The sequence below is a fragment of the Cydia fagiglandana genome, chromosome 20, assembly GCF_963556715.1.
Source record: "Cydia fagiglandana chromosome 20, ilCydFagi1.1, whole genome shotgun sequence".
In the NCBI taxonomy this organism is placed as follows: Eukaryota; Metazoa; Arthropoda; class Insecta; order Lepidoptera; family Tortricidae; genus Cydia; species Cydia fagiglandana.
Window position 1 is genome coordinate 10,399,798 of NC_085951.1, and position 288,358 is coordinate 10,688,155.

General features: G+C 38.4%; 4 protein-coding genes and 1 long non-coding RNA gene across 12 annotated transcripts; 2 read left to right on the plus strand and 3 right to left on the minus strand.

Moving 5' to 3' along the window:
• The first annotated feature begins 102,783 nt into the window (after window positions 1-102,783).
• LOC134674793 (T-box transcription factor TBX3) lies at window positions 102,784-240,507 on the plus strand. 8 transcript variants are annotated; one of them, XM_063532924.1, is made up of 9 exons: window positions 102,786-103,258; window positions 150,490-150,603; window positions 151,577-151,730; window positions 194,139-194,234; window positions 227,327-227,485; window positions 228,221-228,297; window positions 235,972-236,105; window positions 236,751-237,075; window positions 237,697-240,507. In XM_063532924.1, exons 1-9 carry the CDS (start codon window positions 102,939-102,941, stop codon window positions 237,929-237,931), a joined length of 1,614 nt encoding a protein of 537 aa, XP_063388994.1. In that variant the 5' UTR covers window positions 102,786-102,938; the 3' UTR covers window positions 237,932-240,507. The 8 variants fall into 8 exon arrangements, with proteins under 8 accessions (XP_063389002.1, XP_063389001.1, XP_063388994.1 ...); XM_063532928.1 differs by lacking the exon at window positions 150,490-150,603 and adding an exon at window positions 148,959-149,072 and having other exon boundaries at window positions 102,787-103,258; window positions 235,990-236,105; XM_063532925.1 differs by lacking the exon at window positions 150,490-150,603 and adding an exon at window positions 148,959-149,072 and having other exon boundaries at window positions 102,788-103,258.
• A 5,146-nt stretch (window positions 240,508-245,653) lies between these two features.
• On the minus strand, window positions 245,654-258,772 carry LOC134674454 (uncharacterized). The gene is made up of 2 exons (XR_010099612.1): window positions 258,700-258,772; window positions 245,654-245,778 (listed from the first exon to the last, which is right to left on the minus strand). It is a non-coding gene; the product is annotated as an uncharacterized LOC134674454 (long non-coding RNA).
• A 3,300-nt stretch (window positions 258,773-262,072) lies between these two features.
• LOC134674884 (glucose 1-dehydrogenase 2-like) lies at window positions 262,073-262,786 on the minus strand. Its single transcript, XM_063533038.1, has one exon. It carries the CDS (start codon window positions 262,784-262,786, stop codon window positions 262,073-262,075), a length of 714 nt encoding a protein of 237 aa, XP_063389108.1.
• Window positions 262,787-266,532: 3,746 nt separating this feature from the next.
• On the plus strand, window positions 266,533-267,361 carry LOC134674424 (uncharacterized oxidoreductase TM_0325-like). The gene has a single exon (XM_063532488.1). The coding sequence runs from the start codon at window positions 266,588-266,590 to the stop codon at window positions 267,350-267,352; it is 765 nt and encodes a 254-aa protein (XP_063388558.1). The 5' UTR covers window positions 266,533-266,587; the 3' UTR covers window positions 267,353-267,361.
• A 1,382-nt stretch (window positions 267,362-268,743) lies between these two features.
• On the minus strand, window positions 268,744-269,581 carry LOC134674783 (3-oxoacyl-[acyl-carrier-protein] reductase FabG-like). Its single transcript, XM_063532914.1, has one exon. It carries the CDS (start codon window positions 269,517-269,519, stop codon window positions 268,758-268,760), a length of 762 nt encoding a protein of 253 aa, XP_063388984.1. The 5' UTR covers window positions 269,520-269,581; the 3' UTR covers window positions 268,744-268,757.
• Between the last annotated feature and the right edge of the window lie 18,777 nt (window positions 269,582-288,358).

A 288,358-nucleotide genomic window follows, 5' to 3' on the forward strand; every position in this document is an offset into this window, starting at 1 on the left:
TAGAGCAATTCAATTAATCAATTCACGCCTGTCATTTGTATACATTAATAACCTAATAATGACTTACCATAGGTACCATTAAATTATGGATTTCACACAATACTCGAACAATAACGATAAGATACAAGGTAGCTAATACACGTGTAGTTCACCAAAAAAGCTAAGGCTTTTGGTCACTTGCGACTAAGATGTGCATTGATCACTTTTTAAAACCTAAAGATTTGAAGATTTCTATCTCGACGACTTAAGCAGGCCACTGACGAGCCTTCCAAATGGATGCCGTTACGATGGATTCATCCAAATGGACGGCATCCTAATATTAAACATTGTACGTTTTTGACATTCACGGACCGATTTTGGATTGCGGCCACGCTGTTTGTACTGTTGGAAGGCTCGTCAGTGGCCACCTTTGTGTTAATGGACAATTATCGTACCTACATACACTACATACAGGTCTCTCGCTACCAAGAAATGCGAGTTTCATTAATAAATTACTTATGCTTATTTTGTGGTTACAAGTTCGTACCTAGGCTATGGAACTAGTATGAAGTCGAGATCATGGTATAATAATATACTCCGCCTGGTACTCTCTTCCCGTCTTTTCGTGGTCACGTGACTGACACAAGCCTACGTCATCATGCGACAGCGCTATATGATAATATGCGATAGCGCTATATATAGCGGCCATGTTATTGTGACGTAGGCTTGTGTCACTCTGGGAAGAGAAGACCACGTTTTATTAGACTATGGTCGAGATCCTGTTTATTATTATATTGTGACAATAGTGCGTTGGGGTACAGTTTTGTCGTCAGATTGTTTGTTACTAGAAGTTAGACTGATTAGAAACGTTCACTAATGAAACCGACTCCAAACTAAATCTACTGATTTTGCTTGAAGTTTAAATTGACTTGGTATTACATGCTATTGTGTAGTGGGTGCGCAATGCAACCAATCAGGGTGTAAGAAATATGTCTATTTTTAGGGTTCCGTACCCAAAGGGTAAAACGGGACCCTATTACTAAGACTTCGCCGTCCGTCCGTCCATCCGTCCGTCCGTCCGTCCGTCCGTCCGTCTGTCACCAGGCTGTATCTCACGAACCGTGATAGCTAGACAGTTGAAATTTTCACAGATGATGTATTTCTGTTGCCGCTATAACAACAAATACTAAAAACAGAATAAAATAAAGATTTAAAGGGGGCTCCCATACAACAAACGTGATTTTTGACCAAAGGTAAGCAACGTCGGGAATGTTCAGTACTTGGATGGGTGACCGTTTTTGTTTTGCTTGTTTTTTGTTTTTTTTTTTGCATTTTGGTACGGAACCCTTCGTGCGCGAGTCCGACTCGCACTTGCCCGGTTTTTAATTTTCTCAGGAATTATTCCGTGTCCGATCGTAGGATTAATAAAAGTAGTTTATATTTAATTTCGATACGATTCCGTGGCCGATGGGGTCGAAAAGTGCTCGAGTGGAGACCACGGACTAGCAAGCGCAGCGTAGGACGTCCACCCACAAGATGGACGGACGACCTTGTTAAGGCCGCCGGAAGACGCTGGATGCGGGTCGCTTCCAACCGGTACGAATGGAGGTCCAAGGGGGAGGCCTATGTTCAGCAGTGGACGTCTTATGGCTGACAATGATATTTAATTCCATTTGCACGTCACTCATATAAAAAGTTATAGTTATTAGTATGACTAATTAGTAGGTATTGTATTTAGTGTCACAAATAAACAACGTTTATATTTCTGTTCGTACAGAATCAAATCAATATCCTAATTTTCTAATATTCGAATACCGCTCCACCAGGCCTATTCGAGATTTAGTTATTCGATCTATTTCCAATATGATACGTTACTGTCAGTGTGAAAAGTGAAACTTCTTCAACCAAACACGTCACTTTAGACACTGTAAAATCAGTATCATATCGGACACAGATAACTAAAACCACGGAATAATTAATAGTACTAGGTACAAAAGATCCACTCTCTAACAAAGCGCGTCTGTTACGATCAGGACAGATATGTCCGCTAGGTGGCGACAGCGCCACGCGCGGCTCATGGCTAATAGCCACCAAAATTGGTGTGGAACGGATGTACTTTTAGCTACCTGTAGCAAAGCGACGAAATCGCGGAGTGAGCCACGCCTGCTAAAACTCGAATAGGGGCCCGATTCGGATTTTGAAATAGACATCTATTAGACATCTTTTAGACATCACCAAGATACGATAACAATATGTTTAAGATCTAACTTGTCAAATTTGTCATTTGCGCGATTCTGGGGATACTCTTGAACTTCCACAGGATATGACTTAGAGATCCAATTCACATCTAATAGATATCTTACTCTATCTAACGTAAAGTGACATTGGTTGCCCGAATTGCGCTGCAAAAGAGAACTAGTTGATATCTAAACTATAACGTATCTAGAATGGATCTAGTACGTGTCGTCTCTTGGGAATATCTTGAAGGTCGAATACGGCAGGGAGCCACGCCTGCTAAAACTCGAATTGGCCTGCACGTCGCTGGCGTCGCTGCGCCGGCGCCGACCGCAGTAGCCGTAAATACGACAGGCGGACAGGTAAATTCAGACCTATTGATTGTGCGGATGTATACGGTGATCTGCGAGAGCGGCGTACTTGTGATGTCTAGGAGATAAGCCACATACGTTTGTAGCATATACTCGTAGGTATATCGTGTTTGAACCAATGATATTATAACTTATCTTATGAAACGTTTGCCTCGCACTGAAAACTGTTTGGTCCGATAGGCTCACATGGAACTGTTTAAAGTCATCATCATCATCATCATCATTTCGGCCTATATACGTCCCACTGCTGATCACAGGCCTCCTCTCATGCGCGAGAGGGCTTGGGCTATAGTCCCCACGCTAGCCCAATGCGGATTCGGGACTTCACATACACCTTTGAATTTCTTCGCAGATGTATGCAGGTTTCCTCACGATGTTTTCCTTCACCGAAAAGCTAGTGGTAAATATCAAATGATATTTCGTACATAAGTTCCGAGAAACTCATTGGTACGAGCCAGGATTTGAACCCGCGACTTCCGGATTGAAAGTCAGACGTCATATCCACTCGGCCACCACTGCTTCAAAGGTTTAAAGTATTAAATGTTAATTAATGCAGTTTCAATTGTTTTAAACGATTTTTTCTCAGTGAGTACAAATTGTACAAGTTTCCTTTAATCGTGCCTAGGCAACCGAGAAATGTGCACACCTTAGAGCAGCGGTCGGCAACCAGCGGCCCGCGAACCTCTCGCTTGCGGCCCGCGAGCCTCCCTGCACTCCTTCCCCTATTTTGTATGTAATATTGACAAACGACAATGTCTGCTAAAGTCACAAATATTACCAAACTGCGGCCCGCGTTAACTTCGTTAACTACTATGTGGCCCTTGGCTGCTAAAAGGTTGCCGACCGCTGCCTTAGAGCATTTAATACCTGGAGACGTCATAGCTGTCATATTCTGTATGAAAACAGTCTGCCTATTTTTGCGGGGGAGGGGACGTCAGATGTATTGCTATTTCTCTCGGAGTAATTAACAACGGAGACGCCATGTCTAAAATTTTCGGTACAAAATAGTCTGCCGTTTTTTGCGGGGGAGGGGCATATCAAATGTATAGGTACGTCATGTCAGATAAACGTCAGTCCATACATATGGTTGACCATTGGCCGCCTATTTTCGACAGAGGGGAATGCCTGTTAATGGCGGCTCCATTGTTAATTACTCCGAGCTATTTCTACATGATTTGAGTACGTACGAGCACCTAACGTACAAATAGCCATGTCAGTCCATACAAAAGTTTGCACAATTGTGCAAGTTTTTCAGCAGAGGGGAAAGCTCTTAAAGGCGACTCCAGTTATTAAATGCTCTAAAGCACGTACAGTCTCCATCAGATATATCGGAGCGGCCAAGGTGCTCACAAATATCTGAACAGGCCTCTATTGTCAGGGCGTTAGAGTGCGTGTTCAGATATTGTGAACACCTTGGCCGCTCCTATATATATGATGGCGACTGTATTAACGAGCTCCCGCACACCGAAAGAGAAAGAGAGCTTATATATAACATATTATACATAATATATGAGTGTGCCGATGTGTGGTTCTAGTTTGATTTTGGTTTTATAACCACAAATCGTCACCGTCACCCGTAAACTCATAGAGTCAGACCAAGAAAAGTCTGCGGCGGATTTGATAGCCCACGCAGTGCACGTAGGGTTTGCAATCCGGATCCGAAATGTACCTATAAAATTACCCGGATCTGGATCCGGATCTTCCCATACATTTCGGATCCGTTGTGCAAAACCTAAGTGCACGTGTCATTTTATACGTCATACTTCTATGAAATTATGACGCATAAATACCTAACACTTGCACTGCGTGGGCTATCAAATCCGCTGCAAACTTTCCTTGGTCCGACTCTACATTGTCCAAAATCAATAGAGTCTGCACAACCCCTCGGGGAATAGACAAGACATTTTGGCGCGCGTCATTATGGCCGCCAACCGGAAGTGGCGTCAGGCGTCGCGGCGCGTGCGTTACAAATCACTACTTTACAACTTCCGGTACGCACTGTGTCGCCGACAATAGACTATCCGTGCAAAAAAACTAGAAAATTCTACTAATAATTTTAGGTCACGCGCCGCCGGCGTCGGGTAATGGTCGTGAGATGATTTTATGGAATCTCCCCTTCAAGGGGAGTTGATATCTTTGCATTTGTATGATTTAAGGAAAACTTTGTATTGGCAGCGGAGTTGAGTTGGTAAGTACTCGTATTGAATTAAGTATTGGAGTAGGTGCTTGAGTTTGTCGTAATATTTTTCTGTCGTAGTATTTAAAGTTTAAACCTATCTAAGTAGGTAGGTACAATATATCTAAATATTTATATACTTTATTTTTACATAAATAAAAGAATTAACAAAATAATTAAACTAAAAATTAAAACTAAACTCTAACAACTATATACACATATTTACAGATAAAAAATGGGAGCTAGCTCGGCGCCGGATGGTAGGGTGCCCAGAAGGCTGGTGGCATTGCCGCGCTGAATGACAATGCCAATTCGTTGGGCAAGGAAGTACCCAGCCCTCTGGTCACCCGTAGCATCATTTCTTAATGCTTCATCGCTTCGGGTACGGTACAATATTAGTACCTACGTGTTAGTTTTTTGGGTACCTAGGTGCCACAAATTATTCCTAATAATTGTTACATAATCATGATGTCCTCAAAATTAAATATATTTACTAATGCGTAGGGATACCCTACGTATTATTATTATTGCTAAAAAACAAATTTAAATCCATAATTGATATCTAATTGACTCTCCGCCGCAAATCAAATCAAACACAAACAATCTAATATTAAACCCATCAACACCCTAAAATAATTCCATATTTACGACCACTAACGATGTCATAAACTATATTGATCGCTATAAAATACTTCATAATAACCGAAATCAAATTTGACCAACAAACAAGCAACTGGAGTGCAATAAATTTTAAACGTATTAAATAAAAATCTACCATTACTGTCACTTTGACCAGTATAGCTTGAACCGCGACTCACTTAACAAACCGCCCTCTTTGTATGACTTGGTAAATGTATGGAAGAGTCTTGATATACTGGAAATCGTCCCCTAGCATCGGACGACACGTGACCTACCCTTTCTGAAGCATAGGTATCAAACACAATAAATATTTGGACGATTTAGACAACTTCCCCAAAGCCGTCCTGATTTATGTTGCTTAGATAATTGTTGCAGTTTTGGATGAGGGGATTTTTGGGATAAATCGTTTGTTTTTAAAACTTGAAATTGTAGTTGGAACTTCAAAACTAGCCTATGCTGAGTGCTCAATATCCCTATACCTACTTATACCTACCTACCTATACCTATACCTATAGTATAACTTAGATGTAACTTCTATCAGTTAAAATAAAGTTAAAAGACGTCCAACACATTGGACGACTAAAGGTGACAGTCCATTTCCAACTACAGCTGCATTATTACTGTTCATTTTACTATGGAAATTGACAATGACAGCGACGCGTTCAGTACCGGTGGTGCAGCTGCGGTTAGAAATGGAATGTTACCAATGTTACCATTTAATAAGTAGATACTTAGCTAAATACATATACCTATATATTATTGTTATATCTGAATCAACAGTTTTGTCACGCTATTTAGATGGGTTAAAATTCATTTAGAATGTAACGCTTACGAAATCTGTTTCGATTGACACCAAAATCTATCTTTAATTAATATTTACTTGAAATATTCTAAGAAGAAATCTGCCTTAAAAATTTTATTACAATTTCAATGGTATCTACCTCTATTGATACCATTTCTGACGTACCGTAAAACGGGGTGAGTAGGTTTTGCGGGGAGAGGTGGATTATGAATGGGGAGAGAAGGTTTGAGAGGCGGGTGAGAAGGGATTTTAAGGCTACTGCTACAAAAATAATGTATTCCAATTTAAAATGGGGCTATATTAGTAATACGCATAATAAAAAAAAATCGATCCAACAATCTTCCAAAATCACCTTTGTATGAAAAACCCTCTCACCCGAAATACGAGGCGCTACGGGGTGAGGTGGGTTTTCCTCTTTATCGTCAAAGTTATGAAATGGAACTACCCAAAATAAAATAGAAACGTCCGAACCAGTGTGTTATATACACCATTCAGTTTTCACATGTAAAAATAAAATTTTATCGAGGTTTGAAAGTCAACTCACCCCATTTTACGGTATCGACATTTGAAAATATCAAAATTCATCTCAATCGAGACCAACTTACGCACTCGTATGCATAATTTTCCTCCTCCCTTTAAAACGCTCTTTAACCAGACGCAAACTACAAAATCTTATTTGCACGAGACATTTTAAATACACCTACATTATTTATTTAACATCAAAGCGCAGGCTTGCACCGTCTTTACAAAAATCCAATCACCTAAGTAGAGGGTGGCATCTCAGGGGGGGCATCACGCGAGCCCACATACTTCATTGATACTATCCTTCACTAAACTAATGTGGGTGAGTGAAAATAAGCGTTGCGTGGGAGGGACAGCAGAATCTTGGAGGTTAATGGTTCTGCTACCAGTATCGCCGACGGTAATGCGTTCGGAAGTGTTTCAAAGAATATTTTTTCTGAATAACTTTTCTTATTGAATAATTTCTCCAATAAGTTGGTGGTAGTGCTCGACATGCTAATGCCCAGTAGATGACACCCTGCTGTCACCTCTATTGACAATGACTTAAGTTTCAGGAAGACATGTACGGGGACCACGTCGAGCACCGTACCACCACCTTATATGTATTATGTAGTTTATCCTCATAGGTAAGAAATAGGTAGGTAAGAAATGTTTTTGGCCTTAGGGCCACCCTACACTAAAGCATCTTTAGAGCATCGATGCCTATACTCAGCGCTATGGAAAATGGCGTCGCTGCGCAGTTGCGCCAACAACGTTTCGTCTAGCATCAGGCAATCAGGCATACGTACGGCCCGATTCGAACTTTAAGATACGTCAAATAATACGACAAGATACGATATGGATTAGATAGGTATGTCAGTGTCAAAAATTACGTTTTTGTTCGAAGAAACGTCACTTTTGACACTGACATATCTAATCCATATCGAATCTAGTCGAAATATTTGACGTATCTCAAAGTTGGAATCGAGCCGATAGAGTTCACAAGACACCGGCGCTCGGGAGACGCTAGTGTGGGATAGCCCTTGTTTGTGTGAGTAGTAACATTACAAAACTTTTACTACAACATTAGTAACATTACAAAGAGAGAGAGACTACAACGCCTTCTAGTTCAACTCTAAAACTGTCTTGAATTCTTGAACTAATAGGTATTTTTGCATTACCGCGCATCCTACTCTCACTACATTCAATTTTACTCCCCAAATAATTTATAGTGCTTGTACTTATATTCTGCTATCGGTCCTAGATGTAATGACCCGGTCACGGTGCGTGGTCGGCAAACAATGCACCCTACGCCATAAAAGAAATGTCTATTAATTTCACACAGGCCGATCTTCGTACATGTGGACATTGATGTCTCACTAACGTGGGGACGGCTATGTGCAATTTTGCGGCCTTTTGCGCTAGTATTATAGAAACGCATGAGCGCGATAAATAGATTTATAAATAAAAGACATGTTTGTCGCGAAGTGGTAGAGTTAGACCAAGAAAAGTCTGCAGCGATTTTGATAGCCCACGCAGTGTTAGTGTTATAGCAAAATTATCTTAAGCATCAATTAATACATATTTTTGACCCGCACATTGCAAAATCTATGTAATGTGGCTGACGTACCTAAATATCTACACGGTTATCTGTATGTATGAGCAATTTTTGTGTTCGTCTATATTTGCTGATAAAGCTTTTAGTACATAATAAATATTCAGTTTTCCTTCATCAACATAGTACTATTGTAATACATTACATATTTTTTCTAGTTATTTAGTAATTTATTGTCTGATTGCATACTCTTTACCTACATTTTGACGACCAGTCTGGCCTAAAGGGTAGTGAGTAGTGACCCTGCCTATAAAGCCGATGGTCCCGGGTTCGAATCCTGGTAAAGGCATTTATTTGTATGATGATACAGATATTTGTTCCCGAGTCGTGGTTGTTTTCTATATATATAAGTATTTATATATTATAATATATACTGAGTGAGTCTGAGTACCCACAACACAAGCCTTCTTAAGCATACCGTGGGGCTAAGGGCAATTTGTGTAAAAATGCCCTATAATATATATTTATAATATTATTTATTTTTAAAATGATAACTTAGATTTTTTATGACATCGGAAAAATTTGTAAGTCATTTCATTACTGTAAATAATCATAATTTTCGACATCTCCTTACTTTAGGTGCCTAACTAAGAAAAAAACAACGAAGGCCACTTTGCTCCTCAACTATTACCTACCTCATCCGCCACCGATCATCATTAACGTATCCAATGCAACTAATCACTTCATAGAACCGAATCACACACGAAATAATCTCATACTGCCGACTGCCGTATTCGAACTTCAAGATATTCACAAGAGACGACACGTACTAGATCCATTCTAGACACGTTATAGTTTAGATATCAACTAGTTCTCTTTTACAGCGCAATTCGGGCAACCAATGTCACTTTTACGTTAGATAGAGTAAGATATCTATTAGATGTGAATTGGATCTCTAAGTCATATCCTGTGGAAATCGTTCAAGAGTATCTCCAGAATCGCGCAAATGTCAAATTTGACAGGTTAGATCTTAAACAATCGTTATCGTATCTTGGTGATGTCTAAAAGATGTCTAATAGATGTCTATTTCAAAATCCGAATCGGGCCCATAATATCCATCAAGTTTCCGTGTCAGCGCCACCCAGGGCGCCCCGTAATATCTATATTTACCGCTAATCATGGAGATAATCAGGGCCTACCGCGAACCACGTTCGATGTGCTGCCTCCCTGTCCCACTTACGTACGAATTTACAAGTGCGACAGAGAGGCAACACGTCGAACGTGGTTCGCGGTAGGCCCTTGGCATACCCGTGATTACACGTCAATACGCCGCGTCCAAGGCATTATTTATATCTTAAAGCAACAAACTTGATAATGAGATGGGCTAGAACGTGACGGTGTTTAGGAACAGGGGTGATGAGTTGCCATTGTGTTAAATTTTTTTGTAACGCTATTTATTTTATATTAAAGGATAAATTGTAAAATTCACTGCTTCCGACAGGAGTTGAACCTGTGCAAGCATTATTCATTCTCTCAAATTTTAAATCCATTGCCTGTGTTACGGCATGGCAACACCACGATGCACTGCGCAGTCGCGCAATAGACCAAGCATTCAAATGGACCAATGAGAGCAGTTTGGTTCTCGGTTAAAAAGATGTCGGGTTATGAAAGTTTTTCTCGGTTCATAAAACTATATTTTACATAGAATTGTGTGATAAGTGAACTCGTTTGACCATAAAAAGATTTGTAACATAACTTTAAGTGTGTGTGCATAAAGATTTACGCTGGGCCCGGTCGAAACATTGAAATCTGTGTGCAAATCAACCAGTGCATATAGCCGCCGTCGCCAGACTCGTCAAAGAGGTATGTGGATTCATTTTTGGTGGTTTGTGTAATGCTAGTACAATAAAACATTTAACCTATGGTTTACAGTTAGTAATTATAACATCGAAGGCAAAAATACGAACATAATTTTGGTCCCATCGAACCGGGTCATTGACCTTTTATTCGCGGCGCGGTTGTTGTAAATAAATACGTACTTATTTTGTGTTTTCAAAATGGCGACGCATAAAACAAATGATATTCGGTTTAATATAGAATGCGACTGGTTGCAATCATCTTTTAATATGATGAAATCTGAGATTAGTTCTAGTATTTTAGCGGCGAGATTACGAAAGTTGGAATCTCATTTCGATAGATTGACTGTGGCGTATGAGAGTTTACTTGAAAGTCTCGAGGTGGAAACCGATGGTGAAAAAATCAAAGACTATAAGGCTCGCTATAATAATGCTGAGTTGCACTATAATAATTTAGATGCAATGTCCTTGGAAAAACCGAACTCGGAGGTCGCAGCGGCCATGCCTTCAGCACAACGCCCACGTCTTCCACAAATCCATCTTCAGCAATTTGATGGCGATATATTTACTTGGTCCGGGTTTATGAGTCTTTACACCTCGTTGGTAAAGTCCAGGACAGATATTTCAAAAACTGAAAAATTGCATTATTTGGTTTCAAACTTATGCAATGAACCGAAGTCATTAATTCAACATTTGCCAATGACAGATGCTTCGCTAGATATAGCGCTAGAAATTTTGAAGTCGCGGTATGACAATAAACGGTTGCTCGCGGATAGTCATATTTCGCGTATTTTGAATCTAATGCCTGTTAAAAAACAAAACGCATTACGGACACAAATATTGAATCCTTTGCTTGAGTCGACACGAGCCCTTAAGGCTTTGGGTTTCCCTACAGACCACTGGAGCTTCATATTACTCCATATAAGTCTTACTAAGTTATCTATTGATATTAAATCTCGGTTTGAACAAATTTATGGAGGCGTGAAGAAGATTCCTACATTCGAAAACCTAGTTGAATTCCTACAAAATGAATGTCAACTTATTGACACTGCCAATACGTCAGATATAATCGCACATAAAACGGGGAAAAGCGTAAATGTAATTGAACAACGCGTAAACCAGGATCATTCGATTCCTAGCTTGCGGTGCGCTTTTTGTTCTGTGTCGGGGCACGTTATAACAGATTGTTATAAGTTTAAAAATAGTACGCCCACTGATCGCAAAAATTGGGTACGAAATAATAACCGCTGTTTTCGTTGTTTTGGAAACCATTCAGCGGCAACTTGTAACCAATACATTCCTTGTGCACGATGCGGGAATATTGGACATAATTATTTAATTTGTGTGATGGAAATGAGCACACGTGACCCTGTTGAACAATATAATCGGCGTGTACGAAATGAGCGAACTACGAATGCGGCTGTACTAAGTTCTAATGCCACCGCCACGGCGACTGTACGCGTGCTTGTACTTGTATGTCCGCGCGCTCTGATGCGCCAGCGTGCAGCGCCATCTATTGACAACGCGGAATAGCAATTAATTACGAGTAATGTTTCTTCGACGCCCGCTTTGGTTGAAAATGTGATTTTACCAACTGTTATCGTTAGTGTATTATCAAAAAATGCAGAATTTATTAAGACTCGGGCTCTTTTAGATTTAGGTTCTCAAACTACAGTAGTGCGGAGCGATTTTGTTGAAACTTTAGGGCTAAAGAAACATTACTCTGTTACCTCGTTATCGGGTGTCGGTGACAAAGCTAGTAATAGTAAGCATATAGTGATTCTTACTTTTCGGTCGGAACGTAAGGAAAACGTTATTTTATCGGTAAATGCGGTGGTTTTACGGTCGCCAACGGCGTACATTGCTACTCGGCTCGGTTTATCTAATGAATATTTTTCGGATTTCGGTTATGAACACATGTCTAGGGTGGACATTATATTCGGTTGCGACATACTCGGTGAAATAATTGAAGGAAATAAAATCATTATTCGGAAGGGTGGTCCAAATGCTATTGATACAATATTTGATTTGGCGGTTTTCGGTCCATTGCGTGGTATTAATCGGGAGATACCACGTAGTGTGGAATATTTTTCGGGTGTTTCTTTGATTGACACGGTCGAGCGGTTTTGGAAAACGGAAGAGCCTCCTAAGGTCTCTATAAAAGATCCTATGGATGTGAATTGTGAGAATTTGTTTGAAACTACAGTCACTCGAGGGACTGATGGTAAATATGTTGTTCGTTTACCGTTAATACCTAATCATGCGGAGTTAGGTGACTCAAAACCAAATGCGATTAGTCGGTTTATAGCTTTAGAAAAGCGTATGAAATCGCAGCCGGTTTTCAAAGAAAAGTATAAACAATTTATGGAGGAATATCTAGAACTTGGTCATATGAAACTTTCACACTTTGATGTGGACTCTGGGCAGGAATATTTCATTTTGCCACATCATGGCATTTTTAAGAAATCAGGGGACACTGAAAAGATTCGTGTTGTTTTTGATGGAAGTGCGAAAACAACAACTGGTGTTAGTTTAAATGATTGTTTACATTCAGGGGAAAAATTGCAAAATGACATAACTACAATCATTTTAAACTTTCGGCTGCCCTTGATTGTTTTTACTACTGATGTAAAAATGATGTTTCGAATGACATGGATTCATCCTGAAGATCGAAGATACCAGCTAATTCTTTGGAGACGGAACGAAACGGAGCCTGTCCAATTTTTTGAACTGACTACTAATACCTACGGGCTAAAGTCAAGTCCTTTCGTATCGATTAGATGTCTTCACCAGCTGGCTGCAGACGAAAAGGAGCGGTTTCCGAATGCTGCCAGGCTTCTATTAGCCAATGCATATGTAGACGATATAAACGGAGGGGCGGACTCCACTCAGGAAGCTGAAATGCTTATGAATGAGCTAATCGCGATCATGCGAACTGCTGGCTATGAATTGCGAAAATGGGCATCTAACGAACCTCGCTTATTAGCTGGATTTCCCACGGATCATTGTGAAGTTCCTCGTTGTTTTGACAATGACGACAGTACTGGATTTATTAAGGTCTTAGGTATTCAATGGAATCCATCTACGGACACGTTTACCTATAGAGTTAATCTACCTGACGAGCAAGCTACGCCTACTAGGCGCAGTATTCTTTCGTCGTTGGCAAAATTATTTGACCCACTCGGATGGATTAGTCCGGTAGTCTTCAGGGTGAAATTATTATTACAGGAGCTAGTGAGTGACGGAGCTAAACGAGTAGACTGGGATTCACCGGCACCTAGCCACATAGTCGACAAGTGGAATAACATTCTCTCAGACCTACTCAATTTAAAGAAACTGGTTATTCCTAGGTGCTTGAAGTTAAAAAGCGAAGTGTCATACTCTTTGCACGGTTTTTGTGATGGATCGTCTGTCGGTTATGCAGCTGCAGTATACTTGCGAACAGAATGTTCTGATGGAGAAGTCACTGTTCGCCTGGTTATTGCAAAAACAAGAATTTCTCCACTTAAAACAAAATTGACGATACCACAGGCGGAATTAAGTGCCGCAACTTTGCTGGCTAAATTACTGTCTCACGTATATTTAGCACTATGTGAGCTGTCACTTACAATCACGGAAATTATCGGTTGGTGTGATAGCACGATAACTTTAGCTTGGCTGAATATTTCACCCCATAAATTGGATGTATTTCAAGGTAATAGAGTTTCCCAGATAAATGAGCTCAATTTACCAGTTTCTTGGTTTTACATCAATAGTGATTTAAATTATGCAGATGTTGCATCTCGTGGTTGTACAGCCGCCCAATTGCTTGAACATCCTTTGTGGTGGAGTCCAAAATGGTTACATCGGTCTCGAGAATATTGGCCTAACCAAACCAAGCCAGATTTACCTGAGAACTTGCCAGGATTACGTTCGAAATGTGTGTCTAATAGTCTCGCTTTAGATGACTTTGATTTAATCGATCGGTATAGCTCGTTTGAAAAATTAGTCAACGTGACAGCGCTTTTGTTTCGATTTATGAATAACTGTCGTGGTAGTAAAAATGTTAACAAAAATGTGTCTGTATCGGAACGTCGTTTCGCACTGTCTCGTTTGTTCCTGATGATTCAAAAGAAACATTTCTGTAGTCACATTGAAGATTTATCTGCTGGGAAACCTATTCGAGACTCGTTACGGAAACTTAACTTATTTGTCGACGGACAAGGTTTAATTCGAGTTGGAGGACGTCTTTGTCATTCAGAACTTCCTTATTCGGCCCGACATCCCATTTTACTTCCCGGAAAAGACAAACTCACATTTCTCTTAGTGGAACATTATCATAAGGTGTATTGTCACATAGGTGCTGACACTTTAGCTTCAATTCTAAGTCGAAATTATTGGATATTATCAATGCGATTTGTAACTAAAAATGTGACATTTAAATGCATTCCATGCTTTAAAACTGCGCCTCGACACCAACAGCCATTTATGGCCGACTTACCTGCAGATCGGGTTCGCTGCTGTCGAGTATTCGAAGGAGTAGGGACGGATTTTGCAGGCCCAATCCTCATGAAGAGCAGTAATTTAAGAAATGCTCGCATTCAAAAGTGTTATTTGTGCATCTTCGTTTGTTTGTCAACAAAGGCGGTACATTTGGAAATAGTTTCTCAACTTTCAGTCGAAGCATTTGTCGCTGCTTTTACTAGATTTGTTTCTCGAAGGGGGTTACCTTCCTTGATTCGCTCTGATTGTGGTACAAATTACGTCGGGACTAACAAACATTTGAAAGAGTTATTCATTTACTTAAAGAATCATCACGGCGAGTTAGAACGTGAATTAATCAAAAACCAAATTACATGGCTGTTCAACCCTCCCAGTAGCCCAAATATGGGTGGATTGTTTGAAGCTGCTGTGAAATCCGCTAAAACACACATGTATCGTGTACTCGGTGATCAACGGCTTACGTTCGAGCAATTAACGACATTTTTTACTAAGGTCGAAGCGGTGATGAATTCAAGACCTTTGTGTCCTCTCAGTTCGGATCCGACAGACTTGGAAGTTTTAACTCCTGGTCATTTCATCATCGGTCAACCACTGGTAGCTCTACCGGAATATCCATTTGAATTAACGAATATAGGCCGTTTGTCGCAATTTCAACAAATTCAAAAACTGACACAACATTTTTGGTCTCGTTTTCGCAATGAATATCTTCATACTCTACAACAGCGTCCTAAATGGACTTTACGTACAAAATCTCCAGAAATTAATGATTTAGTTTTAATAAAGGAAGATAACTATCCACCTTTACAGTGGAAACGTGGCCGCATTATTAGATTATTGCCAGGAAAAGACGGAATCAATCGTGTAGCTGAATTAAGGGTTCAAAACGGTTCTTTACTCCGGCCTGTTTCAAAACTCTGTGTATTGCCTTTGATGGATAGTTGCTAACCAAGACCTAGCTTGGTTCGGGGGGGAGAATATGTGCAAGCATTATTCATTCTCTCAAATTTTAAATCCATTGCCTGTGTTACGGCATGGCAACACCACGATGCACTGCGCAGTCGCGCAATAGACCAAGCATTCAAATGGACCAATGAGAGCAGTTTGGTTCTCGGTTAAAAAGATGTCGGGTTATGAAAGTTTTTCTCGGTTCATAAAACTATATTTTACATAGAATTGTGTGATAAGTGAACTCGTTTGACCATAAAAAGATTTGTAACATAACTTTAAGTGTGTGTGCATAAAGATTTACGCTGGGCCCGGTCGAAACATTGAAATCTGTGTGTAAATCAACCAGTGCATATAGCCGCCGTCGCCAGACTCGTCAAAGAGGTATGTGGATTCATTTTTGGTGGTTTGTGTAATGCTAGTACAATAAAACATTTAACCTATGGTTTACAGTTAGTAATTATAACATCGAAGGCAAAAATACGAACAGAACCTATTTGGAAACCGTTCTCGTCATCGCACTAAACCTTTACATTTCTTCCTTCATGTATACATGCCGCGGGGTGGCGCCTAGTCACATCTTCCGAAAGACAAATCAAATTAAAGAAAATTTGGTTTCACGCTATTTAGTTTCGATCTGAACATGACTTTTGACAAAACCTAAAAGTGGAAAAATGACTGTCTTGGGTGAGACTTGAACTCACGGCCTCTGGATCGATACTCCAGCGCCCTGCCATCTGAGCCACCAAGACCTCACCCATAGCCAGCAAATATTTCTACCATATTATGGGTTATTCTAAGCTTAATAGTAGGTATCGTTCGCAGACGTTTCTACTGTTAATGATTAAAAAGACTTAGGACATGCATTTAATTTGATACAGCTACAGCTTACTATGTTATGTATGTATGTGTTATGTTAAGTTTTGTAAAAAATATAGGTATATAAATCTTCAAACACGCTAGCGTTGAAAACTGATACCATAATAAGATTATTAATGGTACCTATGCATTTGATGGCGACAAACGTAAACTTGGAAGCGCGGCGGTAATGAGCTAATTCGAGAAAATAACCCTTGGTAAGAGCTGTTCCTACTATTCTGTGTTGACAGTTACAGTTCTTACAGTACCGGCAGTACCAAGCTGCCTTCTGCAAAAAAAATATAGGCACCAGTAAACAGTAACAGTGAGGTAATAGGGGTGATAAAACTTTCCATATCTCAGTGATCGTGCTTTTGCTTTCTGATCCTTTTTTGGAGATGCAGTCATTATTAAATACGATTAACTAGCCTTTTAACCCTTCAGGGTTCATAGGTATGTGAACAGTGTCGGTACGTAGATACCTCTTACAAAATAATATTAAAAGCGACTCCATGCCCTCTCTTGTTCATATCTCGCAGGTGATAATACGGTGATCGCACCGCCGGCGGTAGAGGGAGACGTGCAAACGACCCACGACATACGTTCCGACCCTTGCTATGGGCCCGATTCGGATTTTGAAATAGACATCTATTAGATATATTTTAGACATCAGCAAGATACGATAACGATATGTTTAAGATCTAACCTGTCAAATTTGACATTTGCGCGATTCTGGAGATACTCTTGAACGATTTCCACAGGATATGACTTAGAGATCCAATTCACATCTAATAGATATCTTACTCTATTTAACGTAAAAGTGACATTGATGGTTGCCCGAATTGCGCTGTAAAAGAGAACTAGTTGATATCTAAACTATAATGTATCTAGAATGGATCTAGTACATGTCGTCTCTTGTGAATATCTTGAAGTTCGAATACGGCAGTATGAAAACACATTGACAGTGAAGTATTAAATAAATAAATATTGTATGACATTCTTATCCAATTGATAAGCCCCACAGTAAGCTCAAGCAGCAGGCGTATGGATGTTCTAACGACTATGTAAGTGCGAAAGTGACAGGCATAGTGACAGGCGATAAAAATGCAACCATGCTGCCACCGCTGGTGTTGCGGGTTGCGAGTGTCCACGTTGCGGGTTGCGGGCGACTGTAATCGCAAACCATCAGGCGATTGGTCTGCTTGCTGTTTTGTTTGCATCCTATATCATTAAATAAAAAACCGGGCAAGTGCGAGTCGGACTCGCGCTCAAAGGGTTCCGTACCATAATGCAAAAAAAACGGTCACCCATCCAAGTACTGACCCCGCCCGACGTTGCTTTACTTCGGTCAAAAATCACGTTTGTTGTATGGGGGCCCCACTTAAATCTTTATTTTAATCTGTTTTTAGTATTTGTTGTTATAGCGGCAACAGAAATACATCATCTGTGAAAATTTCAACTGTCTAGCTATCACGGTTCGTGAGATACAGCCTGGTGACAGACAGACGGACGGACAGACGGACGGACGGACGGACGGACAGCGAAGTCTTAGTAATAGGGTCCGTTTTACCCTTTGGGTACGGAACCCTAAAAACCGCGCAAATCTTATAACAAATTAAAACATGGTCAGTGTCAGTAGTTATACAAATATACACAAACAAGTTATGGCCACCCAAGAAATCACTCAGTTTATTACTCTCCCAATAAGCACGATGTAGGTATCCAACCATCAAGTAGTTAACTGCTAATCATTAATTATCACGAAACTATGAAATATTTACGTCTAAACCGTGCTAGAATCTCACGAATACCTGCTTAAACGGTCGTTCCTTCGACAAGATTTATATTTCGCATAAAAAGTTACCTGTTAGATTCTTAATTAGCTCCAAAAACCTTCATCTTGTTTTATTACTGTGGCTGTCGCCGGCATTTTGACGAGTAGATTATTTGATGGTCGTAGCACATACGGTCGAAAGTATTAATTCATGACCCCGTTTCGTCCCTTGTCACAGTGACAATCAATATGAAATTCGCTAGAGACCTCATACTATAGGCTACATTAGCCTACTAATCAAATCAGCTTCTTTTTTAGAACTGTCAAAACGATTTGCTAATATGGAATTTATATGAAAACGAATGTAGTGACGTCACAGTCAACTGAGTCAACTCACCTACTTTATATATTTCAATCCGATATATTAAATAGAAATAGTGCTTAAAAATAACTGCTGCCTATGTTTTTCTAATTATTATCTGGTGCTTTATTTCGTGTACGGTGTGAAATAATTTATTTTAAGTAGAGGAAACATCCCTATTGTCACTGTGACAAGGTACAAAATGGGTCATAAATTAAAACTTTCGACTGTAATCGAATTTTCTGTCTATACTTCTGTCTGTGTCTGTCTGTGTTGTCTGTACTTATCGGATATATCTTGGTAAGTTTCTTTCTCTGCTGGTTGATGCACGTTAGTGTAAGTTGCTGATGGGCCTGCGTTCGAATCCCGGTAAGGGTATTTGTTTGTGTGATGCACACAGATATTTGTTTCTGAGTCATTTGTGCTTTCTATGTATCTAATTGTAAGTATTTTGTAAGTACATACTATAATTATATCATCTGAGTACCCACAGTAACAAGCCTGTACGGATATGATGGTCGTTTTTGTCTACGTGACATACATACATACATACATACATACATACATACATACATACATACATACATACATACATACATACATCACTGGCTCAGTGACCCAAAGAGGATCTTGGCCTCTGACACAAGAGAGCGCCATTCTGCCCTATTCTGCGCCACTTCAAGCCAGTTGGGTATTCCGAGGGCGGACAGGTCTTTTTGGGCTTCGTCACTCCAGCGGTATCTGGGACGCCCAGACGGGCGTTTTCCGCCCGGGTGCCCCACATACGCTCTTCTCACAGCACGATCCTCCCCCATCCTCCCCAGGTGACCAAGCCAGCGGAGTCGTGTGGCTTTGATCTCGCCAATTATATTAGGCATCGCAACCAGCTCCTCTAGCTCCCTATTTTTCCCTATTTTTTGTCTACGTGACAATGTGATAAAACTTTGTCCGTCACTTTCTATCTAGCGGTGTTAAAAAGTGACAGTTATCACGTGGATAAAGCCAGCCTGCTGTTAGAACGTGACAGACATGGTGACAGGCCATAAAAATGCGACCGTGCTCAGCCACAGAGGGGTTGTAAATGGGTTGCCAGCATTTTAGATAGGTGTACGCTCTTTGTTTTAAGGTTTGAAGGTTGTTGATTACTTTTTGCCATTAAATTATCAACGAATCCAGTATTATTTTATAACAAACAATATAAATATTTATATAAATACAAAAAAATGTAAAAAAATATATAAAAATGTTTATTTGTTTGTTAATATAAATGTTAGCGTGGGGACTATATAGCCCAAGCCCTCTCGCGCATGAGAGGAGGCCTATGCTCAGCAGTGGGACGTATATAGGCTGAAATGAGGATGATGATGATGATGAATATAAATGTTCAACATAAACCAGTCTAATATAATCACTTAATGCGTTCCAATCCCGTTACTAAACTTATTTCCGTCCAACAAAATAGGAAAACACAATTAATACCAGGCATGAGAATACTAACCACCAATAACCCCGTGTCATAACTGGGTAATGCTTATGTTTAAATTTCCCTCCCCCACCTTAAAACTGTCGTAAGTTATATGTAAATATGGTGGACATAAGACGTTTGTGTTCTGAGCGGGATTTGAGCTTGAGGCAGAGGTGCCGTGATGCCGGTTTGTTGGTTTTTCGACCTTTGTTTTTTATACGGAGCCAATTTTCGAGTTAAATGAGGTTGTATTAGTATGGATAGGTTCGCATTTAAGAGAATTGCTAAAAATTTAATAAGGATATTTTTTTTGGCAAATGTACAACGCCTCGGTTGTATGTAGTTAACATACAAAGATTTTTAGCAAAAAAATATTTAGTAAATGAGAAACGAGACAAGAAACCAAGGTAGACCGTGACGATAAAATAATAAGACTTTTAAGAGAGGACCAGTTACAGACTTTGACTAATAAGATAATAGTACGGAATAATACGAAATAAAAACAGCTAAACAAAAAAAAAAGAAAGAGACGAGCGATGATGTTTGGTACCGAAATTTTAAGAAGTTAGTTTTTAATGTTACTCTTAAGTTTCTCTAAAATTGATACACCAGGAGCATGTTATCATTTTGGAAAACACATAATCTTTAATTATTAAAAAGCAGAAACGTCTGCGAACGATGCTATTAAGCTTAGAATAAATTTAAAAGTTGAAAAATTACTGTTTTGGGTGAGACTTGAAAATTATAATCGTTCGTATCGTAGCTACTTTCCACCATCGAATTATCGAGTCGTATCCACACAAAACACCGAGTTATCATTTAAAGCACACAAATTTGGCAGTCAGCACGCCGGGCTCCCATAATTTACGAGAGTTGGTGATAATCACGTGTTTAGACCTCCGCCTCGCCGGCTCTAGCTGGATGTGGGTGGCGCCACAACACAGCTCTGGACAGATGTTTCAGATGACTTGTTGATCTGATCAACTTGTATGATTTGATCAGGGCGATGGTAGTTATAATGGGGCTTCTGCTTTGTAATTGAACTTGTCTTTTTTAGGGTTCCGTACCCAACGGGAGCTAAGACTCCACTGTCCGTCTGTACGTCTGTCCGTCCGTCTGTCTGTCACCAGGCTATATCTAATGAACCGTGATAGCTAGACAGGTGAAATTTTCGCACTTTGCAGTCAGCACGCCGGGCTCCCATAATTTACGAGAGTTGGTGATAATCACGTGTTTAGACCTCCGCCTCGCCGGCTCTAGTTGGATGTGGGTGGCGCCACAACACAGCTCTGGACAGATGTTTCAGATGACTTGTTGATCTGATCAACTTATATGATTTGATCAGGACGATGTAGTTATAATGGGGCTTCAACTTTCTAATTGAACTTGTCTTTTTTAGGGTTCCGTACCCAACGGGAACTAAGACTCCACTGTCCGTCTGTACGTCTGTCCGTCTGTCTGTCACCAGGCTATATCTCATGAACCGTGATAGCTAGACAGTTGAAATTTTCACACAAATTTGGCAGTCAGCACGCCGGGCTCCCATAATTTACGAGAGTTGGTGATAATCACGTGTTTAGACTCCGCCTCGCCGGCTCTAGTTGGATGTGGGTGGCGCCACAACACAGCTCTGGAAAGATGTTTCAGATGACTTGTTGATTTGATTTGATCAACTTGTATGATTTGATCAGGACGACGGTAGTTATAATCATACACAACCACACACATGACCGCGATTCAATGGAGCCACACCGTTTTGTCGCCGTGTTTAGTTTTTTAAGTTTATAAAAATGCAACATATAATATGTTAGTCTGTAAGATATTTGTAATATGGGCCTTGTTGCCTGATTAAAAATGTTAAATAAATAAAATAAATAAATATAATGGGGCTTCTGCTTTCTAATTGAAGTTGTCTTTTTTTGGGACAGAATAACCTAATATTTTCTATATTAGTCTCTACAGGCTAGGCCAAATTAGAGGTCTATTTAGGGCTAAAAAGTAATAAAGTTTTACAAAGTTTCTAAAAAGGTGACCAATCGGTCCCTAATCTTGATGAAATGGTTGGTGTACCTACTTTTCAAGGAATAGGCGCGAGTAGTACGAATGCCTGTAAGGTACCTACCTAAACACTTATACAGGCATTTAATAATTTTCTAAAGAAAACTCTAGTTTTTTTACTTGTTTTAACTGTGGCCTCCCGACTCAACTATAATGACTTCATTACGAAACACTTTAGACAGTTAGCAAGCTTCGTACCCACGGTACTCTACTGAAAAGCTCTCTATTAGGTATATCATTGTATAATATACTATTTGCCTATGGCCTCATCATTTGCAAAACAATGGTACATCTGTGCGAGCATTCGTCTCGGGCACCGTGATTGTCGATCGCATATTGATTGCCGCCAAATCGCCGACTCGTGACCGCAGCCATAATGTCTCTCTCTAACTGGACTTCGACTATCCCAACTCATGTTTAGCGATTACGCGAACTATGACATTTGAAGGCTTTCGATTTGATGAGGAGTCATTAGGAACTCGGGCAATCTCAGTTAATGGCAAATTCGATGGTTCATTTTTGTCTTAATGATTAGCTTTTAAATTAGTATTTAGTTGCTTTCACTCACGCGTTCAAGGAGTTATTAGAAACTCTGATGACGCGTAGGTATGAAGTTGGTATGTGATGAATAGTGATGATCTGATGAGAACCTTAAGAGCTGCCGTTTTAACCCCCAAGTGTGATCAGGGAAAACTGTTTCGAAAAAAATGGTTACTCATTAAGAAGAAACTGATTTGTCTAGTAGTCAAATACCATATTGGAATTGGAACTGGACTAGCGGCTTCTGATTAGCAATTTCGCGGATCAGCAAAGCAACATTAGGTATTGCTTTGATTTGGGTAGTTGGCTAAGAAATTATTATGAACTGGTTGAAAGCTTGACTGTATGAAGCCGATTGAGATAGGTAAGTAAGATTTTTAATATACCTTAGGTAAAAACTGGTATATTATTTTAAGGTGGCCACTGACGAAGCCTTCCAACAGTCCAAATATCCAAAATCGGTCCGTGAATGTCAAAAACGTACAATGTTTAATATTAGGATGCCGTCCATTTGGATGAATCCATTGTAACGGCATCCATTTGGAAGGCTCGTCAGTGGCCTGCTTTAGTCCTAAACCTTTCTGAGATAAGTCGTAAAACCGTAAATAGGTTTAAGTAAGCAAGTTTTCGGACATAACCTTCCCAAAATAAGCGTCGATTATTTCCTACAATATAAATCAGGTTGCTTTCGAAATTTCTAGATCGCAGACTGTAATTTGCCATCAATATATCACGTAATCACGTACAGTTAAAGTTTCACAATCATTCGTACGGAGTTTCTGAACGGACTGTATCCAGTCATGAAGTAATTTATATCGAAGCCTGCCCATATAATTACAACTGGCCGGGCTCTGGTTGATTGCTTATTATATTGATGTTTCAATTTTATACTCATTTTTATGGTCATCGGCCAGCCGTGGGGGGTGGCCACCCAGACGGTCACACATTTCTTTCTTGTCCGTTCACTTGTGCATAAGACTGTCTTTTTCTACTTTCGCTTGAGCGAAGTCGATTCGTTTTATCTCGTTTATGTATGTGTGTTGTTGTATTTGCTGTCTCTGTTGCAGGCTTGTTAAGTTGGGTGATGAAAGTGGCTCCTGCTATGATAGTCTCGTATTCTCATCGACCAAGTTAAACTTTCAGTAGAACCAGTATAACTGAGATCTTGGCAGTGTAATAATTTTCTTTAAATTTGTACACAACACTTTTTTAATTTGTATTTTTGTATGTTATTTGTACTCAGAATTACGAGCTCTTTCGATTCTAATAGGAGAGAAAAATTGTCCCAATACTTTTATATCCATTTCGTTACCATTTTTAAAGACTTATGACAGTTTACAGAATTTAAAGATCGAATAATCCATGAAGTTGTGGAATAGTGGATCACTTTGTTTCCTAATAGGCTCAAAACGGCTCGTGATTCTGATTAGAAATGCCATCAACCAATCAAATCAACCAATTTCAAATTTGAAAGAGAATGTATAGTTTAAGTTCATCTTTTAATAAAATGGCTCACGTATTATGAATGATAGAAGAACGCTGCACTGGTTTACAAGACCGTTGTGTTCGCTGGTACTCGGAAAGCAATTGGAATATTCTACCTGGTTAGTATGGAGGCGGCAATCTCGAGGTGGTCGCTAGATGTATTGACATCTGTTTCAAAAACGCAATCAGCCAATTTCGATTGGGTTTCCGAGAAATCGATGGGGGTCTATTAAATCGAATCTGAATTTGGCTTGCTCATGCGAACTGTATTGTCATAATTTAGTAATATTGCAGATTTCCTGTACTTAAAGGATATAGTATAATTTTTGAAGTGTTTTTACTCGGAACTGCACTTAGGAAATTGCAAATTTGAATAAAATTGCATTAGTATGTATGTAGTCTTTAATCGATAAAATATGGTAAAATCCTGTTGTTATCAGTTTTTGTTTAGTCATCTGCGGATATACATTTATGTTAATAAATTACAAATAATACGAACCACCGCATTATTGCGTCGTCCAAAAAAATAAATTACTTAAGTACATGTTTTTTTTAAATAAAGGTAGGAATATTCTTGAACCTTTTAAGAGCGCTGGTGGCCTAGCGGTGAGAGCGTGCGAGTTTCCATCCGAAGGTCGCGGGTTCAAACCCCGGCTCGTACCAATGAGTTTTTCGGAACTTATGTACGAATTATCAATTGATATTTACCAGTCGGTTTTCGGTGAAGGAAAACATCGTGAGGAAACCGGACTAATTCCAATAAGGCCTAGTTTACCCTCTGGGTTGAAAGGTCAGATGGCAGTCGCTTTCGTAAAAACTAGTGTCTACGCCAATTCCTGGGATTAGTTGCCAAGCGGACCCCAGGCTCCCATGAGCCGTGGCAAAATGCCGGGATAAACCGAGGAAGAAAAAGAAGAATATTCTTGAACCTAACCTGACCTAACCATCTCAGAAAAGCCACGAAGAATCTTTATTCTCTCAAGAATCTTTCTTTTAAAAATATAAATTTGAATTATAGCATTACGAGTAAGTAATAGTGATGTAGTTATTGTTACTCATAGTAGTAATTAAAGTACATCTTAGCCTAAGTCAGTAGGGAGTGGTAGTGACCCTGCCTACGAAGCAGGGGCACAGAATAAATAATAGTACTAAGGTACAGAAGACTCGCTCTCTACAAAACGCGTCTGTCACGATCAGCACAGATATGGCCGCTAGGTGGCGACAGCGCCACGCGCGGCTTATGGCAAACCCCAAAATTGGGGTCGAACGGATGTACTTTTAGCTACCTGTAGCAAAGTGACGAAATCGCGGAATGAGCCACGCCTGGCAACCCGGGTCCCTGGTTCGAATCTTGGTAAGGGCATTGATTTGTGTGTTTTTCATATTTAGATAATTATTTGTTGCTGAGTGTGAGTTATGAATGTTTAATTTAAACAATAAGTAATATATGGCATGTCAATTATTGAATTTTTATAATTAAATGGTGATAACGGTCGGTGAATTTTCCTAGTTAACACGCGCATCACACACCAATTATTGATTAAAACTATTTCAGTGATGCCCCAATCGTGTCAAATGTCATATCTCATTGTCTACCTACATGACAACGCACACGAACATTTCCAACAAATTAAAAAGATCGAATCTCTGAAGATAGTCGGCAGTTTCGTTTTTCTATCAGCCGTAATGGTAGCCGAGAACACGAAGGATCTATGTTTGTTAACAGTCGACTGGTTAATCGGGCGATCTACCAGTAATTACGGAAAACGTCTTAAGCGTCTTCAAAGTTGTAATGCACTTACGACCTTTTGAAGCTTAGTGGTGGTTAAAGATGGCTCCGATACAAAAGAGCTGATGAGTGTTGGTAGTGTAAAGGCAGAGACAAACTGAGCTGACGTATGTAATGCATTAGTACAGTCACCTGCAATAATATTTTATTCTTCAAAGGCCGCAAAAATATGTGACACGCTCTTAACGGCTATACACATAAGGTGTACCTCTGCCTCGAGAAGATTTAAATCGTTTCGTTGTGTAGCAGTTTGTCCCTGCCTTTAGTGTAGTTACGTCGTTTTGGTTGTGTGTAGGATTCAAGATGGCGGTGATTTATAAACGGCGCAGACGCAGGCGCCCGCGTCGGCGCAGGTAGTGTGTGACCAGGATTCTCAAAGTTTTGTCTGCCTATTTAATTTTCTTTATTCCATTACCAATTCAATAAAGAAAACTTGGCCATGGACTTCAGTGCCCAGGACTGGAACCAAATCAGCGTCCTCTGATGCCAAGACCACTCGGCCACCCGGACCATAGCGGGATAAATTTTCGAAAAACTTATTATCACATACAAAAAAAGGAATAACCTGACAAAAGTCCAAACATCAGCCTGAAAAATTATGACACTTCCTAGATGATAATTTTCTCCATGACAACTGTAGGAAAATACCTACAGAGGTATGGCAACCCTAATTACATAAGGAATGATTTGGTCCATTCAAATAGCATGTCAGTGGTGAGTGATATTTAAGTACCTAATTTTGAATGAGTTCTTATCGTTATCTTGTGACTACATCAATAAGTCAATATACCTAACGTCGGCTTAAGTCGCAAACCTCGTAACTTCATTTCAAGGAACTACCTTCCAAGGAGCTACTTTGGACAACAATACTTAAAGTCGTAAACCTCGTAACGCCCCGGAGGAATTCCGAGGTTTGCGGCTTAAGCCGACGATAAATGACAAATGACCACATAATATCGCAATTATATTCAAACGTATGTATTAAAACCCACTCACTTGTGACATTTAGTAGTAGTCTAAATAATAGCTCGAAAATAAACAAATATTATTTATTTGCTTAAAATATGGCACAATGAGTTTACTAAAAATATGGAACAAGTTTGAGATTGTTGCCTATATTTATTTCAATTAAAATACCATCGAAACTTTGAGCACCCTAAAACAAAACACGACTAAAAACGGCGACTGAAACAGATTCCGAGATAGCGACATCGATTCGAGTCGAGTCGATAAAAACAAAACGTTGACCGACAAGAATTCGGGCAAAACTAACCAACGGACAAATCCATTAGACTACTAATTTGTCACGGGAATCTGTGACAAAGAGTTAATCGACGTTGACTTTGTCGCGAAATTTGGGAAATGAGGTTGACATACTTTCGCTCGAATAGTAAGGTTTTGTCACAAAGGATTTTGTGATAGATTCGGATCAAGCTATACTTAGTCAAGCAGATCTTGTCAGTAGAAAACGGCGGCAAATTTGAAAAATGTAGGCGCGAAAGGATATCGTCTTATAGAAAATTTTAATTTTCGCCTTTTTCTACTGACAAGATTTGCTTGACCGTATGACCGTCTATAACTGCATGGCATTCGAAATGACAATGTGTGGCAATGCCATCATCGTAGACCAAACATCTTTTCTGTGGCCATCATTCAAGTCCTCATTTGTTCTATTCAACTACTGCCGCTTTTATTGCCGACTGTACTTTAAGTCTGACTCATGCAGAAAATCAAGCAGCTATTGAAGAATCCGACTTTCAATGTTTTAGCTTCACCATAAGATCAGCTCGATGGTACCAAAGAGTGGTACCTATGGTTTTATCAACAGAATACCAAAATATGTAAAGTATAAAGTATTTAAATTGACACCAGCCTACATTATATTCTGAGCAAAATTCGAATTATCGCTGAGGTTAATATATTGACAGAAATTTTTAAACTACTAATCCATGTTTTGAGACGTTTGTTGTCGTGATAAAATTATCGATTAAATCCGTTTAAAATTGTTTATGGCTGCACGACAAAAAAGATGTCTTTTTTTTTTCTAACACAATCAAAATGAGGTACGGTTTTGCTACAAATATATTCACAAGAATAGAAAAAACAAAAGGCTTCCCAAACCGTTTCGATTACTTCACTATATGATAAAAAGTTTGTAATTTTTTACTCAAAATATCATAACAAGATCCCGTTCTACCGCGAATAGATAAACCGATAACATAAAAAACGCTACAAAATTTTAATTTTCTAAAATTTTGAGGTTAGAAAAAATATGTTTAGTTTTTTTTGTAAAGGTATCATGACATGTTACTCTTTCGTCACAAATACGATTCGATGTTGTAATCGATATAGCTGCTTGAGGGTTTTGAATGAAGAAATATAACTTTTAAATTAGATAGTGTAGTTGACTGACGTTTTCTATTTTGTCTTGGCCCGCAGGTTTTTATGTCATGCCCAAGAAAAACGAGTGTCAGTATCATCTCCGATGGATTATAGGAGTAAATAAATTGTTTACAATAAGTAAATAGGTCTAGCTGAACTAAATAATTACCTACTCACTTAAAAACAGCAAATATCACATCCTTAAACAAGTAAAAATGTAGGTAGGTACATACCTACTGTTCCAGTATTTACCTCATCATCATCATCATCATCATCATTCTAGCTTTCATTCAGTTCAGTGGTAGTACATATTTACCTACCGTTAAAAAGTATATTCAATTTAAATCCTAATAAGACACAGACGTCGCATAATGAAGAGACATTAAAAATGATATGCCCCGTTTTTTCACTTCACTTAAAAACTATACCTACCTTGTTTAAATAGCAGCATTAAACATTATCCGTAAGTACGTACCAATATTTTAGACGACAGCTGTACATACTTAGTACCTGCCTGTATTTCTATTTTCTAACTAGGATTTCAAAATTCGAATCCGATAAATCCAAAAAAAATTCAAATTATTTTTTAAGAACGCCCTCAGAAGTTTCGAGTATCAAAACACAAAGACGCAGTTCATATTGACAGTGGCCGAAGCCAAGGGCTAATTTTGAGCTCTCAAGGGTTAGCTCTTAAGGGCAATCGTCCCTTGGGGTGAAGTGTCGCTATACTAGCTCAGGTAGACGACTTTCCTCGTTGAAAGTTTGCGTCACTTTCCTTTGGCTAAAATGAGTGGAATGGATTTTGAAGCTGTGATGTATTTGGCATTTACGAAGACGAGAAATTGAGATTACTAAGCAGTGCACTGTAATGAAGTAACGCGTCTTTTCATTTCACAGTTTATTTACAGTAGTTACTACCTACTAGATTCTAATAATGTTGTTTGGAATGGAGATAGTACGACAGCTGGCTAGATCATTTTCCCAAAATCATAATTTACCGTAGCACAATTTCTATTCGTATTTTTTCGTATTCTTAATTTAAGTACATCAGACGCATTAATTCCTAACATGATTTTTCCATTCATATTTTCCCATTAGACAATTTAGCCACTCACAAATATTTCTTACGGCGTTTATTCTATAATCAAAAAATCTAGCTAAGTTGTAAACTAAATGTTTTTTTGAAAAGAAACAGTGCGGTGGGACCATGGTAATATTATCGCCTAAGAAATAAAAAGAATGCGAAAAAAACGACTTGGAAAATATTAATTATGAGAAAAATTTAACCTAAGAATTAATGCTACAGGTAAATTATGATTTTGGGAAAATGATCTAACCAGTCGATAGTATTTGATAAAATGAAATGTTGTGAGGACGCGGGTTTCTATTGACGATTCTTAACAATGCAAAACATCTCAAACTCCTGGGTGGTCCAGATAAGTAGGAAGCGATGCGGTCAACTGGCAGTTGACTGCAATCAGCGGGTCAGGTCGGAGTCGGATAGACGAAGGGATTAATGCCTTGACGAGGGGAATTGGCGGCTAATTGAAAGGGCTTAGAGTGTGCGAATGAGTTGTGAAATTATCTTGGGAAATATTTGAGCGTTTGCGAAGTTCTCCGTTTTGGCAAGAATGCTTTTGTATGTCTCCGGATGTTCTCTGCAGGTTGAAATGTCGAAAGGTAATTTTAATACGCGATTAACGGCCCGATTTTAACTTTAAGATACGTCAACTAATAGATCTAGAAACGATATGGATTAGATATGTCAGTGTCAAATGTGACGTTTCTTCAAACAAATACGTCACTTTTGACACTGACACATCTAATCCATATCGTTTCCAGATCTATTAATTGGGGGTACTGCGCAGCATGGCCATGTATGGGGCCCCTTTGTGGGTTGACGCACTCACCACGCAGAATAAAGTCCTCTTAAGAAGACCTCAGAGGGCTATTGCGATGAGGGCGGTGCGGGCTTACCGCACAGTTTCGTGGGCGGCAGTGACGACATTGGCGGCGGATCCCCCATGGGAACTTCAAGCACGAGTCCTAGCTGAAGTATATCGCTTCAAAACCCAACGGATGACGGATGGCCAAGTCCCTTGCTGGCAGGAGTTAGAGCGTGTACGTGCCCTGGCACAGGATCACATGCTTCTCCAATGGGACGAAGACCTAGGGGCGTCGCCTTACGGCCGGGCAACAATAGAAGCCATTCGTCCCCATTTGGACCATTGGGTAAAGCGGCGCCACGGGGCTCTTACCTTCAGGTTAGTGCAGGTACTCTCTGGCCATGGGTGCTTCGGAGCGTACCTGCACCGGATTGGACGAGAAGAGTCTCCAGCGTGTAACGAGTGCGGCGCACAAGTAGATTCAGTGCGCCACGTGCTTGAAGAATGCCCCGCCTTGGAACCCAGCCGAGCCGTATTACGCCAAGAAGTGGGAGCTGACCTCTCACTGCCAAGCGTTGTATGGGCGATGCTTGACAGCGAAAGGAGCTGGAGAGCTGTAGCCTGTTTCTGCGAGGACATAATTTCGCAGAAGGAGGCTTCGGAACGGGAGCGAGAAAACGATCCGGAACCGCACCCGCTCCGTCGACGCAGGCCAGGAGGTCGGCGCAGACGTTATGCGCACTTGCTACCTCCGCCCTAGTAGACACATGTGGGGATTGGGGAATTACCCACTATGGTAGTATCATTGAACGGGGGGCACTAAACTACTTAATGCCCCATAGAGCCTGCAGCCCGGTTGCGGGCTGCCCGCTGGAGCGTCGCAGTCGAATGCTCACCGCGATCCTGCGCCGCTCCGTTATAGGCGGAGGTGGCACTCGTTGGGTTTTTAGACGGTAGTAGGTTCCTCGTCCTTTAGTCCGTCATACCCGTCTTGCTCCCCTCGGGCGTAAATGCATTTTCCCAAAGTAAAAAAAAAAAAGATCTATTAATTGACGTATCTTAAAGTTCGAATCCGGCAGTAAGTTCGGTTTTCGTATATAAGTAATGTATAAAAATCACAGGTAATTCCCATGGCGTCACTGTACCGTTACGTCATGTACATTCGCCTAGCGGAACAATTACCGAAACCTAGCCTCTTCATTCCAGTAATGCTTGCATACCTTCCGAAGCTATTTGGACTGTCAAAAGCCAATGCGGGGTGACCTCGAGTGTCCCCACCCGCCCCATGCCTCCTTTCTTACCCCCACTTGGGTTGACCCTTGGCGGGTTACCAAGGTCTAGCGCACTTGATTTAAATGTTTGAACAGGCTAACTTATTGGCGTTGAAGGCTAGCGGAGCTTAATTAAAGATAACCCTCGCTAAAACGGTCCGGGTCCGAGCCGCGAGACGTCCGACACTTCGTATTTAGCTCGGGGTAAGAGAAACGTGAAGATTCTCTTCTTCTTCTTCCTGCCCTTATCTACGTCGGCACATATTTTTCTCTACCATTCTACTCTATCTTTCGTCACCTGTGAATATGCTCTACTTGTATAAAATGTGTTTGTCTTACAACGTTGCTTCTTTTGCCCTATCTAACCTTAGATGTCTTAAAAACATACTTATAATATTGCAATTACGTTCCCTACCAGGCGTGGCTCACTCCGCGATTCTGTCGCTTTGCAACAGGTAGCTACAAGTACTGTATATCCGTCCCACCCCAATTTTGGTAGCTAGCTATAAGCCGCGCGTGGCGCTGTCGCCACCTAGCGGTCATATATGGCCTAATCGTAACAGACGCGTTTTGTTAGAGTGAATCTTCTGTATCTAGTACTATTATTTATTCTATGCCCCTACTCACTTCTTTCTCGCTAAATCTGTCAGTGGAGCGAGAACCGCGCGTAGCCCCGTCGCCGGACATCCAAAGGTGTCATGGAGACGCTCACTCGAGCGAGATCTAGCCCGACTATTGTCGCTCGGTCGTGTATTCTGTATCTACATATTTAGGGCTGCATCCTCGAGAGTCACAACTCGAAATGGATTTGTGTCCTAGGTGTAATTTCGATAAAACATAAACGAAAACCATATCAAATCGTAGACAGTGATAGTAAATGACACTGGACATTGGACGTAATTCACCTTTGCCTCTAGTCTGTACACGTTTTTATACGGAAATTATAATATTTATTGTAAACAATTAAATATATCTATTGTATTTCTTTAAAAATTAAATATGATGTTTAAGTCTCTAAAATGATTAGTGGATGAATTGCGATTTGGGCGTAAATACTTTTTTTTTAATATTGTACTTAGCAGTGGCGGCGCGTCAAACATATCCATAGGCAAGCTAATTTGGCTTACATAAATATTTTCTTTACAACTGTGCTCAAACGTCCAAAAACAGGCAAGCCGGTGGGAATCGGCTTTTATTAGTTTAAAATAATTGTAGGTATAAATTTTGCATGCCAGCTACTGGTGAAATGTGTGCTTCGCTTAGAATTGTTGACCATCTATTGTACCATGTTTTAAGCAAAATAAATGATTTATGATTTATGGACGCGCCGCCACTGGTACTTACGCTACGTCTTACGTAGGCGAACAACGCGCGAACGCGGCGCGGCGCGGCGCGGCGAAATCAATCCTTTGATGCCCATAGAAGTGTCCTACGTAAGCGATCTCGTTGCGAACGCGGTGCGGCGCGATTTGCACGCGAATGTCAGGCGGCGCGGCGCGGCGCGGCGCGGCGGCGGCCGCTTTCGCCGCGCCGCGCCGCGCCGCGTTCGCGCGTTGTTCGCCTACGTAAGACGTAGCGTTAGACCCACTTTTCCTTCTGTCTAAAATGCCGTATAAATCCCGTTACTTAATTACCACTTTAAAGACAATACGAGTAATCAGGGGTCATCCATTAATTACGTCACACGAATTTCAAGGTTTTTTGACCCCTCCCCCCCATTGTCACACTTGGTCACATTTGGCAAACCCCTCCCCCCCTCGTGTGACGTCACATTTTTTCAGCGAAATCGGAAAATCGATTTAAGTATTATTATTTTTTTGTCATAATATTAGTAGGTAAATTTATAACCCAAAACTGATTATGAAAAAAAATTAAACTAATAAAAACGATTATCGTTCCAAAAACTTGTTTTTGAACTGTAAAGTAATTAAAATGATTAAAATAAAATTTTGGTTACTGATGAAGTTAAAGTGACGTCACAAAGTTTGTGACCCCCTCTCCTCCTTGTCACAACATGTCACATTTTCTTGACCCCCTCCCCCCCCTAAACGTGTGATGTAATTAATGGATGACCCCTCAGTACCTAGCTCATTCCTATAAATATGTTAACCCAACAAACCATAGTTCCTATTAGAAAGCTTACAAGAAACAAAACGCAGAACCACACTATTTTCCATTTAAAATTCTCACTTTGATCTTCATGTCAAAGTACAGCCGGACTGTCACTTTCAAGTTTCCATTTCCCTCAATCATTAATCCTACCACGTAATTAGAGACATATGAAAACTCCAACTTCACAAAACTTGCGGGATTCTTAATAAAACATGGCTATCGATTTCCCTGATACGTATTAAATTTTCGTCGTCCAAAGCCAATTATAGTGGTATAAACCTAGCATTACTCACCCTACCCCCTCCTCCCCACTAAAACAACATGGCGTCACGATTGTCACCTATGCTTGCACTATTTTACCACAAATCCCTAATATAATCAAAATTAAAGCTTACCGCGTTGTAATAAAGATCTTAATTAGCGCAGAGCAAACTTTGTCTTTGCACCTGAAGACTTATTCTTTAGAAACGTGTGCAAACCCCTTTATCAACTCTCACGCTGCACCACGATTAGATATCTTAAGCGCGTGATTTTAAAGTTGATTTTTGAATGTTAAAATATCTGATTGTTGTTCTGAAAAGGTAGCGGAGGCGTGACATTAGCACCCGCAGGGATTATAAAATAATAGATGAAGGACTTGTGGTAGGGTTAAGCGGAGTATTTTTAAGAACGAGGGTGGTACATTATTGATGTAAAAATGGCCGAACGAAACCGGGTGCCTAGTGATTTCGTCGATACGGAAAGCTACATTAAGTATGCACAAGTCAGGGGTTGTCAAATTACTATGTGCGGCCTAAAGTGACAGAACTGTGTGATTTACATTTCTAAAATCGGTTTCGTGGTAATTTTGTGTTTAACACAATAGCTAGGTACAATATGTAAAGGTTCGAATTATGTCTTGGCGCTTGGCGCTTTTCTGTCTTACATAATTATAGTGCTAGCTTCAATTTTACAAGAATATACAGGGTGTTTGGTAGCTACATCGTTTGCCAAATTAAAACGGCAGATAGGTTGAGTCATTTGCTATCTTCTCAGGCCGAGATATTTTTAATTTGGCGCACATTTTTTTTTCACTTCTATGCCAGTTTTTCGTAAATTTCAAATTTTTACTTGCGTAGTAGTAAAAAAAACCATGGCCAATTTTGTTTTTCTAGGCATGAGAAGATAGCTTTTGACTCAAGCTATCTGCCGTTTTAATTTGGCAAACGATGTACCAAACACCCTATATAAATGAGCGTCATTTAAGCAGTGGCGTAACTAGGGGGGGGTTGGAGGGGGCACGTGCCCCGGGCGCCGTCCAAGGGGGGGGCGCCAAAATGGGCAAAAGACTACCTCTCCGCCTTGCCAAAGGCACAGCAGGGATACTTTCGTCAGTCGTATTTACCACCACTGTGAAGTGTGAAATGCGGATGGTAATCTGGCCCACAGCTCAAAAGAGAAAGCCGATCTTTTAGGTACTCTTTTTTTCCTCGAACTCCACCTTGAAAGACGACGGTAGCGCCTATGCCAGAAACTATCAAGCAGAGGGATATTCGGCGGGAGTTGCTATGCTTTCATTTTATAAGGCGAGCGGGCCGAGTGCTTCAGAGTTGTGTCCCGTGTTAGCGCGTCTTTTCCGTCAGGGGTCTCCTGTCGGGAAGTTACCATTTTATGGACTGTCCAAGAGACTACCTATGCAAATGGATCGCTAGCCCTTTGTCCGGCAGGCGCATATGAGCCGTAGTAGACGGAACCTGCTCCAATAGCTGCTCCTGCATATCTGTCGGACGACAGTAGGTACTGGGGATTCCTATACAGGGTGGCTAAAAATAACTACATTCCCGTTGCTAGGGAGGTTTCGGGGTTGTACCGAGCAACTTTTACTACGGGACCAACCCCGAAATCGCGAAAAAAAGTTTACCTTATAAAGAAAATGGACCAGCCAAAATGTATGAAACAGCCAAATTTTTTTTCGCGACTTGGATTTCACGGGTTGGTCCCATAGTAAAAGTTGCTCATTATAAACCCAAACCCTCCCTGCCAACGGGAATGCAGTAATCTTTTAGCTACCCTTTATACAGGGTGTTCTCTACCGCTCGTAGGTAAAGTACAATGAGCTGTTGTCTGAAAAATTGTTTGACATGCTGCCTAACTAAGCAACTGCCAAGTTACAGCTTGCCATCACTGCACCGCTCGCCATAGGCAGAGTGTTTATCCTCACACCCTAGAATCTAAATGGTCGCGCTCTGTGCGGTTTAAGAGGAATTCCTTTCACAGCGGGCGGGAGGAAATTCGTCGAGAAAAGGGAGCTCATTCCACAATAAGTTCCCTTTTCTCTAGAGGCTACAGGCTATGGTGACCTCCAAAAAGGAAGTGTATAAGTTTAAAAATGGCCGGCAACGCGCATGTAATATAACACCCCTGGAGTGTAGACGTCCATATGATGCGGTGACCGCTTACCATCAGGTGGGTCGTAAGCTTGTTAGCCACCGATGTACTAAAAAAACACATATACACTGTATTTGTCTAAGTTAAAAGTAAACTTTAATAAGTAACAAAGTGACCCTTTCGTTAGTTCATTTAGTTTGGGGGGGGGGCGCAAATTTGGTGCCTGCCCCGGGCGCCATATCCTCTAGCTACGCCCCTGCATTTAAGTACAGCCAAGACTAAAAATATGGGTGCACAAATCAGATCAACAATATGTCCCATATCTCTTATATCAGGGAATTAAGAACTATGGGTGTTGGGACATATTTTTGACTAAGTTGTCTAGGTACACTCATATATTTACATTATTTTAACATTTTTAACTGTAGGTACATATTTTTTTTAAATAATCTGTAATGTTTTGCGAAATGAATATATTATAGATCATATTGAGCAACTTTTATATCTGTCTGTCGTTGCTTAAAATTGTTACACAAAAAAATAGAACGACGTGAAGTTATTATATAAAACTTGCACTCGCTCTAATTTCTTTATACATTCTCACATCGTAAACTGTTACAAGACATCGATTTACAATGAGAGCGTATGGGCCCGATTCGGATTTTGAAATAGATATCTATCAGATATCTTTTAGACATCAACAAGATACGATAACGATATGTTTAAGATCTAACCTGTCAAATTTGACATTTGCGCGATTCTGGAGATACTCTTGAACGATTTCCACAGGATATGACTTAGAGATCCAATTCACATCTAATAGATATCTTACTCTATCTAATGTAGGTAAAAGTGAAATTGGTTGCCCGAATTGCGCTGCAAAAGAGAACTAGTTGATATCTAAACTATAACGTATCTAGAATGGATCTAGTACGTGTCGTCTCTTGAATATCTTGAAGTTCGAATACGGCAGTTAGTATGGTGGCGGCTATGTTCATGTGATTCTTAAGTAAATCGAAACGCAAAAAGCTAAATCTAAATATTACAAAATCATCCATAATCAATCTGGGAGTAATCCTTGCTATATAAGAACACGATATTTGGAACATTGATCGTTAATTTGTTAAATGAATCGTCGGACGCCAGCCAATCCGCGGCGGCACCACAAACGGATTCCTAATGGCGTGCGCGCATGCGTAGACTGTGTATAGTTTAGATCTGGCGGTTAAATTTTTTCTGTTCTCCGTGCGGATAGCGACAACTTAGAGCACGCTGTGCTAGTGTTGGTTAAAATTCAAAATGTTTATTGCAAATCACATTACACATTATTAGGTGGAGCTTATAAGTAGGTGGGTTTACATGTGACACCCTGCAAGGGCACAGCAATACTTAAAACTAACATGCATATAGATTAACATTATTAATCGTGTTTATCGTTAAAAAAATCATTAAGGCTCGAGGGGGAGGGCATTAAGGATTAAGGGTTAAGACTCGAATCCTTTGAGTCCTCTGCTTCAAGACCCGACTCAGTTTTTGAGACTTTTATAATTAAGTCTAAACTCGAGTTCTTTTCAACTTGTTAGAGACCCGAGTCTTTTGTAGAGACTCGAGTCCTCTTCAGAGACCTCTTGATTAAAAAAAAAACACAACTCATTGTCTTTATGTAAAATTCGTTGGTTTTTTTTAAAAAAAAACAAAACTCATTGTTTTTACGTAAAATTCGTGAATTATGTACACAAATCATACAATAACGCGTAATTTCTTTACTGTTCAGGGAAACCTATAAAATTGTTGACGGCGTCTTTATTTGGAGACTCGAGTGCTTTTGAGTTGCTCTTAAAAAAGATTCGACACGGGACTTAAAAGGCTCAGTACTTTTTTAAGCGCCGAGTCTCGTAAAAACGAACTAAATTCTTCAAATTCTGACTCAGTAGACTCGAGTTTCTACCAACACTACGCTGCGCTAACGAAGATGCCGATTTCTGGTTCCACCGAACAGAAAAATACTATACACACCTCGACCAGTAATTATGAAAACCTCAGATCGGGATCCTATCTTATCGCATAATAATTGATTGTCATAATGTAATGTTACGCATAAATCTCTTTTCGCATATTTTTTCTCCAGCTGAAACAGAATGTTTTTACGAAAATATTTTGCATAGGTTGTGTAGAATAGGGTAGGTTAGATTAGGTTAGTGTTATAATTTTTCAGGAATGTTAATATTTCCAGCACAATAACACTTATGCGAAATGAGTTTTATGCGTAACATTACATTAGGACAATCAATTATTATGCGACCCAATATGGACCCCCTCGGTACGGTTACCATCGCACTCGCATATTAGTGCAAACGGGATGTAGGTATAGAAAGTAAATTACGTTTTCGACGGCGTTTATGTCAGTGACAAACTGATGGTAACCGTACTGATCACATGGTTCCATTCCATGTGACGTGAGACATTTTTCACTTGACTGCCAAGTAAAAAGGCCTAGCCAAGAGAGAACCCTTATAAGATTCTCGTGTGTTTGTCTGTCTGTATCAAATAACAAATGTTTTCCATAAGTCGTATATAGTACTTTTCGTCGGGTAGGTGGTATGTAGTTACACAAATCTCTGTTATGACATTTTGCTGGGACATCAGTTATCCGCGATCACGACCAGTGAAACCTGCGTCTAAACGTCTGAACGGCGGAACCGTTAACAGAATAAGTTCGGGATAGACGGTTTAAATATTGTCAACTTATGTGTGAAGTTTTAATAAATAATCGAATTTAAGCTGTTCTGAGACATACTAACATTGAATTGCGGCGCGCAGCGTGCGACGCGGCGAGCCGCAGTACGCGATACACGGCCATCGTGAACGCTGCTCGCACTGTTAGTGCTTGAGAAAGGAGTCTAGGCTCTCCGAAACATGTCGCGCGAGTGACTAAAAACAAGTGAGTTTAAACCATAAAATTATTCAATTTTAAATACTTAATAAATAAAATAAAATAAAAAAGTTTCATATGTGTTCAAAAAGCTAAAGTTGTACCTAGCTCAGCATATTATATTATTTAATCCTGGCTATTCTACGCATTCTTATGTTTGGTTAGCAGCGCGACGGGTGTTGTTCGATTTATATTTATTGAAATAATAAAAGCGAAACAGTACGATAACTCCTCAGAACAACGAGCCTTGGGTGGCGTGGGGATGATACGTATGTTTGTGTGTATGTGCTTGGAAATTCATGATATTTGTCGTCATACCGTGTATGTATACACATAGAAAGGTATAGATAGGTAAAGGTACCGTTCGGATTCAGACTAGGTATAGGCATTATAGCGTTAGTTGCCTGATATCAAAATTTTCATTCATTCATTCATTATTGCTGCAGCGTGACGTTACTTTCATATATGTATTTATAATTTCGTCATGTAATTTCGCAGCTCATTTTACCTTGTTAGTATGCATGTTATATTCACTTTTAATTTTTATTCTTAATTTTGTATGTAACTAATCAGCATACCTATGTCACTACCCCTCCCATCTTTTAAAGATATGTGTCACACAGCACTGTATTAAAGTACCACCACACCACATTGTATCATCATCATTATCTATAATTTAAGAGCATGGCTCTTGTCGGTGGAGTATGAGCCAGTTTTCTCGGTCCTCGGCCAGGTTCGTCCCTGTAAGACACGACATCTGCTTTTGCTTGTAGTTGTTGTGTATAGCTTGCTCGTGGTTTTCCTCTTCCTCTCCTAGCTTAGATCTTGCCTTCTAATATAGTTTTAAAGAAAGTGTCGTGTCTTATCTAGTGACTTATCATTTTGCCTCATCTATTCTACCACATTGTATCAAAGTACGACATTTAAAAAAATCTAATTGAACCAATCGACGAACATTTTACGGGCAGATACAAGTTACAACAATATTAAAAGTGCATATATTAATTTGCCTAAACAGTCGTGCGAACATCCCTCACTCCAAAAAACTATTTATCAATAAAAGCGAACGTATGTAGCCAACTTTTTGGAGATTCCGCCACGAAAGCAGAGCAAAACGAGCGAACGGCAGAACCACCTATAATAAGGCTATTGTTTTTATACGAATACAATATTTCGTTTATAAATCGGATAAGCTTGTACGTAACAGAATGTGGGGCGGAGAGGGCTCATAATAATTTTTATACAAATATGACTAAACCTGCAAGGCCTAACTCACTGCGCGGAGAATCGTTGGTGATGTAGTTTAGAATTTAATTATAGTCTGGCAAGAGTGGCAAGCCAACTTTGTCAGTAAAAAAAGGCGCGAAATAACGAAAAGAAGAAATTCTTCTTTATTTTTGCCACCCTTTTCTACTGACAATGTCGACTTGCCAGACTATACGTGCTAATACTTTAGGTTAAAATAAATAATTTAGACAAGTTGCTTAAAATTGTTTGACTGACTAAAATCTTAACCTAACTACTTAATCTTAATCTTACTATTCTTGACAAAAATAATATGTAGATATTGACTACAGCAAGCTACAAGTATACAAATTGTTTTTCGGTGATGATTAAGGAAAACATCGTGAAGAAACCGGATTAATCCCAATAAGGCCTAGTTTCACGTCTGGGTTGAGAGTTCAGATGGCAGTCGCTTTCGTAAAAACTAGCGTCTACGTCAATTCTCGGAATTAGTTGCCAAGCGGACCCCAGGCCAACTTTGCGCTGTGGCAAAATGGGCTAATAGCGCGAGGAAGAAGATTGGGATCACTTCGAAAGCGGGGTAATTATGAAAATTTCTACTGTAGCAACAGTCAGCAAGATGCTTTGCCAAGTGTTGCAGTAGCACACGTGTAGTGTTGGCTAACTTATTAGAAACCGTTATCATGCCAAGTATCGGCTTCTTAGCTTTATCGGCTTCTTTTCTTGGCTTTATATTGTTTTCGACACAGTGTGAATTTTAATTCTTTTGTGCTGAACGTTCCGACTGAACATCTAGCGACCTTCACCAAGGAGGAGTTTTGGCCGAAGGGTGTCAAGTTCCGGCGGTTCCGCGGCCGGCTCCCTGACACTGCGGGGTTGCGAACTGCATCGCAGCCATAATTGTGTTTTTAGTTACTATAACATCATTTCAGCCTATTTACGTCCCACTGCTGAGCACAGGCCTCCTCTCATGCGCGAGAGTGTTTGGGGTTAAGATATATTTGTAATAATATGTATGCTAGTTTTAAGGTATTTATCTATGGGCCAATAGTTGCCTGAAAATAAATGTTTTCATTCATTTATTCGAAGACATTTTTTTAAGCCTCCACACCACCTCTGTTCCGTATAAGCAATAAGAGGAGCGCGCGCGGCGGCGTCCATGGCGCCAGTAGCCTTCATTTGTATTTATTTATATCTTGTCTGCGCTTATTTATGTATTTATTCATCTCTATACCGCCAAACATCACTTACACGCATTTTTGTCTGGGAGGTGAACGTTTATGATTTTTGATTGTGAATAAAAATTAAGGTTAACGTGGCTAATTCCGTCATAGGGCCTATTCCGTCTACGAGCGTATTATAAAAGGTCTCTCTTCTTCCTCGCGTTATTCAGGCATTTTTGCCACGGCTCATTCTCATGAACCCCCATGAGGCTCCCGCCTGGGGTCCGCTTGACAACTAATCCCAAGAATTGACGTAGGCACTAGTTTTTACGAAAGCGACTGCCATCTGACCTTCCAATCCAGAGGGGATTAAGGGCTTATTGGGATTAGTCCGGTTTCCTCACGATGTTTTCCTTCACCGAAAATACATAAGTTCCGATAAACTCATTGGTAAGAGCCGGGGTTTGAACCCGCGACCTCCGGATTGAAGTCGCACGCTCTTATCCCTAGGCCACCAGCGCTTTTTAGCATATACCTAAGGTCAATGTGCAGCTGCCTAAGCCTAAGCAGTGGTGGCCGAGTGGATATGACGTCTGACTTTCAATCCGGAGGTCGCGGGTTCAAATCCTGGCTCGTACCAATGAGTTTTTCGGAACTTATGTACGAAATATCATTTGATATTTACCACTAGCTTTTCGGTGAAGGAAAACATCGTAAGGAAACCTGCATACATCTGCGAAGAAATTCAAAGGTGTATGTGAAGTCCCCAATCCGCATTGGGCTAGAGTGGGGACTATAGCCCAAGCCCTCTCGCGCATGAGAGGAGGCCTGTGCTCAGCAGTGGGACGTATATAGGCTGAAATGATGAAGGTCAATGTGGCTAATTCCCATTACGTCCATGAGCGTATATGTCTTTGATTTTCAATCGTACTCGGTTATAGTTATGTTACTGGCCAGACAAAGTGATGATTTTTACCCAGTGTCGCTAATAATGTGTAATTTGTATTGTATGTTGTTTGTTATTTGTAAATGTTTGTAGCGTACTTAGTTTGTAAATGTATTTAATTTAATTTGATTTAATTTAATTTAATTATTTTTTGTAAATGTAATATATGGGTCCTGGTAACCTGAAATAAATGATTTTATTTTATTTATTATTTTATTATGTTCTTTCAGTGTCAAAAATGACATTTATTCAACCAGCAACGTAATTTCCAGATTAAATTCATAACTTGTTATCGCAATCAGAATACGACTCATGGTCTTACTTATAAGTAATGATCACTGGCGCCAAGCAGTGAGCGAAAAAATATAAAATATGGCTAATAAATAAAAACTTTCTGTTAAATCTCCATAAAATGTATTAAAGCGCGAATAACCTAGTAACTACAGCAGGGTTAAAATATATTAACATGGTTGTAATAAATGTTTACACAGATTAAACTGGTATTAACCGGAAATAAAGAGAATATTAATTATGAGTTAATCTAAATGTTAATCTTATTAAATATCCGGTAAAATCCGGTTACGATGGCCTATGCATTGGTATCGCGTAAGAAGTTTGGCCACTTATTCTCCAAATCTTGCAGAGCGCGGGGTACTAAACTAAACTAAACTTCAATAAAACTAGTGTAACTTAACCTGCACAAAATTTTATAAAAGTTTTTGGAAACATATGGGTAATTTCATAGAAATTCAAGGAAAATCTATTTAGGAAATTTCCTTTTAGGACATTTCCATGCACAAATTTGGAAACTCCCTTAGAACATCAGTAAAATGATATGGGGTCAATAACGTTCTGGGAATTTGCGTCTTTCCTGCGGACAAAACGAAAATTAACTATTTGGGTATACATATTTATAGAGATGCCACGAATATTCGGCAACTATTCGGTATTCGGCATATTCGGCCACTTTGCCGAATATTCGGTATTTGGCCGAATGTTGCCTACTATTCGGCCGAATACCGAATATCTGTTGCACCTACCTAAAAAGAAAAATTTCACAAAAAATTACCAAAAACTAGGTATAAAAAATAAAAAAAAATTAATTTATTTATTTAAAATGTTTTCTTGGAAAGTGGTTAAATACAAAGGCACGTTTTTGAGCATTAGTTGATTCCAAAATATTTTATTTTTATCATGGGTCTGATTTGATTGACGCTAATTACATTCATTAATTCTGTTCAATATAAAAATATATCTTAGCAAACGTTGTGTTTCGTTGGCGAAGAGTTTTCGTAATAATTGTGACTCAAAATATTCGCATGTCATGCCGAATATTCGATATTCGGCCGAGAGGGAGGCCGAATATTCGGTATTCGGCCAAATCCACTATTCGGGGCATCTCTACATGTTTATAAGCTTTTTAGAAGTGGAAGCTGGAACATGGCTGTCTATAAAAACCCGGCAAAAAATTTGGATTTAAAGTTCAAAGACGCATACTTAAATCATACTAAAAAGTTTTTGACCCAATGGCGGTGTCGATATGGTATGTGTGAAGCAGAGCTTTACATTTCAGTAACTATTATTTTGGTACAGTTATTCACCAGTTATACTTATTATATGTCGTATTGTAGCCCGAGTTTGCTTCACGAAAGTTTCTGTCTCTATCGCAATAATATGGAAGAGTGATAGAGAGAAAACAGCGTTTCGTTTCGTTTTCTGCAAACGATTCAAACGATTGTGATCTTGGCTAGGCCCCATGACTCGTTCGCGTTCGCCTCACCAGCATTTGGAATAACGCCGCGTTTGAAGCGCCGACAAAGAGGCCGCCGCCACGTGCGCCGGCGCCGCTTCGGTGAACCACTCGCTCGCTCCGGTTCCTCTATTCTGGAAACCTGCAGCTTACTCGGATATTGCGACATGTGAAGAGCTTAATTAATCTAAATTTCATCTGGCCTGGTATCATAATACTGATAAACGGCCAAGTGCGAGTCGGACTCGCCCACCGAGGGTTCCGTACTTTTTAGTATTTGTTGTTATAGCGGCAACAGAAATACATCATCTGTGAAAATTTCAACTGTCTAAGCTATAGTACTGTCTAAGCTGTATAGGTAAGCTAAGCGTTTCACGAGATACAGCCTGGTGACAGACAGATGGACAGACAGACACGGACAGCGGAGTCTTAGTAATAGGGTCTCGTTTTAACCCTTTGGGTACGGAACCCTAAAAAACTGTCCTATTATAATTTGTATCATCGTCGTTATTTTCCTCGCGTTATACCGGCATTTTGCCACGGCTCATGGGAGCCTGTGGGGTCCACTTAGCAACTATGAGTAATCCCTAGAATGGTCGTTGGCACAATTTTTTACGAAAGCGACTGCCATCTGTCTGACCTTCCAAGTTCCAACCCAGAGGCTAAACTAAGGCCTTATTAGGATTAGTCCGCTTTCCTCACGATGTTTCCCTTCACCGAAAAACTGGTAAATATCAAATGATATTTCGTACATAAGTTTCGAAAAACTCTTTAGTACGAGCCGAGGTTTGAACCCACGACCGGATTGAAAGTCGCACGTAGCAATGTACAAATTGCAGAAATGTTCTCTGAAATTTCTTAAAAAACTTAGAAAGTTCTCTGTGAGAATGTTCCCATGAGAACTTTAACGTTTTGTGTAATATATACCTAATATTACACACCACATAACAGTAAAGCGGGCAGGCGAAATATTTAAAATGGCATGTGTCTACGTCGGTCTTGACACGATTAGATTGTTTATTAAATTTAAGTTCCAGAGAATATTCTTCATAGAAGTCTCGCAACTTAAGAAACTTCTCCCCGGTGCATTGCTAGTCGCTAGTCGCACGCTCTTAACGCTAGGCTGTGGTGCGGATAGGTCCAAACCGCGGCCGCGTCCCAGAGTTTTTCCGTTGATGACAGCGATGGCGGGCATGATGAAATATTTCACGAGGCATGTGCCCCGCGGGGCGCCTCGGACCACCCGCCTGGCCGTCACTAGCATTGTTTACGTACTTGGTCTATTATGAAGCTGTCATAACGTTTGTCCGAATCTTGAAGATACGGGGTATTGAGGATTATAATTACTAGAGATGCACCGGATATCCGGTTACGATCCGGTATCCGGCCTATCCGGCCATTATTTTACTACCCGGCCCAGACCCGGCCGGATACCCGATATTGACCTACTATCCGGCCGGATACCGCCCAACTAGCAAATCTATGTGCTATAAAAGTTGAGAGCACGTTTTTATTTTCGCTTTTTGGTGCTATAAACGGTGTAAAAACAGTCGCATAAAAGTCCTGTAAGCGTTTACTCAACGCGAAAAGGCGCACTTATACAGACTAGAAGTGTTATAAAAATAGAGTAAGCGCTGTATAAGAAGCAAATCGATGCTGTAAGAGTTGAGTAAAAGTTGATATAAAGCGCTTCTAGTGTTTTAATAGCAACGATAGTGCTTTTATTCGATTATTTGTTCTATAAACATTATCAATTTGCTATTACTCAGTGAAAGTGTTCTATAAAAGCAGCCGCACTGCTTTTTCTCGGCAAAAATGTTTCGTAAAAGTAGCCGAATTGCTTTTACTCGGCATTTTAAATGTGTAAGAGTGCAATAAATGCTTTTATTCAACAAATATGTGCTAAAAACGATCTCAGGTAAGCGATTATATTTCAATTATTTGTTTAAGTTTGAGGCCTAATCGTCTTCACGTGTCTAATAAAACAAAAAGGTACTTAAGTATTTTTTTACTGCTGTCATCCATGACATTTATTTTTACCGTGATTGTGTACATAAGTTTTTACTGTCTGTAAGTACACGTAATACAGTAAAACCTAGCGCGAAAAATACTTTATTGATAAAACCAAAGGCACTGGTTCATATATATTCATGGGCCGCCTATTTTCTTAAATTTCAATAAAAAAATATTAATTAAAATAAGTAAAAATTTGCTTACACGATCTAGTTTCCGTTATATCTCATTCATTCGACTATAAGTCGAGTAACTGCGTTTACTGCTACACTTATAGCACATGTTGTCGCCATGTTTATGGATTTATAGTCCGGTGGCCGACTGCATGAAACCCTACCTGATAAAAAAATAGAATAATCCTACTCTGTGGGGGTAGCTGACTTTTAGCAGCTTCAACTGCTCTTGGTCGGCCGTGGCTTAACTTGGCAAATTTTGCGCAAATGGCAAAAAAGTGGTACAAATATTCATCAAAAAAACAAAAGTGGTCAGCTACATCCTGTGTTGGCAGGTTCCTGTGTCCGACCGAATTTGTGGTACCACGTGAGCTACAATTTACTTCATCGGAAAATAGAATGTCACTTGTATGGTAGGATTGCTGCCATTCACATTTTTTTTAATGCGGACGGACTGCAAAAGCTATCAGGCTAAGGTGAGGCCGACCAGGACATACGTCAACAAATTTAATGTAGGTATTCCAATCAGTTTTTTTCATTCTATTTTTCGATGAGGTAAATTGTAGTCGTCACGTGGTACCACAAATTCGGTCGAACACAGGAACCTGCCAACACAGGATGTAGCTGACCACTTTTGTTTTGCTGTCCTCAAAGGCAGCTATCCTACCCTGCAAGTTTCATTCTATTATACGATGGGGTTTTTTTTGATGAATTTTTGTGCCACTATTTTGCCATTTACGCAAAATTTGCGAAATTAAGCCGCCGCCGACCAAGAGCAGTTGATGCTACTAAAAGTCAGCTACCCCTACAGAGTATTTTTTTATCAGGTAGGGTTTCATGCAGTTGGCCACCGGACTATATTGAAACGTACAACATGGCTGACTTGTGCTGTTAATGTAGTTCAAAACTCTTTAAAAGTACTCTAAGCTGAATACATTTTGAATAAAACCTGTAAATACACTTCAGCTCCTATAACAGCGGTTTGAGCCCCATTACCCGAATTATGATATAAGCGCGCTGTTACAGTAGCATTGTTGCCAAATGGTTATTGGATTGCTTTTAATAGGCTTTTATAGCAACAGAGAAGAGAGTTGAGTAACAGTTGTATTAAAGCGCCTTATTCAGACAATTAGCTATTCTATAGCTGTTATATGATTTTAATAGAACAATTATGCTAAATAAAAGTGATATAGTAGCGCTAATTCAGCATTTATTACAAGGTGGAATAAAAGTGCTAAAAGATAGTGCTATAAACGTTTATACGACATGATTATAGCACTAATTAGCGAAAATTGCTAAATAGTCGAGTTAACCGCTATTATACGATATATTGGTGCTTCAACAACCGTAACTCGGCTGTTATACGATTACAGGCTGAGTAAATCAATTCTTATACGACTATTTTGCTAGTTGGGCGGATAGTAACATTGCTTGATTTCGGAGTAAACAAATTGGATTTAAGGAACAGACACGGTCATAATCGTACTTGTGTATTATTTTAAAACAATTTAATAATTCCATTGACTTGCACGCGCACTCATTTGGAACCTAGAAATGAGTCCGCGCGAACGTTCACTAGGAAACAGGTCAAACCTGCAGAATGCGCACCTGAGAAACCGAAATGTAGGTATAGTTCCGCTGGCCGAATATCCGGCGGCCGGATACCGGATATTCGGCTGATGGTCAGGCTACATTTTTTCTTTATGTTTGAAGTAGGTACAGTCAGCCAAGAAAGTGGTTTACCACTTTTCGACTCTATCATCTGATTGATAGAGTCGAAAAGTGGTAAACCACTTTCTTGGCTGACTGTACACATTATCCAGTTATCCACCTTCAACTTATGAGTAATTTTTCACAGAGTAAATGCCACTATCGATTGGCGTCATATTACTTAGGTAAGTAAGTTACGACTCTATTAGAATAAAAGAGCAGCGGTAAGTGCCTTTGATAACGTAATAAGCCTCCGTGCAACTGCAAAACTTAGTTACACTCGAGAAAGCAATTGGTTAAGCCACATTAACGCAATTTGCACCCGTCCAAATGTCACCGAAATGTGACCGTATTTTTTTGGGATTATACATACTAATCCAATCTCTTGTGAAAAAGTCGGCGTCTTTAAAGATGGGATGCACTGTCGGTGGTCAAAAACGTGCAGTAATAGCAAACTAGGAGAAAATGAGGCGTTTAAGATCAAATTGTCGCCGAAATTATAGTACTTACTGGTTTTGTAAATACGACGTCCCACGGGTAAAGGTACCTTATGGCGGTTGGCGCTTACGCTATTATTAACGCCGCTCCAATGTTATTGCGGCACTATGCGACGTAAGCGCCAGCCGCCGTAAAGTACCTTTTGCCGTGGAACGTCACAATAGTAATTTAATAAAGGATGACTCACGCTAGACCGGGCCGCGCCCGGGCCGGGGCGTCCGACATGTCATTTTCTATGACGGCTGATCGGTGATCACGTGGTTCTTTCCATAGAAAACGAAGCGCCGGAAGCCGGCCCCGGCCCGGTCTAGCACAATTCATCCTTAAATGTAAAGTAATTTGGGGTAAAGACACATATGTACCTAGTCTACCTATTTTGCTCGGGACTCGCGGTGGGCAAAAGAATCAGTATGAGGATGCCCTACAAGTGTTTTTAACTGCCTCATCTAACCTTACATACAGGGTGTAATCGTTAATGCCAGGATCGCACGTACCGAGTAGAGTGGCGAGACAGTACTACTATCTCGCCACTCTACTCGGTACGTGCGATCCTGGCATAAGTGTAGCCAGGCGATAATTCCGTAAATATAACAGATGTCAGAAAACTTCAAATTGATATCGAAAGTGCGTTACCTACCCAATGAGTAAAATTACATTAATAACTTTTTTTTAATAAAAAATAGAAATATCCCAAACATCAACTTAACCTGTATAATGAAACTTAGGTATTTGTATGAGCCATAGATTTAGAAATTTGATCATTTATGTAAAGCATTGGTTTTTTGCAAATTTGTTAGGTACTGTTTTTTTTGTCCACAGACGCCTACGCTACGTACCTACATACTTTACAATAATTTTTAAGAAAAAAAAACCGACTTCCATGGGGGCCGATGAAAGATTATTGTAGATGGTACACTATGTAGAAAAGGGGGTAAAACCACCCACTTTTCTACTAGCATTTCGCTTCTGTATAATGGCTCCTCTACAGGATGGGCCAACGCCGGCCACTCCAAGGGACGCAGCCATGCGGTAGAATGAGATAGCAATATCACTTGCTCCCTCTAACGCATAAATGCGTCCCTTGGAGTGGCCGGCGTTGGCCCATCGTGAAGAGGAGCCATGAGGGTCGTAGTTCTAGCCTAACCTAACCCACTCCTCAGATAGCAGTTCGGTTCTGTGCGGATCACAGTTCGAACCTAATCAAACCCACTTTTCAAGTAGCATTTCGTTTCTGTAAGGCTCGCAGTTCTAACCTAACCTAATCCTTGTTCGGTTCTGTGAGGGTCGCAGTTCAAACCTAACCTAACCCACTTAATGGCGCATGCCGTGCGGTGTACGGGGGTTTAAGCGGGAGGGGCTAGTAAGATTGGCATCATCGTACTTTATACCTACATTAATTTTATGGTAGGTAATCATAGTTGTTTATTTAGTTAAGGTATCATAGTGGTTTTCTGGGTCAAGGTCCGGGTCCGAGTCCGGGTCCGAACCGGATCCGGGTATGAGTCCGAGTCCGGGTCCCAGTCCAAGTCAAAATCGAAATTCGTAATCACCAAACGTGTACCATGTGTCATTGAAGAGTTCTGTTCTGGTCATCATCAGCAGTTCCACTTCATCAAATGCGACAGTTTTTAATGTAAATGCTTGATTTTATGATGAAAATACAAAAAAAATCTATACGTATGCCTTTAATATTTGAGGAGTTCCCTCGATTCCTTATGGATCCCATCATCAGAACTCGAGCTTGACAAAAATGTGGCTTAAAAACTTAACTTGCTTAACGAACATAACCAAAAGGAAAAATCGCCAAACGTGAACTATGCGTCGTTTAAGAGTTCCGTTCTGATCATCATCAGCAGTTCCACTTCATCAAATGCAACAGTTTTTAATGAAAGTGCTTGATTTCCTGATGTAAATACAAAAATCTCTATACGCATGCCTTTAAGTATTGAGGAGTTCCCTTGATTCCTCATGGATCCCATCATCAGAACTCGAGCTTGACAAAAATGTGGCTTAAAAATTTAACTTGCTTTACAAACATAACGACGAGGACAAATCGCCAACCGTGAACTATGCGTCGTTGAAGAGTTCTGATCTGATCATCATCAGCAGTTCCACTTCATCAAATGCAACAGTTTTTAATGAAAATGCTTGATTTTCTGATGTAAATACAAAAATCTCTATACGCATGCCTTTAAGATTTGAGGAGTTCCCTTGATTCCTCATGGATCCCATCATCAGAACTCGAGCTTGACAAAAATGTGGCTTAAAAACTTAACTTGCTTAACAAACATAACGAAGAGGACAAATCGCCAACCGTGAACTATGCGTCGTTAAAGAGTTCCGTTCTGATCATCATCAGCAGTTCCACTTCATCAAATGTCACTTTTTTTGGATGTATATGCTTGATTTGTTGATAAAAACCCAAAAATCACTATATGTATGCCTTTAAGATTTGAGGAGTTCCCTCGATTCCTCATGGATCCCATCATCAGAACTGGGTTTTGACAAAAACGGGACCAATCTGTATGCATATACATTCAATCAAAAAAAGAATTTTCAAAATCGATCTAGTAATGACGGAGATATGGAGTAACAAACATAAAAAAAAATAAAAAAAAAAATAAAAATAAAAAAAATAAAAAAAAACATACAACCGAATTGATAACCTCCTTCTTTGAGATTTGGAAGTCGGTTAAAAAGCTAGAAGCTTCTATTCTATCTAGTAATAAGGAGGTTTACATTGTTTGTTTCTTAATTTATTTTATGAAATTAAATAAGTAACTGATCAGAAGTTTACCGCAAACGAAACCTTGCACCGTCACCGTGACTGTAAGCTAGCAATTTTGGATAAAATTACAATCATCGGTAAGCCCCACGTACCCAACTTACACTCGAACAAACAAATAGTTTAGCGACGTTTAGTACAAATTGCACCCGGACAAATGTCCAAAACCATTGTGTTTTTGCCCGGATTACGCCAATCCAATCCCATCAGAAAGGACGCTACCTTTCGGTATACAGTTGCGTTCACTTTCCGCCTGGATGCCTTATTTAATCAACTCAAGAATTGAAAAATCTCATACGCCATATTTAGTTTCAAGTATTCGCAAGTATGTATGTTTGTGCTTTAAACATTAAGTTTAACTTCGCGCGGCAAGAACTTATTCACCATACTTATATGACTTAATAATGCTGAAATGTGTTTTGTCGTAAAGCAAATCTGTAATTGTGCACGTAAGTGGCACTAGAAGACATTTTTCTAAAGGTTTTTTTGCTCGATTTTTATACGTAGTTTGATCTGACGGATGATTTGATTTGTAAATAATCCAGTTTGTTTATTTTGTACTATGTCTATATTCAAATTCAAATTCAAAACATACTTTATTCATGTAGGCCTAGCAACAAGCTCTTATGAATCGTAATTAATCTTAATCTAAATATTAGAGCAATTTATTGATCTAATATTATTCCATAATAACATTGGATTAATAGACAGATCAAATTTATCGGGTTTTTATTATATCGGGTGGAACAGAACGAGGGACTTATACAGACGGGGAATTGTTTAGGCTACGTACTTTATTTTTCACTTATTATAATCACTTATATATAACATTATACTTCCAGCTCAGTCCCTATAGAAATGTTCCACCCTGTATAACTAAGCAATACTGTGTGTCTGACAGATCCAGGTGGTTTTGTATTTGGTTGGTTAATCAATAAATTTTATACCAACCCGAATATGTACAAATTAATTGATAACTTTTAGTTAAGTACGTACCTAAAGATACAGAGTATAAGTCGGGCTCCGTAGGTAAGTAACAAACATAAAGCGCTCACAGCACACCGCAAAAACCGGCCGATTTTTTCCCTCCAATTTGTTTCACAAAACTAGTTTCCAAATGACAAATTAATCTGTTGAAAGCTGTAGGCGGTATTTTTGGGATGTTTTCTGAAGCAACGAGGCGAGGCGGGCCGGGCAGACGTTATAGTCGTAGTGGCTTGGGACATGTCCACCATGCATATTTTTATTTATAGCCTATCTTGTTTCCCACTGCAAAGGCCTCCCCTTTTTTCCGCCACTGCTCACGGTTCGGTGCATACTTCCAGTCGCTACAAAAAGCGTCGAGGTCATCCCGCCACCTCTCTTCCACCATAATACCCTGCCCAAAACCCTGCCAAAGCCCTGACTACGTAGGAAATTTGGCACTACAATTTTGTCAATTTTCCATCCAATCTGAGGTCGTAGATCCAGGAGGGGACCCAGAGCAAGGATGTAGTGCTAAATATAGGATGTGAGTGAGTGCAAGTTATCCGAGGACGATATCGTGGACAGGGCGAAGTCGAGACGGTTAAAGGGGCCCACTGATTAACAGTCCGCCGGACGGTATCGGCCTGTCAGTTAGAACAACATTTTGACAGTTCCGAACAACTGACAGGCCGATACCGTCCGGCGGACTGTTAATCAGTGGGCCCCTTAAGAAGCAAAGCTGACCCCACCACAATGCCAATGATACATGGCTAGGAAGAGAGAGAGAGAGAGAAGGAATCTATCAAAATGAACTTAACACGACTATTGACCACCTCACCTTTATTCATTTGGTTTTATATTACGTAACCAATGCCTCAGTTGCTTCCTACATCATAAAAACAATGTTTTTTTTATTACAACTGCTCCACTGTGCATTTACCTTTACAATAAGTATAAAATTCGAGCAATTATATCCAATTTGTACCGAATTCGGTACGGCAAGTGTCCCCTCGTAAAGTTAGAGCGCCCGCAGCGAGCGTTCAGTGCCCAAATGTCTGAAAACTTTAAATAACACTGAAAATAAAATTTATCAGGCAAAATATTAAAAAAATTGGTAACTATCGTGCTATTCGCGGTAAATTTCAGGCATTAATAATTAACAATAATCGTAAGCCTTCTAGATAATATATGGGGATAATTCAACTACATATTATCACTTGATAGATAGAGACGCACCAAACAAAGTCTGCAGCGGATTTGATAGCCCACGCAGTGTAAGTGTTATGTACACGTCATAATTTCATAGAAGTTTGACGTTTAAAATGACACTTGTACTGCGTGGGCTATCAAAATCGCTGCAGACTTTTTATGGTCTGACTATAACCAAACCAAACAAACGAGCGTAATAAAAATACGCTTAACACTGCAATTATCCATGAAGCATTTTTCGCACGATTCTGAGTTGTTTACTCAAATATTTATTTTTAGGGTTCCGTAGTCAACACTTATATACTCTGTCAATTTGTCAGTAGAAAAAGGAGTGAAATTAAAATTTTCTAACCTTCGCGCCTACTTTTTTTTTGCATGCTCTTTTCTACTGACGGTAATTGCTTGACAGAGTAGGTATATAAGTGCTGACTACGAAACCCTAAAAAAAATGAATATTTGATTAAACAATGCGGCAACACTAAAAAAACGGTCAGACATTCAAATAAAGAACACAGCGAGCGCGTCGGCGCCAACGTTCGTACGTTCCTTTTTCAAAACGTTCCAATTTGCTCAATCGGTGAACGAGGATTGACGTTGTCGTGTGTTGATGCTTTGCTAATTAATTAAAAAGTTTGTGGAAATAAGGCTTTTATAAAGGAGATTGTAACGACGGTAACGACAGATGTCAATTGTATGGACCAGTGGTCTAAAATGTTGATGTTTCATTTCACGAGAATGTCGCTTACGTTACGCTTTTCTTCGAATATTTTCCTTTTTCCCCAGCAACTTGGTCGTTTTTTTTTCACAATGCTTGATCTAGCACTTACCTATGAACAGTAAACTGGTGAATGGCTAATCTGTTAAGTCGGTGCCGTTAGTCGGAATGGTTATCTCGCGTCATCCCCCCCACACCCACCACCCATCGCAACTAGGCTAGCATGAAACCGACGGAATAACCCTAGAATGGTGTTGTTTTTACTACTATTCTTTTGTTTCAGTTTCGCCAAATAACAAGTATATCTTTACTTGGCCTGGTTTGAAAACTTGGTCATTTTTACGAATACATTGCTGCAGACATTTTGGACTAGTCATTGAGTTTTCACTTCTGTCGGCACTCCCGGAGTGCAACCCGTTGTTTTTTTCATTTAATTACCTAATAAACGTATATACCAGATAAAAATTAGTAAAAATCACTCTTAACTGTACGGACGGGACGGTAAAAAGGAAGTGAAAGTTAAATTCAAATTGAAGAAGTGCAAATTAAGCGCTATGAAAAGGAAACCATATTCCGAGTTCCTTTGTTCCTAAATTGACCAAACAATCCAACTGAGTGTCCATATTCGTAACAAAAGGTCGTATCTGACTGACGGTCAGTCTGGAGATGAGACTTTTTGAAAGTGAAGGGTGGGGAAAGCCGGGAAAGTTGGGAACAAAATATTAACCGCGGAAAAGGGTAATTAAGAGACCGGCCAACTAACAGCTTAACTGTTTCAGATAACTTAACTGAGGGTGCTTCCAACTTCCTTACATCGCAGCACAGGCATCGGACGCAGTATTTAGACATCCGAATTAAAAAAAAAATTCAAGAAATTAATATTCCAAGAGAGGCAGTATAGTACACTTGGCTCAGCCTGTAACGTGGGGATTTTAGCGAAATAAAGAGTACCGATATGTTACGGCTATTATTTTAACAGAATACATTAAGAGCCAACAGGAGTGCAAACAGTTACAAAAAACAAAAAGTTACTCCATACAAACGTACTCCTCGTTTTCCTCCGTGGTTTTTGAAGCTAGAGCAATGATTTTTTCAACACATATTAATATTGTCAATATCTGTGTCGGACCGTTTTGCTTTATTTGATATTTTTGTTTTTTAAGGCGCTAGATCCCTTCAAAAATGGCCAAAATGGCCTAATTGACTATGCCGCAATGAGAGGCGTGGCATTCAAAACTGATATCAATTAGCCAGAAAAGCAAAACGGTCCGACACAGATAATTTCATATTCATTTAGATTTCCAAATTTGGTTACGATTGGTTAAGTTTTGGAGGAGGAAACAGAGGAGTACGAAACCTCGATTTTTGAGATTTTTACGCAGGATTTTTCGCCTTGTCCTTATCGCACTACTTTTAGGTGCCGCTTCCGTTAGCGAGACGGGTATATTTACCTAAAATATTTAAAACTCAGCTCCTGTTTCGTCTTAAGGATGGCACACGCTAGACCGGACCGGGCCGAGGCATCCGACATGTCATTTTCTATGACGGCTGATCGGTGATCACGTGGTGCTTTCCATAGAAAACGAAACGCCGGAAGCTCCGGCCCGGCCCCGGCCCGGTCTAGCGTAAGTCATCATTAATTATACGATTGTTCCTTTTGCTTAAGCAAGAGCTTGTTACCGAGGTGATGTTTCGCTCCTTTAACAACAACATGAAAATTCTCATATTTTAATTAATCTGCTGACTTGTTTTTTAGTTTACAACGTATTTTCTAGCTTTTTATTCTAACTACTTTTGCTAGGTAGGTGCTCAAAATTGTACCTATAGAACCACATGATTTGGTCATTCGGCTAACCAGGTAATTAAGTACATAACACATTTAGTATCCATGGAGTTACAGATGTATTGAACAATCCTTTGCCATCGCAATTTCTCGGAAACGTTCGTATTGGTCATGGTACTTCAGTCAACTTCAGTACTTTTTGTACAGAGACTGACTGAAATAGTATAACACTTTCGTGCGTTTCCATGAAAGTACGATGATAAAGGATTATGCGCTATAAGTATCTGTCTATCGCTGTTTAGACGACGGTCTCGTGTTTTTTGCTTTTTCTGTTTTATGATCCGTGTGAAATAGACTAGGTATTCAGTTCTAGAGCTTATTGACAGGTCACCATTAGTAACTGCCCTAAAGGAAACCGGACTAATCCCAATAAGGCCTGGTTCCCCTCCGGGTTGAAAGGTCATATGGCAGTCGCTTTCGTAAAAACTAATGCCTACGTCAATTCTTGGGATTAGTTATCAAGGGGACCCCAGTCTCCCATGAGCCGTGGTAAAATGCCAGGATAAATCGAGGAAGAAGAACCATTAGTAACTGCCCTAGCTCTGTACCTTTGAGTAATCATATTATGCATCTGAGTGACACTACGGCTTTTAATATTTATATTGTGTCTCGGGCTACTAAGGGGAAAGGAAATCGTCCGAGGGTTGCTTAGTACAATTCTGTTTTGCCACTTTTGGGGTTGAAGTTGAGATATGATTTAATGCAGATTAAAGGATCAGACTCACCACCAGAGACATAAAGTCAGTTTGACATTTGTTTTGATATATAATATTTTCTAAGACGCTTACAGACTTACAGCGTGGGTTTACCTTTAGCTATTTGGGGTTATTTCGGGCGTATTATTTTGAAAACTTTGTTTGAATGTATGTGTATCTAATGACTGTGATAACGACTGTGATATTTTCTATCGTCACAATATTCATCAGTGTGTTTTAACTAAAAGGTATGTAAGATGTAACTGCTGTCATTGTCACTCTCTTATGTATTGGGTAAAATTGAAAGCTGCAGATGGTGTAGATATTTATGGAGGAGGGATAACTTTCAGTGATATCTCTTGCCATAAGGTTGACTGATAGAGAATGCTTTTGGAATTAAGTCCGCCTTTTGTACGATAAGTTTTCTTTTGTGCAATAAAGATTAAATAAATAAATAAAGATGTGTCAAATAAGTGTCAGTCCTAATGGATCGTTTTCCGTAGTCAAAAATGTTATGTCAGCGGCAGATCGTAAAATCAGGCCGATCTTAAAGTTCCTGAGTAATATTTTGATGGTAGACACATTAATCCAATAGATAGGTAGGACAGATTCTTTAGGTTGCTTCAGATGTTCGAAGAGCAAACTTTTCAGAAATAGGAGCCCCGCTACGCGGTCGACTCAGGAAACGAGACAATTTTCACGTTTCATGATATGCCTAGGAGTTCCGTGATCTGCCTGATTTTATGATCGGCCGTACATATATATTGCCGGTGTGGGTTTAACAACGATCCAGGACCCCAATTCGACAAGCGACGTTTGACGTATCGTGTTGATCTCCCGCTGATGTGGGAAAAGTCATAAGTTCTCGAATACGTACAATGTCAAAATTTGATATTAACAATCCACAGTTAGGGTGACAAGCAAACCAAACCGAACCACCCTTAGTTTAGAGTGGAGTTTTGGTTGTACCAAATGATATTATCCACCGTTGATGGAATCAACACTCAGTATGCAATAAAATCAACTGTTGATTTGACGTGGATGCGAAATCTGACAGTTGTACATGTCGAATTTGGCCCCACATATCCTACACGTAAGTACGTAGGTACGTGTACACTCATGTCAAAACGTAAGAGGCCGGCTAGTGACGTCACAGCTCTCAGAGCGGGTAAATCGCTCGGAAAATGGCCGGGGGATGGAGGTGTAATAGCACCCCTAAACGTTGCGGAGCGAGGTCAGAAATGAGACGCCACAAGTATTCAGTACTGATACAAGTTTTAAGAATACCCTTAGGTTAAACAGTGAAGAAAACAACAAATAGTGTCAAAATATTTTCAATAATCTAATGCTTTTAAACGAGCAATTCTTGTTTATTTATTTATATGTATATTTATTTATTTATACACATAGGTATTTCGGGGATCTCGGAAACGGCTCTAACGATTTTGATTTTGCTATATGGGGGTTTTCGGCACTTTTCGTTATTCGGGCTATTCGGCCACTTTGCCTAATATTCGGTATTCGGCCGAATGTTACCTACTATTCGCCCGAATACCGAATATCTGTTGCACCTACCTAAAAAGAAAAAATACACCAAAAAATAACCAAACACTAGGTACTATATTCAATATTTAAAATGTATTCTTGATGGAAAGTAGTTAAATACGAAGGCACGTTTTTGAGCATTTATTGATTACAAAATATTTTATTTTTACATGGGTTGGATTTGATTGACTTAATGAATGTAGTCAGCTACATTCATTAATTCTGTTCAACATAAAAATATATCTTAGCAACCGTTGTGTTTTGTTAGCGAACATTTTTCATAATAATTAGGACTCAAAATGTTCGCATGTCATGCCGAATATTCGGTATTCGGCCGAGAGAGGGGCCGAATATTCGGTATTCGGTATTCGGTCAAATTCACTATTCGGGCATCTCCAGTTTTCGGGGACGATAAATCGGTCTAGCTAGGTCTTATCTCTGGGTAACCGCGCATTTACCTATGAGTTTTTATATGTTTTCCGAGCAAAGCTCGGTCTCCCAGATACATATTACGTAGTTAATGACATAATGACTTTTCAAATGTGTCAATTTGTCTGTAATTTACAGCTACTGGCGAACACTAACTGATTAATCTTAAGCCCGGCTGAAAATATGCTTCATCAGACCTATATCGACCGGGATATGAACCGTAAAAAATTTGGTGCCAATAACAGATTTCATACAAATTTTAAATGGTCCTAACTCTTATAATAACATAAATTAAAAAAAAATCTAACTTAGGGGCATACTCGTAGCTGTGATTGAACAATAAATTGCTTCAAAATATTTTCACAAATATTAATGTTAATATCCAGAGGGGAAAATGAAGACTACGTTACTATGAAAAGGCGATTTCGCGCACTCCACTTTCGTCCTAACTGTTCCAACCCAAAAGTAACGCACAAATAGCTTACCAGCTCCGAGGCGTAGTATGTATATGTGCCGTCGACGTCAAAAATATGTTTACATTTTTCGCCTTATTACAAAGGAATAAGGTACAAAAGTGTAAACATATTTTTGACGTCGACTGCACCTATCCCTATGACAAAGAAAGTACGACGTAAAGTTATACTCCTTTTGTGTAGGTGTAGTATCGAGCGCTCTCGCCCCAATAGCTGACCACCCCAGCGATGCTACGGTCCGCCAAAGATTATTTACACAGACTGACCATGATTTTATTTTTGAAGTGGACACTTCTTTAGCGGCGCTGGGCACTTTTTGTGATGGGGAAAAAATCATTTATCGTCAGATTGTGCAATGTCAGTATACAGATGTAAAAACTCATGAGAGCGTAAGACGTAAGACGCTTCGTAAGACGGACACGGTCGTGACCTGATCGAAAAACTGTTACAATGTCATTGAGTTTTCACTTCTGCCGGCACTCCCGGAGTGCAAGCCGTTGTTTATTTTATCAAAGTGATCTGCCGGCATAGCCAAGGTGACAATCGCTATCGCTCGACAACGAAACGCTTTGTGTCTCTCTATCGCTCTTCCATATTAGTGTGACAGTCACAGTTGCGTTTCGGTCGCTATGGAGCGTAAGTGATTGGCATGTTGGCTACGCGACCTCGTACAGTCAGCAGCAGAAGTTGCTAAGCGAGATGTCTAAAATTACTTTGACACGCTCTTATTATCTTAACAATAACGTCGCGTCACGATTAGGTATTTTGAACACATCTCCCGCTTAGCAAGTTCTGCTGTATATTTTAAATCCAAAGATTGATTCTACACAATATTTCGATGCCACGGCGCGATTGGGAGAGACAGACACACGCAGTGCTGTCATATCAGACCAGGGTGATAGATATGAGATCGGATATGTATCCTTATAAATTTTTGGATTTGTCTCCTGACTGCTTGGTTATCTTAATTACCACGTAGGTAGTACCTAATCACGTATGACCTGCTTATGATGGCTTTTAAAATCTCCGGTTCAAGTCTCGGTCTTATCGTATAGATGATCGTGTATTTAGGTTCTTAAAAAAATGCAAAACAGGTGACTAGAAAGAGAAATCAGGTTCTAAACACAGACGATAGGTTATACTGTGAGAAGAGGAGAAGAGAAGATAATATCTCACTTTCTCACTGAATAGTCTCGACATGGTAAGCATTATTTAATGACTCACGTTAGACCTGGCCCCTGTTTCACCAACGTGACAGGTGCAACGAATTGTAAAATCCCTGTTGCTGACATCACAGGCATCCATGGGCTACGGTTACCGCTTACCATCGGGCGGGCCGTATTCCTGTTTGCCACCATCATTGTATTATTTAAAAAAACTTTATGATATCGGAAAAAAACAGATATTTCTCTTGCTAAGGTTATGACAATTGTCACAAGAAACACTACAATTGTCACGAAATTCCGACATATAACTCATTACCTGTCAAGGATTACCTACAATTCTTCTAAATCTTTGACAATTGTCAGAAACTTCGCAGGAGAAATATCTGTTTTTTTCCGATATCATAAAGTTTTTTTTAATAATACAATGATGGTGGCAAACAGGAATACGGCCCGCCCGATGGTAAGTGGTAATTGTAGCCCATGGATGCCTGTGACGTCAGCAACAGTGATTTTACAATTCGTCGCACCTGTCACCGATGTGAAATTGGGGCCAGGCCGTGTCCGGGCCGGAATTTTCGGAGCTTACTTTTCTATAACATGGGAACTTTCGGAGCTTACTTTTCTATAACATGGGAACTTTCGGAGCTTACTTTTCTATAACATGACAGACGATCACGTGATGCTTTCCATAGAAAACGATGCGCTGGAAGCTCCGGCCAGGGGGCCGATTTTTGAATTTCGATCGCTCGATTTCGTCACTCGAAAATCGATGGAAAACGCCGAAATGCTAATTTTTGAAATGCGAGCGATCGAAATTTCGAATCTAGTGGTATTCACCACTCTATTTCAATTCTATTAGTAGAATTTAAACGCCTAGTAGTGGAGATATTATTTAACGAAATACACGAAATCGAATGGTCGAAATTCAAAAATCGGGCCTCTGGTCACAGCCCGGCCTATCGTGAGTCATCCTTAAGGGCCCCCCCACATCTGGCGTCTTTCGAGCGTCGGCGTCTGTCGGCGTCGGTCCAGCGCTATGGAAAATGACGTCGCTGCGCATTTGCGTCGACGCTGCGTCGACGTTGCGTCGACGTCGGCCATAGAATTGTAGACGCCGACGCTCGAAAGACGCCAGATGTGGGGGGGGCCTAATATGAGTTCGCCTCCAAACAATCTCGTAGGCAGAATATGTTGAACCCTCTGTGGCACAAATGTCGTCGTGTCGCGCTAGCTGACCCGTGGCGCCTTCAGATTGTTACGGCCGGAGACACTCTGCGGAACAGCGGCGTCTGTGGAGACGCTAGAAAAAAACACTTTAACATGGGTACCAATCATCATTGGCCTCTACATCTCAGACGGACTGTTGCAACGCTGTGTTAAAAGCGGTTGAAACGGCCGATGCATTTTCACTAATAGCTATAGGTACAAGTCCATCTTACTTCGCAAGTCATATGTAGTATGTACCTATGTTAATAAAATTTAAGCTGGAGATGAGACCAGGCCATCATTTATTATTACACAAGCTATATAGCCGACGCAGCTTATATCAATTTATATTACGGCAACAGAAATACATCATCTGTGAAAGTTTCAACTGTCTAGCTATCGCGGTTCATGAGATACAGCCTGGTGACAGACAGATGGACAGTGAAGTCTTAGTAATAGGGTCCCGTTTTACCCTTTGGGTACGAAACCCTAATAAAATAATGTACAACTTAAGTACCCGCCGTAATACTAGCTGTACAGAAAATTCGATATAGACACAAGAAACAAAAATATTTATAAAAACTCATCATCAGGCTATATTAGTCCACTGCTGGACATAGCCCTCCCCTAAAGAGCGCCATAGCGCCCTGTCTTCAGCTTGCCGCATCCAGCATCTGCCTGCAGTCTTTCGCAGATCGTCATCCCACCTGGCCGGAGGGCGTCCTACACTACGTTTGCCGAGTCGCGGTCTCCACTCAAGAACACGTTTCCCCCAGCGGTTGTCGGTTCTTCGTGCGATATGGCCAGCCCACTGCCACTTCAGCTTGCTAATTCTTTGAGCTATGTCGATAACTTTGGTTCTCTGTCGAATGTATTCGTTACGAATCTTATCCTTCAGAGAAACTCCGAGCATAGCTCTCTCCATAGCTCGCTGAGCGACTTTGAACTGGTGGACCAACCCTACCGTGAGTGTCCATGTCTCGGCTCCGTAGGTCATGACGGGTAGGACGCACTGATTGAAAACTTTTGTTTTCAAGCATTGCGGTATGGATGACGAGAAGACTCGGCGTAGTTTCCCAAACGCTGCCCAGCCCAGCTGGATCCTCCTCTTGGCCTCCTTCTCGAAATTGTTTTTACCTAACTGTAGAATCTGCCCGAGGTAAGTATATTCCGAAACGATTTCGAGAAGGTGGCCATTTACGACTATCGGTATTGGATCAATGTGGCCATTGATCATGACTTTAGTTTTATCCAAATTCATGCCAAGACCGATGCGTCGCGAGGCCGCACTCACTCATTTTGTTTAAAATATTCTGCTGTTATTACAATACAATACAATACTCTTTATTGCATACCTCACACGTAGTTTACAATAAATGGACAATAACATAAACAAATACAATAGAGGTAACAACAGGTCATTGTTTACATATCTAATTTGATATTTTTACATATCTAGGTATTTTTTTTATTCTGTTAGCAACTCCACTCCTTCCGTTGCGCCACACAGAGCACATTCAAAGGATCGCGATCCTTGCGTCTTGCGCCACTTTCATTTCATATTTTATTCTATATTTTTATTTATCCAATGCTGAATTTTTATAACGTTGGCTAGACTGGCTTTTTATGGGATCGGGATCAGCGTTTTGAAATGACATGGCCACTTATATGGCCACTCGATGGAATGGAACCGATCTAGTTCTTTATTGGGGTTATTTCGTTTAATTAATTAAGTAGATCTCGTATAACTCGTAAAAAACTTAATGGTTAAGATAAAAAGTACAATTGGTTATTGTTTGTAACAATAATGTTTGTAACAAATATTGTATTATCAACAATTTCAAAAAAAAGAATGTGTAAGTAGCTTTATAATATATTTTTAACTGTCAATAAAATATGTATACGTTGTAATCTTTATTTCTACAAATATTATAAATGCTAAAGTAACTTTGTTTGTCTGTTACCTACTGAACCGATTTAGATGAAATTTGGTATGGAGATAGTTTAAATCACTGGGAAGGACATACGATGATAGGTTTTATCAATGCACGCAGACGAAGCCTAACTGTACCTTACCACGAATGTTGCATTAAATAAAATTGCAGAATCATATAAGATTCGCACAAATCATAGTACAATAACGTATAGACATCGTTTCTTAACGACATTTCACTTCTTCCCACACACAACTAATAGTATTTCCCCCCTTAAATTACACCCTACGGTCCAACGCAGGCCTCTATTTACACTTGTGTACACATATATCCGCTAGTATTAGTAAAGACAGACTGCCGTATTCGAACTTCAAGATATTCACAAGAAACGACACGTACTAGATCCATTCTTATGTTTTGTTATTCTTACGTTATAGTTTAGATATGAACTAGTTCTCTTTTCCTGTCCTCTACCAATGTCACTTTTACGTTAGATAGAGTAAGATATCTATTAGATGTGAATTGGATCTCTAAGTCATATCCTGTGGAAATCGTTCAAGAGTATCTCCAGAATCGGGCAAATGTCAAATTTGACAGGTTAGATCTTAAACATATCGTTATCGTATCTTGGTGATGTCTATTTCAAAATCCGAATCGGGCCCAGAAGCGTTCCAACGCGCCATTTCTCAACGTCGCACGCAGTGCGTTAAGTACAGTCACGCACGGAAGGGATGTTGACGAAAAAGATTCGACTGAAAGTGTACAGTTGACGAAAATATGTTTACAGTTTAGCGCCTTATACCTCTGTGATAAGGTGGATACAGAGACAGATTTTTGAAGTCGACTGTACATTATCTTTGTGTTAGTCATTTGATTTTGAGCTCTTTATGAAAGCTGATTGAGTCGTTTTTCACTTGGCGTTGCTTGAGAAAATTCCGTGGATACTAACTTATGTAATTCTTTATTCTGTTTAAGGCTCCATTGTGACATAAGCCCCAATTTCAAAATTTGTTTCAGAAATGTTAAATAAAATAGAACAAATATGTCCAGTTTCCCAAAACATAAGATATTATATACCTACTACGCTGCTTTACACCATATACTTGTAAAATTAAGCATCAACACGTAACCCCCCTCCCCCCCTACTCCTCGAGGCGCTGCTCGCGGCGCCTGCAGCGCCGGAGATAAGCGGTGCGGCGCCGAGCTGCGGAATTATAGCGCCTGCTGGGGGCTCGCCGTGTAGTGAGCGGTTCCAGGCCGTTATTCTGTATCGAGTATATTTATCATCAACACGTAACCCCCCTCCCCCCTCCTCGAGGCGCTGCTGGCGGCGCCTGCAGCGCCGGAGATAAGCGGTGCGGCGCCGTTCTGCGGAATTATAGCGCCTGCTGGGGGCTCGCGGTGTAGTGAGAGGTTTCAGGCCTTTGTTCTGTATCGAGTATATTTATCATCAACACGTAACCCCCCTCCCCCCTCCTCGAGGCGCTACTCGCGGCGCCTGCAGCGCCGGAGATAAGCGGCGCGGCGCCGAGCTGCGGAATTATAGCGCCTGCTGGGGGCTCGCGGTGTGGTGAGAGGTTTCCGGTTTCACAACTCGGAATATGACAAAAATTTCATAGGTTTATCACTGTCTAAGTAGGTACAACACAAGCCTTCTTGGGCCAATTCCAGAGGGCTTAGTCAATTTGTGTATGAACGTTATTTAATATTTATTTAAAACAATACTACTTCATTATTATAAAAAAAATTAATCGTTGTTGTTATGTAAAGTAACAAGCTTAATCGATATTCAGTCTGACTGAACAAGGACACATATTAACAGCGTACCCACAGGTGCTTATTATCTCATAAAACTTGCACTTATTTTACCACAAGCGTATAATCATAAGTAGGAGTATTCTATGGAAACTGTAGTTGTGTAATTTTTATGATTGCCACAAGGCTAAGTAAGAATCGAATTTGTCTGATAATTATAATGTATGGACTGTTGAAGTACCTTCCAAAAATTAGAAAGTTCACAAAGGAAACCGAAAAAAATAAACAAAATACAACAAAATAGAAAAGTACTTACTGGAAGTTAAGAAATGCGAAGGGTTCTAGCAGCGCTGCCGCAAGAATTAATACTTCCCGATGTGCTACCTTTAAGTTGATAACATGTAATTGTTTAAAAGGGAAGAACCTATACATATAATCAAAAATGTAAGTGTTAATAGGTAGGTTTAATCCTAACGAGATAAAATAGCGACAAAAACAAACACCAGGCGTGCCTAGCCATGGCGCGCTACTACAACGAAACGCTTTGTGGCTCTCTATCCCTCTTCCTTTAATACGACAGGGACATGTTGGCTACGCAGCTTGATGTTCAGTTTCGTTAAACTGTTTATGCAATTCGATGTTTCGAGCTTCCATGAAGAACTGCGTAATGTACAACAAAACAGTATCTCCCTTGTCTTACAATATTCCAAGACAGCACCCTCACCAGACGGCGAGCCTCGAGAGGGTGTCGGGGTCGAGCTCTCCTCCGGGCCATTTGTCAGTGACAGGACGTCGTCCGCGGGGGCAGGGGGCGGCGGGGTGGGGGGTGAGGCCCCCAGATTCCGCACGTTTTGCGGCTTGCGCGCGACAGTACTAACGTATCTAATGTTTGGACCGAGTTTGGTTGAGGTGTTTTACTGGGGTGTTGTAGATATTTTGTTCAAGATTAAACAAATATTGCGGTTAGCTTTTCCAAGTTTGTGCTTACGTTGTTTTCCTAGTACAGTTAGCATCATATATGATAGGTAGCATTCAAAGTAGGTATTCAAATAATTCGGTGCGTCATACAAAATATATGGTGTACCATATTCGTTCACTGGGTGTACCGAACTATTTGAATACTTTCGATATGCTATACCAACAATACCGGGTGTGGCCTGTAACATGAGCAAATAATTAAAACATAGATTGTACTCCTCAAACGGTGACACTTTTGTTCAACAACTTTTAAAAATTATGAAGTATTTAGACTCCCTTTTTTCATACAAAATAAATATTATCTTCAATGGACGCCATCGCCACGCCATAACATTGTGACTGACGTTGCTTGTCAGTGTCACCACGGATTCATAAATAGTTACTACGTAATTGTCACGCCTTAAACATAACAGAATATATACATTGCGTCTTAGAATAAACTTTAAAGTGTATTAAAAAACAAACCACAAGTTATTTTTATAAGTTGCTGAACAAATGTTGGTCAGTATGAGGAGTACAGCATACAGTTTAATTTTTTGCTCATATTACAGGTCACACCCGGTATGACGCTGACTGTACCGTACTACCTACCGAACTATATCTACACATGATGTTCGCAGAATTAAGTCTTACGTAAAATTCTTTTACGTACCTTTGCGATATTTGTCCGTAAAATTAATATTGAATCTAATATTCCACTTAGCTTTTTCATGAAAAGCATCTGTGAACTTAAGATAGGTATTATATTTATGTCCTGGTATGTAGATAGGTTACCAGGTGGACAAACCAGATAACTACGTGGCCCGGACCAATAGGCAAACGTAGAGATGGAAGACCTTACATGCGATGGTCGGATGACCATTTTTTTATTTATGTAGATATGTGGTACCTACAACACAAATGTAACTGAAGAATCAAAAGAACTTTATTAAAATAACTCATAAACTAAACATAAAACTAATTAAAATATAAATATAAACTAAATAAGTATAAAATAAATTGCCTACTGAAGTCCGTCCCGGGCTGCCCCCGACGCAATAGTGCCCATGACGCTCGCTGCGCTATATTTTGGGATTGACAAATAAATATCTGTAATAAGACCTTTGACTATAAAACCTCACTACGTTCTAGGTTCTAGTAAATACACCGTAGGTTTAAGTAGGTAATTCATGTCCAAAGTATGAGATTTTGAAAAGCGTCTCGTAATTCGGTTTTTGAGATCGATTGAAACGATGTCCATTCGAGTTCCCTTGAATCCGAGCTACAGATTCCATACAACTTGCGATGTATGGAATGCCTAGCGCGTTGCGAGAAGCGACCCGGACGAATCTCGTCAGATATTGCATTTATATGTACCTACAGTCGACGTCAAAGATATCTATGTTTACACATTTGTACCTTACTCCTTTTTAATAAGGCAAAAAGTGTAGGTAAACATATCTTTGACGTCGACCAGATATCCCAGAATCTGCTAAATTTAGTCTCGCAAACCTGTTAATACTAGTTTTTTTCTGGGTTTTAATACCTACTAATGTAAGAAAAAGACAATTCATTCTGCCTATGCTCAACTGCCAACGGACTTACTTATATATGTCAGATTTGATTCTCGGACTGTCCTGGGGGCCTACCGCGAACCACGTTCGACGTATTGCCAACAAAATTCTATTCTTTATCTCGTCATGCTTCGCTTCGAGCTCCACTCGCCTCTGTTCTTCGAAGGCTTGCACTTTTGTCCTCATGGCTTACATTATAATACCCCTATTTATCGCCAACACACTAGTTTTCTCTCCTGTGGGCAATAAGTAGTTAACAGCTTGTGGGCATGTAAGTAATGATTTTATCATAGTTCTCTAAATAAAAGGAGGACCTTTTCACGTGGATGAGGGTTAAATAAGAAAATTAACCTTTATAGCCCTTAACTCTTGTGTATGTCTACAGAAAAGACGTAACACAGTTTTCTGTTTGACCCTTTTGCGTCGGGGGTTAAAAAACAAGAAGTCACAAAATATTCAGCACTACACCAAACCCACACGTTACCTATAACACGGACACCGGGCACAAAGGCCCCCCTTGGGGGGGTTCGGGATCAATTCCAGCCCGCCTTCTCGACGGCGTAATCGTCTTACGGAGCGTTATGTGCCCGTAGGCTTAGCGGTTGACCGATGGGGGGGTTAGGTGTCCTCTACTGTGTTTTGGGGGTCTATTTGTGGATAGAGGTCTGTTTTATATGCGTAGTTATGAGAACAGCACGCGAATAGTTTTTGTACAGTCACCTGCACTACGAGCCCCGATGCACATGTTTTCGTCTAGAGTGAGACCATTTTTTGAGGTTCTCGCGTTTGTTTCAAAATAATGTTTTTGTTTAAAAATTACTAATATTTAATGCTTATACTAATGTAATTTGATTTTATATGGTAATACTCTGCAATAACTAAATCCAAATACAAGGAATGCCGTTTGTACTGAAAGAAAAAAAATTACGTTTTTTTATTTTTTTATTGACGCGTAGAATTACAATATATGTGAAAAGGGCTATTACTAGGGAAAGCAACAGGGCTCTGCCAATGTACTGACAATTTTATTTCGAGCCCATGCATGCAGCAGTGCTGTAGGAGAGGACAATATCAATTGGACGACGTTTTTGAAAAGTCCTTTTTTTCAGCAATAAAAGTCTCGTGCAATTTTATTATACGATCAAAATAAAGTACATTAAACATTGCCATTATGGTTCCCATTACTGGGTCATTTTATGTTCATGTGTAAAATTTATTAAAATAAACAAAATTGTTGCGTGGAACTAGACGAAATAATTTGCATCGGGGCTCGTAATATGTTACACAATATTGCAAAAATATCTGACACGATCTTATTTTATAGAGCCATAAGAGCGTCTCATATTATTGCAGGTGACTGTACGCAACAGAGCTGTTGCAATTAAAAATGTAATGTTTGAAAACCAAGTTTAAAAAAATTGGAAGGAGCCTTAGGGCTGGTTAGACGATGCAAGAACTCGCATGCGAGTTTCATACCATTGCGGGTTTTGACAGGTCGGTTGAATTGGGCGTAACTAACAGACCGCAATTTAACTAAAATCGCATGCGAGTTCGCGTGCCGTCTAAATCAGCAGAAATCAGCCCTTATAAGGGCTGCCTTTGGTTTGAGTCTTCACCGTCACTTGTTTTTAGATTTTAGGTTAGCTATATTATTAGGTAGGTTAAAATTGACTTAACGGATATGTTCATCTTTTTCACCTTATATAGGTAAAGGTACCTAACCCAAAAATACGTTCCCGATTTTTTGTTCCATTTTTTTACGGAGGTACTTAAATGAAAATGAAAACTGCAATGACTCAACTAAAAAACGATTTATCTTCCAAGCACACGGGCGTTTTCAGAAATAAATATTGAAAACCAGATTCTGTCACTTTTGTGAAAATTATTGTACTTTTGTGAAAATTATCAATAACATGCAGAAGTAATTAGTTATTTACGACACAAATGCGAAAAATTGGAAATTCTCAACGAGTCCCTTCGTCCGTGTTTTAAAATTTGCTACTCGTTGCGTAATTCCTATTTTTCGCACTTGTATCTTAAATAAGTAACTATTGTCAACGTATTTCTGGGCCACGACGAAACGAAATATCGACCACTAAATCTCTGTACCTAATATGAAGATATTACTTACATTAGTTTATTTCTCGACTGGTAGCCATCGGAAATAGCGTGCTATTCTGAAAGCGCACGATTCCCAGAGGCGATAAATCTTGTCGTATCGCTATCGCTTTTATCTGTCGCGTTCGGGGAACGCTGGGAATAGCGCCGGCGTAGACGGGTGAATAATTACAATTACTTATAATAAACGCTTTAAATATGTACTACTTATAATATAATAGGTAGGTAAGGTACTTTAGTATTTGTAAGTCTACATCTCTCTAGCAGATGTCTATTTTTTGTAGGTGTCAATAAGAAAAGGGACTTAGACATTTTTTGAAGATTCATTAGAATCCTTAGATCATGGTTTGTTATAAATTACTTTCACGTACATACTCTACCTGTGTCGAAACACAGGTAGAGTATGTACGTGAAAGTAATTTATTTATTAACGACACATAACAAACCATGATCTAAGGATTCTAATATTAGTTTCCAAAAAATACCTTAGGTTCGTTTCGTTAATTTTACCCATGGTGAAATTGTGATTTTTTTGGATAAAATTTAAATTTATTGCCTGTAAAAAAATCTTAGGGATAAAACGACTTAGGGATAAACAGTTTTAACTAACTAATGACAACTGTTACGATAGCATAAAAGTCATAGTCAACGCAATTCAAATTTTGATCGATTTTTTAATTGAATTTAAAAACTACGAATGACGTCACATCAGTAGGCAGAGTACCTGCCTACTGCCGTTTTATCTATCAGTTAGTATATTTGTATACCATAATCTGTAATCAGCACCAGCGAATGGAGCGGCCGGGTACCCGACCAATCAGCGTCCAGAATAGCGACCCTTCACACCCGAGGCGAGAAACTCGACACCTTATCCGGTCGCATTCGAAAAACGAATTAATTCTAAATATTTTTCCAAATAAAATTCAACCGTAACGCAGTCCGATAAAGTTGATATTCGATAAATGGGGGAGGTGTGAAAATTGACGCCTGTAGCTAAGGCAAGCGAGTCGCGTATATCCAAGCTGGATTCAACTCTAATTCCATTGTTGTAAAGTTGAATTTAGATTGCAGTATCAGATTCTTTTGTAAGATTTATCGTATTGTCACGTCACATTCGGTTATAGGCCGTAACACGTTTGTACGAGAGTGCTATTTGGTATGTATGTTAAGGTGTTAAATTTAACACCTAGAATGCGTTGTTTGTATACTGGCCCCACGATACTATTGGTGGGTCCGTATTGATATATTCGTAGATGATAATCCGGGAGAGACGCCCAGTGGACTGATGCTTTCTAACCTAAGTATTGTAATATGATATACCTATTTAATTATTTAATCTATATTTATTATAAAAATTATGCACAAAATCCAATAAATTTAGAAACTACCTATTGACGGCCTTAATGCCAAAAGTAATTTTCTATCAGTCAACCATATGGCTGAATAAAAACGTAAAAATTGTACAACATAAAGATATATCAACAATATAATTAATAGTAAAAAAACATTGTAAAACTATGTAGAGTCAGTCTAAGCAAACTCCGCGCCGACTTGAACAGAACAGAACAAATTGAGGGAGTGTCATTATATACGTCATGTATTCGTAAAAAAATGGCATTAATGATGACATCCAGCCATGCAGAGTTAGCTTGGTCCAACTCTAAATTCTTATTATGACTGAACATTTTATCCAAGGATAAAATGTAAGGTAAGGTTATAAGGCCTCTACATACCTAGTGATTTTTTAGAGTTCCGTACCCAAAGGGTAAAACGGGACCCTATTACTAAGACTGCTGTCCGTCCGTCCGTCCGTCTGTCACCAGGCTGTATCTCACGAACCGTGATAGATAGACAGTTGAAATTTTCACAGATGATTTTCTGTTGCCGTTATAACAACAAATACTAAAAACAGAATAAAATAAAGATTTAAGTGGGGCTCCAATACAACAAACGTGATTTTTGACCGAAGTTAAGCAACGTCGGGCGGGGTCAGTACTTGGATGGGTGACCGTTTTTTTTTTGCCTTTTTTTGCATTATGGTAGGGAACCCTTCGTGCGCGAGTCCGACTCGCACTTGCCCGGTTTTTTTATTTTTATTAAGTAGAATACCGGTATACCGACTTATTTCCTTTTTTTGCCGCCACAGACCTGTCAATGTAACGCGTCGATGGGCAATTTCTTTTTTAACTTTTTTTCTGCCATCTAATATCTAACTGGCCAGTATTATACACGTTTGACTAAACCCAACTCTTAATCGCGCCGTCCTTATCGCTCAATGTAAAAATAAATAAAGACTGAAAGGGACAGAAGACGTTTCGGATTTCGTGTTTCGGGGTCGATCGGGATATCACGTTACGAGAAAGTGAAACATGTTTCAGACATGGGTTTTGTCGCTACAATACAAAAGCTAATGATACTTTTGATTATTTTTTGAGAGGCCATATCTAAAAAGGTTTGTATGTTAAGTGGGTCGTGATAATTTTATGGAAGCCAGATAATATATGGGTTGGAACATGTTTTTTTCTGGTACCTATTTATGTTATATGCACCCGTTTACATATCTGGTTAAAGTGGTATCCAGACGGGCCTGATCAAATCGATCGATTTGATCAGGCCCACACTCCCCAAATCGCTGCAGACTTTTCCTGGTCTAACTCTAAACAATTTGTACATTTTCGGGTAGCTTTAACATATATCGGTTAACCAACCAAATACATGACCACCTGGATCTGTCAATGAACGACTTGATTTTAACCTACATTATTTGATCATGTAATGTTTTCATCTACCCTCAATTGGCTTGACCATTTGAGAGTAGATTTTGTTTACTTTTATTTAAATACCTAAAGATACAAGACTATAAGTGACATTGTCAACGCCATAAATAAATATACATTACCCACCTACTTGTATGATAAAGGCCTTTCCGGAGACAATATTGAAAGCTTGCATATTTCGCTGTAAAGTAATTGATGGCAACCGAATGTACTAACTAAACTAACCACAGGTAGTCCTTAATTACTTTGAATAAGGTTTAAGTTCATTCATCAACGGTATTGAATGGTTCTTTGAAGATGGCGGTTGCACCTTGCAGTTTAATTTACCGTGGCGTTCAGTTCCAGCTATTGTGCGTTACCAGCTGCTCTGTCATATAAGACAATGAGGATATTGGTGCCTATGTATTATACAGAATCATATACAGGGTGTTTCCTGTAACAGGAGCAATAAATTAAACTAAAGGCTGTACTCCTCAAACTGACCAACATTTGTTCAGCAACTTTTAAAAATTATTAATCCTTTAGACTTCCTCTTTTTCATACAAAATAAATATTGCCTTCAATGTACGCTGACATCAGTGTGTTACGTTACTTGTCACGCTTTTAACATAACAAAATTTGCAATACATTGCGTCTTAGAATAAACTTTAAAGTGTAATAAAAATCAAAACATGAGTTATTTTCAAAAGTTGCTGAACAAATGTTGGTCAGTTTGAGGAGTACAGCCTACAGTTTAATTTATTGCTCCTGTTACAGAAAACACACTGTATTTAGTAGGGTAGGTCGAGGCGGGTCGGATCACGGGGCGAATCGGGTCAAGATGAAAAATACCAATAGACACCACACATGACTCGGGAACAAATATTTAGATAGAGGATAAACATAAAAGATTTTTATTTGTGACCATCACAAAACATGTACTAAACTGGTACAGTCGCCACCAGATATATCGAAGCTGCCAAGGTGCTCACAAATATCTGAACACGCATCTATTGTCAAGGCGCTAGAGTGCCTGTTCAGATATTTTTGAGCACCTTGGCAGCTCCGATATATCTGATGGCGACTGTACGAACATGTAGTACAGACAACAACAGCAAGGAAGGAAGAAATCAATAAGTGTGCATCACAAAATGGACCCAACTCAGCATAATGCTAGCTATAAAGCCAGCGCTGGTCTTCCGTAGGGCCCATTCGGTGATGCCATGACAGATAACATAATTAAAGATACATATTAATTAAAACATTGCAAAGATACACAAAAGGAATAATTAAGAAAACAGAGAATACAAAAGATATATACAAGAACAATAATTGTGATCATCACACAAATAAATGCCCTTACCGGGGTTCGAACCCAGGGGCCAAATTCGACACGTACAACTGTCAGATTTCGCATCCACGTCAAATCAACAGTTGATTTTATCGCACACTGAGTGTTGATTCCATCAACGGTGGATAATATCATTTGGTACAACCAAAACTCAACTTTAAACTAAGGGTGGTTCGGTTTGGTTTGCTTAATTGTCACCCTAACTGTGGATTGTTAATGTCAAATTTTGACATTGTACGTATTCGAGAACTTATGATTTTTCCCACATCAACGGGAGATCAACACGATACGTCAAACGTCGCTTGTCGAATAGGGGTCCAGGACCATTGGCTTCATAAGCAGGGTCCCACCCTCTAGGCCAGACCGATCAATAAAATCTTATCCGTCTACAATTAACAAATCATCCGAGTGTAATCGTTTTATGTCTTAACGATACGATAACTAGCACACTACGTGCTTACAGATAAACTATACAAAAGCACTAAAACCTCCACAAAACCCGCTAACTAAATTACCTCACAATCATACGCGAAACCATCTCACGAGAGAATCATTGAACGAAACCATTACCAACTAGGCGATACCTCGGACTCCCAAGTCGCGCGGCGTTTATGTTATGTTGAACATTATGTTGTGCGCAGCATTATGTTATGTTGGACGGTATGTTGTGTTGGTGTATAAATAATGGAGCATGGCCGCATAACGCGCCGCTCGCTGCGGCCTAGGCGCCGCGGAGTGGGTACAAGTGGAGTGGAGTCGAGGGTTTTTAAATTTTGAAGCTTTTTTAAATTATTATTTTTAACTTTATTTGCATAAATTCGATAACGATTTGAAAAAGCTAAGTAACCAGGCATACGTTCTTAACACTATTGACACCTATGTAGTCTAGACATTTGAAAAATCTTGTATAGGCACTTCATTAATCTTAATATTGTCCCAGGACCTCATCAAATGTGCAGAATAACTGTGTAGGTAATTGTGTTTGTTTTTTGAAAATTAAACAAATCCATCCATCACTGAGATTGTCAGTCCTCAAGTGTGCGTTTCTCCGATAACTTCTTGCCTCGCCACAGCTTTATCACAAGAAAGAACTATCATGGGGTGCACTAACTTAACTAACCTTAGGTAGACCTTGTGTCCATTCAATAAGGTTTAAGACCAGACGGACGGTGGAGTCTTAGTGATAGGGTCCCGTTTTTGCCCTATGGGTACGGAACCCTAAAAAGATCAAAACATTGTATTGCTGTAATTTATAAATTTAATTTTTTTCGCAGTAAAACGACTCCACGACCGCCCGTAGCCCACGGCTTGGGTGGCGCCGGCCGCCATAAAATTCGGACGCAGGCAGATCCCACAGATTCCGACTCCATATTAATTGTCGATCGACTGACCTTCCCCTATAAACTCTTTGAGCACCGCTCATGACTAAACGGGTTAGAGTTATGCATATTATGACGCTGGGATCACCAGTTTTAACTGCATACCTGAGTAGCGGGTAAATTGTGTCTTGTGTCTGAATGCAAGCTGGAACTAATTTGGCTTTTTATATTTTACAAGCTTAGCTACTTAGCTTCAATCCACATATTTTCTATCGTATGTTATGTGCAGGGGGGCAATTTGGGGTGGAAAAACTCAACCATAATTTTATTGTATGTTTAGACTAACAAGAAAGATCTCAAAGAGATTTCGATTGACGTGCAAATAACTTAAAGTATAGCCAGAAATAAAATTTGATAATGTAGGTAAGTAACCTATATAACAAATTTACAGTTAGGTACATATTTCTTTTTTGTTCAAACAAACTGTAAGTATTACAAATCACAATATTATTCTTTAATATTATTAAATGATATCACGTGGCAAAAGTGAAAGAGTTGACCTAAAAGTAATATGTATTGAGCAATAAACCTACTGCCTACTTATGAATTTCAAAACCCCATCAAATCCATGCATATCGCATTGCCACCATAATCCAGTGACAACTGTATTAAGTTACATTATGTTATGTTACATGTCATTCATAGCCATTCACTATTGGTGAAGGTAAGCTGACAAGTTTATACACATGGGTTTGTTAACAAATGTAAGTAGATACATATATCAATTTAAAAAACTGGTTATGTTATAGGTAATACTTGTGAAAATTAAATCATGCTAACGAAGAAAGAAGAAGAAGAAAATAAATTTATTCAGGACGCTTACAGTATTGCTTAAAACGAATACAACACTTTTATAAGCATAAAACATAAACGTCACAGAATAGGTCTCCCCTCAGCTTAATGACAAGTTACCTTTCAGGTATTTTGATGCTGGTGTTCCGTGGAGACCTGTCCAAACGATCGCGTCAGCACGTAAACTTAAATAATAAATAATAAATATTGGGGACATCTTACACAGATCAACCTAGCCCCAAACTAAGCAAAGCTTGTACCATGGGTGCTAGGCGTCGATATACATACTTATATAGATAAATACATACTTATATACATAGATAACACCCATGACTCAGGAACAAATATTAGTGTTCATCACACAAATAAATGCCCTTAGTTATAGTTATAGTAACAGCACCAGTCATGGGACATTTAAGAGGAAATTTGGAGTATTTATGATATTTCCCTTATACATGTAAATGGTCTACCGCTTAGCGTGTTAAAAGATGAAAGTCCTATCCGTCTTTCATGTTTTAGGCGTGTTGTATCAAAGATACTGCAATTAGTTTCCACATATTTAACAAATTAAAACTAAGCTTTTTTTCTCCAGTCATGGACACCAAAGCTCCAGTAATGGGCCCCCAGTAATGGACGTGGATCCAGTAATGGGCCCCCTATAATGGACATTGCTCTATCAGTATAAAATATTGAAATTGGGAATAAGTTAAGGCAAAAAAATCATTTTTTGGTATAAGCTTTTATCGCTGAATGTATTTTTCTTTCCAGAGCCAATTATTATTGTATTAGATCCATCGAGACAATTCTAGTATACCCAAACACAATTAGTTAGGGTTTATTGCGATAAATTTCCTATGGCCACCTCCTGTCTCCATAATCAGATCAGGTCCATGTTATCATAATATTGCATTATCATCCGATTTGCATACTTAATTACGTACTTACACAAAATTTCAACTGAATCGGAAATCGAAAAGTGGCTCAAATTCAGCTACCAAGATTGGACCCACACTAACTAACAGGGCAAGTTAAATAAAAGTTTGGAAAAACGATATTAATTTATCCGAAGTCCGAGAATACCTCCTGATTGACATATTTCGTAACTACATTTTACTTCTGTATTGTTTAAACATGAAATTATGGCGTGGCAAGCATCATTCTCTCAATTGTCCCATCATAGGAGGTACGCAGTTTTACAGCTCCTATAATGGGATTGGGCCAAATACATAAAAAAAAATTACATCTGTGGAGTCACAACATAGTGTGTTGTATACCATATCTCATGGTAAATGCAATTAACAAAACACATTCTAGTTTTCATCAAGTATTAATTAATTAAAATTTAATAAATTAACTCGCCTCTCTTAGCGAAGTTGTTAAGAATTCGTAGTGGTATTTTTTTTCAGTGACACGTCAACTTTTGGGTTGACGCCAATTTCTTAAAAAACAACCAAATTTTATGAAACTTCAAACTGAAACAGCTCTAGGACTCTTATTTATGATAATATACAGCCAGTGTTTATAAACTACTTTTAGATAGTTATTTTAGACGAATTATGTTTTTTTGTCCCATTACTGGTTCCACGTCCATTATAGGGTATACTACTATATAGTTAATTTATTTATAAAATAATAATTTTACACGTCACATCATAAAAATATATCACAATTATTAATAGTAAATCACACACATATAAAACAATAATTTTGTGGTACCTATATCTACATATATCACATGCTTATTTTTGTCGAGTATGAATGTAGACAGTACCCTTACTGGGATTCGAACCCAGGACCATCGGCTTAGCAGGCAGGGTCCCACTAGGCCAGACCGGTCGTACATTAACATTGACATTGGTTAAACTAAATTGAGATCAGAACATAAATCACAAATTTTATACTTTTTATTTATTTGTTGTATGGCATTTACATTACATTATTTATTCATTAACTACACAGTTTATAATCTAAATCTACAAACCAATAACATCTTGTATAAAAAAAAAAACTCGTAGACTTGAGAACCTCCTCCGTTTTTTTCGTCGATTGAAAATGTAAGTAATTACCGTGCAAACGAAAGAATGTTTAAGATACTTAATAGAAATACATATTGCATGTAAACTTAAATTTCACAATTGCTACGTTCTAAGTATAATGATCATGATCATGACTGAGACTTTGCTTAAGTTGTGTCATTATTTTCACTTTAGAAAATAAGACAAAATAAGGAGAAATAATGATCATGATATCAGATTCTATTCAAACGCCATTGTCACTTAAGTTTGACTGAAAAGTGAATATTCACTTCAAAGTGAAAGTTCACTTTTCATTGAGTGATTAAAAATTACTCATATGAGTATGTATGACGTTTTATTTTAGTTTTATTATATTAGTTATATTACCTACACAGAAAACGACAGCTTTAAACATTTCTACAAACTACAATAGAATTACTGAACCTTATATGTTCTCAGATAAAATATCGCCCCGATTCGAACTTTAAGATAAGTCAAATATTACGACTAGATACGATATGGATTATGACGGCGACAAAAGTGACATTTCTTCAAACAAAAATGTCACTTCTGACTCACTGAAATGTACAGTCAAGTGTAAAAATATGGCTGCATACAATATATTCAAAAAAATATGTCCCGTAATTAATTTATCAATCAACCGATGGTACAACCCACTTATCCTTTTCTTGGCAATGTATCTTATATGATACATACTTACACCATATTTTTGTTTCTTTATCGTGGAGCATTTTTTAGCTCTACCAGGCGCAAGCGAGGCTAAAACTCACGATTTTTTTATTATGCCAAGAAAAGGGTTAGAGGGTTACTTTTTTAAGTCAAAAAACGGAAGCCCTAAAAAACTGTTCCCAAACTCAAAAAATCGCTTGCCAACCGCAACTGTCAAAATTTCACAAATCGATTAAAGACTAAGACCTTCCTGTCTATTGTGACTGAAGAAAAAGTTGGACAATAGGAAGGAAGTGGCGACCGCAGTCCCAAATTACCAGGCACGTCCCTAATTATACAATTTTACTATAATTTTGTGGCCACCGAGGATACTTAAAAATCACCACCTCAATTGTGAATGTCGGTAACTAATAATCAAATAAAATTAACAGCGTACTTGCTTTTAAGGGGGCTGGGAGTGAGGATGGCAGCTTGTTGTGGTATCCTGCTCGTTATGAGGCGAGTGACCGGCCTGGGGTTTTAGAGTTCCGTGACCACAAGGCAATATGTCAGTTTGGCAGTTTATAAAATGGAGGGTAATTAAAATAGAACTAAGATAGATCAAGGGGATCTCAGAAAAAGATTTATAAGGACTAGGCGTGTAACGTTGCGTCTTGCGTATGCGAACAACTCGCGAACGCGGCGCGGCGCGGCGCGGTGGGCCCAAGGCGTTCGCGTTCGCAACGAAATCGCCCACGTAGGACCGGTCTGACACATCTATGCATCAAAGGATTGATTCACCCCTAGGGAATGCAAATCGGTTATTTTTTGTATGGAAATAACCGCGGTTTCGGTTAATAACCGATTATTTCCATACAAAAAATAACCGAAAATAACCGATTTGCATTCCCTTTTCACCCCGCGCCGCATCGCTTCGCTTTGCGTTCGCGTGTTGTTCGCCTACGTAGTATGCTGCGTAAGAGTCAAACACATATAGTCGCGTGCGTAATATCTAGGGTTATGAGCCTAAAAGCGGTTCAATTAGTTCCACGTTACGAGCAAGTGTGTTGAAAAAGTCTTAACATAATAGGCATCTTTGACGTAGACAGATAACTACCTTTTACCAAAACTACACCGAAGTACCTAGTTATATGCCGTTTCATTGAAAACATTGACTTTTTTTCCCGATTTCAGGGTTGTAAAAGTAGTTCAGTATGACCTACACCTACATATATTCACCCGTCAGAGTATGGTCAGACATAACAAAACCAGCCTGACTAATTCCAAGTAGACATTAAACGAACACCTGACGTCAATTTCGTCTGATTGATTAAAGTTGCCAACTAATAGGGTCTAGCACTATCACATTTACCTTACACTGAATCATACTTACTTTGACAAGTTTGATTAATAAACATCCAGTTGTAGGTAAGTACGGACACATAGGTAATTAGAGTTTTAATACGAATCAATTAGGGGCAAGTGCTGTAAAGCGCCGGCGTTCCATGAAGGTGTAGCAAACACAAATCTGCAGTTAGACAAGAACAGATGCACTCTTATTACGTTGGGTAAGAGGTTATATTGCATTGGCAATGTCACTTGTCAACTGTATAATATTGACGTACAGCCTTGCACCGCTATGCGCAGCTGAACTAAGATGATTTTTGTTGGCAATAGATGAATGCTTAGAATAGCTACAATCGTATTTATTCCATAGTAGTATATAATATAGGTACCTACCTATTAGATAAAATAAATAAATAAACTATAAATAATGGGGACATCTTACACAGATCGACCTAGCCCCAAACCAAACTAAGCACAGCTTGTACTGTACTTGATAAATACACACTTATACCGTATACATAGAAAACAACCATGACTCAGGAACAAATATCTGTGTTCATCACACAAATAATAGTTATTTGTTTTACAAGGGGGCAAAGTTGTTGTTTAACTGCTCGTGCTAATATTGATACCAGAGCAAACGAAAGATTCCAAAATTGAACCACGACCAGCAAACATAAGAAAACAACTCAAAATTTGCATTTGAATACTTTGCCTCACATGTGGATAAAATGCAACTTTGCTATTCGTTTTTGAAGTGCAAAGTAATTCTTTCCGAGCTGGTATGGTGAAAAAGCCTTTACCGGGATTCTAACCCAGGACCATCGGCTTTGCAAGTTCGCGGGCGATTTTGATAGCATACGCAGTGCAAATAATATTTTCATAGATATCGTCATAATTTCATAGAAGTTTGACGTTTAAAATAACACTTGCACTGCGTGTACTTTAGAAAACGTTGCAGACTTATCTTGGCCTAAATGTAAGTGCTTTTGAATACAGGCTTAAAACACCGCCAGAAGCCATAGACAAAAAATAATCCAACTTAACCTCTCCAACTAACCACGAAAATCCACAGATAAACCAATACACGCAACGCGATCGAATTTTAAACAGGCTCACCAACTTATTCATGCTTCTCAAAAAGTATTTAACGCATTCACAAAAGAGTCTAATCTTGCTTGATTAGCAGGTTTATTAAGTTGGTAGACACGCATAAAGAACGATTTTGAAGAGCAACTGTCATACGACGAACACCCCGTATTTCCGATTGTATTGTTGGAAAGTTTGAAAAAGGAATGACAATCGTCTATAGAATCGAATGGCAGATGTTTAAATTCGAATCTACGTTGATAAAATGGAATAGGGGTGTTTTTTCTTGTATTTATTTTGGTGCGGAGGTTTAAGTATGGCCGCCTATCCTGTTTTGAAGCTGAGATTTGTAATCTTCATGTGAACGAAATGAACCTTAGGCTAAGTTGATATAAACACAATAACGCTGAAACGTTACATACTTTTACGTATAATACCTAAATCTAGGAGGCATTATGAAGTATTATCTCTATAAAAAGTCCATGAATGCAGCTCGCTGCGCGCTGTACCTACAGATATAAAGTGTATTCATCCTTACATGTCTTATCATGTAAACAAACGTAACGTCAAAGTGTTATTCCAACAATACGATTCATAGACAATCTAAGACATCGAAATGTCAGATAAGTATTTTTAAGGTGATCCGTTTGTTACTGTGATTATTGATGAAAATCTTATTAGAAACGATATTTTTCATTGGTTATTTGGTTGGTCTCAATACTTTGTGAGTTTCTTTAAGTATACAACAATATTTTAAGTGATGATTATTGTGTCATTCCAGGGAAAAGTGTGATAATGACTTCGAGAAGTGTTTGTTTACAAGTTTACATGATAGGACAAGGATGAACCTACACTTACTAAGGTCCTACATGTAGGTACAGCAGGTAAGGACCAGGCCGCGTAGCCAAGATGCCGATCGCTTACGCTCCGTAGCGATCGAAACGCAACTGTCACTGTCGCACTACTATGGAAGAGTGATAGAGAGACATAATGCCTTTCGTTGTCGAAGCGATAGCGATTGTAACCTTGGCTAGGCCGGCTGCTTACACCGCAGTCGTTGCATAGGTATAGGGACAGCACACATGTTGATAGAGTTAAGACCATAAAAAGTCTGCAGCGATTTTGATAGCCCACGCAGTGCAAGTGTCATTTTAAACGTCAAACTTCTCTGAAATTATGACGTATAAATAACACTTACACTGCGTGGGCTATCAAATCCGCTGCAGACTTTTATTGGTGCGACTATAATGTCCTTGGTCGAGACATGGGTCTAGCATTGGACTTCTTTTTGTCTGATTATGTTGAATAACTTTTTTGTAAGTGTAGGTACAGCTTACTTACAAAATGTTCACCTACGTTCTCATCTATCAATGCGGGTCTCAAACCACGCTATTTTAGCTATACACAAGCCCTCAGACCCTAACATGGTAAATAACACCGCTAGAAGTGTCGAATTACCCTAATTATGGGGCACGGAAGCGGCACGGCCGGCAATAGGCACAATTACCCCACCGTATAGTATAACGATTCTCTACGTATTCAACGTAAAACACATGCGTTGGGTTTCGATAACGTTTTAGCGGGTTTTCAATGGTTCCGTATTTCTAAATAGAACCCTCTAGTAATTGGTTGTCATTGGGCCCATTTTGTTTAATAGGTACCTACCACGTACAGTCACCTGCAATAATATATGTTACTCTTCGTAGGCCGCAAAAATATGTGACACGCTCTTATGGCTCTACAAATAAGATAGTGTCAGATATTTTTCCGACCTTCGTTATGTAACATATTATTGCAGGTGACTGTACCTACCTGAATTACCTAAGGATTTGATCAATATAAAGGAACGTTAGAGACAGACCAAGAAAAGTCTGCAGAGATTTTGATAGCATCCGCAGTGCAAGTTTTATTTATACGTCATAATTGCATAGAAATTTGACGTTTAAAATAACACCTGCACTGCGTGTGCCGTCAAAATCTCTGCAGACTTTTCTGGATAACTCTATTTTAAAATGGTAAAGTTAAATTAAGTAAATACGGGTTCTCTGTTATAGAATAGGTAGGTACCTACTTAGCTTAGTTATTATAGTTACTATAAAACGGTACCTAAATACCACATTCTTAATCATTTCCGTGGCTTAAGCGTGAAAAAGTAACAGACAGACAACAGAGTTAGGTACAATCGCATTTAAGTACATAAATAGAGATTTTATTCACGTCCATATCCTATAATCCATAGTTCATAATCATAATCTATAGTTCGTTTTTTTTAGCATTACAAATAAGGTAAACAATCTTGTTGTGTGTTTTAATTGAAAAACACATTTTAAAAATAAGTTACGGCAAATATGTAACAATTATGAATCTAATACGATCATTTATATTCTTCTGCTTTCATAAGTAATAGTTACTGATATTAAAAAAGCGTTTTTCAATTAAAATATATGTCAAGATCGCTTACCTTCTAACAAGTTCTTTCAAATTCTAAAAAAAATTAACTATGGCATGTGTGTTGGCAGACCCAGCCCTACCAACAATTAGGCACAAAACCAATCTAGGTTTCATAAATTCATAAATGTGTTAGGTATTCTAGGTACAAAGAGCTAAAATAAATGCATACCTATTCGTCTTCGCCATCGTTTGATGATGAACCTGATTATGAATGGTATTGAATGTTTTCATGTTAAATTATAGTTGTATGACACTAACATTAATTAATTAATTTTACTACATAGATCCACGGATTCTCTCTCTCTCTAGTCGTATCCTCATTGCTGAGGGGTCGTGGTTCCACGGATTCAAAATACAGCATACCTACTTAACCTTTTCGACGCCGTGTCAAACAGAATAGCATTCACCCGGACGCCACGTCACCGAATTATCAAAACTGAAATTGTACTTTATGCATATGCAAGTGTCTATGTTGCTCCGTGGTCTGTGACCGATTAATCAGTCTTTGGCGTTCAACCTGCGGTGCGCATATATCGGTCATTGGCTTTTAAAAGGTTAAATAATAAATTTAATTGAATTGAATCACTTATCTTCTGCTATAGGTAGGTACCTATATTAATTTGTCTATTCTCCACTACAAACATTCGTAGCCTTTACAGAAGTTACCTACAACCAGCCATTGAAAACTATCTACCCCTCACACAGGCTAGGTACATTATTACATGTAAATGAAGAGGGTAGCCTTTTGTGGGTCTAATTAAGGTGCCAACCACTCTGCCGGAAGACGGCTCGGTCTTGTCGGGTTACTACGTCTATTAAGTATAGTACGGCTATACTGACGGTATTACAGTCACTACAAAAGGGCTTAAATATAAACTATTTTTAACACTATTTACAGTATGTGTGACTAACACCGTTCACCACTTATTACAATTACTTTGATTATTCGGAGCTTATACCTACCTCTGGTGCTTAAGGCTCCGGAAGGCATTATTGTCAAGAGAAAGGCTATTATTATTTTACCTAATTTCCATTTGGCAGAATATTGATTGCTTATTCTGATTGAAGAAAATGAGGGATCATTTTCATTTTTTATTTACTTTAAAAAAATTGGTTTGGTATGAAATAAAAGATTGAGTCACATCCTGAATGGTTCCTTCACTTAATATAGGTATGACGAATCAGTACAAATTAATTAGACTAGGTAGGTATTTTGTCATCTACCTAGGTAAAGTAGGTAATTGTGCCTAATAAATAGGATTACAAGGGTTATACACATTTAAATACAAATATGTATTATTAAAATTTTCGATAGCACTAAATTTTTACTACCTTTTATAAAGAAAGTCCATTGAGTTTACACTCTGAAAAAATTGGAGCTCGTCCGAAAAACCGATTAAAATTCATAAAACCAGCACATGGAAATTTATTCAGCCATCAAACGTAGATATAAAATAAATGCACGAAACTAACAACAATACAGAATGCACTGCGATCTATAGATCATTTCGCTCGATCCCTATTAGTCTGGATCATTCTGGCCACGCCCACTTGGAAGCCCACTGAGCATTAATTGGATGAGAAATTTGATAACGGAACGCCCATACTATAGTTATCACTTTCTTTATTACGGGTGTTGGGAATGTCGGTCCCGCTCGGTCGCGCCGCGTCGGCGGCGTTCGGTTTTGTTCGTTTTAGCGACTCAGGCGCACAATGCGCGCGCAAGCTCCTTCCAGAGAAAAATAGAATGTCAGCTTTTTTTTTTATTTGTTTGTGCCGCCGCTTCGTGTGCAATATTTGTATCGAATAGATTGTTTTTTATCCGCGTTTTAGACGTCTAATTTTCAAAGTAAGTTGGCATCGGGCGGTTTGATACGCGCCGAAACTCTTTTTAGACATTGTTTTTTTTTTACGTTGATGAAGTTGACAGTGTCGTGGAATTTTAGTCGAGACGTCTGTGAAATATACTTAGTTGAGATCGTTAGTGTAACGTAGGTATGCGATATAAGTAACTAATATTAGAAATTAATGTCGTGGCTAATTGGTAGCGTGTTTACGAACTTATTAAACTCTTAAGTTACCTACTTTGTAAGAGAGTTGAGAGCATTTAAAACGTAGGTAATAACTGTAATATATGGAAGAATGTATGTTTTAGTTAATTATACATATAGCAGACTATCGGTAAGTAGTACTTACTAGGTACTTACCGATAGTCTGCTATAGACATTTAGTTATTAAGGCTGGCATGACAAGATACTCATATTTACTAAAAAGATTTTTCCAATCTAAGTAGTTTATTAAATCAGTAACTACTACCTATTATACTATTAGTATATGGGTACCTAATCTGCATATTTTAATTAAAATCGGTACGCCCTTACTTTTAAATAACTCGCAGTGTCCATCCGTGTGTATAACGGCGATATTATTTATAACTCGAACGATACCCGTACCAAAGAAAGCCCGGTTCTTATGCTTGCTTACTACCTACTTTCAAAATTTCATATACTTAAGTAGTTTCCTTTGTAAATGTGCGAGTTCAAATTCAAACTTTACGTTAGTGTTCGCTGGCTCTATAGAAAACTGCAAGTTTATACCTATTAAACAAAAGAAAAAAAAATAGCGACTCGTTCATTTGCGCAGGTACCTTACCGATTAAATTTGGTTTCCGTCCGCTCGCCGATAGATGGCGCTGCCGGTGCACTCGTCACGAGGCATGTCTAATTATCACGTTGTAAAATTAATTTTATTCGCTCATTATTTATAACGTGGCCGTTTAAGGTTGCAGAAATATGGAACCGGATTTTTTCGGTTGATATTAAATTAGTGGAGCATTTTTTGCGTTGGAACTGTTTTATTGTGTTGTATGTGCCTAATTAAATAGGTTCGTGCTTGGAATTTAATAAGTTTCAAGGTTATTTTTATGACTGCAATTCATAAAAGTATGTAGTTTTGGAGAGCACATTTGGTGTTAATGACAATTTTTCTAAATGTGCCATTCTGATGCCTTTTGTTTTTTCAATATGTACCTGTACGGATATGATGGTCGTATTTGTCTACGTGACAGCGTGATAAAATGGTGTCCGTCTCTTTCTATCCCGCAGAGTTAAAAAGTGACAGTTGTTTTATCACGTGGATAAAATGTGAATATAACGATTCGTAATAGGCTTGCTGGTCTACTAAGTAGAATGAAACTCTTTACCTAACATCATCGTTTTTTTTTCTACTTAATACGCCTTAAAGGTTTTCTATAGGTAGACCTCGCGAACACCTATGGCTTCATTATTTCGAAAAAATTCAAAATATCACAAGAATCTGTTGAGATATACGAGGGGCCGATTTTTGAAGTTTGACCGCTCGATTTCGTGTATTTCATTCAATAATATCTCCACTACCAGGTATTAAAATTCTACTAATTGAATTTAAAAGGAGTGGTCAATACCACTCGACTCGCAATTTCTATCGTTCGTATTTAAAAAAAAACGGCCAAGTGCGAGTCGGAGTCGCGTTTCTAGGGTTCCTTACATAAGTCCGACTCACGCTTGACTGCACTTTTCTAATAGGTTTTCCTGTCATCTATAGGTAAAGAACTAATTTGTGTATTTTTTTCAAAAATGTAGACCCAGTATAGTTTCAGAGGTAAAAGGAGGGAATGGTCATTTTTTGCCTATTTTCTTAAATAACTTCAGATCCATTTTAACCCTTAAAACGTTTGTGTCACTTTTTTAGTACAGGTACTAAATGTGGCGCCAAGTTTAAACACTAAGTGCAGGCTAGAAAAGGAAGTACGTTAAAGAAAGTGCGAGAATTGTACTTTTTTTCCTAGTTTAAGAAAATATCAGACAAAATTCGGTTTATGCGCAGGCGGCAGTTGAAATTTGAAATTCGCTGAATTTGCGACGGTGTGTGTTCCTGAGGTCATAGAATAAAAAGTTAATAGCCAAATTGTTTTCTTTGTGTTGATATTATTACTAGATGAGCTAAACATTGTTATTCTATATAGAGCTCATTAAATCATAGATTAATTCTAAGTCAAAAATTGCGAAATATATCTTGTCCCATTTTTGTGACATTGTCGATAGTACTGGTAACAAGGTACCATTTAGCACGTCCTAAAAAACGGACAGTGCCGAATTGTGCGGAGACAAGATTGTGACAGAAAACGGACATTGCCATACTTAGGGTATATGCTTTTTTTTCATTTATCGTCATTTTATAGGCTATTGTTGCATTGGGTTGCATGTTATACATAAGTATATGTATACATTTATTTATATTTTAGTTTCAGGTGGTTCCACCATCTGACTCAGAAGAGTGGGATAGCAAAAAAAACGACGATGACGAAATTTTACTAGAGACAGATTGTACATCTGCCTTGCCCCAATCTGACTCTTTTTCAGCCAGGTCACTTTCTACGACGATGTCAAATATGATGGACAAATATATGTTAATTTACGAACACGCGTGCTTTTATTCTTATTGTCATGCTACTAAAGTTTATTGCGCCTCATTGTGAATGGCACTCTCTGTATTTAAATGTAATTTCGAAGTCTAACGTAGTCATTGTGGGAAAAAAGTTGTTCATAATATTCGACCTGATGACCTAACCACGACCTGTCCTCTAGTACTCCATCCACAAAACTTAATTCCTCGCCATTAAACGCATAACTCGCTTCAGTATCCAAATTATTGGCACTTCTTGAAATGTCCTACGGTTAGAACCTATTTCAAGTCGATGATGAAGATGCTACAATTCCTGAGGCCTGTAAAATGTAATCTCTACAAATTTCAGGAGAGTAAATAGCTAATTTCTCTAGTCTAGAATAGAATCTAGTCTTTCATATGTCGGGCAGACGAAGCAAAGCATTTCTACTCGGGTACAAGAACATATGACATAGCTGATGTCAAGCACCGCCAACTAAAGTCTGCGGTCTGGGAGCATGACATGGATAAGACTCTGGTTCTCGCCAAGGAGGAGCCATATATTCCCAGAATGTTGCCAGAGGCCATTGAGACTGAAAAATATCTAAAAATTTTCAGGAACTACAGCTATTCTTTACCACCAGCTTAGGTTCCAGATACTCCGGGTAATAAGAAAACAAGCAATACATAGAACTGTGAGACCATAGTGGTAAATGGTGTGGTCATTTAAGTAAAGTAATGTTACTTACAGAAATTGTAATGTGTAACTATCTTTATGAGCCTATTTTGCCTGTATACGTAGCTTTATAATGTATATTTTTTGTTTATTATATCTGTACGTGGGTCGTTTTATATATAAACACTGGAAGTAAATATAGTATTATTATGTTTCTCATTACTTTTTTCTTCTTAATAATATAATTAAACATTTTTTCCAAACATTCACTAGTGTGTTATTGAAATAATTATAAATTTTCTTGCCCTGTAATTCTTTAATATTTTTTTTATTTGTGAAACTGTATAACGGCATTGTCCGTTTTTTAGGACAACCTTAAGAGCAATCAATCTATAAGGTTCGTGGCAATGTCCGTTTTAACGGACGTCCTGAAAACCCTACTTTCAGAATGCTTTTAATTTTTTTTTCTTAAATTTAGTACTTTTTTACTCATTACTATCCCCAAAAACATTCCATGAAATAGGTGGATACATTATTTCATGTCTTGCCATGTTAAGGGTTAAAAATAACATGTCCATCTTTGGGTCACTAATTTACATATGTGTACCAAATTTCAACTTAATTGGTCTAGTAGTTTCCGAGAAAATAGGTTGTGACAGACGGACATACAGACAGACGCACGAGTGATCTTATAAGGGTTCCGTTTTTTCCTTTTGAGGTACGGAACCCTAATTAGCATTTCGCCGTTTTCCACCGATTTTCCGAGTGACGAAATCGAGCGCTCGAAATTCAAAAATCGTAGAGAAGAACGGCCAAACAGACATACGAAAGCGTTTATGGCCAAGTTGAAAGAAAACAGCTACGAGTATAGGGAGGTATAAATAATAAATAAAGAAAGAGAAGAAGGTAATAAAGAAACTGAACTAAACTAAACTAATAAAGCCTATAACCTAAATGTACCTAGGTACACTACGCATGCGCCCTGTAGCCCAGGCGTAAGAATACGGCTACGGTATCCCCTGCCTGTCGTAAAAGGCGACTAAAAGGGGTTCTCGGGGTCGGAGACAGTCGCAGCTAGGGCTTGCGACAAAAAAAAAAAGAGAGAGGACCCTCAAAGAGGCATAGCGCTAGGACGGCACTGGCGCGTTCACTGGAGATCCCAGAGCCGTCCGAAATGCGCTGAGAAGGACTACTGGGAGGTTTTTAGTCGGTGAAAGTCCGACAATATAATACCGACATATATAATATAATACTTTAGATTTTTGTTAATAAATAAAAATAAAAAAAATAACCTCCGCGCTGTCCCTGCGGTGCGGAGGTATCCATAACGGATTTTCCTACCAATAAAAAAAAAAAAAGGTACACTACGCATAGAATCCTAGACTTAGATTCCTGACACACACACACAACACGTCACAAGCGTCGCCCCTCGCGACCCCAGCTCTCAGCCGAGCGGTCATGCGATGCGAAGAGCTGTAGGTATGTACTCAGGTACCTTACATTGTGAGAAAATAGAATTTCATGTTGAATTTCTTGAAATAGTTTTACGATTTTTACTGGATTATAAACAGGGTGGAGAGGCCATAGACTAGATTGAGTTATAAACAACAATTAGTTAGGTTCACGTCTCTCCTGTATACTGGGTGTGGCCTGTAACACGAGCAAATAATTAAAACATAGATTGTACTCCGAAAACGGTGACACTTTTGTTCAACAACTTTTAAAAATTATGAAGTATTTAGACTCCCCGTTTTTCATACAAAATTAATATTATCTTCAATGGACGCCATCGATATCATTGTGATTGACGTTACTTGTCACGCCTTAAACATAAGAAAATTCGTAATACATTGCGTCTTAGAATAAACTTTAAAGTCTATTAAAAATCAAACCACAAGTTATTTTTAAAAGTCGCTGAACAAATGTTGGTCAGTATGAGGAATACAGCCTACAGTTAAATTTATTGCTCATGTTATAGGCCACACCCGGTATACCTACCTACCTTCGTACAAAACATTGAGGGCTTAAAGCTTAATTTTCAGATTAATTTGTATAGAGTTATGGTTTGTTGTGGTTTGAAGCGTTGGTGGCCTAGCGGTAAGAGCGTGCGACTTTAAATCCGGAGGTCGCGGTTTCAAACCCCGGCTCGTACCAATGAGTTTTTCGGAACTTATGTACGAAATATTATTTGATATTTGCCAGTTCCTTTTCGGTGAAGGAAAACATCGTGAGGAAACCGGACTAATCCCAATAAAGGCTAGTTTCCCCTCTGGGTTGGAAGATCAGATGGAAATCACTTACTACTACTACTTACTACTTAGGTACTTACTTGGTTGGCGCGGTGACCCAAAATGAGTCTTGGCCTCCAACACAAGAGCACGCCACTTTGATCGGTCCAGATGGAAATCGCTTTCGTAAAAACTAGTGCCTACGTCAAATAATGGGATTAGTTGTCAAGCACCCCAGGCTCCCACGAGCCGTGGCAAATGCCGGGATAACGCAAGGAAGAAGAGAGTCATGATTTATTGTGGGCGGCACCAGATCATCAGAAACACACGTTAAAGCCCCTTGTAAGTCTTCTTCTTCTTTATCTTCTCGCGTTATCCCGGCATTTCGCCACGGCTCATGAGAGCCTGGGGTCCGCTTGACAACTAATCCCATGATTTGACGTAGGCACTAGTTTTTACGAAAGCGACTGCCATCTGACCTTCCAACCCAGAGGGTAAACTAGGCCTCATTGGGATTAGTCCGGTTTCCTTACGATGTTTTCCTTCACCGAAAAGCGACTGGTAAATATCAAATGATATTTCGTACATAAGTTCAGAAAAACTCATTGGTACGAGCCGGGGTTTGAACCTGCGACCTCCAGATTGCAAGTCGCACGCTCTCACCGCTAGGCCACCAGCGCTTAAAGACCCTTGTAAGTATGCATATGTAAATACAATTTTACTACCTATTAAAAAAATCGTGAGAATAACATGATATCTCGGCGATTCCCATCGTGAAGAGCCAAGCACGCCAAAACGTGTAATGGAGACATCGTGACACGCGGTCTGAACACAAATAGACGATGCTAGTTGTGGCCACAGTTATGTTGAGAAATGCTATGGTGAGTAGGCACTCTCACCTAATTCACCCAATGCGTAGTCAAAGATCAAATTACAAGTAGGTAGGTGGCGTAAAAGTACATGGAAATGTTTCAACCGTAATATTAAGGCGCGTAATTACGGTCGACATCTATCCATACACTTTTGAACGGCGCTGTACACTGTACAATCACCTGCAATAATGTATTAAGATTAAGAGGAAAGGGGATAGCCGTTTCTCCATACAAAAATAGTCCCCATTTTCCTCTCTGGATATTGACATTAGGGAAAATGTTTTTACACTATCGGATGTATATTAACTATAGCCATGCCCCTATGTTTGACTTATTTGGATTTTTTGATTCTGGTAAAAATAAGGAGCGAAAACAGATTTCTAACTCTTATAATAATTAAAAAATCGAATAAAATTAAACGTAGGGGCATAGAATCTGTGCGGAAAGAGAAGAGTCTCGGGTCTCGGAATGTCTGGGGCCCGATACATTCCACGACTCTTCTCTTTCCGAACAGACTAGCTGTGGTTCATATACAACAAATTAATAATCTCAAAATATTTTTTTTCTACTCCCGTACTTTTATTTGTCATTTATAGGGTTGTGCACATACCTTTAAATCCCTATCTTATAGTTGTCAAGACAAGTCTAAGACTAAGTTGTTAAGACTAGTCGGGAAAGCCAACTATCCGGCCACATTTGTAGTCGGCGATTAGTCGGCGACTAGTCGGCAAAAATGGCCGATTAGTCGGCACTTTATTAGACAAGTCTTTAGTCTATTCCCCAAAAAAGAATTTGTGCATACACGCAGTATCTTTTTGGCGATTTTACGATACTTCGTGTAATCACCACTTAAAAAATATTGTATGAAATACATTGTTGCCAACCTAATTTTAATTGTCATCATGAGTGAACCATAGACATGTTTTTTTTTTAAATTTCATTCATTCTTTTCCCGCCCGTACCCTAATACAATACATTCTTTGCTATTTCTTGAATGAAAAATATTCGTTAAATTTATAATTTTATTTCAAAGTAAGTGATTTGTCGTAGAAAAAGTATTGTATGCAACGTTGTTTAACTGAGTCAAAAAATACTCGTGGCGTCTTCATTAACAATTTTCGGCTTCGCCTCAAATTATTACTCACGCCACTAGCCTTTTTTGACCTCTCCTAAACAACGGTTGCATAAAATACTATAATAATGTTAATATCTAGAGAGGAAAATGAGGACTTCTTTGTATGAAAAGGTGATTTCGCGCGGATCCTCCACTTTCGTCCTGTTTCATAAATAATAACACTTTTTTATTCGTTTGGCGTTTGTTGATGTACGATAATATAGGCTTAATAAAAACAATATTACCTTTTAAGCCTTCACGGCTCAAATTTATCATAGCTGCAAGATAAGACAGCTGTAATGCCAATATAAATTAATAAATATAGGTCAAAATACTTTCTTCCTGAAGCCCAAACATTGCCAGTCAGATCACGTTACTTCAGAGCACCGAGAAATAAAATATTTGTTAAAGACGAACTCATTTATTGTATAATAAGTGTTATAAAATGAATATAAAACTAAAATTAACTACAATTAAGATAAGTAAATCTAAAAAAATAAAAATAGGTACCTATTAAAATTTTGCGCCCTTGGTAAGGTGCCCATCACGCAGGCAGTTCCCGCGCTGGATTGCTATATTTGCTATGGCCAATCTTTGCGCGAGAAAGCTGCCTGTGCGAGGGTCACCTAGGCGTTTGCTGAGTGCCTTGATAAAGTTATCCACTCGATTCGCAGCCTACCTAAAATAATCATAGGTTCTCGGACATACCTATAACCTCTAGCCGCCCAGAGACCTATAAAAAGGTCTCCTTTTCCATTCTAATTTGAACTATGTGTTGATAAAATAAAATTTAATTTTCCTTGGCAAAGTTTGACGTGTGGGCGGCTAGAGGATATCTAAATACCCCTAGCCTAGCGAAGGCTGGAATCGAACCTAGCTTCCTCTGCTTACACTCACCTAGTCTTCACTGTGGCTATAGTGCTGTCTAGTACGGCTACCTCGGAGTAATTAACAATGGAGCCGCCATTAGCAGGCATTCCCCTCTGTCGAAAATAGGCGGCCAATGGTCAACCACATGTCAATTATATGTATGGACTGAAGTTTATCTGACATGACGTAGTACCTATACATTTGATGTGCCCCTCCCCCGCAAAAAACGGCAGACTATTTTGTACCGAAAATTTTAGACATGGCGTCTCCCTTGGTTATATCCTCCAAAACGGCTACCATCAGTTTGGCATTGACATAAACGCTATCGTGAACGTAATTTACTTTCAATATATCTCTTTCGCACTTTAATATGTCGGTACGAGCGAGATGCATAGAAAGTAAATTACGTTCACGATAGCGTTTATGTCAATGCCAAACTGATGGTAGCCGTATAGTTCACTTAGTTCACGCGATTCCCCACTAGTTCATTAAAATAGTAAGTACATTAATTAATTATTATCATAATAGTACCTACGTGTGTAATTGTCGGTTCTTCTACAAAACGCGTAACACCTGAATCGATACATTAATGATGTTAATTCGAACTAGAATTGTCTAACTCGCCTTTAAATTACGTTAGAAAAATCGACTCTATCCCACACACTTAAAGTTTCAATCCGTTTAAAATTAAAAAGCTATTAATTATGTTTTTCCTTCAACAAGTTAACTTTTATACGGTAACATGGATCAGTTTTTGCTGTAATTATTCATTTCTTTGAATAGGGGCAAAAAATGAGAGCATTTTCAACTTTAATGAGTTGAAAATAAGGCGCAAAATGTGTTTGTATTCTAAGTAATGATAGTACATTAAGATGGAAGTATTCATTACTGGAATATAGTATGACCTATTAGGAAATGCTAACGGACATGTTTGAGCGTCATAAATTATGTTCGTGGTCTGAGGGTCTACCGCGAACCACGTTTTACGTGTTGCCTCCTTGTCACACTTACGTACAAATTTACAAGTGCAACAGAGAACACACTTCGAACGTGGTTCGTGGTGCCACTGATCTCGTTGAAATAAGTAAAAGGGTGTGTCTGTTGAAAAAAGTATTCATGGCATAAAATTGCTAACATTACCTAGTTGTTAGTAATTCAGCGAAATACCTTTACAAGTATGAATTTATTTAATTGACCGAAGCGTTAGTGAAGGTCGCCGTTTTGACTCGGGCAATCTGCTCTCGTATTTTACTGTATTTGTGGAAAGTTCTTGCGGGCTCACAGGTGACCCAAAAACGCTCACAAAATAACAAGATAAAATTACCATTGTAAATTAAGTACCAAATAGATTTACCAAATAAATTAATTCGATAACCCAATTAAATAACACCAAATTACAATTGAATAAATGTGAAATTACAATTAATTTATAATACCTCAAATTAAAGATACCTACCCAAAACTGAATAATAAATGCCAATTGAACAACTCTAGCACATAATTATTTATTCACAATGAACGGACTTAAGGTTTCCAAAATGAAGTATTTTTGTTTAATAATAGTGCCATGTTATCGGCAAATACAGTATGTCTTGATGTTCTCCTCTACAGGTCGCAATAGGGTAACAGGCGTATTCGGATTTCGAGATAATCACAAGATCTAGAGACGATTTAGAGATCAACAAGATCTACATTAGACATCGACTAGATGTGACTCAGATATATTATCTAAGTCATAACTTGTGGAAATCGTTCAAGAGACCCTCCAGAATCGCGAAAACGTCAAATTTGACATATCTATCTTACATATATCTTTAAATTATCCATATCGTACCTTGTTGAAGTCTAGTAGAAATCTAATTCATTTTCCGAATCGAGCCGTATGTTCCTACTAGTCAAATCAGTTACTTTTTTAGAACTGTCAAAACGATTTGCTAATATGGAATTTATATGAAACATTACACATGACGTCACGGTCAACTCACCTACTTTTTATATGTATATCCGATTTATTAAATAGAACTTGTGTTTAAAAATAACTCCTATCCGTGCTTTTCTCATAATTATCTGGCGCTTTATGTCATAAATGGTGTAAAATGATTTAAAAAGTATTTTAAATTTTTGAGAAATTTTGTGAGCAGGTTCTGTAGTTACATATAATTTTTCTGTCGTTTAGTTTTCTAGAAAAAAATCAAAATGGTGGAAATTATCATAAAGGATTTAAGTGCCATTAGAGTCTATGGCGCTATTGTGAGTACGCTGTGATAATGACTCAACGAAGAAAGTAGGTTTTTTTTTGTAATAAGGAAAGTCTGTAACGATTTTGATAGCCCACACAGTGCAAGAGTTATATTTATACGTCTTCATAGAAGTTTGACGTTTAAAATGACACTTGCGTTACGTGTGCTATCAAAATGACTGCAGACTTTTTTTGGTCTAACTCTATCAATCTTATCGCCAGGTTTACAGCTCTAACAGCGACTATATGTAGTTTATATGAATGTATGGGGGTTATCAAAGTCAAAACTTAATAGCTTTTAAATCAGGATCGAGGTATGGTTTTCATGCATGTGATTTTTAAATTTGAGACAATGAAAAGTCAGTTTTTAATTACTATGACAATTGTTAAAAATATCCTACGCCTTTTCCCGGGCCTCAAACTATGTCCATATTTGTGTATGAACAACACATTTCATCTAAATCGATTCTGCTCGACGCAATGTTGGTGCAACTGCGCAGCGATGCCATTTTCCATAGCGCCAAAAAGAATAGATAGTATAGAGCCGAGCGGTCCTGCTATAGTAAATTTTGTGGTCACGGTAAATTTACTGCCATCTATCGACACACGACTAAAACTCAAAACGAAAACGTATAAAATTATCAAAAAAATGTATGTATATGGATAAATGATTTTGTTATTTATATATCATTTTGATCCATGTTCATTCACTGATATCCATGTGTTAAAATTGTTAAATATAAAACGGTGTCGTCACGCCATCTAGCCGAGCATAGGCTAAAGGTGTGTGCGGCATCTATTCGAGAATGACTTTTTCTTGATTTCCGAGGCACGTTTTTTCCTTAGACTTTATTCATCTTATACGAAGTTACATATGTCTTTGATATGACTACGATTACAGACGTCGACGCTCAAAAAGACACTAGTGTGGGTTGGACCTAAGCTACAAAGAAAAAACCGGGCAAGTGCGAGTCGGACTCGCGCACGAAGGGTTCCGTACCATAATGCAAAAAAAAACAAAAAAAAGCAAAAAAAAAACGGTCACCCATCCAAGTACTGACCACTCCCGACGTTGCTTAACTTTGGTCAAAAATCACGTTTGTTGTATGGGAGCCCCATTTAAATCTTTATTTTATTCTGCTTTTAGTATTTATTGTTACTTATAGCGGCAACAGAAATACATCATCTGTGAAAATTTCAACTGTCTAGCTATCACGGTTCGTGAGATACAGCCTGGTGACAGACGGACGGGCGGACGGACGGACGGACAGCGAAGTCTTAGTAATAATAGGGTCCCGTTTTACCCTTTGGGTACGGAACCCTAAAAAGAAACAGACATTAAATACACACACCTGAATGTTTCCTACCTTTAACTTTATATTTATTGAAACATAATCACCATCATAAAACGAATTTCAGCAAACGATGGCGCCACAAACATAGTCGCATTTAAAACTTATTAATGCAACCAATAAAACATCAACAATCCGAAACGGCCTTACTCAAAACATAATCACAAAACCAACATAACTTTAACAAATGTCATTCAAAAACGAACCTTATACAAACCGCTATAAAGTCCAAGGCAATCGACATATAATCTCCTTAATCAAATAACCAAGTTAAATTAAAAGATAATCAACAAAAAATCGACTTTAGGACAATGAAGTTAAGGTTCATAAGGATTGTATGAGTTTGTTGGTAATTCCAAAGAGCCACCCAAGGGGTTTTCTTCGAAAACGAGCCGTAAAAATTACTGGACGTTTATTCCGCTGAGGGCATCCGATGAGAGTTAACTCAATTATCTGCTTGTATTATAATTATTGTCGTGTGTGAAACTTTAAACGGCTTAAATGGAGTTTCTTACACACAATAGACCACGAAATTTGAAATAAAAAGATTGACCTCGAAAATGCAAAACAAATATTGACCCATTTGTAGTCAAAAGTGATCAATGGTCTAACCCCCTTATTCATAAACGCGCTACAAACCTCAATTAGCTAATAATCGTTTGTCCTTATCTGTCATTTTGAATTATGTCGGTATAAGAAAAGGATAAAACATTATTTAACTAAATCAGTCCCGTAAAGTTTTATGAATAAGGGGGGGGTAATAGTTTCACATACAAGAGATATAATATATTGTCTCTATACCTATGTGAGTCGCAACATCTCAACTTCGGCCCATTATTTTCACCACACCGGCTAGTAAAGGCTCACTTGATTATTCAAAAATTGATGAGAAAGTAAAGTTACATTTTATCCACATTAAAGTAATCAAATGCAAATTGAGTTGAGTTGTTTCCTTATGTTGGCTGGTACAATTGACTTTTAATTGATAGTTTTATTGAATGTTATTAAATAAATATTTAATAATATTCATTTTGAGTTGATTCGCTTTGATTTTGTTTGATATTTTACAGCTACCACCAGTTACATAGTATTTTCCTTGTGTTGTTGTGGTGAAAAATTTAGTGTTTAATTTAGTCGGTGCCAATATTTTTTAAACCAAAATCTTCCGCTTGACACCCTGTTCCTTAGAAGTACTTATCTTCGTTACCAAAAGGGAAAATATAACTGCGCATAGCAAAAACAACTTACCTTTTTTCCTTGTAATAATTAATAAAGTAAGATCAATCAATCGTTGTAGTGGTCCGCTATCCACCGACAGATGGCGCTGACGTAAGAAACTAGAGTAAGGCAAACTAGAGTCCGTCTAATCTAACTTTGCACCGATTTGAATATAACAAAGTGTCTATATGGACTAGATGTGTCAGTGTCAAAAGTGACGTTTTTGTTTAAGAAACATTTTACACTGACATATGTAATCCATATCGTTTCTAGATCTATTAACTGACGTATCTTAAAGTTCGAATAGGGCAGAGTGGCTCTATCGAGTAGGTACACTGTTAAAAATATTCGTGGAAATTCTCTAAGGGCCTCTTGCACGATCCCACTAAGCCGGGGTTAACCTGTTAAACCGTTAACCCAGTGTCAAATTGTAATGGTAACCATGGTAACTCCAGGTTTAACTTAGGCCCACTTGCACCATTCCACTGATCCAGGGTTAACCGGTTAAACCTGGAGTTACCATGGTTACCAGTACAATTTGACACTAGGTTAGCGGTTTAACTGCTTAACCCCGGGTTAGTAGGATGGTGCAAGTGGGCCTTAAGGTTTAACCGGTTAACCGGCGGGTTAGTGAATGGTGAAAGTGGTCGTTAGCCGCATGGTTACCAGTACAATTTGACACTGGGTTAACAGTTTCAGGTTAACCCCGGGTTAGTGGGATGGCGCAAGTGGCGCTAAGGGCCACTTGCGCCATTCACTAACCCAGGGTTAACTGGTTAAACCATGGAGTTACCATGGTTACCAGTACAATTTGACACTGGGTTAACGGTTTCACCGGTTAACCCCGGGTTAGTGGGATGGTGCAAGTACCGCTAAGCACCACTTGCACCATTCCACTAACCCAGGTTAACCGGTTAAACCTGGAGTTACCATGGTTACCAGTACAATTTGACACTGTGTTAACGGTTTAACCGCTTAAATCCGTGTTAATGGCATGGTGCAAGTGAGCCTAAGAGAACTAAAAGTAAGCCGAAAAAGTAGACTGTGTACCATTATGTTGCATTTACATAATGTTCAGTTCACCAATCGCAAATATTCTTCTACAAAATGTGGGCGCGCTTCCCATTTGCGTATCTGTCGGCGGCCGATCGTAAGATCAGGCATATCGTGAAATTCCCAGGCATATCGTGAAACGTGAAAATCTTTGACTCGTTCCCTGAGTCGACGGAGCCCCGCTACGGGGGGCTCCTATTTCTGGGCAGTTTGCCCTTCGGGCATCTGAAGCAACCTAACGAACCTATATATTGGTTTAATGTGACTATTCTCAAAGCAATACACAGGAACATTACGATCTGCCTGATCTTACGATCGGCCGTCGACATATCAACCACAACTACAGTCCATAATCTCCCAACTATGGTCCGAAAATACCGCAAATACCTACGTCATTGAAACAATAATATTCTCAAAACTATGGTATTAACCATAGTTTTGAGAATATTGGAAACGTCTCTCAACCAAGTGGTCCTTCGGACAACATTTCGAACCAAGCTATGCAACTCTAGGTAGGATGTCATTTATTTGCAATAGCCTAACTAAGCCAAAGTGCTAGAGTCGGACCAAAAAAGTCTGCAGCGGATTTGAATAACAAATTATTTTGAAAATGGAATTATAAGCTATAAAACCGGGCAAGTGCGAGTCGGACTCGCGCACGAAGGGTTCCGTACCATAATGCAAAAAAAAAAACAAAAAAAAGCAAAAAAAATACGGTCACCCATCCAAGTACTGACCACTCCCGACGTTGCTTAACTTTGGTCAAAAATCACGTTTGTTGTATGTGATCCCCACTTAAATCTTTATTTTATTCTGTTTTTAGTATTTGTTGTTATAGCGGCAACAGAAATACATCATCTGTGAAAATTTCAACTGTCTAGCTATCACGGTTCGTGAGATACAGCCTGGTGACAGACGGACGGACAGCGAAGTCTTAGTAATAGGGTCCCGTTTTACCCTTTAGGTACGGAACCCTAAAAATTCAAGTCTATAAATTAGCAATGCATTTTCTTTTGAGAAAGCGATATCTGGCTTAGGGCAACATTCACTCAGTAACCTGAGTTAACCGGTTAAACCTGGAGTTACATGGTTACCAGTACAATTTGTAACTGGGTTAACGGTTTAACCGCTTAACCCCGGGTTAGTGAGATGATGCAATTCGGCCTTAGGGCAACATTCACCCAGTAACCGGCGTTAACCAATTAAACCTAGAGTTACCATGGTTACCAGTACAATTTGACACTAGATTAACGGTTTAACCGCTTAACCCCGGGTTAGTGAGATGGTGCAAGTCGGCCTTAGTAGGGCAAAATGGCAAAGGCAAGTGCAAATTTCTAAGAAAATAATTATGACGTTTGTAGATTTAGATTTATTTATTACATAATTTTAAAACGTTTCACTGTTAAAATATAATATCGTGTACATTGCTCATTATTTTACTGTTTAGAAAAAATAATATAGTAGATTTTTTTAGTTACATATTATATTTAACATTTTAAATCAGACAACAAGTCCCATATTACAAATACCTTACAAACTAACATATACATACATACATGCATTTTTATTAACTTAAATAAATTAAACACTATTTAGGCGACAAAACGGCGTGGCTCCGTTGAATGGTCTGGTCTTGTGTAATAAGTGTTATAACTAACGTTCATCATCATCATCATCTCAGCCTATATACGTCCCACTGCTGGGCACAGGCCTCCTCTCGAGCGCGAGAGGGCTTGGGCTATAGTCCCCAAAAGCAATAGTTGGGCGTTGGGTAACTAACGTTACCCAATTTATTTTAACGTAAAATTAATGCATTTATTTCAGTCAGTTCAATCGTCGCATTTTTCCCATGGCCAGAATAGCCTGAATTGTTACAAACTCTTGAGATGTGTCTAAAAGAATATGGTTGTGGTGTGGTTTGAGTTAAATTGCAAACAATCATGAGAAGAGTTACAAATATTTAGTAAGTATATTTATTTGAAAATACACGCGATTATATCTTAATTTTAATGATTTTTCTGTGAGCTAAACAGCTAAAGAAATTGATAAAATAGGTATTTATCTAATTAGCAAATTTTATAAATCAACCTATACTAGAGGCTGAAACAGATGCTTTTAAAGCGAACGCTTTAACTACATATTTAAGTTAAATAACTTTTATTTTCAGACTAGATATGATAAACAGTCATTTAAAAGGAGATAAGTATAAAATTAATAAAAAATATATTTAACAAACACATTTTCCGTCCGTAACTCTGCGAAAAATGTAGGTGCGTTTTATACCGGCCGTTTTATTATAGGGGAGAGTGGGCTATATCGTACCGCCGGTTAAATCTTACCACCTCCAATTTTCCCATTACACAACCTAGTGCATTTGTAAAGCACCAAACAGTGCTCTAATGAAATTAAGCTCAACAATCTAATCAGGAGAAGGAAAGAAAGAGTGAGAAAAATCGATTTTCATCGGACTTGATCTAACTTTTGTGTTTGTATTGTATTATTATAAGTTGTGATCTAGATAAGTTAAATATACGCAATTAATAGTATTTAACCACAAATATAAACGGGTATTTGCGTAGTTGTTAAAAATTTTAAACCTATTTTATTTTCATTAAACCGAATGGCAACGTAAATTTATGAAGTCTCGCAAAATAAACTTAGAAACTTACACTTAGAAAAATAGAACTACACGAAAAGGAAGTGAGTTCTTATAATAATAAAATAGCAAACAAAAGAACGTACATTCTTAATTCCTTATCATAAGGAAAAAGATCACAATTGAATTGTTAGGTAATTGCTTGTTGTTTTGATAAGCGTGATTGTGGTCCGCCACAAAGACACCGGGCTGTTTGTTCAGGCCGAGCTCGCGGCAGCAGCCAGCACTAGACGCACAAAAGATACAGCGAGTAACGAGCTCAATTGATGAACGAACGGAAACGTGTCCAATTAGAAGGAGACGGCGGCGGTGGCGAGTGTAGTGTGGTGTAGTGTCGCCCCCGCGTATTAACGAGATTAGCGGCGCGGGGCGCCCGCCGCCGCCCTCGCCGGTCGGCGCGCGAGGTGTGGCGGCGGCGGACACCTCGCCCGCGACGAAAAAACAACGCTCGTGGCGCCGCGGCCCCGCCTGCTGCGCGCGGGGAGCCGCTCGGCGCGCCATTGGGCGGGCGCGCGGAGGGGTGTCGGAGCCGGCGCCGCCGGCGGCCAGTCGTTTGACGCCTGCCGCGCGAGCGGGTGTCGCCACGAGAGCGAGTGACGAGCGAGCCGCCGGCCGGTTATGGACGTTGCATGAGCGGCCGCGACCGCTGGAGCCGACGGGACCGCTGGAGCGCGCGCCGTGGGTCCCGGGCGGCGCGGGCATGCGCTTCGAGGGCACTGAGCGGCGCGACGCCGTCGCGTTCCACCCGCTGCTGGTGCCGCGACCGAGCGACTTCTCGGTATCGGCGCTGCTGACGGCAGGCGCGCTACCGCCACCGCCGTATCTGCCGGCAGCCCTGGCCGCCGCCGCCGCGCTGTCCGCGCCCTGCCCGCTGCTGAAACCGCCGCCTCCGCCTTACGCGCCTCTGCCGCCGGACGACGACGGCGTCGTCGACGACCCGAAGGTGACGCTCGAGGGCAAGGACCTCTGGGAGAAGTTCCACAAGCTGGGCACCGAGATGGTGATCACCAAGAGTGGCAGGTCAGTACGGCCGTCGCGTTCCCGTTGCTCGTTGTGATCGTGTCATTAACGTGTACCAGTGATGTGTGTGATATTGCAAATGAAACGGTCTAAGCGTAACATGTGTATCGAAGAGGTAGGGTAAGTAGCGAGTGGCTTAGGCTAGGCATCAAGAAGTTTTGTTTTGATCGGTTACAAGCCGAGCGCGCGGATTTGTTTACTTACAAACTGGCGGAAATACTTTGAAACTGATAAGAAACATTTGCTTAACTATTAACTTTTGCGCTAGAGTAAGAATCAGATACCAATCCAAAAACAAGTGACTTAAAAACTTGTTAGTTATTTGCTGAACTAAATATTCTTTTTCAATTTAAACAAATTCAAACTTATCAGATATAGTGACAATTGTTTATGTTAATACTTTGAATATTTTTTTAATTAAACAACTATTGTAACTGGTTGTATGGAATACGCTTTCTTAATTTCAATTTAATTACATACAATCAAATTTTAAAATTACTTCATATACCTACTAACCTAAACATACATTTGTTTAATCTTCGTGCAGCACAACACAAGCTTAAATAATGGGTACGAATATTTTAATTTCACTCACTGTATTCATATGCAATTTCGTAATGATAGTATTTTTCAAAATTTGCAACGTAAATTTCACCGATTTCAACTAATCGAGCATATTAAAAATAAATAACTTACATGCCTCTTCTATTATTTTGATAAATTAACAATCAATTGAGATGAAAACATGTTGAATAAGATATCCAACATAACCTAAACTTAGTTATGCACGCCGAATGAAGTGCAGGCGGCGTCCGTGTTGACAGATGCATAGAGTAGGCGCTTTTTTTCGCCAAAACATTGCACCGACGGGACGTGCATTCGCATTAATTACTCTCTGGATTTAGAAATGGCTTCGTTTCGGATGCTGAGAATTTTGCACTAATTATTTTTTTATTTAGAAAATAGTCTATAGCGGTAGACTGATTGAAATTTACTTGGTTTGTTTGGAGATTTTTCCCGTTTCAAAACAAATGCATAGCTCTTAGAAAAATATTTAAAGTATTTTTTTAACAGGATATAAAGTATTATTTTACGTTTAACGTAATCAAGGTGTGGTAGATAAATAGAAATTAGTAAAAAAAATTAACAAGCCAACGAATTAAAACCAGTTTTGCGTTAATACATTTGTTGTTAGGTTAGGTTAGTAGTTAAAAAAAATGCATATATTTAACAATAATAATTATTGTATGTTTCTAAGTAGGTACTTATAATTTCTGCAACTTATAATTTTACATTGTCGCTATAATACGCTCCTTTATCTTCAAGGGAAAAATGTTTCCATGTTTCCTTTTTTATAAGTAGTTAGGATTTTACGAAGCTTTAATAAATAAAATCTCACAAAACTAGTATAATGTAGAGACTTATACCTAGTAATTTTACAGGTTTATCTTATACTCTATAAAAAAAAAAACTTTTGTGAATTTTAACTCATTTGTTTGTCAATATGTATTACTAAAGGCAAACGAATAGGCCTCACGCATGCTCGTAAAGTTGGGTAACGAGAATATTGCTTCGCGTTGCCGAGTCAATATTTATTAAAATGTTCAAGTATTTTTATCGTACAAGGGAAAATTAGCTTGTTTTTTTTCTTTCACTTTTTATATCCTTAATGGTAACTTATTTTGTCAGTTTTCTATACAAGAGACAATAGTTTTGTATTGATATTTTAGGTCTTAGTAGGTACCGTAAAGGTAATAGGTATAGTAACGTGTAGGTACATAATGCAATATTGTTACAACTTATATTATGTGGTACTATATGGCGCATATGAGCAAGATTTTTAACGAAAGGGAAATAAAACCAGACAATTACCTATATACAAAGACATACAGTCATACAGGTATGCCGGGTTCTTAAATTACCTACCTAATTTATCATATTTTACAACATCAATACTATAAGTAATACCTTTTTGATGTCTGTAATTAGAACTAAATAAAGTTTATTTTACAGTTCCTTACTGGGAATTATTCGGTATACTGTAATTGGGAACATAATGATGATGATTATGAAAAAAAATGCGCTTTAAAATTTGGAATTTATAGACTTCATAAAAGATCAAAACTCGTACTTGTACATAGAATAAAGGGACAAAAATCGAAATAGGACACTTGGATACATACCAAAACCTAACAATAAATGTTCTACAATAGAATCTCAAAAGTTATAATAATAAATCCGTTTATTTAAGACATCATAGGTCCAACACATCGCATTACAAATTACATAGGATTAAATTACAATTTCCATAGGATTAACAATAAAACAAACAACAATTGTTATTAGACAATTGCCAAACAAATACAATTTAGCTAAAGCTACATGTAGAATCATATAGATACGTAGATATTTTGAGTAGAAGCACTTCAGGGGTGCCGGTGCCAAATTTAGAGGGTAACAGAGATGAAAGAGCGGTGTTATAAAAAGAAAAAGTTTGTGAGAAAGAAAATAAAAGGGTTTCCGTTAAACTTTTCTCGAAAATGATATTTGGTAGACAGTGTCAATGTAAAGGGGAAACACTTTACTTTCAATTATTGTGATTCGGTGAAATTTACACAAATTTGAAATACTTTTTAAAATTGACTGAACGATGATTAATTGATTAACTACTGAGGGTCCTACCTACCACAAAAACCGAAAATGTAACTACCTCTCTATCATTTGCAATTTAAAAGATAACTAAAGGTCAATTTTTAAAGTTAATAGTATGACCAAACAAGGCAACAAAAAAGTGAGCTATTTATAAGTACATACCTAAGTCTTTTTTATCACGTTGTTGTTAATCAGTCTAATTGGAAGATAAATAAATCTAATAAGATTCATAACAAAAAACTCATAAGTTAGACACAAATATGAAATTAAAAAAAACACCTAAAATTTCATCAAATCAATGGTAATTTCATCGATTTTATTCTCGAATTTCTCTACCAAAGAAAAAAAATTGTCTTGTGCAACAAAATTACTAACAAAAATATTGCAATGCTGAAAAACCAAAGTTTTCAATAGTTGTTTCGCAATATAAAACTAGCAAAATCAATTGGAAAGGTTATATCAGTTATAAGTTGCAAGCAGTTATTATTATGATATAAATAATACGGGGAGCAGCATGCCAAGAGACGGGAACCTACAATTTATCAATCGTGCTACCGAGTAAAATTCAATCTGGTTCGAAAATGAAGGTCCGCGGAACATGATGTGATTTTTTTAGGCCAAGCGCACTGTGAGTACGAAATTGGTATCCAATGAGTTTCGAATTAAACTTTAAGTAAGAGGGAGGTTAAAGTTGGTAAATACTCTTTTTTTATGTTTTCGAAATTGTATGCTATTTTGACTCTGGATAGTGATATCTTCCGATCGTATTAGAAATAATAGAGTCCAAAAATTTTCCATACATTTGTCGATCCTTCCATTCCGTTACAGTCATACGCAAAGACTATGAACAATAGTAATGGAATTTAAATAAAAATCTTGAGACACTTTTTTTCTCCTATCAGGATCGGGGACTTATAACTTTTCCAAATAAAAAAAATCAACTTCAAAAAATAACCAGTTATTTAGATGCCGTGGTTATGCTTAATTAATTGTGTTGTAGTGAAAATAGAAACTTGCGTTTCCAGGAAAACTAAACGGGTACGAAAACCAATTTCGAAATATGCTTAGATCTTTCTTATCGTTCTTATTTTTTTCTTCGCCCTGTGGTCCGATTAGACCCAGTTTACCCTATGTTACAATGTTAAGCAACCTCGTTAAAATTCTTACCTATTTACTTACAACGTGATTAAGACATTACATCAATTATAATATATGTGGGTACCTATTATAGTATTTATATTAAATTACTACTTATTGAGCTTGAGGTAAAATCTGATCAATTTGCATGCACTTGGTACATATTATTGAAAATTATTATGCGTTAAATATGTACTACATGTAGCGTGGTAATTATGAAAATTGTTCAGGTCAAGTTATACCAGAGTTTTTTTATAATTATTTACAAGTAAAATTTAAATGAATTTTGTAAGAAATTATTACGAGTAATTAATCGTACCTAAATAATTGTAAAATAAGTTTAATACCTTCTACATATAATTCCAGCTATATCTAATCCATTTAACTTCACTTTATTCTTTCAAATTTTACAAGGACAGCAAGTTTAATTTAACTAAATTAAGAAAAAAAATACATGTATGAGGAGGGTTGGGGATCCTATCTCATCGCATAATAATTGATTGTCATAATGTAATGTTACGCATAAATCTCTTTTCGCATATTTTTTCTCCAGCTGAAACAGAAAGTATTTTCGAAAATATTTTGCATAGGTTGTGTAGAATAGGGTAGTTTAGGTTACGTTAGTGTTATAATTTTTCAGGAATGTTAATATTTCCAGCACAATAACAATTATGCGAAATGAGTTTTATGCGTAACATTACATTAGGACAATCAATGATTATGCGACCCAATACGGACCCGGAGGGTTGGTTAAGGTGGAGTTCTGGGCTAGGGCTGCCTGCGGTAGGGCTGCCCCGTCGTCGAAGCCTAGGATTTTTTTGTAAATTTAAATCTATTAGCTATATCTAATTAAAAGTATTTCGAACATCAAAGAATTTTTATCATGATCCGATTTTCCTCGGTCTACCCTCGGTCACTCCTCGGCCCAACATATATAATATATAGTTTTCTGACAGCTTATCCGCGATTATATCTGTAACAATGTTTATTTAGCACGTAGACGACATAGCCCAGGGCTTATCACTGTTAATTATGTCTAATTAACACATAACAAGAGCATTTTGTCACGCAAGCTTATGTAACTTATGTACCTACGAATGTTTTTGTTCTCTATTTTGTATTCGTGCCTTGCTTACAATATTTTTAGGATTTTTGGTAGTGAAGTACGCACTGATGGTTTTAATTAATTCGTCCATTTTTTGTTGCATTTCCTAGTCAAGAATAATAATATAAGGCTCATCCGGTTTTGTCTTAGCCTTAACTAAGCTCCTATTCAATTAATTTGCATATATGTATTTATTTAATATCATATTGGTATTGGATCTAGGTTTCTGAAATAAGATAAATACTTAATGTTGTAATCCTAAAAACAAATTATGCTAAAAAAATAAACTAATCTAAGAACTAAAGAGACTAAAACTAAAACTACCTAAAAAATAAAAAACCTACAAATAACACAATTTTCTGAACTTGTCTTTAAATAGTTTTCTCTTATTTTTTTTATCGAATTTAACCTTTCGCGAGACTTAGTGAAAGAACTTTAGACTTACTATGGGTAATATTCCGTACTATTTCACTTTATAAATGTTGAATGTGTTAGTTACTGATGTGATCATAGGTTTAAGTTACTTATAAATAAGACTAGGGTAGACCTAGGCGAATCGGATCACAGGGTGAATCGGATCATCATGAAAATCCGTTGATATATGAAATATTTTATTGATATGAGTTCTCTAAAAAAAACCGGGCAAGTGCGAGTCGGACTCGCGCACGAAGGGTTCCGTACCATAATGCAAAAAAAAACAAAAAAAAAATCAAAAAAAAAACGGTCACCCATCCAAGTACTGACCACTCCCGACGTTGCTTAACTTTGTTCAAAAATCACGTTTGTTGTATGGGAGCCCCATTTAAATCTTTATTTTATTCTGTTTTTAGTATTTGTTGTTATAGCGGCAACAGAAATACATCATCTGTGAAAATTTCAACTGTCTAGCTATCACGGTTCGTGAGATACAGCCTGGTGACAGACAGACGGACGGACGGACGGACGGACAGCGAAGTCTTAGTAATAGGGTCCCGTTTTACCCTTTGGGTACGGAACCCTAAAAAGCGCTGTACATCTCTTCTGTTAGCCCGCGACGCCAGGCAACATTTTCAATTTCAACAACTTTTTTAGTCTGACCCGATTCGCCCTGAGATCCCATTCTTCTCGGTTTACTATGCGTCACAACCGTTTTCCTTCATATGCAAACTGGGGGCCTAGTCAAGTACACAATCGTTGATGACTCCAATCGAAACATAGATAAAGTACGGAAATAGTCACGTCACTTTCGTAGCATCCCGATACAATTTTTTTTTCATTTCATCTTTGGATAGGCCCCCTGATTCTATTCTATGAACCATGGTATAATAATATACTCCGCCTGGTACTCTCTTCCCGTCTTTTCTAGGTCGCCTGACTGACACAAGGCTACGTCATCATGCGACAGCGCTATATGATACTTAATATGCGATAGCGCTATATATAGCGGCCATGTTATTGTGACGTAGGCTTGAGCCGCTTGTGTCACTCTGGGAAGAGAAGATCATGTTTTATTAGACTATGCTATGAACGCTTCGCAACTATTCTAGTCATCATTATAGTCATTAGTTATCATCGCTGTAAGTGTTTCAGTTAGCTCCGGTAATGCTTCTGGTCGTTACCGACATTACCAACACACGATTTGATCGTTATAGCCCTGTAAATAAATACAAAAAACCGGGCAAGTGCGAGTCGGACTCGCGCACGAAGGGTTCCGTACCATAATGCAAAAAACAAACAACAAAAAAAAAGCAAAAAAAAAACGGTCACCCATCCAAGTACTGACCCCTCCCGACGTTGCTTAACTTTGGTCAAAAATCACGTTTGTTGTATGGGAGCCCCATTTAAATCTTTATTTTATTCTGTTTTTAGTATTTGTTGTTATAGCGGCAACAGAAATACATCATCTGTGAAAATTTCTAGCTATCACGGTTCGTGAGATACAGCCTGGTGACAGACGGACGGACGGATGGACGGACGGACAGCGAAGTCTTAGTAATAGGGTCCCGTTTTACCCTTTGGGTACGGAACCCTAATTATATAGTTTTTTTTTATTAAGGCCCACCTAGTAGGCGGTCACTCACTGTAGTGAGAGACCATCTAGTAGGCGGTCACTCACCGTTGTGAGATTCTTGCAACTCTTAATTGCGTTGCTGGTGTTGCAAATAAAATAAAAACCCCTTTCCCCCCATTTTGACCTTCTAATTAGAATTTGAAATGTTGTCCCCTCAACCTGCCCAATATGGGGGTTGAGTTTTCCATAGTGAATGAAAAAATATTTTTTTAAATACGTCTGGGTTAGCCTTGTAAATATTTATATAAAATTTCAAAGCCTAAGTAGTTTTCGAAATAGACAGACAGACAAACGGACAGAGTCGCACTTTAAGAGTTTCTTTTTTACCTTTTTGGTAAGGAACTCTAAAAACTGATATTTACTTAACGTGTAACGCTACGTCTTACGTAGGCGAACAACGCGCGAACGCGCCGCGGCGAAAGCGGCCGCCGCCGCGCCGCGCCGCGCCGCGCCGCCTGACATTCGCGTGCAAATCGCGCCGCACCGCGTTCGCAACGAGATCGCTTACGTAGGACACTTCTATGGGCATCAAAGGATTGATTTCGCCGCGCCGCGCCGCGCCGCGTTCGCGCGTTGTTCGCCTACGTAAGACGTAGCGTAAGTATCTGCTAAGTGCAAGTATTATTACTAAAGTTAGTTTTTTAGTACTTATTAACTACTAAAAAATTTAAAAAAATGCTATTTTAATTTGTAACATTTTTGACACAACCAGCGGTTCTCAAACTTTTTTGGTGACGGAACCCTTTTGGAAAGCGAAATATTTGACGGAGCCCCAAATTAATTATTTTCGTTCGTCACTGTCGACCGGATATACCTATACAAGAGCGGGTTTTTTTTCTTATTATTACAAGTATTTTCGCGGAGCCCCAACAGAGGCTTTGCGGAACCCTAGGGTTCCGCGGAACACACTTTGAGAATGGCTGCCCTAGACACAACCTACCTAAGGAGAGATTTTTATTATTTTCATAGTCAACTGAAAAATATGTGTATGTTCAAATTTTTTAAGTAGGTAAAGATAAAATAGTTGGTAGCAAACAGCATATATAGATAATATTTTATTACATTGTTTACTTTTTATCAATTACTCGTTGAAGTTGTGATAAGGCTTTTGGACCACCGTGACACAATATTTTTAATTAACTATAAATTATTTTTCCACATGACAAACAAATATTATTGTGAAAAAGTCTGTTAGTATACCTACTTATCGATTTTTACTGTACTTTTTGATTTTGTTTGAGTTTTTTCTTTAATTATTTGAGTATATATAGAGCTATGAAATTCGAATAATAGCCACGCCTAAAGGAAGATATTCGAATTTTAGAATTAAGAAACAGAGAGAGTTATGAATTCGGGACCACATTTGAGAGCTTTTAAATTCGGGTGGTTAAAATATGCACGGTACTTATTTAGTTTAGTAAAAAGTTTCAGATAACACGTAGGCACATTTATATTCTAAATCAAATATTCCGACTAATTATTTGACATGATTATTGATATTTAAAGAAATAGGCAAAACAATTGAGTAGAAACTATTAATTCTATATAAGTAAAAGCGATATAGCTATTCAACTGGCAAAATCGCTCGATCGAGGCACCTTTCAACGTTTTTGCGATACTTACAATTATCATCTGTAAAACGATGGTAATGTATTGCGATCGGTGTACATATACAGGCAAGTAATATATTATGAGGTGTTAACACACTCAATGCTTATAGAGATTAAAATTTACCAAGTCTCGATACACTTCATGATTAGAAACATCAGAAATGCGCAAAAGAGCCGTTGAGGCCTCTCTCTGAAAAGAGAGAGGAAGAGAATAAAGTAGGTAAGCGGACGCTGGCCTCCAAAGCAGTAGGTGATGCTAAGATGATACTCCACTCGCTGTAGGTGGGCGCGATCCTCTAATACCGATACATTGCCGGCAAACCTCAATTACTGGACACGCTACAGCAATGTATATGCTAACTCTCGGATGCGTAACGCGTGTCCGCGCGTGAAATGCCCGTCTGTTGTCTATGGAACTAATTAATTGCTGGCTCGCATGCCAGCTCGCTGCAAATTCGTCAATAATTGCCAATGAAGTGGCACATTGGCAGTCGAAGATTGGTAGCGGGAATCTTTCAGAGTTGGACTGACTGCAAAAATAGGTAGGACCTGGTGAACGTAAAATTGTATCAATTAAAAAATAAATGATGGTGTGCAAAATCTGCACAGTAAAAACTCAATTTTTGGTTTTTTAATTGTGTGTGGTTGTCTGTTGTGGTAAATTCTTCACTACCACACAAAATATAAATAAATCACTCCAGGGAAAAAGGAGGAGAGAGGAGAAGAGGAGAGGATATGAATTTGATCTGCATTTGTTATGGATATGATTTTTCAGTCTCTCAAGTGTCATTTTTTTACCAGAATCACATCAAATTCATACAATATGAAAATGCCTCCCATTCTTCAACTAAAATTATATCATCTAAAATTGTAACGAAACCTCGATAATCCGCAGATTGTTTACATATGACGTGTCGCCCCTCCCACAAGATGGCCGCCAAATTAAAGTTAATGGCTAGCCTAGGCCAGGCTAATGGACTCCCCGTCTTTAGGGAAACCACTTGTGCTATCCCATTTCCCACAGCAGTTTGTAGGTTGTCCAATTTACACTCTTGCCTATCTTAGCTAGTTTGTTCGGAAAGAGAAGAGTCGTGGAATGTATGGGAACCAACATTCCACTTCACAGACTCTAATTGTAAACCTAAAAGTCACATTCGTATCAGATTGTGCCACTTATACGCTATATCTACTAGACGTAGATAGATTTGGTACGAATAAATTTTTTTTGGTTGTGTTTGATGTTTAAAATGTTCTCAAACAAATTAATTAATTAATTAATTTATTTATTAATTGTATTTAGAATAATATTTGTTAAAAAAAATTAAGTGTAAGTACTACGTTCCTTTTTATGACGACAAATACGTGTTAAATTGCATTTAAGGAATGTCGTCATTTCTGTTAAAATAAGTGGAACATTTAGTCATTTTTTTCAAAAATTTCATATTTTTTCTAAACTATTAAGTATGTATTTAGAACTATTTAACGGTTCCTCGAGATGAATCCAACCCAATAATTAGATTGGTGTGTTCAGAAAAAAAAAACCTTATGGCCAAACAAAATAAACGTTATTCCAACGAGTAAACTACGTCCTAAATTATTCCAGAAAACGAGAGATTCAAAACCTCGATTCAAAGTTGACCGTGCCATAATCGACCATTTAGAACTTTTTAAAGTCATAAGGTTGATGTGCAAACTATATTTAAATGTGATGTAGGATGCAGTAGTAGGTAATACTTCACTACTACAAAACATCATTATTACTATTAGATCTCATTACGGGGGTGACATCGTCACTGCGTGACAAAACCCCTTATATAAAAAGAAAGATTAAAAAAAGTCATAACACTCATAAGGTCATGTAATTAGGTAGTTGTACGTCATGACTTTGCAAGATGAGAATTATTCCAAACGAAACCTACGTCAAATTCGAAGTTGGCCGTGCCAAAATCCACTAGACTATTCCGGTAGCTCGATTTGGCTCAATCACTTCTCACTGACGTGTACACGGCTCTGGTATGTCGTTTTTGCTGTAATGTAACTTTCAATAACTGCTATTCAGCATTATATACGGTTTGGACACGCGAAGCCAATAAATCAGTATTACTTGCCACCTTTCCGATTGTTCTAACTGCTGACGGACATGAAGGCAATACTAATAAGTAACACTTGTAGAGTGATTTGCTGCTTAAGGTCCCGTACTACTTAACGAGCAGTTACTGATATTGTAATTTGTGCTATTGTATTGTATTATTTTGATTGTGCAATTTATATTTATCGGGCTAATAAACCTCAAATCATTTGTTCTTATAGCGACTGTTCTAATTGCTGCACATACGGCCCCAGTTCCTTTAGTAGTTTTTAGGGTTCCGTACCCGAAGGGTAAAAACGGGGCCCTAATACTAAGACTCCACTGTCCGTCTGTCTGCCTGTCATCAGGCTGTATCTCATGAACCGTAATCGCTAGACAGTTAAAATTTTCAGAGATGATGTATACGGTTGCCGCTATAACAACAAAAATAGGTACTAAAAAGACGGAACCCTCGGTCCGACTTGCACTGGGCCGGTTTTTTTATCTTTTTTCTTATATCCGTTTCTGAATTTCTATATAAACAGGCGTAACTACTAAGGCGCGTCAAAACTATTTTCAATCACTAGGGAAAAGAATTCTACAATAGGCAAGTTACTCTACAACCGAGTTCTGTGGCCGCTCCGCTGTATTAAAAACAATTACGTAGTTCAAAACAATAAAAAAATATTCTAGTCTATCATTAGTACTAGCTTGTAAAACAACAAATTTTACCAATAAATAAATCAATCAATCAAATTATTGTAGGTATATATCCTGAATATTAAATCATGCTTTGAATCTTGAAAATATGTTAGAAACACGTTTCATAATAAACTCGAGCGTCCAAAATCTCAAAAGACGCAAAATGGCGCTCTAAAAAGCCAAAGTCAATAGTAAATGTATGTAGCACGCTTCGTAAACGCCGTCCCGTGGTAGTCAAGGAGAATAGGTAAGTAGACCGTTTGCAGAGATCGCGACGCCTCCAGGCGCCGCTGTCAAATGTTTAAAAAGAAAAAAGAGTTTCGGCGGGAGGTGTTTTATTGTCCGTTCGCGAGGGTTGCTTATGGTGCGTTTGATGTTGAGGTTTTTTTATCGGGAAAATTTTGAAGTAAATGTGTTTGAATTATAAATTCAACAAGTTAAACAACTGTTTTTTTCTGAAGCCTTTCGACACCAGTTTTATGAATTAACATTAACTGTTACATTAAAATTGAGAATACAGCAGGTTTGCTGCAAAAAAGGTACATACCTATACCTAATTTTATTAACCCAGTAATTTTAAATTGGGTTTATAGGTTGGGTTATATAATTATAACAGGCATCGTACAATTTGGCTGTCTGGTATAAAATATAGTCTTAATTTGTTTGTTTTAAATGAAATCAAATGGATTAATGAAAGCCTTATGTATGTCAATCATAACTAGACCAGGTATACTACTCCAGCCACATAATCTATTGCTTTAAAGAATATGGTTCTTACAAACTAAGCCTTCCTTTTAGGGTTCCGTAGCCACTTAGCCAGAACCCTTAGGTATGGTTTTGTCATATCCGTCTGTCGTGTATACTGTACAGCCTTTTGCTAGTATGACTTTTTTTATATCATTCGAAGGTACGGAACCCTTCACGATGCTTGCGGCATGCACTTGTTTTTTATATTAATATAACTAAGCACTATACAATTTTGCCACTTTGATATCTAATTATAACTGGAAAAGCAATGGCTCCAGAATGTAGTCTGCCATCCACAGGCGTTAGCGGGAAGCGAAAAAACTCGCAATTAGTAACGTAGCTTATTCCTTGTACTATGAATATTCATGCGCCGGCGCAGCCATAAGAACCGCGTAGTGACCGCTAACCTAGAAGGTCACTAAAGGTGCCGTTCGGATTGAGACTGCGTTTTTGCTACCGACTGCATTGCTGGTGAATATGTGAAAAATCTGGACAGCAATCTTGATGACTTTGTTGTAGCAGCAATGTCGCACTGCAATAATGCAGGAGCTATGAATATGATGCTTAACTGCATTACTGCTGCAATGTTAAAGCGCGAAATACCTACGCATTTATGCGTTAGAGGGAGCAAGTGATATTGCTATCTTATTCTACCGCTGCGTCCCTTGGAGTGGCCGGCGCTGGCCCATTGTGTAGAGGAGCCGTAAACTCTTAATTTGACAATCCTTCGTCGGTGGTTTATTCACTGCAAATGTCAAAATAAATTGCAACGGATTTTTTACATTAGCGGCAGCAATGCCGCGCCGCAATACCGCACCAGTAACGCTGGTGCAGTCTAAACCTAAACGATACCTTTAGGAGACTTCGCACCCGCGCTAAAAGGTCAATAATTATGTCAATTAAAATTATGATTAGCTATTTTATGGGAAAATTATACGGACATGAGCATTATAGTGTTAGTGCGGATAGAAAAAGTTGTGAATCATCAGAGTTATTAGTATGCCAGGTGGGAAATGACAGTTAGCGTGACAGATATACATAAAATTATGGTAAGATTGCTCATCACGACCTGTAGGTCTAAGATGGTCGCCTTTTTACCATCTATCACTTTCTAACAAATATGAATGTGCGAAAGTGACGCAATGGCATAAAAATGCGAGCTGGTCAAACAGATTACTGTGTTACGTCTCTCCTGTAGACATACACAAGAGTTAAGAGCTATAAAGGTTAATTTTCTTATTTAACCTTATCCACGTGAAAAGGTCCTCCTTTTATTTAGAGAACTATGATAAAATCATTACTTACATGCAGAGATGGGCATTAATCGATTAACTTTTTAGTTAACTAATCAATCGATTAAAAATATCAATCGTCATTTTTTAATCGCGATTAATTTAGTTGCGATTAAATTAGTTGTGAGAATGTACAACTAACAACTAAATTAGTTTTAGTTTCAATCGACTAAATTTCACGGTTAAATCTATATTAAAACTATGTCACTACCCTTGCCATCTTCAGCATCTGTCGAGAGAGTTTTTTCATATGCCACAATGATGAATCTCCCTAAATAAAATAGGCTCTCAGATCATCTATTTGAAGAAAGAGTAGTATTGAAAACGAACTTAAAAAAGTAAACATATTCTATAGATTATTTTACTCGTGTTGTATTTGTTGTGAGTACTCTAATTTTTAAGTACATTTATATGGTTATATTTATGAGCAAATTTTGATTATGTAGTTTATTATATGCATAGCTTGATATATTGTATTGAATGTTATACTTTATATATAATGGGTAAAGAAAGTACATAGTAAAAAAATATTTACCAATGATTATATCCTTTATTTTTAAACCTATCACAATATTGGAAATGTGTCTGTTTTATTAATTATAAACATTTTTTTTATATTACTCACTGATTAAATTTATATTACTTATATTACTCACTGATTAAATAATAAGTAAATGTCACAAATGCAAAACATACTTCGCAAATTTTAATTGAGCATGCATAATGTTATGATGTATGTACAAACATGTTGATTATTTATAAGCTTTTTTGATTTTTTGATACTTTTTGCTTTAAATGTTTCATATACAAAGTTTGATTTATTATAACTGTGTGTTTTTTAATGTTTTATATCATAACATATGGTATGAACATTTTATCGTATATAGAACGTTGATTTGATATTTTTTTTATTTTAATTATTATTTTTACGATTGACATTGATTAACAACAAAATACAAAGTTTTATTTATAAAATTGTGTTTTAAGTGTCAATGCACAAAGTACCCAATCTTTATTTACCCTTAGATAAGAGAAATTTTACACTCCATAAAAATGGTCAAAATATCGCAAGTAACACATGTGCTATTTCATTTTTATACATGCGTTAATAAGTCCTAATCTGCTGGCTGTCAACATAGCCATACCGAGGTTTTCCATTTAATTTGCTTCTAACATTAGTCGCGGAAAAAATAGTCTAACTAATTAGTCGATTACAAAAATTAGTTGTCCGTAATCAATCGGCAACTAATTTAGTTGCAACTAAATTAGTTGCACTCTATACAACTACGATTGATCAGTCGTCGTTTTCAATCGTCAGTCGCAATTAATTCTTTTAGTCTTAATCGTTAATCGTTAGTCGATTACATTTTGCCCATCTCTGCTTACATGCCCACAAGCTGTTAACTATTGCCCACAGGAGAGAAAAATGTACAGTTCGCGCGAACACACTAGTTTTCTCTATATATGTGATATTTGTGCTGTACGGATATTATGGTCGTTCTTGTCTACGTGACAGCGTAATAAAACAGTACCTACCATTTTCAATAGCGCTCTATTAAAGTTCCGTACCCCAAGGGTAAAAACGGGACCCTATTACTAAGACTCCACTTTCCGTCCGTCTGTCTGTCACGCAGGCTGTATCTAATGAACCGTGGTAGCTAGACAGTTGAAATTTTCACAGATGATGTATTTCTGTTGCCGCTATAAAAAAGTACGAAACCCTCGGTGGGCAAGCCCGACTCGCACTTGTCCGGTTTTTTCAATTGAATTTAAAGGTTGCGGTTCCCACAGTTATCTAATAATCATTTAACGAATAAACCCGTTAAATTCCATTACACTAACAGTTTAAGATTTGGCATTTGAACCCCTAATTCCAGGGGTGGCCAATTAGGGGTGCCTGCCGAGTCTTTAATTACATAGTGTGGATCCGTGGCAATTTGCGATATTTTGATAACCCTTTGATGTAAATAGGATACCTTTGAATTATATTTAATTACACAAACAGGTCTACCGCGATATAATTTCATTATTTTATGAATTGTATATTATGAATTGTAATAGGCAAACTCATATCTCAAATTAATTCAAAGGTATAAACTCTCGCGTTATGTACACATATTTAATTACACAAACGGGTCTACCGCGATATAATTTCATTATTTTATTTATTTTTGCCTTATACTCCGACGTTTTTACGACATTTACTGGGACGTCAAATTTTCTGTGACCACAGCTGGTGCAACTCAGCTGAAACGTCGGAATTTAAGGTAAAAAAAAACAATTAAAATATATCGCGGTAGACCCGTTTGTGTAATTAAATTTGCGATATGGGTTTGCCTATAACAATTCATATCGCTGCCCCAATATTACAGGGTTCTATCTTACATTATCAAGATATAATATTTTAAACTTTCGCGTTTTGAATACATATTAACTCACATTATAGACGGGTCTAACGCGAATTATATTCAATTACCTTTATTTACCGACGTTTCGACACAGGTTTCACTGGTCGTGGTCGCGGCTGACTGATTGTCCCAGCAAAATGTCAAAACAGAGATAATATAATTCGCGTTAGACCCGTCTATAATGTGAGTTAATAGATTATCAAGATAGTTGTAAAAAATAAATAAAAATAGTTTATTCATTTTAAGCATTGTGCAAAGTTAGGTACCTCTTTTTAAGTATCAAATACCTGTATTAAGAATTCGACTTAATGTCACTATGACAATGTTCAAATTTCAGTTCGATAAAAGTGAAACATAGAACCCTGTAATATTGGGGCAGCGATATGTTTTGGTATTTTAGATGGATGAAAATAAAAACAAACATCTTGGCAGTAAATCGGTTGACTGGTAAAGAATGCCTGTAATGGCTCCTCTACACGATGGGCCAGCGCCGGCCACTCCAAGGGACGCAGCCATGCGGTAGAATGAGATAGCAATATCACTTGCTAACGAACAAATGCGTCCCTTAGAATGGCTGGCATTGGCTCATCGTGTAGAGGAGCCATTTGGGTACGGAACCCTAAAAATATGCGGCTTGTGGTTTTAAAACCTTTTTCACGTCAAAATTACAAACTGCACGTCCAAAAGTGTATTAAATATCTCAGACATCTTAATCACTTGTACTTACAAGTAACATTGTTACCATACAGTTGAGAGTCTTATTTTCAAAAGGTCTTATCTCTCTATAGATCCCATACAAAAATAAGCCCTTCTGAAAATACACTCCTCAGTTGCACTGTCGTGCAAAATTATAAGAAAGTGAAACTTACATGCCTCGTGTTGAATTGATACACCCTTCCGATTCTCTGCGGTACTGAGGGTCTACCGCGAACCACGTTCGATGTGTTGCCTCCCTGTCACACTTACGAACGAATTTACAAGTGCGATAGAGAGGAAACACGTCGAACGTGGTTCGCAGTAGGCCCTCTGTGGCGGACAAATAAAAAGGCATACAAAAAGTAACCGAATTACGTCTCCGCATCGTGTATTCGAGCCGCGTCTTATTGATTGGCTCCCTCGTTACAAGTGTAAACTAACCGAAAATACCTACTGGCATTTTGTTGTACTTCTGATGGATGTATTGTGTATTGTCGGCATTTTGTGTCTTTATTCGTTGAAAAAACTTTGAAAATGAATTATAAAAAAAAAAACTAAAATTTGCACCTTTTACAAAAATATACTTATTCATTCTTTTCAGGATAGTAAAGCTCCCACCCTTTTTTTTCTACATACATTTTATAAAAACCGCATTTAACTGATTTGAAAGATCGAAGTGATCCCATAAGAGTTCTGTGAACAAAGTTTTGTACGGAACACTAAAAAATCCACTGGAGGCAAATCCACTGTGCCCTAATGCCCAGTAGCAGGCGTGGCTCACTCCGCGATTTCGTCGCTTTGCTACAGGTAGCTAAAAGTACATCCGTTCGGCCCCAATTTTGGGGTTTGCCATAAGCCGCGCGTGGCGCTGTCGCCACCTAGCGGCCATATCTGTGCTGAACGTAACAGACGCGTTTTGTTAGGGAGTGAGTCTTCTGTACCTAATACTATTATTTATTCTGTGCCAGTAGTATGACTCTATCTAATGGCTCCTCTACACGATGGGCCAACGCCGGCCACTCCAAGGGACGCATTTATGCATTAGAGGGGGCAAGTGATATTGCTATCTCGTTCTACCGCATGGCTGCGTCCCTTGGAGTGGCCGGCGTTGGCCCATCGTGTAGGGGAGTCATGAGAAAATGGATGGTGGGTATTTTTAATGGTAGGTAGTTGCTTTGTATTTTGCTTTTTGTATTTTTTTTAGCAATAAAGGATATTTATTTATGTACTTACACAAGCCTTCCTATATTTGATGATCTCATGTTATTATTATCAATGACAATGCATTTGTCAGTTCACCAATGACTTTGATGCATGCTGTCAATTCATTTAACCTTCAAGGTTCGGTGACATTGCGAACGTCAAATTGACAGGCTGACTTATTTCCTAAAGGCATATAAATCGAGCCAGTTGGACGTAGTCATTGTGGTTGTGGTATTAGAGGAAGTTAAGAAAATTAAATATTTATTCAAGAATTCCATTTTTTTAATGGTGAACTATAGTCCAATCTACAATTATGGTTTACAGAACCAAACCGTAATTAAGTACCAAAACCCATGTTATTTTTTGGTCTTGCCTAAGTATTACTTTTATTTAGCTTTAAGACCTGTGCACACAGGATGCGTGTGCGTAGACGTGCGCGTTGTAGTATACAGATCATTATGCGAGACGGCACACCGCTTGCGTAACGTGTGCGTGTGCGGCTCCAACATTTTACCGCACGCGCACGTGCACGTCACGCACACGCAGCCGGTGTGCTCTGGCCTTTAAGTGTAAGCATCACTCTAAGTAGATTCTAACAAGAGTTTTAAGCAAACAAATTGATTTAGATCTCTTTAGCTGTAATTTATCCTATTTTAAATTGTTTCCCACCATAAGTATTTTAGAGGTTAGTTGGACAACACATACAACGGAAGGCAATATTAATTAAACAAACAATATCGACAACTAAGTCTGTGCTAAAATGGTGCTTTATCCTTACCTACGTATTTCGTGTTGCATCATATAACACGATAGCCAATCACAAAGTGAATTGTTGGCACCAGATCTCGAGTCTTTAGATTTGAAAACGTTCCAAAATCCGTTAGCGAGTTAAAGAAGTTCACAAAATGAAGAAATCAAAAATTGGTGCCCACTTACCAGAGGGCGCCGAGGGTACTCAAACTTGACTTTTGGGGTGACCGAATTCGGTATTAAGACTCAAGAGACCGAACGATCTAAGCAGGTATATTCAGATTTATAAAATACGATCTCGATTTCATATTATTTATCTCGTATACTCTTGTATTTGTGCAAAAGGGACTCGTAGTGCATATCAAATTTGTACAGTTTTTTTAATTCTGTATACGCCTCTAGGTGACAAGCGCGCTCGAATGGTAATCATTTTCAAAGATTAATAATTGCAAGTTGATTTTGAAGTTGATATCAATATTTTGTGTGACACGTTGCATAGTTATTGATTTACTTTTAGATATGATTTTTTTTCTATAAATAAATCAAATTGATTGCATTTTAAAGACATATACTTACACCGATTTTGTTCATTACCTACAATTACAATTTACAAGACAGCAAATTTATGTATGTAACCAAATGTAACTGAATATAATAAACATATGTAAATCGTTTACCTACCTGCATAAGTAACTTACAAATCTTTTTGGCACTTGTCAATTAGGTACTTACCTAATTTGTATATTTTACCATATTCCACTTTTGTCAATATGATTATAACGAACAATTAGAAAATCTTACAATAAATCATCTTCATAATGCCATAAAAAACAGGCGCCACCCGTGACCCGGTTCTCATAATTCAACTCGACCTAATAATTTATCTATAATAATTTATAAGTTATCTTCCTAACCCTAAGGTCACTTTCAAAGCTCCTTTCATGCGAGAAGGAATCCTTGTATCCAGTAATCACTAAGATAATGTCCACTTAAAAAGTACTAAAATTTTAACGATTTATGCATGAAAGATAAGGTTTGAGTTATAGTTGAGTTCATCATTTGGAATGTTTGTATGGATTTTGTTTTACTGCTGCTTTTTAGGGTTCCGTACCCAAAGGGTGAAAACGGGACCCTATTACTAAGACTCCGCTGTCCGTCTGTCTGTTACCATGGCTGTATCTCATCAACCGTGATAGCTATACAGTTGAAAATTTCACAGATGATGTACATATTTGTGTTGCCGCTATTACAACAAATAGTAAAAAGTACGGAACCCTCGGTGTGCGAGTCCGCTTCGCACTTGTCCTGTTTTTATGTTTATCACTATTGAAATTATGTGAGAAAAACTTTACGACTGTGGGTTTACGAGAGAAATATTAATATGGTCCTTCCTTGCAAGTGTGTGTGTGTTTATTTAAGCTTTTTCTGCGTGTAATGATGATGATTATTGATAATAACTATCATATGTTCTTCCACGGGCCTCAAACTATCTCCATAGTGAATTTCGTCTTAATCGGTTCAGCCGTTTAAGCTTGAAGAGGTAACAGACATATATAATTACACAAACGGGTCTACCGCGATCTAATTTCATTGTTTTTACTAGAGATGCACCGGATATACGGTTACTATCCGGTATCCGGCCTATCCGGCCATTATTTTAGTATCTGGCCGGATACCGGATACCTAGTGACCTTTTATCCGGCCGGATACCGGATAGTAACATTGCTTGATTTCGTAGTAAACAAATTGGATTTAAGAAACAGACACGGTCATAATCGTATTTGTATAGTAGGTATTTTAAAACAATTTAATCATTCCACTGACTTGCACGCGCACTCATTTCGAACCTAGAAATGAGTCCGCGCGAACGTTTACTAGGAAACATGTCAAACCTGCAGAATGCGCACCTGAAAAACCGAAATGTAGGTATAGTTCCGCTGGCCGAATATCCGGCTGCCGGATACCGGATATTCGGCCGATGGTCAGGCCGAATATCCGGTATCCGGTATCCGGCCAAACAACTATCCGTTGCATCTCTAGTATTTACCTTAAATTCAGTCTTTTTGTGACCACAGCCTGGTGCAACTCAGCTGAAACGTCGGAATTTAAAGTAAAAACAATGAAATTATATCACGGTAGACCCGTTTGTGTAATTAAATGTGTACAAGACGCGAGAGTTTAAAAGGTAACAGTCAGACAAGAGTTACTTTCGCATTTATACTATTTGTAGAGATAATAAAACCTATACTCATTTTAAAATAGGTGTTCAAAAATAAAAACTATAGGTATTAAAAGGGTAATTGAACCAAGATTTTTTCTCCGATACTTCCAACTCTTCTGGCTCGAGTAAAAACTATAATTAAGTTTATGAAACCATTTGCACGGCACCTCAGGCTGCTGGGAACGTGCCTAGACTGCAGACGAGAGCTAGTTTTTGTCTAGACTTCTAGAAAAACCTGGTTTAATGACAGGTTATTAAAGATTTACGCGTAAAATTGTTTGAAGACATTGTCAGGAGCGGACTTTGTCCAAATATCTAGATGACTAAAATTTTGAATTAATTGACCGAGCTTCGCTATCGGTCTGCGTTTCAGTTTGGTCAAAAATGTTTTAATAATAAGACCTAGCTAGATCGATTTATCGCCCCCGAAAACCCCCATATTGCAAATTTCGTCAAAATTGTTAGAGCCGTTTCCGAGAGCCTGGAAATATATATAATTATAAATATATAAACAAGAATAGCTCGTTTAAAGGTTGGTCATAATATGTGAACGTTAAATGTAATATTCCCGGCGCGTAGTGACAGCGATTACGTTGTCCAAACGTAGGATATATGAGGCGTCGATTGAAGAGCTTCAAGATCGTGACGGGAATGCGATTCTGCGCATCATATTTGGCAATGCTGTTACGGAAAATTTCATCGCTAAGGTAGAACAGTATGGTTCGGACCTTCTCTCTCGTCTCCTTCTAAGTTCTCGGTAATTTCCAGAAAATATTTTATGAAATTCAGGGGATATTCATTTTGGAAACGGATTTTTTTGATCCCCAATGAGATGTTTTTGAAAATTGTCAATATGGAAAATTCGCAATTATGGAACAAGGAATTTTCTACGAGCACTCGACCACAGCGCCTTCCCTTCAAATCCATCGTCACCATATTTATTAAATGTCATTTAAATAACAAGATCCTCTATTTCGACCGCAGAATTCTCCCCCATAAATTATTCATTTCAAAAGGAATAATTTATTATTCCATTATTCCTTCGTCAATTATTTGCCAATATTCCGCATCCTACGAAAGTGAGATAGGATCGTACTTGACAGAACACGCGACTTGAGAATTGTTGGATCGAGCTCTAGCGTTTCCTGTTGTTAATAAAATATTTATATTATGACGAAAGTGGACAACCGCCTTGATACCGCCTTTTCATACAAACGTAGTCCCCATTTCCCTCTATGGATATTAATATTATATAAAATATTTTGACACGTGTAGGAATTTAAAATATAAACCATAGCTATGCCCTTTTGTTTGTTTTATTTCGAATTCGTAATTATTATATTAAAGTTAGACCAGGAAAAGTCTGCAATAGGTAACACTTGCACTGCGTAGGCTATCAAAATCACTGCAGACTTTTCTTGGTCTAACTCTATAAAAGTTATTAGGAGCAGAGGAAAATGGGGACTATGTTTGTATAGAGAAGCGATCGTCCCCTTGCCTCCTTACAATCTAAGAATGATTATAAGATTTCTCAGCTTGTAATTCCAGAAGTATTGAATTGGGTCATCCTCATAACAAAATTTATTTCGTATTTTTATTTTCTACTGTGATATTACAGAGTAGGAAGTTTTCAAAGTCCACAATTGGGTGCTGGCCAAAATAATGTTACTTGTATGTAGGATAAAAGTGGGATAGCTGCACCACTTTTTGATATGTCTAATTATCTTACAAAAATAAACTTAACTTCTTAAATGTTTTGTTTGTTATAAATAGCTCTTATGCCTTTGTGAAAATGTATTTTTCATTGTAATACATAATTCTTAGGTAGTAGGTACCTAATACGTGCTAATACGTACTATGATTTGGCTGTAAAATAACTTCAAATTCTAAATTCATAGAGAGTGACATTCAAGCCGTTAGGATCGCAGTTATAATTATTGAAATAAAATAGGTAATAATCTAATTGTGAATCTACTTCTTTCAAAGTCGGTTAAAATCCAATGAATCATCCAATTCACACACCTAACCCACTAAAACAAATGACATGCTAATTCTCTTTATCTTACCTCATAGACCGCCGAAATGCGTGACACGCACACCATTACGTTTTTTCTGGGTTTTTCTCACAGAAAATTAGTATTCCGGACTGATTGCCATGATTCTATACGAGGAACGCACTGGACGAATTTCTTGAAACGGAACCGGGCTTAACCAAATTAGCAGAATGATGTCTCAAGGCTCACTTCTCGTGACGGGACGCAAATAGAATGATTTAAATTCGTTTTTTGTGTTAATAGTGGATTTATCGCGTCTGGTGTGATTTGGGGGCTGCATACTGAGTGGTTTCGGAGATGGATTGCTCATCTTATCAACGCCTGGGCTACGGCCGTGAGAATATCTGAGTGTTGCTATTATTCCGAGTTTCATTTAGTACACGTACATCTAAATATTTAAAAATACACCACATATTATCCTACTTTTCGCAAAGTTATCCAAAATTTTACCTGTCCCATACGTATATAAATTTGTGTTTTGTAGGTAAGTATTATGCGTTATTTGATATAAATATTACTTAGTCATACGTAACTTTAAGCTTTTGTTATTAAAAAAATATAACATATCTTTTATCTTACGCAACATTTAATTTAAGAATGAATTTAATATCAAAATTATAAAGACAACAGTCAAATAAAGTAACTAAGTCTTTAAGATAATTAACGAAAATTGAACGGAGCCCACCATTAACAATCCAGTTACTGTACCAACCTCGTATCTTGTCTTCACGTTTTATAGAAAATTCAGCTTTATTTACTGTTACTTAAAATTGCTTTTCCAATGACATAAATTAGTGAGATGTCAATAAAGAGTACTACTTCGATCACTTTTATTTGCATCGTTTAACCACACGCGATTTTGAATTATTTATTTGAGTCGGACATGCTGTTATTAAAGGCTTTATTAAACCTCGTTTCTTTATATTGATATTTGATCCGACTACTCGAACAATTTCGATACAGAGCGGCTACCGCGAAAACCGAAATTCGCAAATTGCGGGGATCTTTCTCTTTTACTCCAATGAAGGCGTAATTAGAGTGATAGAGAAAAATCCCCGCAATTGACGATTTTCGGTATTGGCGGTAGCCCTACTGGTTAACACTATACTTTTCGCAGTACCGAGTGGTGACTGTAGAGCTAATTCCATCCCTTTCAATAGCGCTGGGTCTGAACAAGCATGAAAGAGGTAGCAATATTAGTCGCCAGTTTATATTACGGTTAGTATAGTAAGTGCCAAACTAAGATTGTCGTGAACTGAGCGTCGCGCGACCGTAACCCAGGCATTTTGACGAAAGAAGTTTTCTTAGTCGCTTTAATAATTATATACACACATACAGAGACACATAAGGTGAGTCCGGGAGACTTGCCGAGTTGATGAATTATATAAATAATCAATGGCAATTTATGCAAATAAAAGGTTGGCTTGATTTTCAATGTAACACTCAATTATACTATTGATTTGATAGCTCAATTACAATTGAATCTTGAATGATGATTTAACTCCCGTTGATTCAAATTTCCCGATTTTCCTGTTTACACATGGACATCCATCTACAAACAGATTTATGAGCATTTTCAGTTAAAAGTGTACATTTAGCTTTTCTTCGAAAAATCCATATTTTTAGGTTATTTCTACCTACTCAGAATTAAGAGGACTATCGATTTAAAAAGGAAGAAAAGTGTCCGAAAAAAGACTAACTTACATTTTGTATATGACTGCCACAAAACTGACACCCAATTTTATTACAATTAACTGCAGACACTTATTTTCTTTATTTCACTCAATAGTCTTCGCAATTCTGAGTCGTACAAACCCAAAAATTTACACTATTCCGAAAAAAAATTAATGGCTACACTTTGAAAAACCCCCTTACCTATACGTGACAAAACTCAGTTTAAAGCTTAAGCTTAAAAACATCTACGACACATAATAATTACCCCAAACATGCACACCACCTCAATTAGTTAAATATCAAGCCCATTTACATTATAGCCCGTCAAATGAGACAAGTTTTTTTATGCTTAAAGGTCAATTTTCCGAATCGGCAGCCATCTCGGACAAAAAACGGAGGCTGTAACTCATAAGTTCATGTCGCGACGCATTCTTCGGGGCCAGTTCGATCTTCTATATCTGCCAAATACAGGGTGGATTTAGACTTCGCCATTTTGTTTCAAATTTGATGGTTCGTAAACGTTCGGAAAAACTGGCATCTTTTTATGTAGACATTACAAAAGTTAATTTAGGTACTTAACTATAATATTTAACTATGTTTGATACTTTATCATACAACTTTTATGAAATAATAGCACTACATGTCTATAAGGATAAAGTAAAAAAATCAAGCATTATAGTCCATTTTTTATGATGTCTACAGGAAAGACGCACATAACCTTAACTCATACTGAAATTGTTTCTACCCAACCATTCCTGCTCTCAATAATGATCTCGGAGCTTGCACGCCGACTGTAAAAGGTAGGACGTAGGACCTACTGAATGTAGGAATAGTTTTGCATAGTATTTTTGGAAAGAGCGTACATTGTATAACATAAAAAATATAAATCATGTGGAAATGAATCTTTAATTCTTTTAGTCTTTAATAACATGTGATCTTGTGAATATATAATACATTGTACAAGGTACACCTTTAAACAGTGTATCTAGAGCAACTTTATTAAAACCCCTAAATTTACCACAAAGAAAAATAATGGCAAATGTATGTCTTCTCCATACCTATCTAAAAGTTTCTTTAACAAATTAAATCCTACTTAAAGGTATTTGAGCCAAAAAAGATCAAGGCTTTCACCCCCTTTATTCCAGATGATAAAATATTCAAGCATTGCGCGCATCATCCTGTATCCCGGTTTCGGTGGCGCCGTCCCGAATTCTCAGGCGGTCGCGATCTCGAGATAGGGACCCTACATGTATTATGTATAACAAATGGTAGACATCCAAAATAAAACAGGAGTCGCAGTCGGCCGAATTCGTGGGGTGAGCCCACGTGGCATTCTCTGCATTTAGTCGTGGCATAGACCGCCATTTGCTTTTTATTTTTGGCTCGCGACTTACTTAGAACTGGTTTTTGTTTGTTACTAGGAACTAGGCTTTTTAGGACTTATAAGGTTTTGGTCCTTAGCTTCGCGATCGAAAACTAGTTTTGAGTAAAGACTCAACTTACTTTAGAACATTTTCTACGATCTGAATTTGCGCAATTAACTGTAAGTACATACTAAATTTCCAATATTTAATTTTTTATTTAGGTACCTAATGTAGCTCAGAAGCTCCCAACTATTATCCAATATTAAGTGAAATATATTGCATAAATTGCATTAGGTGTTCATATTATTGGAATGTTGCAGTTCTAACGTTAAATATTTTTATAAAAGAAAGAAAAAAATTACAACAACAAAAAGAAGATTGGTTTTGATATTTAATTATCTTACGTTTTTCTACTGAGCCACTGTCCCCTCCTTGACCCTATCGTTTCCTAGTAAACGTTGAAGTATTGTATCCCACTGCTGGGCAAAAAGGGCTGGGCTTTCCCACTTTTCTGTTAAACGTACAGTTAGCTACATAGAGAGGTGACCCCTGCATAAATTGATAGTACAGTCAGCAGCAGAAGTTGCTAAGCGGGCGAGGTGTTCATGATTACCTTGACACACTTGTATTAACCTTATCAATAAAGTCGCGTCAAGATAATTTTGAACACCACGCCAGCTTAGCAACTTCTGCTGCTGACTGTATGCAGGGGGGATCACCTCTCTCTTTGCAGCTGACTGTACCACCCGTATAAAGATAACAATACCACAGAATAAATAATAGTACTAGGTACAGAAGACTCACTCTAACAAAACGCGTCTGTTACGATCAGTACAGATATGGCCGCTAGGTGGCGACAGCGCCACGCGCGGCTTATAGCGAGCCACCAAAATTGGTGTGGAACGGATGTACTTTTAGCTACCTGTTGCAAAGCGATGAAATCGCGGAGTGAGCCACGCCTGACAATAGTGTGTTGCTCCCTTTATACTTGCAAACTATTGCTGCAGGTTTCCAAACTGTTTGTCACTCGTAGGCGTCTTTACCGACATAAACGATATTACTGCAAACTTCAACAGGTTATAAATTGCCATAATAGCTCCTAAACATAAATATTATTGTCCTCAAACATCATATAAGTCAAAGCAATAATATCGGCAACTGAATTCTCCTTTACAATACTTCTTCAAGCTATTCTCATTCTTATTCTGAACAGTGGAAAGCCCAGTTTTGTCTGGCGGTATTAAAATCGGTGACATACCAACGTGGGTTGCAAAATACGATCAAATTAAATATTTTTTAATCAAACTTCGAAATACAATGCCATCAATAAGACACGTCATCGGATCGTTTTGTAAAAAATACTCAAAAGTCTCAAAAGCGGGACTTTTGATCGAACGGATGCTGCCTTAGGGTTGACAAAGGAGCTTAAATTAAATAATTATTGACATATATAAATGTTTACAGCAGGATGAATGAAGAAACAATCGAAAGGCCGTATACGACAATGTCAAGCTGTCAAAAAGTAGTAGTAGTCATTTATTGCACTAAATAAGTATATACTTGTAACACAGAGAGAATACACAAAGGCTAGTAGTGAGGATATGAGAGAGCTGCCTCAGTTTAGGTATCTACGTCCCCCCCCCGCGGGGTGAGGGGGAGCGGAAGGGGCATAGATACCTAAACTGAGGCAGCTCTCTCATATCCTCACTACTAAGGCTTACTTACCTTATACCCTTAGAGGCTGTCCATAAATTACGTCATCTATTTTTGACCCACCCCCCTAAAATCATCCAAAAATCACGCTTCGAATGACCCCGTTTCCTCCTACGTCATTCTACCATCATCGGATGTCCAGACCCCCCCCCCTAATTTAAAATGACGTAATTAATGAATAGCCCCTTAAAAGTTATTGTACTTTGGGGGCCCACAGATTACCAGTTCGCCGGACGATATTATCAGCCTGTCAGTTGTTCGGAACTTCCTTTTGCGTTTAACTAACAGGCTGATATGTGAGGATGACATCGTCCGGCGAACTGGCAATCAGTGGGCCCCTTTAGATTTTATATATCGTCAAAAAATGAAAATATATGTACATACACATCCGATCAGAGTATGAATGTTTATGAGATACTTTAGAATAAGGTTTATTTTGCCTATGGCAAGAGGAACAGAAGATATTAAATTTTATTATGACTAAGGCCCACTTGCACCATTCCACCAACCCGGTGTTAACCGGTTACACCTGGAGTTACCATGGTTACCAGTATAAATTGACACTAGGTTAATGGTTTAACCGCTTAACCATGGGTTAGTGGGATGGTGAAAGTGGCCATAAATAAATTAACAAAGTTAAATTAATAATAAAAAAAATTGAAAGTCGTCGAAAAATCTGTCAACCCTATATTCAGTTGTCTCAGCCGACAAGGTGTCGATTAGTGGCCGCGACAAAAAGTCGACAGTTACATCTTGTCGTTGTCACGTCCCTGATCGGGCGATAGCGGCCGGATAATTATTCAAAACGCTAACTCGTTCGATTAAAGATGGTTTTGATAACAGTTTGGATATTTCTGGCTACTGTGTTGTTCAAAAATATGTATATAAAAAGTCATTGTAGGGCATTTTCACTTAAAAGTGTACCAATTACTTTTTTCGAAAATCCCTCAACTTTTGGGTTATTTCTACTCTGAATCACGAGGATTTTTATTTTTTTATTTTATTCATAAGGCACACTATACAGACGACATTCAATACATGATTAAAATAAAAGTCGTAGGCACAGCAAGAACAATAAGTAAGTAACAACGAGCAAAAACTATCCTCTAAAATTATAAAAAATAACACAAAATATCTTAAAACAATACTAAAATTTAAAATTACATAAATGATCGTAACATGTTAAATTGCTTACTATTGTTGTTGTGTAGTATTGGATTATCGATTTAAAAAGAAAAAAATGGGTCCCGATGACAGTTTTGTAACGCATTTTCACGTACAGCTTGGCAAAAAAAAGTAAAAATTAAAAATTGGCAATACTGTAGTGTCGTCCCTTTCAAAACAATTTATATAAGAAAACGGGACGACACTGTGTTGCCACTTTTTAATTTCTACTCTTTTTTTGCCAAGCCGTACATTTTGTATGGACCGTTACAAAACTGACACCCAAAATTTGTATGAAAAACTTGAGACACTTTTTTTCTTTGTCTCATTCAATAGTACTCGTGGTTTTGAGTCTAAATAACCGAAAAGTTGATGGTTTTTCGAAAAAAGATGGTACCATTTTTTCTGAAAACCCCCTGTAGTATTCAGTTGACGGACGGCCTCCTAGCTTAGTAGTGACGCTGCCTATGAAGCGGGAAGTCTCGGGTTTGATTCCCGGTCAGGGAATTTTATTCTAAGCAAAAAAGTAGCAGTTTCTCAAAATCTCTCGTAAATCATGGGATTCTTCAAGAAGCGGGTATAGGGTTCTCAATGGTCGGCAACGCTTAAGTGGCTCCTGTGATGTCCATGAGCGACGATGACCGCTTCCCATCAGGCGGCTCGTCTGCTAGTTAGCTGACTATCACATAAAAAAATCAACCATAATAATGGTTAATAATGGTTGGTTTAATCGGTTAATAAACCGATTTCACTTCAAGCCAACGACTCCCCGTTTTACCTCCACAAGAGAAAGGAGACACTAATATACCGAATACAAATCGGCAATCACAGACTTACGAGTAAGTACAAATCATATGCACCTCACGTATGGAGTTTCGTAAATCCACTAAAGCTAATCTATCAATTAGATCAATTAGAACACAAACAATTAGTCAAAATGCGGCGATACACATGCGTGTTCTATTTACGTGAGAAGTTAGTTAATTGTAAGAACGTTGGACGTGCGAGAATTTAGAATGTTCTGGACCAATTCTAGTGATTGAAGTTCTGTTTCAAGAATTGTAAAATAGGGAACTTGTATCTATAACTTGACAGATACCGTAATACCACTCAACTTTAAGGCACTTTTGTCCCACCAAGAGCGAGTAAGCGATTAACTATCGGCGATTTTCACGCCCAAGGATCCTGCGTTAGTAAAAGAGACACATATACATATTAATAGTTCATCGCTGGCTGTTCACACTGCCGGCGAGAACACTCGCTCTACTAGTTTGTCGCCGCGATAAGATAGAATTAGCTCAGCGGTACTCGCTCGGCGATGCTCGCTTCGTAGTTTGAACAAGTCTGCGACGTCTGCGTGTTCGGCTACGCTGCACCGCCCGAGCGAGTGACGCGAGTAATAGTCTGTCGCACTCGAACACTCGCCTATAGCTGAGCGACAAAACTATTGGAGCTAACACTCGCTTCTCGCCGCTCGCCCACTCGTTTCTAGTTTATCGTTCTACTCGCTTATCGCTCATCGTCGGCGGTGGGACAAGTGGCTAATAGTTCAGCAAGCCTATTGTGGATAGATTTATCCACGTGACAAAATATACGTCACTTTTTAACAGAGCGCGATTGAAAGTGACGGATACCGTTTTATCACGCTGTCATGTAGACAAGAACGACCATCATATTCGTACTTACATCTATGGTCCACTAATTCAATACTTAAGTATTATCATATGTTCTTTTGGGTTTTGTCTGAGTTTAATATATTAGGTTACCTTCCTATATTTGGGTTAGGTTAGGTTAGGTCTCGTAGACAAGAACGACCATCATATTCGTACAGTACTACATCTAATATGGTCCACAAATTCAATACTTAAGTATCAATATCATATGTCTTTTGGGTTTTGTCTGAGTTTAATACTCGTATATTGGTTACCTTCCTATATTTGGGTTACCACCCAACACCAAATTCTTGTATTGTCCGTACTATATTCCGTTTTTTTAGCATTAGAAATAAGGTAAACAATCTTGATGTGTCTTTTTATTGAAAAACACGTTTAAAAAATAAGTCACGGCAAATATGTAACAATTATGAATCTAATACGATCATTTATATTCTTCTGCTTTCATAAGTAATAGTTACTGATTTTTAAAAAGCGTTTTTCAATTAAAAGACATGTCAAGATCGCTTACCTTCTTGCAAGTTCTTTCTAATGCTAAAAAAAACGAACTATAGACGGTATAGTACCTACTATTAGTTATTCTGTGGTACTAGTCCATAATTCCTTACGGTACCGAAATATTTCATTTAACAAAAGCTCATCACATAGCTATACGATTATCCAATTAGGCGTACGCAGCGGCGATAAGTACAGGTGATATGGATCCTATTATCACAAAAGGACGCATATCATTGGAGAGTTATTGGGGGTTATGACGGTTTGGATCTGATGGGGTTAGATAGGACAAAGGTGGCGCCGAGAGCGGGCTTACGTCACGTCCCGGCTTATCTCTAGTGTGGATACAGTGGGATCCTGAATTATGTAGAAAAAAAGGAGTTATTAAAAAAAAATCAATAGGTTCTGCTCGTAACTTTGTCTGCGTGCAATGATGGTAATGATTGATAATTATTAGGGAACAAATGAACATACATACATACCCACATATATACTAGTCAAAATCATAACTCTCCTTTTTGCGTTGTCGTAGTCGAGTAAAAACTATCCTATGTCCTTTTCCGGGTCTCAAACTACAGCGGTCATCCAAATCGGTTAAAGCGTGAAGAGGTAACAGACAGACACACATACAAGAGTTACTTTTCATTTATATATACATATTAGTACTTAGTATTTAGGGACTTGCGTATTGCAAATGAACATTCAGATTCAAATATTGAACACTTGATAGCTATTTAAGCTGCCGGCGTATTATGGATGTATTATGGCTTTATCCATCTTTATCCACGTGATAAAATAACTTTTAAACACAGTGGGATAAAAATAAACTGACACCGTTTTATCACGCTGTCACGTAGACAAGAACGACCATCATATCCGTACTGGTGATGTTAAACAAACTGTGATAAATGTGATAGCAAACTACACAATTCTGCAAGTGTTACTACTTTTGGCAGGTGTATGTCGCCAAAAAAGTGCCATTAATTTCCAAAAATAAAAAAGTCGTCTCAACAGCTTTTTTGTTCCCGCTACCTCAGACCACCTTAGATAAGGATTTTTGTTAATAGCTATTTATATTTTAGTTTTAACCTTCTTAAATCACGTTAGGGCTATTAGGAAAGCGGTGCCTTTTACTTAACGCTGACACTTTTTAGTGTTTTTTTGTGGAGTTTTGTTTTACGACTTTGACCTTAGAGTTGTGGAAGATGACATAGTGTTAGGTGTTCATTCTTATCTTAAGTTTTTTGGATTATAATTTTGGTGGCACTTGCTAGTAAATGTGTAAAAGATTGATTTAGTTAAATTATGTTTAATCCCTTTCTTACAAATACATTAGTCAAAATGACAGATAAAGACAAACGATTATTAGCTAATTGAGGTTCGTAGCGCGTTTATGAATAAGGGGTTTATAGTTTACCTTCGAGTCTACAGGGGCCCACAGGTTACCAGTTCGCCGGACGATATCAGCCTGTCAGTTGTTTGGAACTGTCTGTCAGCCTGTCAGTTAATCGCAAAAGGTGACAACCTGCAAGCCTAATATGGATCGCTTTATCCACATTTATCCACGTAATAAAACAACTGTCACTTTTTAACTCTGCGGGATAGAAAGAGACGGACACCGTTTTATCACGCTGTCACGTAGACAAATACGACCATCATATCCGTACTGATACATACATTAACTGACAGGCTGATATCGTCCGTCGAACTGGTAGTTTGTGGGCCCCTTTAGATGATACTGTTTTTAGTCGAATTGTCGATTTTAAAACCGTAAATACTCAAAGCCTCGCTAAAACATTTCCCTCCACAAATCACTGTATTTCTACAAGCTGTTGCCGTCACAGCTCGTTCCACCATTTTATACGCTAAAAGAATTATAAAATGCAGCAGTGTTGCATTCCGTGCTACTTTTGACACTCCTAAAGTGTCTGTCGCATTTTGTTCTGAGTACAGTCTGCAACAAAAGCTCAATTCTCGCCTTAGTATTGTTAGAGGACTGCTGTTGCCGGGTGTATTTTGTGAGTTAGCAGGGTAACCTAGATTTCGTGTGGAATATTTTACAGCGTTATTGGGGTACATGAAGGCTTTCAGTTTGATACTATTTTTATATTTAGTATTAGGTTTCTACCATGGACACACAGATAGGTATATCTGTTGTGTGTAGTTGAGAGCTTAAAGTAGTGACTTAGTAAGCGTTTTTGTGCATAGGCCGGTAAACTTGTACGAATAACCATTGCCGGCGCGTGTCGCTAATATATATAATGCACCCGCAATTTAATATGGAATGATATTTTTACGCGTGTTTGAGAATAGTTATTTACGATACAAGTGCGGAAAAGAGGAAATTCGAAACTATTAGTGGCGATAAATTAAAACACGACCGAAAGGAGTGTTTTAAATCGACACGTGTTGCGAATTACCTATTCGCACGTGTATCGTACAACGTTTTACAATACATAATGGCCCTTTAAACTTTTGACATACGCACGAAAAGTGCTATTTCCCGCATAGTGCGGGAAAATAGGACCATATGTACTGTAATAGTACATTTCGATGCTAGTGCGGAAGGTATGTCATTACTTCACGAGTACCGAGATATCTTGCCACGAGCCGCAGGCGAGTGGCAAGACTCGGGACGAGTGAAGAATGACATTTCCGCACGTGTATCGAACGACGTTTTTTAATACAGTTGCGAAAAAATAAGAAAAACATTGTTAATCGTACACTAAACAAAAGTGGTAACAGTGACAGCTCGGTTAGACGTCGTCTTTAAGTATATTATATCTATGGGCGTTTGACAGCTATTCCGTTCCATTCAGTCAACTTATTAAGAACGGAATTTTCAATATTGAATATTAAAAAATAAACGTGTTATAATGATGAAGAGGTAAGTAATTAAATATGAAATATGTAATATTTTTCGTATTCTTACATTAACGGTAGGTTTTTATGCTGATTACGACGTTTAAAGGAAACTAATATTCACACTCATCAATAAGTAGTATAAATTTAAAAAAATTGGAAAAGTAAAAAGCACTAGTTCGAGATAACCAACTTTCCGCACGCTAAACAGCTACGTAAAGTAGCACTTTTTGAGCAACTGTATTAAAAAAGTATAATTTTTACCGATAATACGAAACTAACAACATTATTGACATACGCACGAAAAGTGCTATTTCCCGCACTAGTGCGGGAAAATAGGACCATATGTAGGTACTGTAAAAGTATAATTTTGACCGATAATACGAAAATAACAACATTATTAATTACTATAAAAATATAATATCTCATTTTATTCTCTCTGAGCACGTGTCGTTTTTTAATTCCGTTATTACTTTTATTAATTAGTTAGATGGTGTCCGGTAGCGGAATTCGTGGTTATCTTTATAGTCGATCGCTCTACATTACTCTACGTGGCTCTAAAATACGGTAGAGCGTAGGACGCATGAAGTTACTTGGATGTAGAGGACTGGAAGCGACATCAGTTCTGGTTAAAATACTATGAATGGCTATTACCTACATTCTAACTAGCATAGTTAGCTCTTAGATATCCTTTTTTTTCCTATAAAAATAAAAATATTTTTTATTTATTTATTAAGAAACAAACAATCATTCATTAAGATTAATCAATAGAGTGAGCAGCATAATTTCTTATAATTATCATAAAAAGGCTATTCAGTTATAAATAGGTACTCGTACATAGTCGAATCTATTAGAAAATTATTTTGATTTTTAAAGAGTCATTGATTCATTTACCAGCAAAGAGATATGGGTATATGTTTTGACTTACTTTGAATACGGGAAATACTTAGATTAGGTATTTACTAAACAGTGCATATTGCATTGTGATCAAGCACAACTACACAACATTTCCAAGTTTATTCTCAAATCCTGGCTATAAGCTTACAATTCCTATTTCAAATTCTAACGCGTTCGAAATCAACCGTTCTCCATCTGACATGCCCACGCGCCTATATCACTGGACACGTAACGCAGAAGAGAAAAGACTTAGGTTACACATTAAAATAATAAAGTTATATCATTCTTTAAATTAAGAGGCACGCTTAATTCAAAAACGACTTAAGAGACTCCATTCGCGGCTAATGGTAACATTCCATTTCTAACCGCAGCTGCACTACCGATACTGAACGCGTCGCTGTCATTGTCAATTTCCATAGTAAAATGAACAGTAGTGCAGCTGTCGTTGGAAACCGACTGTCACCTTAATGGTGATCCTTATAACACGGCCCGATTAGAATGTGACATTTTCTCAAACAAAAACGCCACTTTTGACACCGACACATCTAATCCATATCGTCTCTAGATCTATTCATTGACGTGTCTTAAAGTTCGAATCGGGCAGACAGTTCGTTTTTAGGGTTCCGTACCCAAAGGGTAAAACGGGACCCTATTACTAAGACTTCGCTGTCCGTCCGTCCGTCCGTCCGTCCGTCTGTCACCAGGCTGTATCTCACGAACCGTGATAGCTAGACAGTTGAAATTTTCACAGATGATGTATTTCTGTTGCCGCTATAACAACAAATACTAAAAACAGAATAAAATAAAGATTTAAATGGGGCTCCCATACAACAAACGTGATTTTTGACCAAAGTTAAGCAACGTCGGGAGTGGTCAGTACTTGGATGGGTGACCGTTTTCTTTTTGCTTTTTTTTTGTTTTTTTTTTGCATTATGGTACGGAACCCTTCGTGCGCGAGTCCGACTCGCACTTGCCCGGTTTTATACGGAATACGAGTAGCTCTCACGTAAACTGTTTGTATACATTTTTAGGAAGATTAGCACATAAATTTATTTAAAGATTGAATTTTTAAGTAATCTAAATACGGTAAAAACATATTTCTTCAATTATTTTCTTCACTAAGCTCAACACTGAATAACGGCCCTATTCTAACTTTAACACTAGAGATCATCTAGAGATGAATAAGATACGATATCAAGAAGATATAGTCATTTGTAAGTTAGATATGTCAAATTTGACGTTTCCGCGATTCTGGAGGTCGTCTTGAACGATTTCGACAAGATATGACAGATATCCAAGTCACATCTAGTCGATATCTAATGTAAATCTAGTTGATCTCTATATCGTCTCTAGATCTTGTGATTATCTCGTTTCCCGAATACGCGTGTAAGACTTCAACTGTCATAGGGTCCATAGGGACCTTCATTCGTCGGAAGAGGTAGAGACGGACAGACGGTGGAGAAAATGTTATGGTAGTTAGGTCGTTTTAGTTATGAGATGTAAAGCTTCATGCAGCTACAGGCGCCATATAAAAATGCCAGTCGTTGAAATGGAACTAAAAAAATAAATATATGACGCCATGTTGGTTCGGAAAGAATTTTAATTTGGTAGGTTAATGTTACAATTTTAACTAATACACCTGTTCTGTTAACTTAGTGTGTCGTATAGATAACGCACGTTGATTAATGTGTGTTTTAATTTCGGTGAAATTAATTTCACAATCATAATTAAATTTCTATTCAGACTTTCGTAGTTTAAAAAGTATTAAACATGGAATTAGTAAAAAATGCCAAGTAAATTGCGAATCAGTAGTAATAAACATTTTTAATTGTTGATACTGAAATGTTTATTCGTTATTCATAATGTTTAAATGTTTTTCAAATCTAACAAACCGTTGATAAATGATAATCGTTTATAAATCCCTGTTAGGTATCCGTAATTTTTACATTTCTGTTTGTTAGAAATTACAAAAAATTACAGCGATTTGTAAAGGTGCCCACTGATTACCAGTCCGCCGAACGATATCGGCCTGTCAGTTAGAAGCAAAATGTGACAGCTCCGAACAACTGACAGGCTGATATCGTCCAGCGAACTGGTAATCTGTGGGTCCCTTGAGAGGTTGCTGTTTTATGAATAAGACCAAACTATAACTGATCTGCACCGTATTTTGTTGTGGCAAAGTGTGAAAGTGGCACAATAAACGTTTTATATCATAGAAATTTGACGTGTATGCAAATGCTTCCACGCGTTATCTTTGTAAAGTCTGTTTCTGTGCAAACTTAGCTTGGTCACAGAATAAATAATTGTACAGAAGACTCATTCTCTAACAAAATGCGTCTGTTACGATCAGGATAGATATGGCCGCTAGGTGGCGACAGCTCCACGTGCGGCTTATGGCTAGCCACCAAAATTGGTGTGGAACGGATGTATTTTAATTATATAGCTACCTGTTGCAAAGCGACGAAATCGCGGAGTGAGCCACGCCTGGCTTAGCCTGACTCAACGTATTAAACGTACCTACCTACTGGTATTGTATGTGCATACATACATATGCACTGTAATCCATAATCACTTATATCCATATCTTTACTGAAACTACGAATTACCGTTCTGCAATCTAACGTGTTACTTACATACACTAGATGTGACAATCACTTAATACCCGTTAATTCATACAAACAAACATCAATTCAGTTTTGCAAGCCGGTGTGAACACTATGGCCTTTGCTCTTACACTTCAATTAAAGTGTTATTAGCAAAATGGCCGGTCATTTTTAGTGTCCACAATTGTTTTGCACTTCTCAATCTAAAATAAACCTTGTCTATTAAGTGCTAAAGTCTATTTTCAGTTAAACTGCCGCGGAAAACGGCGATTAGTAATTCACTGTTCAAAAATATACTTTAGTGCTTTGTTTTACGGTGTAATTTTCAACGTGATGCTCGAGTAAAAAGTTCAAGTAAAAATGCAATGTTACATAGAGGTATGAAGGTTTGAAACCGTGTGTTTCTTAATAAAGTAGTATTATATAGGTATAGAAGTGGCATCTATGTAGTCATATAATTACAAAGGGCCCGATTCGGATTTTGAAATAGACATCTATTAGATATATTTTAGACATCACCAAGATACGATAACGATATGTTTAAGATCTAACCTGTCAAATTTGACATTTGCGCGATACTCTTGAACGATTTCCACAGGATATGACTTAGAGATCCAATTCACATCTAATAGATATCTTACTCTATCTAACGTAAAAGTGACATTGGTTGACCGAATTGCGCTGCAAAAGAGAACAAGTTGATATCTAAACTATAACGTATCTAGAATGGATCTAGTACGTGTCGTCTCTTGTGAATATCTTGAAGTTCGAATACGGCAGAAAGACGTTTAGCGGTTGTTTGAAAACGTATGAAGCGTAATTGTATCGTCACGTTAATTTTCTTATTATAGCAAACGTGCTAAATAGAGTAAATAGTTGCGATATACAATCATGATCTATTTGTAACTGTATATTCTACTTTTGACAGAGATCTACAATGTACAGTCGCCTTCAGATATATCGAAGCAGCCAAGGTGCTCACAAATATCTGAACACGCCTCTATATATATGACATTATATTTCACTTTAATATATCGTAATCTAGTAAGTACCTACTTAAACATGAGGCAATAGATAATAAGTCGAGTAAAACCTGCTAATCGTTTAAATCTAATACCTAAAGGTAATAGTAAGGATTCTAACGTGTAAAAATCTAGATTGGTGAGTTCAATACGCGTATACACTCGACGTCAAAAATATGTTTACACTTTTGCACCTTACTCTTTTGTAATAAGGCGAAAAGTGTGAACATATCTTTGACGTAGACTGTGCTAGGTACGCTAGGTATAGTCATTCGTGTGAAAGGCGAGCCGTGTCGATGACTGACGCCCGGTGGCGTGGAGTTAACTGGCGGTTGAAATCAGCGTTAATTAATGACTTCTGATTCTGACTAGGAAGTCTCATTAATTCTGACTATGAAATAGCTTCTGGCTAAAGAAAGTCCTAACAAAATTCTACTAAAAACGAGACATTGTTACTATATTGCTATATGTTCATTTAGTATAAATAAATTATGACAAATCTACCATGAACTTAAAGGCTAGGTATGATTTTACAACTTGTTTGAACAATGAGTTGTCTAGTTTAATAGGTTTGGTATATGCTTCATCGTGTTCCGTTGGGGCAACAATTTAATAAATCATTTGAGGCATTTTTCACTAATTCATCCTACATTGTATCTAATAGAGTTTATTTAGGCAAAATTACATAAGAAGGAAATCAGATTCCAGTTCTGTTGTATTAGGTATGTTGCAAACAAATTAATGTAAATAGCAAACATAAAAATAAACAACATTTGTACTACTGTAAACTATTCTATATTTCCTCAGGTTCTACGAGTAGGTACACCTATCTGTTTAACCCTTTAACAGACATAAGGATGTCTGCAACTAGGCCCTTTAAATGAACCCTTATCACTTTGCAATAAATTTCAAAATCATAATGATAGGAAATGCCATAATGATGCCATGATTATGCTCTCCGCCATAAGGCTTAAGACAATGATTTTTTCCTACAATCTAACCGTCGTTTATATAAGAACTGTACAACCGGGCGCTACCCGCCGAAGCCGCAAGAATGCGTCACCGCGAGCAGATGCGCCCCTCCCCCCTTTAATCACCCCCGTCGCTTAGCGAATTTCCTCCTTGACCCCCCTAATTAAGACCCAATTGGTGACACTACACTTAGGATAGTTTTAAGATCGTTAACTGTCTAGTTGTGAAAAAGGGATGCTTTAAATGGTTTTTAGGGTTCCGTACCCAAAGGGTAAAACGGAACCCTATTACTAAGACTCTGCTGTCCGTCCGTCCGTCCGTCCGTCCGTCTGTCACCAGGTTGTATCTCACGAACCATGATAGCTAGACAGTTGAAATTTTCACAGATGATGTATTTCTGTTGCCGCTATAACAACAAATAGGTACTAAAAACAGAATAAAATAAAGATTTAAGTGGGGCTCCCATACAACAAACGTGATTTTTGACCGAAGTTAAGCAACGTCGGGCGGGGTCAGTACTTGGATAGGTGACCGTTATTTTTTTTTGCCTTTTTTGCATTATGGTACGGAACCCTTCGTGCGCGAGTCTGACTCGCACTTGCCCGGTTTTTTTAGTTATTTGTGATAATTAAGACCCAAGACCCAATGGCCCTTTCACAATTTGTATAGGTACAGTCGGCAGCAATATTTGCAGAAACAACGCGTCAAAAGTATCTTAAACCCTGGAATAGGTACTCTTCCAAATAAGATAAATCTCTACAGTTTTCTGTCAAAAGTGTCTGTTGCAGTCTAATTGTTCTACATATAGAGACATCTATTTTTGTTACGCTATTAGACTCACTTGCACCATTCCACTAAGCGGTTAAACCGTTAACCTAGTGTCAAATTGTACTGGTGACCTTGGTAACTCCAGGTTTAACCGGTTAACCCCGGATTAGTGGAATGGTGCAAGTGGGCCTTAGAGAATTGTAGATACTTTACATATTCTTGATCCGCCACCTACTTATGCTGACTGTCCTTCTAACCAACTTACTAAAGATATAAAAGTATTAAACTTCCTTCTTCAACTAGATATATAGATCCCATTAAACAGTAATAATTCTTCAGAAGATTCCGCAAACCGAACAAATAAATTAAGCACTGACTCAGGCTAAAATGTTTCTTCTTTTTGCATAAAATGAACTTATCTAGGTTTTATGGTACTTTATAAAAGTATACCATAAAAGAAAAGACAATGAATCTCTGATCTGTCTTTTATTGTAAAGTCGCCATCAGATATATCGGGGCGGGCAAGGTGCTCACAAATATCTTAACACGCCTCTATTGTCAAGGCACTAGAGTGCGTGTTCAGATTATTTTGAGCACCTCGGCCGCTCCAATATATCTGATAGCGGCTGTACTTAGTTGCGATAAAAAATGTTCACTTTTTCCCGATCATTAATCCTGCACGGATATTATGGTTGTGTATGTCTACGTGAGAGCGTGATAAAAACTGAGTCTTTCTCTTTCAATCACGCGGTGTTAAAATGTGACACTTATTTTATCACGTGAAGAAAAACGCTCATACCGTAAATCTATTTAGGGTTAAAAAACTATTCAAAATTATTTATCGATTCAGGCGACAAAGGTCCATAGATACATAGGTAACCTGCCTTACAGGCTAACATAGGTACATACAATTGCCATCCATAATTCGCCTGCTGAAGCCTATTTAGGACCTCAAATATTACCTACTTGTAAACAGAACCGAATAATTCTAAAGATGACCACTGATTAACAGTCCGCCGGACGGTATCGACCTGTCAGTTAGAACAAAATTTTGACAGTTCCGAACAACTGACAGGCCGACACCGGCCGGCGGACTGTTAATCAGTGGGCCCCTTAAAACGAGATGTCAACTTTAGTCAATAAATCTAACAGAACTGATAACCTGTCAAAGTGACTGTTCATTCAGTAATTAAAGTTAATTACCAGCAAAAATCATACCCAGGCAAAACAGTCGCATTTAAAGACGATACTTAATCAGACCACTCTTTGTTGTCAGGCAGATATATGGGAGCGGTAGAGGTGCTCAATAGTATCTGAACACGCACTCTAACGACTTGACAATAGAGGCGTGTTCAGATATTTGTGAGCACTTCGGCCGCTCCGATATATCTGATGGCGACTGTACATCATAGAATCATTGCCTAGGTACTTATTTCTTGACCAACATCTTATGATCATTCTTAAAGCAATTTGTATCTTCTAGCCTAGAAAGCAAAGTCGCTATTAGAATGGAAATTTCTAATACAAATCGGCCAACTTAAACATTTCCAAACAGATACCTACGATAGGTCCTTCTCTTCAATTCAAAATAGTCTTTATCACTTATAACAGTTTTATATGAAACCTTCTTCTTAGCTGAGTTATCAAGTCGTTAAAGTCCTGACAAAGGCGCCTTCAGCTTAAACGATTTGTGAAGCAAGCTCTGTCTTCTGATTGATGCCTTCTACTCGTATTCTGTACAATTTATGAATTTTATGATACATACGGAGAAGAACATTGCGCGGCATTCAGGGCATCAAAAAGCTCGTGTATGCATTGTTAAGCAATTTTGTGATTAAATTAAATACAAAAAATCACCTATAAGAGCGTTTTTACATTATCCAATCCGATATCGGATGTCGGATGACCTTTGGAGAAAAACAGCTGCTAGAAAAGGCCCTATGGCAACAAGTCCTTCATATTTTTGTATTAACGCTTTCTTTTGAACAAGCCACAAACAATAATTAAATGTATAAAAAAAATCATAAAAAGGAACTTTTTGCTTCTTTGTAATCGTTCCCGACATCCAATAATAGACGTTCGTTCTAGCGCGGGACCCCATACATCAAGCGCGACTTCATGTATGGACTCGCGCGAGAACGCATCTTATGCTAGACACAACAACTTGCAGACCACAACAACTTATGCTAGACAATGTGAAAAGGGCCACTTGCACCTTCCCACTATCCCGGGGTTAACCAGTTAACCCAGGAGTTACCAGGTTACCAGCGCAATTTGACACTAAACTAAACTAAACTAAAAAGGTACCATATGGCGGCTGGCGCTTACGCTATTATTAACGCCGCTCCAATATTCAGCCGGGGAAATGGTACATTTTGCCGTGGAACGTCACATATCTTTACTATTTCATATCTAGTGACTCTCCTATTCATTTCCCGAATCGCGCCGTCAGTTAATGGTTAAACGGGTTAACCCCGGGTTAGTGAGATGGTGCAAGTGGCCCTAAGGAGTAGAGCACAAGGTAATGTGTTTTCGCACGGTTTACTAACTCTGCGTGATGTATGTACCGGTGCGTGTGTAAAGTTGTAAACAGGTCGAGTGATTTGCCTACAACGCAGTCTCAGAAACGATAATGTGAGGCGACTGTACAGCTCTATTCCCACCATAGACTAGGAATCCTCTATGCCGAGTTTAGAGCAATTAGTTCATGCAACCGATGATGCCAAAAATGCACGGGTGCGCGGGACGAGGTGAGCGAAGTCCCGTGCCGTGATTGGTCCGTTCAAAGACACGGACGTCACACAAAGACACTTTCGACTCGAACATGGAGTAAAATTACCGTATGCGTGGCAGAGGGGGTAGCGCGACTATGCTCAGTCTGGAGGATGTTTTGTTTGTGATTCCCACCGGCTTACTAAAGCTCTGTTTTCCTAGGATAGCGGTGCCGTCATTTAGCGGCCGTCTCCATACAAAATTATACTGCTAACTATGGATGGTGTAATATTTTGTATGGAGACAGCCGCTATATGACGGTACCGCTATCCTAGGAAACCAGCCGGCATAATATTATGGATGGTTTTATCCACGCGATAAAATAGCTGACACTTTTTAACATTGCGGGATAGAAAGTGACGGACACCGTTTTATCACGCTGTCACATAGAAGAAAACGACCATCGTATCCGTACAGAGCTTAAATTAAAAGATATGCTTAAAGACCTGTATCTGCTATATCGTCGCTCACAGAAAGGCTCGACTGCATATTGCTGTCTATTTATATTCTATGTAGGTACACTGACGTAATAATCAAAAGATAGACTAGTCAAACGATGTAAAATACTATTTGTCGTATATTGTAAACAGTACAAATAAATAAAGTATTACAGCAAGTAGAAATTTAAATATAACACGTGTCGTCCAATGTCAAAAAGCCCCTACACGCCTGACATTCACATGCAACCCGTTCACATGTCAGGTATCAACTTAAGTTGGCATATGTCATGTCGATGTATTAATTTATCATCTTATTAATGTTACAGTGACACCTTGCGGTTGTGGCTTGATACGTTAACTACGAACGGACGTACGTTTGTTAAGATTTGGCTATACATGGACTCTTTATTTAGCAGTGTTTTATTGTAACCAAGGACGCAATCGGGCTTGTGTTGGCGCAGTTTTATAGCAAATAAATAAGAGAATAATAATTGAAACGGGTAACTTGCTATGGAAAATGAGTTTAATAATGGAAATACATACTTGTCAGTTAGACATTATGTCCGCAAAGCATACAAAATATGTTTTCCGTCTTATAGAGTTCGTATCTAAGATCTATTGCAGAAAGCATGAAATAGAGTGACAAAAAAGGTCTTCTGTAAACAATGTCGTAAAGAGATAAAATAATAAGTCACTATTTATTACTAGGTATCAAGATATTCTCACGCGTTTGATTTAAATACAATAAAAAAACCTAATTTAAATCATCACGGTGGTAACCAGAATTTCAAGCTAATAAAAACAAATTCGGATTGTGCTAATGTTATACAAATAAATCGGCTTTTATAGGCATCTATAAAAGCTACACTAATGGCATTATAAAAGCATAAAACGCGTAAAAATCATTGACGCTTTGAATTCGAGATGGGATGCCAATGACCTGTCAACAGAAAGCTTTAAGGCAACTAGATTTTACTTACCAGGGGTTATATGGTTACTTAAATACTTTACCAATGTTATGCACACTAATCTAAATCTTAATAAGTCAGAATTCTTGTCGTGTAAGATTCATTTGCTTCCATATCTAAGTTTTTATTAAATCTTTTAATTTATACTTAACAAATCAGGTGCTATTAGATAGGCAAACAATGATTCTATCAGTAAATGATAGAAAAATAATACCTATTTTTGTAAAAAAAATAATATGTTGGCAGTTAAATCCGTTGCCTTCACAGCGTTCTTGCAAATAAACTGAAAGTAAAATTTTTATTAAAAAAAACTATCTTGTCTCAAAAAATTGAATGATTATGGTTGCCGAGAACAAAATGAATGTTCATAATAGTTCGCTATTTTTAATATATTTCTGTATATTGTACAATAAAGTTTAATTAAATAAATAAACGCATATTCAACTTTTTAAGTGCCATTTTTACACAAGGTCTTGAGCCTTAAGGCTCATTAGGCATCTTATTTATGGCGCCTACGTGACGACGGACGGTCGCTGATGGATGTCGTGTCTCGAAGTACGGGCAAGGCATACAAAACTGTTTGTTGACTTAAGCTAGATGACGTGATAAATAGACAGGGTCTAAACTTGGTGTTTTTGCTACGATTCTGATAGCCAGGGATTTTAAATGCTCGGGATCCTAGATTATCGTTTCTGGTCTTAAAACGGAATTATAGTAGTTTACGAAAATAACGACGATCAAGGAACATGTTGGTACCTAGTGTTGGAGTTATATCTTGCATACGTGACACACACGCAAATGCTTATAGATTATCAATGTCAAAGGAATCCTTCGTCACTCTAACAGATATAGGTATAGTTATTCAGTAGCAGTACTACTGCTACCAGTAGGTATACTATGCATACTATGATTTCAACGGTGAACTAATGATAAAATCAAATGTAATCCTTAGTTGTCGCTAAAAACGATTGGATAAATCATACACAACTCAGTCTAAGTAAACAAACAAATGGTTCTTCAAATGATGCTTAACTAACTAAATATGTAGCAATTAATATAATGTAAGCAAGAGTAAGTGGCATAACCTCGTGCCTTGTGCAACGCCTGATGACATGACAGATTGCACTCTTGCACGCTTCTGGCGCAGAAAGCAGTTGATTTTGCATTTACACGAGACAGTTTACATAGCTGATGCTTCTTGGGCATGTTTTTCAAGTTTCTGTGTCGTTTAAAGGTTATAGTCACTTGACTAGCGTATCAAACGCTTTCAACTGCATGTATTTTCGTTTTGAAATATAAAATGCAAATGTGGCGCGATACTGGTAAAAAAACAGACCAAAGTTAAATTGTAAGTCCGATAACCTACGAGTACAATAATGGCTTCTTCCTTCATTTGCAATAATCACACATCACTCAAAAATGAATCAACGAGCAACAAGGGTTTTTTTTTATATTGTAAATTAAGTAAGTGTGTATTGTATAATAAGAATAAGTGTGTATTTACCGCAGAAGTAAATTTTGGATCAATGTTCACGTAGGAACTTCTTTCTTCCCAATATTTAACCACAACACATTGGCTCAAAGCGTCTATTCTACAGGGACCATTTCCGATTTACAGACAAATGTTCCCTCAAATGAAGTTCCGCGTATCCGGATTGGACGCGAAGGCCAAATACATCCTCCTGTTGGACATCGTCGCCGCTGACGACTACAGATATAAGTTCCACAACAGGTAGCTTGCCTGGTCATCCATTGCCTGTACCATCACGACTTCACCCCGCCCACCAAACAACGCCACTGAGAACCTGGCGTTGCTACGCCAGATTCTCGGAGCTATTTGACATTCACGTCGATTAAAGACTTACAAACACTTTGTTAGCTTAGCTTCTGGTCCCCACGCTACACTTAATCACCGTTCTTTAATTGCGGACAAACTATTTGATACGAAGCACGCTTAATTTTAAGGGCAACGACATGTCGGACAAGTGTACGATCCAAATCGCCCGACGATTAAGGATTCAACTCGCATCAGATGGGTAATATCATTAAAATATCTTTGTCTCAAACACCGCGGCGGTGGAGTAAAAAGCGAACCGGCCGACACCAGAGGTGAGAAATACCGACGCGACTCGTTGTGTTCTACTAAATTAAATCGAAATTGGAACTAAATGCGGCGACAATCAGGACGGGAGATCTCGTTAGGAAAAAAATAGAGATCAACCTTCCGGGTCAGGTACGTGAGGATGCAACTGCGGACGTGTACCGAAGCGCCGGAGATCGATAATTATCGTAAATGATCGTGTACATTGTTTAATTCCCGATGACAAGACGCGATAAGAACGACTCGTCCGCTTTACGTCAGTCCGATCGACGGCCAATATCAAAACGACCGACACGCGGGTTTGGCAAGTCGAGATTTGGCCGATAAACTCAGATTTAATATCCGTTAATTAATACGACCCGGGCATTCCGGCCGAATATGCGACTGTGATTCAGCCGTAAACCAATATCGAAGCCGACAAAAGCCTCCAGCTGCCTAACTCTGCTAATACGGTCATAAATTACTCGAAATCTGTGAGGCTCATCGATTAACTCGCCATTACCATCGGGCCGTTCGTTTCCGAACTCCTTTCGATATGTCAGGGGACAAGTTTTTTGCTAGACGGTGTTTGGAAGGTGTGTTTTGAGTTACTGGGTTTTCGTTTAACACCGCATTTACTCACGTCTGGTGGTCACGATGTTGCGCGACGGCATAAACTCGCACAATGGGCGCGTACCTCGCCATTTTTGGTCGTCTGTGGCGGAAACACGGCCTTTTTATCTGTAGCGAATACTCGGTGACACCTCATTGCGCCGCGCCGCTGATTAGAGCTCGCATTGATTCGTGAAAACTCCAAATATAGGACGAATTGCGCTTTGTTCTTCACCTTTAAACCTTAGCTTAACTAGAGTGCAAACCTTATAGGATACTTGGTTATAATGCAGCGTAATTAGGACGGAGACCATAAGCTAAGGCAGTCGTTTCTCGCCACTAAAAAGACGTAAAAAGTGAAACTAGTCCGGCGGCATGTCACACAATCGACGTGATGTCAAATCGTTGTCGCAAAGAACGAGTCCCAATCCATGTTTTTCTCTCGTATTGCTTGCAGACGTATGTTTCCTGCCTACAAAGTTCGCGTTTCTGGTCTTGATAAAAAAGCAAAGTACATTTTGCTAATGGACATCGTAGCTGCCGACGATTGCAGATACAAATTCCACAACAGGTATAAATAAACTGAAGGAATTAAATTAAAATAAGAGTTTACTGGTAGCGATTGTGTCGGGAGCCGCTTAACGGTCGGTAGCTGATCTTATTTTAATGTAATTCGTAATATTGAAAACAAAAGGCAAGAAGCATGCGTATTTATGTACTGATGTGAACCGATAGGGGATCTGCGCTTTGCTAAACATTATGTCCCTTTCCTTAGCCCGCGGCTCCGAGGGAGAACCTTCCAAAAATCGCTCATTGATTCTTAAACAAGGTAGCCCATTAAGCCAAAGGAAGTTCGCGCTTGAAGCTCTACGCACCCCAATTCTGACCCTTATCTTCTTAAGAATTACTCTCCATTCAGTTATTTGCTGCTTCACACCGCAACTTGCTTTGGTTTTGTACATTTTTTTGTTCCGCAGATCTCTTTTCACTCACATTAGGTTTCATGCATTGTTTATTGTTATACCATTATACTTAGTTAGTTGCTTTTTTATTGCCATTTAATAACCGCATTATGGGGGTTCTTAGAGCACATTGCGTGTCAATTATGCAGTTTTTTTCATTAATAAAATAAAAACTTGTCCATGCATGCGGTGTTGGCTGTTTTTTCGCTAGTATCGATTTTCATGCTTCAATACATGCATAGAATTAGCGTTAGCTTTTAATTTAGTTGAAATGTAAACTATAATTATAACCGACCACCTGTCTTGAGCATGCTCATAAATAGTTCCCTCATAAAGTATTTAATTAAAACAACTTGTTTAATCGTGTTTAGAAATCAGTCCGTTTTACATTAAGTATTAAAAGCTGTTCTAGTTTAAAATTTCATATAAACGTCCTACACACGTACTTTAATGTCATTTGTCTCTTTCTTTGCTTTGGTATTGAATTTCTACAATCAGACTTCTGTTTTATTAATTTAAGGTTAAGGGTCCTCTCCCTTACTAACTAAGGGGGTTCTGTATCTTTCCTCTCTGTTCCCGGAGCCGATGGATGGTCGCCGGCAAGGCGGACCCCGAGATGCCGAAGAGGATGTACATCCACCCGGACTCGCCGTCGACGGGCGAGCAATGGATGCAGAAGGTGGTCTCCTTCCACAAGCTGAAGCTGACGAACAACATTAGTGACAAGCACGGATTCGTGAGTACCGACTTTTCTTTGAGGTTTTGGTGTTGGTGATATTCTTTTTAGCAGTTGAATTTTTATATTCTTATAAAATATTTTTGGTTAAGGCAAAGATAAAAGCACACCAGGAATTATGTAAAAAAAATATCATACAATCTATGAAATCAGATGAGAATCTAAACTTACAGAGCTCAGCGATTGCGTAGTCCGTGAGTTCCAATTTAAGACATGAAGTCTACAAATTGTATTCATATTCGTGTTTGTAGAGCCCTGTTCCCTTTAGATTATCCAAAATGCCTTTACTTATACATACATACTTTAAAACTAAACGCATCATCTTATTAATTTCCCCGGTGTATCTCTTCGAAACACCCCGGCGTCAACTCTAAATTCCAAAAAACCTCGGAAAAAAAGATAAATGTTGCCAAGGAAAAATTTTCACGCACCGTTATGACGCCAATCCAAGATTAAAAATATATCGGGATGACAGATGCGAACATAAAGTCACGTGATCATTTTCATACATTATTAAAGCTATTGCCGTATACCATTAAACGATTCTCACTTAGTTAAGCCTCTTGATGTAACGATAAAATCGAAGATGAGTTAAGGTTATCTAAGTGTTGATTTTTATCTTTGCCTGTACTTCAATCATGTGGTCCATGTGTTCCACAGCCCATAAAGATTACGCCGACACCAAAACCCCCGCTTTTGTATTGTGTAACGCATTGTCATTACTGTTCCGATCGACAAAACCTCGAGATTCCGAATAATGGGGCTCATGTCAAAACTGCAAAAAACGTCCCAAAAAGTAGCAGTCGGAGCAAAAAGTTTATAATGTGGGTGATATTATAATTAAAAAGAGGTTCGTGGGTAGGACCCCTGTCGACGGCCAGCGGGGGAGCATTGTGCCTTTTACGGTTATTATGGCTATTTACTTTGGGCACCCATCAACTCGAGTCTTTGCCTCAATACCGATAGATCGGCGCTTTCAACGGCGCCGTTACAAATTGGGAGTTTTAGACTACTACTTTTAATCTGTTTTTTTTTTGTTTGTGTTGAAGTTTATCGTTTGTTGAGGGTTCCAATACTGAATACAGTATTGTATTCTAATTTATAATATATTTTAGATAAGACGCAGGCTTGCCCGAGACGGTTACGGACCTTTTTCAAGCTGAACAAATCAAATCACCGTCCACTATTAAGTTTGCAAAATCGATTATTTATCTCCTTGAACGTTGTCCAAGTACATTTTGAAGTCCAACACAAAATTTCGAGCACGTACGCCCGTAATTAAAGTCCAAAAACTTAATTAGAAGTCCGCGGCCCACCCGAGAACCCATGCCGATTGGCTATAACGAAAAAACGCAAAGCCCAGCTTCGATTTCAAAAACGCTACTGAAGAAAGCGGCCCTTTAAACATAATACACTTGAGCGCATTTACACGACCGCGATCCAATCATAGATAAGGCGATTGTTTTTTACTTTTTTCCGATGCGCGTTTGTTTCTTTTTTTTTATTTCTTTCGTGTCAGGTCTTTTGTCTTTGACGAGGGGTAATTGAAATAACGACGTCGCCGCGAGGTATGCGTAGAATTTTGACAACAGCTGACTTGGTACAGGGCGATGCGTTTTTGTTTTAAAATTCAGTGGGTTATTAATTTTTATGTCTTCCGATAGCGTTTACTATGATGTGGTAATAGCAGATGTTTGTTAGCTATGCATGTTTTAATTACTGTGCATTTGATGCTATTTTCACAATAGTCTTACAATAATACGATAACAGAGACATTACTCTCTTAGCTTTTATATTACCGTTAATCTTTGTGTACAAATGAAATCACTATCAGTATGATATTTATCACCAAAACACATAATTAAAAACCAAGACAAAGTTAAGTGTATAATCCGACAAGAAATTGTAGAAAGTTATTGAGGGCGCCTAAATAAATAAATAAAATAAACTTCCTACGTAACTGTCATATTTTTGACGTAAAATCCTTAAACATGGCGACAATTTATTATGGAAATATTTTACTTCCATTTTATTTAATTTCTACTATTTTATGTCACTAACTAACACCATTGAAATTATTGGACAATAAATCGTGTTACAAGTGTAATAAAGTGCATTGTTACTTAATTTTTTTGATAGTACTTAGTAACTTTTGCTTGTCACCCGACGATGTGTTATAGAAATTTTCAATACAAATAACGATGTCAAAAAAATTAGTAGGAATATTATACAATATGCAAATTGACCCATATCATATCAAACGGTGAAAATCTTGTTAAATAGATTAAGTTAGATATTCAATATATTCATCATTACATTACTCGAGGGCTGCGCGATCAAACCCGATAAATCAAGACATTTTTAGGGTTCCGTACCCAAAGGGTAAAACGGGACCCTATTACTAAGACTCCGCTGTCCGTCCGTCCGTCCGTCCGTCCGTCTGTCACCAGGCTGTATTTCACGAACCGTGATAGCTAGACAGTTGAAATTTTCACAGATGATGTATTCCTGTTGCCGCCATAACAACAAATACTAAAAAGTACGGAACCCTCGGTGGGCGAGTCTGACTCGCACTTGTCCGGTTTTTTTATTCAAATAAGAACTCCATGTCACATAACATGCCTATAGGTAGTTCTAATTTCAAAAACCCTTTTGCTCGAGTCGAGTTTGACCACTCACCCATCATACCTACTGATATCATGCATTTGAGAAAGTATTCCGATGTTTTGTCATTTTTTTTGTCGTTGTCTATCAAAATTATATTATAGTGACAGAGAAACAGTGCTAAGTGCTACTTCGTCGTAAATTTAAGAGTTAGGGCCCGATTCGGATTTTGAAATAGATATCTATTAGATATCTTTTAGACATCACCAAGATACGATAGCGATATTTTTAAGATCTAACCTGTCAAATTTGACATTTGCACGATTCTGGAGATACTCTTGAACGATTTCCACAGGATATGACATAGAGATCCAATTCACATCTAATAGATATCTTACTCGATCTAACGTAAAAGTGACATTGGTTGCCCGAATTGCGCTGCAAAAGAGAACTAGTAGATATCTAAACTATAACGTATCTAGAATGGATCTAGTACGTGTCGTCTCTTGTGAATAACTTGAAGTTCGAATACGGCAGTTAGACTCTTGTCGGTGTAGCTCTCTCCATTCGACTTTATCCAGGGCCGCCTAGTGCTACTTATTAAACTAAATAAGTCGTTATGTTTTAGCTGACCTTTTCGCTATAACTTAATTAGGTATGTGCATTACATAGGTACTTATCTATAGAGGAGACCGAGGTGAGTTGTGACTGAGGAGAGTTGTGACATTGTCGATTTTTTGGAATCTATTAACTAAAAACTAGGTCGCAATAGCGCGCCTTTGTTAGTTCAAGTTGCGAGCTAACAAACGCACACTGTTGCGAGCTAATAGTTATTAGATTCCAAAAAATCGACAATGTCACAACTCTCCTCTGTCACAACTCACTTCGGTCTCCCCTAAGTGTATTTCAAGAAAACAAAAGGATGTATTTAACCTCTAGCCGCCCAGAGACCTATAAAAAGGTCTACTGTTCCGTTCCAATATGAACTTTGGGTTGACAAAATAAAATTTCATTTTGCTTGGCAAGGTTTGACGTATGGGCGGCTAGAGGTTAATCAGAGAACGAAGTAAACAATCCTGAAGTATAAATCAACCTTTTTAGTTTAATTTTACAACGCGCATAAAATCCACATCTAATTAGGGTTCAATGCAGAAACTATAAAAAGCTGACAATCCCAAATCAATCTGGTTTAGAGACTTTAGACTTTAATTATCGGGTCTATACCAACCGCACCCCTAACAGTGCTGCGACGTTTTAATCCAACAAGTATTCTTCAAATAGGCTTGTAGAGGACTATTTTACTAATCTGCAAAACATTTACATTGAGTCATATAGTGGCATGAAAAATACAGCAAATTCCTGGGTTAACATTTCATTATAATAATCTTAACAATACATCAACTACCTACTAAAAAACAGAGAAGCACAGTCTCTATGATTATTGTCTAATAGATAGGTACCTACATAAAATTTGGAGTTTTCAGTTTTCGTATAACATTTGTAATATGCAACACAATTCGGCTATGTGAGCACTTAGGTGTCAGGCGTCAGCCGATTTATGACCGGCAAGAATATTTTAGTAACGTTTTTCGAGTACACAACAGTAGAATAAAGAAATCTATATAATCATCCATCTACTAGTAAGAAAAAGAAAACGACAGTAACCTTTTCCAAATTATAGGTATCTAGCCAGACCCCATCTGGTCTGTGTAGACCCGGCTTAGTATTTACAGCGGCGCAGGAGTTTATGGACGTGTTAATGGCGGATCGGCGTGTCTGTCGCCAAAGCGTTTATTAGCGTCGGTGTGGACTCGCGTTTATTAGCGGCGGTGTGGACTCGCCTTTATGCGGCTGTAAATTTTACGTGTGCCTTTGTTTATACTGCGGTTCTCGATGAAACTACGTTGCTTATATCTTAACTCATGTCGTAATATTTTTGCCTTGTTTGCTATATTGTTCTGCGGTATCATGGTCGCGTTTTTATCACCTTTCATGTCATGCGTCACTTTCGCACTTACGTACTTGTTAGAACGTGACAGGCATTGTGAGAAATGATAAAGAGTCGGCCATCTTTACCCTTCGGCCTTCTGGATTTATTTTATATTATTCGAAGGAAAGAGAGGTACAGTAGAGTTCATAAGCATTTATACATTTCTGTACCTTAATCCATTGCAATAATGTGAAAAAATGTATACATATTTGTGAACCCAACTGTACTTAACACAAATATTAAAATACTGTCATGTAAAGATGATTCATGCATTCCAGTTTAATCCAATAATACATACGTAGAGTCAGTTTTGGCAAGCCACAAAGTGTAGTAGTGCCACCATAAACATGAAATTCCTGAAAATATGATGTTCACGTGGCGTTAGTCACTGGAAAGTTGGTGAAAATCAAGTTAGCTTCGAAGCCTTAGACGCAGCGGAATTGGAAACTTCTGTACATAACAGAAAAGAAAAAAAACCGGCCAAGTGCGAGTCGGACTCACGCACGAAGAATAAGAATTCAGTACCATTACGCAAAAAAAGCAAAAAATCAAGTTTGTTTTAAGGGAACCCCACTTAAATATATACGGTTCATGAGATACAGCCTGGTGACAGACAGACGGACAGACAGACGGGCAGACAGACAGATGGACAGACGGACAGACAGACAGACGGACAGACGAGTCTTAGTAATAGGGTCCCGTTTCTACCCCGGGTACGGAACCATAAAAATCAATCGCGAAAACAGTTCAAAGACTTAAAAATTCATTCCTACTCAACTTGAACTCAAAAAAACTTTTTTAATACAGTTGCTCAAAAAGTGCTACTTTACGTAGCTGTTTAGCGTGCGGAAAGTTGGTTATCTCGAACTAGTGCTTTTTACTTTTCAAATTTTTTTAAATTTATACTTGTTCCAATTCACGACTACTTATTGATGAGTGTTAATATTAGTTTCCTTTAAACGTCGTAATCAGCATAAAAACCTACCGTTAATGTAAGAATACGAAAAATATTACATATTTCATATTTAATTACTTACCTCTTCATCATTATAACACTCGGAGTAATTAAAAATGGAGCCGCCATTAACAGGCGTTCCCCTCTGTCGAAAATAGGCGGCCAATGGTCAACCTCATGTCAACCATATGTATGGACTGACGTTTATCTGACATGACGTACCTATTGTACCCAAAATTTTAGACATGGCGTCTCCATTGGTTACATCCTCCAAGTTATAACACGTTTATTTTTTAATATTCAATATTGAAAATTCCGTTCTTAATAAGTTGACTGAATGGAACGGAATAGCTGCCAAACGCCCATAGTTATAATATACTTAAAGACGACGTCTAACCGAGCTGTCACTGTTACCACTTTTGTTTAGTGTACGATTAACAATGTTTTTCTTATTTTTTCGCAACTGTATTAAAAAACGTCGTTCGATACACGTGCGGAAATGTCATTCTTCACTCGTCCCGAGTCTTGCCACTCGCCTGCGGCTCGTGGCAAGATATCTCGGTACTCGTGAAGTAATGACATACCTTCCGCACTAGCATCGAAATGTACTATTTTAAACTTTTTCTGTTCGAGATATATGGGTCCCAATTATAAAGACATCAAAATGTTTAGTATCAATTACGAATAAAGAGGTACGGACAAGCATGAAATCCCATTGAAGAGAGGCGAACCGGCACTAATCGGACGGTTTACCAAAACATCTTGAGTTGGGGGCCTTCTGAATGCGGTGGGCTTACGTTGCATCCGAGTCTGTACCTCTATACTTGCCGCAAAACTAACTGCCCAACTCGAATTTTAAGATACGTCAAATATTACGGCTAGATACGATATGGATTACATACGTGAAAGTGTCAAAAGTTTGAAGAAACGTCACATTTGACACTGACATATCTAATCCATATCATATCTATAGCCGTAATATTTGACGTGTCCTAACGTTCGTATCGGGCCGCAAGTGGCGAGTCAGAGTTGCCTCCCTGTCACACTTACGTACAAATTTACAGGTGTGACAGGGAGGCAACACGTCGAACGTGGTTCGCGGTAGGCTCTCAGGTCACAATGCTTATAATTATGGTTACAGTTTGACCAAGAAAAGTCTGCAGAGTTTTTACACCACACACAGTGCAGGTGTTATTTTAAACGTCAAACTTCTATGAAATTATTACGTATAAATATAAATAACACTTGTACTGCGTGTGCTTTTCCTTGATTCTACAATAAAATGTACATAGTTACTTAATGTAGCAGGAACACTTTGAAACGTTATTCTAGAAAAAGTAACTGCGGTGAGGATGCAACTTTTGCCATATCGCTGTAGCTTTTCAAAAATTTTCAACTTCATGAAACTAGTAAGCGGTGTAAGCTCACATTTTAAACGCCAGAGACGGCGAAAGCTTTAATTGTGAAGGGCTAATCCGAGGCCTGATTCCGAACAATTCCTACAGAGCTATTGTTCATCAGAATACAGCTGCGGCAAAATCTTCTTGTGTTTGTGTGTTGGGCCTGAACTGTAGGGATACGGGCACTAGAGTTGAAGTCACTCACACAACAACAAATTGATGTAATGAACTAATGACAGCGAGATTTGGAAAATACTACCTTTTTTCGTACCAATAGCAAGTTGAACCTACAACTGCAAGATGGACAAAGTATAGTTTTTTTAAGGTTTATTTTTATTTTTTTAGCTGAATATCGTGCTTAACTTAATACACACGTGAATAACTTAAGACACATTCACTCATTCATTCATTTAATGGTATGCGTTTAGTACTCTATGTAGCTGTGTGTGTAATTCGTTTATTCAGTTCAACTCCTGCCCTGCCTTGTAAAAGCATGATTCCGATTTTATCATTTATCGGTGTTGATAGTCTTATCTATATCGCTTAAGAATAGTGAAAGTCTCAGTCTTACTGCACTTAGAGTCCGCCTAAGTGTAAGGCCTGAGTGGACGCTCGAAGCGGAGCGTTCGGCGGGGCGTGCAGCGTGGCGTCGGGCTCACAAGTAATTTGAGCAGCGTGCATTAAGGCCGCTCCTAACTATACCTATATTTGCATTTGTTTAACATGCACGCCACACGCCCCGCCCCGCCGCACGCTCAACTCGAGCGTCCACTCAGGCCTTACACTAAGGCTCCAAGCAACCTTTGCATTGACCAAAGACATATGTAACTTCGTATACTATGTATTCTTTTTGCATTGACTTAATGGAAAAAAGTGAGGAGTGTCATTAACTCATAAACGTCATCGTCATATCTACATAGAAATTTGACATTATTGAAGTCATTGCGACTCTTTGCCATGCATGGTTAGATTGTTCTAACTCTACGAGTAGGCCTATGGTCTTTTCGCTTGTCAGTCTCGGTGTGTAATTACACGATTAATTTTATTACGTTACGGCGTAAAAACGTTTTCGGAGTTGGAATTTGGTCCAGAGCGGTATCCCGCCAGCTTTCGCCGACGCCGAGCTCACGGAGATCTGCCTCCACTCTATCTGCCTAACGGTATTTAGGACGACCAACAGGACGGCGCCCAGTTAGTCGACCCAGGTAGGCCCTTTTGGCTTCACCCATCCTTTCGAGCCTGCTCTCCTCCTATCCTTTCTCTGGACCGATCAAAGTGGCGTGCTCTTGAGGCCAAGACTCATTTTGGGTCACCGCGCCTTCCAAGTACCAAGTAGTAAGTTGGAATTTGACCAATGTAAATATAAAAAAAAAATTGTAGGTACATACTTACACTTTTACAGTTTTACTATGACGATGACGTAAAGCTGATCGAAGTAGGTACTTCAAAATTCGCAATAAACGAAAAGAAAACAAACTTCTGTCCAACTTTTGGTAAAATATCATTTAGCTAACAATATCTTAACTCATTACGAGGCTGCTTCTGAACTTTTTTCAGGGGCTTCAAATTATTTTCTATTTACGCCGATATTTGGCAACTACGCATTTCGCAATGTTTTTACAAATTATTAATGTCTTGTTAAAATATCACGAGTAGTAGGCGGTATAAAATAAAAATAGGTTCTTTTTAAAACTATTTTAAGCTACAGATGTAGTGCATAATTGTTTTCCATCGTATTTTCTCGCAAACGTTCGTATTTGTCATGCTAATACTTCAGTCAATCTTAGTACTTACTTTTTGTACCGAGACTGACTGAAATAGCATAGCAAGACACGTACGTTTCCGTGAAAATACGAAGGAAAATAATTATGCACTGCATCTGTTATTAATAATAATATTCAAGAAATTTTGCGGAAAACAAAGACAACAGTAAGTAAGTAAGTAAATATTCTTTATTGCACCAATAATTATACATTTAGTTCAATAGTTCAGTTTGATTAGCTATATTTTTTATACTTATGCTGAAATTTGCCAAGACACATACGACCCGTTTCGAACTTCAAGATACGTCAAATATTAAGACTAGATACGATATGGATTATATGTCAGTGTCAAAAGTGACATTCTTGTTTGAAGAAACTCACTTTTGACACTGACATATTTAATCCATATCGTATCTTGTCGTAATATTTGTCGTATCTTAAAGTTCGAATTGGGCCGATATTCGGTCGCGGCATCGGTCGGCTAGGTAGAAACGATACAAAGTAACTCAACCGGTGCGCTTACCCAAGCAAGAAAGGGCATATGCCTCGTAATTTATATACAGTTATTGATCAAAAGATGTCCTTTTGAAGCCATCGGAGCGGGCAGGGTCGGTGGGGTGATAAAATCTCGTAAGTGTCTCCGAAGGGGTAATTATCTGGTGCGGTTCAGAGGAGAGAATAGGGCCCTTGACGTTCATTGGGCATTGGACTCTGATTTGCTGAAGGGTGTCTGGTTTTGAGATTTCGATATTAAGAAATGACGTCCAGTCGGAGCTTGAGTTGCGTTCTCGCGCGCGACTCCATGCATCTAGCGACTTCAAGTATGAGCGCGCGTGAACGCAACTTATGCTAGACCGCCTGTTTAGCTTTGTCAGTAAAGCTTTATTGTAAACATTGCGCTAATCCTTCCTGAACGCCCTAGAGGAAGAGGCAGGCCAAAATCCACGTGGTGGTCCAATATTAGAAACGACCTGAAGAACCTGAACATCGAAGAACAGACAACCCAGAACCGACCACTCTGGCGCAAATTGACAAGGAGACCCGACCGACATAGGTGGGATAAGGGAAGGAAGAAGAAGAAGAAGAAGTAAAGCTTTATTGATACTGACTACTGGCCGATTCGATCTTTAAGATACGTCAATTAATAGATCTAGAAACGATATGGGTTAGATTTGTCAGTGTCAAAACTGACGTTTTGTTTGAAGAAACGTTCACATTTGACACGGACATATCAGGTGGTCAGGTTAGTCTGGTCGTTTAGTGACTGATCCAGGCGGTTTTGTATTTAGTTGGTTTACCAATAAATGGCACAACTAGGTACCCGAAAATTTACAAATTATTTGTTTACTTTTATTTAGATACCTAAAGATACAGAGTATAATTATTTCTATCACCTGCGCAATACGGCTGCTAACTTTTTTTATTAATCCTAATTGCAAAAAGCCAGAAGCTCACAACAGCCCAATCCTTTAACACAAAAACTGATAACAGCCACCAGACAATGCGGCTTTTGTCGGCAAAGGTTCTATCCCAAGTTGGGTAGACTTAATCCTTTTTACGTACTTGACTGCTTGCTTTATACTTTTACTGAGGCGCCTAAACTGTAAAAAAAAAGTAAAGCCTAACGGGCCTTTTGCTTGACTTGTTAATTTTCTTTAGTGTTGATAAAAAAAGTTGCATTTAGAGCGTTTTCACTTTATCCGATCCGATATCACCAAACCAAAGACCAAAAGACCAAAAAGAAGTAAAAATTTCTATTAATATTATTAAAAATGCGTCTCTTTATATTTATTTACTCATTAATTAAATATTTATTTTTCAAAGGATAACAAATGAGAAGGGACTTGATGTCACAGGGCATTCTCTAGCAGCTAATTTTCTCCAAGGATCATTCGACATCCGATATCGTACCGGACAATGTGAAAAGGTTCTTAAATCGTTGCAAAAACTAAAGAATTTGTGTGTTAACAATAATTGGTTGCTTGACTAGTTCTTATGAGCCAACTACATTTTTCAAAGTACAAGGACTCAATTGACCCTAGTACATAGACTAGGAATCCTCTAGACCGAGTTTAGAGCAATTATTTCATGCAACCGACGATGCCAAAAATGCGGGGGTGCGCGGGACGAGGTGAGCGAAGTCCCGTGCCGTGATTGGTCCGTTCAAAGACACGGACGTCACACAAAGACACTTTCGACTCGAACATGGAGTAAAATTACCGTATGCGTGGCAGAGGGGGTAGAGCGACTATGCTCAGTCTGAAAGATGTTTTGTCTGTGCCCTAGTTATTAGTTAGTTATAGTTATTTGGAAAATAATTCCAGGGTAGCAGGTACGAATACCTCCTGACTTCTTGTCAAATTGTTTCTAGTTTAGATTCTACAAATTAAAACATTCTTTCCATATACCTACTAAAACACTAACTAGGCGTATTAAGCTCAATAAATCACCAAAATTCTGGACACGCTTTCAACTCACTAATTAACTAGGACCAAACACCTAATCATAAAAATCTCTGATAAAAAACGCCGTCAAAAACCAATTCACATGACCTACATAGCTTCTAACACTTACCTAGCGTAGAACGGAACACATAAAAAGGAATAACACGTGAAACCATTAGTTTGGCACCCCTGCTTAATAATAGGTGATTTGCCCCCCCTTCTATATACAAATAACCAGTTTCACCTTGAGCTCCGTACTTTTAAGACTGCGAAGGTGTGTTATGGAAATCAGGGGTCGAAATGAACTGGTTTGTTTTATGCGTGTCTTCAAGCCATCCCGTTGCGTTCCTCCTAGCGCCTCTTGTATCGGACCATTTTTATTGTCACCCGCTGGCAGTTTCAGCTGAGTTGCGAGCTTAGTGGGAAGTAAATTCCTAGTGACGGGTTTATAGGCTCTTAGGGCAAAATAAAAGGTTTCAAGTGGCTCAAGTTTGCTTTACGTTTTGAGTGGGAAAGATTTTACGCGTGAAAATGGTAAATCCATATACTTATGCATGTATTTTTTTCCTTTTTTTGCGTCATAAAATATGTCATCAATAATTTATTAATATTTTCCCTCATGAAGTTAAGAAATGAATTGCAATCAATTATCATATTTCTGGCGAATAAGATAATCATCGCATCGTAAAACAAATAGCCATTATATTAACTTAGATAATATCAACGATCAAAATAGTTTCCGAGAAGGCAAAAATACCGAAGTATTTAATAGACACATCAAACCTCGAACTTTTCTGACGTAGACCATAAAGTGGGATCATTATTGGGCGCGTTCCGTTTCGTTCCGAATTCGAATTTTCTTTTTCCATTTTTGAATGGTGCTGAACTAAGTGCTATTCTAGACATATAAATAAAACAGTCATGCATTATCGGTTATTTCTAACCATGATTATTTGAGAAACATGGCGTTAAATGTCAAAAAGCTCCCAACTATTGTTCAAAATCAACACAATATCTTCGTCCATGTTTGAATTTTGTAGTTTTAAGGCAAAATATGTCTATAAATGAAAGAAAAAACTAACAAAACCAAAAAGAACATTAGTATTGATACAATTAATTACCTACCTTTTTAACTTGTGGACCATTGTTGCAATATTGGTATTTAAGTGGCTGGTTTTACGGTAATGTGTCTCCAATTGTTCACATTGTAAGTCTATAACATTCACGTCGTTGGCTTTCTCCGGAACTGGTGCGAGCACGACGCTCGTTTGCATACATTTGGAGGTTATACTTGGAGTGTTGTTTTTCCAATTTTCTGGCCAAAATGGCGGCAGTTAGGGCCGGTGCGACACGCGTGCCACGCACGCGAGGGTGCCGGATTTCGAATTTGGAATTATACAAGATGGCTGTGTTAGCTGCCAGCACGTGGTATTTTCGTAGGTTTATACAAATTTTTTTTGTTTGAAATTCGATTTATAAGCATTAGAGTCGGCTATCGTTCTGTTAGGTGTTGAAGTAATATGTTTATTTTTATTTTCGGTGATTATAACTGTAAAAAAAGTTATTAACCCGCCACCGTTATGGTTACATCCACATTCTATTGACACGATGACACGATTGATAGATTTTATGATAAGACTGTACAGTAAGACATTGTTTTATCACGCTGTCACGTCGATAACGATGATAATCATATTCGAACAGTGCTAGCTGAATTAAGCTGCATTTTTAGAATTTCAATATTTTACCTATTGTGTACAAGTGGACGAAAACTGGAGCTGGTGGACGAAAACTAGCTCAATGACCCTATTTATTTATTTTACAGTCATATTCCAGTATTTTGTTGTATAAACCCTAATTCGTCTCTGGCTCGGTGTTGGTAATATACTGCCATTTCGACACTCTTACTAACTTCAGGTGTCGACCGTCGCCCGACACGCCACCCCACACTAACTACTTTTCTAAATGTTTACACTGCCTTATAACTAACTATACCTACCGTTTTAGGGTTCCGTACCCAAAGGGTAAAACGCTAAAGGGGACCCTATTACTAAGACTTCGCTGTCCGTCCGTCCGTCCGCCCGTCCGTCCGTCCGTCCGTCCGTCCGTCCGTCCGACCGTCTGTCACCAGGCTGTATCTCACGAACCGTGATAGCTAGACAGTTGAAATTTTCACAGATGATGTATTTCTGTTGCCGCTATAACAACAAATACTAAAAACAGAATAAAATAAAAATTGAAATGGGGCTCCCATACAAAAAACGTGATTTTTGACCAAAGTTAAGCAACGTCGGGAGTGGTCAGTACTTGGATGGGTGACCGTTTTTTTTTTGTTTTTTTTTTGCATTATGGTACGGAACCCTTCGTGCGCGAGTCCGACTCGCACTTGCCCGGTTTTTTTTTTGTATATTTCAAGGGCAATAGGTTTAATAGTTTTAGTTTATTAATAACGTTTTGTGTTACTTCAGTCATCGGTACAAAACATATCAGTTGGTATTGAAACTCTTAAAGCTACAAAATAGGCCTTAGTTTAAAAACCGAGGCTAACATGAGTCCAGTCTAAGACGACGAACAAAGTTTTATGTTCTATTCTTGTATTTCATAAAGCGCTTTCAGTTTTCAATAATTAACTATTCGAAATATGTATATATACAAACTTCAATTTTTTTTAAATTGCACTGAGAGAAAAGTACAACAAAAACACACTTAGAATTACAAAAATAAACTTAATCCGGGGACAAGGAGAGTTAACTAATAGGAACAAATTGACTTTTGCAATTTCTATTAGTTCTTGCAATTTCTATTATCTGTTTGTTGAAATTATATTTGGGATTTACTGAGCTGTTTGTAGAAATAAATAAACTTTACAGAAATAGTGAAACGTCCATAATTATTCAATTTCAATTTCAATTACTGAAACTTCATTTTTTCCCCCAGTACAGAACTGTTTTTTAATTCCTGGTGATGATTTTTCTCTCAGTGTGGCCCCTAACCTGCCTTTAACGAGATCTGTGTACAAATATAGTGCATAATTATTTTCCATCGTATTTTCATGTAAACTTACGAACGTGTCTTGCTATTTCAGTCAGTCTCGGACCTCGGTACAAAAACTACTGACGTTGACTCAACTAGCATATTATTATAAAACTTTAAACTCTCGCGTTTTGTACACATATTTAATTACACAAACGGGTCTACCGCGATATAATTTCATTGTTTTTACATTAAATTTTGACGTTTCAGCTAACGTTTCAACTAGCATGACAAATATGCACGTTTCCGAGGAATTACGATGGAAAACAATTAGCTATGCATTATATCAGTACCTTAATCTGACTGACTGTAGGTACAGTCACCTGCAATAATATGTTACTCTTCGAAGGCTGAAAAAATATCTGACACGATCTTATTTGTAGAGCGATAAGAGCGTGTCACATATTTTTGCGGCCTTCGACGAGTAACATATTATTGAAGGTGACTGTACAATGTTTCTACCCTTTACTATGAACATGAGGAAACATAAAACGAATTTAAAAAATAGGACCTCGGACATGTTTAAATAAACCCTACGATAAAAGCACTTACACATGGCCACTCAAGTTCCATTGATTAACGGGAAATCAGACCGGATCAAACAGTGCCAAGTGCAAAACTCAAATATTTGCGCGCAAACAGCCCGGCGAAACAGCATAAGTATCGTTTGACACTTTCTGCCCGATTCGATCTATAAGATACGTCACTTAATAGATCTAGAAACGATATGGATTAGATGTGTCAGTCTCAAAAGTGAAGCTTTTGTTTGAAGAAACGTCACATTTGACACTGACATATCGTTTCTAGATCTATTAACTGACGTATCTCAAAGTTCGAATCTGGCCGTTTGTCGGGGGACGGGCAAATACGGTAAATGGATTAGCAGTGTTGCCATTGTTTTTTGTTTAAATGTGTGTTAGGTACATTCGATTACATATGTGTTGCTAGCTCAAAAAAGCTATTTAAGAATATGTAAACTTATTGGATCATCGGTGTAACGTTACCTATATTTATATCTTGATTCACGGATAAGAATCTAGTATATAACTGGATCTGGGATATGTACAAAACATTAACTAACCAAGCCGGAAATCCCGAAAAACCGTATTTGTTGGGCCGTAACCGTAGAACTGGTTATGGATAAATTAGCAGGTAATCAAGTGAAAAACAAAGGAAAACAATTCGTTCTTTGTCAATTATAATTAAAAATGGTACCTATAGAGTCAGACCGAGATAAGTCTGCAAGGATTTCATAGCACACGCGGTGCAAGTGTTATTTTAAACGTCAAACTTCTATGCCTCATAAGCTGAAACTAATGTTAAAAAGTACTACTTGAACTGATTAATTTAGTCAAAAGCTAATTTAAAATAAATACACATTATATAAATTAGATTAAAATATAGTAATAATAATGTCAATGATGTAACTATGAGAAAACCTCTCACTTAGCTAATAATCTATTATAATGTAGATTAGGTTAAGTTAGTCCTTAAAAAAATTGTAAATTTTATTTATAATAAACAGTTTAAACTTTTTTATTTTTTATTTTTTATTTTTATGAAATTATGACGTATATAACACTTGCCCTGAGTGTGCTATCAAAATCATTGCAGACTTACCTCGGTATTTTATACTCGTATCGGTTATAACTCGACGACCGTCCTGTAGATCTTTTGGTCCTATGTTTTTGTCAAGATTTACATTAGCCAATCTATCTTGTGGGATTTATATCTGAATCCCTATAAAGTCTTTTCTCCTATCTTTGCATTCCCTAATATTGTTTGTCATAATGATCAGTTGTCCTAACACTAAAAACCCTAATTTTGGTTTCCCTAATTATTGATTACTTATCCTAATGTTATTAAGCATATTTTCTTTTTTGCGAGGGTCGCAGTTCTAACCCTAAACTAACCTACTTTTGTGGCAGCAAGTTCTAAAACCTAACCATTTATCAGAACCTTACATTATGGAAAATAATCGTTATGACAATTGATTGTTAGGGCATGCGCCCATTAGGACAAATCAGTTAGGGCAAGTGACTTTAGGACAAACGTTGTTAGGGATTCAGAATGACACCCATCTTGTGCGTACTGATCTGTGCTCAAACTTACGCTTAATCAGGTCCAGTGGGAGGTGTGTGAGATTTATAGAATAAATAACAGTTACCCATACAGCTGTGTCCGTACAATGGGTGCAATCGAACCCACTCGGCGTTTGCAAATATTTGTCCGTCCGTCCCGTGGGAACGGACAAGTGGCGGATACTTTTACTGGGAGAATTAACCGTCAATTAGGTTACAATGTTTTCCAATACGCTGTGATGACTTTTCTTTCAAGCATTGTGCAGAAAGTTAAGAATACCTCTTTTAGACGCCATTGATGATGTTGAGACGTATTCTCTGTCAGTAAATCTCAAAACAAAGTTCGTAATAGACAAACCACGCTATTTTAGGGCCGATGCAGACGGACTGCAACCCGACTGCATTTTGTATGAGAACTGCACGGCAACTGCAACGTCGACGTGCAGTTCCCATACAAATTGTAGTCGGGCTGGCCCTTAATGTACAGTATGGCCTTATAGTGCGACATAAAATAGTAGAAATTAAATAAAATGGAATAAAAAAAAAATTCTTTTCTTGTTCTTTTATTTACGCTGTTGGTACAGTACGGATGTGTACCATCTCCAATTCTCCCTCAATTGCTCAAAGGTTAACTGGAAGAGATCCCTTAAAGGGAGAAGTTCGCCTTTGTATTAATGACGAATGTTATTTTTCCTGTTTTGTTTTGTTTTTTGTTCAATAAAGTGTTTTACTACTACTACTACTAAAATGGAATGAAAATTTTCCATACTAAATTGTTGACATGTTTAGCATTTTACGTCAAAAATATGACGTATAAAGTGGCGCCCTCAATAATTTTCTACAATTGCTTGTCTTACTACATATATCATGAAAACTTAGGTACGCCAAGTATGGGATATGTATGCGTTGAGTAACTATATTCTGACTAGATCAAACTGTGCTATCGAAGTATTAGGAATTATCAAATCCGTGAAAGAACAACAGTGTAATTAACAAACAAGCAGTTAGATTCGCACCAATACAAGTCTGCAGCGGATTTGATAGCCCACGCAGTGTGTTATTTATACGTCATAATTTCATAGAAGTTTGACGTTTAAAATTACACTTGCACTGCGTGGGCTATCAAAATCGCTGCAGACTTTTCACGGTCTGACTCTATTTAGTTAAGTTGCAGTGGTCGAAACAGTTCTCTAGTAACTGACGGTGAGATATGACCCTTGGTTGAGAAAATATGTCGGTCTACGGAGTACGTATATAAGTACCAACCGACTTTTAGCGTGGAATAGCGAAGTGGGGGCTCGATATACAAACTGAAATTAATCAAACGAAAAGCGCCATCGACATGTCACCGGCCTACGTGTCCCAAAATTGTCGCTTACGTCACCCCTGACGTATGGGTCCCAGCCATACAACCTCATTTGCATGGTTATCCCATAAAGCTGTCAGTTTTGACGTACTAGTCCGATATGACAGCGTTTGTGGGTTTTGGGTTTTAAAACTGCCTTTGGGTTGATGTTACGAGTATGTTATTTATGAATAAACTTTGCTCAACGTTTTATACTTTTCTGGAAAATCTTGGTGATTTGTATGTTCCTTTAGCAATGTCCAAGTTAATATTTTAAACTTTCGCGTTTTGAACACATATTAACTCGCATTATAGACGGGTCTAACGCGAATTATATTCAATTACCTTGATTTACCGACGTTTCGACACAGGTTTCACTGGTCGTGGTCGCGGCTGACCAAGAATCAAGGTAATTGAATATAATTCGCGTTAGACCCGTCTATAATGTGAGTTAATAAATGTCCAAGTTATAGAACATTTCCTAAATCTCTGGAACCTTTCATGAGAAAATTTTCATGTATTAGTTTCAACTGTACTTAAGTTTGGTCCCGTTCAGATTAGGGATTATTACTGAATGCTCTGAACTGTTGATGACTGTTTTATTTAAGGCAGCCCTTAAGGTAGTGTTGGTTATGATAGGTATTCTAGCTCTAGCTATAAAAACTGTAATGGGACATTAATGTAAGCTAATAAGCCTATCGTGATGCGAGAAATTACTAGTAAACATTGTAACGCAGTGTAGACGGTACAATTGTGTAACAGTAGACTTGTACATATAACTACTATAATATGGGTCCCTAATGTAAGTAGCGATAAATACCATTGATATTGTATTCTTACATAATATGCTTAACTTAAGAGATATTAGTATTTACGGGACCAAGTTTGGTTTGCGTCGTTGTCTATCTAATATAGTGTAGAAGCTTTAACACTAAATTGCTATACAATTACATGGAGTTCACTCAATTTATGCATAATTTTTGTAAATTGTTTGCACATTCAATTCAATCAACAAAAACAATTGCTACCTACTCGCTAAAATAATCTCAAGAATTCCAATTTCAAATTCACCATCGCGCCGTTATCTCGTTCTCACTTCGCAATAATATTTCCTTCAAATAAAAGAAATTCTTCATACGGTATTATTTTTATGACTTGTGAGGCGTCGGTATTTTCGTGTCGCGACACCTGTCCCCTCACTCGTGAAAACGCCAATTTTGACATTTTCCGCATACTTGTAACGTATTTGATATTCTGTTTGAGTGAATACGGAGACAACTACTGTTGTGTTTGCCCTATGAAATGGCATTGCAAACATGCTTATGCTTTCCTGTTATCTTTTTGCGATAATATTTACGCGTGAAATGTTTTCCGATTCTATTTTGTTACAGGAAAGGTTAACAATGGGACATTTTTAGTGTTCCGTACAAAACTTTGTTTACGGAACACTTATTTTATAGGATATTATTTCGCCCAAATCTAATGTTTAGTTAATTTCATTTGTATGTGTATTGTTTTTCTTTGTCTTTTCTTTTACTTTGTAGTTTCACAGTGCCTTGGTTTTATACTGTAATGCTGTGTTACTTATTTGATCAATAAATAAATAAATAAATAAATAAATTTTATAATGTAAGTAGGTTTATAGATTCCATTGGGAATAATTACAATACATGGCTTAGGGTGGTATTCCTGTCCGATTTATTTGTCCAATGTGTTTGCTTAATGAGAGAGTGAGACACAATGATATTGGGCAAAGAAATTGGACAGGTGGCATATCACCCTTAGGTATCACATTTTCAAAAAATAATAACCAAGCGCATGGCTCGTTATTACCTGAATTCAAGAATTAATAAGAACAATACAAATAGGTCTGAGTATATACAGGATAAGCCGTGTGGCTGGCCTACAAATTTATTACACATTCTTTATATGTAGGTATGTATTATAATGTTCAAATATTGTGAGTTCAAATATTTTCCGCTGAACGCAAGAAAATACCCGCAATAAACAATTCAAATGGTAAATATTAGAGTCGGACCAAAAAAAATCTGCAGTGGATTTGATAGCCCACGCAGTGCAAGTGTCATTTATATGTCATAATTTCATAGAAGTTTGACGTTTAAAGTAACACTTTCACTGCGTGGGCTATCAAATCCGCTGCAGACTATTCTTGGTCTGACTCAGGCCCCAATCTGATGGCCAGCCACACTTACCCATATGCTACACTTACCTGTATTGAAATGACATCTGTATTGGCGTGCATTTCCATCTAGTTAGTTATCCAAAGCCAAGGGTAGCGAAAACCAGGGTAGGTTTTAAAATCTGAGGACATTAACTAAGAAAACTGACCGTCGCATACGTATAACCCGCATAACCTTTAGGAAAACAGCAATTCTCCAAAATGAAACCGTAAAGCGACATTAGTGTAAGTCGGGGCCGTTCCGCGTGAAATATGTGCATGTCGGGACCGCCTACAGGGCGTGTAAAGAACGGCCGTAAGCGACAAATTGTGTCATACCCTAGTTATATTCCTGTTGTTTGCGAGCCAAACGTTTAGGCGACCATAACTATGATCTACTTACGAAATATAGTAATTACAATGTTAAAACAAAAATGTCGCACGCACCCGAGATTGCCCCGTCTAGATGGCTTCGTCGGACTGTATTGTTTTATAGACTGCTCATACCATGGCCTGCTACCCCCACTAGTTCCCCTACTAGTTTTTACGTTCGTCTCGTTCGGTGTGGAAAGCCAACGGAACACTGCGCTACTACGTCCGAAATAGCCCAAATATAAAACGTTTTTAGCGAAGGGCGTATATAACGTATTTAATTAATGAAGGGAATTAACCCTTTGACTGCGGGCATGTCTAAGATGGTATTGTCGGTTTGTTTATTGAATTCTCCGAGTTAAGTTTCATAATACAGGGTGTTTGGTACATCGTTTGCCAAATTAAAACGGCAGATAGGTTGACTCATTTGCTATCTTCCCAGGCCTAGAAATTTTTAATATTGTGCACTTTTTTTCAGCTCTATGCCAGTTTTTCGTAAATTTCAATTTTTTACTTGAGCAGGAGAAAAAATACCATGGCCAATTTTTTTTTGTATGCATGAGTAGATAGAAAATGACTCAACCTATCTGCCGTTTTAATTTGGCAAACGATGTACCAAACACCCTGTATATGTCTACCGTTTGTCCTGAGGTTGGTAAGAAATTAATACGGCTAATACAAACTGGTTGGTGACTTCAAATTGTAAAAACTTTTTTAAAAAGTGTAACCCCCCCCTTTCTAAATTCGATCAGAAACTGTAAATATTGTCACAAACTGTGTCACATTACGTGTCATAAAGTTATAGACGTCATAAAGACGTGATATAACGTTTTGACACGCAGTAAAAAGTTTCCTCGATAAGCTTTCATATAGTTTATTGCTTTACAAGTCAATGCAATTCCAGTGTGTTTGTTTTCGTTATCAAAAATGGAGGAAAACGTTTCGTTTCCTTGATCGTTTCGTTTCCTTTCGTTTCATTGATATGTGATGTTCCACGGATAAACCACCATATGGCGGTTGGCGCTTACGCTATTATTAACGCTCCATTATTAATGCGATGCTACGCGACGTAAGCGCCAACAGCCATAAGGTTTTACGGGTATAACTACTAATATAGGTATATAAATAAGTAATATCATATATCGAATAATTTCCAACTACGTGGGGAACGGTATGCTACAGATTTTCAACATAATAATTATAATTATCTCTACCGTATTATGCGTGTGTAAAACAACAACACAGCGTCATACGAAAAAGAACCTTATTAAACTACACAATACCTATTAATATTGAAAATTCTATGTATTATAATTGCCAAAGTGGAACTAGTACAAGCTTTTTTTTTTTTAATTTAAAAGATGTTTCACTTGAAATGGCAAAAATAATACGAATTCAAGATGTGCGTAACACGGCAGCCTTGCAGAACCTCATCAAAGCAATTGTCAACTTCTAATTATCGTATTTACGCCAACTCGAACGCATCAAATTTAAAAAAAAGAACGCTCACTTCATACCAAGACCGGTAGCTCTTTAATACCGTTAAGATAAACTTGGATGTAATGTATTTAAGAGCCCTTATAAAAAACGAATTAACCCAAGTAGCGTTCCGTGTTTCGGCCACTACGTAAAGTGACGAGATATGGCAGAACGCCTCGGTGTCACCGCCTCGGTGGTCCGATTAAAAAGTTTGTACGTCAATTTATTGTTTATGGTTCACAATCGGACAAAAAGGGCGCCGATTTTGGAAGGCGTTTTCAATTAGGTGACATGCTTTTGGTTTATTTGGGGTATCAATCCTGTGAGAGTTTTCTGGGCCGAAGAATGGGTAAAGTCATGTGATCTTAGATGTAGAATAATATACACATACGATACAAGTAAGTATATAAATATTTTAATTACAGATTTTCTCACAATTTGTGATTTATAATATAATTGCTATTGCAAAATAAGCTCTACTGGTTATGGCAACACTTCTATTAAACTTTTAAGGGATTAATAACTGCAAGATTAAGTACCTACCTAAGAAATCTATCCATAGACTCGTCAAGAGTGAAGGGAAGACTTCTCTTTTAAAAACTATATGAAGCGATGAGCATACTAAATGGCCAAGTTTCATTGCCTTGTCATGGTTAACCAGGAGGCCAATTCCAACTTACCTACATTCCGATATCAAAATGATCATTATGTTATAATTCGCGCGTGCGCTTTTACTTTATCGTACATGAATTGGCGCCAGCAAGACGTGAAGGATAACGAAATGACATCATTTCAAAATATTATTTCGAATTGGCCTGCAGTCTCCAGTCTTTTAGTCTACCAGTCAGTATTTTAAAGCAAAATGTGAAGTCGCATCTAAAAAGGCGGTTAATTCTTCAGTTATCGCATGTCTACCTTTATCTGAGCCTTCTAGTGTTGGTGTGGGTGTAATAGCCCCGCCGCGTGTGTGGGGGCCTTAAGACGCTGATAAGGCGTAATAAAAATGAATTTAAACACGTTATCGGCATCAGGTATTGGTTGGGCTTTGAGAACAAGAGTGTCGTGGAGACGACGAGGAAACTTGTTTTAAAAACTTTTTGTTTGCTCATTTGCATTTTCATTTAATTAATTAAATAATTACTGAATGTTTAATAATCATCAATAAATAATCATTAAATAAATATTTGCTTCCATGATTATGATTGTGATATTGCAGCTACTTAGGTAGGTATTTAAAGAAACGTATAATTTAATTGGTTTATATAAATAGATAAGTGACAATAAATCATGAACGTGTTACATTATTAATTATTATTCACTATCAAAGTGTCACTGACTTGCTATTTATAAATTATAATAAAATCTATAATAAGTTATGCGACAAATGTCTCAGATAACAATAAATATCTCATATTTATTCGTTAGATACTAATTATGAAGTCCCTGACGTTCCACAATGTCAGTAATAAAATTATGAACACTATGAAAGTAATTAAGTAGTTATATAAGCATTATATATAATTGACATATACATCTTAATGTACAGTCCAAATGTCAACAATGTAGGTAGGTAGATTTAACATTTACACCATTTATTATTGAAACAAAAATTATATACCTATGCAGAATTAGATATACAAGAAAACGAAAGGTACCTATACAGCTAAAAATAAATGAAAATGATACGTTTTCGTTATTTTTTGCTATCGAGCCAACTTTAATAAGGTTTTGATTGGAGTCTGTCCTAGAAAATATAGGGCAACAAGGCGTATATAACACGTTCTAAAAATAATTCAGATTTTAAAATCTAAACACCACTAATTTAAATTTTAACAACCAGTAACGTCTTCGAACAATGCTATACAGCTTACAATAAATTTAAAAGTGGAAAAATACTGTCTTGGATGAGAGTTGAACTGACGGCCTCTGGGTGGAAGTACCTCCAAAGACTGTAATTTTTCCACTTTTAAATTTATTATAACCTAAACACCTCTCTCTACATCCCCAGTGCTAAGTAGCCGGCGAGATGAAGGCAGCGATTGCGTTAAAACACTCATTTGTATTGTCACCGGCGGGCTACTGCGCGCGGTAATCTATACAACTTTAATGTTATTGTTTTAGATGCTTTTATGTGGACATTTCGGCTCGCTGGCTGCTGGAAGACGTTTTATATTATTTTATTACTAGCGTCCCGCCCCGGCTTCGCACGGGTTACCCTTAACAAATTATACAAACCTTCCTCAAGAATCACTCTATATTGATAGGTGAATACCGCATGAAAATCCGTTCAGTAGTTTTTCAGTTTATCGCGAACATACATACACACAAACAGACAGACGCGGCGGGGGACTTTGTTTTATGAGGCGTAGTGATACATTTGTGACGTTCTACGGGCAACTGTACACATTATGGCGGTCGGCGCTTAAGTAGCACCGCATTGGAGCGTCGTTAGTAGTAAGCGCCAGCCGCCATAACGTACGTTTAGCCGTGGAACGTCATATTTAATACGCACACAGCTATAGTTTAAATTAGGGGCATTCTAAAACGACAGTGGATTTTTGCATCTAGAGCGCCGTCGGCGGCATCCTATTACTATTTTTTTTTAATATTTTATTTAACATTTAATTGGCACCTACCTAATTTGTGTGCATGTGTTCTCAAGTAAGTATGTGACGGTTCCCTAAAATTTTTCTAATTAAACCACAGGGTTTTATTCGACTTTACTTTATTTTTTACTTAATCTGATTTAAGCAACTTACGGTTTCTGGTGTTGCGGACGTCTATGAGCGACGGTGATTGCTTACCACCAGGCGATTCGTCTGCCCGTTTACCTCCTATACCTACTTAATCATTAAAAATACCGATTTTATGACATTTATGAGGTAGTTAAGTAGGTAAATTAAATTTTCACAAAATAGGTATGAGTTTTTCGGAACTTATGTACGAAATATCATTTGATAATTACCAGTCGCTTTTCGGTGAAGGCAAAGATCATGAGGAAACCGGACTAATCCGGCCTAGTTTCCCCTCTGGGTTGAAAGGTCAGATGGCAGTCGCTTTCATAAAAACTAGTGCCTACGTCAAATTATGGCATAAGTTGTGGTGCCCAGGCCAATGAGCCGTGGCGAAATGCCGGGATAACGCGAGGAAGAAGAAGGAGGTAGGGCATACTGAAAGTTTCTGAATTCTGATATAGGTACCGGGTGTGGCCTGTAACATGAGCAAATAATTAAAACATAGATTGTACTCCTCAAACGGTGACACTTTTGTTCTACAACTTTTAAAAATTATGAAGTATTTATACACCCTATTTTTCATACAAAATAAATATTATCTTCAATGGACGCCATCGCCATGTCATATCATTGTGATTGACGTTGCTTGTCAAGCCTTAAACACAACCAAATTCGCAATACATTGCGTCTTTGAATAACCTTTAAAGTGTATTAAAAATCAAACTACAAGTTATTTTCAAAAGTCGCTGAACAGATGTTGATCACTATGAGGAGTACAGCCTACAGATAATTTTTTTGCTCGTATTACAGGCCACACCCGGTATAAGACGACTTATATTTTCTAAGTAGCCAGTTCCAGAAACTTTCAGAATGCCCTAAGTATATCACGAGCTTTGATTAAAACATGTGAAACCCAACCAGCACTTCAATGGAGTCCGCTCGTAATAACCGTACAAAAACACTTAAAGTCCCGGCCGCCGATAAACCTTCCTTTTTAATTTACTTAAAAAATTCGCTTTAATTTCTCTACGAAACCTGACCGACGCAACTTTTTTCAATCGAAAAGTCGTATCTCCCTAACAGGCTTAGAGAACGTAAGCCTTTTCGAAAGTTACTGCACATCGATATAATTTGAAAAGGTCGCATGATTGCAGAAATCTTCAACATTTTTATCCGTTTGATACGACGCAACCCTTTCAAATAAAAAAGTCGTATCTTCTATACACGGTAAGGGAACATAAACCTTTCCGAAAGTTACTTCACACCGATGTGGTTTAAAAAGGTCTTATGATTGCAGAGGTCGTGAACATTTTTATGCCGTTTGATATTCAATTGTCGCTGCATTAATTGAATCGCCGTATCAGCGGTCTCTTGTACTACTATAAAGAGGTCTTTATGCCTAACAAATCGGTCTCCTTTGAGCGTACAAAGGTGCCGCCGGCGTTTGTCGAGGGCAGATGTGGTCGTATAGGTATAGTCCACGCTAACTTTGCATGGCTTTTGTGACAAAGTGGCAATGTCATCATTAATGTCCATGAAAATATATTATGACGTTTATAATGATACTCCCTTACTTTGTTCTTAGGTACAAAGTTAGCTTAAACATACTCTACTATATTGGCACGTCCTCTGGCGAATGCGACGTGCAGAGTAGGTAGTATTCGCGCATTGCACGTACAGTCAAGGAATTTAAATTCCGACCCATTTCGTACTTTGTCACAGTGACAACCGTATGAGGTCTCTAGCGGCTTTCATATTGATTGTCACTGTGACAAAGTACGAAATGGGTCGGAATTTAAATTCCTTGACTGTACTTACTACTACTACTGTATGTCAAATGGCGAGGTGGCGGCATTCGCGGAGGATTCACCAGATGTGGACGTAGCTAGTTGTATTTAAGGCTAAATAATGTAATACTGTTATAGCTGGTAATATAAAATATGTAAGGGGCATTATTATAACTTCGAACAGTAGCAACAGCAGTGGGGAGATACTCCTGTCTTCGGGCAAACTCGGCTCCGTTCGGCTCAGCATTGCTCCGAACAATAGGGTTGACACAACTTGACGTCCTTGCGTTACCCTTTTTCTAATGCTAAAAAAAATTATCCCGCTTTCGAAGCAACCTAATTGCATCTTAATAGTTGTAATACGTAAAATAAGTAGGCATAACAAAGGTATAAGACGATAGGTATCTCTCCAAACTTATGACCTATTGTACAATCTTGATCTGAGACCGCCCGCATCCATCGGCCCGCATATTAGTTCGCGTCTTGTTCTTTCATAATGATCTTGTTTTTAGAATAATAGATTTTATCCATTATTTTAATAATGTTATCAGGTTGAGTAGCTTCTATTAAGACTTTCCGAAATGCCATATTTAAGTGTGTCACCGTAAAATTGTAAACACTCAGTGGCGGATTTGCAGTCTTTGCCGGCCTAGGCCCCACTGCCGTATTCTAACTTCAAGATATTCACAAGAGAAGACACGTACTAGATCCATTCTAGATACGTTATAGTTTAGATATATCAACTAGTTCTCTTTTGCAGCGCAATTCGGGCAACCAATGTCACTTTTACGTTAGATAGAGTAAGATATCTATTAGATGTGAATTGGATCTCTAAGTCATATCCTGTGGAAATCGTTCAAGAGTATCTCCAGAATAGCGCAAATGTCAAATTTCACAGGTTAGATCTTAAACATATCGTTATCGTACTTTTGTGATGTCTAAAAGATGTCTATTTCAAAATCCAAATCGAGCCCCCAGGCCCTGTAGCCGCCCCTTTCTCAGCAGTCAGCACCTATCATATCGACTACGTTTTGAGTTATTTCTTGTTATCATCATTGAATTTTTTGTCACAATTTGCCGCCCCTAATATCTTGCCCGAGCCTGCAAAGTCAGTTTATAATGTCGCTAGTTAAATTATAAACTGACGGTAGAGAGATTACAAACTAACCTAACCTACGTTAGTCCGTCTGTCCGTCCGCCTGTCTGTCACCAGGCTGTATCTCATGAACCGTGATAGCTAGACAGTTGAAAATTTCACAGATGATGTATTTCTGTTGCCGCTATAACAACAAATACTAAAAACAAAATAAAATAAATATTTAAGTGGGGCTCCCATACAACAAACGTGATTTTTTTGCTGTTTTTTTGCGTAGGTATAATGGTACGGAACCCGAGTCTTTAACAGTTTTCTTTAGCAGTTTTTAAAAATAGAGAACTTAACATCGATAGACCTCAGCTTCATTAAAATTATCGCATTAAACAGATACGGCATCAAAAATATAGAGTCGGACCAGGCTATCTCTGCATGCCTTTGCAATGATAAAGTTCACAGTCAAAAATGTTGTCTGAAGTTACCCCTCTGTCCCCAGTTACCCCTACTATCGTATCTCGTAACTTAATCGTCCAATCAAGAACATGTCGGGACCACCAGCGCTTTATCCGAGCATTTAATTGCTCAGGTTAATTGAGTCTCCTACTCAGATTAGCCGATAGACGATTTACGACCTACGACCGAGACGGCTCGAGCGTGACTTTCGATCGAGAACACTGAGTTACCTGTGTGGTCTTAATTTACTGATTTAATGGCTCCTCTACACGATGGGCCAACGCCGGCCACTCCTAGCAACGGCAGCCATGCGGTAGAATGAGATAGCAATATCACTTGCTCCCTCTAACGCATAAATGCGTCCCTTGGAGTGGCCGGCGTTGGCCCATCGTGTAGAGGAGCCATAAGTTTCTTCTCTTCCTCACGTTATCCCGGCATTTTGCCACGGCTCATTGCCTGGGGTCCGCTTGACAAGTAATCCCATGATTTGACGTAGGCACTAGTTTTTTACGAAAGCGATTACCATCTTACCTTCCAATCCAGATCCAGATATTTCGTACATAAGTTCGGAAAAACTCATTGGTACGAGCCGGGGTTTGAACCCGCGACCTCCGGATTGAAAGTGGCACGCTCTTACCGTTAGGCCACCACGGCTTTTATTGCTTTAAGCAGGGGTGCGAAACTACTTGCTTCGGGCATTCTCGGCTTCGTTCGGCTCAGCATTGCTCCGACCAATTATTAGGGTTGACACAACTTGAGCTCCCATTGCGTGCACGACCACAAATAAGATAATGGCTTGGATTTTGACAGCCCTAAATAGCCGAAAGGGATGCCATATATTAGAAAGGGACAACATGATTCGACCCTGAACCGCTGTCAAACTTCGGTTTTGTAGGAAGTTTGCTTTCGGACGGTAGTAGGTACTATTATTTATTCTGTGCTTCAAGAGGAAAGGGGATGGCTGCTTCTCCATACAATTGTAGGCCCCAATTTCCTTTCTGCATATTGACATTATGGAAAATATGTTTACATTATTTGATGTTATTAACTATAGCTATGATGATTATTGTAAAAATTAGAAGTGTCTTGCAAATTTTTAAATGATCCTTGCTCTTATAATAGTTAAATTTTCGATAAAAATCGGACATAGGGGCATAGCTGCGGCTGTCGTGAATATATAGACTCTCGTTTATAATACATACATATTTCACTTTCTCGTTGTACAGTGTACTCTTCCGTATTTTTTATCATCATCGTCATCAGTATTTTTATTGACAGGAAAAAACTAATGGTGTTACTTTTTACTCATAAACGCGCTACTGGACTGAATTAACTGTGAATCGTTCGTCTTTATCTGTCATTTTGACTTATGTATCTGTAAGAAAGGGATAAAAGTGATAAAACATAATATAACTAAATCAGCCCCGTAGTTTTATGCATAAGGGGGTAAAAATAAAAATATAACTTCAGAAGTGCACAACTACAAACACGAAGGGCATTTCTAAATTCCCTACTTATGTTCCTGCCCAAAAAATCGCATTCCATCTCTTTTTTCTTCTTCGTCTAGCCTTTTCCGATATCATTTGGGGTCATTCCATCTCTTTCCCTTGACAAAAATGGCATAATGTATTTTAAAATAGCGTATCTTCCTCCCTATTAAAGCGATTATTAATAAAAACACGTCTAAGCACTCATAATGCCCGATGTTATTTAATAATAACAAAATGGCGACGACGCAAGGCGTGACGTAATAACTTAAGCCCCTTTTACACTACATTTTAATCCTTCCTTTATCATAACACCCTTAGTTATGACACCCTAGTTATTTAAAGAGTTTTATTGAAATTTAAACTCTATGAGCGTTGTACTAAGGTGTATTTTTAATGTAATAGAGGTTTAGCTAGTGCTAAGTGGACTATCGGTTTGTACCATCGATTTTTATTATTATTGGGGACATATTCACAAGTACTCGTACCTAAATATTCGGTTTACAGTGAAATAAAAGTTTACGACAAGTATTAGTTTTGCTCAAAAACTGTCAACTGTCAAAAAACTGACCTGCAGCCTCGAGGAGGATTGTTGCAAAATACACGGCTCGATTCGGAAAATGAATTAGATTTCTACTAGACTCCAACAAGTTACGATATGGATAATTTAAAGATATTTGTAAGATAGATATGTCAAATTTGACGTTTCCGCGATTCTGGAGGTCCTCTTGAACGATTTCGATAAGTTATGACTTAGATATCCAAGTCACATCTAGTCGATATCTAATGTAGGGCCCCCCCACATCTGGCGTCTTTCGAGCGTCGGCGTCTGCCGGCGTCGGTCCAGCGCTATGGAAAATGACGTCGCTGCGCAGTTGCGTCGACGCTGCGTCGACGTTGCGTCGACGTCGGCCATAGAATTGTAGACGCCGACGCTCGAAAGACGCCAGATGTGGGGGGGGGGCGTAGATCTAGTTGATCTCTAAATCGTCACTAGATCTTGTGATTATCTCGAAATCCGAATAGGCCTGACAATAAAATCTGGAAAACAAGACAATTAGCACTTTTAAATAACTCGTTCCTATTGCGTATGTAAATATTTCAGTCATCAACTGAATCTGAAGGATTGGCTTGCCTCGTAACACCCAAGGCAATTTTGGAACTATCATTTATAGGTATCTATGTATACCTAAGGGTTCAAAACTATTAGAATTGAATTAATACTTGTACAAGTTCGCGGGGACTTACGTGGTCTTGAGAAATTGGTTTTAAACAGATTTTAAGTGACTAAAACTGCAATCACAGCACGGAGGTGACATATCGTGGTAATTACCGATATCGGCATAGACTTAGCTATACAAATACACCGGACATGGGCGGGACGTCACCGGCCAATGGCGTCACGCCCGTGGCCGATAGGTCACGGTACGCTCATTCTAAATCATAGACGGATATTGTCGTGGTCACAAACGCGCCATCGATACCTGCTACAAGATAAAACGCTAAAACAAGATACATTGAGCAGAATACATAACTATAATAACTGGTAGGTATGAACAGTCAAAGGTCAAAATTATCGGTACCGTCAAAATAAGGATGTCTAAATGTGTGGAATGTTTTATATCTTGAAATAACAATTCGTGACTGCAAAACACAGACACAACTACCTCATACAACACGTAAATCAAATGTATATTTAAAAATCGTGTACCTATACCTATACTACACTTAGGTACATAAACAAACATAACTCGTAACTCGCAAAAACATCATGATAAAAAGAAAGAATTAACGAGAATTAAAAGAATTAAATTAATAAAAAATTGGAAAGAAGGCAATTTTTTAAGAAGTATAAGCGTACGTGACACTGCTGCCCTAACTCAGACTTGGCAATTTTTTTCAATCTTCAACCTTTACTTCAATAATCCCAGTCTATAGCCAAACGCCTAGCCCGTAGCCCGCATTCCCCAGATATCTCGACCACGACTGTGGATTAGGCCACCGTGCCATAATTGGGCCCTGGCGCCCGTCTGCGCGCTTTTTTCCTTTTTTAGCCTCGAGCGATTTTCTTTTTTTTCTCTGCTTGTTGGTTTTGAGAATTAGCATGTCTTATTACCATAACTGTGATAAGGCTTGATTGCTGTTTTAACGGCTATATGATCATCTTTTTGTGGGCTTATAAGCCCTTATACGGAACGCTGGTTATAATTGTCTTGTGGACTGGTTAAGATGTTATAAATCTTCTATAAAACTATAAGATTAGTATGGTGACGAGTCTATAGAAAAACCTTTGTTTTGATGACTTAAAATGCCAATGAACGCATCGAAATGTTTAACTTTAAAAGCACAATTTTACATCAGAATAAAGCCTTCTTTAGTCTTATAAGAGTCGTACACGAATACAATCGCTCCCAAGCTGATATACCGAACATTTAAACGGTTAATCTTAAAACAATCGCACCGCTAACTTATAAATCAGCGGCCGAAGGGCACACAAAGTCCAAGATATCCTCGATAAATGGTAATATTGTTAACATGGATAGTGCAGCCACACAGGAAACCAAAAAGAAATTATGCATCATCTTGAGAATTTCTCAATAAGAGTTGTGCGCGTGGGGCCGTCGCGGGCGCCGCCCCGCGGCGCTCCGGTGGCGCCTCTATTGATTATTCCTCCATCTCTTTCCAATCTGTAGCCGTGTCTCGCTTGGGCTCGCGGGTGGCGGCCGACGCGTCACCGCTCGCGCACGACACCACTGCCAACTTCAAAACGAAAAGACATTTCAAACCATCGTACAGTACGAAGATACTGCGTTCTGCTTTCGAGCCGATCTTTTAGCTACAAGCCGATTGTATGAGCATCATACATTGTTAGTTCGTTTTTCTTTCGTTTAAACACGGCGCTGGCTCGTATCATTAATCTATTGCGGTGTTTTTTCGTCCCGGCTAGTCGGTGAAAGGTAACGACATGGCGATATTCGGTTAAATATGTTGCTTAATTAGGCGGCTCCATAAACGTCTAACTTTATTGGCCGATATCTCGAGATCGGAGATTCAGGCTTGTGGTCTCTTAGATGTCAAGCTAGTCGTTTTTATAGAATTATCGTGACAATAGAGTTAGCTTGGTGCTGAGAGCCCAGGTAATTTGATTACGTCGCTCCGTGTCCATATTTGGGGTATAATCTGCATCGGTCCGGTTTATGACAGTACAGTCGACCAAGTCAACGATCACATTTTCATGTTAGTGAACTTGATGTAGTTTTGGAACAGGAAATCTGCGGTCAACGATTATTTCCCTTCATGTTGATACGGGTTGAAAATATATTTCTCTCTTTGAAAATATAACAAGAAAACAATCGCGCTTAGATGTCACGATCGACTCCTTCCGTGTCTCACCGAACACCACGACATCACCTTATACCACGATATTCTTGGATGGAATCTTGAAGCATTGTAAATTTTCTAAAACCCGTTGATTTTTCATTTTTAGTTACTTACTCATGAATATCTAGAAGTGTACTTGAGCCATGAAAAAGAAATTGTTATAGACGTGATAACGTCTTATAAATCGGTGAACACCGGTAGCATGCACGAAAAGGTGTCACGTTGTGGACAGATCTCCATGGTAACGTTGTGGACAGATCTCCGTGGTAACGCTACGGCCACGTTTTCTTATGACGTTATCACGCAAAATTATTGTCCGTATAAACCGACTTTACAGACAACCATATTTTTTATTATTATTCTCTTCCAAGGGAAATCGGCCTGGTGTTTCAGCCGCCGTAAGGTCTAAAAATCATGTCTTCCTTTCTCTGAGACTTCTCTGCCGACTGTACCCGCCTGGGGGTGCAGGCGCCGACGCTCATTCATATTTGTACAGCGACGCTAATTGCGGCCTGCCCGACTCTCGCGTCGCTCCACGCTGATTAAGTTCTTGACATTATTATTATTTCCTCGTAAATCACTGTTTCAATTGTGGTTAGGGCAACCGTTTTATTTGTTTAAAAGTATACAGTTTTTGTACTTTTTGTCTGACTGACCCCTAAACTTGGAGTCACCGTCAGGCGTGGCTCACTCCGCGATTTCGTCGCATTGCAACAGGTAGCAATAACAAGTACATCCGTTCCACACCAATTTTGGTGGCTAGCCATAAGCTGCGCGTGGCGCTGTCGCCACCTAGCGGCCATATCTGTACTGATCGTAACACACGTGTTTTATTGTTAGAGAATGAGTCTTCTGTACCTAGTAGGTACTATTATTTATTCTGTGTCACCGTTGAAGCAGCTAGAAATAGGTACGTACGACTGCACAACCTAAGAAACCAAGCTACTGTATACAAGCTTCTAGTCTTTGTATAAGTATAATTTATACAAAGTTATTCTCTATCACTATTGTAATTATTACTTTACTTTACTACCTCGTCTGGCAATTGACATTATAATTTTAGTTTATTTACGCCTCTTGTTACTTAGGAACCTAGTTCATTTGTACTAATTAATATGAGAATATGACCTAACCTAGTGTAGTTATATGACCGATAATACATATATAGTTTACAGTCCTACTCGTTATTTCCACCCATATTTGTAGAATAATACACCAATGTCCAATAGATGTATTTTCTTGCTTTCTTTTTTCTAAATTGTCCAACACTGTACAATCCTCAATTCCCCGCTCATAACCGACAACAAAAATCGTATTCCGTACATTTTTCAACCATTCTATTGATTTACACATCTAACGACAGCGACACCACATCATTACTTGTTCGTTGTGATTATCAGTTTTCAATTTCAAATCTCCCACCCTGTAGTCAGTATCGCTGGAATCCAAGACATTACTCGGGGCGTGCGACCAGCAATCTGCCGTAAACACAGCTCGGCAAGTTGTAAATTAAATTCTGATGTCGTAGAATTAAGCTGTAAAGCATGGTAGGAATTAGGGGAGTGCGGTTTGGATTATTTTCTCATGGCGCAATCTAAACCTGAACAATGCTTGCAGCACTGCGGGTACTTAAAACCAGGGATGTTCGCATCCGCACCTGCATCCGCGGAACATCCGCATTATTTTCGAAATCCGCATCCGCATAAAATCGATGCGGAGCTCATGCGGATGCGGATGTCGACCAAGTCGGTAACAGGAACGTCTTAGCAGCGGCGTAAGACTAGGTAATTCATCATTATATACTTATAACGAAATCGTCTAGATCCCGAAAAGTCGACCAAGTTTCTATTTATTAAATAAAACGCACCTATATTCTTAGTCAAATACTGAACGTTTCGTTTTATTTAATAAAAATACTAAAAATGTAATATTTGTCGTTTTTCAAGTACCAAATCTTGACATCCGCATCCGCGGATGTGAGGCTTTAAATATCCGCATCCGCATCCGCGTATGTAAAAAAATCAGCATCCGCAAAATCCTTGCTTAAATATATTCAAATCTGATTATAGCGTTTTCAACGTCGCTATAATCAGATTTGAATAACTTGGGCTACTCTATTTCCGAAATCACAGAAAGGCGGTTGAGCATTTTGGTGAGTTCAGAGGCCCTAAGAGGGCGAGAAATTTTGATATTGATTTTTCGCGGTAAGGCCAACCTTTAGGTATGTTTGGTAACAACATTTTTTTGCAATTTTGGCGTTGATCTCAGATTCTTTCATTCTATAGAATATATTTCAATCAACAGAGACTATTTTATTTTATTTTCGGGGATAATCTTCATAGGTATATTTAGGAAATTCTAATTTAAATAGCTAGGCTAATGTGCTCTGATTCCATCCGTTGAAATATATTTAAGTAATATTAATATATAAAACGTTGGTAGACATATATACCTAGATACCTACTTAATAAATTATCTATACCTAACGTTATTTTAGCTAGGATATTAATACTTCAATGATAGGACTTAATACTTAATAGAATTAACTTTCTACATAAAATACACATGGGTGGTCAAAAGTTTTCATCTATTTTCAAACATGGCGGACCAATATGGCTGATAATCATCGGCTTACGACTCCAGCTCATTAAAGTACGTGCAAAGAAATGTTAATTAGTTTTAAGTCATTAATTTATACTTAGTTTACAATTAAATTACGAAGCTCACTTGAGTTAGTTTAATTCCCTTGAGCGATTTATTCATGAAGCTATTTAGCTTTAGGTCAAACGGCAATGCTCACTAATATATGTACCTATATGTGTAGGTACTCATACTACAGTATGAAGTACATACAGTATGTAAATAGCGCCATAAGATACACATCACACACAGTATGAAGTGCATATACTTGGAAAAATTCGACCTATGGCGCTGTGGCACGGTGGCCGAATGGCACAGGCACCTGCCGCGATAGCAGTGGACGCTGACGCTGGTTCGATTCCAGCCTGGGTCACTGGAGGCCTTGGTCACTCTTTCTTAGCATATGACATTTATTTCAGTATGTAAATAGGTAGGTAAGTAGGTATTAAATGCATAAACTCCAAATGCCTCCTGCCGCATACCTGCTAGTCTGCCTACATCAAGCCTTGTACAAAAAGACGATTTATAATATAAAAGATGACTATTTTAATGTTATCCTATCAACAGTTCTGCTTTTATAGATAGAAATTAAGGGTCTAAAAATGTAAGAAACCCGAAATGAGACTACAAAACCTCCCATTCATCTTGAGAGTATAAGTTTTAAGTCAAAAGTAAAATGAACAAAAGTAACGAAACTTTAAGGACTCTTGTGAAACGCTAGTAGCAAGTAGCTAATGTCTATATTTGCAATAAACACTAATCAATGTGTTAACAGTAGACCCAATGTGAAGGCCAGACACACTTACCCGTATTGACCTTATATAAAATTATAATATCTGGGAGACCGAGTTCGGAAAACATATAAAAACTCAAAAATGCGCGTTTTTCCAGAGATAAGACCTAGCTAGATCGATTTATCGCCCCCGAAAACCCCCGTAAATTTCATCGAATTCGTTAGAGCCGTTTCCGAGATGTCCGAAATATATATACCTAGGTTATTTAAATGAGCGGTCGGCAAACTGCGGGCCGCGGACCGCATGCGGCTCGTGAACCTGTCACTTGCGGCCCGAGTGCCGCTTTGGCTATTTTGTATGTAATAGTGACAAACGACAATGTCTCATAAAGCCATAAATATTAACAAAGTACGGCCCGCGTCACCTCCGTTAACTACTTAAAGGTTGGCTGCTTAAAGGTTGCCGACCGCTGATTTAAATAAACAAAAGTTTCTCGTTTAAAGTTATTACATAGATATGATTCCTAATACCTTTTTATAATCATGTATGAGTAATATGTAAGTAATTATATTATTAATAAATGACTATGAATAATCCATAAAAATCCCACACAATTACCTAGTTCAGGTAGCAAGACATACCTTGTACCAACATAAGTAAGCATCTGGTTAACCCTCATCGAGAACAGACTGGTTCGCCGCGCCGATATGCGCGCGTGATAAGTACGTATTATTCTGACAGCTGTATTAATGCCGATAAGCATCGATCATTGCCGTAATTTCAAGCTCCGGACCTTCACAGATCAATATAATAACAGATATATACTGCCGTATTCGAACTTCAAGATATGTCGACAAGAGACGACACGTACTAGATCCATTCTAGATACGTTATAGTTTAGATATCAACTAGTTCTCTTTTGCAGCGCAATTCGGGCAACCAATGTCACTTTTACGTTAGATAGAGTAAGATATCTATTAGATGTGAATTGGATCTCTAAGTCATATCCTGTGGAAATCGTTCAAGAGTATCTCCAGAATCGCGCAAATTTTAAACATATCGTTATCGTATCTTGGTGAAGTCTAAAAGATATCTAATAGATGTCTATTTCAAAATCCGAATCGGGCCCGTACTTTGAGAATACAATACAATACAATGCTCTTTATTGCACACCTCACATACACGTAGTTTACAATAAATGATTATGTCGAGTCTCTTCTTCTTCTCAGCATATTCGCGTCCACTGCTGAACATGCCTCTTTCATGGATTTCCATGTTGTTCTGTATGCGGCGGTTCTATGCCAGGCCCTGCCGTCTTCCTAATGTCGTCCGACCATCTGGCTCGTGGTTTTCCGTCCCTTCAACTTCCTAGTCGAGGTCTCCAGAACAGTACTCGCTGGCCCCGTCGGTCGTCATCCCTGCGACAGATATGGCCCATTCCCACTTCAAATGAGAATGATGGAAATGAGAATAACAACGCAGACACAGATTTCCAGTTCGCCGGACGATATTAGCCTGTCTGTTGTTCGGAACTGTCACCTTTTGCGTTTATCTGACAGGCTGATATCGTCCGGCGAACTGGTACTGTGGTGGGTTGTAAAAGTATGAAGTGTTTATGTCATAATTATCTCAAAGCACCTTATTTACTTACATTTTGTTTCCCTCGCCACCACCATTTTATAATATTTAAACTTGAAACTTTGCAGGTGTCGTTTCTATTTGCCACCTGTTAAACTTCCTCATTAAAAATTAATTGATTCATAGATCATTTTAATTAATAATTTATTTATGCGGGCATGAGGGTAATCCGCGCTTGAACAACTTTTCTTGAACTAAATTGAAAAGATATTAACAGGGTATCAATTAATAAAATTACGAATCCCTAATTTATGCCTTGATCAATGAATTATTTAGTTTTTAGTCATACTCATAACCTTTAACAGTCATAGTGTACAATAAATGCTGTTTGAAGCAACTAAATTAATGTTAACATTAACAGGACTTAATCGCTTATGCTTTAGCTTTAAAATTACCTCCGACGTTTCGAGGACGACATTGTCCCTGTGGCCTCTGAGAAAGACTGGTTAGTTGACATCAACATCTAGCTGCGTAAGTTTTTCAAACTATTTGGTCGTTGTTATCAACTTGAACGTTTTACACACTACGGATGTCACCGGTCTGTGGGGAGACACTCCTGACTTCGGTCGAACTCGGCTCCGTTCGGCTCAGCATTGCTCCGAGCAATTATTAAGGTTGGCACCACTTTACTTCCTTTTGCGTGCACGACCACAGATAAGATAATCACTTGAATTTTGACAACCCTAAACAGCATAATTCGACCCTGAACCGCTGTCAAACTTCGGGTTTGTAGGAAGTGTCCTTTCTGTACGGTAGTAGGTACTATTATTTCTTCTGTGACTCGGTCGACAAAACACTAACGACATAAATCCATTCATCCATTTTGGTGTCTTGTACTAGAATAAGATGTATATTATAGGTTAAGCATATATTTCAACACCAAATAAACCATTTCTATTCTATTCTATTCTATTCTATTCTATTCTATTCTATTCTATTCTATAAACCAACCAAACAACCAAATACCGAAACTTAAAATCAAACACCTCAATCACGCCAAATCATAATTCAGACCCGAATAGTTTAAAAAAAGGTTCCAAAACATAAATCAAAGTATAAATGAGTGAAACTGTTCCCTCTGCGCTCGCCTGCTCTGTCGACCGTGTTTGTTTTGCGGGCGCGAAGTTTGCTCAACCTATTATTACTGTCTCGTTATACTTTTTAACCAGCCAGCGGTTGCCAACACTCGGTTTGGAAACTTCTAAATGCAGTTAGTTGTTACGTGGTACGGATTCCGTTACCGTAAGTTTTACCCTAGTATTGTCCCAAATTTCTCAACTATAGTTCGTTTTTTTTATCATTAGAAAGAAGGTAAGCGATCGTGACATGTCTTTTAATTGAAAAACGCTTTTTAAAAATCAAGAAGTATTACTTATGAAAGCAGAAGAATATAAATGATCGTATTAGATTCATAATTGTTTCATATTTGCCGTAACTTATTTTTAAAATGTGTTTTTCTATTAAAAGACACATCAAGATTGTTTACCTTATTTCTAATGCTAAAAAAACGCACTAAGACAGTCTCAAACTAAACTAAGACGAATATCTATGTTTAGGTGTGATTTTTATTTGAATGACGCAGTTTTGACGCAAAATATTTTCATAATTGAATGAAAGAAACTCAAATAAAATCAAGAAGAACTGGTATCCTTACTTAATTACGTATTGGACTTGCGAACCATAGTTGTAGTATTAGACTACATATAGTTGGGGGGTTTTATGTTGTAGTTCGTTTTTTTTAGCATTAGAAATTAGGTAAACAATCTTGATGTGTCTTTTAATTGAAAAACACATTTTAAAAATAAGTTACGGCCAATATGTAACAATTATGAATCTAATACAATCATTTATATTTTATCTGCTTTCATAAGTAATAGATTTTGAATTTTAAAAAGCGTTTTTCAATTAAAAGACATGTCAAGATCGCTTACCTTCTTGCAAGTTCTTTCTAATGCTAAAAAAAACGAACTATAGCTAAGAAAGTCAGCTCTGTATAAATTGAATTCGCTTTCGTTTGACATCGCTTTTTTATAGATGTGAAAAAAAAAATCGCTTGAGTTTAGGACTTCCTTAATACTCAAATACAAAAGGTCAGAACGTACGTTATCTTATCAAGATTATTTCCTACATAAACAAAGATAAACATATTCTTAATGTGTATAGTAAAGTGGCGTAGTTGTTAAATACCAAATTGTGGTGTATGTAATCATGTTTACTAAACAAAGTGGAAACATAGCGGGGCCATATGCTTAATCACCAGATCTAAATACAGCCTTCGGTAATTTAAGATCACTTAGAGGATAGTTTTTATTAAGCCCTGTAATTAACTATCCATATAAACATCCATAATGTCCGTAAAAAACAGGGGAATTACGGTATCTGTTTTTATACGTGTTTGTTTAAGGAGTTAATAATGCCTAACGGTTTTGTACAAATTTTTGAGATGTATTTATAGTCTAACAAAGTGTTGAATTGTAGATTCGAAGGTTTGATTACTATAGTTCGTTTTAATTAGCATTAGAAAGAACTTGCAAGAAGGTAAGCGATCTTAACATGTCTTTTAATTGAAAAACGCTTTTTAAAAATCAAAAACGATTACTAATGAAAGCAGAAGAATATAAATAATCGTATTAGATTCATAATTGTTACATATTTGCCGTAACTTATTTTTAAAATGTATTTTTCAATTAAAACCTAAAATAAAATGCTAAAATGGAACTGGGCTGGTCACGTCTGCCGAATGCCGAATGAGTTGTGGGGCAAAATCACTTCAGAGTGGGAGCCCGAAAACTCAAATCGGGGACCTGACAGACCCTGCCGGCGATGGCGGGATGAACTAGACTCCTTCTTAAAGGAGTGGCCAGACATAGCACTTGACAGGGATTTGTGGAGAGGTTGGGGGGAGGCCTTTGCCCAGCAGTGGGACACGACAGGCTCCAAATAATAATATAATTTTTCAATTAAAAGACACATCAAGATTGTTTACCGTATTTCTAATGCTAAAAAAAACGAACTATAGCATAACCTACACACACTGGTAGTTGTATTAAATTACTCATATTAGCCAAATAGCATTCTAACAGTGAGATAAAGGACCGATATCATTGCGGGTGCAAAATTGTATTTGAATGATTAGGAGGAAACAGATACTGTTACTTTAAACTAACTTACTTTAGTACCTGGGGGCTAGCCAATATGACAATCGTTGATAGAAAATGCTAATCGAAACTTAAATAGGTAATGTGTGGAAATCGTCACGTGGCACGTGGCTTTTCATAGTCGTTAGCGTCTGTCATCCCAGTACATTTTTTCTTTTCATTTGGCGTTTGTCTATGTACGATTGTCATCTTGGCAAGGCCTGTAAGAGCTTGCTCTCAAAGTTTCTGAACTCAGCTGTTAATGATCAGGCCAAAGGTTGTCGACGTGCGTTGTCCATATCCCGGCGCAGACGCCGCCGGCGCGGGCGCAGTTCGAAAAAACGTGTTATTATTATTAATAATCTCTCTTATTCAACTCCTTCGTCCAGTGGAGCTATGGGCCGTTCTGAGAAGAGACCCCCCGTGTAAAAACGTATAATTGTCATATATTTAATTGTAGCTGGGTTACAATGTAGGTCTTGTACCTACAACACCTGCCTATATAGACATACATTTTATTTCCGTGACAGCTTTCCTTAAAACATATCATTTTCTATATGTTGGTATACTTGTACTTACATTGACTGATATTAATCTTACGTAGGTATAACATACTGTTTTTATCAAATATCGATGGCATAATCTCATATTCATTGAATCTCCATGTCATATATATTATTTTAATTTTCTATCGAAATACAAAGAATACACAGTGCCACACAATTATGCACTTATGCAGTACGAAAACAACTTAGAAAAAAATATAGGAAGTATGTTACTGTATTAATAAGTAGGTACATATGTACATATTAATACATATTTTGGGTTGATGATCATACCGAGATCGATCTAAACAACGGGTGTTTTGATAGATAGGTACATTAAGGTACAACTTACTTACATATTAATATACCTACAATATTTATCAAAAGGCACAATTATAGAAATAGAGAAATTATTTTATTCGTGAGAACAAACACAAAATAAAAACTTATACAAAATAGATTCCTAATTATTATTAGGAAACTTCTTATTATTAACAAAATATATCATGGGACCATTTTACACACGTCGACCTTGTCCCACAAACAAATGGTGCAATAAAGAAATACAATACAATACAGTAAACAGTTAAAGTTAAGCTCAATAAAGCTTGTGTTGTGGGTACTAGACGGCGATATGTATATTATATTTATATATAAACACTCATCTACAAACATCTATAACCCAGGAACAAACATTTGTTATAACAAATAAATAATTGCCCTTACCAGGATTCCTAGTGCTTCGTAGAGGCTCACTACCGACTAGGCTAGGAGGCCGTTACTATATCACCCACCTGAAAAGGAAATGCTATTCAATAGTGTATTTTACTGTACCTATTTAAAATAAATTATCTCACTCCATGCATGAAATAAAGCACCAGATAATTTTTAAAAATAACATAGATACCTACCAGTTATTTTTAAACACAATTTCTATTTAATAAATCGGATCAAAATAAGACGTTATTGTGCAATGTTTCATATAATAAATTTCATTTTAGCAAATCGTTTTGACAGTGAAAAGAATCTGATTGGACTAGTAGGAGAATGCCCTATTAACAAATGTATCCCCCTAATATACAGGCTTATGGTGCCCATTGCCAGTTACTAAAGTACTTGTTTCTCCTTCGTAGGAGCTCATCTATAACCAAAGTCAACGGATGTTGTCCAAACTGCTGTGGCCCATCCCGGCCCCTAGTGCGCCCAGAGACCCCCACTCAGATCATTTGGTTAGTAGACATTTTGTTTTTTTTTTACTTATTTTTAGGCCATGAGGCTTGCGGTTTTGCGTGACTTAGTCTGGTGTCAGTTATACGAATGTTTTTTTTTTGTTTATATTAAGTCTATCATCATTTTACTTGGCTTTCTACTGCAGTTTTCAGGATGAAATTAATTGATAAAACATCAGTCTACTATACTAAACAAACAGTGAGAAATCTTAAGTATTAGGTAATCTTATATTACTATACCTATAATTCTTACCTTTACTGCAACTTTAAAACGAATCCTAATACGCTGAAGGGTAATTAATTCATAATATACACATACGTCAATTTATTCATAATCTAGCATTTACATATATGTATTTTAACTACTGGCACAATTCTAGGTCTACCCGACTTTTAATTAGCTCCTACATTAAGATCTAGATCTGAACTTTAAAGTTCGCATTAGCCAATAAACTAGCCATCCAAAGTTAATTTCGTAACGGAAATTAAAAAATAATAGCACAAGAATAACCGTCAAAACACGTCTCCCGCCCCCAATAGAGCCTGGACAAACTACAACTTTCGTCAAAAAAATTGATGATCCAAATCATAGCGGCAGATGTTAATGATTCTATTATTTATGACCGTTCGTCTACTTTTTTTTGCCTTTTTTTCTTGTTTATGCTCGTACGTAAACGAAAGGTTAGTCGGCCGTGTTATTTTCCGTTTTTGGGATGATTATCTTCGAATACGTCAATGTTACGGGTTTAATTTAATTTTGATGTGTAAACTTGAGCAATTGTGTAGTTTTTTTTTAATGATTAAAGATAGTTAAATAGAGTAGTTTTTGGAATAGGTTTTGTCATGTGATATATTGTAGATTTGGGATTTTATTTAGACGTGTTGCTGAACAATTTTTTGCGGAAGTGCTGCACTCATATCGACGCTGTTTGAACCATCATTTTATTCATGTAAAGGCCAATGATGATGATGCTGAACAATTTTTAACAAAACTAATGTATAAAGCTTGAAACATACCTGTTTTTACTGATATCGTCGTGGGCGATCGAGGGGGCATAACTAGGTAGATATATCACAATTTCAGACGTTATAAAATTCGGTAGAAATATTTTATGAACTTGTTACCCACCTGCTTGGCCCTAAGGCTATACTGGCTTGTTACCGAATCAGTAAAAAATATTGATAGAGATACCATACTAGCGTTTATTGGAAATTTAACTATGGTGACCATGATGAAATGTGATTTAAAAACAATTTTATTTCTTTTTAATTTTTTTTAATAAAAAATGAAAACACAATAACTGTGTTAAAATTCATTGCTGGAATTAAAATGCTTGCTATTTTCTTAATTGTACATTGTAGGTACAAGTATTTTAGAAATAAATTTAAGTTACGTTACAAACACCTACATTTTTAAATCAAATAAAATATTGTTATAATAGCTTCCATGCTTGTCTGTGATAATGATAACCCTGTAGTTACCTATACAATGAACTTACGTTCACATAATTATTTAATGAATAAACAGTATTTGAAGTAAAATAATACCATAAAGGATGACTCACGTTAGACCGGGCCGTGTCCGACCCGGAGCTTCCGGCGCATCGTTTTCTATGGAAAGCATCACGTGATCGCCTGTAATGTCATAGAAAAATAAGCGCCGGAAGCTCCGGCCCGGATACGGCCCGGTCTAACGTGAGTCATCCTTAATGTTTATTATAAAACAGTTACAAATACTGTGGTGGTGAAAACTTATATAAACTCACGCAATAAATATTGATTGAATGAAACTTCCTTTTCTGTAACCGCCGTTTGACGTTTGACAAGTCAGTAGTGTCAAGTAACATGACATGTTCATGGTTTAATCATGTGTAATGTACGTAGCCGTCACTCCCTCGTGTGGAGTATCGCCTATGATCTGTTGCGAGATAAAACATCAATTGATGCGTCAATAAGTATACCTACACCTACTGACCTTCATATTAGATTTATGTAATCAATTCTATAATAAAGTCTGTGCGGAAAGAAAAGAGTCGTGGATTATACGGGAACCAATACAATTGAGGACTCTTCTCTTTCCACACAGACTAGAGTAAGTACATGTTTTTTATATGTAGCTTGTTTTAGTGCTTTAGTAGTTTTACTACAATAATAATTATATTATGTTTTTGTCTGTGTAATTATATTTATTGTAAACTACGTGCATGTGAGGTGTGCAATAAAGAGTATTGTATTGTATTGTATTGTGTCTCCTTATCAGAAATAATATTCGACTAACAAAATCGTAGCTACTTAGTTTATATTTACTAGCATTTGATTACTTGAAAACTAGATAAAGTAAATTTCATAAGTCATACTACAAGAAAACTTACTTTTTTACTTATTAAGTAACTTTAATTTAGTTAATACTAGCTAACAAAGTTAGCTGTACCAGTATTTGAGCCATAAGATATTTTTTTTCTCGGAACAAATATGGCTGTTTTCCTTTTATGTGTAAATTAATAATGTAATAGTATTATGTCGCAGTATCTGCAGTATTTATCGAGTTAGCATTACTTAACATATATTTATTAGGAAGCCTTGACATGTCACTTTTAACTTAGTTATATGATATTTGCTATTACAAATTGTACCACTTTTATAAGTCATTAATCTCATAAATTGCTTGAATATGACATTATCGATCTATCTCTAATAAAACATTTATGTTATATATTCGTTTTTTGTCATTAAAGTTCATTGCAATAAACGTACCTATTTATTTTTATACAGTAGGTAGGTATTCATATCTAATATATGTATATATCTATATATCTTATCTTTATTGTCTAGTTGAATATACACATACCTTACTGATTAAAAAATATCTTAATTTGTTTATAATTTAAAATAATTAGATCGTAATCAAAACAATAAACATAGGACAAAGGAAACATAAAATTAAAATGACAGTACTCATTAAAAGTCCTGATTTAAAAACCAAAGTGCGGTCACCCTACACGGCCCAAGGCGCCAGTGGTCATCTCACCAAGGTGTCTGCAGCCTAATTATATGGATGAAGAACACCTCACAAACTCAAATATTTGACCATCGCGTCTACTAACAAATTAGCACCTTACTCGCTTGAGATACGTTACATAATGCTTTGATAATGACTTGCAAAGAAAAAAAAAGTTTGACAATCGGAACAAGCTAGTTTATACTTTATGTAGCTGCGTGATGGTTTATTTTTGATTGGAGTTGGGAGCGTAGAAAAAACGTAGAGTCGAGAATTAGCGTAAAAACGAAGTTAATTACAATATGATTAGGGGTTTGTTTCACAAAACTAACAAGCGTTTGTATTTAATTAGGGCAATAAATAGTTATATTGTCGTTAGACAGCTGGCGTTTTATAATAATATTATAGAACAGGTATGTTTGTTTAAGTTATCCTAGTTAGGAGTGACATGTGTGGTCATTATTCATAGTTTTTTGCATGTGATAATTCGGTTTCCGACTGTATCATTTGCAGTCATATTTATAATTACGGATGCGTTAGATTTCCGGTTATTTTTTCGAAGCACGCGCATGATTTATTGCTTCTGTAATAGATATTTCATTCATACGTCAATAGTTATTTGATGTATCATGTGATGAGTGGCCTAAAGGTGGATCAGAGACTAGTGAGTGATAAGTACAGTCAGCTTCAATTGTAATGGATGAAACATGTCTCCAAAAGTGTCTGCCGCTCTGAAATAATTTTCCAAATAGAAATATTTTACGTTCTAATACTAATCATCAGCGACTCTTCAACAATCAGTCAACGACAATTAAAATATTAAGGACTAAAGTAGTTCTCAGACTATTTTTCTAGCGGTCAATCGTGCGTCAATCTCATTCTTCTTCTTCTTCTTTCCCTTTTCCCACTTTAGGTGGGGTCGGCTCTCCTAATTAATTTACGCCAGGCACTTCTGTCCTGGATTGTCGTTATGTCTAGCTTGGCATGCTTTATTGTTCGGGTCATGTTTGTCCACCAGGTGCCGGGCGGGCGCCCTCTACCGCGTTTTATTTCGGGCAATTCCAGCGCCTTACGAACCACATTGTCATCGTCTCTTCGCATAACGTGTCCGTACCATCTTAGTCGACTTTCTGTTAATTTTCCAGGTATTGGAGCTACCTTGAAACTACCTCTTACAAGTTCGTTTCTAATTTTATCTAGTCTAGTAACACCCCCCGACCATCTCAACATTTTCATTTCATTTACATGTATTTTCTGTTCATGACTTTGTTTGACAGTCCAACATTCGGCGCCGTATAGTAAAGCAGGTCTTATTGCAGTCTTGTATACCTTTCCCTTAGTTTTGATTGGCATCAGAGGGTCACACATGATTCCTGTTAAGCTTCTCCATTTTTGCCACCCCACGTTTATTCTATGCGCTACGTCTGCATCGATGTTTGCGTCTGCTGTCATCAATGAGCCCAGGTATTTAAATTGTGTCACTTTTGGTACAGATGTTCCGTCGGGGTAGTAAATGGTATTAGCTGCCCTATAATTTGGGTTTGGATCGTACAGACATTCCATGTGTTCAGTTTTTGATTTGCTGACGCGGAGACCGTATTTTTCGAGGGCAGTCATCCAATCCAATAGGTCCTTTTGGAGTTGTGTAGGCGTATTGGCCACTAAAGCAATATCATCCGCATATAGCAGACTCCATGGTAGCGGAGCTTGAACATCTTTTGTTAGATAGTCCATGACCAGGTTAAAGAGTAACGGGCTTAAAGCCGATCCCTGGTGTACGCCTACTTTGACTTCAAAGCTGTCGCTCAAACCAGCTGGGCTTTTTACCCGAGTTTTGATCCCTTGGTACATATCTTCGATCAGTTTGATGTAATACTCGGGTACATTTTGGTCTCTTAATGCTTGCCACACAAGTCTCCTCGGCACTCGGTCAAACGCCTTCTCTAAGTCAATGAATATGAAATGAAGGTTCTTTTTATTCAGTCTGTGTTTTTCCATTAGTACTCTTACTGTCTGGATTGCATCTGTCGTGGATTTGGAAGGAGTAAAGCCGAATTGGTTTGGTGATATTGATGTTAATAATTGTATTCTCTGATTGAGTACACGCTCCCATATTTTGAGGGTGTGGGATGTTAATTTTATTCCTCGATAGTTTCCGCACTGGGTCACTTCTCCCTTGTTCTTGTAGAACGGCACTAGAAGGCTTTTTCGCCAGGAGTCTGGTATCTCTGATGTTCTTAAAATGAGACAGAACAGCTTTGTTAGCCATTCGATACCCAGAGGTCCCAGCGTTTTCCACAATTCCGCCGGTATCTCGTCTGGCCCAACTGCCTTGTTGTTCTTCATTTGAGATACTGCTTTCTGTACTTCACCTATGGTTGGATCTTTTATGGGACCCAGCACTGGTTCTAAAGGAACGAGTTGTTCACTCGGGAATTCCTCATTCAGCAGTGATTCGTAGTACTCATACCATCGTTTATTTATATCTGTATTTTCAGTTAAAAGTATGTTATTTTTATCCTTAACATATTTGTTTATTTTTACGTCTAGGGTGGCGTTATGCCTTTTCTTGGCAATTTTGAATATCTCTTTATCTGATTTACTATTCTCTATTTTGCTGTATAAGTCCTCACGCGACTTAGCCCTAGATTGAGCAACGGTACGCTTAGCAAGCAATTTTGCTTCTTTATATCTATTTTTGCCATCTTCATCGTTTGACTTCTGCCACTCTTTAAAAATCTGTTTCTTATTGCGTATCTTTTCCTTCACATTTGTATTCCACCACGTGGGATCTTTTCCCGTACTGACGCCACCTTTGGAAACACCCAGCAATGTTGTTGCTTGGGCTTTACAGAAAGTTTCAAAATTTTCCCACATTTCATTTGACGACTCGTAGTCTCGGTCTGCTTCATCCATTAGGTATTTGTGAATGACGGCAATAAGAGGTTCTCCTTTCGCGCTGTTTAGGTCTTTCCATTTAATTTTGGCCGTTTTATCCACAATAGTTTTAATAGGTTTGGGCAGCCTGAATGATGTCACAAGGATTCGATGCTGAGTAGTCAGGGGTTCCCCCGGAATAACTTTACAATCTTTAAATTGGGATTTTAGTTTTCTATCTCCTATTATAAAATCTATTTGTGTAGCTTTTCCTCCACTTTTATATGTAATGATATGCTCGGGTTTCTTTTTAAAACATGTATTTACTAAAACTAAGTCATGCCGAGCAGCATATTCTAATATGGTCATCCCTTCTTTATCAAGATTTCTATATGCATAGCCCCCATGAACATTGTTAAACGTATAATTTGATTTCCCAACATGACCATTTAGGTCTCCACAGATGATTTTATTTTCATTTTGGGGTATGGTTTGGGTAAGTTCATCTAGGTCTTCCCAGAATATTTCCTTTTCATACTCTGAACATCCTACTTGGGGGGCATATGCTGATATTATATTTATAACTGGTTGATTATCTAATGCTAGTTTGATCGACATAAGACGGTCTGTGCGTCTATCAATGTTTATTATGCGGTTTTTCAGGTCTTTATCCAAGACAATGCCAATGCCATTCTGGTTGTTGACAGTACCATAGTAGACAAGTTTGTACCCCAGTCCTAGGTCTCTGGATTTTGCACCTTTCCACTTAGTCTCCTGTATGCAGCAAATATTGACCCGTCTCCGATGGAGAGTTTCTGCCAGTTCTTGTTGTCGGCCAGTGAGTGATCCTAGATTCCACGTTGCTATGCGTAATTGCTGTTGCGAACGCTTGTTCTTGTCTACGTCGCTTTTGGGGAACGCCCTAACATTTCGGTTCGCATCTTTCGCATTCGGAGCAGTTACGTCGCTTTGGGGGTACGCCCTAGCATTTATACTATCTCGTTTCTTGTGTCTTGCCATGTTTAATTAGGAGATGTGTTTTTTTTTGGCTATTGTTGTTTTTACGGCCGGTTGCCACCTGACGCCAAGACTGTCACCTATCCTTGAGGTGCGAGCGCCGCCGTTGACCCTCTAGGGGTTCCTCCGCCGCCATCTCTTCTGGATGCCCCGGCCTAGAGACGCAGCACTGCCCGCGGCCTCTACTCCAAATATGTCGGAGAAGCCCGGGGCAGGGGTTTGGTGCGGAGTATCCTTCTCCGGCCTTGTTGGTCCGCGGGAGGTATTTTATTTCCCTCCTACCCTATGGAGGTGTTATCCTCCATCGAGCTTTCCCCTATCCGCCGCCTGGGGACGCGTCCTCTAGGGAATCAGGCTACCCCGAGGAGTGCGTCAATCTCATTCGTTAAAGTATTTTAGACCTCTCATATAGGCTCACTAGATGGCGTTACGTAATATTCAGGGGTCAACGCTCCCATAGATTCCATTACGAAAATGCCCTTTACAAAATATAACAATAGGTCTGAGCGGAAACCTATCTAAGTGCGGCTAACAATCAGCATCAATAGTTGTGTATCAGACTATGCGCCAAAAATATCTAGATACCGTTTTCTAACAGGAGGGAAGTATAGCTAGTTACAGAGAAAAGTAACTATTTTCATACAATTTCCATTTCGGGAGAAAACGTTTTCCATTAACTAAATCTTAACATATCACTTTGATTTTAACGTCGATCGCTTCAGCAATTTCAGCATAATATATTCTAGGTTTATAGGTTTCGCTTTTTTTGAAAGAAAAAAAAATGTTGTATTGCAAATTCTGAAAAAAGTAAAACATGCTAAATAATCATCGAGAATAGAAAATATTTAGGTTTAGGAAAATATTTAGAAGTGGAAAAACCTTCAATTTGGAATCAACCTTATCGACAACCGACAATGTGGTACCTTTTCGTAATACGTCAGAAATATTCCATTATTTAGCATTAAAAATAAAGTAAATATCTCGCAGTAAAACAATACCCTTTCCACACATGACACTATAAGACATATCTATTGGCCTCAGCTAATGCATTTTAAACTAAATCTAAAATTTCACGTACCTACCTCTAAAGTCATCAATCACAGGGCAATCAATTATCTCCCCTCCCCTCCTTAACCCCTCCCCCCTTATCGCGTCTCCCCCCCCCCCCTTTACAACCGCGTATCGCGTATTGGCGATGTCTCACGGGATTTGCACCCAAAGAGCCGTACTTCAATTTTAAAAATCACAACTTGTATTTATATTGAGATGCCATACTCGCATTGCATCTCTCTCGTACTTATTTATAGGTACGCGATGCACTACGAATAGTATCAAATTACCATCAAACGAAGTACAATTTTAAAATTCGAATCTGGCACAACTAGTTACTCATAAAGCTTGCACAAGTATTGTGGACCGACCATTTAGATTATAAATACTCAAACGCTAAATTGTATGAGTCTAGGGATCTTATTATACTGGTTACCCACAGTGGAGTGGAAATGTCCAAGAGGGGTGCAGGGTGAAATCAGGTAACGTAAGAAGTTCAAATGCGGGTTATCGTTTTTAATTCGAGATAATCTTTTTTGCAAAGATTACTTGGGTATGTGTTTTCGAAAACAGAAGTACAGTTTGGCAAAAAAAGAGTAGAAATTAAATAGTGGCAACACTGTAGTGTCGTCCCTTTCAAACTAATAAATATAAGAAAACGGGACGACACTACAGTGTTGCCACTTTTTAATTTCTACTCTTTTTTTGTCAAGCTGTAATATTAGTATAATGATGGTAGGCGCAAAGTCTCACAAAAACGTTGCATGTGCAAAATTTTATACATGCCTAGGTTATATAGAAACTTGCCCCCTTATTCATAAAACTTAGCAAACTTTTACTAAATTTTGTCCCTCCTAACAAACACATATCTGAAAATGACGTAATGATAAGTAAAACTCATTTCACGTTATAATATAGTTTTACCTTATATTAAAAAAAACTCGTTCTACTCTGTACTTAGCTAATAATTCAATAATAATATTGCGCCTAAATAATATGTGCCTCTAACACCACCGTTATTAAACAAAACGCATCAACAAAACTGTAGTTCTCCTATCCGATAACAGGTGGCGCTAATTGTAAAGTTTTATTGCCCATACTTAGAGCTCGTATAAATTGTCAGTTACGACATCCCTTTGTGTAGTAACGACTTTTACGACTGGAACACATCGATGATAGTTGTTTATTTAATACTTTATACCTGGGGAATGGATAAATACAAATAATAGAACGGCAAATAGATTTTTTACGAGATACAGGCACAGAATAAATAATAGTACAGAAGACTCACTCTCTAACAAAACGCGTCTGTCACGATCAGCACAGATATGGTCGCTAGGTGGCGACAGCGCCACGCGCGGCTTATGGCAAACCCCAAAATTGGGGTCGAACGGATGTACTTTTAGCTACCTGTAGCAAAGCGACGAAATCGCGGAGTGAGCCACGGCTGATACAGGGTAGGTGGTTATGAATTCATGCATTTATAGGTAATAGGGGTAATATTACTTACATGCCTGTTTAGTCCGTGACCAAAATTATCTAAATAAATAAAAGAATAAATAATATTATGGGAGAATCTTACACATATCTATAGTTCGTTTTTTTTAGCATTAGAAATAAGGTAAACAATCTTGATGTGTCGTTTAATTGAAAAACTCGTTTTGAAAATAAGTTACGGCAAATATGTAACAATTATGAATCTAATACGATCATTTATACTCTTCTGCTTTCATAAGTAATAGTATTTGATTTTTAAAAAGCGTTTTTCAATTAAAAGACATGTCAAGATCGCTTACCTTCTTGCAACTTCTTTCTAATGCTAAAAAAACGGACTATACCTAGCCTCACAATAAGGCTTGTGTTGTGGGTAGTAGACTACGATGTATATAAAAGATAGGTACCTACATAGATGTAGATTAAATACTAGGTATATTAGTACTAAGTTCAAAATTCTTATGTCGTCACGAATCATGTCCGTCTAACGACTCTAACGCATACCACATTCTCTTTATCACACAATTACTGCTCGGAACAGTCGGCGGTATATTAGTCGTATCAGAGACATATATAACTCTGTATAAGATAAATAAAGTCTAAGAAAAAAACCGGGCAAGTGCGAGTCGGACTCGCGCACGAAGGGTTCCGTACCATAATGCAAAAAAAAACAAAAAAACAAAAAAGAAGCAAAAAAAAACGGTCACCCATCCAACCACTACCGACCACTCCCGACGTTGCTTAACTTTGGTAAAAAATCACGTTTGTTGTATATTTAAATCTTTATTTTATTCTGTTTTTAGTATTTGTTGTTATAGCGGCAACAGAAATACATCATCTGTGAAAATTTCAACTGTCTAGCTATCACGGTTCGTGAGATACAGCCTGGTTACAGATAGACGGACGGACGGACAGCGAAGTCTTAGTAATAGGGTCCCGTTTTACCCTTTGGGTACGGAACCCTAAAAACGTGCCTCGGAAATCAAGAAAAAGTCATTCTCGAATAGATGGCGCCATATACCTTTGGCCTATTCTCGACTAGATGGCGTTGACGACACCGTTTGATATTTAACAATTTTAACACGCATCAGTGAAAGAACATGGGTCAGTATGGAACAATAAAAATTAAAAATCATTTATCCGTAAACATATTTTGATTAATTTATACATTTTAAATTTTATTTTAAGTTTTAATAGTGTGTCGATAGATGGCAGTAAATGTACCGTGACTACAAAATTTACTTTGGCAATAGCCCTCTACACTATCTATTCTCTTTGGTCGTATTTTTATCACTTGTCATGTCATGCGTCACTTTCGCACTTACATACTTGTTAGAACGTGACAGCCATGATGACAAATGATAAAAAACCGACCATCTTAGCCCTACTATATCATTGATCTAGTCAAGATCGCAGAAAATCCACCAGATGGTGATAGTGATCATCGGTCTATCTTGTTTGAAGTCTAAGACTTCACACGGTGCCCTTCCCATACAAACATGAATAATATTTCTTTCATATCGACAATACATATACTTCTATCCACTTGTATTTTCCTAAAACCATTTGCAATGCATTAAAATGTGGAACAACTTCAAAGACAGTGGCGCCTCTTGCAATTACGGCGCCCATCTGAACTAAATACGACCGATATTGGAAGACCCCTCGCGTCAAAGTAACGCTTCGCGGAGAGAGCTCTGAATATATTGTTTTAGAAATAATGGATGATTTTATACTTGAGCTAGAGCGCCTAGTATAAAAGGTTTTATAGTTCAAAACCATCGCTTTATACAATAGAGTTGCCTATGAATTGCTAGGGATGGTGGTGCGAGCGATTTTGTGTTTTAAGTAACTAGTGTTAGAGTCTTTATTTGTTTGTATTTTTTTTGGTACAGTCGTTTGATAGTTTCCCGGTTTTTCAATAAGGAAATAATGGCGTAATATGTCGTTTCTTTAACTCATCGTAAACCACTGAGACAGTTTTACATTAAAGTAACTACCTACTATTTTTCAATTTTTTTAATAATATGTACTATCAAATAAACAACTACTTATAGTGCGACATAAAATTGTAGAAATTAAATAAAATGGAACTAAAAAATTCCCATACTAAATTGTTGCCATGTGTAAGCATTTTTCGTCAAAAATGTGACAGTTACGTAGAAAGTGGCGCCCTCATTTAATTTCTACTGTCATGTTATAAGTTTTTAATGAAAGTATTGTATTGAATTTAAATGTTTTCATAAGTTCGCAACGCGCTCAGTGCGGTGCTGCCAATGCCATCTATCGGACCAGCTTCGAACTAAAAGTTTAACTTTGTAAGGTCTCTTAATTGAAATAGTTATGAGACTGTTATTAAATCCATAACGAGGTACGTACATTTCCACGGAAATTACTCTCTAATGGCGCATTTTATCCAAGAAACACATCGAATAGACATTTTCGCACATAATAACAAAAACGAAGCTGCAGGAGTTATTCAGACATAATTATTTGAAGCTAATATAACATCAATTCAGCGTCCACGTAAGTCGCCTTCGCCAGGCTTCCGTACGGTTCATCATCATCATCATCATCATGTAAAATTAACGGTTATTGAAAAGAAACAGGCGAAACATCGTGCAAGCATACCTATTTCAAAGTTAAGATACCTACTTATAATACCCTTCAGTAGTTCAGTACTGGAGTTGTCACACTTGCCACTGCCTAAAACATATTAAAATTGCAAAACTTTCCACATGGAAAAGTCTAAAATTTGTTTTACTGTGACTGTGACCTCCAACTTTTTTCGGATACTTACGACTTGAGTACCAAAAGGCCTAACTAAAGAACATAAGCGTCGCATTTCCAAAAACGCAGTGCGTTTTTGAGATCAACCATACAAATCAAATACGATAACATTTTGTTACAAATCCATTATCAAGAATAAAGCAAGCTACATACCAAAAGTCTAAGAAGCATGGCAAAACAGCGTACATAGAGCCTTTAACTCATAACACAGAAATTATTACACCTTTGTTACACGATAACAGAACTTATGTCTTCGATATAAGGGCTTTTGCAATTGCACTTAAAATGCACAAGCTAATTAAAGGTTTTCTCACACATTTAAACAATTACTTGTTTCTGTCGGGTTTAAAACACTTTTACGCGCTCGGTATTATATTGTTGCATTCCTAACTAATGATAATAACTGAGGGCTATGTCTTGAATCCTGGCCACTGATCATTTTAACTAGATGCAGTGATGACTTGCGGTCACTATTTTTTATTTATTTAAAAAATTAAATCAGGCAACAAAACCCATCGGCTTTTTAATATATGTATATATAAACATTTGAGGGACAAGCTTATACAGATCGACCTAGCCTATATTATACTCTCAAACCAAGCAAAGCTTGTACAGTGCTGCGCTAACATAAGTATGTATCCACTTTTCTTATGTTAGGGCAGTTACTGAACTATGGGTAGGTACTAAGACTAAGTACTAAGCGACGATATACTCGTAGGTACCTGTTCGTGCTAAACACCCAAAGAAATGCACTTACCTGGATTCGAACCCGGAAAGTGGTATAATTATTTCAGTTGAATTGCTCATATAAATTTGAAAATATCAAAAAATTGAGTTCTAGGGGTCAACTTGTGGATTGTTGTAGTAGATACTCGTAATTATTGTTGTAAGTATGCAACTTAGTAGCGCTGCTCACACCGTAGAAATTTACAAGTAAATTTTACACACTGATTCGTCCGATATGTCATTTTCCATGAAGGCTGATCGGTGATGACGTGGTGCTTTCCATAGACACGAAGCGCCGGAAGCCCCGTTCCGGCCCCGGCCCGGTCTAGCTGAGTCATCCTGCGGTGTCTATGTAGCCTGTGATCCTGTATAACTTTATATATTAGGAAAAATATGTCTTTGTGTGTTATTCCGCTTCGTGTGAGCTATGCGATAAATGTGAAATTTCAATTGAACAATCAGCGGAAGTGGACATTGGTAATTTACTGACACTACCGTGTATACTTGAGTACAATAAAAACTGGTCACCTTGTTTGGAAAATTTCATACAGAATGTCTCTTTTATCCTTCATTCGACATTTATGTCGACGGTTAAATATTATACTCTCAAGTCAAGTCTCAGTCATTTTGTGGTCCACTAGTATCATGAACGACATGAATAATTTTTTTATTCCTTTTATTCCTTCATTTTATTTCAATATTCATACCATTTCATTCCGGTCACTAAACTGACAAAAGTTTACATTATCGCTGTCTGATAAGTACTCATATAAAAAACCGGACAAGTGCGAGTTGGACTCGCCCACCGAGGGTTCCGTACTTTTTAGTATTTGTTGTTATAGCGGCAACAGAAATACATCATCTGTGAAAATTTCAACTGCCTAGCTATCACGGTTCGTGAGATACAGCCTGGTGACAGACGGACGGACAGCGGAGTCTTCCCTAGTAGCATTTTCGTTGGGGCCCACGGTGCCAACGGTAGGGAAAACGTTGGGATGAGGTTCGTTCCGTAGCCAACATTAATTTTGTATTGGCCCACCATCGCATTTACCAACATTCGCTGTGGCACAGATGCCCAACAATGGGCCTTTGTGTATTTTGGTACCGTTGGCTAAACAACGATAATATTCGTTGGCCCAATGATGACATATATCGCATTTACCAACATTGGCAGTGGCAGTGATGCCCAACAATGGGCCTTTATGTATTTTGCTACCGTTCGCTAAACAACGATAACATTCGTTGGCCCAATGGTGACGAATACCGCATTTACCAACATTGGCTGTGGCACGGATGCCCAACAATGGGCCTTTGTGTATTTTGGTAACGTTGGCTAATCAACGATATCATCCGATGGCCTAATGATGACAAATATCGTATTTACCAACATTGGCTGTGGCACTGATGCCCAACAATGGGCCTTTGTTTATTTTGGTAACGTTGGCTAATCGACGATATCATCCGATGGCCCAATGACGACAAATATCGCATTTACCAACATTGGCTGTAGCATTGATGCCCAACAATGGGCCTTTGTGTATTTTGGTAACGTTGGCTAATCAACGATATCATCCGATGGCCCAATGATGACAAAAATCGCATTTACCAACATTGGCTGTGGCACTGTTGCCCAACAATGGGCCTTTGTTTATTTTGGTAACGTTGGCTAATCAACGATATCATCCGATGGCCCAATGATGACATATATCGCATTTACCAACATTGGCAGTGGCAGTGATGCCCAACAATGGGCCTTTATGTATTTTGCTACCGTTCGCTAAACAACGATAACATTCGTTGGCCCAATGGTGACGAATACCGCATTTACCAACATTGGCTGTGGCACGGATGCCCAACAATGGGCCTTTGTGTATTTTGGTAACGTTGGCTAATCAACGATATCATCCGATGGCCCAATGATGATAAATATCGTATTTACCAACATTGGCTGTGGCACTGATGCCCAACAATGGGCCTTTGTTTATTTTGGTAACGTTGGCTAATCGACGATATCATCCGATGGCCCAATGACGACAAATATCGCATTTACCAACATTGGCTGTGGCATTGATGCCCAACAATGGGCCTTTGTTTATTTTGGTAACGTTGGCTAATCAACGATATCATACGATGGCCCAATGACGACAAATATCGCATTTACCAACATTGGCGGTAGCATTGATGCCCAACAATGGGCCTTTGTGTATTTTGGTAACGTTGGCTAATCAACGATATCATCCGATGGCCCAATGATGACAAAAATCGCATTTACCAACATTGGCTGTGGCACTGATGCCCAACAATGGGCCTTTGTTTATTTTGGTAACGTTGGCTAATCAACGATATCATCCGATGGCCCAATGATGACAAATATCGTATTTACCAACATTGGCTGTGGCACTGACGCCTAACAATGGGCCTTTGTGTATTTTGGTACCGGTGGCTAAACAACGATAACATTCGTTGGCCCAGTGAGCACAAATATCGCATTTACCAACATTGGCTGTGGTACTGATGCCCAACAATACCAGTTGAGTTTGCTTGTGGCGTCACTAGATGGCGTTACTGTCTCCAAACATCGAAGTTATAGTATTTTCTCGATTATTCCGGATATAATCATAATATTTTTTAAAAGTAACTTATAAATCTAATAGCTATAACTATAAAATATATACATAAATTTAAAAAAATGTATTTTACCAACATTTTCTCAATTTAAATCTCAAAAAACATAAATCTCGCTTACGAAGTTTCGAAGTGCGGTTAGTATATATACAAATTAGAGTGTATAGTAAGTGTACTTGCTTCGGCAGTACATATACTAAAATTGGAACGATACAGAGAAGATTAACAACAACTGCTGCCTAGGGCCTTCATGTGGATACAACCAATGCCTACCGTAGTGTAATTGTAATATTTATCAGCAAAGGCCCAACGTCGTATTACACAACCACTTACTTAACGTAGGGTAACTGTAGGACTCGTAAACAAAAGCCCATTACATAATTAGACTGTAGGCACACTATAAATTACACAACTATTTACCTACGTTAGTATTGTAAGAATCCTACACAAGGCCCAACGTTAAAGTTACAATGTTGGCCCTTTGTGGGACAAGCTGTGTTGGGCCTTCAACCTGGTGCACGACTACCTACCGACCTACCTGACTTGCCGTTGGGTAATTGTTGAATTTGCAAACAGAAGAACAACGAAAAAATTGCCCTTTTTTATTTTTTTGCAGTTGGCCCTACAGCAAGCCATACGGCCAAATGTAACAATTAACCAACCATCAAACAAATGTGTATAGGCCCAACCACGGCCCAACCAAAACCACCACCGTTGAATAATTGTATGATTTATTTAAATAGGCCCAACGAAAAAATTACTCTAATGGCCCTCTGTTGGGAATCTTCGGGAGGGCCTTTGTCGAGGGCCCTCCAGCAAATCGTACGGCCAAATGTAACAATTAACCAACCATCAAACAAATGTGTATAGGCCCAACCACGGCCCAACCAAAACCACCACCGTTGAATAATTGTATAATTTATTTAAATAGGCCCAACGAACAAATTACTCTTATGGCGCTCTGTTGGGAATCTTCGGGAGGGCCTTTGTCGAGGGCCCTCCAGCAAATCGTACGGCCAAATATAACGGTTGCCCAACTAATACGTAAACAAAGGCCCAACAAAATCCCTACAAGAAAATGCTATTAGGGTTAATAGTAATAGGGTCCCGTTTTACCCTTTGGGTCTAATCTATCTCCAAAACTTAAGATCTAAAAGGTGAACATAAGCTGATGTAGCATAAAATAATATAGGATGCATTTTAGTGCACTTATAATACGTGTGGACACGCGCTGACCCACTGTCCGTAACCCGAAAGATTGTGCTATAATTATTAAAAAAAATATTAATATTTTTAAAGTAATATTTAAGGTTAGGCAAAAAAGGGAGAGGCCTATGTTCAGCAGTGGACGTCTTATGGCTGAGATGATGATGATGATTTAAGGTTTTCCAAGCTATTGAGATAACTCAAACCAACAGGAAAGACGCCGGAGTAGTAACCAGAGCCAAACAGAAGTGTCAGGTAGGTCTGTACTCTGTACACAGCGCTCGTGTTACTTGGAAACCGATACGCACGACGCCGACACACAAAACCAATTAACATTAGGTAGCTTTACCGATCGGTCAATACTTCTTTATGAATGGCTTTTAAAATTATTTCGTTTAAAGCACAGACCACACAGACACCGCACAGACCAAAAGGAAGGTCAATTTGATTCTTACGAGCCACGCCTGACGTATGTGACTTATTAAAAAGACAAAAGTCACATACGTCAGGCGTGGCTCACTCCGCGATTTCGTCGCATTGCTACAGGTGGCTAAAAGTACATCCGTTCCACAGCAATTTTGGTGGCTAGCCATAAGCCGCGCGTGGCGCTGTCTCCACTTAGCGGCCATATCTGTCCTGATCGTAACAGCGTTAGAGAGTGAGTCTTCTGTACCTACTACTATTATTTATTCTGTGCCTACGTTTTGAAAGACGAATGTAGGTTTCGAGCCGTTTGGGGGATCTTACTCATGAGCCGTGCGCGATGGTTGATCGTTAATCGACGTTAATCGTCTCAAAACTTGTTTTAATTCGTATTTTATTTAAAACAAAACCCTTTAATAAATATGATGATGATGGACTATACCTACATGTGAGATTTCGTGATATATCGTAAAATAAATGAACGCGCATTCATGCAATTATCAAGTCAAATTATGTATTTGCATGTTATAAAAAGTATGTTAATGTTATTAACAGTCAATCTGTAATACTTATCGGTTCGAATTTTCGATACTTTCGGTAAGAAAATATGACCGAAGTAAATATGTTTATATGGAAGTTTGACCACACAAGTCGGTACAGTTATTATTATATACCAGTACGATTTGACAAGTAAATTTAAGGTGTCATTCCATTTACGAATGGAGGCAGTGACCGCCTCAAACGTTCCACTGCGATCAAAATTTAATCGTAATTGTAGTAAATAAGTAAAAAGTTAAATTTTAAATGACAAGAAAAGTAACGTGATCGCACGGAAACGCAACCGATAGTACTTCAAATTGGACCGTGAAGCTTTATTTCCAAGGTTCAATTTCGAATGCGAATGATCAGAAATGCAATGTCACTCGTAACCTAAATTCGCGTGCATATTTTAATTATTTTTATGACGTAATTAGCAACCCTGTAAGCCATTCGGTTAGGCGATACAGATAATCTCGGCGTCGTAACTTGTGATTGGGTCGTACAACGAGGCTTTCTCAGGCCATCCGATTTGCGTTTGTAATTATTGTGTATAATCCTGCACAAAAGTTATAAGTATCTTACTATTTTACGTACATGAAAACATTACTCATTTATTCACATTATTTACAAAATATCACATCACATCGAATTAAAAAAAAAGCATAATTATCCAAAAAATACATTAAATACAACTAAAAAATGAGAAAACCTTTCAAGCTTAAATCGACACGACACCGTACGCAACTTAAAAAAGCGTCATGTTCTTTAAAAACATCTGTCTCTCCATACCATGTTACGTTGGTTTCATGGCCTTTATCGATGACCTAGAGGTCCTAGAGCTTAAGCTCTACGGCCTTGAGATACCTATATCGAGAGGTCATCTAAATAGGTATATCGTAGTCTTCCTTCTTTATACAGGGTGTTTCAGGAGACGAGATCAGGACTAACACTGCGCATTTCGTAATTTATGAGGTTAACGTTAATTTTCTACTCGTGTTGAAAAAAAAAGTTATTAATTGATTTACGACATGCATGGCCACCCTAAAATTAGAACACTAAACTAGGTACCGATATTCTGTGTCAAATTGAATGAAATGTCTGGTTACTTGTCTGTCTGGGGGCCGAATTTTGAATTTCGATCGTTCGATTTCGTCACTCAAAAATCGGTGCAAAACGGCGAAATGCTAATTTTTGAAATACGAGCGATAGAAATTGGGAATCTAGTGGTATTGACCACTCATTTTCAATTCTATTAGTAGAATTAAATGCCTAGTAGTGGAGATATTATTGAACGAAATACAAGAACTTGAGCGGTCGAATTTCAAAAATCGGCCCCCTGATGACTGGTTGTCTGTTTACTTTTGAAAACTCGTATCTCACTCAAGTTTGACAGTTTATTTTCTTCGTAATCAAAATGCTGTAATTACACTTAAAGAGGTTTTATGTTTATTAATTAGGTCTTGTAGGGTGACCATGATAGTAGAGAATTAAATTTGCCCTCACCTGAAAAGTAAAAACATAGGAAAAAGTGTGGTTGTTTTGCCTAATTACGAAGGTGATCGATCAATTATCAGTTACTGAGTGTGCAGAATTAGTCCTGACTCCTGCTCACGTCTCCATGAATCATCCTGTATATTGTGTGATGTCAACAACTTTGGGCTTAGCACAACTAAAAATTTCGTGTCAAATCGCGCAAATATTCTCGTAGGGTAGGTATTATTCATACTAATTAATTGGCAGGCGTGTTCAATACTAGTACATTAAACATGAAGCCTAACTAACCTTTTAAAGAATAATTTATTCTATTAAGTTACATAAATAACATTACATGATCAAAATAAAACCATAAGTTAGTAGTCATATCCTACTGTTACATAGTTATTATTATTGTTCATTAGTATGTACTTATAATACATGAGCAGCCTTCCCATATTTAAAACCAAGACACGTATGGGTATCGTATATCATAGTAGGTACAGTGGTACAGACGGTGCCAAAGGCTGTCCAATAAATTTGTCCTGATTAGACTTTAGAAGTCTAATTAGGACAAATTTTGTTCTCAGTTATTCAAAGTTTTCTTTATAAGGAGGATAGTACTACACTACTATTAAAATCAACTTAAAGTTAGATCAAGAAAAGTATGCAGCGATTTTGATAGTTCACGCAGTGCAAGTGTTATTTATACGTCATAATTTCATAGAAGTTTGACGTTTAAAATCAAAATACAAATGTCCTCTCTGTTACACTTGTAAATTCTTACGTAAGTGTGACATGCAACACGTCGAACGTGGTTCGCGGTAGGACCTCAGACCTAGACCAGGCGTGGCTCACTCCGCGATTTCGTCACTTTGCAACACAAGTACATCCGTCCCACACCAATTTTGGTGACTATCCAGAAGCCGCGCGTGGCGCTGTCGCCACCTAGCGGTCATATATGTCCTAATCGTAACAGACGCGTTTTGTTAGAGACTGAGTCTTCTGTACAGTACTATTATTTATTCTGTGCCTAGACTAAGAATTCCGATCGCCTAGCACTTGCGTGCTCGAGCATACCGCGGCACCTGTGTCGGCAACTTGAAAGCGCCGCGCGCGGGCGCAAATATTTATTTTAATTTAGACCCCGGCGGCGATCGCTCGTTAATCGCTAATGGCCTCCTTGCGATTGTTTCAGTAGTGACGTCACAACCGTGACGTCAGCTGAATAATCCTATTGGCTAGAAATGCCATCATGTTTTATTCTGATTACTCATCATCTTCCTAGCGTTGTCCCGGCTTCATGCCAAGGCTTATGGGAGCCTGGGCTGTAACGGCGAAAATCGAAGTTCGCTAATTGCGGGGATTTTTCTGTCACTCTAATTACGCCTTCGTTGGAGTAGAAGTGAAAGATCCCCGCAAGGATACGGGCGAGCCTTGCTCATATGCATATCTGTCGCCATTTTTCCCTTAGTCGCCTTATACGACACCCACGGGACGAGATGGGGTGGTGCTATTCCTAGACCATATAATTACTTATCAATCTCACCCACAACAAGCTCCCAGCGTGTTTGCCCAAATATTTGCCCGCGCTTTTTGTGGTGAAAAGGGCATTAGTGAACCCTTCTATTGACACGGCTAAGGCGGTTTGCGTGTCAACAGCCACGGCAAATATTGGCCCGGCGGCCTCCGTTTTTGTTCTTTTACACTTTAAAGAGATATCGGCTTCCTCTGTTTATGGGATTAATAGCTCACCTGCTTTGCTTTGAAAATTGTTGAAAATTTAATGTATAATATTATCCTCGTAAATCCCCGCGTACAAGTACAAATTAAATTCGAGTAATGAACTCTTATAGAAAAGAAAGCTCCAAATTCAAAATCGCTAAAATCGACTTGGGTCTTAGGAGGTTAAGTACCGTAAAAGTATAAAACTTTGCTCTTTACTGTAACTTTGCCCACCGCGTCACAGTCCTGTAACAGAGAAATAACTGCTACTACTAATAGTGTATGGAATTGACTATGTCGATAATATGGACATACTATGAATGGTATTCATTCGTAAAGTGGTCATGCGCTTTCGCAGTTGAGGGTTAGTTTTATTCAATGTAGTTTATAGAATTAATATTGGTCATTATACATTAGGTATTTATTCGTTGTACGGACGTGAAGAGTTAATATTATTTTTATTTTTAGAGACCACAGAGTGGAATGTTTACGATAATAGAAATAGAAATAGGTACTTTATTTGGTGTAAAACATAAAACTTAACCTATAATGTACATCTTATTCTAATAATATATTCTAACACCAAAATGGATGCTACTCAGCATATGCCGATGACCAAGATATCAGACATCGGGTTTTAGAGGGCACGATTGGAATAAAAGTCCTAAGTTTATTAACAACAAGGGTATTTATAAAATATTTTTTGGCATTAAATACATTGAGGAACTAATATTAACAAACAAGCTTCTTAAACGAACAGATACAAATATGTAGGCGAAGAATCTTTCAATCAAACTCAAAAAGCAATCAGATTTAATACAAACGCCGAATAACCGTGACTTATTCACAAAAAAGCCTATAACTTAACGTAAATTCTGAAAATACTGCCTTTTATGTATCAGTTCGATATTCGAAATCAAATCGATACGATGCTTTGCCGAAATCCCGTCCTTGCTTCGGCGAATTCCAAACATCTGCAATAAAAAACTTTTCCTATGGACTCGAATCACGTTTCAAACCGTTCCACGAATTAAAATTACAAAAAGCGAGAGCGAGCGAGCGACATATTCGCAGGTGTGTTGAAAGGAGAGGTCCGATATGCGACAACTGCAACGCCCCTGTACGAAGGAATAAAATTCAAAATAAGATTTGAAAGGATCTAAAAGGAAAAACAAACAGTTGGTTTGGATTTCTCTAGGTTAGAGGGAGAGAGAGGGTTTCTGGCGGGTGGGTCGTCGAGATATGGAGTTATGCTGTGAATTAGCGAGTGTGGGGCGGAGATGAGCCATCGAGCTATTGATAAGCATGCGAAAAACTCTTCGAAGTTAATCAATCGGTTCTTTGAATAGTTTCTTTAAATTGATATTCCTTATTTTCCTACTTTAACATCACTAAATAAACACAATTTACCTAACTTCGATTTATAATTAAAAACGACTTCCTACTGTTTTATCTTTAGTTATTATTAATTAATATTTCGAACATATTCATTCTTAATAATCCCAGTTATGTAGTTATCTATTAATATTATAATACAACGCCTGATAATGTAATGATAGCCAGTTAGCATAATTGAAAGATAATTTCCATCGCCATTTATATTTTTAGAAGACGAAAAGAATGTCAGTCCGTAGCGTAGTAAGCTCTCAGATAGCGTTAAGACGTGTTACGCCATCTAGTGGACAATAGCGGAACTTCGCCATACCAAGTACGCTTTGTGGTGGTGTTTTTTATTTTGATTTATTTATTATATGTATATTGGATTGCGATGATAACATCAATTTAGCTACTTCTAAATACGAACGTCGCAATAATTAAAGTTATTAATTATAGCACCTGTCGCATTAATTAAAAAACAGTTATATGTGACACATAAGTCAATGTAAATTTATTACCCTAGAAACCTGACATTTTTCACTTAGTATTTGTAGGTTAAAAAGCTTCGCTTACCACCAGGTGATCCGTCTGCTCGTTTGCCTCATATTTCATTTAAAAAAAAAAGTTAAACTGTATAGGCACACCTACCTACTTTAAGATAATGTATATTTAATTATTTAGTGATCTATTTAAGTTGTCAGAGTTTACTAAGTAACATAGTTACTACGTTAGTTCTCTGACAATAATAAGAGTTAGTACCTACTCGTACACACGATTAAGTCCCGTTTAAATAAATAGGTACATACATACATAATCATCATCATCATCATCATCATCTCAGCCACAAGACGTCCACTGCTGAACATAGGCCTCCCCTTGGATCCCCATACGTACATATCGTTGCTTATCATGAACAGTGGTACAACTAAAAATGAAATGCTATTTGCATTTAATATTCTATCTTTTACTGGTAAGATTTAAAGTCGAATGGCATTTCATTTTGTTTTGTGTCACTATTCATGATAAGCGTCGATATCAATCAATCAATCATTTATTTATTTGCAGATAAAACATAATAATGTGAGAAAATGATTGCATAATGGAGCAAAGTATTTTGCTATTCGTTTTTACCAGTTTGGACGCACTTAATAGTACGTATGCGCTTTTTGGACTTGAATGAATAATTCCATGGAAATAGCTCAGTCATTTCAACAAAGTAATAAGCAAGGAAGTTCATATACATACAAATGAGACACAAATCTTCACGTATTATCTGCATTGTGGCCTAGGGCATTCTTGTATGCATTTATGTACAAAGGTGGACTTTAACTCAAGTACATAGAGACTATATTTGAATGACCTCCGATTGTTATGTTTGACAAGGTATAGTAAAAATGCGTTTGTATGCAAAACATACATTAGTATTCTAAAAGCACGTCGTGAATAATACATCGGAAAACCGCTCTTATTGTTTAATGTATAAGGTCGTGTTGTATCAATATTCAATGGATTTGATTCATTTGATTTCGTTTTTGCTGTATTGGGAATAAATAATTTGATTTTGTGATTTTTATCTTGTTTATTGCAATATATGTATACCTACCCTTGTTCATAAAACTTTAAGGGCCTGATTTAGTTAAATTATGTTTTATCCCTTTCTTACAAATACATAAGTCAAAATTACAGATAAGGATAAACGATTATTAGCTAATTTAGGTTCGTAGCGCGTTTATGAATAAGGCGGCTAGTGACTAACCTAGCCGCCGCCAATCGAAGGAATATATGATCACGCGCCATGTTGCGGAATTTCATTGGAACTAATTTTTACATACTATACTGAACTGTCACCCTACACACGAGAATAACAGCGCCCTCTTGACAATGATCATATACTACTGGTCAGGCTTTACGCGTTCTATATTCCCAGAATGTGCATGCAACATTGAGATTGAGAAATATCCAAACTTTAATAGGGAAGATGGCTTTTGTCTACCACCAGCTTGGGATCCAGGGGTCCATCTAACAAAGGTACAAGCAAGACAATAGGTATAGTCAGCCAAGAAAGTGGTCTACCACTTTTCGAATCTATCATCTGATTGATAGCGTCGAAAAGTGGTAGACCACTTTCTTGGCTGACCCTACTGTAAGACCATACAGTTAAATATTGTGGACATTTCAGTATAGTAATGTTACTTAAAATAGTTGTAACTTATAACTAGCTTTATGAGTAAATATTCACATGTAGCCTTAAAGTTTCTTTTTTTCTTTTTCTGTGGTGAGGTGAGATAAATACTTTTCCTCAGTCAACCGTTGACCACGAACGCTTTTAAGGGTTAGAAACGTCTAGATATGTACCTATTTTTAAATTCATTATAAACGATATAATCCGTTTAAATAGTTTTATTTCATGAATAGAAAGTATGAATATCTAACTATCGCGTTAACCGAAGACAATATAATAAATAGACTAACAATAACATAACCAGCATACTCGGCCCGTAATTGCATTAAACATTTTATTACCTAATTGCGTCTCCCCCATACAAATCGCTGCTTGATTCGTTTAAATTGTTTTAATTTTGACAAACCATTTGATTACGGTACGGCTTCCGTCCATTTAAACGGTGTTGCGTTTCTTATTGTGTGGAGTGATGGTGGGAAAGAAAGTCTGGAAAAAGTTTTTATACCTATACTCTGTATCTTTAGGTACTTAAATAAAAGTAAAAAAACCGGGCAAGTGAGAGTCGGACTCGCGCACGAAGGGTTCAGTACCACAATGCAAAAAAAAACAAAAATAAGCAAAAAAAAACGGTCACCCATCCAAGTACTGACCCCTCCCGACGTTGCTTAACTTTGATCAAAAATCACGTTTGTTGTATGGATGTTTTTAGTATTTGTTGTTATAGCGGCAACAGAAATACATCATCTGTGAAAATTTCAACTGTCTAGCTATCACGGTTCTTGAGATACAGCCTGGTGACAGACGGACGGACGGACGGACGGACGGACGGACAGCGAAGTCTTAGTAATAGGGTCCCGTTTTACCCTTTGGGTACGGAACCCTAAAAAACGATTTGTACATTTTCGGGTAGTTAAAACAGTTATTGGTTAATCAACCAAATACCTACAAAACCGCTTGGATCAGTCACTGAACGACCTGACTCGAACCTACATTATAGCCGAAGATGCTATCTTCCACGAAAATTTCATAGTTGACGATGATGATGACAAAATTAATAATAGACCAAGTGAAACAATATTTGTAGACATTAACCAAAACAATGAAATCGCGTAACATCATCTCAAATATTTACAAAAATTGTCCTAATGGCAATGACCTTTTATTTATGTAGACGGGTGACGTTCATAGTTGACAAATCTAAAATTTGATCCAACGATTTTGACAAGTTGACAGTTTGGCGTCACCCATACGACTAACTAAATATAGGTTCCGGAACCTATATTTAATGGCTCACGATCGTGCGCCTGGTACCATATCTACCTCAATCTACTTACATCTATGCCTAATGGTACATAAAAAAGTCATCTAAAAATCCTAACGTAGTTTAATCCCACTAGCAAATAATCGAACAATACCCAATAAAAGCTCCATTCAAAACTCGCCATTTCATAGACCACCGACACTATGACATCACTTTTTCCTCTAACGAACCGGCGACTTCATTCCAGCCAGCATTAAAATATAAATAATTACCAGTATCGTGATAGAGTTTAATCGTTCGGGTCTCGTCTAAAACATCGTATGTATTTTAAGGTCCTTGGCGTTTAAGTCCTTTCAAAGGCACTGCTCATTCGTCCAATTTCTTTATTTTACGGTTGGACAACATATTAAAATGTAAATCGAGCGGCGGTGTGGTCCGCTATCGATGCTGAAGTATCGATTAAAAATACTCACTCGGTTCTTAAGAACGTCGGAATGATTTAGGAGAATGATGAATTGCGGAACTAGTTTGTTAACTTTCTTGTTATTGTGATCTGATTTGTTTTATTGTTGCTTGTTAATTTGTTAAAGCAATTAAAATACGCGGTAGGGAACAAAATTCAGTTTTAAATATGTCACGTTAATTTTATTCTTTACCAATAATTAAATTTAATTAGGTACCTACTTACTCTACTTGCAATGAATAAATCTAATTTGTATCAAAGGACGTTAAATATTTACAAATCTTGAGTATGCAATTGCAGTTCCGTCATATCCTGTGTTTTACTTAAATAAACAAAATATAATAAAAATAAAATATGTCAAGAAAATAAACTCAGAAACTAAAATATGTCATGAAAATAAACTCAGAAACTATAGTTACTTTCATTAGTTGGAACTACACAGTTCTCAAACCCCACAAGGCGCTAGATTACCTACTTTTTTATAAATATACGATACTCAAAGCAATAAATAAATACATATTAAAGGACGTTAATTCACCCATGGCTAAGCCCCACAGTGATCTCAATAAGGCTCGTGAAGGCAAATACATAACTGTTGATAAATACTTAAATATATTATGTACCTACATAGAAAACACCCATGACACGGGAACAAAATATATATGCTCATCACACAAATAAATGCCCTTACTGGTATTTGAACCCAGGCTTCGCAGGTAGTCTCTACTAGACCAGACAGGTCGTCAAAATACAATTTCCTCAATTATCGATATCTCTTCACCCAGCCCTAAGCCAATAATACAGATTACGTGTAACTGGCCAGAGATGGCGCCAGCGTCGGCACTTCACTGAGCTTTCGATACGCGCACGGCTCATAAAAGAATTACCGAACTTGTCTCTAATTAAGATGACGCAAGAATGAGTCAGACGCGGCGGGTTAGATGTTGGAAAAATATGATTTCATTTCATCCAATTTGGTTTAATTTTGCGCTTTTTCATAGAGCTTTTATTATTGCGAGTAGGTAACTTTAAAGATGACAGTGAGATTGTAGTCGCACAGTTTTTTTTTTACTTTTGCATGTGGCATAAAATATAACTACACTATACATTGTACTTGTAGTTTAGGAACTAAGCTTTTTTAGTATTTTTCACGTTAAAGTAAATAATAATCTTCACAGTTAATTATATCCTAATAATTATTACAAGTATGTAACATAAAAGTATTATATACAAACATTTTGTAATTATCGTTGCTTAATTTTTTTTTTAATTAGTACAGCTTTTAAATTAATTTATGCTACAAAACTGTGTCCCGGCTAAAACTAGCGCCACCTAGTGGCAAGTAGCAGCGATATTAAACTTAATTTATAAACGTTGATCTCTCAAAAATATTTTCGTTGCAACTTAAGCTATTATATATTCTAGAAATCATGTAAAATAACGAAATGGTATGAGTTTTACTGATATAGAAAATTGAAAGCATGACATGGTAGAAGGGTTCTTACCGAATTTTTATTATTAGTAAGTAGGATATTTTTCGAGAACGATACAGCACAACCGAGATTTGAAACCACAAATTTTAAGCAACACACATATTAAAGATTAATTTGACAAAAAAATCTATAAGTATGCAACTTTGCACCCCAAAACATCATCCGTATTCCGCGTAAGTACATGACACTCCCAACCCCGTATTATGGCAAGGTCTAATGCACTATAATTTGTGCCACACCATCATTACCGAAACTGCCGAGTTTCGGACGTATTGTACGTAATACGCGGTGAATATTTTATAAAGTTAGAGGTTAGATAAAGTGTGGTCGGAATTAGGAATATCTATAACATTAGGAAAACTACCCGGCGCTTACGGAAGGGTGGGACCTTCCCCACATAATTTTACTTTACGAGACAGTTTTTCTTGTAAGTAGGTGGTCCAATTCAATAAGCTACTTAGGATTGTGTAACTTAACAAATTGACCAACTCGACGTACAGTCGAGTTCAAAAGACATCTTTAGAAACGTTCCAAAAATACATATATGTAGTTATATTGCGACATAAAATAGTAGAGATTAAATAAAATGGAACTTAAAAATGTTTAAACTAAACCCCCTTATTCATAAACGTTTACTAAAGTTGACAAGCCAATAATAATCGTTTGTCCCTTTCCGACGTATTGGTATGATAGAAAGGGACAAACGATTATTATCGGCTTGTCAAATTTAGTAAACATTTATGAATAAGGGGGTTAATTGTTGCCATGGTTAGGTAGGTACGTCAAAAATGTGATAGTTACGTAGGCGTAGGAAGTGGCGCCCTCAATAACTTTCTACATTTTCCTGTCGGAATATACCTACGCATCATATGCAGAATTTTTAAGACATTAGCAATGGCAATGATGGTTGAAAAGTATCAAAAATTTACTACAGCAAAGCACATTTTAGATGCTTTCATGCATTCATTTCGTTTGACCAGATGTAAAAAAAATGCTTTTGTAAAATAATAGTTGGGCGTGTACCTATATTGTTTAGTTAATTGACAGAGTATCGTGCACCTATCCGACATTCGCCGTATTCGTTTCTTAATTAATAGCATCCTTAATACCTATAACAATCGATAACTGCATATAATTGGAGAGAAATTGCGATGCACTATAATAAGGCAATTAGGGCTAGCTTCCTATAACGGCGGCGCCGGCGTTAGATGGTCATCGCCTCATGTAACATTCAACAGCGTACGCGATAATCACCTTTAATAACCTGGGGTGCTTAACCAATATCTTCTTCCTTGTCGTATCCTCATGGCTGAGGGACGTGACAAATGTGGACTGTGCTATTAGCCTGCAGTGTGGCGTTGGTCTCTGAGGGGCTACCGCGAAAACCGTTTTTCGCAAATTGCGTGGATCTTTCTCTTTTACTCCAATGAAGGCGTAATTAGAGTGACAGAGAAAAATGCCCGCAATTTGCGAACTTCGATTTTCGCGGTTATAGCCCTGACGTTATTCTGTCCGCCCAACGCGAACTTAGCCAATATCACAGAATAAATAATAGTACTAGGTACAGAAGACTCACGCTCTAACAAAACGCGTCTGTCACGATCAGCACAGATATGGCCGCTAGGTGGCGACAGCGCCACGCGCGGCTTATGGCAAACCCCAAAATTGGGGTCGAACGGATGGACTTTTAGCTACCTGTAAGCGACGAAATCGCGGAGTGAGCCACGCCTGCAAATATGCCAACCGTTAACGCTCCGTAGCGTAGCGTAACTATAGCGTAATAGTCATGTCATCACTCTAGTCTTCCATTGGCCCGATTCGAATAATCACTGCGGTACGATGCCGAACTGTCAGTGTCAAAGGTGACGTTTTTGGTTGAAGAAATGGCACTGACAGATCGTTATCGTACCGCATTGATCTCTTAGAAGCATTGTTCGAATACGGCCGTATAAGTGTGACAGTGACAGCTGCGTTTCGTTCGCTACGGAGCGTAAACCATTGGTATGATGGCTTCGCACCCTGGGGTGCGCAGGGCGCTTTCGATTGTAAATTGCGAATGCGATGCGGGTATTATAGAAATGTCTGTTAAGTTCGCGCATAACAATACGTATAATTCTCTCTATAATTATTAGAATTGAACATCTTGACATGTAAAAAATATTTTATGTCAGCCGAGCTTTATAATTGTTTTTCAGTCTAGGACGGTATGCGAGTTATTTTACGACAGCTGACATAAGACTACCGTTTTTGTGAGGTGTATTTCTACGATAAGCATATCAATGGCTGGCCTTAGTAAAATAGAAAATTATGCAGAACAGCTAAGTAATCTTCAAGAGAAATTTACTAAGTTTTGCTTTGTCACTCGATATAATTATTACATTTTACAACTCTATATTACAACAGCGATACAAACAGACTTTCAATTTATTGACAGCTACATACTACCAATTATTTTACAGTTTTTCATATCACATTAGTCACTTCAACAATATACAGTATGTAACTGAATGAAAAGCAATTACTCAAACCCGTTAATGTTTAGGTCATACTAAGCAAATTTTACTATGGGTCCAACCCCGAAATCGCGAAAAAATAACTGATTGACTGATGACTCTCCCATAGGAAGTTCCAACATCAGACCAGCAAAATGTATGAAACATCAATTTTTTTTTATTTATTTATTTATTTAAACTTTATTGCACAAAGTATATACAAAAATGTACAAACGGCGGACTTAATGCCAAATGGCATTCTCTACCACCAATGGTAACAATGGTATTCTTCTTTTTTTTTCCGCGTTTTCGGGGTTGGTCCCATAACTCCCATAGTAAAAGTTGCTCAGTATGACTAAAATTAGCATAATATACTTAGTACTTAAGATATTGCATGCATGCAGTTAATGTTCACATACATGGCTTTGTCATATCATGGAAAAACAATTTTCACATGCCTTATGGCAGAACATATTAAGGGTCAACATTGTAAATTTATAACATCCACTGTACTGTACCATATGTTCTTGTGAATAAACGTTCATTCATTCATTCATTCATTCATTCATTTAAACATTAACGGGTTTGAGTAATTTCTTTTCGCTCAGTTACATACTGTATGTTTTTATTTTGATGTATTACTTCAGTGTCTTAAAAACATGAACACTTAATTTTCACGTCGAAAGCGCCCAACCACAATATTTCAATTATCACCCCACCCGCGCGTACGTCGTAAGTCAAAATAATCGCGCTCCCTTCACCTTTCCAGTGACGGACGGCCTTAAACACTGCAATTAATTAAAAAAGTAACATGTAATCGTCAAAAAAAAGTGTGTTTAAAAAAAGTGTGGACTCGCGTGTACTTTTTTTTCTGTGCCCAGTTGAGTAGAACGTATGGATAAAGCCGTCAGTTGGAAAACACGCTGTTAATGTATGAAGTTCATAAATGTGAAGTTTTGCGGCGTATTAAAAAAAATACATCTTACACAGATCAACCTAGCCCTAAACTAAGCAAAGCTTGTACTATGTCTGCTAGGTGATGATAAGTATACATACTTACCTATATTGATAAATACATACTTATATAGGCTGGCCAAAAATAAGTATATTCCCGATGCCAGGGAGGTTTTGGGATTATACTGAACAACTTTTACTATGGGACCAACGCTGAAATCGCGAAAAAAATATTTGGCTGTTTCATACCTTGGCTGGTCCATTTTCTATGGCAGGGTAAATTATTTTTTTCGCGATTTTGGGGTTGGTCCCATAGTAAAAGTTGCTCAGTATAATCCCAAAACCTCCCTGGCAACGGGAATCCGCTATACCGCTTTGAATTGCGATGGACACTGGACAGCCTTTGCACCAGGAAAAACCCGGAGCGCGGGTCAAGGCCCCTTTCTGATGATAATGATAATACGATCCAGTTAAGAACCAACCTCCTCTTTTGGAAGTAGGTTAAAGCAGTTAAACCTGATCTTATATTGAAAGAATCGTAGTTATATAGGTATGTAGGTGTCTTGCCAACAGCTTTCCTTATATATATCTCAGTAAATAAGACCAATTTTCGTCTCAAGTTATATATAATTATAAATACATAGTGGAGGTAATTATAGTACACGCCCTCGCATATCGGCCACTTAATAGCCTTCGTGTGCGATCGAACGTAATTTGACGACGATTTTCAACTGCAAATTATGTGTCGATGACGAAATAAAATTGTATGTGATCGATTATGCACTGTCGTAAGTTAACTGCGAATATGGGTAGGACGCGAAAGGTGTTATATAAGTACATTTTATTAGCAACTAGATGAAAATAACTAGAGCTGTCCATCATATCAGTAAACAGAGTTGACATGCGAGATTTGTGTGTGGGTGGCGAGAGAGAAGTGTCGGTGATGAAATAAAGAGAAATGTGGGAGACATCGATTATACCGGATGTGGCCTGTAACACGAGCAAATAATTAAAACTTAGATTGTGCTCCTCAAACGATGACACTTTTGTTCAATAACTTTAAAAAATTATGAAGTATTTAGGGATATTTTTCATACAAAATATATATTATCTTCAATGGACGCCATCGCCACGACATATCATTGTGATTGACGTTGCTTGTCACGCCTTAATCATAACAAAATTCGCAATACGTTGTGTCTTAGAATAAACTTAAAGTGTATTAAAAATCAAACTACAAGTTATTTTTAAAAGTCGCTGAACAAATGTTGATCAGTATGAGGAGTACAGCCTACGGTTAAATTTTTTGCTCATATTACAGGCCACACCCGGTATAAAGGAGTCGACATTCGTAGAGTTTCAGTTTAATTCACAGAGACATGCGCAAAAAACGTTTGAATTTGCATTTTTGCAGTTTTGACATGTTTCAGAAAAGCTTAGTTTCAATTTCAATATCTGTTAGGTAGGTACCTGTAATTATATGTGTATGTTACTCCTGTAAGTTGAGATTACAATATTATTATGGTAAGCCATATTGTCATCTATTGCAAAAAGTAGCCTAAAAAATCTCCAAGCCCTAAGAGGTTTAAGCCAAGATGACAATCGTACATCGACAAACGCCAAATGAAAAAAATAAAAGTCATGTGACTAATATTTACATACATTAACTCAATTTCGATTGGCGCTTACTATCAACGATTGTCATCTTAGCTAGTCCTCCTTGGCTGCGAAGCCAACGTGCCAATCTTTACGTATTCCGTAGCGTATCGTATCTCTATCACTCTTCCATGTTACTGCAACAGTGACAGTTGCGTTTCGTTCGCTACGTAGCGTAAACAATTGCACGTTGGCTACGCGCTCTGCGCATTCAAAATACCACCTGTTCCAATCATAAGCCCTCCGATCAAGTTCCTAAGCTGTTTGAAGTGTGTCACGCAGACGATCCTGAACTCGATGCACAAGTACCAGCCGCGGTTCCACCTGGTGCGAGCCAACGACATCCTGAAGCTGCCCTACTCCACGTTCAGGACCTACGTGTTCAAGGAGACGGAGTTCATCGCGGTCACCGCCTACCAGAATGAGAAGGTCAGTTTATGCTACTGTTTGAAGTGTCTCATGGTCCATCGAGTGGAATAGATAAGCGTTGGATAGAGCTGATAAAAACTGCGACATAAACTACCCTAGTCCTATGTTCCCATGACGCTGATGACCGTAGCAAGTGGGGAGGGCTGCATTATCCTCACGCAGTGTTCAAGGAGACGGATTTCATCGCGGTCACCGCCTACCAGAATGAGAAGGTCAGTTGTGTTTTTTATCAAGAAGACTATACGACTATATTACAAATATTTAGATTTAAGGAATATTGGGAAATATCGCCGCCTAATTGCGACCTTTTGCAACAAGAACAATTGCTCTTAGCTACCGAAGTTGAAGTTTCAATTTTTCGTTGAATTTAAAAAAGTTTCTTTAAGTTTAGGTTTATTTTTAAACCTCCAATTTGAATTTGGAATTTGTTGCACGAAAACACTGTAAACATTGGAATTAGTTTTACATCACATACTAAAGAATTTAAGACATGTGAGAGTGCGGAAAGTTTCAATAAAGTTGAAAAAGTTTTCGGAAATGTCAGGAAAACTTCAGTAAGAAATTAAGAAAACTTTCATTTTGAAAACGTCACTCAACGCTTTATTGCACACCTAAATAGGTACTGGACACAAAATAAAAGTAAAGCCAGACAACAGGCGGGCTTAGCGACTAAAAGCGTTGTCTTCCAGACAACTTTTAGGTATACCTAGTACTAATATTACTTGATATTTTCAGATAACGCAGCTGAAGATCGACAACAATCCTTTCGCGAAAGGATTCAGAGACACCGGCGCGGGAAAGAGAGAGAAAAAGTAAGTCTCTATCCCTTTCTACAGGTACATCTGGGGGCTTAGCCAAGATGACAACTGACATAATAGATACCCAATAAATAAAATGAATGCTGGTATTATTTAAAGATTTAAAATAAAATTATCACTTCTTTAAACATATTGTTTTTGCTCGCTACATTATTACAGAGGTAATAAGAAACTGCCATATTCGGACTTCAAGATATTCACAAGAGACGACACGTACTAGATCCATTTTAGATACGTTATAGTTTAGATATCAACTAGTTCTCTTTTGCAGCGCAATTCGGGCAACCAATGTCACTTTTACGTTAGATAGAGTAAGATATATATTAGATGTGAATTGGATCTCTAACTCATATCCTGTGGAAATCCTTCAAGAGTATGTCCAAAATCGCGCAAATGTCAAATTTGACAGGTTAGATCTTAAACATATCGTTATCGTATCTTGGTGATGTCTAAAATATGTCTATTTCAAAGAATAGTTTCATTAATAGAGGTAATAAGTAGAGCCAAAATAACAGATTTTATACAACAAATAAAAAAATGGAAAATATTTTGGTGATTAGGTTTTATTCAGTTAGGTACTGCATGGATACGAGACTTTAAATTTTACCGGTATATTTCCGAAGCCAGTAAATATGCACCGATTCACAGTAAGTACGTTAAATAAATTCGTGAATTCACGCCGAATGCACACGCATGTTTCATCAAAAATAAAGTTAATTTTTAAGGCAGAAAAATCCTATTTTTTTTACGGATAGTACTTTGAAAACAGGTACCGTAAAACCACGCAACTATAGTTCAAAATATGCCAACTATGATCCTAAACAATTCGAATAATTATCTTAGGTGTGACTATTATTTGAAATAATGAGTTCTATCTAAGACAAGATAGTTTAATAAACGGCACAAAACACTCAGAAAATATAAATATTGGCACTTCTTTAATAAATGTTAAACATGTTGACAACAGTTATACTGCTGTACTCGAACTTCAGATATTCACAAGAGACGACACGTACTAGATCCATTCTAGATACGTTATAGCTTAGATATCAACTAGTTCTCTTTTGCAGCGCAATTCGGGCAACCAATGTCACTTTTACGTTAGATAGAGTAAGATATCTATTAGATCTCTAAGTCATATCCTGTGAAAATCGTACAAAAGTATCTCCAGAATCGCGCAAATAATGCAAATATCAAATTTGACAGGTTAGATCTTAAACATATCTTGGTGATGTCTAAAAGATGTCTAATAGATGTCTATTTCAAAATCCGAATCGGGCCCTAAGTATTGGTCTGCAGTTAGGTGAATTTACGGTACGGGTTTAATGCAATTGCAGTTTTTAATTGTTAGACGGATACTTACTTTTTTATTGTGTCTTTGCTGTTGTGTAGGTACTACTTTATCGACTATCGTCGTTTTTGAAAATCATTAAAAGCATGGTTTTAAGTAGAGTTAGGTTAATGACTTCGTCAAAGAATTTGCTATGTTAACTTCGCTCTAAAAAGCAATAATTATTCTCAAAAGTTCTTAGAAAATATCATTAAAGTGATTAAAGTGATATATTAACGACCGGTTAGCACTTTAAATCGTACAAAATCTCAGGATATCAATTAACGCTTCAATTATAAGCCCGTGCCTACGAATTTATCAATATATCGTGAGAATAAACAGTCAAGTTTTATAAGATAAAGCTTACGCTATCTATCAGATAAGATAAACAAGCGAGGGGACACGTCGCATTAGAAAACACAATTACGCTAATAGCTATTCAATTATCAAAAAACACGGTAGGTGGCGCAACGGAACTAAAAGCTCACTGTAAGATTAATGAAGGCAAAAACCGCCGGCAACTTAAGCAAAGTTAACAGCTAACGAAATTAGCCTCCTATCTCCGAATCTCGAATTAATTAGAGCAAGTGCCGACATTTCCGAACGCAGCGGCAGCACCGGCGCCTTCCAAATTCAAATTAAACCAATCCGGCGCCTCCTTATTCGTGTTCCGAGTTTAAACACGGCGAGTAACGGCTCAAAATGGTGGAGTCATTCGACTTGCCGCTTTTTTCAACCGTCTTTAGCGTGCAAGGGAGAAAATTGGATTTCCACGATAAAATCAGCTTTGCTTTTTTTCGCGGCGTAATTTACCCGTAGGATAGGTTCCGTGAACGTATTTGAATTTCGAACGAGAACTCAATTAGCTCTTTTGATGAATAGGTAAATCGGATTATGGAGTTTTTCAGTTTAAGCGAAAATGTGGGTTAACGCGGCCCGCGGTGCCCCCGGTTATTTGGCTAACTGTGTACCTGGTCCGCGTTGACCTAGTTTGAACTCATCCGATTGATTTAATTCTAAGAGATAGTGGAATATCAGCGTTCAAAAGGTTAGCATAGGTATATTATGTAGGTAATTGTAAAAACAGATTACGCGTTTCAGTACACACAACTCCGTAGCTACCTACAGATGCTTTGCTTAAGGCGTTTAGCTTTCAGTCATTCTTCTGTTTTTTGGTGATTTTTTAAGGAGTTTAGGGAATTTCTTCTATCATATCCTTTGTTTGACGCATGCTTCTGAGCTCCATCTTTAGCTTCATAATCTTGCAGAATTATAGCATACATTTATTTAAAAAAAACTGTGAAATATATGTCTGCCTGCAAACATTATCTCAGGTAAAGAGAAGGTCGAATTATTAAAATCATATCAAAGCGGGAGTCTACCTTAACTCTCATATATTATGTACGTAATCCCGGTATCAGTTATACATGCGTATGTATTACTATGTATCTGTTTATTATTTATATACTGTGTAAGAAACTGGCTCGAGACATTGTCTCGCGAATTACGAGCGCGGTTAATGTTTATAAGCGGGCAGAACCAGTCGGGGTACTTTTATGGTTCGCGCCACCCGCGATATCTATTAGCAGGTTTTTCCAATTATTTGGTACAATTATGGCCTGATGTGTACCCGATGCAGGTTTTACTGGAAATTCATTCACGTCTTTTGATTTAATGACGTCACAATAATAAATTTGCGTACTTGTAGGCTATATTATTTTTTCACAATATGGGGGAGTTTGTCTATTTCTAATAACGTCGAAAATAATAATAAAATATCGCGTTTATAATTTATTCTTTTTATCCATTTTTGTCAGACAAAAAACAACAGTAATAGAGTCAGACCGTAAAAAGTCTGCAGCGATTTTGATAGCCCACGCAGTGCAAATGTAATTTTAAACGTCAAACTTCTATGAAATTATGACGTATAAATAGCACTTACGCTGCGTGGGCTATCAAATCCGCTGCAGGCTTTTATTGGTGCGACTATACGTGTTTTAAAATGTACATCCAATTAAACCATCAATTCAAAGATTGAAAAGAAAAAGTTGATCCCGCAACGTATTTAAGCCAATCAGTAAACACCATAGAATTTAGATGACAAAGAACAACTGTCAATCTTCAAAAGTGTGACCAAAAATGAAATGCAAGTGTGTGCGTAAATTGTCTATGTGAGATCAAAAATAGTGATGTCATGTTACAACATATTAATAATCTGTCGATGTTTGATTGCTTTATCGACTACTTTTTCAAATGTGTTATTTTAAACACTAAAATTCTATGACATTATGACGTATAAATAACACTTGCACTGCGTTTGCCATAAAAATCGTTGCAGACTTATCTTAATGTAACTCTTACTGTGTTGGAAAGTGAAACACGCTAAACATGAACACCTTCAAAAAAGTATAACAATCGTTATTATTTGAAGTCGGTTATAAAAGATAATATCTTAATGATGTCTTGTAAAGAAATAATTACATAGCTATTAATATACCGACAAGTTATCGATACTGTCATATGAACATTTTGTCAAGCCCTAGCGTAAACTAACAGTTTATGTTTTTACACAAAATATTCTAAATTATTGACTAATATGATAAAATATTAGCGCGGAACGGAAGAAAAACTTATAATGAACTGTATAAACCAGCTTCTTACACTTTTTACGCTGTTAATTTGACAAAATATCGCTATGAAAATTTCGCTCGGAATATCATAAATCCTCTGAAATGAGTATTTGCTTGGATTATTTGGACCTGTGACACTGCAATCCGACACACTACAAGACACCATCTTCACTGAATTACTTTATTTAATACTTTTCATCCTAATCCGTGTATATTTTTCAATTTGAAAAATACCGTGATACGCTCTTGGCCGTCCGCGGCCGTCGTCAAACTCAAAAGTGGTTACGTTTTCTCATTGGTAGTCTGACTCTTTCGCACTCATGGGATGTTCATATACGTGATGGCTTCCTTTTCGCACACTGAAGCTGTCTGTCAAGCGTGAGCGAATCCTAGGTCTATGGTAAACACACCCCTATATCTGGGTTAGATGCCAAGAAAGTCAACTAAGGTGTATTCGGGTAATACCGAATGTCGGATAATTCCGAAATTCAGATGAAAATCACCCTTAATTCCATCATAATAAAAGTCTCCTTTCGGAATTATCCGACAGTTTTCGACATTCGGAATTACCCGAGTAAACCTAGTCAAATCAGTTTCTTTTTTCGAACTGTCAAAACGATTTTGCTACAATGGAATTTATATGAAACACTAGCGTGTGACGTCACGATCAAATTACCAACTCTATAGTTTTATACGGGTTTTAAAATAGAAATTGTGCCCAAAAATAACTGCTGTCTATGTTACTCTATTAATCTCCTGGTGCCTTAGTTCTCGCATGATGTAAAATAATTTATTATAAATACAGTCAAATACCCCATAGTAAACCTTGTCTTAAATTGACAGAGGTATGACTAGTACAAATCTATATTTCAACCGCCGGACGTTATAATCACATACACACGTTACGTTACCTACGTTAGCTACACGTAAGGAATCTTTAATTCGCTCACACATTTTGCACCGGACGCGCTCATGCCGCAGCTTCCGAATTAGAGCGGATGAGCCGGATGCCGGAAGTTCTTTTTTCAAAATGGCCGCCAGCCGGAAGGGCGGGAAACGTGCGCGTTTTGACAAACGCCGCGCTCGGAGGACACATGCTGAGCATATTTCATCGTCCCTTTGTGGCGGGTGGACGTGTGGGCAGCGTGCCGTGATGCCCTTTGCCAAGATGTTGGTGGTTATGGGTGCTTGAATATGGAACAAATTTATATTTTTATGGTCTGGTAAAAATTTTTTTAAATTTTCATGGTACTTTTTAACGAATGCGGCCCTGGCACTGCTAGTAAGAATGACATGAATGAATAAAATTAACTTTTCTTCGTTCCGTTGAATTTTTGCGCTTGTATAATTTCTATTGGGTTATTAGGCAAGAACAAGTCTATCAAGCGTATTTTTAAGACTTTTTTACTTATGTTTTTTTTTTCGACGTAAACAATATGTACCTATATCAACTTTTGGACGTCTGCTTATGTTTATTTATTTAAAAAACATGTTTCAAAAAGTCACCGTATCCAATTTGATCTTCTTAAAGCAAATTGAAATGATTTTATGTTTATCATATTTATTAAGTGACAAACTAAGGAAGTCTCACCCTAGAGAGAATCACTTACCACCCTACAAGGCTTACATTTAACCAATGATTCCCAACTTCACCAAAGATAATCAAATCCCTAAATTCATCATCCGAGCTTTAGGGATAAACTACAGGGCATCAATAAAAAAGCGAGGGGAACGGAGCGGGATGAAATTTGGTGAAATTACAAGGCGAGCCACCCCTAGAGTTTACATTGTAACGCGAACACCCTAATGCCGACAGTTTAACTTAGGGTTGCCACATTTTTATCATTTTTATCCGTCTCAAAGCTTAGGTTCGCGTGACTAAATGCAATTGCTCTCCGTGCAATCTGATTGTACAACATAAGGAGCGCGTTTGGCAATCCGCCTGGGTTTGGGATTGTTTCTCGCGCGCTTTCCCTCTAAGATGTGTAGAGATTGACTATTATAGAGACAAAATCAAATATGTAGGTAGGTATATACTAGTAAGATTTTTGGTACCCATTTGCAGCGTATATTGCATCAAAGCATATTGTGGGTATTAAAAATAACAATACATTAGATGACTGTGTTACAAAACCGAAAGTCTCAAGTTTTTATTGCGAAAGATGTATGCTTGACTCATTTTTATGAAGTTTATTTGTATGTGATATGACTAACGCAACAGTAATATAATTTTTCATGCTAAAATCTAGAGCGTTCATCCAATATGAGGCCCCGAGTTGCCCAAGTGAAAAGAAAATATCTCTAACTAATTCCGCTTTCTCAAAATAATTCCGCTTTCTCAAAACTAGTAGCTTTTAAAAACTCTAAAATGTTCATCGTCAACCCTAGACCGCAGGGGTGGCCCAAATTAAATTCTATCAGCGACAATGAGACGAGTTAATACAGGCGACCGCGGACGACCCTAAAACAATGAGTTTGCCGAAAGCAAATCATTGTGCACTATTGTCATGGAAATTATTTTCAAATGTTTTGGGAGCGTTTAGGCGACTTGGGAGTACGGCTAACTAAAGTAAATGTATGTTTTATGGAACTGATGCGTGCATAGGCATAACACCTTTAGGCCCACTTTCACCATCCCACTAACCCGGGGTTAACCGGTTAAACCTGGAGTTACCATGGTTGCCAGTACAATTTGACATTAGGTTAACGGTTTAACCGCTTAACCCCTGGTTAGTGGGATGGTGCAAGTGGGCCTTAGCTTAGTGTTTTGTTCGGATAACAAAATGATAGGTATGTCTTTCAAAAGTAAATCCAACTTCATGTTGCCAGAATAACGTATCTCGATACTTGTTACTATTTTTTTTGATTTTACTAATACATTTTTGACTGGATAAAATAAAAATGATCTCATTTTCCTGCAGGTGTATTTTTCTCTAGTTTTAAACAAAACACAAAAAAAATTAAACAAGGAAGTTTGAAGTTGGTTTAAAGTGTATTTACTAACGGAGAGGTTTTTTGCTAGTACTTAGTGAGATATTTTCGAGATAACTAGAAAACGATTACCCTTATACCCGGTTACCCTTAAATGAGCCTTACTAAGTCTCACCACGTTCTCTTTTAAAATACATATAATGTTTTTTAAAAGACATTTTTAATAAGATCATTTTAAAACGCTAAAAATAAAAGCCCTAAACGCAAACTACATACTTAATGGTACGTGACAGCACCGCGTTAATAATTTTAAAATGACAGTGTGCACTTTGGGGGCGTCAAACGGTTGACATTTCGGTAATGGGCCGCAAAAGGTTAATCATGTCCTAATGACAGCGAAATTCGACCCAAGGCAATTTGCCCTTTCGCCGTTTTAGGGTTAAGAAAAATGTGCTAGGTGTTGTATGTTGAATATTTAAGAATATTATTAGGTTTGATAGCAATACTATGGATAACTCACCCTCGGATCACATAATCCGTTTCAATAGTTTTATATCATGAGTAAGGGCTGATTTAGACTCGCATGCGATTTTAGTTACATTGCGGACTGTCGGTTACGTAAAATTCCACCGACCGATCAAAAACCGCAATGTAATGAAACTCGCATGCGAGTTCTCGCATCGTCTAAATGAGCCCTTAGCTAGATAGGTTACCTATACTTATAGGTAGTTAAAATAAGTTTTCTGTTATAAAATTTCGCAATGATAACACGAGTAGTCTGTCCGTGTACCGCAGGCAGGCGCTGCTGACGGCGCGCTCGGAGCCCCGAGACGAGGACGACGAGCGGCCTCTGGACGTCGGCGGCCCCTCGAGTCCGCCGGCCCCGTCCAGCACACACCACACCAGCACATGTGAGTAACTTCCTGCTCATTTTAATCCAAAGAAATTTCGTCTGAGAAAAGCGCACTCGTTTTAATGTGTGCACACTCGTATCTTTTCAAAAGTGGCTACCTTAACACCTTCCTATCGACTAAGCCTAAGGCTAGAACTTGTGGGACTTTTATCTAGTGATTGAGCAAGTTGGCTGCTATTAAAGTCTTCAAGCCGCAGATAAAGCGAACTCTAAGGCACTGGTCCCACCGCGAGCTAGTAAGCTATGAGCTATCGGCTATAAACACGAACAAAAGATAAGCACTCCCGTGTAAATAAAAGAGACACGGCGATATTTATAGTTACTCGCCCAGCGGTGAGCTATAAATATCGCCGTGTCTCTTTTGTTCGTGTTTAAGTATAGCCGATAGCTCATAGCTTACTAGCTCGCGGTGGGACCAGTGCCTTAACCACAGTCAAAATAGACACCAATAAGGATCAAAATCAACGTGTCATAAAAACCTGGAGGCCAAAATGTACTCGTATGTACGCTCAACGTGTAACAAATTAATTGAATTAAATTCCTGACATATTTGTGTTTTCTACGACCCATTTGTTGGAGATAGCGAAGGAATACTCCAGTTTTTTTTTTGTTATTTATAAACCATTTTTTTTTTCTCTTGCAGCCTGGTTCAGTTCTACCGCGGGCGACTCCGGCGCCGAAGAGGTCAACGAGGCCGGCTCGGACTCGTCCTGTTCGGGCGGCGCGCGCGCCTCCTCCCCTCCCGCGGGCCCCTCCCGGCCGTCGCCCGCGCCCGACGTGTCTCTCGGCCCCCCTGTGCAGCCCCCGTTACTCCCCTACCTGTACCCGCCGTCGCTGTACCCGCCGCCGTTCTTCCCGACGCATCAGATGCCGCCGGGTCTGCTGTTTAACCTGCATCCGCTGCTGCAGCAGTACTCGCTGCCACCTCCGCCTGCATTGCCTGCGCCTCCGATAGGGAAAACGCACAGGTTTGTTTGTCAATGAGACATTTCAGTGTTAGAATAAATTGTTTATAAAAAATAGAGGAAGAAATGTCCCACTACATTTTATGGTAGCAATCAGATAGCGACTGCAGCAGCATCACTGCTGAAGCGATTAGAACATTCAATCTGTCACTCAATTTGTCAAGGCGTTTTGAGTCAGACCGTAAAAAGTCTGCAGCGATTTTGATAGCCCACGCAGTGCAAGTGTCATTTTAAACGTCAAACTTCTATGAAATTATGACGTATAAATAACATTTACGCTGCGTGGGCTATCAAATCCGCCGCAGACTTTTATTGGTGCGACTATAACAGTGACATCGCCAGTTTAGCGCTGCTGAGATTGCAATCAGGCCGCGTAGCCAAGATGTCAATCGCTTACGCTCCGTAGCGATCGAAACGCAACTGTCACTGTCACACTAATATGGAAGAGTGATAGAGAGACATAATGCTTTTCGTTGTCGAAGCGATAGCGATTGTGACCTTGGCTAGGCCGGCAGAACGCCTATTAGGTAACTTAATTAGGTAAATCATAAGGCCACAATCTTACAAGCCATCAGAAAGAAAAAGTTTAAGATTATGGTCACTAAAGGCATTCATCTCTCACAGGTTCGCACCTTACGCTCTACCCGGCCTGGGCTCCGCGTTCGAGCAAGTCGCCCCGCGAGCCCGGAGTCTGAGCTCGTCGCCCGCGAGGCCGAGAGTCGGGTCGCCCCCCGCGCGAGCGGCCTCCGCCGACCCCCCTCCGGACGCCCCCACGGCCACCGCCACGGGCACCCCGCCGTCAGACCTGAAGAGCATCGAACGGATGGTCAACGGCTTGGACGTGGAGACGCAGGACTGACTCGGAAGAGCGTTGTAAATACCGTGTATTTATATCGATGTAGCTACGCCTGGTGCATTATTCGTGTCTTCGATGATAGCATTATATACTCTGTCAGCGCGAAGGGTTATCGTCCCATCGCGCCCTTCGTTCTATGGTCGCCTGTTTTTATTAACATTATTTTCTGAAAGCTTTATGAAACATTTTTATTAAAACTTCACGTGTATTACCAATTTAGCCAAATCGTATTTTTTTTTTCAATTAAAACAATGATATCAAGTAAAGATGCCAATAGATGCAGCCAGGCGCGGCTTTTTTGTATCGTTCCTATTTTTTTCTGTCGAGTTCTATTCGGGTCGATATTCGTATACTGAATGTAAATAGTTAAGTTAGGTAGTTAGGTTATTAGACACCTGTAAGGCAGTTCAACGTGAACTATGACGTCAGAAAACTGTTGACGGGCCGTTCACATTGCGCTTTTTAGACTTCTATGACAAATTGTAACCTTGATAAAAATTTACCGTCTGAAAAGACAGACTTCAACCCTATAGGTGAAAACGAAACCTTTTTAAAAAAAAAATTTGAAAAAAAATCCGGGCAATACGATAACGGACTTGCAATATAGAAGAATAATTTTGTAGTATAATTACATAACTACAAAATTAAAATTTTTGGTGAATTGGGCTGAGTTAGGCATCAGAGTTATATCGAAATATAATATATTCTAACGCTATGATATGCCCGAATTTAACAAACAACACGTCAAAATAGCAAAAATTTGCTGTCTAATAGGACTCTACGAAGCGCATAGTATTTATGTTTCATTACCATAGGGTCGATAATTTTTGATGGAAAAAATATGATTTATGAGCATTTTTGGTAATTTTTCCATTATATGTTTCTTAATAACTTTTTTATATTCTATATAATGAAAATATATATACTTACACATATATAAATTTAATTTTTTCCATACGTACACAGGTTAAAAAAATAGGTAACTATTTAAATTTTTCTACACACCTGATTTTATTGTGACGTCAACTAGCATATTTTTTTTTAAATAAATCAATTTTAGACTTTTAATTTATAAAATTAAAATTAATATTACTGCAAATACCTACTTGCAAAAAATCATATTTTTTCCGCAAAAATTCCGACTTATCCCATAACATTAACATCGAACACTACACGTAGGTTACGCGCCACACAATAGTAATCACTAATAGTTTTCCACCGGACTAGCAATAGGCTTAATATAGAAACCTTTCGAAGTGATGGATCTGCAGTTGTGACACTATACTTAACTGTTTTAATGTTTTATCTTTTGTCTAAGTAAAGTTTTGTCTTAAGAAAGTAGGTACATTTGTGAGAAAAAAAATAGGAAGTTTGGGACGAATCGCTTGTCACTGAAACAGAGACAGAGAGAATCGTAATTTCTCTTTCTTCTGATAGCATTAAACATATGCATTATGCTAGTATTGTAATCCCAAAAAGGGGACAAGTAATATAGTTTTTATTCTAATGTTAATGACAAAATTGCTTTGCCAGAGTATTTGACATAATTAAAAGTGAATCATACTTTGCGTTCTGTTAAATTACTTACAAAAAATGCTATTAATTGATGTAGAATTTATTATTAGTGCTAATTAATAATATTGAAATAATGTGCAATTCATTAGCATTGTGTTTTGTGCTACAACTGCATTTAATCAATTCGTCCATCAATTCATTTAAACTCACCCTATAGAGTAATATTAAATACATTGCTTTATTTTGTAAATACAATTTGTAAGGTATATATGCGTGTTTACTATTAGACATATTTTGAAAATATGTTTGTCAATTGTGCTGTGAGATTAGCGTGCGTTTAATTGTTGCTAATAATTTAAAATGTCAATTCAAATGTCACTGACAGTTATTTTTGATAATAAAATGTAACAGTGTTGTTGCAAATTCAATTTGATAATGATAATTGTCAAACATGTTTCTTACAAGATTTACTTTGAAATATTTATTTCGGCTCAAAAAAATATTTTAATAACTTATTTGTCTAGAAATTATATTAATTTTGTCTTGCCCCAACAATTGGACGCGCGCGAAAAACGATTGATAAAATCTAACGTTAAGTTAAAAAAAGTTTGTAATATATAGTTGATAACTATTGTAGTTAAAAATACAAAATATATTATCTATAAAATGAAAATAATTTTCCATGGAATTCATTAAATTTAAGCATTAAGAGTTTATTTCGATTTTTTTTTTGTAATAAGTACTTACAAGGTTTTACAAAATAAATGACTGTGGCGTAAAGTCGTCCCATCGTGCGTGTTACGTCACTACTTTATAAGCCAATCAGAGCACAGGAAAATGATTGTAGACCAATCAAAAAAGCATATACACAACTCACTTCGATTCAATCATTTATTTTGTAAAACACGTAATCTGTAAATTATAACCAGAGATTTGACATGCAATACATTCGTTATTTTGCCATTTTTACAAGCTTGCGGCGAGGTCTGCGGGCAGTTTGTCAGTACAGCTGTAATTGAGAAATTATTCATTAAAATATAATAGATAAATCTATTGACAAAATACTCACTGTTTTTTTGCTAGGAATACCCTAACAAGACACCCAAATAGAAGGTAATTATCACTTATTCAGAAGAATTTTCCATGTACAGTCAACTGTAAAAATATGGATGTAGACATCTTACTCAAAAATATGTCCCATAGTTCTTAATTCACTGACATAAGAGTTATGGGACATATTTTTGAGATGATTTGTACACCCATATTTTTACAGTTGACTGTGCCTACCTACACTTATTTATTTTCTAAGAAAAAGTCAGTGAACGTATACTACTTATGACGTGTGCAACCTAAAGGAACATTAAACGAAGTCTACGCTGGACAAGCCTTATGACTCTCAAAAGTAAGTAAGTAATTGAAACGAAGGCGGTGGAGTTAAAACCAAAAAAAAACAGACAATTGCGTGTCGGACTCGCCCACCGAGGGTTCCGAACTTTTAGTAGGTATATGTTGTTATAGCGGCAACAGAAATACATCATCGGTGAAAATTTCAACTGACTAGCTATCACGGTTCGTGAGATACAGCCTGCTGACAGGCGGACGGACGGACAGCGGAGTCTTAGTAATAGGGTCCCTTTTTATTACCCTTTGGGTACGGAACCCTAAAAAGTAGGCAGTCAAGAAGGTTAAGATTAAGTCAAAACTTATAGGACGTATGCCGTAAAGTTGAAAATAAACGAGATGATAACAATATTTTGAATTTGTCGCTTTTTTCAAATTTAATTTCCTAAATATCGATCCTAGAAGAAAAATTGTGAGGACCAAACTTGTAGAGAATCAAATTTCCTACATTTTTTGTCCTCACGGTTTTACTGTAAAATCAATAATGGCCGAGTTATTCAAGAAAAACCGCTTTTCGAATATACACAGGAGCCTGATTCAGTCTACTTTTTGAATTTACACTCCCAGTGACCGAGGGACCTACGAAAAAAAAATCCAAGAACTGATTATTCACGGGTAGGGTCGGTTTTTTGGATATAATGACTGGACTAACTTACCTACTAAAAAAATTACTATAGTACCTATTTCGTCACCAAGTTGAAAAAAATACGGGGCAAGCATGAAACCAAAAATTGTCCAAATTCCCACAAAAATACCTAACTCCTAATTAACGCAAACAGCGTCCGTGTAGAATCTTGGTCACATCTCATTCTCGTACAAACATAATTGCGTGCGCGCACAATCTGAGCATCACCGAGGTGTCACGTACATAATTGGTGCTATCTGATGAGCGTTACTCAGCGTGGCGTATGCTAAACTAGTTTTTGTAGATGGAGATATGCTATTTCTAGTGGCGAAACTTGTATCACAATCTGACACAGTACAAAGTAAGTTTTTTCACATCACATTCGAAAAAGGGCTCTTTCACGTCACCTGTTCGGAAATAGTTAGGTATTTACGATACAAGTGCGGAAAAGAATAACCTATTCGCACGCGTTTTCTTCAACGTTTTACAGACCATAAGTATGGCCCTGTAAACTTTTGACATACGGTCGAAAAGTGCTATTTTTTGGGAAAATAGGACCATATGTACCGTAAAGGGTTTTTTCTTCCCTGCTAGGAGGGATCAAAGAGATACTTTCCTAAAACCTGATTTTTTTCTTTTTTTATATTTTTTTTTTTAGTTAAAATACTAAGTATTTTGAAACATAATAATTTCCTCATAGATGATGTGAAAAGCAGTATGTGTTACATGGTAGCAAAATTATTTCCACCTTGGGCGTTAACACAATGAATCCCACACTACGCAGGTTACTCACACTATATATCTTTGCTCACACCCAGTCTGTACATACATGTATAGGTATTTGGATACACAATGATTTGGACACACACGAAATCGCGAAATGCCCACTCAAGTACATAATGGTCACCAAAAAAGTCATACACGCAAAAGATAACCGATAAGACAGTGTCTTATTTGATAAATTGCGATGATACAACCCATTCACAGGCTAGGTGTGCCAGGTGACATCTTTACACGTTGTATTGTATTGCTAGAAAACGGGTTTTAGTTTAATGCGAATATAACTTCCTTGACTATACTCTGTACTTTTAGGTACTTAAATAAAAGTAAACAAACAATTTGTGCATTTTCGGGTAGTTATAACATTTATTGGTTCACCAACCAAATACAAAACCGCCTGGATCAGTCACTGAACGACCTGACCTACATTATTTGATCATGTAATGTTTTCATCTACCCTCAACTGGCTTAAGAAGCCATTTGAGGGCTATGATATTTTATATGTAGATAAGCCATACACTAACATATCAAGCGAAAAAAATGATACCAACCAATGCTGCCAACGACACGGCAGCATTAGTTACAATTTGTTTACAACTTCATACGCAAATGCGTAAAAGAGACGGCACAAGTAAAAGAATACCTAAGTAAAAAAGAGACGGCTAGTGTTTGTCACTTGCGCGTTAATTTGGTAAATCAGTGATACCACCATAACACGACGGCAAACAGTAAAAATATGGCGCGAAGCGTAAAACTTATTAAGAAAAAAATATATCAAAGACTAAGATGTTTGACAGAAGGTGCAAATCATGTTAATGCAGTTTTGTACTCGCTACCGAAGCAAAAAGTTTTCATATTTAGTTATGTAAATAAAAGATATTATATTATACTCTTTATTCATCATTTTTCTTATACTATAAAAACATTTTGACAAAAAGCAAACTCAATAACAACAAAATCCTTTATTTTATAGATGGTCAAGCAAATCTTGTCAGTAGAAAAAGGCGCGAAATTCAAATTTTCTATGAGACGATATCCCTTCGCGCCTACATTTTTCAAATTTGCCGCCTTTTTCTACTGACAAGATCTGCTTGACCAAGTATACTAACAATTTTATGTTATTAATAATTGTTACTGTGTGAGAAAAGGAAATTCCTGACAATAAATACTAATTTTGTAGTAATCTTTGTATAAACAGCAATATACCTATTTACTTAATTGACGCGACCCGGACAATAATATGGCCAATAATAATCTTTAATTTGCCAATTGTTGTACTTAAATACAAGAAAAAATGCGTTCAAGTAAAAAACTTCAATATTAAAGTTGGAATTTAAGTATATTTCTTTTTTTATTTGTGTACGACAAGCACCAAACAATGAATGCAACTTACCATGACGCGTCTGCTATGATAATCTATGTACGCAGTTGGTGCGTCCTTGTCATTCTCGCTGATGAGAACATAAACTTATCTCGTTCTGTCAGCCGGCGAAAATGGCGGCTGGGTTTATTTAATTCAAGATTAAACCGAAGAAAAACGGGTTATTTCAGCTTTTACTTACCAATGATATGTGACGCCGTCAATTTTTTTGCGCTTCCGCGGATAATTTGAGCATTTCAACATAACGCAGGTCGGCATTTTGTTGCTTAATACACGTTATTTGTGGAAAAGTATTAACCGGTGTACACCTTCGCGCTTGCGTCAGGCAGACTGAGACAAACTCGTACACATGACACGAGGTGAGTGCTTCACTTTTGGAGCGTGTATAACACATCTACATATAAAATATCATAGTTTGAGGGTGGAAGGTTTTCGGTGTATAATACATATTGTCGCTGCCTATAAGTCTGCATCTTTAGAAGACAAACAAAGATCTGAAAGATCTGAAGAAAGATGCAGACTTACAGGCAGCGACAATATGTATTATACACCGAAAACCTTCCACCCGTAAAATCACATGAAAATCCGTTCAGTAGTTTTCAAGTTTATCGCAAACAGACAGATGCGGCGGAGGACTTTGTTTTATCAGGTGTAATGAGTCATCATTAGTAATCGAGCTGTCAAGCTCGATTGGCCAATATAAGTAATACTATCAATTCATCTGATAACCTAAAGTCAGATCATATTCGCGTTACGACTACAGTCGGACCAAGAAAAGTCTGCAGCGGATATGATAGCCCACGCAGTGTAAGTGTTATTTATACGTCATAATTTCATAGAAGTTTGACGTTTAAAATAACACGTGCACTGCGTGGGCTATCAAATCCGCTGCAGACTTTTCTTGGTCTGACTCTATAGTATACCAATTTTGCCCAAAAATGACTAATCATTGGGACAAATTGATGCAACCGAACTTGTTATTATAGTATCTGATGGTATAAAAAGGTCTAAAATGTATCTCTGATTACCTCAAGCCAGATCCTAGTCGTAAACGAGCCCCGCATACCGCGAAAGATGCGCGATAAGCTGGTGTCGTGGTGCTAAAGTGATAAAGTGGGCAGATACGGCCATTCATACGAGGCCTGGGTGTGTAATGAGGATACTGACCCCGCTGACCTGATGATGAGCTTGCCAGCGTAAAGGATGACTCACGTTGGACCGGGCCGTGTCCGGGCCGGAGCTTCCGGGGCTTACTTTTCTATGACATGACAAGTGATTAAGTGATGCTTTCCATAGAAAACGATCCTGGGTCACGGCTCGGTCTAACGTGAGTCATTCTTAACTTAGGAAGGTAAAGATGTGATGTGACCATGAACTCGATTCAGATACAAATACGTTATGATTGTGAACTAGTATTGATATCATATAAGCTAGAATACCGCGAAAAATGTGCAATAAGCTGGTGTCGTGGTGCTAAAGTGATAAAGTGGGCAGATACGGCCATTCATACGAGGCCTGGGTGTGTAATGAGGATACTGACCCCGCTGACCTGATGATGAGCTTGCCAGCGTAAAGGATGACTCACGTTGGACCGGGCCGAGTCCGGGCCGGAGCTTCCGGGGCTTATTTTTCTATGACATGTGATCACGTGATGGTTTCCATAGAAATCGATGCGCCGGATGCTCCGGCCCGGACACGGGTCGGTCTAACGTGAGTCATAGGTACTTAATTGTAGGAAGGTAGCAGTGGCGGCGCGTCTAGATTGTTCGTAGGCAAGCCGTAGCTAAGTTGCCTCCTTTTCTTCATAAGTTTAAAGAAAATGGCCCAAGAGCCTGAATATCAGACAAGGAATCGAGATCTATGGATGCCCCGCCACTGGAAGGTAGAGATGTGACCATGAACTATATTCAGATACAAATACGTTATGATTGTGAACTGGTATTGATACGATATAGATTAGCATACTGCGAAAAATGTGCGATAAGGTTATGTCGAGGTGATAAAGTGAGTAGATACGGCCATTTATACAAGCATACGGCCCGCCTGATGGTAAGCAGTCTCCGTAGCCTATGGACGCCTGCAACTCCAGAGGTGTAACATGGGCGTTACCGACCCTAACACTCCGCACCCTCGTTGGGCTCTGGCAACCTTACTCACAGCAGGAACACTACACTATGGGCCCGCTTCGGATTTTGAAATAGACATCTATTAGATATCTTTTAGACTTCACCAAGATACGATAAAGATATGTTTAAGATCTAACCTGTCAAGTTTGACATTTGCGCGATTCGGGAGATACTCTTGAACGATTTCCACAGGATATGACTTAGAGATCCAATTCAAATCTAATAGATACAGTGAAACCTGGTTAACTGGCACCTGGATAAATGGAAAACCTCAATAATTGCAACCAAAAGTCCGGTCCCGGTCCCTTGAGACTAAAAGGCCTCTATAATTGAAATTTTGGAACCTCTATAATTGCAATTTAGATTTTAGTGCTTTTCGCAATTTTGCCTCTGTAATTGACCACATCGCAACTAAGACCTCTATAATTGACACTGTGCTAAAAAAATCCGTTATTTTTGCTCTTCTTTTTACCTCCATTATTGAAACGAGTCTTACTTATTACCTCTGTAATTGAAATAATGTAGTTGTAGACAGCAGAAACAATATGTATTAATAGCAATGATCATTTTATTTATATCTTCATCCCGAATTCAATTTATTTATTGGGTATCTATCACAGCCTGTAGTAGGTGAAATACTTTTAATTAAATCAAAAACAAAGTATGCTTTTTACATTCTAATAAAACTTTCTTCTACAATTTTTTAAAACCTAAATAATTAATAAGAAAATAAAGTAGTAATTAATGTAGTGTAAAAGTAGAAGTATAGACATAAGCAATATAAAGACCAAAAACCCAGAACGTAAGCGTGTAAATCTACTTTCAAAGGTTATTTGCACCTCCATAAAAGAAATTTGTCAGAACGCAACCTCTATTAATGAGGACCTCTATAATTGACACAACGATTTTTTGAACCTCGTTAATTGACATGACCTGCATAAATGAAAAACCTGGTTAATTGACCAAAAATGGCCGGTCCCTTGAGATTGCAATTATCCAGGTTCCACTGTATGTTACTCTATCTAACGTAAAAGTGACATTGGTTGCCCGAATTGCGCTGCAAAAGAGAACTAGTTGATATCTAAACTATAACATATCTAGAATGGATCTAGTACGTGTCGTCTCATGTGAATATCTTGAAGTTCGAATACGGCAGTATGAGCAGGTAGGGTCTAGTATTACACATCGATCTCGATTCCCATTAAGTATCTATTTTGAGACAATAGAAGACCTCATTTCATGAATTTTAAAGGATACATTTAGGTCGGGGTCCCTTTGTTTCCCATGAAGTTTTAAGTCATAATGTATTTGTTTGTCATATTATCGTTAGTCATAAAACTGAAACCGTTATCTTTTCAGGATTTTCGTAAGGTTATTCTACAAATAAGTTAGGTTTGTTTTATGGCAATCCTGAAAAGTTACGTGTTCCTGAGAAAAACTAATTATGAATAACGAAAATTCGAACAAACAATACATTATGACTTAAAACTATTTGGGAAACAATAGAGTCCCACTTAGGTCACAGCTTTAGATCTAAGTACAATGCACCTATGGCTAAGAAAATGCATACACAATTTATCTAAAGATTGAAAACCGCAGTCAAAGTTCAAATAGCATTTACTATTGAAACATCATGATTCGTTCTACAGACAGTAGCGATCAGTTACTATCAACTACAAGTCAAGTATAATGGCTCCTCTACACGATGGGCCAACGCCGGCCACTCCAAGGGACGCAGCCATTTGGTAGAATGAGATAGCAATATCACTTGCTCCCTCTAACGCATATGTAAATGCGTCCCTTGGAGTGGCCGGCGTTGGCTAATCGTGTAGAGGAGACATAATGATAGTTGCACCTAAACCAGCCGCGCTGACGGGCTGACACTGATCAATGGAAACAAATGAATATCGGCACGAGGCGAGCTGCATGAAATATGTGATACTGCAACATGAACTGAAACTGAAACCGTTAACTTTTCAGGATTTTCGTAAGGTTATTCTATAAATAAGTTCGATTTGTTTTATGGCAATCCTGAAAAGTTACGTGTTTCTGAAAATAACTAATTATGACGAACGAAAATTCGGACAAACAATACATTATGACTTAAAACTATTTGGGAAACAATAGAGTCCCACTTAGGTCACAGCTTTAGATCTAAGTACAATGCACCTATGGCTAAGAAAATGCATACACAATTTATCTAAAGATTGAAAACCGCAGTCAAAGTTCAAACAGCATTTACTATTGAAACATCATGATTCGTTCTACAGACAGTGGCGATCAGTTACTATCAACTACAAGTCAAGTATAATGGCTCCTCTACACGATGGGCCAACGCCGGCCACTCCAAGGGACGCAGCCATGTGATAGAATGAGATAGCAATATCACTTGCTCCCTCTAACGCATAAATGCGTCCCTTGGAGTGGCCGGCGTTGGCCCATCGTGTAGAGGAGCCATAATGGTAGTTGCACCTAAACCAGCCGCGCTGACGGGCTGACACTGATCAATGGAAACAAATGAATATCGGCACGAGGCGAGCTGCATGAAATATGTGATACTGCAACTACTACTATACCTATTACTACTACAACTAGTTTCGTACCCAAAGGGTAAAATCGGGACCTATATTACTAAGACTTCGCTGTCCGTCTGTCGTCCGTCTGTCTGTCACCAGGCTGTATCTCATGAACTGATATTGAAATTTTCACAGATGATGTATTTCTGTTGCATCAAATACTAAAAAGAAAAACAAAATACTTGAGATAAATATTTAAGTGGGGCTCTCAATACAACAAACGTAATTTTTTGCCGTTTTTTGCGTAATGGTACGAAACCGTTCGTGCGCGAGTCCGACTCGCACTTGGCCGGTTTTTGTAGTTTAACTAAAACTATTATAAGAGGCTCTGTGAGCTGTAGACCGCGCGATAAGCTAAAAAAATGTAAAAATATTGAATAGGTACTTAACTTCTTTGACTTGTTGTCATAGTAAAGTCACAATGGTCTTAAGCGCCATAGACCCTACTGGCCTAGTTCTTTGTGCCCATTTCCGCAATTTTTAACATTTTCCAAAAAACGAACTGACAAAAAAATATGTAGGTACATGGAATCTGCTCACAATATTTCACGAGAATCGGTTAAGAAATGCAACCTATAGCGGAGAACATTCGGACATACGAAAACATTTTTGCCGAAGCTGAAACGGAGACCTTCGCTAACGCTCAGTCAATAAGCGCATTGAGTCCGTCTAAACTAAATTTGCACCGACTTGAATAGAATGAAGTGAGGGAGAGTCATTATAAATGCCGGCCAATGGTCAGGCCGAATATCTGGTACTGGATACCGATATTCGGCCTAACAACTATCCGTTGCAACTCTAATTAGAACCGAGCTCACAGTCAATGACATAACCAATTATACCCCCCATTATTCTCAAATCGCACGGAATTTGTCTCCGACTTTATTTACGGCTTAACTCAGTTGTCAATTTCAAATTCAGCGTGAAACGGAACGCGAGAAATCCAAGAAAGGCAAAAGTGAAAAAATGTCGCCTAACAAGAGATAGAAGGCTTCATTATAATTAATTGGTTTAACTTAGGTTATCGACTGTCCCTTTTTAGCTTATTGTTTTCGTGTATAGGCCTCCCGCTTGCACTTTAGCCGTCACAAATCATGGAGTACAATGAGACAGAGCCCCTTTGCGGTTTGGTTTAAGGTTATTTTTGCTGCGTATTTAAAAATAGGGATATTAAATGATTATTATTTTATCACACAATCTAGTTAAATAGGTAAATACTTAATAAGCTTACTATCAGAAGAAATTGACTGAAGACAATTTATTGAAAGTTCTATTAAGTTAAAAGGCAATAAGTACTTCCATAATTATATTTGTATTTTATTTCTAGTTTTAACTTTAGTTTTAATATTGTATCCAGTATTAACTGTATTGTTAAAATAAAGATGAATGTTACTTCCATAATCGTTCGTTAAAGATTAATAAATATTATATCGACCGGTGTTCTGATCCATAGAACGGTCCGGGTTCGAGCCGTGGCACCTGACGCATCGTTTTCAACGACGACGGTGATTGGTGATCACGTGATGCATACAAGAATAACATAAGTTTCCGACATTTTTTTTACAACAAATCTTAGTAACTTTATTATTAGGTACATTATAGGTGTAGGTACTTACCATATATCATTTAATGAATATTATAGTTGAGTTGAGAACCCATACCCAAAAAAAATACCCAATCGAAGTTTGGTATAAGAAATCTTAATTCAAGAATTATAGTCGACGAGTAGGAAAAAATAATAAGGTTCATTACACCCAAAGTGCTAAACCAGTCATATCAGTCAAGCACATGTCTTCAATGATAATATATGTATTATATACCTGCCTAATTGTCGAAACGGAGTAGAGTGAAGGAAACGAAAGAAAGGCGGGATACCTCCGCGATGGATTACACGGGTTCCCTCCGATATATCAGGTGGGGCCTCGTTTGTTACCTTTTTACAGAGGCCTTATTCTGAGAGAAGTACTTATGGCGAACCTGGCCGCCGCCATTGTATTGTATTGTAGTTCGGGCGATTTTCCGCAACTCGACGACTTGCGCCTATTTCGAGTGATGGTGGGCTAGTCCTGCCAGCCCAGCTCCTCGAGGAATCCTATCAAACCTGTGATGTTGAGCAGGACCTCAGGGAGGTCTCTCGGAGATCCGAGATGTTTTGCCATATGTGGGGCCACTCCGCTGCATTCCAACACCACGTAAGAGGCTGTTTCTTCCTTCTCCATGTATCCACGGCATAGGGGACTACACCACCGCCGCCATACAATCGAAATAAATTGAAAGAAACGAAAAGGCGGGATACCTCCGCGATGGATTTCACGAGTTCCCTCCGATATATCAGGTGGGGCCTCGTTTGTTACCTTTTTACAGAGGAGGGTTTGTTACTAGTGATGTACCGACTATTGATTTGGCCGACTAGCCGACTAGCCGACTAATCGGCGCTCGAAAGGCCGATTAGTCGGCCGACTAGTCGGCTAGTCGGCCAGATCATTAGTTTCGTATAAGTTCTGGTGAAAAACAATAGTTTTGCTCCTTTGATTGCGCTATTCATCATATTAGCTTGACTAAAAGGTGTTCTCTACAGGTTCAAAGACCTATCACAAGAATCCTCGTTCAATTTCTGTCTTTCTTTTATTTTGCGAACCTGAGCAGACCGTCAGTACAGCTTGTAGGAGGTATTTCCAAGGCTATATTTCCCGTACGTAGCCGCCAGTTAAGAACCTATCCCCTGTGATCAGCGTCTTTACGAGCAACGTGCCCTATCTAAAAGTCTCTAAATTTTGCAATAACATTTTAATAGTTCCCCATGGCTCCACCATTAAAAAAAATAAAAACTGAATAATAATAAAATTATTTTACTATTGTACTTGCCCATGAAATTACACGAGAATCAGTAGAGGAAAAAACCAGCCCACCAACATACGATAACGATCAAACGGTCAATTATTTATGGACAAAAGTTTTCGTTTGCAGCCTGGACCCCTATTCGACAAGCGACGTTTGACGTATCGTGTTGATCTCCCGTTGATGTGGGAAAAATCATAAGTTCTCGAATACGTACAATGTCAAAATTTGACATTAACAATCCACAGTTAGGGTGACAAGCAAACCAAACCGAACCACCCTTAGTTTAGAGTGGAGTTTTGGTTGTACCAAATGATATTATCCACCGTTGATGGAATCATAACTCAGTATGCGATAAAATCAACTGTTGATTTGACGTGGATGCGAAATCTGACAGTTGTACGTGTCGAATTTGACCCCAGAATAGATATTTTAGTAAAATAGACATAAAACATGTGGTAAATATTGACTGTTGATTTCTTTTTTTCTGTTTTTCTGTAACTAATAAAGTGCCGACTAATCGGCCATTTTTGCCGACTAGTCGCCGACTAATCGCCGACTACAAATGTGGCCGGATAGTCGGCTTTCCCGACTAGTCGGCGACTAGTCGGTACATCCCTATTTGTTACCTTTTATTCTGGGAGCGGAGGTATGACATAGCGCCGAAGTCCCTTTGTTTGACATAAAGTTTTAAGTCATAATGTATTGTTTGTCATAGGTACTATCATTAGTCATAAAATTGAAACCATCAACTTTTCAGGATTTTTGCAAGGTTATCCTATAGATAGGTTAGGTTAGGTTAGGTTTGTTTTATGACAATCCTGAAAAGTTACACGTTTCTAAACCAAACAAATTATGACTAACGAAAATGCGTACAAACAATACACTACGACTAAACTTTTTGGGAAACAATAGAGACCAAAAGTCCCTTTGTTTGACATAAAGTTTTAAGTCATAATGTATTATTTATCATATTATCATTAGTCCTAAAACCGTTAATTTTTCAGGATTTTCGCAAGGTAAACAAATTATGACTATAACTAAAATGCGGACAAACAATACATTATGTCTTAAAACTTTACAGGAAACACAATAGAGACCCGGCCAATATCACCTCGAATGTTACCAGAATAGGGCCGCGGCCCCGTCCGGTTCAATTGCAGCTTTTGCAAAAAAATGACAGTTATTTGAACGTTTTGGCACAACGAATTGCACAAACGCAAAAACTAATGAATTTTTGGACATATTCGCCGCCAAGCGAGGCGCCGCAGAATTTTAACGAATGTTCATTGACGGCAAGCCGGGTTTTGCCCGGTCGGGTTTTTTCTCGGTTTATTTGAGCTGTCACTGCCTTTGTACAGTCAGCAGCAATAGTTGCTAAGCGGGCGACGTGTTCAAAATGATCTTAACGCGACTTTATTGTTAAGAGAATAAGCGCGCGTCAAGGTAATTGTAAACACCTCGCCCGCTTATCAACTTCTGCTGCTGACTGTGTTATTTGCCTTTATATATGTATTACGGTTTTTGTAGGTTCGATTGTTGATCTTACAAGTGGTTAAGATATCAAGTGTGTCTTGTCTATAGTCTTTACGCATATTTCAGTATAGGTACCTACACTTCGGTTCAATGGAGTTTGGGCTGTTAATACAATGCATAAAATACCAATAGGTATCTACATTTATTCTGTTGATTTTTCAAACACAGAAATTCTAACGTTCCTCGCACAACGTATCAGCATTGCGATGCGTGCAGTTTTTATCAGGCTCGTTATTTGTTAATAATTATTGAATTATCTAATATAGCATGGTCAATACATATACATACATATAATTTACTTCAAATTATTACCGCTAAAAGTGCCGGATTTGGAACCACAAGCTTACTTCTGAGAAGTTCTTTCTAATGCTAAAATAATTTTTAAGAAAAAAAAACCGACTTCTATGGGGCCCGGTGAAAGATTATGGTAGATGGTGCACTATGTAGAAAAGGAGGTAAAACCAGTACCTACTTTCTAGTAGCATTTCGTTTCCGTAAGGGTCGTAGTTATCTAGCCTAACCTAACCCACTTCTCTGATAGCAGTTCGGTTCTGTGAGGATCGCAGTTCGAACCTAATCAAACCCACTTTTCTAGTAGCATTTCGTTTCTGTAAGACTCGCAGTTCTAACCAAACCTAACCCACTTTTGTTCGGTTCTGTGAGGATCGCAGTTCAAACCTAACCTAACCCACTTAACGGCGCATGCGGTGCGGTGTACGGGAGTTTGAGCGGGAGGGGTTTGGCATCATCATACCCACATTTTATGGTAGGTAATCATAGTGGTTTATTTAGTTTAGGTATCATAGTGGTTTTCCGGGTCAAGGTCCTGGTCTCTGAGTCAGAGTCCGGGTCCGAGTCCCGGTCCAAGTCCGGGTCCGGGTCCGAGTCCGGGTCCGAGTCCGGGTCCGGGTCCGAGTCCGGGTCCGAGTCCGGGTCCGAGTCCGAGTCCGAGTCCGGGTCCGAACCGGATCCGGGTATGAGTCCGGGTCCCAGTCCAAGTCAAAATCGAAATTCGAAATCACCAAACATGTACTATGCGTCGTTGAAGAGTTCTGTTCTGATCATCATCAGCAGTTCCACTTCATCAAATGCGACAGTTTTAAATGTAAATGCCTGATTTTATGATGAAAATACAAAAAATTCTATACGTATGCCTTTAAGATTTGAGGAGTTCCCTCGATTCCTTATGGATCCCATCATCAGAACTCGAGCTTGACAGAAATGTGGCTTAAAAACTAAACTTGCTTAACAAACATAACGAAGAGGACAAATCGCCAAACGTGAACTATGCGTCGTTGAAGAGTTCCGTTCTGATCATCATCAGCAGTTCCACTTCATCAAATGCGACAGTTTTTAATGAAAATGCTTGATTTTCTGATGAAAATACAAAAATCTCTATACGCATGCCTTTAAAATTTGAGGAGTTCCCTCGATTTCTCATGGATCCCATCATCAGAACTCAAGCTTGATAAAATTGTGGCTTAAAAACTTAACTTGCTTAACAAACATAACGAAGAGGACAAATCGCCAAAGGTGAACTATGCGTCGTTGAAGAGTTCCGTTCTGATCATCATCAGCAGTTCCACTTCATCAAATGTCACGTTTTTGAATGTATATGCTTGATTTGTTGATAAAAACACAAAAATCACCATATGTATGCCTTTAAGATTTGAGGAGTTCCGTCGATTCCTCATGGATCCCATCATCAGAACTGGATTTTGACAAAAACGGGACCAATCTGTATGCATATACATACAATCAAAAAAATAATTTTCAAAATCGGTCCAGTAATGACGGAGATATGGAGTAACAAACATAAAAAATAAAATAAAAAATAAAAAAAATAAAAAAAAATAAAAAACATACAACCGAATTGATAACCTCCTCCTTTGGGATTTGGAAGTCGGTTAAAAACGGACGATACTACGAGGTAATGCCACCAGCATCCTTGGCACAATGCCTCAAGATTTAAGCTAGTTATTAATTTAGTTTAGTATTTGTACAGTTACAGTAATACCTATTATGTAAATAAAATTTAATTATTCTACATTTAGTACCAAATATACTAGGCGTTTCGAAATTTTATGTAGTTATGAATCAATTAAGTTTTAATAATTATGATAAACAAAATACACCTCGCTCAGTCAATTAGATTAAGAACTATGAATATTTGAGTACCCTTACCCTGTAACCTTAGAGCAGCGGTCGGCAACCTTTTAGCAGCCAAGGGCCACATACTAGTTAACGAAGATGCGGGCCGCACTTTGGTAATATTTGTGAATTTAGCACACATTGTCGTTCGTCAGTATTACATACAAAATAGCCAGGGAGGCTCGCGGGCCGCAAACGAGAGGTTGTCGGGCCGCATGCGGCCCGCGGGCCGCTGGTTGCCGACCGCTGCCTTAGAGCATTTAGTAACTGGAGATGTCATCGCTGTCATTTTCTTTACGAAACAGTTTGCCGATTTTGGCGGGGGAAGGGACGTCAAAAGTATTGATATTTCTCTACATGATTTGTACGTACCTAGCTTACGCCATGTCAGTCCATACAAAAGTTTGCAAATTGTGCAAGTTTACCGGCAGCGGGGTAAGTTCTTAAAGGCGCCTCCAGTTATTTTAAATGCTCTAACGGCGCGATTGGGAAAGTGAATTAGAGATTAACTAGATACGATATAGTAAAGATATGTGACGTCCTACGGATAAAGGTACCTTATGGCGGTTGGCGCTTACGATTATTAACGTCGCTCCAATATTATTACGGCGCTATGCGACGTAACTTAAGCGTCAGCCGCCATAAGGTACCTTTTTTCGTGGAACGTCACATAACTTTACTATTTCATATCTAGTGAATCTCTAATTAATTTCCCGAATCGCGGCGCCAGCCGCCATAAGATACCTTTTGCCGTGGAACGTCACATATCTTTACTATGTCATATCTAGTGCATCTCTTATTCATTTCCCGAATCGAGCCGTAAGCCTGTAACCTATAACACCACAAAGCTAAACAAACAGATCTCACCCGATGTCATCCCGCGAGATAACACGCGTCACGTGCGCGCCGAGATCGTGACGACCCCGTCACGATGCAGACATGACCAGTTGGGTGCAGTTTCACATCATATAAGTGATGGGAGATTGCTGCGTGCCGTAATAGGTGGCGCTGGTATCTATGAAGAATATCTTGACTTTTTAAAGTAACCCGGTTTTGATTTGTGGGTTTTGCCGGCTTTTATAAGACCTTATTTGTAGGTAGAGTCAGCCCAAGAATCTTAAACGTCAAACTTCTATGAAATTATGACGTGTAAATAACACTTGCACTGCGTGGGTTATCAAAATCGCTGCAGACTTTTCTTGGTCTAGCTCTACCTACCGTAGTACCGTACCGGCCAATACACAATTTAGGCTTGTGACTATGGTGGTCCCAGTTTTTTCGTTTCTTAAAACGCTAAGTTAATAAATAATGCATTTTGGATTGCATTGTCTGCACAGGATGTATATCTAAATTACGCAGCGATTAGATTCCAAGGAACTATTTGATATGCAATTGAATGCACTTACAATTTGGAGAAAAAACTGATGTTATTCTGTGCAGTGAATTAGAAGACGCGGGTCATGGAATCACGATTTGAATTAAGAAAAGAAAAACCGGACAAGTGCGAGTCGTACTCGCTCACCGAGGGTTCAGTAATTTTTAGTATTTATTGTTATAGCGGCAACAGAAATACATCATCTGTGAAAATTTCAACTTGGCTAGCTATAACGGTTCATATGATACAGCCTGGTGACATATAGACAGACAGGCGGACAGTGGAGTCTAAGTAATAGGGTCGTGTGCTCCGCGGACCGCTAGGGCTCCGCAGTCTCTGTGGAGGATCCGCGAGAAAAACCGAAAAAAAACAATAACCAGCTCTCCTATATCTCTAGTCCACAGTTAAGTAATTAGTCAAAAGATTTTTTTTTTTGGGCTCCGTCAAAATATTTATTATTTTCCAAAAGGGTTCCGTCGCCAAAAAAATTTTGAGAACCGCTGTAATAAGTAATTGAAGATAGATTCTCACAGTAAACTAAATAGTATAAGGTCCAAAAGGTTGGAGGTCGTAAATGTCGTGACCGGCCCACGGGCTCTATTAGGCTCAGTTCGGAGTTGTCAGATGCCCATGCGCAGACGAGATGTCCAACGAGTTAAGAGGAAAGGTGACGTCACGTCACCGCTTCTCCACACAAACGAAGTCCCCATTTTTCTCTCTGGATAATAACATTATAAAGTATATTTTATTGATAAAAACAAACAAAGAAATAAACAAACATAATAAAACTTAAAAATCTATAGATAAAAAATTTGCCCCAGATCGCCGTCAACGGGCAAGAGGTGCCCAGAAGGCTGGCCGTATTCCCCCTCTGTATAGCTAATACGCTGGGCGAAATAGTGGCCAGCCCTCTGGTCACCATAACATTATAGAACATATTTTTTCATCACACTTGCTCATAGAAGGTATTACCTAAGCCTACGGGCTATGCGGTCCGTAATTCCTAAATTGCGACCTAAGGGCTGTAATGTATGTTTTCAGTACACATGCTAGGCGATGCCCGTAAATCCTATTGTAAGTACTAAATTTCAGAGCAATTAGCTAGTCGTTTAAGAATGAAGCGCTTTGCTTTTCTACTTTCCTTATGCGCACTGCCAAGGAATGGAATTCCCTGCCGGCGTCTATATTTCCGTGTTCTTATAACCCGGCAACCTTCAAATCAAGAGTGAACAGGCACCTTCTGGGCGAGCTCGCTCCATCGTAGGCCACGTCTACGCCTCGGCTAGTCTGTGGCCATGAGTAAGCCCATTCATAATAAAAAATAAAAAAAATAAAAAAATGAGAGTGTAACTACGTTTGTATGGAGGTACTTACTTGACAAGAGCCAGAGTCGGACCACGCCAAGTTTTCAGGCCAAGTGCTACGACAAATATGGAACTTATATTAGGGATACCTATGTATGCATTCATACTGCCTATAGTTTTTTTTTTATGAATGGGCTTACTCATGGCCACAGACTAGCCGAGGCGTAGACGTGGCCTACGACGGAGCGAGCTCGCCCAGAAGGTCCCTGTTCACTCTTGATTTGAAGGTTGCCGGGTTATAAGAACACGGAAATATAGACGCCGGCAAGGAATTCCATTCCTTGTTCATAGTTCGTTTTTTTAGCATTAGAAATTAGGTAAACAATCTTGATGTGTCTTTTAATTAAAAAACACATTTTAAAAATTAGTTACGGCAAATATGTAACAATTATGATTCTAATACGATCATTTCTATTCTTCTGCTTTCATAAATAATAGTTTTTGAATTTTAAAAAGCGTTTTTCAATTAAAAGACATGTCAAGATTGCTTACCTTCTTGCAAGTTCTTTCTAATGCTAAAAAAAACGAACTATAGATTGTGCAAAGTTAGCGTGGTCAAAGCCCAACTTCTGGCCTCAATGCTCGTTTAAGGCTCAATGGTCGTTTCCGACAAATATGATGATGATATATTAATTATGTTTGTCGATTGGTAGGCGCAAACGCACGGGTGGGCCGATGTATTTCCGAGAGCTCCCGAGAACTGCCGAGTCCTTGCCGAGCTACTACACAGATCTAAAATTGCGTTTAATGCCTAAAGATATTTGAAGTGCCTACAGTACAGTTCAGTACAGTTGGTACAGGTTATCATCTCAGCCATAAAACGTCCACTGCTGAACATAGGCCTCCCCCTTGGACCTCCATTCGTACCGGTTGGAAGCGACCCGCATCCAGCGTCCTCCGGCGACCTTAACAAGGTCATCTGTCCATCTTGTGGATGGACGTCAGTCCAGGTACCTTTTTTAATAGGTACTACGTCGATGGAAAACAAGCATACGGCCCGCATGGTGGTAAGCAGTCTCCGTAGCCTTTGTACGCTTGCACTCCAGAGTTGTTACATACGCGTTGCCGACCCTAACACTCCGCACCCTCGTTAACCTAGCAACCTTAATCACCGACAGGAACACAATGCTATGAGTAGGGTCTAGTGTTATTTGGCTGCGGTTTTTGTAATGTCTCCTCTACACGATGGGCTAACGCCGGCCACTCCAAGGGACGCATTTATGCGTTAGAGGGAGCAAATGATATTGCTATCTCATTCTACCGCATGGCTGCGTCCCTTGGAGTGGCCGGTGTTGGCCCATCGTGTAGGGGAGCCATAAGGTGTAGGTATCTATAGGTACTTCCCCAGTTGGTCTCTGCTCTAGATCTGGAATGATATCCGCTGTGCTCTGCTCTGTGCTCTACACAATGCGAGATGATATTCACGGTGTCCATACCTCTCATTTGGACGTAGTTTAAGGACGTACCCGGGTCCATATCGCTTTTGATACATGGGTATCACTGTCGGCTCAGCCAAGACATTTCGCGACTGGCGACGGCAGCGGCGGCAACCATATGTGGGAACGAAAGGTCCGATCGCTGTGTCTCGCTCTAACCTATGGTTGCCGCCGCAGCCGTAGCCAGTCGCGCGATGTCGTGGCGGAGCCGTGTAGCTGTATGGTGAAAGCGAATCTGCGCGAACACCGAGTCAACAATTGGCGAGAAGCACACTAGTCTATAATATGGCTCCTCTACACGATGGGCCAACGCCGGCCACTCCAAAGGACGCAGCCATGCGGTAGAATGAGATAGCAATATCACTTGCTCCCTCTAACGCATAAATGCGTCCCTTGGAGTGGCCGGCGTTGGCCCATCGTGTAGAGGAGCCATTAGATCCATGTTCTGCGAGATCCGGCGATAGTGCGCGATTAATGACGCTGCTCACCGCACATTAGTGTGTTTCTAAATGTACTGAGCAGCAGATAACGCCAGATTTATCAACAGGAAGTCTAGTCTGAGCAGGCTCCGTAGACAACATGCCAATTCTCATATGAGTGTCGTCCTCCGTAATCGAGTAGATCTGTTGGCAAAAATGGGTTGCACCTTGCACCACGTCTAGGGTTTGCACGGCGGATCCGAAATGTATGGGAAGATCTGCGGATCCGGATCCAGATCCGGATAATTTCATACATTTCGGATCCGGATTGCAAACCCTAGTCCACGTCTGTTGCCTTCGCAGCTCAGTCGTTAAGGGTAAGTAGTTCGCTCACAGTACTTTATTGGTGAAGATGTTTATACTAAAGCTTTAAACAAATGGCGGATCAAAGTTCGATTTATCACGCGGCAGCCGTCCCCGCGTCGGCAAAAAGAAAGTTAATTTTTATCCCAATCAATCACTCCAAAAAACGGGCCATGCTCAACGGGTAATTCGCTAGAATTCCTCGAGAGATTTAGTACCACAACTCGTGCTAAACCAACGACGATATAATGAGGACGCCGGCTCATTGTCCGCGGCTAAAAAGAGGAGATAAATAACCAAATGAGAATGGAAAAAGGGCAAAAATGGTGAAATAAAGGAAGCTTCAATTGGACAAAGGCGCCGAAGGGGGATAATTCGTCGGGGATATGCACCAATTGTCACTGTTTTCTTCGTTTTGGCGTTGACAAGAGACGGCGTCGCATAGGCGCGGGAACCATGCGGGAACATAAAACTCTTAAGAATACCCTAAAAGGGACTAAGTCTCTTAGTAACGCAGTGAGACTTGGGTCCTTTTTAGCGGGCTCTTGGAATTGTCGCGCTGACGCCTGTAGCGTTAAAACCTAACCGTTTATTAGCAAAGAAGCTAAGTGGAGCTATAAAACTCGAAATTTGGAACAAATTAATGGTCTGGGAATCTATTTGAATTGGCTAAGTAATAAGATAGTCAGTGTAACGACATAAGTGCCTATGTCACCTTGAGCCTTTTTTAGGCTTTTGGATTTGTCAAACCATTTTGAGGTCTGCGTCTTCAAATTACTCAATGCCATTGGCCATTGCCAGTACCTACTATGGAAATTTTGACTGAGTAGGTATTGCGTGCCCTATGAGGTAAAGGCATGCGTTTTTAGCCTCTACCTTACCTACCTCTTAGGATGGACTCGCCTACATAAAGCACCAAGGAATGGAACCCTTGAACTTTTTGGTCTTCTTAATCGAATATGTATGATTAACTGTTTCCTTTGCGTCATATATTTCTTTCATGTAGGTACAGCCAGCTGCAGATACAGTTCACCTGCAAACCAACTTCTATGCAGGGGGGTAACTATTTCTGTCATTGGCTCTTGGTACCTGAGGTACGTGTTTGTTTTAGATTTTAATATTTAACCTGTATTTTTTGTATGATGACTGTGTAATTTTTACCTTTGATAAAAATTTACACCTATTTAAGAGTTTCACTTCTAACACACCCATCCCATCCTTCCCATCTGCGCCTGTTGGGTAATAAGTGTGGCTAAAGTAACGTTTTATGGTCCCCTAAAATACCACAGTAATAGCAATTCGCGCAAATCCACAAACACCCGTGACCAATGGAATCTTCGACCCATCAAATAGAAACACCGTTTAATATTCCTCACCACCAGCGATCGCAATAAATGTCCAAATATTTGTCACAAAGCATTTTGGCAAATTCAAATAAAACCGTAACTAAGAACCCTACTAAATCCCTGGAGATGGGTCAAGCAATATCATTGACCAATGCAAATAAATTTGAACTCTAAACTAATGCTATTAAGGTTAAAATTACGGAACATGTATTGGGAAATAATTCATACTTCCTGGCTCCAATTCCGTATGTTCCAAAGTCAAATCTTACGCCAATGCTATAGGACGTAGTTTCCTCTATCACAAATTCATAGACACCTCTTAGCCGCGCTTCGAAATCGAACTGTCTTTCGACGATTTAAGGTGTAATTTCGCTTGTACGTTAGGTAAAGTGGACAATTTCTGTATGTTAAGATTCGCGACGGCTAATATTTCGCGGTGATATTGGCCAGTAGATGCCGGATAAGATTTATTCGTGGCGTCACGGTGGGTTTCATATCAAAATTAAATATCTGAGGAGGGGACGGGATGCGGGTAAAACGGTATTGACACTTTGGATGTTGTTTTGTTGATACAACTACCTATGTTTGGGGAATAATCTTATACAGATCATCTTAACTTGCACTCATAACTTAACAAAATAATGCAACGTGAAAGTTAAAATTGATTTATAGGTATATACTCAAAATAAGATATATACCTCAGAGTGAATATCTAGTTTTAAACAATCAGCACTTGCTAACTTACACCTTAACGATCACGTCGATCACTCTCGCTAGAACACGTCGTCCGGCGTCCGGTCACAGCGTCCGACACTTCAGTTTTCTATAGAAAAACGAGGTATCGGAAACCTGGGCCTGTACCCGGCCCGTTCTAACCTGAGTTCTCCTTTACTCATGAGGAACCATGATGAGCTAAACCAAACCATTGTCCATGACGTAGTTATATCCAGTTATGCTCTTCGCCTTGTCGCTAGTTAGGAACAAAATTACACCGCCAATATCTTCATTCGTAGCTATGAAACCTTGGAGGGTAGCGTCAATAAGCGCCTGACGTATAACCTTGGGATCACCAATGTTATTGTTACTGTTAATGTCGTCATCCACTGGTCCAGGGTTGACAGTATTGACTCTAACTCCAGAAGACGCTTGTTCTACATCAGCAGTGCAACGCGCGAAATGGTCCAGAGCCGCTTTTGACACAAAATACGGGAGCAACTCCGGATTTTTGCACGGCCGTAATGCTACCACGCTTGAAATGTTGACCATGCTAGTCAACTGGATCACCGCCAGAACGTTAGTTTTCATCACTACATCGTACGCAAATACTGTGCCTTCCGTCGAAGATCCTGCTGGAGATATCCCTGCGTTATTGACCACGTCTAACTTTCCGAAATGTTCTACAGTTTTAGGGACAACGATGGCAGTGGCAGCTTCTTTAGAAAGATCGGCTTGGATGATAAGGGATTTCCTGCCGAGTGCCTCGATGCTTTTGGCGACGGCGGCGAGCTTGGCCTGCGAGCGCGCCACTAGCGCCACGTCGGCGCCCTCCTCGGCGAACATCAGCGCCGTCGCCGCGCCGATGCCGGAGCTTCCCGTCACTATGACAACTTCATTCTTAAAACTCATCGTTACGGTAAAGCCTGTGTAAGTACATCGCTTAAACTGAATGCATATGTCGTTTTAATACCTAGTTTATCGATGCCACTCTTAGATAATGTACCTACATCTAAAACATGTTTACAACAACTTTTGCAGGAAGGGAGATAACGACGTCCATAAGTGCATAGATTAAGCACTTGGTGCGTACTAGTTCAAGGTTTGTTTACACTACCTACATTTATTATAATATGTATTTACTAGATTTTAGCGAGTGTTTCACAATGTATTGCAATATACCGAATAATCGTCATTAGTATGTATTAACATATAATAGCGATTATTATCTTCCTAAGCATTGACGAAAATTGTAGGTATATGTATCTATAATATTTTGAGAAAACAAGACAACACCCGTTACGGAAAGCTAATAAGATTATAACCTCTTTGGTCCTCCTGATATTCGTAATTAAAAATGCAATGCTTTCTTAAGAGCAAGTCGCCCGTGGAAGTCCTGGATTTCGCTCAAGTACGAGCGAAATCCACGACTTCCACTGTAAATGTTTGGGCGCGAGCGAGACGCACGGGCGACTGACATCATATAGATATCATTTTTGTGCCACAATATAAGTTTGAATTGTCCTCCATGTACTAACGTGTGGGTCGATGAAGTGTCGAGGCCGGGGGCGACGCCGGTGACGCGTGAAACCGTCGCATTGTCGCGCGGCGACCGCGCGTGACCGCGCCGCGCCCGCGGTTCACCTCGCCTGTCTGTCGCTATTCACTGATGAAGATGGTTTACACCTTATTGATCGTATGCCAATTTTAGCGATAAAGATTGTTATAACCCTTAAACAGACTAAATTAAAAAAAAAAACTACAATTCAAGCATTATTGTAGGTTAGTACTTACATGAAATTAAACTATGTAATCAGTAATCAGTATGTTTATTGCTTTCATAGGTAAACAGATTAAATCATAAATAATTAATGTAGAATATAGACATTCAAACTACTTACAACTTTCGTGGTCAATAGGAGACCGAAGAAAAATATATGTATATTCAACTAATTTTACTAAATAAATTTGAGATACAGCGCCGAAAACAACAACGCCCCGTCAGCAATGCAGCTGCAGTTGACATCCGAATGTCCGAATATAATAATAATAAGCCCGCAGGGCAGCTTGTGGCGAGCTGTTGGGGAGTATCGACCCCACGGACCCGAGTGCTCCCGAGAGTCGGTCAGGGTCTCCGTCTCCGGCGTGTCTTCGTCGGTCGGAGTGGACCCCAAGGGGACCCGTAGGACTCTCAGCTCAGGCTTGCCTTCGTTGGCCGTCCAGAGAGGAGTCGCTAGAGCTATATGCTCCAGGGGTGGAACTGTTAAAGGGCATAACGCCGCGAGTAACTTCGGAGAAAGCGCAGCACCACCTCTCGCCGCCCACGCCGCTGTTGCGCCTGGCCGTCTTTACGATGGCGCATCAGGTGCCCCTGAGCCGCTCACGCCGGTGTTGCGCCTGGCCGTCTTTACGATGGCGCATCAGGTGCCCATCTAACGAGTGGCGAGTCACCGCCTGCCTCGATAACACTGTATAACACAATGTTATGGCAGGTGTCCGAAACTTAGCAATAGCCCAGACTTATTTTCCACCCAAATTTAAACCATAGACCAGGACTCTCCATTTTTCTATAATAGCTCCCAATGCCTGCTGAAACCGGTTTACGGGTATCTATTTATGCACCCGTGAATGGGTTCCAGCAGGCGTTCTACATGACATCAAAGCTCTCCAAACAGCCTCTACGTGTTGGATCTATATCCCCACGCACGCCTTATAAATGACCGGGCTTAAAACCCGAGAGTTTGTAACGGAGATACAAATAATAATAACAATAAAGCCCTAGGTAAGGTTTTTTTATAATGTGTTTATTATTTTTTATTATTGTTTTGTAAGTGTTTTTTATATTTTACTTTTATATTCATATTATTATTAACCTAACTTAAGAAGAAAAATAAATAAAGAGAATAATAATAATAAATAATTATAGTCGATTCCTCACTCTGCGGCCCTGACCACCGGCAGCTTGGGCCCTGCCCCGCTGCCGGCGGCACCCTAGGTTAGGTTTTTTATAATGTGTTTATAATTTTTTTTTTTATTGTTTTGTAAGTGTTTTTATATTTTACTTTTATATTCATATTATAATTAACCTAACTTAAGAAGAAAAGTAAATAAAGATAAATAATTTCTTTATTCAGACAAATACAGTCCACATTTGTTAGTCTGTTGCTTATAAACTAGGTTAATTGTACTTACGTATGACAAACGAAAGGGTTCTCGACCTTGTTGGCTGTTGTAGTATCACTGCTACCCTAAAACAGAGAAGGCTGCGGTGGCTGGGCCATGTTTTACGTATGGACTCAGATAGACTTCCCCGGGCAGTGATGCTGAGTGAAATTGCATACGCCAAACGTCCAGTCGGACGCCCGTTGCTTCGCTTTAAGGATTCCTGCAAGCGGGACATGTTGTCCTTTGGCATCGACCCGAACACCTGGGAAACGGAAGCCCTTAAAAGAACGGAGTGGCGTAACCTCTTACATGACGGCATAGCGAAGCATGATGAAGTCTGGCTCGATGATTTAAAGCAGAAAAGACTTCGGGCTTCACAGGAACCATCAACGGATTCGCGTTTCACCTGCGATCTTTGTGGCAGGAAGTGTCGTGCTGCGATTGGACTTTACAGCCATAGGAAAAGGTGTGCCGCACCCCCGGTCTCCGACGGCGCACAGACCTCTTCTCAATAAACTGTCGCTGCAACAATCATCTGTCAAGATGCTGTGGCCAATGATGATGACAGCTATTAATGATCAAATTTAAAACAGACTTTCAATTTTTTTTCATGTGTAGTACGGGGTTAGTTGATATAATAAACATCCTTAATATGGGGGTTTATTAGTGCGGACATCCAGTGTCTTTGCAAAAGACTGTCTGGCCTATCCGCTAACATATTTAGAATGCTGTTGGGACTACCCTGGATTCTGCTTCTAATAGACCCCATCTTTTTGCGCATTACGGCGTGGAAATCCTCTACGTGGGCGTCAGCGAACATTCCCGATGCGCTGCAGAATCTAGGGAGTCCCATCAGGACCCTAAACATGTTATTATAGAGGACTCGTAGGGCGCTGAGTGCTTTCTGAGTGTAACTAACCCACAGGAATATGATTTTAGGGTGATAAAGGTCAACGGGGGAAAGAGAGTCTATCAGGTAAGACCGTCGTCGACTTTATGTCTGTGAAGTTGGCATATCAAAGTCTAGCAGATAACGTTTTTATTGGAGTTCTATTAGCATGCACCACAGTTCTAGAGTTCCTGATACTTTTTAGCAATAGTTCTGGCATTTTTACCGTGAAAACCAATACTATGGAATTTCACAAAATGATATGGTATGTTCACACACTAGCATATCATTTTGTTACAAATGGGATAAATAAATATGCTCGCCTCGACACGTGGTAACAAAGAGTTCCTGACACAAAAAAGGCATCTTTAGAACATTTACTACAATTTTTAAATAGATTTCAAATTATACGATATGCTAAGTTCACACGTGCTATGCTGATGTCATTTAACAACGCACAGACATACGTTTGGTTTTTTAATTTCTAGTCTTTTTTGCCGGCTACTTATAAGTACCTTATCTCAAGTGATTGTTATCAGGTTAAGGTTGATAAGATATAATATAAAAGCTCTTGTAAAACAACTTTCTCGTCACATCAGCTGCAGCATTTCCATAGCGGCGGAATATAAGTAATAAGCGAAAGCTGAATTTTTTAAAAGATGAGTTTTGCTAACAAAGTGGTTATAGTGACAGGAGCAAGCTCGGGCATCGGCGCGGCGACGGCGCTGATGTTTGCCAAGGAGGGCGCCGATGTGGCGCTCGTGGCGCGCACGGAAGCCAAGCTCGCCGCCGTAGCCAAAAGCATCGAGGCGCTTGGCAAGAAACCCCTCGTCATAGTAACAGACCTCTCCAAGGAAGCTGACACCGCCACCGTCATCCCTAAAACTATAAAACATTTCGGAAAACTGGATGTGCTCGTCAACAACGCTGGAATGGTTTCAGAAGGAAGCCTGTTAGATGGCAAAGTGCTGCAAGCCTACGATGAGGTAATGCGGACGAATGTTCGGGCAGTCATTCAACTGACTAGCCTGGCAGCGCCTCATCTTGCCAAGACTGGGGGCAACGTGGTCAACATCTCTAGCGGGGCATCTCTGCGTCCGTCTAGTAAACCAACATTTCTTCCGTACTTCGTGTCTAAAGCAGCTTTGGATCATGTTACACGTTGTGCGGCCATGGAGCTAGCGTCTTCCGGAGTCAGAGTCAACACGGTCAACCCTGGGCCAGTGGATAACGACTTCAACATCAACAATGGTCTTGGAGATCCGAAGGTTATAAGACAAGCGCTGATTAAGGCTACACTCCAAGGTTACTTAGCTACGAATGAAGAAATTGGAGGCGTAATTCTGTTCTTAGCTAGCGAGAAGGCTAGGAGCGTCACTGGATCCAACTACGTCATCGACAACGGCTGGACGATGAAAAACTGAGGTCGTATTATAGATCATCATCGTCATTATCAGGCTATAGATTAGTAGTCCACAGCTGGACATAGCCTTCCCTTAAAGAGCGCCATAGCGCCCCAAATAATTAATTATATTTATTAAATTTACGTTATCAAAATTGTCTATTGGTTAAAAGAAAATAAATCCTAATAGATTTCACACTTTACTTTTATTTTACCTGCCGAATGGCACACTCCCTTCTTCGTCTCTATGTTTTCACAGTTGTTTCATATTAATGCGACACATACGATATTTGTTTCCAAACACAGCTTACAGTACAACACGCTCACAAAATTTCACGAGAATCGGTTGAGAAATGCAAGCTGTAGGTAGTGGAGAACGACCGGACAGCTGGACAGCCGGTCAGACAATTAAGACATACAAAAGCATTTGGCTAAGCTAAAACAGAATCACTTCGAGCCCCTCCTACAGGTATTTTGCGGTAGCTACAATCGTTCTTTCTAATTCTAAAAATTTAAACTTTCACCTACCTATATAAGGGATGGAAATTTGGCGGACAGTTACTATAAAAAGCTCGTATCTCTTAATGTGATATGAAGTTATGTCTCATATCTCGTAATAGTTTGCAGTATATTGCTGATGACTAAAAATTAAAACAATAATTACGGGGCCATAAATATATGTAACATGAAAAACTTTTAATTAAACGGTGTACCAAATCGGTGTAAATAATTAGGTACACCCTACACCGATAAATTTGTATGTCTGGTTTAGGGAATGCAAATCGGTTATTTTTTGTATGGAAATAATCGGTTTTTAACCGAAACCGCGGTTATTTCCGTACAAAAAATAACCGATTTGCATTCCTTAGTCTGGTTTAACTTTAACTTATCGCCCTTATTGGCGTTACTCACTGTAATGGTACCTAAAGATATGTACAGTCGGCGATAAGCTTTCTCATATAAATTTGTATCACACATACTGCTTGGAAAAGGTTAAACTACAACTATAGTTCATTTTTAGCATTAGAAAGAACTTGAAAGAAGCTAAGCGATCTTAACATGTCTTTTAATTAAGAAACGCTTTTTAAAAATCAGTAACTATTACTTATGAAAGTAGGATAATATAAATGATCGTATTAGATTCATAATTGTTACATATTTGCCGTAACTTATTTAAAATGTGTTTTTCAATTAAAATACATATCAAGATTGTTTAGGTACCTTATTTCAAATGCTAAAAAAAATGAACATAACTAGGTAGGGAAGGAAGGTAACAATAATAAATAAAACAAGTGATTTATTTTCTAGTTATACTATTCTAATTAATTAAACTCTGCTATTTTGACTTTAATTAGGTAAATTAAGAATAAAGTTTTCAAAAGTTTTTAAAAACAACATTTTGTCGCCGTTGGATAGGCATAGAACATTCATTTTAAAAGGCATCCATTGTCAATTACATAAGTTGAGCCAGTAATACTCCTTGCCTTATCACTCGCCAAGAATAAAATCACGCGACCAATCTCATCGTTTTTAGCTGTATACCCTAATGCAGTATAGCCTGCCAGCCTTTCCTTAAAGTCATCGGCATTGCCGAGCTTGTTATTGGTTAGAAATTCGTTCTCCACCGGCCCGGGGTTCACGGAATTTACCCTGACGCCTGAAGGCGCTAGTTCCAAGGCAGCGCAACGCGTGAAGTGCCCCAATGCCGCCTTTGACACGGCATAGAACATAAGCGTAGTCATCTTGCTGGGTCTCAGTTCTGCTACACTGGATATGTTGACCACATTTCCCTTAGTCTGGATCAGATAAGGCGCTGCAAGGCTGGTCAGTTGGATCACAGCTCTTACGTTGGTCTTCATCACATCGTCGTATGCTTGTAACGCCTTGCCATCTAGTAAGCATCCCTGTGAAGCTATTCCGGCGTTGTTGACGAGCACATCCAGTTGTCCGAAATGTTTTATAGTTTTAGGGATGACGGTAGCGGTGTCAGCTTCCTTGGAGAGGTTGGCTACTATGACGAGGGGTTTCTTGCCGAGGGCCTCGATGTTTTTGGCGACGGCGGCGAGCTTGGCCTGCGTGCGCGCCACGAGCACCACGTCGGCGCCCTCCTCGGCGAACATCAGCGCCGTCGCCGCGCCGATGCCCGAGCTCGCTCCCGTCACTATCACCACTTTGTTAGCAAAACTCATGTTTAAAAATACAGCTTTCGCTTATTAACATATATTCCGCTGCTATGGAAATTCTGCAGCTGATGTGTTGCAGTTATGACGAGGAACATGTTTTACAAGAGCTTTTAATACTGTATCTTATCAACGCTAACCAGATAACCACCACTTGAGATAAGGTACATACATAATAAACGGATTCAGTAAATATTAACTATTAGTTATTAGTATAGTTGCCGTAATAAAACACACAATTATATTATTACTTAATAATCCAAAAAAAGTACATTTGAGTGTAAGGTAAATGTGGGGAATATTGGTATCGGCAATCGGCAAATAACATTTTTGGTTAGGAAGACCGTCATAATAGGAACTCTATAGGTATTATCTACATATTTTTCTCAGACACGTCAAATTTTGTGAGCAGGGTTGATATAGGGTCATTGCGCTAGTTTCCGTCCGGCTCTAATTTTCGTCCACTGGACGAAATTTGAATATAATCCTTCATTGCTCCACAAATTTGGACTTATTGCAATCCTTAATATCTAAACAATTTATAAGAATGATATTTTGCAAGTAGCAAATTAAAAATGAAACGTATTATTTGCTTATTATTTGTCAAGTGGACGGAAACTGGCAATGCCGTCTGTAAACTGCCGCAATTACCCTATATAGAGAATGTTAGTGTCGTTTCTGATTTTCAATTTTTTTCAAGATGGCGACACCATGGTGGTTGTCAAGTCGCGAGGTCTACAGGTCACAGATCAACTAGTGTTACGTGTTCATTATATCGATGACACGGTAGACGGTGTGTCAACAGTATGCGTCTGAGCACGGCAATTGCGACAGCCATTGATTCGCACTTTTCACATGTTTTTACCGCGTGATACCGCATTCTAGAAGCAATGGAGCTGTTATTATTATCAAAATAAGTAATATAATGAAAAGTGGGCTGATGCAAACGCTGTAGATAATTGAGAACAACCATGGTAACGACACCATTCATGAGACATTTAGATTTCAGAAAATTTGGAGTTTTTTTTGATAAAAGTACAATTAAATGTCGTAGTCGTCGTTTAAGTTCCATATATTCAGCATTTGATTTTAACATCAGTATGGAGTCATAACTTTTCTCAAGTCATGGACATTATGACACCATTTCTTTTAAAAGAGGCACTACAGGCAGAACATAATAAACGTCGAACGTATGAACCCTCAAATGGCTCCTTAAGCCAGTTGAGGGTAGATGAAAACATTACACGATCAAATAATGTAGGTTAAAGTCAGGTCGTTCAGTGACAGATCCAGGCGGTTCTGTATTTGGTTGGTATTAAATGTTATACCTACCCGAAAATGTACAAACTATTTGTTTATTTTTATATTTATTTAAATACCTAAAAATACAGAGCATGTATGAGGCGTGAATGTACAAATGATTCTGAGTAAAATGAGCCCAAGAAGTCAATATTTTGAAGACATGAATGAAATGTAATTTTTTTTTGGAAAATCCTCATCCACACCTCCCCTGTTCTGCTTCACAGCAATAAATACAGTACAATTAGAGGTTATAAAACGTTCCCTGTCGGTTAGCGTTAAATGGGGATCAACAAAAACCTGCAGCGTTACTAGATGCTACTCGTAACTCACTCGAAACTCGTTGCTACGTTTCCATTTCCCTTAGCGCTGATTTAGACGGCGCGCGAACTCGCATCACAGATTAATAAATAGTTACTACGTGCTCGCATGCGATTTTAGTTACATTGCGGACTGTTGGTTACGTCCAATTCAACCGACCGATCAAAACCCGAAATGTTATGAAACTTGCATGCGAGTTGTCGTCTAAATGAGCCCTTTATAGACCGACAAGAAATTGTAGAAATTAAAAACTGGCAACATCGTAGTGTCTTCCCGTTTTCTTAAGGCGTGTCCAGACGGGGACAATTTTACGCCAATCTGATTTAATTGTCCGCTCAATTTAGGCCGTGCGGACGCAAAAGCCAATTTTGAATTTGGAATCTTCTTATATTCCATTTGGACTAAATCCTTTATAAAGGCCTCAGGGACTCAGGAGGATAGAGTCAGACCAAGAAAATTCTGCTGAAAATTTGATAGCCCATACAGTGCACGTGTTATTTTAAACGTCAAACTTCTATGCAATTATGACGTATAAATAACACTTACATTGCACTGCGTGGGCTATCAAATCCGTTGCAGACTTTTCTTGGTCTCACTCTAGGTAGACTGCTATGTGCTATTACTGTTCTTTTTAAAGCTATAGTGAGTTGTCAGTAAGTTGAGGTCAATAGTAGCGCTTCTAACCCTTTCCCCGCGTTTACATAGCACAGGATCCAGCATTATGCTAATACACTGTTATTACTGCCCACTGTTGCCTCTTCACATCGTGTCACAGACCCGGTCCAAACATAAACTATTACTGTTCGTTTTAAACTGTAGTGAGTTATCAGTATGTTGAGGTCAATAGTAGCGCTTCTAACCCTTTCCCCGCGTTCACATAGCACAGGATCCAGCATTATGCTAATACACTGTTATTACTGCCCACTGTTGCCTCTTCACAACGTGACACAGACCCGATACAAACATAAACTATTACTGTCCGTTTTAAAGACGTAGTGAGTTATTAGTATGTTGAGGTCAATAGTAACGCTTCTAACCCTTCCCCCGCGTTCACACAGCACAGGATCCAGCATTATGCTAATACACTGTTATTAGGTTATTACTGCCCACTGTTACCTCTTCACATCGTGACACAGACCCGGTACAAATATAAACTATTACTGTTCGTTTTAAAGCTGTAGTGAGTTGTCAGTATGTTGAGGTCAATAGTAACGCTTCTAACCCTTCCCCCGCGTTCACATAGCACAGGATCCAGCATTATGCTAATACACGGTTATTACTGCCCACTGTTGCCTCTTCACATCGTGACAGACCCGGTACAAAAAAAAACTATTTCTGTCCGTTTTAAAGATGTAGTGAGTTATCTTATCAGTACCTATGTTGAGGTCAATAGTAGCGCTTCTAACCCTTCCCCCGCGTTCACATAGCGCAGGATCCAGCATTATGCTAATACACTGTTATTACTGCCCACTGTTACCTCTTCACATCGTGACAGACCTGGTACAAAAAAAACTATTTCTGTCCGTTTTAAAGATGTAGTGAGTTATCTTATCAGTACCTATGTTGAGGTCAATAGTAGCGCTTCTAACCCTTCCCCCGCGTTCACATAGCACAGGATCCAGCATTATGCTAATACACTGTTATCACTGCCCACTGTTGCCTCTTCACATCGTGACAGACCCGGTACAAAAAAAAACTATTTCTGTCCGTTTTAAAGACGTAGTGAGTTATCAGTATGTTGAGGTCAATAGTAGCGCTTCTAACCCTTTCCCCGCGTTCACATAGCACAGGATCCAGCATTATGCTAATACACTGTTATTACTGCCCACTGTTACCTCTTCACATCGTCACACAGACCCGGTACAAATATAAACTATTACTGTTCGTTTTAAAGCTGTAGTGAGTTCTCAGTAAGTTGAGGTCAATAGTAACGCTTCTAACCCGTCCCCGCGTTCACATAGCACAGGATCCAGCATTATGCTAATACACTGTTATTACTGCCCACTGTTGCCTCTTCACATCGTCACACAGACCCGGTACAAACATAAACTATTACTGTTCGTTTTAAAACTGTAGTGAGTTGTCAGTATGTTGAGGTCAATAGTAGCGCTTCTAACCCTTCCCCCGCGTTCACATAGCACAGGATCCTGCATTATGCTAATACACGGTTATTACTGCCCACTGTTGCCTCTTCACATCGTGACAGACCTGGTACAAATATAAACTATTACTGTTCGTTTTAAAACTGTAGTGAGTTGTCAGTATGTTGAGGTCAATAGTAGCGCTTCTAACCCTTCCCCCGCGTTCACATAGCACAGGATCCAGCATTATGCTAATACACTGTTATTACTGCCCACTGTTACCTCTTCACATCGTGGCAGACCCGGTACAAATATAAACTATTACTGTTCGTTTTAAACTGTAGTGAGTTGTGAGTATGTTGAGGTCAATAGTAACGCTTCTAACCCTTTCCCCGCGTTCACATAGCACATGGATCCTGCATTATGCTAATACACTGTTATTACTGCCCACTGTTACCTCTTCACATCGTGACACAGACCCGGTACAAATATAAATTAGTGTAGGTACTGTCTGTATTACTGACGCTACGTCTTACGTAGGCGAACAACGCGCGAACGCGGCGCGGCGCGGCGCGGCGAAATCAATCCTTTGATGCCCATAGAAGTGTCCTACGTAAGCGATCTCGTTGCGAACGCGGTGCGGCGCGATTTGCACGCGAATGTCAGGCGGCGCGGCGCGGCGCGGCGCGGCGGCGGCCGCTTTCGCCGCGCCGCGCCGCGCCGCGTTCGCGCGTTGTTCGCCTACGTAAGACGTAGCGTGAAATGAAAACCGGCCAAGTGCGAGTCAGACTCGCGCACGAACGGTTCCGTACCATTACGCGAATACGGCAAAAAATCACGTTTGTTGTATGGGAGCCCCCTTAAATATTTATTTTATTCTGTTTTTAGTATTTGTTGTTATAGCCGCAACAGAAATACATCATCTGTGAACATTTCAACTGTCTAGCTATCACGGTTCTCGAGCTAGGTACAGCCTGGTGACAGACAGACGGACAGACCGACAGCGGAGTCTTAGTAATAGGGTCCCGTTTTTACTCTTTGGGTATGGAACCCTAAAAATGAGTGATTGACTGAATGTCCTAATCGCAGCAGTAACGCCGCAATAGTAATGCAGCTGTCATCATCCGAACATCACCTTCAGACACTAATAGCCACCCGGTAGTGTGTCAAGCCAAGTTCAAATTTATGTATTACGGGAATCATCAATTCATCACTATTAATAATTTCAACAGCAGCACGTATCGGGTCATGATAGGGAAATAGAGTTAGGTTTGTACATAAATAAATAAATATTATTGGACAATGGACAGTCTTACGCCAATCTAGTAACCTATTAATGTGTAGTTAACAGTTAGTAAAGTAGTGTAAAAGCTTCGAACTGTTTGAATTATGTTGCACATCTGTTATTGGTACATAAATATTATACGTGTCTACTGTACTTGTAACTTTACTTGCTTTTATTATGTACTGTTGGTGTGTCTTATAAATTAAAATAAAATATATCTAAGGACAGTAAGCTGATTCTAAAGGTTTGCGTTGGGTATATATAAATAAATACCTACTTCAGTCGATTTATTAAAAAAAAAGGAAAATAAGGGTGTTTTACAAAAAGGCGATTACGCGACGTGTCCACCGTTCTGGATTCAAAAATAAATTACAGTTCGCGTCCAGTCGGGGCGGCGACAGATCGCGCCAATTTGAATATTAATAGTTGCAGCGGCGCGTGAAAACTGACACACGCGCATATACACTACTGGAAGAGGTAATTTATTTATTAGTAATATTAATATATTAGTGGCTATGTGAGCTGTGGAATCCCCACGATTCCGCCATTTTGAATAATATCCAAAAACTTAATTATTAGCACTTTTCATATTAATATCTGAAACTGCTCATAAAATTTCACGATAATCGATAAATACAATGTAGAGGAGAACAGCCGGACCATCAAATTATATTGTAATTTAGTTCCATAAAACTATACTTAACAGAATTTACCTACTTACATTTCAGTAATCTAAGAGTATTAACAAATCAGTGATTCTCACAATGTTATTTTTTAAATAGTTTACGTAATATGGATATTCCCTGATGTCAAATCCACAATGTCGTTTGCTGAATGAAAAGTTTTCATTGAAAACCATGCCGGTTTCATGGCAACCTAATACTTTGCATTCGGACAGACCGGCCCAGTGAACGACCCAGTAAAATTGCACGATTTACTTCTCTGTGCTAGGTACTAGATTGGAATTGACAGACAATTGTTATGGAAAAAACTAATTTGCAAGACCGAAGTGATTCCATAGTATTCCGTGAACAAACTTTTGTACGGAACACTAAAAAAATTAAAGTATTAAAAGCAACACTTTTCATATTAAAAAAAACTTGTCGTATAGAAGATTCGCGCTGGAACCTAAAGTCGCCAGCATCGCGCTGAGATAAGACCAGTTCGTCCTAGTCTTACTTATCCTACGTTTTTCTATTTTGTATAGTTTTCTCTTCAGTGTTTGCATTGAGGTCACTTTTAAAAATATGTCCTGAAACATTGTAGATTGCAACAGCGATGACATATCCAGTGTTCATATAATGTGATCGGCCGCGGAGCGCGACGCGCCGCGCCTTCAGCCATTGATGGCATAAATCAAACTCTAATAAATAAATAACCCGTATTCGCTTCCTGTGGCTTTGTCCGTTTTTAAAAACGTTTTGGAACATTTGTCGGCTATTTGTCGCTTACGATACGGTCGGGAAAACATCAATTTGGGAGTGATCCTTTAACTTATAATTAAAAGAACATCGCAAACAACGTCGTTTATTGTTTGCAATTTTATTTATTTATTCATTTATATATACAAGGAGTCTCAACAGCTATAAACGATACATTAAACTTTTTAAATTGTAATATTTAATATAGAGCCAATTACAGGAACTCATAAATTGATAAAAAATAAGTTGTTTTTTCTCGGTGTCGACATGAATGTCTTCTTGAAGGCGTGAAAGAAACATTTACGGTTAAAATATGCTTTAGAATTTTAATTATAATTTATAAATTATAGTTAATTATGTTAATTAAAATACAGTATGTGTCTGACCATGGGGCTTTAATTCCAAGGCTTGAATTTACTCGCTAAATTGAGCTACTTTTACTATGGGACCAACCCTAAAGTCGGGGAATTTTTTTTGGCTTTTCTATATAGTTCGTTTTTTTTAGCATTAGAAAGAACTTCGCAGAAGTAAGCTTGTGGTTCCAAATCCGGCACTTTTAGCGGTAATAATTTGTAGTAAATTATATGTATTGACCAGGCTACATTAGATAATTCAATAATTATTAACAATTAAAGAGCCTGATAAAAACTGTACGCTTACTTCTGTGGAGTTCTTTCTAATGCTAAAAAAAACGAACTATAGAAAACGTCGACATCTGATCAGCCAAAACGTATGAAAAAGTTAAAAAAAAATCGGGATTTCGGGGTTGGTAGGTTGGTACCATATTAAAAGTAGCTCAGTTTAGCGAGTAGAATCGAGCCCTGGATTTAAAGCTCGATGGTCAGTAACACCCTGTATAAACAGTATTTATTATAAGGAATTCTATAGGTCCTCACAATATTCTGTGGAACCTTAGATTCAATGTTAATATGTACTAGAAAAAAAACCTTTAAATTGACACCATTAAATTGGTGTCAATTTTGAAAATAAGGTTGATTGGAGTGAACTGGGCACAGCAATATCCCTCTTATTTATAAAACATCTGACCTTATCAAATAAACACAAATATGTACCAAAATAACATATACGGGCATCCGGTTATTTGGCTTCTTATTTGGCAAACGTGTATAGTCATACCAATAAAAGTCTGCAGCGGATTTGATAGCCCACGCAGTGTAAGTGTTATTTTACGACCACAAGGAGCTATTTAATTAATTAATAATGTAAGTTAAACCTATGATTTAAAATTTTATTCTTGGGATGAAATCTCATTTTATATAGTTACACACTGTAATCTAGTATTGACATGTAATTTTTATTATCAATAAATTATTATGATTATGATTATGATTATACGTCATAATTTCATATAGAAGTTCGACGTTTAAAATGACACTTGCACTGCGTGGGCTATCAAAATTGCTGCTTTTTACGGTCTGACTATATGAATAACGCTATTAGTTAAATATGGTCACAAATAATACAGATTAAAATCCTTCGAGGCCATTCTAAGCATCCTGTGTAAGTACTACTTATCCATACTCCGTTTGTCATCGAATTACACACTACAAGAATACACACACAAACACACAATCATTCCCATATTACAAGAATTGTCCGCGTTAATTTCATCATTAATTCGTATGCTAGCAATCCGCACACCATGACTCAAATGACAGGTTCCACAAATGACAAGTGTACCATACACTCTGCAAACTGACAATTTTTCAATCTTATCACAAAGTCATAAAGGCTATCTATGGTCAGCAGGGAGTGTCGCTGTTAGTACAGCCACGGAGTGTGACCAAGGTGTTGTCGTGCGTTATTTAACTAGTGCATAATAGCCAATTATGTCATTCAGGCAGTTATCGGCGGAAACGTTTAGATTTAGGTCGTTGATCCGTGGGACTTGGCTGTCCTCTGCCGTGCACCCTGTCATTAGGTGTCAAAGCGGGGGTCGATTGGTTCATTGTAGTGGTTTGCTGTGAAAATATACATTATTCAAGATAACCTTCCATAACGCTTGTCTAGAAGAGATCGCTTTTTAGCAATCTTTTTATTATTTAAGTACTTACCTGCTTATTTACCTAATGGGTTTATTTTGCATCGTAATTAGCTTATTTTATTGTTTATTGTGCTTGTGCCAACTTGTAAAATTAATATTTATAGTATTTTAAGATAGTAAGTCAATAATAGGTAACCAATCAAGTTACTTTTGATGAGGCGTAAATACCTAAATAGGTATTATTTACCAAATACTTTCTTTCTATAATTAAAATAACTTTAAAGTCATACTTACGCTACGTCTTACGTAGGCGAACAACGCGCGAACGCGGCGCGGCGCGGCGCGGCGAAATCAATCCTTTGATGCCCATAGAAGTGTCCTACGTAAGCGATCTCGTTGCGAACGCGGTGCGGCGCGATTTGCACGCGAATGTCAGGCGGCGCGGCGCGGCGCGGCGCGGCGGCGGCCGCTTTCGCCGCGCCGTGCCGCGCCGCGTTCGCGCGTTGTTCGCCTACGTAAGACGTAGCGTTATAGGGCATACTGAAAATTCCTGGAACTGGCCACTTATTAGGGCTTGTGCACAAATCATGCGAGGTTTGATGGGGGAGGGGGGGTTACGAAAAAATCACGATAGATCACGTTGGGGGAGAAGGGGGTATAAGAAAACCTCACGTGTATTTTTCTACAGTGAACGAAACTAAGAAAAAAAAACCTACCACATGAGTACTTAGATACTTCTCGGTTTCGTTAAACATACATCTTCACTCTGCACTTCAAAATAGCGAGTCTATTTAACGAAAATAGAAAAATAAACAAGGTTTTCTATATACCATTCTATATACTAATATTTCAATTTATCTTAAAATTAGGTGGAATGAAAAAATTTCAAAAAAATACACGTGAGGTTGTGTGGGGGGAGGGGGGTTGCCAAAAACCTCACCAAATATCACCAAGGGGGAGGGGGGAATCAAAAAGTAGCCGAAAACACCTAACGTGATTTGTGCACAACCCCTTAAAAAAAATAAGTCGACTCATATATTAGAATCCAGAAACTTTCAGTATGACCCACGTATACTGTAAGTACATACGAGTATAAATGTGTTAGGTACGTACTGCCAAAAATTGCCGTGTGCTATTAAAAGTGTTAATTGTTTGATACAGCTATAATATGTAGGTATAAGTATGTAGGTACCTAGGTACATATTTATTTTATTGACATTTTAGTAACAAAAATTCCCAAATTTCCGAAACAAGTGTCATATCCCTTCGGGTGGCAGCACCTCCGGTTGAACGGCAGGAGAAATGGCGCGGCCATTTTTTAAATATGCCTTTGCGTGGCGGAGGCCGCGAGAAGGTTCGGTCATAACAAGCCCGTAATTGGCAGAGACCGTCTCGCGGCATCTGTGCGACGCTGCATTTCGCGCCTAAAATAAAACCGTTAAAACTATGCCTTGCTTGCTCACTCTTGCAAGATGCATTCGTCAATAAACAAGGATAGTATTATAACGGTCGAATTCCCGCGTAAAACAAAGTCACGCGCCAAATTCGCGATGATCACCCATTGAGGCCCCGCCACTTGACGTATATTTTTCCAAAATGGCTGCGCCACTCAACGGGCTTGTTATGTCTGTCCTCCTCGCGGCCACCGCCACTTACCGTAGAGACCTCGAGGAGGACAATGCCACTCGAAGGGTTATAGTGTATCTTTAATAAAATGACCCATAAAAATCCAGTGGTCACAAACAGTTCAGACAGACGCCGCGTGACGCGAGCACCCCTGCCAGTTAAGAAATAGTTGACAGCCCGTCAGTCGCAGCCACCACAAGACCGCGGTTGACGACCACTGTCTATGAACTGTCAACGGCGGTGTTAGAATTTCAAAACTATTTGCAAGGATTTAAAAAAAGCTAACTTTGCACTGGTTTTGAATATAACAATTCATGGAAATTGGACATTAATGATGACATTTCTGCAAATTGTCATTGCAAATTAAATACATAGTTATTTTGGCGCGACTCATTGTTTTATCCTCAGTTACAGGTGTATAGGGTAGTGCAGCGGTTGGCAACCTTTTAGCAGCCAAAGGCCACATAGTAGTTAACGAAGTTGAAGCGGGCCGTACTTTGTTAATATGTATGGCTTTATCAGACATTGTCGTTTGTCAATATTACATACAATAGCCAGGGAGGCTCGCAGGCCGCAAGTGAGAGGTTCGCGGGCCGCCTAGCTGTTGCCGACCGCTGGTGCAGTGATGCAGATATAATTATAATTCTAAAATATGTGAAAATGGTAGGCAATTTAGAACCTGTAGGTTAATATATTTAAGAGACTTGTAAGAGACTCTAATTAGCGTCTTCTATACGAAAAAACGTGCGAGCAAGAAACTTGTAGGTGCAATAGTATAGGTATAGATATATCTAGTATCGATATAGTTGGATGGTCACAGTCATTCCATCACTACCCACCCTTCGCTTTCAGTTCCATTCCACAAGAGCAACAGATTACAAACACACAGCGGAGTCATTTGACATTTGGACGTGGATGTCCAGACTGTCCAGAGTCTCCAGGTCTCCACGACTTCGAAAGTGCACGCCTCAAAGATCTTGACGTTAAACGCCAGCTTCGAAAATCTCGACACAAGCCCACTTAAGGGGCCCACAGATTACCAGTTCGCCGGATGATATCAGCCTGTCAGTTGTTTGGAGCTGTCAAATTTTGGTTTTAACCATAACTGACAGACCGATATCGTCCGGCGGACTGGTGATCATTGGGCCCCTTAAGCTTTATATACCTACTGCACTGCTTGCTGCTTGACTTGCCGCAGAAGGTTTAAAACAGAACTCGGTTTCGAAAGTCACGTTCGTGCCCATACACGTAAAATTACCAGATACCTGATTTGTCCGGGTGTCGCCGTCGACGGATACGTCTGGGACTTAGAGCATTTTAGTAACTGAAGACGTCATGACTGTCATTTTCTGTACGAAACAGTCTGCCGATTTTTGCGGGGGAGGGGACGTCAAATGTATTGCTATTTCTACATAATTTGGACGTAACGTACAAATAGCCATGTCAGTCTATACAAAACTTTGCACAATTGTGCAAGTTTTTCGACAGAGGGGTAAGCTCTTCAAGGCCACTTCAGTTATTAAATGCTCTAAGGTCTGGGAGGATATCATCATCATCACATATTGTGTATGAACTATGAAGTGACTCCTCTGTACTCTGTATCCGGTGAAGCGCGAGAGTCAATATGAGGGCGAGCCGGTGATCTGTTTGTGGCTGCAATTATATCGAGATTACATATTTATCTCCGAGACGGACAGATTTCTTACGGGGTGTGTTTTGGATGACGATTTCTATAAAGCTGGTAACAGAGATGTGAAAAATACTTTATAAAAACTATTTTTTTAAATACAAAATACAAATACTTCCTTGATAATACTATTTCAAATGCAAAATACAAAATAGTTTTAGAATTTGTATTTAAATACAAAATACGAAATAGGTATTTTCAAAATACTTTTTAAAAATACAAATACTTTGCGATAAAATGTACTCTGAGTAGTGAATACCTAGTCTGAATTAAAAAGTATTACTCGGAATTTCCGAGTTGAAAAGACTCCCTTTATTGTTTGATATCAATCCTCTATCTAAAGTGCATTTCTAGTTGTTTGCTCATATTAACCGGTAGGATGTAGGTATGGATGATGGTTTTTAATGGCCAACTTTTTAAGCATTAATTTGTAATGTTTTACAGCTAGTAGTAGCGTCTCGTTAGTGTGATGAAAACGTCTCGTTTGTGTTTCACCAGGGCAAAAAAGTTTATTCTCCTCTCGTGCCTTGAAACCCTCGCAAAACTCAAGATTCCACTTTTTTAACCACTCGCTACGCTTGTGGTCATGTGCGACGTTACTAAACAGATTCAACAGTTCCATGTTAAAAGAATGAAAGAGTTGCCAGGATTGTAACATCAAAAGAGATTGTAACTCCTACCTACATTAATTACCTACCTACTATGAAGTATTTTGTATTTTGAAAATAGAAAATAGGTCCCAAAAACTATTTCAAATAAAATACAAAATAGTTTTCTTCAAAAGGTATTTAAATACAAAATACAAAATAGGTATTTTTCATTTTGTATTTGCATTTTAAATACAAGTATTTCAAATAAGTCACATCTCTGGCTGGTAATACCACAACAATTAAATATTGGGTGGTCCTGACACTACCTTTCTAAATAAAGCATTCGCGATATATAGATACGAATAACAGCACAGCCCATATCACTGAAGGTTAGATTCGACGGTAGGTAAAAATTATAAATAGGTACCTTTAGAATAACTAATACAAAAGTTGATTGTCAGAATGACACAATCAAATCGAAATCGTAAGGAAATCATGATCCAATCAAAGCCAAATTGTTTTGTCATATATATGTCTATCTAGACAATCTAGAGTATGTATCTAAGGCATTGAAAACAGCTCTTCAGGCGTATTTATACAGGGGGGCTAAAAAATAACTGTATTCCCGTTGCCAGGAAGGTTTTGGGAAACTGAGCAACTTTCACTATGAGACCATCCACAAAATCGGGAAAAAAAAATTGGCTGTTTCATACATTTTGGCTGGTCCATTTTCTATGGAAGGGTAATTTACTTCCCGATCTCGGGGTCGGTCCCAGTAATAAAAGTTGCTCAGTATAATCCCAAAACCTCCCTGGCAACGGGAATGCTGTTATTTTTAGTCACCGTGTATAGTTGACTTTATCTACTTAATAAAATAAGTATGTATGTATATCTTTTTAACACTACACGATAGAAGAGACATATTCAACGAATGAATACTATCCGTTAGTCTCAGTTTATATTTCGGGGGATTTATCTCCTCTTGCGAATCCCATCCCCAATCCCAGTGATCCCCATATTGATTCCGGGATCAACTACTGATCTTATCATTGTTTTAAATGCCCCTTCTTACTGTATCCGAGAATTTGGTTCAGTGGTTTAACCGAGTCATCTTGGATGAATCCTTTAGACGGAGTTTAGAGCAATTATTTCATGAAACCGATGCTGCCAAAAATACGGGGGTGCGGGGGACGAGGTGAGCGAGGTGCCGTGCCGTGATTGGTCTGTTCAAAGACACGGACGTCACACAAAGACACTTTCGACTCGAAAATGGAGTAAAACTACCGTATTTGTGACAGAGGGGGTAGAGCTAGGTACTATGCTCAGTCTGGAGGATGTCTTGTCTGTGTCTTGGATTTGTTTGTGATTGACCGTTAGGGTACCTATGTGGTTTGGTGTTGCAGTTCACTATCTCTACACCTTATAAAATAAAGTCCCCCGCCGCGTCTGTCTGTTTGTGTGTTTGTTCGCGATAAACTCAAAAACTACTGAACGAACGAATGACGGATTTTGATCTACTCGTATTAGGGTGGTTCACGTTTGTATGGGAAAAATTCAAACTCTAGCTATAGTAGGAGATCCCCCATATAGTGGACCTTCACCAATCTGTCTGACGGATGAAACTATGAAAATATGAAAGAAAATATGTTCCAGAACATAAATAAATAGGTTTGCCTAAAGAAATATGGTCAAGGCTATTTTTTATAAATTTTTGAAAAAAAATTTTTTTCGCCAAACTTCACCGATTTGTCTGACGATCGAAATAAGTTTCAATGGAAAGTATACAACTTGTACAACATAAATCATCTAGGTTGCCTATCTTTTTCCGGTCACTATTATGTGGTTGCCGTGTTTAAAGAGGTGATTTTATATCGATATTTGCACTCATCTGTCTGACGCTTGAATTATACATCAAAATGATGGTAATTTTATTGCAAATACAATGGTATACTGTTGCCTGTGAAAATCCGGTCACAGATAAGAGTTATCGCTAAAAGTCTCCCCTTCTTATTTTAATTAAAAGCCTGGCAACCCTTATTTGTGACCGGATTTTCGCAGGCAACCCTATACAATTGTATTTGCAATAAAATTACCATCATTTTGATGTATAATTCAAGCGTCAGACAGATGAGTGCAAATATCGATATAAAATCACCTCTTTAAACACGGCAACCACATAATAGTGACCGGAAAAAGATAGGCAACCTAGATTATTTATGTTGTACAAGTTGTATACTTTCCATTAAAACTTATTTCGATCGTCAGACAAATCGGTGAAAATTGGGGAAAAAATTTTTTTTTCTAAAATTTATTAAAAATAGCCTTGACCATATATCTTTAGGCAACCCTATTTATTTATGTTCTGGAACATATTTTCTTTCATATTTTCATAGTTTCATCCGTCAGACAGATCGGTGAAGGTCGACCATAGAAACGGGATCGTGGGATCTTAGACCACTAGAAGAAGCGGCACCCTCTCATTTTGTTACACTTGTTCTGTTGACTAAATAGGTATGCCAAGTTTTGTAATCTTATCTTAGGGGGTGCTCAAACACTTTGAAATTTTTCAAAGTTGTATGAAATTAAAAACATCAAGTTATTATTTTTTTGAGTTTTATGTATTTAGTAGTTTTCACATTATTTGAGAGTGTGATTTAAAAGTTATTTGGTGAAAAACCATTTTTATTTCTATTTTTAATGATTTTTTTAGGTTAAATTCTAAAAATATTACTTTTGAAAAATTATAAATAATAGAAATAAAAATGTTTTTCTACTTAAAAACGTATAAATCACATGTGCAAATAATGTGAAAATAGATACATACTTAAATAAAATTCTGAATAATAAATACTTACTTGTTTTTTTTGGTTTTCATACAACATACAAAATTCTCAAAGTGGTGGAGCACCCCCTTGTAGTTGAGATAAAATTACGAAATTTGGTGTATTTTATCAGCATAATAAGTGTAACAAAAAGGGGGTACCCCGTCAGAAAATAAAAAAAAATGTTTTTTGAACCACCCTAACTCGTATTAGGCAAGTACGTAGGACTTTGGTTTTTAAAAATCTTGAACTTATATCTCTCGCGTCGAATTATGGTTTCTATGATAGTTTTATGAAACCAAATGAAATGTTAATAGAGGCAAAAGTTCGACCTGCCGCGTTAAACTAACGAACACAATTTTTGGGTGAATTGGCTCCCAATTTATTACTTCCCGATTCCAAAACTAACGTTTTTAGTAGGCCATTCTATTCCCATTCCTCTCAGTGCTGAGCCGCAAACCAGCACTAACTTGACCTTTGATTGTACATAGTTTTTAAGGAGTTTTAGGTCACGATATATTGGTTTTCTAGTACAGTAAGTTATTCTAATATCAGCTAATTCGAATTTCGAATACATTTCCGCAGCGCAGTCGCAGCGTGACGCGAAACCCACCCCACCTTCGTCTCCGCATGAAAACTGCCTGACACCCAAGCATTAGTATATTGTAAAAGCAACCTTTTGTATATCCACTTAAGATTGGTATTAGATAGGCGTTTCGGTGACTTGTTACCTTTTTGAAAGTTAGGTGTGCGTATTGCCATCGCCACATCCTAACTAGCAAAATAGTCGTATAAGAATTGATTTACTCAGCCTGTAATCGTATAACAGCCGAGTTACGGTTGTTGAAACACCAATATATCGTATAACAGCGGTTAACTCGACTATTTAGCAATTTTCGCTAATTAGTGCTATAATCATGTCGTATTTCTCGGGGGAGCCTCACCCCTAGAGAACGCGTCCCCAGGTAGCGGATCGGGGAACGCTCGGCAGATATGTCGGGTAGGAGGGAAATAAAATACCTCCCGCGGACCAACAGGCCGGAGAAGGACACTCCGCATCAAACCCCTGTCGAGAGCTGCTTCAACATATTTGGAGTAAAGGTCGCGATAGTGCTGGAGGCTCGGCCAAGCCTACAGAAGGGATGGCGGCGGAAGAACTTGAAAGAGTCAACGGCGGCGCCCACGCCTTGTGAAGGCGACGGTCTTGGCGTCAGGTGGTAACCGGCCGTAAAAACTATAACCAAATCAAATCTTCTTGTGCAAAACAGTATGAAAGTAAAAGGAAATGGGAAAACGATAAAGGTTAGGGCGTCCCCCGTAAGCGACGTAGATGTGATGAATGCGACTGAGAAACGATGTCATTATACTAGGGCGTCCCCCGTAAGCGACGGTACTGACAAGTGTAAACACCCACTGAACAAAACTAGATGCTTACGCATCAGACTAGGCACATGGAATATTGGCTCCATGACTGGACGCAGTACAGAGTTAAGTCAAATACTAACTGATAGAGGCATTAATATATGTTGCATTCAAGAGACAAAGTGGAAGGGGTCTAAGTCTCGAGATATTGGACACGGGTACCAACTTATTTATCACGGAGTAGACACAAAACGCAATGGGGTCGCTGTGGCACTAGACGAAAATTTGAAACAGAGAATAGTCAACATAGAGCGTAAAAGTGACCGTCTTATCGCTGTGAAGCTAGCCATGAACAACCAACCGGCCTTGAATATAATTTCAGCATATGCTCCACAAGCTGCATGCCCTTCCGGAGAGAAAGAGCACTTCTGGGAGGATTTTGATGAGCTTTTGCTTAATATACCTACGGAGGAGTCAATACACATAGGAGGCGACCTAAACGGGCATGTGGGTGCCACAAGTGAGGTTCATAGGGATATACACGGAGGGTTTGGTTATGGTACACGGAACCAGGCAGGGATAGACATTCTGAATTTTGCTAGTAAATACAATTTTAAAATAATTAATACCTTGTTTAAGAAAAAAGAGGAACACCTAATAACGTACAAATCTGGAAACTCATCAACTCAAATAGATTTCATAGTTGCATCCCAATCATTGAGTAAAAGGTATAGGGACTGTAAGGTTATACCCGGGGAGGCACTAACCGCACAACATAGGCTGTTGGTGGCGGTCCTGGACCTGCCGAGACCCATATGGACTCCTATCGATAAAACCGAGCGCATAAAATGGAGAGAGATGCACAGTCGCAAAGGTAGTCAATTCATCGAGAAAGTCAGAACATACCTAGAACAGGACATCACCAGAGATAAGCCAGCTGATCAAATGTGGGCAGACTTTGAATTATTCTGTCAAGATAGCGCTAAGGAGACTTTAGGGATATCTAAAGGATACAGGGGCATCACTAAAGATACGACATGGTGGAATAGTGATATAAAAGAAATTCTAAGAACCAAACGAGAGGCATTCAAGCTATGGCAAAGAACTGGTCTCGAAGAGGACCGGGAGAACTATAAGTCACTAAAAAGTATCACTAAATCAGCAGTAGCACAGTCAAGAGCGGTATCAAGAAAAGATTTCTATGAAAGACTGGAAAATGCCCCTGATGAAAACGCCATATACAAAATAGCTAAAGAGCGACATAGATCCACATTAGATACCAAGTATAACAAATACATTAAGGATGACCAAGGTAGGCTGATGACAGAAAACAAAAACATAAACAACAGATGGAAACAATACTATGAAGTACTCCTGAACGAGGAAAATCCAAGTGAACCACTACCTACGATGCCTCACTGTGAAGGTCCAATTGATTGTATTACGCCATCAGAAATAGGATCTGCCCTACGTCAAATGAAGTACCATAAATCTCTCGGCCCGGATAATGTACCTGCTGATATATGGAAACTATTAGGCGTAGAGGCACTACCTTGGCTCACAGACCTAATGAACAAAATACTAATACAGCGACAGATACCACCCTCCTGGAGAAGAAGCTACCTATGCCCTATATTCAAAAATAAAGGTGACATCGCAGACTGTAATAACTACAGAGGGATAAAACTAATGTCGCACACCCTCAAGTTGTGGGAGAGAGTCATTGGTGCAAGGTTAGCAGCCATAACGGAAACAACTGAGAACCAGTTCGGCTTTAAAGCAGGGAGGTCTACAATGGAGGCCATACAGACTATTAGGATTCTTATGGAAAAATATAGAATGAATAAGGAGAATCTGTTTATGGTCTTCATTGACCTGGAAAAGGCGTTCGATAGGGTCCCAAGAAACCTAGTGTGGCAATCACTGCGAGCGCAAAAGGTACCTGAGGTCTATGTCAGTCTGATACAAGATATGTACCGTGACATCAGCACACAAATCCGTAGCCCCGCGGGTGTAAGCGATCCATTCCTGGTCAAAGTTGGAGTACACCAGGGATCGGCTCTAAGCCCTATGTTGTTTAATCTAACAATGGACTATATAACCCGGGAAGTCCAAAAGGAGATACCATGGAACATGTTGTATGCTGATGACATCGTGCTAATAGAGAAAAGTGCCCCAGAACTTCAAAAAAGTTTCGATCAGTGGATGTCGGAGATTGAAAGACACGGTCTACGAATCAGTCGCACGAAAACAGAATTTATGGAATGCGACTTCGGAGGTTCCGAACCAATCGGCTGCGACATAACTATCGACGACAACAACTTACATAAAGTGTCCCGTTTTAAGTAC

Bases quoted from the DNA above. Each gene is read 5' to 3' on its own strand.
- LOC134674793 (XM_063532924.1), top strand. From the start codon at position 102,939: ATGCGCTTCGAGGGCACTGAGCGGCGCGACGCCGTCGCGTTCCACCCG. The intron at 236,106-236,750 runs GTGAGTAACTTC...TTTCTCTTGCAG, and splicing joins CACACACCACACCAGCACAT to CCTGGTTCAGTTCTACCGCG. The intron at 237,076-237,696 runs GTTTGTTTGTCA...CATCTCTCACAG, and splicing joins CCGATAGGGAAAACGCACAG to GTTCGCACCTTACGCTCTAC.
- LOC134674884 (XM_063533038.1), bottom strand. From the start codon at position 262,786: ATGAGTTTTAAGAATGAAGTTGTCATAGTGACGGGAAGCTCCGGCATC.
- LOC134674424 (XM_063532488.1), top strand. From the start codon at position 266,588: ATGAGTTTTGCTAACAAAGTGGTTATAGTGACAGGAGCAAGCTCGGGC.
- LOC134674783 (XM_063532914.1), bottom strand. From the start codon at position 269,519: ATGAGTTTTGCTAACAAAGTGGTGATAGTGACGGGAGCGAGCTCGGGC.